This window comes from Magallana gigas, chromosome 2 (genome assembly GCF_963853765.1).
Source record: "Magallana gigas chromosome 2, xbMagGiga1.1, whole genome shotgun sequence".
Taxonomy (NCBI): Eukaryota; Metazoa; Mollusca; class Bivalvia; order Ostreida; family Ostreidae; genus Magallana; species Magallana gigas.
The window spans coordinates 3,723,383-4,002,324 of NC_088854.1; the positions used below are offsets into that span (position 1 = coordinate 3,723,383).

Genomic DNA, 278,942 nt, shown 5'->3' on the forward strand with positions numbered 1-278,942 from the left:
ATTCTTCCGCCCATGCATCCTTCTGTCCATCTAAAAATTTTCCAGAGCATATCTTTTTCCCTCTTTGCCCAATCTTACTCATACTTTACGCACAGTGTTTTTGGATAAAGGGTGTGCAGTGACCTTGAATCATGTTTCTAGGTCGAAGCTGAAGGTCATAGCAGAATTATATGAAAAAACCTTGTCTGGAGTATATCTTCTCTCCCCTTGGTCCAATCTGGCTCAAACTTCACTCACAGAGTGCCTGTGGTCAAAAGGTGTGCAGTGACCTTGAATGAAGTTTGAAATTTATGGTCATCCTGCCTCCCTAAATACCCAGCAATCTGAGGGTCAGGCTCTGACAGGCCCACTGCATGGTTAACAGAAAACAATAACAACAGATGACATCTTTGTAACAATTTACTTTGGAAGCACTTTTTATACAAAAGAACAATACAGACATTAACAATATATTCATGTATACAAACAGGCATAGGGCTCTACCACTAAAATAAGATCACAGTTGCTTAAGGAATAAATTGCTAGCATCAGTAAGTATAGACCCAGAAATCTCATAAGCATGTCCTCCTGGCCGGGTCCATGAACTTTTACATAAGTTAGAGAATACAATATATGCATAAATATAATCTCTGAAAAACCCAACAAGTTTTAACTTAAGCTGAAAGTTATGGTTGCATATTGATAAAAAGAAAGAAAAAAAAGGGCTGAATTTTTAAATTAAAAACAAAACAAAACAGTAAACTGGCCAATAATTCAAGCAATTGCAAATCAGAATTGTTGAAAACTTGATAAAATTTAACAAGCTTTGCTTATAAAATACCAAATGAAACATCCCAATGCTTTTTCCTAAGGTCAAAATTGTTGGAACAAATCTCTGTAAATCAAAATATAGGTTTTGTCCAAGAAAGTTATTGTACACACAGAACTAAATAAAAACACTGGTTATTTCTAACAAAGCCGAGGTGTTAAATGCTTCAATGGATTTGGCAGTGAATAAAATTCTTCTGGAAACAGGAAATAGAGTAATGGATATCATTCCTTGAAAAACAAAAGAAACTAAATGAGTACAAGGATTAAACTGGGGGAGTTAAGAGAAATATCTGAATGGTTAAAGTCGCTAAAAAGTTGGATAAGTCATTGAATAAAATTTCTGTAAAAAGCTGAGCGGGTGCGCGATATGTTACGGGGACCTCACACATACACAGCGATATAGAGACAGCACCAGGAGTCCACCCAGCCCGGCTGGGGGAGGAGGAAGATTTGTACATCTTTGGTACACAAACATACATGAAAGACATTTCTCTCAGAATATTGCAGTTCATACAGTAGGCCAATGATCACAGTGTGGATTGCTGTTCACAGAAAGCTTGTGGTTTTGTAATGAGCGGATGGTTAATGATAGGTGTACTTATTCTTACAAGGTAATGCCAACATAGTTCTTCATTCCATGTTAAATATCAGAATGACTAGTTTGAGGGATATGGATCAACATTAAAGGTACTCTTCAATAATTTTGTTCACATAAGAAAATGCACAGTGTGCTCTCTGAGTTTACAACATCTGTTCAAAGGTGTATTAATCTGAATGACTTCAACAAATGGGAGTGGCATATGAAATCAATTACTTTCTTGTACTAGTAACTGCTCTCACATAATTAGTCTAAACAAACATGGATTTCTTGTTTCAATTGGACTTCATACTGTAGCTTGGGTTCGGTTCAATGTATGGATTTGTTCACTATCACCATGGCAACTGTTTGGGGGAACCACCATCGTAGCTATGGATTGGTTTACTGCTAGGTTTACAGAGCTGTCATTTTTGTACCCTAATGGCCGCCTTTAGAACAGTCCCACTTGTTGTTTGATTTTGTCTTGTTTCCACTGCGGAAGTTTGTAAAACTCTTCACGAGAGATCTCCATTATTTCCTCAAATTCCTCATCATCCAGATAGGATTCGAGGCGTTTTGCATCCACTCCTTCAGGGAGGTCATCTTCCATCAGTTCTTCGTACGTGTAGCGGGTCTTTGTCATTTTCCCCAGTATATCCTCCAGTGAAGTCATCTCTCCATCTTGTTTACCATCCTGCACACCACAAAGTAAGGTATTGTCATTTGTCAGGTCTAAAACTTCATAAAAATTTAACTTTCTATGAAAGAATTAAATTATGATGAGCAGAAGATGCTTACCCTGAGGTTGAGAGATTTGGCAGATTCATCCACATCCCAGTATGGGAAAAGATTGGTAAAATCCAGAGGCTCCAGACCAGCATACACTGCTACAGCCTTTGGGGGTAACTCTGGATTCTTCTCTACAATGGCAAGTACAAATTTCATCAGCACTTAAATTTCATATTCCAAATGGCTCCTATCCCAGTTGTGAAACAGATACATCTATATTCTCATCTGTGGTACACTTGCACAAAAAATGAACAATACTCTGAAAGTTTATTAAACTTGGACTATAATGTCTACCTTTACAATAATGAAGGGCGGTTTCTATTGCACATTTGCGGTCGGCACTGAATCGGGATTTGGCGGAGCCTGTGTGGACATTCTCTACCTCAGCGTCGGCTTCCTTCCACCAGCCATGCCAGAGGTATACAATGTTGTCATCATCAACCAAGAATAAACCTGAAAAGGCAAAGGAAATCATCTCTAACTGTGCCATTACCCCCACACTACATGTAGCTTGGCAAAATTGTGACTGAGGGTGTTTGGAGAATTGAAAAGAAAAGTTTTGTTTTATGAATGTTTTTATTCAGGAAGTGTGGTGTAGAGTGTATGACTGCTGGTGAATCCTTCGAATTAACAAGGCCTTCACTCACCCGGTTGAGACACATTATACAGGTCTGCCTGGAGGACAGGAAACGGAGTGCTGAGATCGGGGGACCGGGAGGGATTCAGAATCTCGTGGACGTCAAAGTTACCCGAAACACTGGTCATGTGGAACACACGTAAGGTGTAATCGTAAGGTGTGGGATCTGAATGGAAAAGAATCAACAATATAACTTCAATTCATTACCTTATTACTTAATATTTGAACAACATATTCACAAGTCTTACATGGGTACCTAATGACTTACCTGTCATGTGAGAGCAGTAGAGTGACCTTGTATTTGCCTTGACCCCCAGGGCTGACCATAACTCGGGTTTTTCAGATCCCTCCTCCATCTCAGTGATCAGAATGTAGATGCCTTCCTTGACTCCAACCTCCAGTGGACACCTTCAAGGAGAAATTGTTTATCGTAAACACAAACTACACACTATCTATCAACACTAAAGCATGGAATTCCTTCACTATAGATGTGCATTGCATAAAATTAATTATCACACGAAAAAGAATATACAACAAGGAAGCATTGCTGATGTCTTGGGAATCACTTACTTGTCCTTGAGTCTCTCTGCTGCCTTGGAGGCCATCTCTCTACAGTGGGGTGGAGACTTACAGCCGTGCCACACAAACATCAGGCCCGACTTGACGTTCAGCATGATGAAGGAGGCTCGACTCCGCAGTCTGTCTGCGCCGATAGGGATCTCGATCAGACAGGTCTCGTTCTCATACTCGCCGCGCACGCAGTAACAGCGCCACGCCCCCTGAGTGTTGGTGGCCTCATCTTCACGCTTCCCAATGTGAGTTATCATTCTCCCCTTAAACAGATTCAGGAAACACGGCATCTCTTTCCCTTCTGCCACTCGGACCTACAACACAGATTTCGTTTCATCAAAAGTATAGCACAGACAACATTGCCAATTAGTCATAACCAACATGTCAACTACATCGTCCTAAATCTTTATTATACACTTACTGTATACAGTGAAATATCCGCCCTTGTTTTCTTTTTGCCCTTTTCACCCTTAATGTCAACGGGCGAATTTAAAACTGGGCGAATCCCAATCTCTCAAATTATCTCTCTGCAGAATTCAAGAGGGAGCAAAACTGTTTGCAAGTGTAAAAGGGCAAAAATTACACAAGGTGAAAATAACCCTGTATACAGTATTTCTAGGCCCCGGATTCGTGTGAAACACGGTGAGCTGTATGATTACCTGGGGTCCTCGCTCCTCATCCAATTCCACTGTCATCAGAGCAGACGCTCCCTTTTCATTGATGGTTGAGTTCTTTCCTTGCCAGAAGAAATAGGCGCACCTCTCTCGACCCACTAAAGACTTTCTAGACTGTGTACCCTTCAAGTTCATTCCTGCAAGAACATACAATAATGCCATACTTAAACCCAAATTTGTGACTAATGTTTGTTATAAACAAATTGAAGGTACTTAATTTTATGTTTTACAAATAGAACAGTGAGAGTGCGGGTAAGCTCACCTTTACTTGTAATCATGTACTGCCACCTGACGACGTACGTGTCTCCATCGTGGAACTGACCAAAGCTGGGGTCCGGCATCTTGTAATGCTCGTACTCCAACACATGCCACACGGTCACTCCAAGAGTCACGATGTCCTGCTCTCTGATAAACCCTTCCATATCCTCATGCCTAAAAAAAGATTTTCATATTGATTACAAGATAGAACGGCAATTCACAGGACAAGTAAGCACAGACAGAGACTGGTGGCAGTGTTTCCATATAATCGGATGTCACATAAACCAGAGAAAAGTGCAGTACATACCAGACATTTCCTCGTCCTACATTGGATCCCTCGAGGACAAGTGACACAGCCCCTTTGTTGACGGGAATCATCAGCTTGGCATCATATGGTTTCAATTCTGTCAGATCCGTCTAAAACAGTCACAGCTCAGTCTTAGTTTTGCACAGAAATTCAATAAGAAGAGCACTGATAAGATACGGAATGCAACAGCAATTGTCAGTTCTTCTCATATCTACCTTGCTTCCAGCGTCCAGACTTTTGACCTTGATGAGCCGAGAGGTGTCCGGCCAATCAGAGAACTTCTCTCTAAACAGGATGGTTTCCATATTCTGGTTGACCTTACCAAACAGACACCAGGCCGGCCTCTCTTTGGCTGCAGCAGGCATTCCCCCCATCTCCTCAGCTGTCAAACAGAACACACACAGTGAGTATGCAGAGGGTCTACTGATTCTATGGTACATTTGTATTTCTGATGCAAAATTTTGAAAAAAGGACAACATGAAAAGCTCTTTGTTCATAATTCCTTGGGTAAACATGAAAAGCAGCAATAAAAACAGGGCTTCATAACAGGAACCAAAATAAAATGGCTGAACATTTACATCTCAAGAACTTTCTGGAGCAAAAGGATCAACAATCTGGGCGTGTCTTGTTAGTAAAGTTTGGTTCAGAGACACACGTTTAAAATCAGCTTGTCTGCTGTTTGACAACAAATATATACGGTATATATCTAGTAAATTGGGTGATTGTTAATGAACATCTTGAACAATGAATACCACAGAATAAACAATCAATCAAAGGCTTGAAAGTACTTGTAAACAAAAACCATGGAGGACAACTCACTGGATAGCGGGGACATTGGGTTTATGTCGCATGCACTGTAGTCATAACCTTTCTCATACAACTGTCGCGCTAGTTTAACCCCCATTTTACGTCTCTCAGGTTTGACAGCCTTTCCTTGCCAGACGTAGAGTTCAGTCCCAAAGTCAAAGACAAGCACCTGTTTAAGACAATAGAGACATCAGAAATCTCTCCAAATAATGTATTGAAAATTGCTATACAATTCAGTTTTGTTTAGCGAGACGAATCGATAGATTATTCTTATTTCCTCTATACTGATCTAGTAGAACTGACCTGGTCCTTTTTGAGCATTTCTTGTTTGGGCTGACCACCCCAGTATTCCTGATAGGGCACCAGAGAGTTGTTCTCCAGCTTGTACACCATATTGGACGCCATGATGTGGTTCTCATACAGCTCGTCTTCCTCGGTGGGACCCGCAGCTACAAACAACAACACATACATTGTGGTGTTTATCATTCACCTCTCAATAATATCTACTTATATCTGTAACGAGGCATTCTCCAGTAGATATATTGACAAAAGTTTATTTTAGCCACACCTTAATGATGTGGGTTTATTTTCCCATTACAAACCCTAACCATGGTACACAGTTTCACACTTACATGATATAGTTTTGAGTCCCCCAATGGCTGACCAGAATTTCTTCCCAGTCCCTAGATGGTGTCGCTTTTCCTCCACGGTTTCCACCAGTGTGGCCTTGGTGCCCAGGTCTTTCTTCTGGACAATGAAGGTGGCAATGTCTGCAGCCTACAGAAACCAAACACATCTCATCAACATATTCATATCATTAAAAAACAATCATTTTAATTTTACCATAGATGATGTTTTCAGTTATTGACGATGACAAAGGTGATTCAACATGTCACTCCTACCTTGGCCTTCTCAATGACATTGGCAAACTCTCCCACCCAGGTAATGACTTTGTCTGGAGTGACCAGGATGTAGCAGTCTCCGCTGTTTATGGATTTAGCTGACGGCTCCACTAAGCGGATTTGAACCTTGCGCCTTCCTTTGACATGGATCAGCATTAGGTCCTTGTACGGATCAAGGCGGGAGGGCAGACCCATGCCGGGCTCCCCAGTCTTACGTAATGACACACGGGCAAAGTTCTCTTTGCTGGCTAAGCCTGCCAGTGCTGCCTCAGCGAAACCAGCTTTATCTGCAACTATAAGTAAACAAGAGAAAGAATTAACAAGAGAATTTTTCAGTAACCAGAGAATAAAGATTCTACATAAACAAAAACAAAAATTAAAATTCTACATTAACCAGAAAGTTAGATTTATACATTGACCAGCGAATAAGAATTCCATTCTCTTGGAAATTATTTGAGGTCAGTTATCAATATGACATTGAAGGTAAAAAGGATAAAATAATCTGTGTCTATAAAATCTTCCTTATCATGTCATTATTACTATAAGTTTAATTCATAATCCCTTACTTTTCTCTTTTTGTTTGCGTCTGATCTCCAGTTCTGCGTATCCCATTTTGACCTCTTCGTACTCTGTTCTGATCTCTACTGAAGTTGTCTTCAGTGGATTTCTGACCGAGGTCGCGTGTTTACGCTTTGGACGAATCTTTCTCATAGTAGGTAACCTATATATACAAAGGTTAAAACAAACTTAATTTTAGAAACTGTTTATCAAAAACAATTACATAAGAAACCAGATTTGATAAACCGGTATTGTTTTAATGACATCAATGTGTATCAAAGTGTTCACAGTCTATTCACATTAAAAGTAAGTTAGTTTGTGCCTTACTGTTTTATTTAGAAATTTATTACCACAGCTTCACTTACATGTCATTAGCAATGATGAAGAGCTCGTTAAAGTCTTCCACAGTGACATCAATCTTCTCATGAACCTCTGAAGTTTCTGAGGAATGTCTGAAGAAGGACTTGAGGACTTCATCATCCATAGAGGGGACCTCCACCTTCACTGGCGCCTTCACCTCCTCTGCTGCCATGGTGATGCCCACTTTCACTTCCTTTGGTTTGGCCTCGGTTTCAGCCTCTACCGGAGGACCTAGCAGAAAAAACACGAAATTAGCCACACTGAAGATCATTCCTCATCTGACCAACAGCCTCAGCCTTGCAACAGACGGTCTAGTATCTACTAATATCTAGTTCTCTAATGATGATCTCTTAATTCAAGCAGAAACTGAAGTATCTCTACTTTATAACATGTGATTATCATACACATTGACGTGAATAAAATAAAACTGTATAATGACGATAGCGTGTTATTTGTAGTACACTAAATATAGATGTAAACTTCGAAGAGCAAAATCTATTCACCACCAAAGCAATTAGTGCATTTTTAGTGCCAGTATAGTTGGATGTAAATGAATACAATTTCAATCAATTTATATATAGTCCAGCCCAATCATGTATGATCATATTCCTTTATGATGAATTACAAAATGAATAAATTATTTAAACAAATTACATCAAATTAGTGAATACAGATGTATTATGAGTACTGAATTCCCTTTATGATGGTTATACCTACTCTGGTCCTTGCTGACCTCTAGGTGACCTTTAGGTGACCTCTGGTTTTCTGTGACGTGATCTCTTACCTGATATGATTGTCTTTGGAAGGGGGATTTTTGGCAAGTCTCGTGTAGGGGTCGAAGGTGACAAGATATCGGGGGAGCCGGACTCAGATTCGGACTCTGTAAAATGAATGCACAGTGCTCCGTGTGTTAGGTGATGTCCACAAAAAGCCTGGCCAATCATCATTAATGAGGTGATACCATCTCCTCAGCATTCTAAGCATTTCATCTCCGATATATCATGTGTCAACACCAGTTAAAGAGTTTTATTCCGCTCTTGATTGGAAGTTTGACTGAATTTTCATTGCATTATTTTTGTTCCGTTATTATGAATTTGAAATCTAAAATCCAAATAATATGATAGTGTTTGTCTTCCATTCAAAATTCAATTCTTCAATTTATTGTAGTTTTCTTTCAATGTTTTTAGCAATCTGATTTTTGAAATGCTTTGAATTGCTGAGAGTGATACAACAGTGACTAGCTGATTATATAATTAAAGCAAGCAAATCATTCATTAAACACCCTTTATACAATCAATCGTAGACCCCTATTACCTGGCATTCCAAACAAGTCACTACTAATGATACATAATGTTTACAAATTACTAAACTCCACCCATGCTTAACGGCATCAGACATATTCTTACTTTAATATAATCTCTCTCAGACAACATTAACTCCCTGACATGTACTTTTTCAAGTAATGAGAGGAATTTATTTACATCCTCAATTTTTAGTTATATGCCCCTAATTTGATTTTAAAATTTTAGAGAAGCTGTGAAAGTGACCACAGCACACAGTAGAGAATGAGTTAACACAGCACGCTGTATACATCTGCTGTATATAATTGTCTGAGTAGCAACAACACTGTATACATATTAAGGGTGTTCACCACAGCACAAAGGGAGAGTACCTCGCTTGGATCGCTCCCTCAGCTTCTTCATCAATGGACTCTCCTCCACTTGACCTGTAAAACGAGAAAGTTCAAAATGAGGCTCAACATAATACAAAGACTATATTAAAAATATGCGTTGATGCCCAAACAAAATATACGGTAAAGAGCATAAATGAAGAAAACAAGTTGCTGTCCTTTAAAAAAGGACTACAATACGTGGACCATTTGCATGTGTTTCCAACGAAAACGTGAAAGCCTTAAGATTATCAGAGATTCCACCAACTCTAGCCCTCTCCTTTTAACCACTAAATTTGTACGTTGTATTACGTATACATGTATGTATAGCTCTGACTTTTTAGCTCAGAATTTAAAGGATTCATATTTCTGAAATAATTATGATCTATCTATGAATGAAGTTTGCATAAATAGTATCAGGCATTTGGTGAATTCTATTATTTGTGCACACATTACGATTCGCACTACTTTGTTAACTATGTAGTGACAGCTTTGTGTAAATTAAAAATTTCATATTTTGATGCATTTTTCTTGAGATTTAAACTTTTATAGTGACATAATTATTCAATCATACTTAAATGCTTAAAAAAAATTAATCGGGAAGTTCTTTGGCCTTGCCTACTATAAATGTAAAGTTAAGTTACATGTGTATTTGGTAAACAACAAAACATTGCAAATTATGCTATTTGATGCATGTTGTAGTTTCGGCATAACATTAACTTATTTCATAATACTGATAGTTCATATCACATGCCAATCATTTCTTTAAAAGAAATACTTTGTTTCTGTACTGTTTACCGACAACTTTACAATTACAGCTCCTTTGAACTTATATGTGCATATGGCACGGAATCCCGATCCCGATTCAGATAAACGTGTGCTAGCCTGGTTCCCTGAGCTACCCATTAAGCACAGGAACCAGGCTAGCTCATTCGAGGCTGAATTTTTCCCCATAGCATCCGGTTTAACCTTGCTTATATATTTTCTGCGTGGACCTCAGGGTCCACGCAATAAAGTTGCTCCAACATGACACAAATAGTGTGAACATAATACCCAATGATGTTCCAAAATAATACAAGAAGTGTAAAAATTCACTAATCAAAATATGCCTTGAGTCACAAATTTGATATGAAGAGCTTACACAAAGTACATAATGCAAGTTCAATCAAAGTTCACAGTGAAGTTCTGATTGTGTAATCAAAGTACATAAAATACAAGAGTGGAACCAAAGTGCCTTGGTCCCACCCAAGGAAGGAACACCAAGTACTTGTAGACTAACAGATGTGTAATTATAATCAAAGGCATCCATCAAATGAAAATATATCAAACATTGTTTTACTGTAATTTTCAATGATCAAGAATATTCATACCGTTTGATGTTCTTTCTGTACAGATGATGATGTTAGTAATTTAAAAGGTTCAGTCCCATTATAAATAATTTATAGCGTGCAAGTTTTTTCAACTTCTAGAGCAAAGCTGAGAACAAACGCTGCATTTCTTTAATATCATTTTAATTGAATTCAACGATTAGTCAGCCCACACTCCCGTGGATAGATCACCCATCAACCCAAACTCCCTTGGAGAGCCCCACCCACTCACCAGCCAGTTTATGGGCCACCGTGAACCGCTTGGCATCGTTCTCCTCCACGCGGCCCTTCCAGCCGATCTGCGAGGTCTCCAGCAGGTTGAGTCGGTCAGCGATGCTGTGAGGGCGGGGGGCATCCAGAGCCCTCTTCTCCCTTAGCTTGACCTCCACCTCCTCCGCCTGAAGTTCGGCTGGCTTGGACACCCGCTTCTTCCATTCCTCCTCCCCACTCTTTTTCAACAGACTTAACCTTAACAAAACATTTATATGATAAATAAGTTTTGAATAATTAATTTTTGTGACACTGATGATATTAGGGGGTAAAATTACATCCAACACATGTTGTTTTGCTTGTCTTTTCAGATAACATTATTTGCCCTCTGTTATCCCTTACTTTTCTCACTTCCTGAACATGAAGTGTAGGGCCTAACCACTTCCTGAATATCGAGTGTTGCCCACAGTAGATAATAAATTCAGCACAATCTCTCATTATATGACTATTGATATAAATTATATTGATATCGATGACTGATATTGATATACTCTGTACGTACCTGTCTTTGACTACTGATATTGATAACTGATATTTATCTCCTCTGTACCTGTCTTTGAATACTGATATTACGGGTACTATAACATTGATACAACTGACATTGACTTTGTACCTGTCTCTGACGGAGACTTTGACTTCCGAGGACTGGCCCCCCTCAGCCTCTCTCTTCTCCTCGGGTGTGATAGGCTGAGTCTTGTGGCGTGTCGCCCCGTAGCGGAGTTTGGGAGACCCTTCAGGAGATTTTTCTGGGGAGGTCTTGTCATTTGGCTGGGTGAGGAATCTAAATTGTACAAAAACTACTAATACAAGGAAAATGATGATTTCTAGATTAGTATTTAAACCATGCAGTATAATAGTATTATACTATAACAATTATAATAAGATTATAATAATACACAAAAGTAGCAGTAAAATGTATGCATCAAAAATCAAAATGGAAAACGGGGTCAATCTCAACTCTCTGATGCACCTTATATATCAATGACAATATAAAGCCACAGATATAGACACTCATGCTGAGTTCATATGTCCAATCACCCAGTGATGAAGTTCACATAAATCTATATGTCAAACAAATCAATGCTGCATATGTCTTGATCCACTAAATCTCACAAAAGAATGAAAAGATTTTCACAACAGACAAACCTTGCAGGGGAAGACTTTGTTTTAGATTCCAATTTCTGTTTTGATTTGTTGGATTTCGATTCAAATTTCAGGATAAGGTTAGCAATCATATCCTGTCCAAACTTGGGCATTTTCGCAGTATGTAAGGACCAATCCTACATCCACGACGTCTACACAGGGAATCGAATGCACAATGAAAACAAAATGTCACCACGCTGATGAGTCTATATCACATTATTTTTTCTCACTGATACTAATCCCCAACTGAGCTCTCTTTTACTAACTACAAGCACCACCGCTAACATCCGTGCGGTTTCCTGTTTGCTGCTACGACCGTCTAGTTAGCCGGCCTTACATCCGAATCATCGCACTGACTTTAACTTGATCAGTCTTGCTTAAAATGTAAAATCAACTCATCCAGGGATAAGCTTTTGCCTGTCTCTTTTTAGTGCAGGAAACAAGCTTCACAAACCAATTGCTGGACCTTTTCCTCCCAGAGTTACATTTATGTGCAATTATAAAACACCCTCTAATTGTAATTACGTGTAAACCGTCATTTCTGATAATCCCTTATCCTCCACATAACATTGCCAAATTTTTAATTCCTGATGAAACACTTAATATTGTACGCTGTATATAAAAACCCATCATTTGACACTTCCTGTAAAATCTGCACACACAGATAAATTTAGTACATTTTATGAAAACACTGTAAAATAACAATTAAGTAATGAAAGGCCCGGGTATCTATGTGTGTCCTCTATTTCCTGTTATCCATAAATAGGCGTAAAATCTCCATTTCCTGAGGGACAAATTGCTCTCTAATAGTCGGGCCGGCCTTTGTGTGTAGAGAGTTTATAACTTTCACGCAGTCCTAAGTAAACTAATAAACTTGATTGCAGTTCAATATGACTATCAGTCTGGGCTGAGTGTACATTGTGTCCTGGGGCCCCCCACGGGGAGTTGTTGACATAAGATGGTGTAGATTGTCTGGCCAAAGGTAACACAGAAGAAAATAAAATGATCTGAACTTATAAGCCTATTATAAATTAGTTTACCAAAATAGCGTTGCCCTATTGGTGAAAGTAAACATTCTATTCGGACATTTTGTGGCCCCTTCTTCATGGCCTGATTTTCCAGTGAGTGCACTTTGATTTCTGTAACCTCATCCATCAAAGCTGATCATACATTACCCAACAGTCTCATAACACACACATAACATACCATAATCTAGTCCTTCCAACAGTCTCGTAACATAACATAACCTAGTCACAGCCCCACAATCATAAACAGAAAATGCAGTGTTACTTTTTGCATGGATAACTTTCATAATTATATAGAGAATGCAGACCAACAGTATAAAAAATCAGCACAATACATAAACATGTTCACAAATAAAAAGACACAGCCTTTATCCTATTTCTTTGGACACCAAACAAACATTTCTTTAATAGGTCTTTGGTAAAAAAAAAAAATATTCTTAGACCAATTCTATTGACTGTTTAAATTGAGAAACATGGAAAGGCTCGAAACATAAGATGTATGTTGTAGTTAGTTAAGTAGCCTTTGTGAATTCCCTACCTTTCTTGCAACCTGGGGTCCTTTCTCCTGCGGATTGAGGCAGCACATCCACTCGCTGACTTTCGTTCTGGTGATGGTGACTTCTCCTCTGTCCTCCTCACCTCCTCCAAACCGGATTTCTTCACTTCCTCTTCATGGTCTTTCTTTAAGATTCCATGAACATCAGCATCATCCTTGTGATGGGAAGATTTCAACACTCCTTTTTCAGGTTCAGACTTGGGAACCTCAAAACTGCTCTCCTTGAGAACACTCCTCTCTGGTTCCTCTTTATGAACCTCGAATGTACTTTCCTTCAACACACTCTTCTCAGGCTCTGACTTTTTCACTTCAAAGCTACTCTCCTTTTTCAGAATACCCTTTGGTTCTGAGTCACTTCCGAGGTCCTCTACCCCTGCAGTCCTCAATGCCCCCTTCACAATCTCCTCCTGCACACCTCCTTTCTCCTCTTCTTCCCCCTCCCCTTCCTCGCCCTTCCCTCTCGGTGTTTTCAGAATCCCTTTCTGTTCTGAGCCCTGGTTAGGACTGCTGGATTTCAGTATACTCCTGCTGTGTTCTTCCCTCTCTAACATGATCCTCTTGAGCTCCTCGTGCGTCTCCACATGGTGGTGCTTCAGGATACTCCTCGGCTCCTCTCCGCCCTTGCCACCGTCAGACCTGAGAATGCTCTTCACATCACTCTCCGACTTGGAGATACTCTTGTTCAGTTGCTGTTCCACAGGCTTGCTGCTCAAGGACTCCTCTACAAAGTAAATAAACCCCATTAACTCATTACAAATTTTTTAAGGAAGTTTAAAGATGACTATCATAAATATGCCTCAATAATAAAGGTCCCACTTTGAAGACTTCTACAAACATTCATATCTTCCTGTGGGCCTATTCATGAGGTGTATACTGCTTTAGTCGTGCTATCAGCTACTGGATTATCTAAACACAGTAATTCTTTAAAAAAGGTATATTATGATTATACCTTCCTTCATGTGACAGAATACAAATCCCTCGATAAAATTATTGTTTCCCTGTTTCCAAATTATTGTCAACATCTAGACAAGCTTATGACACTTGCTTAGCTACGAAAATCATTTCACTGCAGATTTATTGAAGATAATTTAAAATTTGATGACAGATCTAATCTTTTAATCAATAGCTATGATCATTATAAGTTTTTTATAAGTTTTTATCTAGCAAAATACAATTCTACAAGTTTTCACATGCTTTAGAATTTGAGTTTTTAACAAAACAGTATTCATTAGATAAGACACAGTACAGTTTTGTTTAGTATCCAGACATGATGATGCCCAGGAACCTTTCTTGGCTTGAACCCTGTATGATTTAGCTTGGTGTCCTGACATTTTACTTGCATAGCTAGGACCCCGTATGATTTAGCTTGGTGTCCTAACATTTTGCTTGCTTAGCTAGGACCCTGTATGATTTAGCTTGATGTCCTAACATTTTACTTGCATAGCTAGGACCCCGTATGATTTAGCTTGGTGTCCTAACATTTTGCTTGCATAGCTAGGACCCTGTATGATTTAGCTTGGTGTCCTGACATTTTACTTGCATAGCTAGGACCCCGTATGATTTAGCTTGGTGTCCTAACATTTTGCTTGCTTAGCTAGGACCCTGTATGATTTAGCTTGATGTCCTAACATTTTACTTGCATAGCTAGGACCCTGTATGATTTAGCTTGATGTCCTAACATTTTGCTTGCATAGCTAGGACCCTGTATGATTTAGCTTGGTGTCCTAACATTTTACTTGCATAGCTAGGACCCTGTATGATTTAGCTTGATGTCCTAACATTTTGCTTGCATGGCTAAGACCCTGTATGATTTAGCTTGATGTCCTTACATTTTACTTGCATAGCTAGGACCCTGTATGATTTAGCTTGATGTCCTTACATTTTACTTGCATAGCTAGGACCCTGTATGATTTAGCTTGATGTCCTTACATTTTACTTGCATAGCTAGGACCCTGTATGATTTAGCTTGATGTCCTTACATTTTACTTGCATAGCTAGGACCCTGTATGATTTAGCTTGGTGTCCTAACATTTTACTTGCATAGCTAGGACCCTGTATGATTTAGCTTGATGTCCTTACATTTTGCTTGCATAGCTAAGACCCCGTATGATTTAGCTTGATGTCCTAACATTTTGCTTGCATAGCTAGGACCCTGTATGATTTAGCTTGGTGTCTAACATTTTACTTGCATAGCTAGGACCCTGTATGATTTAGCTTGATGTCCTAACATTTTACTTGCATAGCTAAGACCCCGTATGATTTAGCTTGATGTCCTAACATTTTACTTGCATAGCTAGGACCCCGTATGATTTAGCTTGGTGTCCTAACATTTTGCTTGCATAGCTAAGACCCTGTATGATTTAGCTTGATGTCCTTACATTTTACTTGCATAGCTAGGACCCTGTATGATTTAGCTTGATGTCCTTACATTTTACTTGCATAGCTAGGACCCTGTATGATTTAGCTTGATGTCCTTACATTTTACTTGCATAGCTAGGACCCTGTATGATTTAGCTTGATGTCCTTACATTTTACTTGCATAGCTAGGACCCTGTATGATTTAGCTTGGTGTCCTAACATTTTACTTGCATAGCTAGGACCCTGTATGATTTAGCTTGATGTCCTTACATTTTACTTGCATAGCTAGGACCCTGTATGATTTAGCTTGATGTCCTAACATTTTGCTTGCATAGCTAAGACCCTGTATGATTTAGCTTGGTGTCTAACATTTTACTTGCATAGCTAGGACCCCGTATGATTTAGCTTGATGTCTTAACACATCCCCTACCCCATTGACTCACCTTTCTCAGAGCTTTGTTTGCTGAGATCGGATGAGGACTGTGACTTATCGGACAGATCAACACTGGAGCCCTGTCTCGAGTTGGGCTGAGACATGACTTTTTCAGCATGCTGAGCCATGAGCTCTCGTTGAGCAGCCAGGGACAGTCCTTGCATCAGTTCGGGGTCTGGCGGTTTGACCATACTCATGGCCAGGGGTGAGATTCTGTACTGGGCGGCCTTCTCTACCTCCTCAATGGTCACCGGCTGGGAAATAAAAGCAGACAATTAAAACCATGACAGGTTGGAATTTACCTGCCAGTCAAAACATTCCTTAACCAATAAATGGAATGTAATAAACAGTAAAATATGAAGTATTGGTAAGTCAATAAAAATAGAGCAAAGGTAAATTATGGATATCTGCCATACAGAGTTTTATACAGAAAAAGTGACACTGGAGCTTCCCCTGTTATAGAATGAGAATAAAGAGTTGACACAGATACAATGACATATGTAAATATTACAACATACCAACTCTAGATGTTATTATGATACATGTATATAAAAGGGATAAATACTTTAGAGATCATACACAGAGATGGGACAAGGAACATACCCTCAAACCTCCTGATTCAATCCCAAACAATATGTAAGGAAACTGACATCGTTTACATGTATATAATTAGCCAAAATGTGATTACCTTTACATATCCTACTTCCTGTCATCCGAGAGAGACACATATATTACTAGAGCATATCTAGGTCATCGAAAGGTCACAGCGATAGGTGACCCTTACAAGATGTATTTATCAATGGATTATTATTCTTGTCAAAGAAGATATTTCATTCTAATGTAAACAAGGACTTCAATACAGAGAAAGATTAAAATAATACCACATATTGTGAGTTTTCTTAAGATTTCATTGCTAGGTTGATAACATCTAAAACTATACTGGTCATATTTAATTGCATTATAAAGGTTAAAATCTAGATATTGTACCATTGTGGAAGAGAGAGAGAGAGAGAGAGAGAGAGAGAGAGAACATAGGTCCGAGTTCTGCAGCAATCAGTTTTGGCACTCTGGGACCAGTCCCACCTGGTGGTGACCTACCTGAGTGTTGAACCGTGAGGTGAGCTGTTTGCGGTTCCTGCGGCGGATCACTGGGGGGTCGGCCCTGGGCGGAGTTTTCTCTTGTTGCTCCTTCAGGCTGGAGAACAGCTTCACTTTTTCTGCCAGGCTTCTCCTACAGACACCAAAATCATGCCCTAAGTGTTTGTATGACAATTTGGGTTATAATTAAATACGTCACTTGAAATGTGTTTATACACTTAGAAAGTAAGCAAAAGGTTCTCAGCAATGACTTGGTCAGATTACCACCCTTGCTGTTTCTGTACAAACTAGGGGTTCATTTACACTAACAAGTATCATTTGTTCAGACAACTCATATTGCACATATTGAGATTAATTGGGACTCCAAGTGGAAGAGAATTTATCCGCCCCAGTGAACTATGTCAGCTACAGTTTCCAATGTCCCATGTTAGTAACATTGATAGAAATCTTGGACAAATATTATTGAGGTCATTTAGTTATAAAGCTTGAGTGTCGTTTCGTGATCACTAATGTGATACCCTCTTCACTTATCAATCAACTGTTACTGATTTTATCACTTTATAAATGGGTATAAAATTCAGATTTAATCTCAATTAGGTTACAGATCAGTTCTTTCTTTTTTTTCAAAAGCAAAATCAGCAAGCTGTTAAACAATCACAAAATTAATCAAATCATTCAAAAAAATTCTTAATTTGCTTGCAAATAGCTCTGCAGTGAAAATTATCTTTATTTTTAGCTGAATAAAATGCAATGCAAATTCTCCTTCAATATTTGATGTTCAGCTTGAATACTTCAATTATATTTTTATTCTAGAGTATAACTGTAGATGATGATGCTAATTAAGCAAGCAAAACAAAATGAGGCTTAATACATAAACACAGTGAATGCGAAGGCCAAAATCTTGTGCAATGTGTCAGCACAATACAAGCAAAGCATTCTTTTGAAATAAATAAGGCTTAAATAAAAAGGATAAAACTTCTTATTTGGAGATGACACAAGCTTGCTCAGCAAGCTTTCTCAAAGAGCCCAACCAACCTAGCAGCCGGGTCAGTGTTTTCCTCTTCCTGGGGTTCTGATTTGTCGGGGTCAGACTTGGTGTTGTCTGCGATCTCGGCCGCTGATTTCACTTCCTCCTCGGTGACAGGCTGAGTCTGACACCGCTCACGTTTCTTCCTGTCGATATACCTCTTGGCCCCACTCGCACATGGCTTTGGTTTGTCTGGCTTAGACTTTTCCACAATGTTTGTAAACAAGGATGCTTTGGCCGACACGCTGAGCCTGGCTGGGTCCTCCTCGTGAGCGTCCAGCTCCAGACTCAAGCTGCGCAGACTCTCCTCCGACGCTTGAGATTCAAAACTATCACAGTAATTTTCTACGTCCGATGACCCTGACAAGATACCAGAGTCTGCCTTAGAGTCTCTTGCTCCTGACCAGTCAGATTTCTTTCTGAGACCGGCCATTCCAATTGACTCCCCTTCAGGGATAGCGTTTAGTTCTGCAGCGGTAATGGGTAAAGTCTTATAGCGCTCACTCCGTGTTCGTCTTAGTTTCTCTCTTGGAATATGTTGAGGAAATTCACTTTTCTTCCCAGAAGTCTGCTTGGTTTCTTTTTGGAGATCATTAAACACATTTTTGGATGCCTTTCTTAACACTTCACTTCTAAAATCAGCAACCGATTGTAAACTGTAAAATAGCAAACAACAAAAGCTACCCCCAAAACAAAAATAACTACCCTCTTCCTAGCCCTTATATAATATGTACATGTAAAACAAACAACAGTAATAAATCATAAAGCTTACAAACTTAAATTTTATATACAGATAAGATCAGATGGTGATCCTAGTTCCGAGTACATGTACTAATCTGTGTAGTATATTCTATACTTATTATTTTCCTCAGCATGATAGCATTATATTTTTTGAAAATAAGAATTAATGAAGCATTAAATAATACACAGAAAAACCAGTACTGTCAGAAAACCACAGTGGCATTATAGTTCACAACATGTCATCTAGACAAAATTAAGTAACAAACCAATTATCTATTGTTGATAGCAAAAGCACACTACAGTTACAAGTGAAAGAACAGCCACAGTAGAATTACCCATCAGCCGCCTGGATTTCCTCTAATGTCACTGGCTGAGTCCTTGTCCTCCAATCGTCCCGCTTCCGTTGCTGGAATTTCTGGCGCTTTTCTACCAAGCTGCCCACTTTGTGGCCACGCTCGGCAAGGTTGCTGAGTTTCTGAATGAGTTGCTCTCCGCACACGGATGCTGAGCTTGGCTCATCTGTGCTCTGAGCGTGGGGCGTTAGACTGCCTGTCCTGTGGAAAACATAAAATGGCAGAATGTTAATGCACACACAACTCAATCTCTACCTCTATCTCTGTAGAAAATGTCACAGATGCCTAGCACAGACGTTACCACTCTCACCGACTATCTCTGACTACAGAAGCTGGCACTGGTACAAGTGAGAGGAATACTGAGACATAAAACAGAAGAAGGAAATACTGGCTGATGCTGCCTGGTGATGTAATGTGTCACTCACCCCGCGGCTAATATCTTACAGATCTGTTTGTATGCCCCTGCCCCCACAAGTAACGAGGACAATAATCCCAGGCAGGTATTTATGAAGGGAAGGTTCACTTCATAGATGTGTAAACAAAGCATTGTATCTCTAACACATGAATCCCTTTAAATTTTCTCTTGATGTCATCTTTATTACTGTCAATAAATCAATCTAATTCTAATAAGATAAATGCTTACCTCCCCTTAAATGTTAACTTGGGAGTTGTGGTTCCTGACTTGGCTCGCGGAGTTATGGGACATGACTTGGCCTCCTCCAGCTTATTCTGCATCTGGTAGATCCTCTCCTGCATGGAGAGCCTGGGGGTGGAGACATCCTCCCCCTCCCCCTCGCCTCCATTGCGATGTGCCTGCTCTCGCCTGTAAAAGTTGATAAACAGAAACAGTGAGTTCAGGTAGGTGACCTGTAATGTCATTATAAATCTATCACTCTCCCTCTCACTGGCTTACTCTTTAGTGCTATGTAGCGAATCCTGGTGAGATGACTCTGTACGAGTTCTGGAGAGCAGGCAAAGTATAATATACACCACTAGTAGAATAAGACAAACAGCTATAGCAGCTGTCAAACCATCAACACTCATCGTTCTCAGCAAGGACCGAGTTCTCCCTTATCTACTTGTCCAACCCCTGATACTTGGGTACCGAGACCTATGTCTTCCCTCCCCCAGTCAATTTCTGTCGCCAATGGTCACTCAGTTCTCACATCAGAAACCTCTCAGTTTGTGGGGTATGAATCTTGTATAAGTCTAGTACTGTCACTGTCACACATTAGCCAGCCTCTATATCTCCTACATCCACACAGTATAGTCTCTCTCTCTCCTGTCATTGTCACATTGTACATGATTCAGGTTATTTTAATCTGGTGGCTTACTCAGGGAAGGAAGAGATTTCCGGACATTAACCACTCTCCACATTTTCTATACAGATGTATCTACTACTTCATGCACAAACATCCGTCCAGGCTTATATGTACATGTTTGTACATTATAAATATCATATAAAACATTTGTCAAAAGATAAAACTGTCCAAAGATTGACATATTTTTGGAAAAAATAGCCATAATATATATGCATTTTGGGTGTACATATAATGATTTTAATTTCAGAAGTATGTGCACTATATTGTTTAAAAATATCTAACATGGGAATACAGAAAGACAGACATGTTGTTTTTTTAACATCTTCCTGACTTTGTGTGGGATGGTGGAAAGGGGGGGGGGAGGCACCATGAAACATGTAGTAAAGAGGGACAACTCTTGTTGGACAATGAATGTTAGATTATACAAGTGTTGTTGCCAAGTTGTTGGACAATAAATGTTAGATTATCTAACAGGTAGTGAGTACTGTACCTGTGTACAATGGTATAATGCCAGTAGAGTCAGATCAAACCAAACTACTTTAGGCTTACTTGATTTAAATAAAAGACCACACTAAGAAGATTAGTTGACTTGAGAGTGTGTGCACTTCATACTCTTAAATCCGAGTAATAATTCACACTAAATGATGAATATAAATAAGTACTGTAACGTAAATTCTAGCTCACCTGAGAGTTTCCTGTATGTCCGAGGCGACATCAGGCACTTTCTCTCCTCCATTCTCATCACTATCATCACTGTCCTGTTCTTTTTTCCGTTGACGTAAAATACTGGCTAATTCTTCATCAACAATCACGCTGGATTTCATGGACTTGGTCCGTTTTAGAATCCCTTTGGGACGCTCTGTGTCCTTGGCCCCGTATGACTCTGCGCGGCGGACCACGGATGATTTGGATGATGTGTTGGATTCAGATGAACTATTGTCTTTACATGGCGACACAGATGACCTCAGAGAACGCTGTGGTGATTTCTCTTTATCCGACCCTTTCTCACTGATTTCAGTGGATTGAATGTTGGATACGACATGAGGCATTGGTGATGTTTGTGATATGATGGATTCCTTTGGCGTGGCTTTCTTGATGGACTCCTCTGGGGTGGCTTTATCAATGGATTCCTTTGGCGTGGCTTTATCGATGGATTCCTTTGGCGTGGCTTTCTCGATGGATTCCTTTGGCGAGACTTTCTCGGTTAGTTTCTGAGTGTCTGTAGGTTTGTTCTCTGGTGACTGTTGTCTGGTACTGGTCACTAATTGGCTGACACTACTCCCCACCTCTGACACAGTCACCCCGTCATCTCTGACCTTGGTTCTCTGTACTGGTGCCAGAGATGGGGGTTCTGATTTATTTACATTATCATCACACACAAGCCTCGCTGTAACACTCTGGGAGCTTTGATCACACACATTGTTTACTATCTTGTTATCATCAGGTAATTTGGAATCTGTTTCCTTTTTCCTGGCTTTCAATATACTGGCTACTTCAGTGTCTGTGATGATGTCTTCGGTTTTATGTGAGGTCTTAAAACGATTATCAGTATATTTATCCTCCTTTAATTTCATTGATTCTGTTTCATTAAGCCTAGATTTCAACACTGATGCCACTTGCGTATCACAAATTACTTCTTCCACTTCTGCCCGTCGGTGAATTTGATCCTCCTTTTCGATTTTCTTGCAGTAAATTTGTTCTCGTTCAAACTCCTGTCCTTTAATTTGTTGGTCAGCCACCACTTTGTGGCGTCTATTTAGTATTGCTGCAAGTTCTGGATTCGGCGTTGCCATATTTTCTGGATCTTCTTCTAATGGAGTATTTAACACAGTTTCTGGACTATAGCGCTTGCGCATAAAATCCGACTTGAAACTCTCCGATCTCTGTACACCCTTTGTCTCGTCTGGAGATGGTGTCTTTTTTAACCGCAAACTTTGAGTACGCTCCGGGGTTCTACGACTGTCCGAATCGTCACTGCTTCCAACAGCACAAGCTTCTTGTCGATGGAGATTCACTCGCCTCCTCGGTGAGGAATCTCCCGATTCTCCACTCGAACGATCAGAGCCTGAAAATTTCTGTAACAAAGAGGAAAAATCATTTTTTCTCCTAACAATAGGAATGTGCCTTGGCGCTTTTTCCTCTGGTTTTTTGACTGTTGTTAGATCTACATTCTTGTCTCCGAACTCCCCAGAAAATCGGTTGATGACAGACGAGACCTGAAATGCCAAAGCCATTGGTTGAGTCACATGCAGAACATGCAATTAAAAAATTCACTGTGCAAGCATTTCACTGTCATTTAATGAGCATTCAAAATTCAAAATAAAATTTAAATCAAAGGTGATTATTGTGTGGGAAAATTAAAAGATGCAAAATACTGGTACATGTAATTCATTCCAAAATATTAGAAACCATTCTCCTTAATTTCTACTTGCAGTGAACTGAATGCAAAACTAATGCTGTAACTATAACCTATAAAATAATCTGACGGATGTTTCGATGGTCCTGTGGAGCATGTTTGTGTCTGACTATTGTGTGTTACTGTCTAATGCTCAACATTCTTTGGTGCTGTGTTACAATGACTCAAGCCTTTCAAATATGCTAATTACAAATCAACGTATCCATGCAGATTGGATTCACTGTCCTCCAGAATCTGATGACATGCCGTAGCATTAAACAAGACAACTCATCAATATAGGAAGTAGAGCTACCAAGTGTAAACTGAGCCACAGAAATAAGACGGGGATTGCCGGGCATTGTGTGGGAATCTGGGAGGATCTCAATGAATGACTCCCCAAATGTTGTAACAAGTTTGTTTAAATAACCTAGGTGTCAACAAGGTGCCTGTCCTAATCAAACAAACTACAAACAATCGACTTCATTCATGTCCAATTCTGATAAAATCAGGTGCATTGCTTCACTACATTTAAAACTCTACAAATGTACGACTATGTGAGTCATTCCAATGCAAAAATTAATTCACAGCACTACATAACAAAAACTTACTTTATGTAAATCTGGCCCAAGACAAATGAGGAAATGCATATACCAATATGGCATATTCAAATGAATAAATAACTTAGGTTCAAGTTCTACAAAACAGAAGAAATAAAGCTTTGTTTATCTTCCTGACCCCCATCCCTTCTCCCCCGACCCTACTTTCCTAGAACATTACTGTGGGTACCTTGATACTGTTCAGAGATCCTAGGAGTTCTGTTGAGATGTTAACTTACCTTGGATGGGATTGAGAATTTGGAAGGTAAGATGGTTTCTAGCACTGAGGATCTGCCGGATTGTGTTTGATGGTGCTCACTAGATGTCCCATTGTCATGGTGACGTGATTTCACAAAATGGTTAGTAACACTGTGCTTTGGTATGTGATTAGTCGTGCAGTCCTAGGGAAAGTCAACGAAAAAAACAAAAATCAGCATTCAAAAATTCACACGACAAGGTGCATTGACCTAGTGAATGATACACACATAGACATTTATCACGCGCCATATGCTTTCATTTTATCATAATGAAGAAAATACATTCTCTAGTTTTTATCAACAAACATGATTTTTGATCTTGCGACTATGAAATATATTTGTAAGCTCCAGAAACTCTAAAATATTTCTTTTTTATCATTCTACAAATTTTTTTACCATAAATTTACCTTTGAAAGCATTCTCATGGGTACTATAATATTTTATACCGACATAATTTGCATGCAGCTAAGGATGGCAATTGTACAGAAAGAAATGAAAACCACACGCTCTACATTTCATTACGATCATTTCTCATTTGACGTCCACATTCAACATGCGTCAGAAACATGCATTTAACAAAAAACAATTTCAACTTCGTGTGGGAGTGTCGCTGATTTAAAACATGACAAGAAATGAGTCAAAAGTCTGAGGTGGGCCCCCTCACTCAGGTGAGAGAGTCCCTTGATCCAAACAAACAGACACATAAATTTCTTTTCCGTAAATAAAACTTTATGATCATAGCTAACATAGCGTTAATGTTAAAACAGAAACAAACTCACAGGTGAAGCTGATGCCTCGCGCGTCTTTACATCCAAGTCATCCTGTGGATTGTCTAGAGTCTTCCCTCTGACACCTGTAATAGAGAAAATAACGATACAGTACAGGTGAAGCAGCCAGATGATCTCGACCTTCAACTAAATCCTCCTCATACAAACCTGTTCAGTTTGGTACATAACAAAAACCATTGTGTGTGTATATACTACAGGTTCTGATTTAGGTCCTTACACAGGTAAGAATTACAACTCTGACATCTTCCAACATAAGGCCTTCAAAATAACCTAGGCAGGTGGAAGCTTTATCTTGAACACAGATGAATTAAGACATCAAAACTTTTGTAATCCTTCACCACCTCGCGTCATTCAGGTGAAAATTTGTAATCAATGAAGGTAGAAATCCTGAACACCAACGTAACAGCCTATTAATAGTTGATCAGTATTGGCGCAGTCTGCCGATTTCAGAGCTTTTTAAAAACCCCAATCAATACAACAACAGAAGGTCGAGGTGAGGCATACAATTGTCAACACAATCAACGAGACTTCAATGCTGGATCTCCTGCAGGTCTCTTTCTTTGTCAGACGTGATACAACCTTCATAGAGCCCATTACTTACAGAAGTGTGTCCCCATCAACACTCAAAACTCATACATTGAAAGGGGATTCAAAAGATTCTAATTTTTTAGTTCACGACTTTTCACAGCTTTAAGTTCAAAAGTATTCAAATTCCAATGAAATCTTTTATGGAATTAATATATCCCCTTACACAGGTGAATTTGATGCCAGCCTTAGAAAGGGATTCACAAAAGATCAGGGAAGAATCATTATGTTTTGCAAGTTCAAAAGAAAATCTGTTCAAGGGGAATAACCCTGACTGTACCGATATGGGAATTTTACTTTATACGAAGTTTAAGAACATGGAGACCTGATTTGACACCTAACTCTATATGTATGCTATATGATATATCTGACACACAGTCCATAAATATTTTTCTTAAAAAATCTTTTAAACTTTCATAAAAGAGAATAAAACTAATGACATCAGCAGCTTACTTTTTTTTAAATTTGCGACATAAAAATTGGGAAAAGATCATTAGGGATAAACAGTGCCAAAAAAAACATGAGGCATATCATGCACTGAATAAAAATTGGCTGCGGATGATCCATATGGATTTAGATATCTGTCCTTGACATCGCATCTAATCAAATCTCAGACCACAAGTGCTCCACCACAGGAGACTGCCATTACAGTACTTTTAATTAATTACTGATTAATTACCAACAAACCATGAAACCAGTGGCACACACTTCCAATTGTACATGCCACTGCCTGAATACAAACAATATACCGCAATGTTCATGTGGGGCACTCATTTCTTACTCAATCTTACTGTAACTATTGTCCAAATACTGGTACCTAATAATCAAATAACATTTAGAATAAGCAGTCTTTTTATAGGTTTTTTTAAATGCATCAGAAAAACATTTCCCTTGTACCTCTTTTATCATTATAATAATTTCCATTGAAAAGAAAAGTTTTTTTTGCAGGTAATTTTGCAAACAATAAAATGATGCACTGCCATGAATATACCAGTTGAACAACTATATATTACAATACTTAGCTTAACTCACCAAAAGATGCAACATATGCATCTAGATATTTGATGTATAAAACTATTTAATATTCTTTTACTTTGTTCTAACTCACCAAAGTAACCGAATAGAGTAAATATCCATCCTAGCCAGTCATACAAACTCCGCAAAACAGACCAGACATCCATGACAAATAGAAATGTTCTCCCTCAAAATCAAAATCAAAATTCACTCATAAAAATCTACTTTACAATATTCACATCCCATCCCAGTCCAAGGTCACTTAGATATGCATCGGGGTGTCCATTTTCACAATGACTTCCAGCCAAGTTAGAAGCAACACCCTTGACTTAAAATGTTTCTTTTTCAGCAATAAATCCCAGAAATAGATATACACAGGTACATTACCACAGAAGAGAATTGTTTTCTGGAGCCTTACACATGGTGCAAGTATAAATAAAGTGTCTTATTTTGTGGCTGTAATGACTTTGCGGATCAGTTCCGATGCCTTGCAGCAGGTCAATCAAGCAAGCACCTTGGTCATTTCATGTAGCCCTAATATCAACAAGGACGGTCTAAAGAGAAGCACCTGATTCTTAACTTAAACAATGCCAGGTCTGCTCCTTCAGGAACTATTATCAACCTGTTATGTTATCTTCTCACTTGTGTTTTCTCCATATCTACACCTTTCACGATCACATAAAGCACCAGGTCTGATTGTATGGATGGTCATGCAATAGACAAATCTAACAAAGGGATTATCCCTTGATCTCTTTATCTGATTGGATGTATAATTCACCACAAGTATAGGTCTGGTTTTTTTTTGTTCCTTTAATATCACTGTTTTTCCACTAATTAGTACACATGTCAGAAAAGTACATCACTGCAATACATCTCTGATGGTACAAATGTCCTACACGGAAAGGATGAGTATGGCATCACCCTCAGGACAACACTGACCCCACAGACCGTTTGTCACGCCGGTCGCAGGTCTGGGGGTTCCTTTTTACAACAGACAGTCCCTGTAATTCACAGGTATCACACAACTACAGGTGTTTGGCAGGAAATAGACAACCAAATAACTCGGCAATAAATTTAGATTCCCACATCACTCATGGAAAACCATTTCCTGATACTTGTGTATATCCTGCATCTGTTTCTGATGAGATCCAACACAACAGTCTTTGAGGAAGCAACAGTTCTATGGGTTTGGATCTCTTAACAATAATAAACATGCACTTGTTAAGACAGCAGCTCCCAATATTCATGCAGAAATTACAAAACCACAGAGAATGTAAGAGTCTGATGCAGAAATACGCCTTGCACACTGGAACAGTGTCCGAGATGGGTGAGCTTTGTCTGGTTCGGTCAGGAACCTCTGCCCAACACTCCCCAAAAGACACTGTAATATAGTCTGGGATCTAGATCACGGTCTAAGTCAGGATGACATTTGTGGACTTTTAATTGACATTGTAATCAGCTAATGATTAATGAGATAGCCAATACCAAGTGTACCTCCTCATGCAAAGGTCGTAAAACCTAGCAAAAATCACAAGACTTCCAAACTTCCAGGAATTTTGTGAACAGGTGAAAAAAAAAGGGTTTCAGAAACCAAGAACACCAAACATATAAGTCCTAAATCCCTTTATCCTTCCACTTGGTGGAATTACAGTGCTGTAATAAGATAATAGGAGCTGACTGTCCGTGGCTTTCCCTATAGTTCTGTTTATGTTCCCCGTCCCTTTGGAGAGCGGCACCTGGATTAACTCGGTAAAAGCCTTGATCCTATCTCCACAATGATCCAAATTTAAAAACCATTTATATGTATACTTATAAAATTTCTTCTTATTTAGTCTGCCTTGTAAGTCTGCCTTGACTTTAGCACACAACAGGGCCCTCAGTATTTGTCTACGCAGCAAAAACTGAACTTTTAATTGTTTACAAATTCCTCTGGTAATTATAGGTAATCAATGATTATTTTCATTCCTTCCAGGTGAAAAACAAAACCATCACAAGTAGTCCATTCATGTAAATACCTCCACTGACCCAATTTTTTGCTTAAATGGTCACTGACAGAATTAAAGAAAATTCCAGTTTCTCCACAGTTAAAGAAACTCTAATCTGAACAGCCCCGTGTATAAGAATTCGACTGAATTGTCACTAGGGTGGACACAAATTTTTGTGTCAAAAAAGGTTTCCCTGTCATAATGAATAACTTAGATAGTGGAATATGTGTAAATATTCATGAGTTTTCAGCTGTGTTCTTATATCATTAAAGAAAGGACATAAATTGCACACCTGTGATATTAACAGAACCTGTTACCCCGAACATGAATAAAACCTTCAAAGTTTATTAAGATATTACCAGCATTGATAAAAACTCGAAGATGTGTCTTTCATTTTTTCATTACATTGTAACAGATTTGAGATTTGGTTCCTTTTTTAGGAATGTCAATTACCAGACATGAAACTATGTCAAAACAAACATTGTATATTTATTGTGAAACTCTCAACAAATGACTAGCCAAGCAGCAAATATCCTAAAACAGGAATGAAATCCATATGAAGCAACCTGAATAGCAGCCAGCAACATTCAGCAGACGTTGCTTCAGGTGTATACACAAACACAACAAGCAGATTATGTATTGATGGTGGTCACATTTTAACACGGACAAGCTAATTGTCCAGAGATATTTCCTTCAAGTAAACGAAACAGCTTTTAACACCCCAGTAATATTGCTTTTTTAATTCTATGTATCCTGTTTAAGGTCACTAGGTGTGCGTGTGTATTGTAAACATACATGTTAAACAAAATGGTTTGTGCTTTATATGTTTAAACATTTATATGCACTACAAAACCTTATGCAATACAAAGCAACAGTCGAGTGTGGCTCGTGTCAATGCATCTAATCAGGAGAGTAAATCAGTATATAGTAGATATGTACAAGCACTAGTACCTACCTAAGTCAGAGTGGAATTTGGGACAGCTAAGTTGCAGAGTAAATGTAGATCGGAAAATCTCAGTATGCATTCTGATTTTTCAGTGTTTAAAATAAAATCCAGATTCCTTAGTGAATTTCAATCTGACCCTTCAATGAGCGAAGAGTCTTTACAATTTTCTTTGCACCACATGAAAAACAAAATCCATTTTCTCTACCCTGAATGCAAGGATGTTCACAACATTATCTGGCCTATTCCAATCACACAAAGTTACACAGACAAAAATCCACAAAGAGAGCAGACAGGTTTTCACCTGAGACAGGTGAGCTGTTCTAGGAGGAGGGGCTCCCACATTGAGAGGAGTTGGGTAATCTTGTCAGTGGGACAATGTTTTATAATCAATAAAACAATAAGTAAACACTGCTTATCTGCCAGTATCTTAATCCTAGCAGTGAACATCACCCCACAGGCATATCACCCCCAGGGCCACTATCTTTTTAGGCAATGGTTTTTTGTTTGACAATTCATTAGATTTATGAGCATGCGACTGGACCATAAGGTTATCAAAGAGACCCAGCCCAGTATATGACAGCATTATCTTGCATGGATTTCACATCAAACAATCGCTATTTCAGGCTAAAGAACAACCAAATTATTTTGATGATATTTTTCACACCTGGAAAGAGGAAGTAAAAAGATAGCCCTGATATTATTACTGAGTCTGTGTTGTGATGACAGAGGGACAGTAAGGGCATTACGCCACTGTGACTTCATCAGTGATTATTTACAGGATACGTATACAAAAACAACTCATCCACAAAGCTCACAACTCCAAAGCAACACGTACTACACTGCACAGAGCTATGGAATTATGCTTATGTATGCACACTGACAGGTGATCAGGTCAATTGACCAGTCTATTTATAGCAGATACCAGTATGGTTACACCTGTCTCTGTAAGTTTATTCCCTGATTAAAATCTCACTAATTAACACAAGAAAGAGAGCTTACCACTGACTGACCCCTATAGTTGACGGAGACAATGGGAGGCACTCAGTTCCTCACTGGAGCACTGGAAGATATGAGTGACTCATGGAATTCCCTCACATCAATATAGCACACATACAAAAAGGCCATCCAAAAATCCAATACAACTGCTGGAGCATTCACTTATAATGAATTATAAATGCTACAATAAAGATGTGATAGTCTTGTAAATAACAAATATTTGCAAAGCCTCGGCCACTGTAGTCTGTAGATCATGGGAAATATTCCGTAAAACTTTAGAAAAATCAACAGTCCCCAGATTGCGACGTGATTCTTGGAACTGAATCAATTCAACACATGCATCTAGTTAGTCATCACAAGATTTTTTTTTAAGTTTCTTGCAAAAGATAACTGAAATCAGTGAAAGCTAGAAAAACCAAACTCCACACACCAAATCTCTGATAAGGCTTCTGTGGTTTCCTACTTTAATTAAGGATAGACCCATTGTAACAACAACTAGATTTAAAAAAAAAAAACCTAAACCAAAACTACTTCCTAAAACAGAAATTGAGTCGGTGGAGAACTATCAGATTTTGTGAGAAAGGTCTAGGATCGTAATGAAGACCCTGTTGACAGGACCAGTTAGGCCTATCCATTTCACACCAATCCCCAATACATGACAAACCTTTCTCATTCATTTTCCATCTAATTTCATAACAATTCAAAAAGTTCACAAAGGTCTAATATACACCTGTATAAATTTTCATGTGGCACAAAGAAAAATGATCAAGTTCCTAAACATCCCAAGGAATATCTAGTTCATCAAAATCACAGCTGGATTATCTCCTGGCAATTTCACCTAATTCCTCCACATAAAAATATTCAATATTCTGGGTCCTAAACCACAGTTAAATTGAATCCTGTATATAATAACAAGCCTTGTTGTGTATAGATCCCTGTAAATCAATCATATCACCCCTGATAAAACAGCTGTGCTATATCTGTGTCTGTGATTTGATACCTGTACAATATGAGCGCGGTGTCTCCGTATGATCAGGTGGTGGTGATCCGTCAGTCCGACACACCTGACTCCCAGCAATAGGACCAATGATGAAGGTGACAGGACACTGTCATAAAACAACCATCAAAGACCAAATAAGGCCCCGCCAATTCAATAAACAATTCCATAAAAGACCCTCGGACTGGTGTTTATGTCGAGTCTCAAGTAGAGAGGCATGATCAAAAAGTGGACTCTGTCACAACTCATCCTCATTTATTTTCTCCTTAATTTATTTTAGTCTTACAAAAAACAAAGCCAAAAAAAATATCAAATATAAAATATATAATTGGGTCATAATTTTACCTATGAGTGGGTGGACATGTGACCTTGACCCTAAAATCAATACCTTGAGCCCCCTGTTTGACAGGCTACACATATCCTTATGTCTTAGTATTCGGCCCCCCACTCCGAACTCCTGTGTCTAACAATCCCTTGTTTACTTGCTTTATCATTATTCAAACAATACAAATTGATTTCTGATGGCAATTAAAGAATTTACCTCCTTCAAAAATTATCTATCAGGGTGATAAAACAAGCAATGAAGTTGTCAAGTTTAGCAGACCTTTGGTTCTGATCAAACAGTTTGCCGTCAAATTACTGTATCTGTGTCAATATCTCCGTTATATAGTCCCTGGTCACACCTCTCAGGAAAACTCTCCATCAAGTCCAGGTCAAAACATTTCAGGTCACATCTGCAAACCTGGCTCATTAATAGATCTTACAGCTTACAACTCTCAAACTAACCTTTTATATGACTGTTGATTACAAAAGTTCAATATTTGAAAACCGAAAAAGCTTTTGGGTACCTTAATAACTCGGTGTTAGTAAACTTCAGATAAAAGCTCATGCATGACAAATGATAAATGCAAATTTTAAATCATGGAATTCCAAATACCGGTAAATCTTTGAAAATCAAACTTCATTATTGAAACCTTTTAAAGCTTTTTCTTCAGATGCATAATGCATTATATAGACATAGACTGTACACCAACCTTTTCTGTATAAGTGAGGGATCCCCTCCATGCCAGCGATAAAGTCCAGTGTGACACCTCTGATAAATCAGGTATAAATACCCGAGTTTTCAATCACTACTTATCAAAGACAATAAGAGCACAAGCTGACGTGAGAAACGTCCTCTGAACCTGACCCCACCTAGCAATTCCACAGAATTTTACCCAGGCCGTGTTTGCTGAAGTCCTTCAAACCTTTACTTTATATGGATCATAAGTGCAAGCCCTGTAATGATGGCAGTATGTAGATCTACTTTCATTCACTTCTTAGCCCCAAAAAAAAACTTTTAACAACTTTTCAGAAATATTATGTAAATGTGTTAAATGTTGGGAGACTTTGTGAATGGGATTTGCTTGTTATTAATTTCTTGCACTTGGACGATCTGTAGCAGGTTCAGTCTCCCACTGAGAGGGTCGGTTCTTGTGATGGTACCTCTTCTAGGCTTCCTACCTAGGTAAATCAACCCACAGAAGCATGAAGCTGGCCATAATCCCACATCTCACCAGGTGTGTCGTCTTACCTGCAGGCTCCACGACCTACATCATACACACACTACAAGACACACAGACGGAACCAACACCTGTACATAGAATCACTGACCGGCTCCGCAGGATTGCTTTATTCTATTAATCATAACATGTATAGTATAAAACAGGACAAACAAACACACAATCTGATGCTACTAGCCAAAAACAATAACAGATGGACCATTCTATGATAACAAGGAACTCGTCATTCAGCTGTCAATAGATTCTACAATCCTCTCCGATTGACAGGCACTCAGGCAGATAGAATCTAGTTACCTTATCTGTCCATCACTCCGATATGCACACAATATTTTTTAGCGATGAATTTGGATAATGTATTTAAGAGACATGACCACACACCAACTGTTTTAAATGTGAACTACATCTAATCTAAATCTAACGACTACGAAAAAATATTTAACCACTCAAAGTGACCAGAAAGTGCTCAAATATTAGGCAGCACATAACATTAATATAACATCCCTTATCTAGTTAAAAATTTTCAAAAAAAATTACAAAAAATATTTCCATAACCATCCATTAGGTTTTCATTCAGGTTTCCTTTTATACCCTGGACTTTACAGCAACAATAGTCACTCAAATTGAAACTTGTGGACTTTGTTTACTTTGGGGGTTAACCTCTCAATTTTACGCTTCAGTCTTCTTTCCTTTGAATGTTCTCAGTGACATTGTTACTCAATGGAGAACTTTTTTTCATTTTCAAAAATCAAGCTTATTTTTCCAAATACAAGTCCCTTGAAATAAAAACTTTGAACAACATTTAAAAATAGGAATTTTTCAAAACTTTTAGTTTATGCTTTTTTATCTAAAATCTTTTATGTATTTTTAAAAAACTACACTTTGAATCAAGAATTCTTAAGAATCATCAAGAAGTAAAAAAAAATACTAGCAAAGAAATCATAGACTATGACTTCCCAAACACTCCTACCTAACCCCCCCCCCCCAAAAAAAAAAAATTAATTTCATGAAAATTACCAGTACAGGTAAATTAAGAAATTCAATAATCGGTTATAGATAGCTGTAAATTTTACCTGGTTTATAGATCCTATACAAAGATGTAGTCATTATTTACTCTGATTTATCTCAGGGTCCTCAGAAATCAATGATCCTCACGATCAAGTACATCCCATCCAAGTCAATCCGTAAAATGAGGCTTTAACCATAATTTCACTGCTATTTAGCAGTCACCTCTCGACCCATGACCTACGGCCCCTCTGTTATTTAAAAGGGATGAACACCTAGTCTTACAGAGCTGGCTAAAGATTTAAAGAATGAAAGATTTCCCGGTATGTGCCATTGTTAAAATAAGAGTCCAGACATCTCTTTATACCAATAATGCTCAATGTCTTCAAGGAGTACACTCAAATAATTTCAACAATAGCCAAAGCATTTTAGGAAAATTTTAAAGATTTTAAGTATGTTCTATAAATCTTGGTTCCAGGTAAACATTAAGCAAAATGTGCTGGTACTTTGGTCATATGGTATCACATCACAAAATGCTGATACAAACTAAGCAATCAAAGAGTAACCATGAAAAAAAGGACTTACTTTATTTCAACTCATGCAACAAGAAAAACTACATTCCCATTTCCTAAATGATGACATTAAACAATTTTCTTTACCTGAATTTTACACAGATTTGCACATACATTTATTTCCCCTGAGCGAATCGTGAACATTCTGTGGCAGGCTTATCGACAGACTGAAGAAAGTTGACAAAATATCTTAAATTTAACCTGCACTTAATTCGTTTCATGGTCAGGTTCAATTAAAGCAACATATCATTAACAAAGCAGTAATTAGACAGCCAGGTAAAATTCACCTGTACGCAATGCTCATTCACCATTGAATCCACTTGATTTAAGGGCCATTAGATGGATATCTAAATGTTAAGTGCTTAGTAGTTTGTTCCATTTCTCCAAACTAAATTCAACTATTTCATCCACCTTGATTTGAATATTGACCAGATCAGATATACACTGTAGCAGGGAGCAGAAAGAGAACGCTGTGACACTCTCCTCCAAATACAGAAAAGTTATGCCCAACAAGAGGGAAGTTCTATGTACAATGTATAATATATACAATGTACAATGTATAATATATACAATGTACAATGTATAATATATACAATGTACAATGTATAATATATACAATGTACAATGTATAATATATACAATGTACAATGTATAATATATACAATGTACAATGTATAATATATACAATGTACAATGTATAATATATACAATGTACAATGTATAATATATACAATGTACAATGTATAATATATACAATGTACAATGTATATAACACCAAGTCTCATGCTCTAACAAGAAGTTCTCTGTGTTGCATTAAGTCTCATCTATGTGACAACATTACATTTAAAAAAGTTTTCAACAAGTCACTTTTTCAGCATTTGAAATTTCCCGATTTCAACTTGCACAAGTTCTTTATACATGTATAACAATATCTACTTGTATTATAACAAAGTTCAAATGAGACTACCAACAGTCAAAATTCATACTCAATATTCAAAACCACTGCTTGTTCTAAAAGGTCTGAAACTGTCTTGGCCCCACCCTCATCAAAATTTTCAAGTCACTCAACTCAGTCCTCAACTCAAATCCTCAAAAGAAAAATGCTTGAATTTGAGGTCAAAACTCAGACTTAAGACTGGGTATTGGCTTGAAGAAAGTTGGTGAAGGCGGGGCCAGACCCGACAAATCAGGATCTTACCTTCTGAGTCCTCCTGTCCTGCGTTAATCTGAGATTTCCTCATGGCTGATTTATCCTTCCTCCTCTTCTTCTGCTCAATCTCTCTGCCCTGCTGTTCCATGGAAGTTTCACTGTTAGAAGCTGGTGGAGTTACTTCCCCTGCTGACTGAGCTACCTCCCTTAAAGTCTGACTGGTTTCCTCCAAAGATGTATGTAGGTGATCAGATGAGTTTCTTTGATCTAAGTCGATGGTGGATGGTTGAGATGAATAAGATGAAGGTTGAGATGAGGTTGAGCTTGTAGCCTGTGTTTTGGCTGTTGAGATGCTGGGTTGAGCTAAAGTTGAGCTGGCACTAACTGATTTACTGGTAGAGATGTCTTTCCGATGTTTCTCCGCTGCCGCCTGGTTTGGTGGGATAACCTTCTGGTGACTGGCTTTATCGGATTTTAATTTTCTAAATAATATGATACATGAATTAAAATCAATGTACTCAATTTCTCAATTCATAAATAATTGAGAATCCACTGAAATTCCAGTGCACTGAACAATAAAGAACACTATTTAGTAACACATACTGGTACCATTAGCGCAACTGAAGGGACAGCCCCCTAAAATAAGGCTGCAAACCTTGGTCAAAATAATGCTGGGAAGGAAAATATCAAAGTTTTAAGGGTATGGGTGCAAGAATAAAATAAGTACACAAAGGAAAAAAGAAAGTTTTATAGGATATAGAATAATGCATGAAAAAGAGTACTTTGCATGATGCTCTTAACCTTAGTACTTACATATATTGGAAAAAAAGCTGTGAATAAAAAGCAGATAACTCTGTAAGGTTTTCTTGTGAGCAGCTGAATCTCTTTCTACAGAATTTGGCAGATAGGCAATTTCTAATTCTGGTTTGTGTATATTTTCTCTCTCCATACATGACATTGACCAAGGATTTGCAGCATTTAACAAGTGATGGGAGCCTCATTGTGAGAGATTGCTGTATACAGTTCAGTATCGAGTCAGTAACCTTGCCATGCTAAGAGTTTCATCTGTCAGATAACTTGTGTTCTAATAGAGTTATTCCCCTTTACCAGTGAAAACCAATATTTTCAGTTGGATATCCAACTGTTTTGTCATAGTTGAGTGGTGACAAGTTAAAAAGTTATTAAAGTTAACACCAATTCATTTCAATTTTACACAATCATCTACACCAAATGCCTTCAAATAAATTTAATCCCCGGGATCTGATGCTGTTTACTGGCTGTTTGAAACAGAGCCAAGCTCTCCCTTTCATCTATCTGCTTTGCATGGAGAATACATTTTGTGATCAATGTATGCTAATCAGGAATTTAATCGGCCTAGCTTACTCTGATTTTCCTCAGGAGTCAATCATTATTAGTTCTAAGAGTAATATTCATCATTTCAATATGTGAGAGATCCCGGAACTGGCACATAGGGGAAAAAACTGTCAAAACACTTTTTTTGAAATTCCTGCATTTTGATTGATTAATAAACCTAATTATATCTGACTCAAAGTACAGAACATTTTTTTTATGTTTACAAAGAAAACTTCTGGTATCCATAGAATATTAAAAACTTCTGTTAAAAAAATCTTTTATCAAGCTGAAAAACTTTATACGGATGGAGTTTTCATTAAAAAGAAAGAGTTGAAATGAAATACCTCTTTTTATCTACTAATTTTACAATTTATTGATATTCACCTGTCTAAGCTTTCAAGGCTGCTTGACTCCTCTTTGTTGAGGCTGGACTGTGCCTGTTTAGCTCGCATGTGTAGCCCCTCCCTCAGGTGCCCGGGCTCAGACTTCTTGCCCGCCTTGTGGACACCCCATGGGTCGTTTGTTTCAATGTCCGACAGATAGTCCACATTCTCCATCAGAAGGTCATCTAAGTTAGTCTCCTGGGACCTCATAAGAATTTGACTTATATCATCTTTGGACGGTTTGACATCCCCGGTCTTTCTGGGACTGGCTACTTGGAGCTCCCTCTCACTGATTGTTTTACTTCTGTGAACGGACGACTTTCCCGGTCTATCAGACATTGATCTACTGTGTCGGATTTTGAATGACCTTTTCTTTGCTGGTTTTCCAGATTCTTCTGTCGATTTCTTGACCTGTCCCCCCTCAGTCGTCGACCCTTCACTGACCTGTCCCCCCTCAGTCGTCGACCCTTCACTGACCTGCTCCGCTTCATATGTTTCCTGTTTCTGCTTGACCTCTGTTCTAGCCAGTGACTCTCGTTTGGAGACTTTTTCTGGGTTCAGCACCATCTCAGCCCTGGGTTGATCATACTTGAGTGCAGTTTCTGGTTCTGGGGTTGAGTGGGACCGGGGCACATTTTCCACCCCTGTGTGTTCACTCTCTGATGTCTCATACTTCAATTCCTCCGTCACTGGCACTTGTTTGAATGTTTGCCTTGTCACTGCAGCTTTCGACACCAATTCAGATTTTGACACTGCTTCCCCATTCAGAACCATTTCCTCTCTGGAGATGTCAAACTTCAAGGCAGATTCAGAGTCAGGTATTGTTCCAAAGTTTGGAACATTCTCTGGCCGAGGGGAAGAATCTGCATTTGCTACCCTCTCATCACATGACTTTGTAAGGGTTTTGGTAGGGACCATAAATTGGGACTCTAGAGTTTCATGCAGTTCTGGAGCAAGGGTCACTTCTGCTTTAGGTCGAGTTTTATCTGTTTTAGTGGGTTTCACTTCCTGTATATTCTGTTCAGCCTTGGACTGTGACTTGCCTTGTCGGAGCAGTTTTCTCGGTTGATCCTGAAGTTTGTGACTGAGCTGCTGTGTTGCTGCTTTACTTGCCTCTGTTGTGCTCTGTTTTGTATCTACTGTTTTGGCTGGGACATTCTGTGTTGAATCAGGCTTCTTATAGGTGTGAAGTTTTTCCACTTTTGACTTACTTGTTTCTGAAGTTGTTGAAACTTTTGAATCATCCTGGACCTGATCAGTTTTTGCTGGTATTGATTTCTTTACAGGAGTAACAGAGGATCGGGATCTAACGGGACTACGTCTCCTTAGCTTAGTTGACCGGGAGCCTGCCTTATTTGTGGTGTCTGTATCCTGAGATTCTGTGTCTTTGGCACTCACCTGCTCTTTGATGATTCTCTCTGTTTTACTAGGGACTTGTTGAGCATGTTTCGTTCTCTCTTGTGACATAGTATCAGTGGTAGATAAAGTTACATTGTGTGAGACAGGTTTCTCATCAGGTTTATGTGTTACAGATTTTGAGACAGTTTTTGGAGTTGCTGTTTTTCTCACTAATGGACTAGAGATTACATCAGACTTTGACAAGTTTTTCTCATTAGAAACTAAATTATCTGTAGAATGAATACCTGACACAGTAGTTTTACCCTCTAATCTCTTAGATACAGGGCTTGACACATTATCTGTAGCTTTTGAAGACAACAAAGAAGTACGGGATTTTCCATCAAACACTTTGGCACAAGCTATTTGAGGTTCTGGAGCTAAGACAGTCTGAACAGTCTCATTCTTTTGCCGAGACAGGTCACTCTCACTCTCATTTTTACTCGACACACTATCGGTCGGGGATCCTGTCCCCAAGGCTGAGGGTATTGTGGGGAGCTGCCTTCTCCTCTTCTGTGATCTGGCAGCATCAGAATCCTCTTCAACAAATCCTGTTCTCTCTGCTTCTAACAATTTAGAATTCCCAGTACTGACAAGATTAGAATCTGGTTTTGTTTCTTTAGAAGAAGAAAATGCTGTTCCGAACATAAAACTCTGCACAGGTTCAGGCTTAGAAAAGGCTTGTCTGGCCTTCTTCATGTCGAACAAGATTTCCTCCGATTTACTGGGATCCTCTGATGAAATAGAGGAAGACATGGCTGTTGTTGAGGTCACCTCATCTGATGAGGTAGATGTGTCCAGCTGAGGAGGGGAAGGGGCTACCTCCTGTGTTAATGATTGTCTCTTGGTCTTAGCCTCCGAGAAATCTGTTCCAAACAAATACCTATGTTTGAGTTTCTCTATTGACGATTCATCTCCAAGGCTTCTCCTGTCTGAACTTGATGAGCTTCTTCTGCTGTTACCTTCAAGTGGTGAATCAGTTAAAGATCTGCGGTGCCATGTCTTAGTGTCTTCATCCTCACTTAGTTTCTTTTCAAATAATTTTTTATTTTGTGCTATCTTCATTGTTAGAGGAATAGCCTTTCCAGATTCATCAAATGATTCCATTTCTGTTGATGGTGGGGCCTCTTTCTCAGTTTCTGGGACACTTTCTGTTGCTTCTTTTTTCAGAGACAAATCTTCCCTCAGACTTTTGGACCTAGCCACAGGAGATGAGAACTTTTGAGGTGATCCTTCCCTCATGCTCTTTGAGCGGCCTAGTGATCCCTCACCACCCTCGCGAGATGATGTAAACAGTGACGGCACAAGTTCTTTTCCTCCGCCTTTGTCACTTGGCTCTGTAAACATGGTGGCCAGATGAGCTAGCTGCTTTTTCCTCTCCTCTTTATACCTGGCTATTCTCTCAGCTCGTGACATTTGATTAACATCCACAGAAAAAGCAGAGGGGAAAGTCAAGTCCCCGCCACATTCTGGTTGCTTTCCTTCAGAGTCTCTGGGTTTTTCTTCTATTTTGGCTAAAGGTGTCTTTGATCTCTCTTGTGTCCTTGTTCTCTCCTCTGTCATTGGTGTGCTAGATTTGGATCCCACTGAATCTGTGGTCTTACTCAAATTGTGACTTGTTTTGTTGTCTGTCTTCTGCTCAGCTGCCTTCTTCACCAAAAGACTACTGACATCAGTGGTTTTAGCTCTACCATAAACACGCTGAAACCTTGGCTTATCGACTGCGTCCGTCTCTTTAGGAGAGGTGTCTAATGCTGACTTTAGGGTTTTGTCTTCTTGACTTTTTAGTTTATCATCAATGCTTTTAACAACTGTGTCTGCACTTCGGATGGATCTGGAACTTGTTGATGAATCAGGAGTAGGTTTTTCTGTGTCTGAGAAAGCCTTTGTCGTTCTGAGAATGGATGAGGATTTCTCTGCTGGAGGCTTGTTTGAAGTTGTGTCCTTTTCCTCACTAGCGTGTTTTCTCTCTGATCGAATGCTTTTAGGATCCTCAAATAAGAGGTCACTCATGTGTTTCACAAGTGAAGGCCCCTCTTGTCCATGATGTCGCGCCCTGCCCAACCGAATGGCACGCTTGGAAGGTGCTTTTTCACCCTCTTCTTTCTTTTCACTCTCTGACTTGCTATCTTTGTACAACTGGACGTTTGTCTGTATCTTCTCTTGACTTCCACTGCTGTAATACTTCGATAATTTATCATCACTAGTGGCAGTGTCTGGATTTTTTATTTCACTTTTATTAGTTTCATCTTTTGAGTCAGATGATGATAGCTTTTTCCTGGAATAGAGACTTTCAGGTTTTATGCTTTGGGTTTCATCTGATGTTTTAGAGACAGTGGTTTTTGGCACACTTGAACTATTTTGTTCAACATCGGTCTGTTTTACAGAATCACGTACACTATCAACATTAGAGCGTGAAGACACAAGAATTCTTTTCTTGGGGTCCAAACGATTTTGTTCCATATTGTCCTGTTTTAAGCGTTCACTGCGATTTGGCTGAGATTTAGGGACTTCATCACATTGTTGCACAGAGTTTTTTAAATCTTCAATCCTTGCGAGACTTTTCCTGACATTCTCTGAAGCTGTTTCTCCCGTCTCTTTCACTTTCACATCCTCTTTATGCCTCAGAGATTCATGAAGAGCTTTGGCCGAACTCCATTCCTTGGCCTGACTAGATTCTCGACTTTTACTCTCTGAATCTTGAGAAATGTCTGAAGCACCATCCATGGAATCTTTTAAATGATCTCGCTTTCTCACGGCCTCCCTATATCTCGATCTTAATAGAGGACTCTCACTGGTTAATAAGAGATGTTTTATAGCATCAGCATCCACAGATTTGGGTCGTTCCAATTTTTCCAAAATATTTCTTCTCTTGACTTCCTGTTCATTAGTTTGATCAGTCGTCTGCTCTTTTGTTTGAGTGGGAACACGTTGGCTGGGCAACATTTTTGTTGCTTGTTCACTTTTTTTCTCACTTTCCTCCTTTGCTCTTTCAAGTTCCCTTTTCTCCTTTTGCTCTCTTTCCAATTTTCTTTGTTTCCAAGGTGCCAACTGAGAAAATTCAGTGGAATCTTTATTTTCGAAACTATCCTTCTCATAGGATCCGAAACTGGGTTTCTCCAGACTGTCTCGAGTTTGTTCGAGTCCGCGCTGTGAATCCCCAGAACTCCCTCTTTTCCACTTCTCATTAAAAGAAGCACTGTTTAATGATTCCACTGAATCATCTACAGAGGAAAAAACTGGTTTTTCCAGGTCCGAGCTTCCACCGATGTCGCTGGGTTTTCTTGACCGATACATCTGGAAGCTTCCTTTGATCTGTGTGGCATCTGGTGGCGTCTCTTTCTTGTCATCTCTGTTGCCGCGGTACCTCAGACTCCGCGACCGGATTTCTTGGACATCCACATCCTGACTTTGTGGAGGATTGTCGTCTGCTGGCAGGGGTTTGTAGCGCTCATATGGAGGTCTTACTTTTCTGGTTGTTTGGGTTTCAGGCAGATTGGAGTCCTCTTTGTCTCCATATCTACAAAAATTGCACATAAAATCCAGGTCAGTTCATTGCTTTCCAGGTATTGAAATCAAAATCACATTATTAATAAGAAAGAAATTTCTATACAAGCAAATTAATAACTTTGATATTTACCAGTGTCTTATTTACAATGTTGAAGTCATTATCTATTCACATAGAGAAAAGATTGATAGTATGTGTATCCCTCTGAATAAAAGGTTCAGATGTTCATATCTGTTTATTCTTTGTTTACAAATATTTTCTTTGCTAATCAAGCCTTCTTCATAACAGTTATCAAACAAACCAATCTTATCAAGGTTGGTGTTGAAAAGTTTATCATAAACCAATTCACCTGGCACCTTCCGAAGAGGCCAAACTTGGGGTACAATCTCATACTCCTCTCAATTATATAATGCTGCATATTTTCTACTGATCTTAGAGGGTTCAATAAAATATTTGGATCTTCACAGATAACACAAGAATGAGTCAAATGTTTGTCATTGATAGGATGATGAAATCCTTTGAAATCCTCTATACTGGGAGTCTATTTTACCCATGAAGGACGGTTCCTGCAATGTCTGCAGACTTGGATACAAGCACCCCTTCAGGCCACTTGGACTTTTAAATGGTGTAATAATTTCTCTTCAGCCTATCAGTTTCTCCGCCCTTTGACTTAAAGCCTACATTTCACCCAATAAACTTGTGTACTGAACAAAACAAACACGTCTCCTTTTTTTCCACGTAAGGAAGAAAGAGGGTTAAACTAAATTAACTTCAAACCAAGATAAATGGATGATTAAATCAATGTAGCATAAAAATAGTTCCTCAAAATGAGAAATAACTAAATAAGAATGAGAGCAAGCAATAAAAATGTCTCGTTACTGCAGGTAAAACAAACAGGTCCGTCTACAGTGTCTGTGTGCACTGAAGGCAGTTCAATTATCACACCTGAAATTCACCTGGCAACCTCAAGGTACACTTAAGTTTCCTTAAAAAACACTTTAGTATCTATATTACCGTACTATTTTAGATTTAGAACCACATCTGATAATTTTGAAAAGGTTCTATTGTTTTCTCAACGTGCTTTACTTAAATGCAAAAAAAGAATAATTCTAAGTTGTTCTGAATTGATTTTTCTTGTTGAAAATGAAGAGAAAAATAATTGGAAGCCGCATAAGTCTGAAAGACATAGTTAAACAAATCTTCAGGTCTCAATTATTACGAATACTGTCACATACAATTCTCTGACACTGTCAAAGTCCCTGGAAGCAATGCCAGCAGGAAAAAAAACAATTCTGTTATTAAACAACGTAAGGATTCAAATTCATTTTTTTCAAAAGTTATTTGTAAAGAAGGATATTATCACCTATTATCCTTTCTAAACAACCAAGATCAACTGCTTGATAAATTGTGAAAACTAATATGCTGTGTTTTGTGTGTAGCCTGCCTTTGGGGTTATTTCAGTTTACAGACCTTTATATTTATCAGACTAAGCATTTTTACAAACAAAGCTTTTGTATTTCTCCAGGATGGTAGAAGATATGTAATTCAGCTTATGAGAAAAAAAAATCCCTCCAACCAATTACCTGGCTACAGTGCGAGAGATATTTGATTGCACCCAGAAATCCTGTCTTTTGGAATATCTGGGACAATCAGCGATCAAATTCTGAGTTGGCGTGCCTTTTCTCATCAGCGAGCCAGAGTATCTACATCCATTCAAAGTTGTGCAGTTAAGTGCCATTTCCTATCTGAATGTCGAGAACTTCTTTGACACAAATGGAATCATTTTTATAGATTAAATATACACTGTATTTCTTTTTTCTATGTACTTTAACAACCAGTTCCTCTCTCTTTTGTCACCAACATATTTGAGCCACTCAAGAATCTAAACCATTTTCTTGATTGAACCCTAACTAAAGTAAATAAAGACTAAATGCATTATCAGGGCAAATAACACATTATCAACTTCTTATTCAACAAGAAACAGAACAGCCTTCTGTAATGCAATGACTTCATATTTCTTATTTCCTTTTTTAATTTTTTTTTTTTTGGGGGGGGGGGGGATAATGGCCTCTCTACCATATAGAACTCACTTAATAGTCTACAGTACCTCTGTCCTCTTTACAGTGTGAACAAAAGTAGAGGTGAGATGAGTATTTACCTGTTAGAGTATTTTGGCTTGAGTTCGCTCCCCTGATGACCCCGTGAACTGTTGTCTATACTGGTAGCACCACCATACTTCTCACTGGAGGCACCACCGTAACTTGTTCCAAATTCACCACCTCCACCGTACTTTGTTCTTGAATCACTGGAACCACCATACCTAGTTCCTAAATCACTGGATGTGTATTTGGATCCAAGGTCACTAGAGGTGTATTTTGTACCTAAGTCACTGGAGCCACTATACCGAGATCCTAAATCACTAGAGCCGACATATTTAGTTCCATAATCAGTGGAACCACCTCCATATCTGGATCTAGGATCTGAGGATCCACCATATCTAGAACCAATGTCTGAAGTACTGTATCTATTTCCAGTGTCCGAGGAACCGCTGTATTTACTTCCAATGTCTGAGGAACCACTGTATCTTGTTCCAATATCGTATGAGCTGCCGTAAGAAGCATGTCTTTGACTTGACTGGTGTCCACCTGATGTGTGTCCGTATGATGAACCTAAAGCTTGAGAGCCTGAACTTGAACCAGTGCTGTATGAACGAGTAGCTGAGGATTGTGGGTAGTCATATCCTCCCGTATATTTGGACATAATTTCATAAGTGTGAGGGTCTAAGCTACTAGAATAGCCATTGTAAGAGGGACCTGCAAAAGTAAAACATAAAATCATATAATCAAAGACAAAAAAACAGGACCTATACAGATAATCAACCCTTCATTTTACATGACATCCTTATTACTTAGCGAACTGTTGACAGATAGAGGAGGATTGGGACACCTCCTTTTTGAGATGTACTTTCTTTTATAATAATAAACAAAATTTATCAACCCTTACTTTTTTTTTCACAATTGGTTAAAGCAAGAGCTATTTTAAGCTATTTCAAAGCCAAAGATAATTGACATTGGAATATACAAAAAGGTGATAAAATTTGAAATTTGATGTATCAGTTCATTTACTATCATCATTATTATAACCCAAAGTATCACATTTCATCTTTCACTCAAAGAAAACAAAAGTTGCAAAAATCTCAATTCAACTTCTGCCTTGGTCACAAGTCTGTCATAAATCAGTCTGTAAGACCAGATGGACCAACAGACAGGCTGGTTGCTGATCAGATGTTTCTTATCTGTGTGTAGCAGGTACATGTGAAGAGAAGCAGTGTAAGACATGTTCCTTATGATCAAGATAGAGGAGTGAGTCTTATTCTGTGTCATCAGCTACGCTTAACCTAAACCTAGGTACATACACACAGACATACAGACAACAGACGTACAGACAAATCGACAAACAGACATACAGACAAACAGACAAATAGACATACAGACGTAGACATACAGACGTACAGACAAACAGACATACAGACAAATCGACAAACAGACATACAGACAAACAGACGTACAGACAAAAAGACATACAGACAAACAGACGTACAGACAAACAGACGTACATACAGACAGACACACAGACGTACAGACATACAGACATACATTGTAAGTACTTACCGGAGTAGTCATGGTTGGAGAGGGCGTAGGAGGAGTAGGGGAGATCAGCACTGCCAGGCCGGCTGATGTAGCGGCGTCGACCTGTAAGTAAATCAAACGCTGGAATCAACACTCGGCAGACAAATCAGAGATAGGCATACACCCAGGAACAAAACAACTCCTAATGGAGTCTGACAACCTTGTTAGATATTAACAGAAACATAATTAAACCTTCTCCTTCAGTTGCTAACAAGAATATTTTTGTCTACCTACAATTCATGTCAAAGATTGAAGTTTTTAAAAATCAGGACGACAGATGTGTCGTGACAACTTGGCTGTCGTAAGCTGGGCCGCTGAACTCTGTTATGACAGTCAACAAAAATATACAAACAAATAACGTAAATAAAGTCCTACAAATCAAAATAAATGGGAGCGTTTGAACAAGGGAGTGCTTATTATTCTAAGCAGTGTTGACACTACTATTTCTTTGCAGTAAAAAGATAATTCTAAAAACTACACATTTAAATGTTCGGGTCATGGAACCTGATCAAAATCAGCAAAGACGATATCTGTTGGGGGGAACTGGATAGCTTTGACCATGGTTCACTGAGGTATTACATACATATCTATGTGGGCAGATATAATCGAGCAGGGATATCCAGGTTATCGGGTAATTCCTATATACAGGGCAACACTAGATCTGACATCTGTGACATTTGACAGATGGGTAACACAAAGATCTTCAGAAACCAGAAAATGTGGGGTCAGTTCAGTACAGCTACTAAGAACACACAGTCAATTCATGGCTACTGTACAGCTAGTCAGAATACACAGTCAATTCATGGCTACTGCATCAGTACAACTACTCAGAATACAAGGTCAATTCATGGCTACTGCATGAAAAATTGCAAACTCATACACGTATACACTGTAACCTGTTACTTATGTAGGTAAACACTATATAGAGTAACCTGTTACTTATACAGGTAAACACTATACACTGTACCCTGTTACATATACAGGTATACAATACACAATGTAACATGTTACATATACAGGTAAACATTGTAACTTGTAAACTCATACAGGTATACACTGTAACATGTCATTTATACAGGTATACACAATACAGTGTAACCTGCTACTCATATAGGTAAACACCATACATGTAACCTGTTACATATACAGGCAAACACTGTAACATGTTAAATCATAAAGGTTTACACCAGTACAGGTGTCAAGTCCTCCAGGTATACATCATTAGTAGTTAAGTAATGCAGGTATATAATGTAATTTGCTAAGTCATACAGGTATACAATCATATCTTGTAAGGTCAAAGACCATCGTCAAAAGCCGCAGGTTTTGTGTCCATTCTATGAATAAAATGGACACAAAACCCAAGGTTTGTGACGATGGTCAAAGGCCTACGAGTAGAGTCTATAACCACATCTTTAAGATGCATACATTCAATTCACATCCCGTAATCTACTTGCAATAAAAGGTTTTTTGAACTAACTCTGTCATCTTACTGATTTATGTATGTATAGATTCTGCATCTCAAACTTGTAAGACTTGCCTCAGGGTTTTATAAACATTAAAGATGCATGGAAATTTTGTGCAAATAAAACGCTTAGTTATTCCTTCATAATGTTTCAGAAAACAACAAACCTATACCTTATAAATTCAGCAAACATCAATTGCTACCATATAAATATCATGATAACTAATAGCTGCCTTTCTTGTTAATAGTAATAATTTGACTTTAATGCATTGAAATAGTAAATAAACAAAAAGGCTGGAAATATTACCCATGTAAGAATTAATTATCTTAATGTCAGGAAGTTATAAAAATCCCAGAAAACAATGTTATATGCTAATATACCACGATTAGTGGTATCTACACTGCTAGTAAACCCTTTGTCAAACTTGATAAAAGTTCAATTAACACAATTTTTTTTCTAAATTGCATGTAGGATTAAAAGGTTCTAGGCTTTTTTCTTTCTCAAGCGATGCAAGCTGGCTGATTATTTATAGAATAGAAACCAGACACTGCATTAATCCATGCAAATTTGATGTAATCCCTGGTAATTTCATCAGCTCGTTTATTTGCACGCCTGTCACATTGGGTTCTATAGACTCGGTGCACCTCTGACCCAGCAGCATATTAATAATTGACACAGAATACAGGTGTCTAGCCGTGATTCACCCCTCTACCCACACACCCACCCCAACAACCAATGCCAGCTCCTGATAAAAAAAATTTTAAAAAAAGGCAAAAACTCAGAATGGGCTCATTTTTAAAGGGAATACGACAAGACTAGTTGTAAGTGGCAATCCCCAAGGGCTTGATAATTAAAAATATTCCCTCCAATTCTCATCAATTATCTAAACCATACTGCAATGAAATTAAACAGTGTGAAGGATAGACCCCAACAGCACATCAAATCAGTTTTGTTTTTTCACAATATGGGATCAATATCTCTCACAAAACCTTTTTATCAAGCTGATACATCAGTGATATGCTATTCCTGGCTGACTCACAGACACAGCTCTCAAGAGAGAAGATGAATCTGACATCTTATCACGTTAGGAAGCATTCTACAGAACACAGAGAATATGTATGGAGAAGATCTTCCAGCATTCGGCAGAGCCTATTGACAAAGGCTAATTTGAACTTAAGATTTCATCATTCAGCATTTGTCAATACAAACCTTTCAATACCATAGGATACACATCACCTGCCTTACTTTTTTACATTCTCTTTATATCCTGTGGGACATTGCAGTATATACCATCAAATCTTACGTGCTTCTGGCCACATTCCCCAGTCAATATTCCCTTTCCTATTGCTTTTACCAATGATATTAACTCTCCACTAGCTTTTACCTATGATATTAACTCTTCACTAGCTTTTACCAATGATATTAACTCTCCACAAGCTTTTACCAATGATATTAACTCTCCACTAGCTTTTACCTATGATATTAACTCTTCACTAGCTTTTACCCATGATATTAACTCTCCACTAGCTTTTACCCATGATATTAACTCTCCACTAGCTTTTACCCATGATATTTACTCTCCACTAGCTTGTATCAATGATATTAACTCTCCACTAGCTTTTACCCATGATATTAACTCTCCACTAGCTTTTACCCATGATATTAACTCTCCACTAGCTTTTACCCATGATATTTACTCTCCACTAGCTTGTATCAATGATATTAACTCTCCACTAGCTTTTACCAATGATATTAACTCTCCACTAGCTTTTACCAATGATATTAACTCTCCACTAGCTTTTACCAATGATATTAACTCTCCACTAGCTTTTACCAATGATATTAACTCTCCACTAGCTTTTATCAATGATAGTATCACCAGCTTTCCACTTGCTTTTACCAATGATATTAACTCTCCACTAGCTTTTACCAATGATAGTATTACCAGCTTTCCACTTGCTTTTACCTATGATATTAACTCTCCACTAGCTTTTACCCATGATATTAACTCTCCACTAGCTTTTATCAATGATAGTATTACCAGCTTTCCACTTGCTTTTACCAATGATATTAACTCTCCACTAGCTTTTACCAATGATATTAACTCTCCACTAGCTTTTACCCATGATATTAACTCTCCACTAGCTTATACCTATGATATCAACTCTCCACTAGCTTTTACCAATGATATTAACTCTCCACTAGCTTGTATCAATGATAGTATTACCAGCTTTCCACTAGCTTTTACCAATGATATTCTCTTTTACTGATACTATCTCTCCACTTGCCTTTCCTAATGAGACTATCAGAAATCTAATTCTTTGGAGTTTAAGATAACTACTACTTACTTATCCCACACAGTGTCTGGAGCAGTCATTAAGAATAATCGACTTGACACAGAGAATATGGTGTAATATAAGAAACAGTCAAATAAAACTCGCACACACACACATACAAGAACACTCACTTCTCACGGGCTCACACCTACATTAAGTACCATAACTAAAAAAATAAATAAGGAGGCATTCAATATCACATAAAATAAGATTACACCTAGGCAGTGAGCTATTCCATTCTAAGTTTATCCACAAATTGGACAAGTTCCTGCTATACCTGTTTTCCTTGGGCTGAATGCTTCACAGAGATAAGTTATTCATGTTGCCTGCACTGCAGAAATCTAAGGTGTAATCCAAACATGTCGCAGAATGCTTGTGATGTAAACATTCCAATTCCTTGCTATTTGAATTGACAAAACTAAAAGCCAGTGTTGATTCAACGATCTAGGAGACATGAATGAAATCCCGGACACCGATCCCCGGTGATTGTCCGACCTGCCCACTTCACAGACTGCAGGCCCAGCTATTCTCCTTGGATTAAATCACAAACTCTCCTAATGCACCAATCCAGCTATTTACATATGTATGCACTATGTCAGAAGAGAAAAAAAACTTAAAGGAAAATTGCACTCCTTTTCTATATCATTTAAAAGGACAGGCGGGTTGACTTGATGAATGAACTGCCGACAGAGTTACTGATCCTGACTGCCGAAGTGTCTGCAACGGAACCTGTGGCAGTGAGATGATGAACCTGGGTAAAACTCCTCACCAACCCAACCCCTGGCCCACTGAATTACACAGATCTACCTGTAACATCTACACTTCCCAGAGAACAATTTTCACCTGGTCAGACACAGTAACAGGTTCTGCTACAAAGGCTCAACAAGGTCGTAAACACTTAATAGCGTAATTGACAATCTGTTACAAACTTGTTTCTTTGATGGTCTAGAAGCTATTACTGTATCAAATTTGATCTCACCTGTTCTTAAAAGGCTTACGTATCTACCTGACTTAGATTTCAAGGTACCTGATCTTGTCTTGATCATGTAATACTGTCAAACTTCAAGCACTGTGTTCGTATTCAATTTAATTCCTATGCACAATTAAAAAAATGAAACCTGCATTCATTTAAAGACAGCTGTATATGCTTAAATAGATAAAAGAGATTTAATTCTCAATACTAAGATAATAGCAGGGAATAAAATGATTTTATCACAAAATCAACACAAACAAAATAATTGAGAGGAAATCAGGAAATACAAGACTGGCCCTATCTCCCAACTGATTGATATATCTGACTTGAAGGTTCTGCGACTGCCTACAAGTTTGTGATATCTTCAATGACCTTACAAAAACACTGCCCTAGAGGAGGCAGAACAACACACAGCACCAGCATCAGTATATACTCTTAGTAGAATGCAATCAATGGAGAGAGTGTTTGAAGGGCTTTCCATGGGATGCAAGATGCAAACTTGTTATAATGTGTCATAAAACAACTCTATTAACAAATTGGAACAGCCAAACACTAAAAAATCATGTTCCAGTTGCAAAACTGTTCAACTGATGTGTTTATTTTGAAAACAACCTCTAGTGGAGAGCTTCAAGACCTTAAATACCATAGTTTACATTACTCGGCAAATAAAAGACTACATTTGTTTGGTCCAATGTCAGCTGATGCCAGGAGTAATTGCCACATCAAGCGGAGCAGGTCTAAGCTAAAGTCAAGTGGAAGGGCCACATGGTTAACCACTGTTTATACCCCACCAAAACTCTACTTACAATTTAAGACATCATCTTTATAAAATCATCCTTCTTAAATTTTCCTCTCTTGTAATGTATAAACATCGAAGAGGAATGCATTGAATGTGATTTTGGTGGTTTGCCAGGCTTCGGGCTCTGGGTTTAGTTCTTCGATTGTATCATCAACAGAAGACACTTTCATCTCTTGATTCTAGGCTTGTTTTTGTTTTCGCTGCCTTATGTATCTGCACCCAACATACTAGGGGGAAGAGGATGATAAACTGTCAGATATATAAGAGCAACTTTCTGGGTTTTGCCTCAAAGGCTCATCGTAATTAGGGTTATGTTAAACTTGCTGAGAACACACAGAAAGGGCCCCCCTCTACACTCTACATTACATCATATGTTTACCTGTTCACAGACTCAAGTTTCTCACCTGTCACAGCAAACATCATCTTGATAAATTCCTCAAATTATCTGTTCCACTACAGTGTCTTTCTAATTTCCCTTTCATTCACATGCTTTCTTCTCTCCATTTTCAGCTCGTCAACACGGTACACAAATATTTCATCAAAGACACACAAAACACATGATCTATAATTCATATTCCTATTTGTGGAATTAGTGAGTAATGGCATCGTTACATGTAGCTCTCATCAAGGATTATCATTGATTTCCAAGAAATAACAGTCCCTGACATATATATACCCCATGAGTAAGTACAGGAATTAGTCCATCGCCGTTTATATGGTATGTGTAAATGCTAGCACTCTATTAATGTACAACACCTGTCGGAACACCTTATCAAACGAGATCACCCTAACTGACCTACAAGGAATTACACCACCACGGTAAACACTGCACTGCCATATTATTACATCCCTGTGATGATAGCCAATAAATAAACACTACAATGGTCTAGCGGTCCTGCACTTCATAAAATTCATCATATTCTTAATAATCTCGGCCATTCTTCGCCGGTATACTGCAGTCAGACTTAAATACGACACAAAGATCCGTATACTTTTAAGATCCTTTGAATCAATTATGTACAAGATCACAAAAACAAATTTTTTCAGCTTTATGACATCTGAATGTTTCTGTGCGTGCTATACAGTCCATTATTGGGCATTATCTATAAGCTTTTCAAACAAGTCCATTGTGTTTTCTTCCATGAGGGTGCTGTAGGCTATAGTGCGGACACTAATCTATCAGTCGGTCACTGAACTAGTCCACTTAATGTCCAGTAATTAATTCAAATAAGTTTCAAATCAACTTGACCGTAAAGTCTCCACACATGAATAAATTAACACACAAGTAAGTAATGTACATACTCTAATCAAGGTCACATGATGGCAAGACATCTATAATAGTCCCGGGATAAGTGCTCCCCCGTGTATGTCCCTAATTAAACAGTCTGGTATGAGGTACTGGACCGGCCTGTGTATGGTCCAGAATAAGAAACATCTCACGGATAATTCACCTGTGACACTAGATAAATCCTTGCTTGTAAACCAATTTGCATGCGTTATCAATTAACGTGGTCCAAACGGGGCCAGCTTAATTTGCACGTCCTTTCTGACTCGGACTGAAACCTGTATCATATTTCTTGTTTATAATCCCGATACAAGCAGAGAGTCCCAACATATCGAGTTGGTAATTATAACAAGAAAGAGGCCCTGCTAATTTATGAATTCAGACCAATTGTGAAAAGAGACAACTGTCATTTAAAGACACCGTACACAAATCAGGCTTATTCAAATCAGAAAGCAATAAGGAAATTCTTTAAAATATAGTTCTGATTATACATCAATGTCTCAGACCTTTGGTCTTTTACTATACTCTAATTCTGAATGACATACCAAGACCATAATCAGGGATAATCTTGAACCAACACAACCACTACATTTTTTTAACAGATAATCTACTAATTATTTAAACCACAATGCCTAACATCGAAAAGAATGTCAATATTATGAGCCGATGCCAAATTCGAGTTCCATACCTCTTTCACAACTTGACCAAGAGATTCCCCCTTCCCTGCATTAAGTGCTTAGCTCTTCATGGGAATGTACTTCTTAGAAGACGCAACAGAAAAACAGTGGTTACTGGTTCAAACCCACCAAAACAAAAGTCATATTTAGTCAGAATTCTATCTGAAATAAATATTCATCACAGAGTCTGATGACTTATAATGCAGCTATACTGTTATGTACATGTTTGTGACGTCAGTTGCTGTGAGCGTCTGAGGTTTGTTCTTTGTGATGGAGACTGCAGATCTCTCAAGAAACCAAAATGATGAGACATTTACTGCACTCTAGTTACGTAATACATATAAATGCAAAAAAAATAGCATGCACTATAAGACCAAGAGAAAATTCTAGGGGTATTTGGTTTCCTCACTATTTCTTAGAATGAAAATACTACATGTATAAATATCACTAAACTACTTCTTATGATGACACATGCTTCACCCCCAGGAGTGACCATGCAGTGCATTCAAACACTGCACAAAATAATTTCCTCATATTTTTCCTGTGAATTTGGCTGTACAGTGCAATTATCTCAGCTGAATTATTCGTTGTCTGGAAAATTAGATCCACGCTGCATCACCTGAAGCATGACTGATGGAATATAAGTGAAGTTATCATCCGTTTAAAAGAGCTAACCTGTTTAGCTCAATACAATACTATTAAAACCATTAAAATTCTACACCTTAATAACATACCTCCGTTTTTTTATATTTAGTCAGATATATGATAATTACGATATAAAGCAGTTTACTCTGTGATCAGCTTAAGCATACACATTCATTACTTTTATTGCTTCTGAGGACTCTCAAAAAACCTTCAAATAAAGTAACTGAACATTCATCAAAATACATAAAAAATATTTAATGCAAATCCAGCATTTAATTTTACCTTGAGAGTGCAGGTAATAATGAGTCTTCATTAATAATTAAAACAGTGCTTGTGTATCAAATTATCAATTGCAGCCATTCATAGTATATGCAATACATCACACTTTGCATCACCTCACATACAGTTAGACTTAGTCAAATGCATGTAGTGGTTTATTGTTAAAAAAAAGGTCCTAGCCAGCCAAGTGTGTAAATCAAATGTACGACAAGCCTGATGAATATTCTTCTCTAGACCTCTCATTCTACATTCAGTGCTCTTGACTTCCCCCAATTGCCATATTTATCCAATTTACAAGCAATAAATAGCTGCATGACCTTTTCCAAAAACTTTTCAATGTCTCCTACAAAGAAATTCGAGTGAATCTCTGCAACACAAATTTGACTGAAGGTAAAAAGGTTGAAACATAAGGTGAGATATATCTACAGAATGCATGCCCCTCACCTTACAGAGTGACTCGGCGACCCTTTGATTCCAGACAATTAAATGCAGCAACACTCTCACCACCTAGTCCCAGATCTCTTTCCTCCGCAACATGTGCAGATCAGATATGAGTCAGTATTGAAATCTTACAAGATCTGTATGATATTCAAGAATTTCAAGCGCCCCTTCTCATTGGAGGCTAAATGATTCATAATCAAACAGCATTTGGTGGGGATTGTTCCCCTCTATCAGTGAGGATTATAAAGTCAGTAGATGACTGTCTGCATGAGTTCAAGAAAGCTATCGTAAGTGGCAATTATGTGACAAGAGAGATCTCTAAAAGTCACCAGATTAAAAAGTTCACGAAGACAGCAGAGACAGACCTGTTGACAGTACGTACAGGACTACTGCTACTGCACACTCTATCAAAATCATCTATTTCATTCCCCACATTAGATTGGTGTTTTTATTTGAAGTTAAATTCAAATCAGAACCAGTACAAGAGCCAGAAATTTCCATTATTTTTAAATTGTCTTGTGACTCATAGCAATAATAAAGATGTAACACCAGCTCTAACACTGAATGAAACCAACAAATTGGATTTTAATAACACCATGGAATTTGACACCAATGAAAAGCGTACCTTAGCTAATTTGATGTAAGTACCTCTAACCTTATTATGAATGAATGCTAGGTATCAAAAAGCACGCAATGGTTCCCAATCATTTAAATGACACACAAAATGTACAATCTAATGACAACAAATCTAAAGGTAACCCCAAAAAACAAAATTGTTCATCAATTCTGTAACTTACTTGAATCCGGTGCTGTTTTATCTCCAAACTCTTTTCTATATTGTGCAAAAAAATATGACTCCTTTAAACTCTCCATTATATTGTGGTGTATCCTGCAAAATCGTCTTATCCTTGTTTATAAGTCTGCCTTTCAATGCGGTCAAAAGAATAATCCCTCGCCGCGTTTAAGCCTGTGTTCAATTCTCTTTTTTTCCACATCATCACTCGCGTAATTAGGTTCTAGATTCAATAAAACATTTGATGATTTCAAGTTAATATTCCGTAAAGTGAGTTACAAAAATGGACTGTCATTTGAGACTTCCTCATAAATTTCTGATGAATATTAGAATTGCACAGTCCTGATTAACGGAGTAAGTCCTCGGATTTCTCTCTTCACAGTGAATGAACAGATTTACCCAACAATTCCATGTGGTTTCTTTATACATTATGAGGGGTTTATTTAGAAAACCATTCAACACCTAAAACAATATTTACACTGACCTCCAGAACCCAGCCAAAAACAAATTTAAACATCTCATCAGCAAGTCTTTCCTTCTGTCCAACGGACTGTCAAAAATCTCCCAAATTTTCTTTTCCACTTGTCATCACAGGCGTAAATCTCCGCGTTAGAGTCAAAATTTCTCCTTAAAAGGTTCATTCAGATACCATTAGGTGTAACAGTGCGATCTTCCACACCCAAACAGACACCAATATATTCCATACAACGTCTTCCAATATACTTTTAAATGGCCAAAGTAATCTATGTACCTTAATGTAAAATTTTCATCTACATTACAAGTGAGGTGATGTGATCTGCATATTCAATCATGGGCCAATATTAAAGCCTGTAGGCTGAGAAAACCAAACAGCCTTTGAGTGCAAAGACATGTAGAAGGGGGGATGCCAAGTGTGTGACCAGTTGACATCAAAAGTTTTGACAGGTAAAACATCCACTAGGAATCGATAGTTCTTGACTTGATTTCTGGTGAGGCCAGCTCTATATATACACAGGCAGATTACACTTATATCAGATCAATAACCTATAAAAACGGGAGACATATTTTTTTATAAGTAACATAAAAATGTCTTCAAAACACCCACATAACAGGGCAGAATATTATTTTTAAAAATATTATATGTAGGGCATATGTCTCCTCCAGTTCACCACTCCATACCCTCAATGTGATCAATTAATAATAAAATATAATGGATGAAGGAATGAAATTCCATCATAATATTGCATGACTGATCTTTTTCTATAACAACTCCACCTGTGTGTCTACTGGCATGGATTGCTATATTTGTCTGTCTGTCTGTGATTATTTACACAGTGCATGCCACCACCTGAGGGGATTGGACACAGATTCCCCATGTGGTCAGTACGGACAGAGATGATAACAAGGTATGTCACAGGACAAGACGTGCTGCAGATACAGCCTCAGACAAATCAAGTGAAGCATATGAGAAGAATTACCCAGCTGTCACCTAGCGTCAGCACCCACATCAAAGTCTTTCCTTGTTTATAACAATCATCAGTAGATGCTTCCTGATCTGTGTAATGCTAACTTCTTGGCAGCATTCCCCATCTTCCCCAGTCGTACATTCGCCCCATGATGCAGGGATCATCTACTTCAAATTTATCACCCCTCCCCCACCCAGCAAATTGAAATTGAGTTGGCACACCTTGTTATTTGATGAAATTACTTAAAATATTATGTCTAGAAATTGATCATTCATAACATTACATTCAAATTCATGAAAGGCACAGACAAATTGACAGGAATTGTTTTCCTCTGCAAAAATCCATGCTGAGACAGCTGGTGGATAAGATGGGGGGGTTTGAACAAGGTATTAATCAAGGTCAATAAATCTCACTCCGAGACTGACCAAAAGTGTAAATATTGACCCGATTCACATCCAGTTACAATATCGACAGGCTGTGTTGACATTTTACCTTAGTCAAATTATCGAATCAGAAGTCCAAGAGGTTCATTATAGAAACCTATTAAAAAGTAATTGCCTGTATCAACACCATATATCGTGGCCTCCTATCATCATTCAACACAGGGCTATTTATAGCAATCAGTAGGTTCAACAGAAATAATAACAATTTTTTGAAGGCTGCCACATTGCCAATGCATACTGCAAATATCTGTCTGAATCAGTTAGATAACATACAGCATCACTTTTGGTGTTATAATATATTATCATATACATGTAGTTTTTTGTTTTTGTTTTTAATTTGATCACTTCATATTGATATCAACCCACTGCAGTACATGTACAAATGTAAAGGAACTTTGCATGGAGTACTCCATGTAAAACATTTGCTTTAAATTGTTGATCAAGATCTGACAACAATGAATGACTCTGCTCCAATGTTCTCCCAATGCATGTCTGTTTGGGTCAAACACTAAGTTATGCAGGATATAGTGGCAATATACTGGTTTAACTGTCCAAACTGTAGTATTGGAACAGATATTGTAGGCTGGAATAGTGGTATCATAATGGTCAATGAAAGCTCCTTTTGATGGGGTACAGAAGTTATAGGTAAAGCCTTTAGAGTAATATATTTATTTACAGGGGAGGATAAAGTGGTGATACCGGTATATGGGGCTGGAGATTCTTCAACTATATTAAGGATCGTACTTTTCAGACCAACTTGGTGGCTTTACAGCTTCTGAATAAATGGCGTTGATATCTAGCAATGCTCAACTGCAAGATCATTTATTGCAAAACTCTTATATTTTGCAGACAAATTAAGTAGAAAAACTGAACTTTAAAAAAAAAAAATCAAATATCATTCACATAAAATCCGATTCTCCAAAGACAACCTTTATCACTGGTGCAAAAAGCAACAGGTTGTCATGGAAATCCAAGACAGGCAGAATCTTTGACAGCTAAACACTTCAGAGCAGAGCTAATCTGAATTCATCTCCTGCATTCCACAGCTAGCACACAACAACAATTTTTACAGCAAAAATTCATGTTCTGAAATTCTCCCAAGCAACAAACCAATAACAGAACAAAATGTGCAGCATTTTCTATATGAAAGAAAATTAGATTTTTATCATGTTAAAGTCAAAGTAAATTGAGAGCATAAAATATTGCAAAAGTTTTCCCATAACATATATTTTATGGTGCTCCATCATCACTTAGTGTACTGGGCAATAAGTTGACACCTGAATCTACTCGCTGGTCACTGCTCCCAGGGTCACTCAGGACAGAGGAAAGGCCGAGTAAGATATGCATCTATCAAATGACCGTAAGGATGATATCTGCTATCCATCAAGCCACAGCCATTATAAAATCCATAAAACCGACAAAATCCAGCAAAGAACAATCAGCAGGTATGATAATTAGCAAAGCATGTCAGACACGGGGCTGTTAGAAGGAACCAGGGTGCCCCTCACCGACCATAGCCGAGATCATCAGAACTAACTCCTTTATTACCACAGGTGTGAATTTTATTTTTTTATTATGAGGTGATTTTTTCTGTGTCCTTATGATTAGCTGGGTTCCAGTGTATAAGTTCATCAGGTGTGACAAACCCTGAACTTGAAGAGAATTGACCTCTTAATGATAGAAGTATAGAGTCCCTTAGCAAAAATACAAAAATTCATACCAGCATTTGAAATTGTTTCTAAAGACACAATATCAGTTCCAAGAAAATGTCCTATATAACTTAAATGTATTTAAGAACAGGCACTATTAAAAAAAAACAACAGAATTTCAAGATTTCAGTATAATTAGCTATGTATATGTGCATACTAAAAACCACATAGCGCATGAGCATTTACCAATCAAATTAAACATTGCACAAGCTTAAATGATCTACACTGTACACAGAAGTTTATGGAAAATAATTGAACAAATATCTTTTTAAGAGTATCAAATAGCATTTATAAATTTTTGTGATATAAATTCATTGAAATAAAATACTTAGTATGCATTTGTTGGTTCGTTTGCTTACCTTCAACTTGCCATATATAATGCTACCATCACTCAACGAAATGGAAATCCTGATTCACTTAAAACAGGAAACAAATTGAATTTTAATTTCCTTCAAACTATTAACTTGATAGACAGTGTCAATATGACATTCACATTTCTATTTTTCTTAATGATTAAATGATGTAATAAAAGACTGGTTTACGAGCTGAGGATAGTGGAAGTAGTCGTATATGTCTTACCCTTCTCCTCCCCTGAATTTCCTCACCAGTAGTGAAAAGAAAAACTCCCTACATACACTAAGTGTAATTGATAAACAGAAGCTAGTGGTGTTATCAGCCATCAACTGTCTAACGTTTCTGAATTATAACATCTCCCTGCCTAGAGCCGACTACACACCAATCACCTTTATTCTCACCTCAGCAAGGTCGAAAGATTAAACCAAAAAAAAAATTCTAATTTGCTAAAACTTCTATTTTTAATCAGGAATTCTGTTTAGTTGTTGTCTGGTCCTTTGTTGTTTTGTCTGAGGGGTAGGTCGTAGAGGCTAGAAGTAGAGAAGTCCCTGGAGACAAGTTCTTTCATTGCTAGGAATTAGATTTTCAACGAAGGTGATTAGTCAAGATAGACGCTAGGTCCTCTGGACTGTCATCAACTAGGGGAGGTATCAAAGTGAAGTAAAACTTCAAGCAACACCTTAATGACTTCATTCACATATTGACATATCTATTTTCACATTAAGTTATGAGTTTAATATTTAACAGGACCTTTCATTCCAAACAGTTCAAGTTTTTAATCAGCTTGTGTAACGATCAACGATGACAGATTTACCTCCCTTCAAAGTGATAACACTAGGAAAAATAGTACAATTATACATGTATATTGAATAAAACATGTTGAAATAGGCATATTAACATTTATTTTTGACATATCTGTATGTTGCAATAAAAAAAATCAATATTAATCTCCAGCATATATAGGCATGTTATGACTTCTCATCTTACGATAGAAAATCTAACACCAAATACATGTACAGCCTACTCCGGATATATTGAAATTCAGGGGACCATTCAAATTATTTCAATATATCCGTATTTCAATATAAGCGAAATTGATTGATGTGAAGCCGCCATTTTTGAAAGTTCAATCCAGATGCAAACATAGAAAACCAAACCCGAACAAATTATTTGTTCATCATGTATCTATTATACAGTGAACAAATTACATGGAATATTAGTCCTTGAAAGCTTGATTAGAATTATATCTGAAAGTTTTGTAAGTTTCATTTTGTTACTATCTTAACCTCATCATAATCTCCGATCGCATTCTTTTACGTTTTAGAGAAAAATCACCAGACCCAAACGCTTCAAATATTGCTGAACGCTGCTTGTATATCATCGTTACTGTACATGCGATAATCTCAAAATCCTTTGCTATTTCGAATTTAGGCTTTTTCCTTTCATAAATGGCCATAACTAGTTTTTTTTAGCGTCCGGAGATAAGGTATTTCTTTTCTGTGGGTTTTTCCATATTACGTCTAGCCTCAATTCATCCATATTCGTAAAAACAAAAATTTCAACAGTGAATAAATTTTACTTTTTAATAGAAGTATAAAAACACACATGATGAGAACTTAATTCACACCTTTGTATATCAAACGGTCAGTCTGGCATAATTACTGTCACCAACCGTGACGACAGCCGCCAGGGAGTACTTCAATATAACAGTTTTAAAAACAACTAATTATCACCTTTGGGGACTGATCAGTGGCTTCAATATAACCGATTTCATTATATCCGTTAAATCAATGCAAAGAATATGAGAGGCAAAAACGGGGGATTTATTTCTATTTCAAAATAAGCGATTTCAATATAAGTGGAGTAAGCTGTACTAACAATTACAATCTTTCATTATCACATGCAAACTTTTTTCCCTTTTTCCTTCGGATGGAGGTGGTGGTGGTGGGGGGGGGGGGGGGGGGGGGAGGGAGATATTTATGTCAAAATATCTTCAATACCCATATTTGTAATCTATGCATTGAGGGGTCAATGTATATTATTGGTTTCTATAGTGTTTTTTTTCCAAAGGATTAATATTTCAAAGATAAAGTATATACATGTAGCTTCTGGAGCGATTTGAACTGATAAGCTTGAAAACAAGATTTTCCTTATAATTCTTTGTCATAATACCGAGATAATTTTTCAATCTTCCATCTCTGATATGCGATTCAGAGACATACATAACATGCGATTATAGGCCTTGTTCAGTTTGCATTTTGCATTGAATTGAAAGAATTGTAGAGGAGCAGGCCCTAACGTCATATTAACGGTTATAGCTCAAAATTTAATTAATGTCATATTTTGCAAAATTCATTTCTTTGACAAATAAGGGAGAATTTGAAATCCTTTTGTCGTGTAAGTCATCTGTTTATGCACTGTTACCTTGAGCATCCACTGTGCATCATAACGCTGCAGACGGACTCCACGCATTCTACCGTTTTGGTTTGGAAAAAAATTTCACAGACACCACATTTACCTCCTTATAAAAAGAGTTCTGTCATAATGATGTACAAAGCTCATAACCAAATACATGCACGTGTGGTGGTACTGACATGCGCGAATCCATAATTTTTTAAAGGGGGGTTGTTCCGAGGAATATTCAAATTTACGGTGAGGCATATTTTGGGGAAATTTTACCGAGTCAATATTAAAGAAATAAATTTAATTTTCAAAGGGGGGTCCAGACCCACCCAACTTCCCCCACTAGATCCGCACATTCACGAGTGCTACATAATGTTTATAAATTACATGCATTATGCATGCATGCACTTCTTCAGACTATATAATTTCTCTACGTCAGTTTTCAACAAACCTTCAAATTGCAAGCCCACGGTAGAGAAACCAAAGGCTGGGCACTGACGTCCATTCGAACACGAGCATAGACGTTTTCCATTTTAATCCGTGAATAAAAAAATTCCACCCCTATTCTATATAAACAATAATTTTATTGCAAAGGTATGCATACAATTTTACACAGGTTTAGATGGAAAGCGCCTTTGCCGGAATACGAGCTACTCTACTCGTACAATATACAGTGCGACACAATACAACAGCGAGCCTACCTTTCTTATCGGCCTGAATGATGGGTCCCGTCGGCTTTTTGTAATGGTACTTGTCTTGTGACATTTTACTATGTAGCGTTCTCTATTTATAATCTTAACGTTCCCGTTTGTTCGCATGTAGTATAGTGACGATAATTAGTTCTTAATCACTGTTAAAATGAATGACAATTTCAATTCTTTATCAAAAGGTCAATAAAGGGTGCATGATATAAGGGTTTGACTGTATTTGCAATGATGGTGAAATGACATTGGGCATACAGCACGCACCTGTTTCCAAAACTGTCACAGCTGCCCTAGCTCCCAAAACACGTCACAATTAGCAAAAACTGAAAAATCCAAGGAATGAAGCAAAACTTGAGGGAAAAACAATCCAATGTAGAAAAATCAGTGGAGTCTTCACATGAGCTCGAGAGGCTCCGATGTGTTCTTCACGCCATTGTGACAGAATGGAGATCTCGCACACAAATCGTTGTCTTTTTAGGAAGGGGAAGAATGCATGAGAGCACGTGTGGATATTCTTCGCCGAGTCTAAAACCTATCTTGTGACTGGTATGATAATCAGCACTGACGCAAAATGTTTGCACACTTACTACTTTACCATTCCACATTGAATTTCCTTTCAATCGCCTTATTTTCCTATTCTGTTCAGTTTTTGACCAATTTCTAAGTTAAGCGTCATTTATTGAATACTCCATGATCCGAACCGGGAATAGATTGAAGATATATCGAAAGATGTAAAATTTCCATTTTTTTGTTCGAAACAATAAATCCCTAGCCCCCAAAGCTTGTCAGACACCCGTCCTCCCCTCTCTCGCAGGTGATGGCAGAAGTGAACAGAAAAGGTGTCTATCAAAACTTTGGCATCAAACGAGAGGAGGTCGTTTAGTTTCAGACGTTATTTGTCTGCACCGAACCCACTGCAGCCGTGCGTTAATTTTTGCGTCTTAATGTTCTAACTAATTTTTGGCGTACCTGAGGAGGATAAGATGGAAAGGAATTTCAAATTATCGAGTATTGAAAACATGTTTTCTAAATCTATCCCAGCCATGTGAAAGTAATATTGAGCGTTCGTCTGAGTGGGGATAATGGGCGGGAATTAGATTTATTTAGAGCAGGTACTGGTTTCAGTTTTGATGGTGTATGTACAATCAACAAATCAAAATTGGGACAAAAACAAACGGCCCGGATAGACACGTGTTCGAAAAGATGTGCGTGAGCGCAATTGATTAATTCAATCAAGTGGTTCATGCATGGTTTCTGCAATCTAGCAGGTGCCCTACTGCAGAGACCCGGTGATGGTTTACAAACAAATTACCATATATACATTTTTTATTATAGTAAGAGTATTTCGTGTTTAAATGAAATAACCCTTGAATGAAAAATCCAATTCATATAGACCACAAAACAAAAGGGGACTGTATACAGCTTTCGTCATACAAGACTTCTTAATTTCTCACGGATTATCGATAATCGGAAAATCCGATGAAAATGTTAATAGTAATTTAAGGAATTGGCACTTCAAAATGCCAATCGCTACACAGATTATAAAGCTGTCCGTGTATTTTAACCCCTACACTTGTGTTAGGATTATCCTGAATAGTAAGGATTGTTTTGTTCTCCTTATTTTTAATGGATCAAATATTCAGAGCGAAATATGTCAGCCCTTTGCACTGGTGTTTGTTCTGGAAGCTAACAATAGACATAGTTCTTCATTGAACACAAAAACATTGATCAATCCTGTAACGGTTAGCTATGCATTGTAAAACACACAGAAGTTTGAATGAAAGATATTAAAGGAATTTAATTAAGATGAGCAAAAATGCATTCAGCTATTCAAAGACACAGCTGTGACAAACGTGCCGCCAACACAGGGGAGTTACGATGATTTGTTTACACTGACTTGTTTAAATGAATTCGAAAAAATAACTTTTTTTTCTTTGCTTATTTTTTATATGTTGACCGATCGATTTAACATACATGTATGTATTTACAAAAAAAAATTCTCAAATATGAACCTATGTCCAAATTTGTTCAGTCGAGCCCACTGTTTGTCAGTGTTTGAAGAACCCTGTCTCTGAAGACTGTTTATAAACACCAAAAGAAGTTTAGGCATATACATGTATATTGGGTTTAAACACAAGCCCCTTCTCTCTCTCTCTCTCTCTCTCTCTCTCTCTCTCTCTCTCTCTCTCTCTCTCTCTCTCTCTCTCTTACCGTCATACGGGTCGCAGTAGCTTGAGTATGGGTTGTAGGGGGGAGTGGACAGGTGCCCCAGGCTGTCAATATACAGGGGCTTGTATTGTACGTCCGTCAGCCTCCCGTTAACAAACGTATAGTGACAGCGAGAACGTCGGCTGTTCAAAACCGTCAGACTCTCCATCCCAGCGATGCTTACGACCAGCTTACGATCACCAATATTCCTTTACGATTATCTAATGACAACCGATCGACGTACGAGTGTATCACATTGCCACACGATCCAACACTGATAAAATTGTATATTTCCCCGTCAGATCGGATGTCACTACATTGTAAATAAACTATACAGTCACAGTGTAATCGGTTACAGATGACGCTGAATGAAGTATTGAAACAAATCACAGAACTGACTGAACCGAGACAGAATGGTAAATGTGGACCACTGTCAACATTGAGCACGGGGACTTATCCTGTTCATACAAAAATCAAATAATTTGATACTGCCAGATCCTGGTCAAATATAGATAAAGGCAGTTGTCACTTAATTAAATGTCCCGGTCCTGCATCGTCTTATGTCACTGGGCCCTGTAATACCCCAGAACAGTACCTCTCATAATTCTGCTGGGTCTTTTCATGGTCTCCAAATCTGAACGGATCCAGCACTTTATAGAATTTCTTGATGGTTTTTTTCTCAAGTTATACACACCCCATTGCAAGGCATGTTAAAAACTGTTAATGATTCAAGAATTCTTCTCAACATAATGATTATACAAAATTGTTCCCCAAAATGTCTCGCTACACCGTGAGTTCGCCCGTTGTAAGTACAATAAGATTCTCTAGTAATCAGCTTTTGACCAACAAAGCCTTTCTACCTTACACACACCGATAAAGCGAATAGCTCACAATGGAAAAATCATATTCTTTCCCAACACAAAGCTTCGACATACTCCGTGAAATTAGTCAAACGCTCCCGCTAATTAGGACTATCTGTAGCCCTGTCCAACAATTAAAGAGTTTGTAAACATGGCCTGTGCTTATTTCCGTGTCGCTATTGTGGTGCAGTACGGTAACAATTCGTTGTTATTTGACACCCGGTCCTAACCAAAATATGTACATTTGGGCTCACAACATTACAACAATTATTGAACGTTTTACAATGGATTACTACGTATGTCCGTAATACTCGAGTACTGGCCTGATCGCTCCCATTGAATCATTTCAAAACACTTAACGACTTTATTAATCATCTAATCGGACAAAATATCTATAAAATGTAAGAAGGATTCCGTGTTAGATAAGAGGATATCGAAAACGTTTGTAAAACTCTAGTTGTGAGGTCACCGCTTTGATCTTCTACAAGAGTCAACATACAGCTAAATAGGAAACTTCAAAGACCTATGTTCTGTACCTGCATGAACTGTCGTTATTAAAGGTTATGTCAGTATATATAGAGTATAGAAATTAAAGAGGCTTGATAGTCATATAGCCATTTTATAGTATTTCAACCTCACACAAAGAAGAGCGGACTGAAATCAAAATTATAACAATGATGCTGTGGAATTGCACATGTATTTAAAATAAAGAGGAAGCAACTGTATTGGTAAGAGAACACACCTATTAGTTGTGATAAGCAGGTCGCATAGATGACTATTCACACCAAATAGAACTATTTCTACACACAAAAAGTGTATCATCAGTGCCCATACAGTGTTCGATAAGTATATGAATACTAAGAAATATAGAGGTAGTAGTCTATCAAAACACAGATATTATTAAATACATACTGTATATCTAAAATGATATACAGAAATGCAGTTTAATTAATTATATCCGCACACTGTGCAATATTAACATATAATGATAAGAATAATTGCATATCAAGCTGAATGTGCCTACCATTTGGATTGTCCTTACTAACGTATACAGATTGCAATTGAATGCTTGTAAAAAAAAAGTAATATTGTACCCTATATTTTCCTTTAAAACTTTATATATTCAGATACAGAAAAAGTATCATGTAAAATAAAATATTATTACGAAACTAGGTAGTAAAATTCTTCGCAGTTCGGAGAGAGAAAATAAAGAGAAATCTTCTAGCATGACGGTATATCACACACGAAAATGTATAGTACGTCAGAATATAAACACTCAAAGTGTAGCATGTCGGTATAACACACACAGGTGTATAACATGTCAGTTTAACACACACGGAAGTGTAGCATGTCAGTATAACACACACAGGAGTGTAACATGTCAGTTTAACACACACGGAAGTGTAGCATGTCAGTATAACACACACAAAAGTGTAGCATGTCAGTATAACACACATAGAAGTGTAGCATGTCAGTATAACACACACAGACGTGTAGCAAGTCAGTATAACACACAGAGAAGTGTAGTATGTCAATTTAACACACACAGAAGTGTAGCATGTCAGTATTACACACACTGAAGTGTACATGTCAGTATAACACTCTCAGAATTGTAGCATGTCAGTATAACACACACAGAAATGTAGCATGTCAGTATAACACACACAGAAGTGTAACATGTCAGTATAACACAAACAGAAGTGTAGCATGTCAGTATAACAAACACATGAGTGTACATGTCTGTATAACACAAACAGAAGTGTACCATGTCGGTATAACACACACAGCAGTGTAGCATATCAGTATAACACACACAGAAGTGTACCATGTCAGTATAACACACACAGAAGTTTAGCATGTCAGTATAACACACACAGCAGTGAAGCATGTCGGTAAAACACACACAGGAGTGTAACATGTCAGTGTAACACACACAGAAGTGTAGCATGTCAGTATAACACACATAAAAGTGTAACATGTCAGTATAACACACACAGAAGTGTACCATGTCAGTATAACACACACAGAAGTGTAACATGTCAGTATAACACACACAGAAATGTAGCATGTCAGTATAACACACACAGAAGTGTAGCATGTCAGTATAACACACACAGAAGGGTAGCATGTCAGTATAACACACACATGAGTGTACATGTCTGTATAACACAAACAGAAGTGTACCATGTCGGTATAACACACACAGCAGTGTAGCATGTCAGTATAACACACACAGAAGTGTAGCATGTCAGTATAACACACACAGAAGGGTAGCATGTCAGTATAACACACACATGAGTGTACATGTCTGTATAACACAAACAGAAGTGTACCATGTCGGTATAACACACACAGCAGTGTAACATGTCAGTATAACACACACAGAAGTGTACCATGTCAGTATAACACACACAGAAGTTTAGCATGTCAGTATAACATACACAGCAGTGTAGCATGTCGGTATAACACACACAGCAGTGTAACATGTCAGTATAACACACAGAGAAGTGTAGCATTCAGTATAACACACACAAAAGTGTAACATGTCAGTATAACACACACAGCAGTGTAGCATGTCAGTATAACACACACAGGAGTGTAACATGTCAGTATAACACACACAGGAGTGTAGCATGTCAGAATAACACACACAGAAGTGTAGAATGTAAGTTTAACACACACAGCAGTGTAGTATGTCACTATAACACACGAAAGGATAGTATGTCAGTTTAACACACACTGAAGAGTACCATGTCGTTATAACACACACTGAAGTGTAGCATGTCAGTATAACACACACAGAAGTGTACCATGTCAGTATAACACACACAGAAGTGTAGAATGTAAGTTTAACACACACACAGCAGTGTAGCATGTCAGTATAACACACACAAAAGTGTAGTATGTCAGTTTAACACACACTGAATTGAAGAATGTCGTTATAACACACACTGAAGTGTAGCATGTCAGTATTACACACAAAGAAGTGTACATGTCAGTATAACACACACAGAAGTGTAGCATGTCAGTATAACACACACAGAAGTGTACTATGTCAGTATAACGCACACAGAAGTGCAGTATGTCAGTATAATACACACAGAAGTGTACATGACAGTATAACACACACAGCAGTGTAGTATGTCAATTTAACACACACAGCAGTGTAGTATTTCAGTATAACACACACAAAAGTGTAGTATGTCAGTATAACACACACAGAAGTGTAACATGTCCGTTTAACACACACAGAAGTGTAGCATGTCAGTATAACACACACAAAAGTGTAGCATGTCAGTATAACACACAAAAGTGTAGCGTGTCAGTATAACACACACAGAAGTGTAACATGTCAGTATAACACACACAGGAGTGTAGCATGTCAGTATAACACACACAGGGGTGTAACATGTCAGTTTAACACACACATGAGTGTAGCATGTCAGTATAACACATACAGAAGTGTAACATGTCAGTGTAACACACACAGAAGTGTAGCATGTCAGTATAACACATAGAAATGTAACATGTCAGTATAACACACACAGAAGTGTAGCATGTCAGTATAACACACACAGAAGTGTAACATGTCAGTATAACACACACAGGAGTGTAGCATGTCAGTATAACACACACAGAAGTGTAACATGTTAGTATAACACACACAGAAGTGTAACATGTCAGTATAACACATACAGAAGTGTAGCATGTCAGTATAACACACACAGGAGTGTACCATGTCAGTATAACACACAGTGAAGTGTACATGTCAGTATAACACACACAGAAGTGTACATGTCAGAATAACACACACAGGGGTGTAACATGTCAGTATAACACACACAGAAGTGTAGCATGTCAGTATAACACACACAGAAGTGTACATGTCAGTATAACACACACAGGAGTGTAGCATGTCAGTATAACACACAGAAGTGTACATGTCAGTATAACACACACAGATGTGAAGCATGTCAGTTTTAGTATGGGTCATTATCAAAATATACAGACTTTTGAAAAATGTAAAAAATGAGAAAATTATTGCCAAAAAGTTACTTTGATAGTCAAAAACAGATTTAACAAAAAATAAAGTTTAACATCCTAAAATTTGCAAACGTTGGAATCTACCATTTGGTTGATAAGTAGACTAAAATTAGATGAACTGTGAACATTTTGTTAGTGGTGTTACAAACATACAGTATTGGAAAAAATCTGAAATAAAAAAATGTAATTCTTTTGAAATGATGGACATAAAGTTTATATCAACTAACTTCATTTAAAGTTATCAGAATTAGAGAACAGAAAATATTTGACACATTTACATAGTGACCAACATAACATTTGAGACAATTAAAGTCTTGGTGTTGCGTAACAAATTTTTTATTTGAGCATTAAAAAGAAAACAACTGGATTTTTTTAGCGAAACATAAAAAAAGACATGACTACAAGTGCACTGGTGTTTTCGAATATTCATATATTATTGTCAGTTAATTTTATTTGGAACAAAATGTAAGTGTTACACCACTGATTATTATGTTTTACCGCTGATATAAAGGCTACATTACTGACCCAGCGATAATAATAAATAAGTGTGTTAAATTTCGTAATATAAAGTAATTTCTATTTTGGATTGCATTTAATTAAAACATGATAAATTTGCCCTTAAATAAAAGATTTCGAGCTTCATTTTTTCATAACCTGAAGATTGACACACTGTTACACCACTTATAATCAATGTTACACCACTGACAGAAAAATGACATGTAGATGTTTTTCACATGAATTTACTCATTCTTTGATGTTATATTTCTGTTTCTATCGGCACCCACACACTATCGTCCACCTTGTACCGAGTTCCAACTTTCTTTGGCTCATCAACCTAACAACATCGTCAAAACTATACCAGCTCATACCAATCATACATTTTGGACAATAAAATTGAGATTTCTACAATTTTCTCCCAAATCATTGCATACAAAACACAAACACTTCCTCTTTGTCTATATGTTTGTTGATTTTAGTTTAACATAGAAAGGAATGTAAAATGAATGCTAAATATCTTAATAGACAATATAAGTAATTAAAAAAATAGACTTTTTAATAAAAATAAAATGTAGATAATCAAATTTCTTTATTTAAAAAAAAAATGGTTTTTTACTTTGATCTTTTAATCAAGTATAAATTTATGCATGCCGTCCCAATAGGACTGCCCGTGATTGGCGAAATAATGAATATATAAAAAACATCTCATTATTTTGTGTGTTTATTTCGTTGATGTGTTTGCCCTTATCATCCATTAAAATCAAGAACAGAATATTTTTTTCACATTGTGAAATGCATTAAGAGAGATAACTCTAGGTAAACAGACAGTTCTCTTACTCAACTGTGACTAAACATATAAACTAATCAAGCAAAAAAAGGGTAATATTAATTTTTCAGTTTAACTTGTGTGTTTGGGAGGGTCCGAGGAATATTTTTTTTTTTTTATATAATTTACTGTCATGGTGTGAATGAACAAATTTTTAATTTTCCCCCGCGCATGGGGATGGCCATGAATATTTTGTAGAATTAAAGTAAACATAATTTTTAGACTTAAAGTAAACATAATTTTAAGAATTAAATAAATATACGCAAACAGAAGGGCCCCATTCCAGAGAGAGAGAGAGAGAGAGAGAGAGAGAGAGAGAGAGAGAGAGAGAGAGAGACTGGCGCGAAAATTGATAAGTCGAGAACTTCCGGTACATTTTGTTACGATGATAGACTCATGGAGGGACTTTCGGATTTCTCTTCAGATTATAAAGTATGTTTTTTTTTTTATCCCTATTCATATTCATAGAAAAGTTGAATGGAATTTATAACATTGCTTGTTAATTGTATGAACAGAGTGCATCAAGAAAATAATACAGTGTTTAAACAGTTAATATCGTGGGATTTAAAAAATGTGTGATGTGCAGCAGATTTCTTTGTTCAACTGCCGAACCGACCATTTCGTTGCGTTTCTTTGGGAAAACTCGGAGCCAAAAGCAGGTGGAGTTCCACTTTTTTATAAATATCATATTAGGATATACATATTGTTCAGTTATTGTAAAATTTAGTTCTAGTTTTTAGTTATTTTCTGTTTTTATCGGTATTAAACATGTGAATGCGCATATTATACTCGGTACATAGGCATATAGATATCTAGTGAGAGGGGCGTTGCGGCATGGCTATTCTCTTGAATTACCCATGGGTAAATGCTTTTGTTAAATATTTTGATTATGATAAACTGTTTCTTCTTGCTTGTTCAGTTTGTTTGTCATTGGAGAATTTTACTAAAAAGCTTGAAAAAAACCCCCCAAAAAGCAACGTTACATCATGTTTAAAATTCCCTTGACTGAAATAAATGCTATTTTAATAATGTGACATCAAGTAATATACTGAGAGTGGAAATGTTTAGAAAAGGTCTGTAATAGCTTTAAGTATTGCAGCTGCTTATTTTTTTTTAAAGGATGAAATTGCTTTCTGCGTAGAAAACAGAATTATGCTTATTTATTTCTAATGTCTGGGTCAAACAAAGACAAATTTTATATAAATAATTGCCATTTAAAGACATGAAATGAAATAGGCATGCCAATACATTGGATGAAGCATGTAATTTAAATGACATTTTTAATTGATAATTGATTTACCAATGAATGAAATAACATTTTCTCAAACTATAAAAAGATATATCCATATAAAAACATAACTGGTTAAAAGCAGCTAAATCCAGAGAAGAAAGTCTTGTAATACCAACAGTTAAATGCTACAGGTTTAAAAGTATTTTTTATCTGCTTACTGGGCAAATGGCCAGCGATCTTTGGAGAAATAATTCCCTCTTTTGGCACTTTTGAATTAGTAACTTAAGCTTATAGAAATCATTTTCTTTACTCTATACAAGTAGTTAGATAGACATTAAACTTCAAAAACATATGTGATGTATTTGATAATTTTGTTTTAAACTGATAGCTTGATGACTATCCAATTGTTAAGGATTATTGTGGTAGGTTATATGCCATCTGACCCATGTCATGTGATGATTGCGTCATTGTGTTTTGTAGACAAAGAGTAAATCAACATGAAGCAGTGTTACATTAAATCTGAATTGGACAGTTAACCACCAGGACTAGCAAAATGTAAGTACACAGTCAAACCTCGTCATAAAAATCTCCCCACTTCATTCACTGGTCAGTGATCAGATCATCCATGTGTAAAGATTATGAAACAGTTCTTTATTAATAATATGAAGTACCAGTAGTAATTACTTTAATTAGATACAATAATGAATTAAACATTTTTTGTCAATCTTTTTTTTTTTAATTATATATTATATACATAAATACATCTCAGTTTCCTAAAGAAAATAATTTGTTGAAATCCAGCTTTCATCAGAATTAAGATAAGTCAATCAGAAGAATAATAACTAGAAATCCTTTGTGTCAGTTATTTAACATTCTCATGCTGTCATGAAATAGAGCTGTAAGCTTTTAACTTGTACTGATTTTTTATAGCAATAAGTTATCAAATCATTTACAATATATATGAATTGTACCTCAATAATGATATTTCTGAAACTTGTTGATTTGTTCAATGGTAGGTCAACTCATAGAGGGTAATAATTGCTGATCTTTCTGTCGTCAATACAGAGAATCAGATAATGCTTTTCTTTATTATTTTTTTTTTTTGTGGCTGTGGATTTAAACATGCTTATAATTGTGTGTGTTATAAAACTGCTACTAAGGCCTACTTGGTTGCGGGTGACTTGTTAAATTAACTGATAATTTTTATGAATAGTGGTTTCCAAAAATATCTCTAAATTACCAATTTCAAAGGCATGAAAGTAAATTTTATGTATGACGTGTACACAAATGCACCCCAAAAAAAAAAAAAAGACAAAAAAGCTTCACATTTTCAACTACTGTCATCTATACTTTACTTTAAAAACAATTAAAACTTCAGAGTATGTCTGAAGTGTTAGATTACAGATTTGTTCAATATTTTAAATGTTTGCAAAATGAATGATTTTTAATGATAGAGGCTTTTGTTTAGTTCATTTATGTACAAAGAATTGGGTATAAATTATGAAATCAGCAAGGGACTTTGTACTAAACAAATTAGCCATGTAAGTGGTGTGTGCCTAAAGACTTTTGTATAGGGCTCTGGATAACCAAGGAAAGATTTTGTTGTGTGATTTTTATTAACTCTTCTGATTAAGGGATAAACTTTAATCTGTTTTACAGAACAATAAATTTATATAGGATATTGTGGTTAAAGCATTAATTTTACAGATTGCAATGAAAGTAAAGAAGAAACAAATAAAAGACAAAAATAAATATTTTTTCCTCAAAACACTAAAACATCAATTAAGGAACATGAAATTTTAATTACCAACATTTCATGATTTATAAATGATGTTGTAACTTGTGCAGTGTATTGAAGCATGTTCTCCTGTTTTGTAGGTTAACAACTGTGCTGGGAAGCTTAGCCAGCTTCTCCAAGATCTCGGGGAGCAGCGACGATGACTGGATAGACCGCCTCAACCACCTGTGGACTGTGGTGCTCATGACCTTGTTTGCGGTGGTGACCTCCTCCGGACAGTATGCAGGGAACCCCATTGAATGCTGGGTACCTGCCGAGTTTACCAGCGCATACACAAGTTATGCCAAATCTTACTGTTGGATTTCCAATACGTATTATGTACCTCAGGAGGAACCAATTCCACACAGGATATCAGACAGGTACAATCAAGAATTAACTTACTACCAGTGGGTACCCATCATTCTGATGTTTCAGGCACTTATGTTTAAAGTTCCCAATATTGTTTGGCGAATGATGAATGGACAGTCTGGTGTGAACATGGAAAGGATAATTGCCCTCTCCGAAAATGGAATGATGGGAGATCCAGATGACAGAATGAAAAATATCTCGCACCTTGCCAAGTACTTGAACCGCTGGATTGAGACTCATCGAGAATACAGATACAACTTCATCGTAAAGATGCGGGAGAAATATTCAAACGTGCTTTGTTTTTGCTGTGGAAAAAGAGATGGCACTTTTCTGACGGGGTTCTATATTTTTATCAAGTTTTTGTACTGTGCCAATGTTGTAGGACAGTTTTTCATTCTGAATGCCTTTATGGCTACCGATTTCAATATGTTTGGTTTTGAAGTGATTGAAAATTTCATTTACGACAGAAATTGGAGGGAATCTCCTAGATTTCCCAGGGTAACTTTATGTGACTTCAAAATCCGCCAACTCGCAAATGTTCAGACTTTCACCGTGCAATGTGTATTGCCAATCAACCTATTTAATGAAAAAATATTCATATTTTTATGGTTTTGGTTTTTTATTGTTGCCGCTTTGTCTTTTGGAAACCTTTTCCATTGGATATACCAAATCGTATTCGGAGAAAATAAAGTCACCTATGTCCGAAAATATCTCAAAGTAGCCGGTGAAATTCACACTAACTTTGACAAAAAATTGTCCAGAAAGTTTGCAGAACATTATTTGCGGTCAGATGGCATCTTTGTTTTAAGGATGGTGGGTAAGAATACATCTGCCATGTTTATGACGGATCTGGTTCAGTTACTGTGGAAGACTTTCAAGGAGGAGCACTGTTCGATGAAGAACGGAGTGACCGAGGTGGAGGAGACGCCGCTAATGAACGGAAACTGCCAGATGGGGGATATGGAGCCGCCATCTCTCAAAAGTAAACTGTAATATACTGTGGTCTCGGTGTCTATTCCACAATTCCAGTCGATTGTCTCACCATTTTTAATTGATTACCCATCCTGTATTTTCATTGAGTGAAAATCTCTTTAAGACTTACCGTACATTATGTGTAGTTCATGGTATTCGATTTTTTTATAGTAATTAGTTAATATTTTGTATGTAGATTTCACATCCTGTGTTCTCATTTTTCAGTGAGGCTGCCTCTAAAACATTACCCTACCCCAACACATGGTTAAAACATTGGGTTCATTGCTAGGAAAATAAACTTTTTTTTACACAATAACTAAATAGTTCATGAATAAAGATCTGCATATAACTTATTAATGGCTTTAAAAAAATGTTATGCTGTGATTTTGTACAAAATTAGAACCGTTTTAACAAGAGCTTGGACTTTCTGTGGGATGTTACTATCTAGTTTGCTCACCAAAACAAGCTGTCAAATATTGACCTGCTTTCTTCTAATTCGCTAAGAGAGGTTCATAGACTGTCAAAACCGGAAAGTTTTTTGCCAATATCTGCTCTGCTGAGTGAAATTGGCGGTGTTTCAGCGAAATATACATCTCCGGGTGAAGTCGGGCAAGTGTCATTGCATTCAATATATTCATATCTATTAGCCAATGACTGGACAGTTAATCATAAGTAGACCCCGCCTTCATCAAATCGGAGTTTGTCACGTACTGCCCAAAGTCCAAGCTCTTGATAAAACGGTTCTGTCTGGAGTTGGGTACTGATATATCAGTCATTTAGGAGAGGGCAAACATTGTTTAGAGGTGGTCTGATACTGAGGTTTCGTTGTTGTTGCCTTCAGTGCCTTATGTTATTTTTGTTCTAGTCAATAGCAGGTGCTCCTTATTAGAGAATAACTTTATTAAGTGGCTCTGTCAAATGTTGTGAGAATGCTTGTTTAGTTGAATATGCATAATATTTTTGTAGAATTTTATTTTTTCTATAAAACAGTCTGAATTTACAAACTATGGATCTGTTGAAATAATTTATTTTTGTTTTTGATTTGACACACATTTGTATTATTATATCTAATTGGGCATTGTTCTTGTGCTGTGAAGTTTAGTATATAGGTTGTTATATTATAAAGTTCACATTAGTCACAAGTACTTTTACACAGCCCTTCCCCTGCACTTAGTCGGACAATCACTGCCATAGCTAGTCATTACTCGGGCATTTCTTCTTTATTTGGGCATTGCCGTATACAAGCCCTTTTTTCAATGGCATAATAAATAAAGCATTCCGTTTTACAAAATTCTAAAGATAGCATTCCAGCGCTTTTTGAAACAACCATTTAATTTACTTGGCTTCATAAATTTGTTTTATTATTAGATTTTCCTATATAGACTCAGTAATGAAATAGAATTAAAATCTTACTAAATTGGCCTACCTAAATTCTGAATGATTAAAGAAAAGGGATTTATATTAACTGCTATTATATTTAATACAAGATCAATAGAAAGCTAACAAATCTTATTCTTTTGTTCCCTACATAAACTCTTTACTGTTGGAGAATAAAAGTACGTTGGCTCTGTTTACAGTCGTGACACAGTAGGATTTAATTAAAGTACATGATGTTAATTGTCGGTCTTGTATAGAGGAAAAAACAAATCAAAATGAGAAAAACCCATGTCTTGTCAATTTCTAAGGATGCATATGTTTCATTTTATGTATGTTTAATTTTTGCAACAGAACCAAGAGGAAATTGGTTAAGTTCTGAGTGATATGTTACAAGTATTTGTTCTGTAAACAACGAGACTGCGGTAACTGCTGTGTTGCATCAGTAACATGATTGTCTCAAGTGTCACTCTTCCTGCTCTTAATCAGAAGTACGTACTAATGGGGTGACCAGTAGATGACGGGGAGGAATTATACTGACTACGTCCTCACAGCAGCACTGAGCAGACATTGTACCAACCAGTACATTGTATTTTACTTGGGTTCCAACTCAAGATAGATCTATCAGATTAAACTCAGAATGGTCATATGATCCTTTTGTGTGATAATCTCGACACAAATCATTATTCAATCATTAAAGCTGAAAGGCTTTAATCTGCTCATCAGCTAGTATTATATTTGACTACTTTAATTATCAGTATCTGTTTGTAATGGGGAATTTCTGCTTGTATCCACCTAAGTGATCCGTTAGGTAAATCAAAGCTCCTTTGGTTTTTAAAGACATAGTTCAATTTGGTAAGAGATTAAGTTTACATGGTTATTGGCAGTCAATTCTTTATTACCAGTCAATTCTTTATTACCAGTACATGGGTTTTAATATGTTATTTCAAAAGATTTAGTACACTAGAGGTTTCTTTTCTTTTTGAATGTAATGTTAATAAAAATGTGCAAATACATGTATGACTGTAGCTACATATTGCGTGCAAATATGAAACATGAAGCAGTAAATGGATGCAAGTGTTACGGTGTTAAGAGGTGCAATATTGTTGTTACTGAAGAAAACCCTGAATTTGTGGAGTGTTTCAAACCAGAATGATCTCAGCTTGTAGCGACTTGTAAAACAAAATCTGTAACACATGGGTTTGATTTGAACTCCACTGAAGGGACTTCTCAAAATTACAAATACTCAACATGTGCAAGATCTCCACATCCTATGATGGGGCGTTTTTCTTGGCTCTATTTATGATTTGCATGCAACAGTACTCAGCTTGCAGGTTGATGTTACTGTGACATGTTCAGTGGATATGGAACAAGTTGATTACAGTGACCTTTTAGATTGATGTTGAAGTTGTGTATGTAAATGTCAGATTGTGAATGGTCACAGCAAGTGATGATTTGTTGTGCAGAATAGCTCCAAATTGATGTCAGTTTGTTGTTCTTGTTGTATGAATGACCTAGTTTTAGTACAGACATGTACAGTACAGATATTATGGAAAATGAGTTTGGACCAATACCTATGACATTCACCAAAATGTTGCTCAATAAATCTTGCATAAAATTGAACAAGTGTTATGTGTTCTTATACACCATAAAATTGTTGTACCAATGTACCTGCTGTTTCCTCTTATATGTCTACTTATCTGTTCCTCAGTCTAATCTTTGGAAAGAAGGAATATGATACATCATTTTTCTGCCAAGTATAGGATGTATACTACATGTATTAGAGAGTTTTAAATATGGCAATCAATATTTGATTACATTATATAAATCAAAAGTTAATAAAAATGTAGGCATCTAGAAGACTAGAATCACTCCTGGTCCATGCACGAGTCGGGAACAATGTGAACACATGGAGGAGGGCGACATGATGGTATAAATGACCCACTAGTTATTGACCTGGATGATAAATCTATAATTTTGAGGTCTTTCTCTACTGACCTCTCTGTATTACTCATTAGTTTAGGTTCAGTCATTGTTGAGGTCAAATAACTCTTAGTATAAGCACTGATTCATGGCTTAATACTGTAGTAGGAAAGGAGGAATGAGTATATAAATACAACGAAAACATATGGCTGGACCGGGAATCGAACCCGGGACCCCTGCAACTCTAGTCAGGAGCTCTACCACTGAGCTACCTAGGCCGATATCCACGCTCCATATAACCCCAACTACTACAATACTTTGGGTTGTTGATTGACCTAATAAAGAAAATTAGGGTGCGTACAAATTTATTTCTTGCTGTAGACATAGTTTAAGGCCTTAGGAGTACATGTATTTGATATATTTTTTAATTAGGTGGGAGGACAATAGACTGTGAAACACTCGAGAAGTCAGTATTAAAGTAAAGTAGCTAATTTTCCCCAAATAACTTGGCATACTCAACAATGCATTTAGTGACTTCAGCATTGTTACATGTACGAAGCATTGCAGTAAAACTAATACAAGGCAGAGGAGGGGAAGGGGAGGTGGGTCATTTAATTCCACCCACACACACACCTCTTGGTATCTGGCTACTTTTTCCTGTGGGTGGGGATTTCCTATTCTGTGTGTATGGTACTCAGGATTTCATAATGTAAAACATGTTTGGTTGCATTACAATTTGTTGAATACAAATTTTTGTGGATTTTTTGTGTGTTGAGCTAACCCCAAAAATGCAATGTTCATTAAAATGCAATGTCCAATGACATAATGTATGTACATAGATACATGTAGTATCAATGGCCATGTATTAACTTATTCTAGAATCGCTTAATCCACGAAAATAGATACCACAAAAATTAATGAAAACAAAGATAGCTAGTATATAAAAGAAAACTACAAAATATTTACTATTGGCATGTTGTAATCAGGAAATGCTTGTATTCTCAGTGCGTGCTTCTTTGACATTTCTGGACAATGGAATTCAGACAAAAGTTGTTTCCTTGTGCAATAAAACCTCAACTTCACAACACAGAGGTCAGAGAAGGCCGCGACTTCTTAAATAAAATGGTGGACCTTTTCTGTGATCTAGCACGACCTGTAATTAATATCTTACACCTGAACATGGGAAATGAACACTCAATGTATATATAAAATCAGCAAACCAAAGGATGGGGGGACTCCACTGTCATCACCCAACAAGGTAAGGAGATGGTCCTTCTGTTTCCAAAGATGTCATCATCTTTGTTGATGATTTTTTATGGTTTATTAATAAGGAATATCTATGTATGACTATCATTATTGTGATCTTTTTAGGTACATGTATAACAGAAAATTTCGATTAAGTTTTGTTAGCAAATTATAAGCAATAACACACTTGAGTTTTAGTTAATTAAACCAAATTATTTACAAATGATAATCAGTATTTTTCTAGATTTCATCTCTGATAAATGACAGTAATTTGCTAGTACATCAATTGATAATATATTGAAATGTTAGTAGGACAGACAGATGAAGGGATATTAATGAAACTACATGCATGGATACCCCGTTCTAATCATTGAAACTTGCAATATGTAAGAAAAAATTGGCAAAAAATAATTTTCTAACCATACAGAGTGATTCTGTTTCAACTAGTACTGTTGGTCAATTTTTTGGGAGAGTTTAATTTGTAAAACTGGTACTGGAAACAGTATCAAAAAATGGTCATTCCATGAAAGATGCAATTTAACATTGAAAGCCTTTCAGGCACCATGTCACTAGATACCCTCTGGAGCCTTTCTTTGGTGGCCTGCAGTTTGATCCTCACTGTGCAGGGGGGATATGAAGGCAGTTCTAAGGGAAGATATGATGACAGACCTAGGGTGGGATACGATGACAGAGTTAGGGTGGGGTATGAAGGCAGACCCAGGGTCATGCTGGGGGAGACCCCTCTGGCAGGGATCATCCGACCGGTGCCATTAGGAAGCCTGGTCCCGACCTTTCACTCCCAGTGCTGTCCTTGCCCTGCAGTCAACAGGATCTACCCCGATAGATATCATGTGATCAATGGGAACCAGGCACCCCCACCCCTCATTGATCTACCCTCATTTAATGGTATGGAATATACAGCAACCTGGAAGTATTCTATACATTTATCTATAACTTAACTTAAAATCAACTGCATGATTGAATATTTTTACATTTAAATTAACTTATTGATTTGGACCTTGTTTTCCAGCAGGTGCCCCCTTTTTGCTGTCACCTCCTTCAAAACCTGTACCAGTGCCATCAGAGGTGGAGCCCACTCCTGAATCAAACGAAGGACCAAACGGTGGTGGTGATCGCTGAGTCCCTATTTATCATACAGTAACGACTACAGCATCAAGGGAGAGCTGTCCATTGCAGCAAATTGACCCAATATAGGATCTTGCTCTGTTTCGACTCAAAGATGGATGGGATTTTTAATTTTTATACCAGTATTGTTCTTGTAAATGAATAATATGCAAACTAATAGCAATATTGATAATAATTTATTAAATAATACTCTAACTTACAAAAAATGAAAGGTTTTGTTTTCTTCCGATCACTTCACTACAGCTACTCATCTGTATTATTATAACAATTACATCCACTTATCAATAAACTATCTTTTTTCTTTATTCCAGGAAAAATCTCAGTTAAAAAATTCTATAAATTAAATAAAAGATTATTACAATTAGCAAAGGGCAATCACTTGGTGTTTTCATGCACCTAGCAGTGAGTTAATAGTGTTGCTAATGTAAATGTCTATATTACAAACAATATCACTCTAGTAAACAAGCTATATTTCAAATGCAAATCACAAATACCATAAGATTTTTTACAGCCAAAGACATGAAATTATAAAAAAAATTGCCCTTCTTTTGCTCTAATCAATAAAGGAATTTGAACAAATGTACAATAATAAAAATTGAGGAATAAAATTCTTTGAACCTAGAGAAATGTTGTTTTGCATAAGTTTGAGGAAATGTTTACAGAGTTTCACTCTACATTAAGTCGATGCTAACTAAAACCAGATGATGTCAAATATCTCCCTGAATCTGAAATCTGATCACTCAAAGAGCCTGGGAAATTGTTTGTCGAGTCAGAGTCAAGGAGATACTGCAGATACTGCAGGGACTATAAATAGTGTGATCATAATGTAGGCATAAGAACACCCCTAACTACAAGCCAACAAATGCTGAACTCCTGGAACTGAAAGGTGACTATAGCACATGACAAGCCAGCTAAAACAATCTTTATTTAACAAAATTAATGATGAAGAAAATAATTAATATAATCTAGAGCATTTTATATTCATGTACACACTGAACCACACAAATTGAACTGATCTTGTACAAAATTGAGAAGAGGTAGATAGAATGAAAAGTTCTTTCCAGTAGATCAAGGCATTATTGGTTCACCCTCAACATCCTATTGAAAAGGGACCCACGGGACAGTGCTTATCATAGATACACTACAAAATGTAATGGGACCGTACACTCAAATCTAAGCTGTTATGATAAAATGATTCCTGTTTACCTACATATTGCATAATCTGAGTATTCTTGAGTTTACTGAATAACCAGTTTGAGCTTAATTACATTCTACGAACAGTTTTAATTTTGTAGATGGTATTTATGTGCTTCACATTTGTGAAATAAGTTATGAATATGCACAAAGTGTTACCAGTATTTAGTTAAGTGACTGAATGTAAAATGAAGCAAAAATAAATGACCTCAAGTAAATAGATATAAATCCAGGTAAATTATAATAGGTATGTATGCATCTGAATGTATTACCGATATAGAACATGAATCCCATACAGGACAGGTATAGCTTTCAAAGTAGCTGTAAAGATCCTTATAATTTTTATCCTACTGAAATCGGGAATAGTTCCAGTTATGTATTGTACAGCTGTAATGTTGACAGGTTAAACAGCAAACACCAGTCAGGGACCAAGACAATCATTCATCTTGAGAGATAGTTTTATAAGGGTGCCTTTCTGAGAGTCCTAGAACTAGAGTTATGTTTAAACAAATAGACATAGAGTTGGTCTAGGATCATATTGACATTGAAAGACCTAGCCTGGGTCAAAGATCATTAAGTATATACTGACTGAAAGACCTAGCCTGGGTCAAAGATCATTTAGTATACTGACTGAAAGACCTAACCTGGGTCAAGGGCCATTTAGTTTATACTGACAGAAAGACCTCATCTGAGTCAAGGGTCATTTAGTACATGTATATACTGACTGAAAGACTTAGCCTGGGTCAAAGGTTATTTACTATATACTGACTGAAATACCTAGCCTGGGTCAAAAATGATTTAGCATACTGACTGAAAGACCTAGTCTGGGTCAAGGATCATTTAGTTTATACTGACTGAAAGACTTAACCTGGGTCAAAGGTCAATAAGTATATACTGACTGACAGACCTAGTCTGGGTCAAAGGTCATTTAGTATATACTGACTGAAAGACCTAGCCTGGGTCAAGAATCATTTATTAACTGTGAGACCTAGCCTGAGACTTGGATGATGTATAGTATATGTAGTAACTGAAAGACCTAGATTTAGCACACAGACAAGCACCATCATCAGAGATAAATAGGAGGACTTCTGCTATTAGTACACAGAGAGATAAATGTAGACACCAGATGAAATTATTTATATTCCAGGCATCAATCTGCTTTTTACAATTAAATTTGACTTGAAAAATTACTTCCCACTTTTGAAATATAAAACAAAAATGTACAGAGCTATACATATGTATGGAACAAACATATACTTTTATCTAAACCCAACAAATATACCAGTAACCTTATATATCTCAGTTCAAAAATATATAATTCTTTACATTCATAATAGAGACATTCAATGAGAACCAGTTAACAATAAGTGTGGTTTGTAACAATGTCTATAGATTTGTGCTATAATTGTCGGAGTTGACAGATGACCCTGAGGGATTTCGCTGATGGTCCTGGAGTTTCACTTTCATTTCCTTGCTGATGCTCCCGGTGGAGCGCGGCTTGGGAATCAGAGGAGACGACACAGCTTTGTCATCATTGTTATCGTGGTCAACATTTTTTCGGTTATAAGGTTGCATTTCAATGTTGTCAACAACGACTCTGGAGTTGTTTTTGACAACACCAACGTGCACAGAATCGGGAGCGTCTCCATTGGTCAGACTAGTTTTATGATCTATCGAGTCTCTTTTCGTATCCTTGGGTTTGGATTTGTCTCCCTTTAGAATTGCTTTGGCCAGGTTGAACTTGGAGGATTTGGCTGCTGCCTTTGATGTGGTTGTTTCTATTGAATCTTCATCAATGGTTGCCAGTTTTGATGCATCTTCATCTTGTACAATGCTAATGTCATCTGCAAAGTAATCACTGGTCATTATATACTTAATCATGGAATACTATGGTTCAATTTCCTTGAATTTTATTGGTATATTATACCCATGAAATTTGATCTTCATTTAATCGTAAAACTAAATAACTAATTACTCATTAAAATTAATTCTCAAAATTATGCGCCCAAACATAGAGTTCTCTAAGCTTTGACTGCTGTTTTACCTGGCAGTTTTTTTGCCCTAAAAGAGGCATTAGTGATGGCTGACTTGGAGATTGAGTGGGCGGAAGTCGAGGGTGTGACCGCCATCATCCCCCGCAGACTGTCCCTGGAGCTGGACACCACTGTCTGTAGGCTGTTAGTCATAGCACTGGTAACCTGTTAACAGCCAATCAAAATTCAATGTCAGGTATGTGTGGCCAATCAAAACTCAATGTCAGGTATGTTTAACCAATCAAAACTCAATGTCAGGTATCTGTAGCCAATCAAAACTCAATGTCAGGTACGTGTAACCAATCAAAACTCAATGTCAGGTATCTGTAACCAATCAAAACTCAATGTCAGGTATCTGTAGCCAAACAAAACTCAATGTCAGGTACGTGTAACCAATCAAAACTCAATGTCAGGTATCTGTAGCCAATCAAAACTCAATATAAGGTATGTGTAGCTAATCAAAACTCAATGTCAGGTATGTGTAGCCAATCAAAACTCAATGTCAGGTATGTGTAGGCAATCAAAACTCAATGTCAGGTATGTGTGACCAATCAAAACTAAATGTCAGATAAGTGTAGCCAATCAAAACTCAATGCCAGGTATAAACCAATCAAAGTTCAATATCGGTTTATATGTGTAGACAATTAAATTTCAACATCAAGTGTGTATAGCCAATCAAAATTGTATGTTGTGTATGTATAGTCAATTAAAATTCAATGTCAGATTTGTGCAATACTTGTTCTATACAAAAATGTCCTTCACCTAGTTTTCTTTAAGAATTTGTATTGCAATCTTGACTACTCTGCCTCATAATTTCTAAACACGATAAAATCTGAGAAGTAAGACTTGATTCAATACAATTTTAGTAAATTGTATTGATAACACTGATGGTGTATACTGACCAATAAAACATCTGCATACAGTTCATAGCTGGCCCTGTAGTGAAGATCGTAGATAGCTTTCAACCCTAAGTGAGGCTGGCTGTTAAACCTGTACAAAGATCACAGAGTTATCTCCTCTTTCAAAAGTCAACACAATTGAAATGGTTGAATTGGATACATAAAATAACCTCTGAATACTCCATCGACACACAAAATTATCCCTAATGCTTTCAGAAACACAAAAATGATTAGATTTTTTCATACATACAAATAATGATCTCTTACACTCACAAGAGCACACACTATCACCTCCGATACTTACGTGACATAGTAGAGGCCAGACAACATCTCTATGATGAGGGAGGGGCTGACGGCCAGTCTGGGAGGGAGGTCTCCATACTGACTGTGTCGCCGTCGGGGCTCGGGGGAGTCAGACAGAGAGAAGGCAGTCTCCTCCTGACTCTGTATGTCCCCCAGGCTCAGAAAGCCGGTGGTTGCTATCCTACAACAGATAGATAGAAGGCTTTACATATAGTTAATAACTCAGGAAAGGTGGCGCTGTCCTACATAAAAAAAAGAACGGGCCTCACAGATAGTACATATCTCAGGAAAGGTGGTCGCTATCTTACAATGTAATAGAGAGAAGGCATCATAAAGGGTAAATAACTCGGGAAGGATGGTCACTAACTTATGACAGAGAAGGCCTGAGTGTAAACAAATAAAAAAAGATGGGAGTTCCAGGGACTTGAAACATTATGGATCTCAATCTTGATATCAATCAATTAATTATTCATTCTAAAAAATTCCAAATCTCTGCAATACCAGTTAATGTACCTGTAAATGTATATGAATTAGACATGACATTCATTCAGGATGATTGATCTATAGAGCGGCTTTTTTTTTTTAATCTTGTATTTAAATTGAGGCTGAAGACCATGCCAGGTAGGGAGAATGAAGATATACGACATACATTCACTTTATCAATGCCACACATATTACGTACTATAACAGAAATATTTATGTTTTAAAACTGTGATGGTGTCCATGATTTAAACTGATGCCATGAAATAGCCTTAGCAATAAATTAAGCTCTGTCTCCAAACAAAATAAATATCATGTACGATGAGATTAATTGGGGGAATTTAAGACTCGTATTTGATCGTAAGTAATTCCGATTTTCCATTACACGATTAACTGAGATACGCAGTTTCTAGTAATTCACTGTTGATCCCCTGATCACTTCTTACAGACGAAGTTCGTCAGGAATCGGGGATTTTAGAAGGAAGACGTGAATCAGAGACTGAAGAGCTCTGCTTGCGCTTAGCAGCTGTTAATTATAATTAATAATCCCGGCTTCATTATTGATTGTGTACCTGGAGCAAGATTTACAAAACCAATGATGGGACTGGGTTGTCAGCTCAGCAATCTCCGTCGTAAAAGTCTGAAGAACGGTGGACAGAATGGCTTGTCTGAAAAAGATATTAAAAATATTGTCCCTCAACAGAGCCTGCAAAAAGTAATCAACGAAATATCACATGTCACTTAAATTCTGCAACGAATGAACGCTCAACCAAGTCCGAGACCTAAAGCCATATATATTCTACAGATCTGACGAAATGTTAACACGTAATGATACTCATGGTTTTAATGAATTTTAATTTCATTGATCTGCATATTTAGTTCTTCTATTCCATAAAGTTTATTATCGCCTCTATTTTCTGACATTAATGTCATGGTTTCTCTGCATATTAAAAAAGATCAGAGTTTACCTTCCTAATTAACTTGTCTATGAATTAAAAATGATCATCATTTCTCACAAAAATTGTTTTGTGATCCCCTAAAGCCTAAACACAATAGAGAGATCAATGAGAACAAATTAACTTGCTCAAGTATGAAATTTCTAGTCTGGCTGTTTTTTCTTCATTATAGAAGAAAGAATTTTGTCTGCCCCCCAGAAGAAAATCTCTTCTATATTGATTAAAGGAGAAGACACATGTAGAGTTACCCTGCTAATCTGGAGTTGACACTGAAGAATTACAATGATTTAGAACTGTGAAGCAAAATCATAGTCAGATCAGTGGTAGATGGTTTGCTAATATGGCGTCAAAAGCTGATCTTACATCTCTTAAAAATACATCATTTTATTATCTTACAGGTTACTGTGATTTCCATTTGTTTTTGTTCTATAATTTGGTTTCAAAATGTTGTTATCAATTACTGAATCTCAACACTATTTATATTATGAATTGTAGAATTGTTTATAGCTTATGTTAACTCTTTCATAACAAAACTGCTTAACCCTGCAGAAACCTCAATCCATTTGATATCTTAATTCTGCTAAAACCTCAGTCCTACTAACTTGATCCTTCTCAAACTTCAATCCTGTAAATATCTTGATCCTGTTTAAAAACCTCAGTCCTACTATCTTGATCCTGCTCAAACCTCAATCCTGAAAATATCTTGATCCTGTTAAAACCTCAGTCTTACTTAGTCTACCTTAATCCTGCTCATACCCAAGTCCTGCTGCTATCTTAACCCCTAAAACCTCAGTCCTACATATATCTTGATTCTTAATCCTTGCAAACCTGACATGCCACTCATATTATGCCCTTGCTAATACATGTAATACCATGCTTTTTTAAACCTAAGCCCCTACTAATTCATGTACCTTCACCAGGTTAAAATTTGGACCTGCTTGAACCTCATCCTTTGTGAAAACCTTCCCCTTGATTTTACCTCAGCACTGAACCTCAACTGATACATCACCAGCAAACATAGACAGCACACTTTCAACAGATTAATGTGCACAGCCACCATGTCTGATCAGCTCTGATCACTATAGACCTCAGCCAGGTGATTGATAGCTTACTGATTTGGAAAACCAACCACCTGATTTCTCATTCACCTAAATCTAAGGAGACTTCAACTCATGTGTATTGTGCATTGAATATTTTCCATGAATCTTCCAATCGATGATTTTTTTGTCTATATTCTGTCCAAAGATATTAATGCTGCACATTTTCTTAAATTATTTGATATTTATAATACCACAGGGTTCTGATGATGTTCATTCAGTAGTATAAAAATCCCAAGATTTCTTTACCTCCTCTAGCTTGTCAGGTTTCAATACATGACTAAAAATAAAAAGTCTACTGGGATTTTGCAGTGCGACAGACAAGAAAAGTACCCAAATGATAACATTGAACATTTTTGGAGGTGCTCTGAGTGACTACTGGATGGAGAACAGATGTCAACATTTCCCATTATAATTCTCCATAAGAAATCAGTTTTCGTTCCCGTAAATTTTTATGAGTAAAAAATGATAAGGTATTAATAAAGATATTTTGGATTTTTTCAATATCATTGATTTCAATTGCACTTTTTTTTTTACAAGTATGTGTATTTCTATTAAAAACAAATGTGCTTCATATCTTGACTATATAACATTCTGTCAAAACAATTAAGTTTTTGTTAAGTGAATGGATTAGACTGTCTTGAACTCTTATTCTGCTAATATTTATAAACTCCCCTAATGACGTCATTTGCCGGGTCATATTCTGAGCCATGTCGTGCACAGGCCAGCAGTTTTCGATCTGAAATCTTATGACTGTATTTGTTTTCCCTTTGATCATGTGAAAGCCTTAGTTGAACTTTGTTTTACTTCGATCAAGTGACATTTCTACCTACATCATGTGACAAACCTTACAACTGTAACAAATAGCAGTTGGACCATTTCTATAAAACAGTCCAATTAACTACCTTTGGCCAAGTGACAAAGATATGATCTCAACATTAGAGTTTTATTGAGGGACTCATTTTACCATTAGAAAAACTCTGACCAGTGTGTCCAAGGGATGAGATAAATTTTAGCCTTAGGATACTGGCTAAGTGACTCAAAATTCTCCAAGTTTTTAACTTTGGGATAGTGAACTTAATATATAGATTATTACATGGCAATTTTTCTATCGCATCCTATATTAGCCGAAGGTTGCTGTATATCAGCTCGATAGCCGTTAGAATAATATTACAGTGTGTATTAGTATATCAGGTCAGATATGATTCTTACATCCTATTTAGCTCATCTGTTATATCTACATCATAGCTCAATACCTCAGGTATATTTTTTCCCAGAAATCTTATTAAAGCTTACCATTTTTATTTTTTTACATTACATGTACCTCTAATTAGCTCACCTGTTCTGTCCATTGATGGCTCCATATTGAGGTAAGGACCCACTACAGAAAACCAATTAGCTCACCTGTTCTGTTCAGTGATTGCCTCTTAATGAGGTAGGGGACCACTACATCACAATTATAATTAGCTCACCTGTTCTGTTCAGTGATTGTCATGTACTGAGGTAGGGGACTACTACATCACAACTCTAATTAGCTCACCTGTTTTGTCCAGTGATTGCCTCGTACTGAGGTAGGGGACCACTGCACCACTCCTCTGCCTCCCGACGGTCCAGTCTGGATAGAGCACTCTCAGTGAGGGAGATACTGCTGATGCTTGATGGCTACAAAATGTTTGAGGCGATACATTAAACAATTTTTCTTAGCACAATATGACATCATCTGCTGGGCACAATATGCCATCTAGTGCTAAGCAACATACTATAAACTAACCTTTATTCATGATGACCTTATTTATTTTGTGATTTACTAGAGATCGGCTGGTTTGTGGTGACAAATATTTGCAATCAATGTGTAGTTTACCTGGTAAATAAAATACCACAGACATATGAGGATTGGACTGTGCCAAGAAATAAGAGGCTTCCGAAATCCTTATGAAAATTTCTCCAACACGAATAAAAGGTGGTTTACAGTATGCCAGCAATCACTTAGCACATTATGCCTGTGAGTGCTTATAGCCCAATACACTTGCCCTGAAACCATTCTGATTGGCAAATTCATAAAAGTCTCCAATATATCAAACAATTCTCATTAATGATAATTCAATAAAATCCTACACTGAAAGAAAATGAAAATAGAAAAAAGTCAGAATGAAGATGATAATTACAGACTTAATAATCATCATTAGCGTCTGATACATATACTGAGGAACTAAACAACTTTTTTCTGATCGTTACGGCACTGGATCTCTACCTTGAGACAAAATATCACTATTACTGCTGTCATATTTCATCAACTGATCCCTGAGTCGCTGTAATGAATTTCTGACTTGTCATCTGTATCCGTCTTCGGTTTTAATGTAGACCACCTTATAATGAGAGAACTTGGCTTCATAAAAAGTATAGGATTTCTCTGGATGAAGAATAATATCTGGTTAGTCATTGTAACTGCTTCCCAGGAATCTATCCAGACAGGATGCTGCTGGCTGCTGATCCTTTCACTATCAAGTCTCGTTCACCCGACCAGTGAACGACCATTGGTCCAATTTCTTGTGTCCCCTGTTACCAGTACAATTATATCACAGCCAAGGATATTTGTTTACCTAGCCATAAAGGGACATGCTTTTTCTTCAAAAAGAATTTGATGAGTTAAGAAGTTGTCCCTGCATCATTATTATGACTGTAGGAAATTCTGACAAGTTTAAAAGTGATTCCAGAGCAACCTTGATTCAGAAACTACTGAACAGTTAAAAGTAGTTCCTCAGGTCTGTTTTCTGATTAAATACTATCAAGTTTTTAATTGGTTCCAATATTACATTAATTTAGGGAATGCTGACAAGTTTGGAGGTGGTGTCCATGTGTGCTTCTAGAGATGAATGGACTTTTCCAGACTCATTCCATTAACCTGGGACTCCAGTAGGACTGAAGACTTAACATTTATTGTCAGGCAACACTGGCTAGCTTCATTATAGAATTACTCCAATTACTGTAATGAAGTTTTCAGTGAGGAGTTGCAATTGCCCCTGTATCAGCAAGATAATCTGTTTTGGCATCACAAGCCAGATGGTGTTTCAATTGGCCATACAAAAAACATGCAAGGCTTACCAGTGCATGTTGTACCATTGTTGATGAAGTGTCTTTGATGTCTATGGTGAACCCAAAGCTTTTCTGACCAAATTTCTCAGAATTTCATCCACCCAATCTCAGTCAAATTGTCAAAACTTTTCACTCAACCAAAAAGGAAATCGACCAATATTTATTCTTTGGAATCATCTCAGTTTATAGGGACCAGTTTTCTTAGACTGTCTACTCTTCAATGGTTGTTTTTCATTGATTTGCTTGTATACTTTCATAATTGTATAAAGACAGTGTTTCATTAATTCTTTGGACATGAAGATTCATGGGTGACGGGTACACACAAAAAAATAAGTAGCCATGAATTTTTATGGTTCATGATAGCTGCTTGCTGACTTGATACATGCATTATGAACCTGTCATTCTACAATAAAGACAAGAAATCATTGACCTACCTCATGATAGATGGAGGGCTGAGAGAATGTGGGGATACGGAATGTCTTGACATTGGGTTTTCCATCAGGCAACGTTGTTTCCTGCAAAATCAAAATACCAATTAATTGCACACCGCAGTTGCACTGACCTCCAATCTAAGGTAAAGAAAACCTGAATAGAAATATCATGGATGCCAAGAAATGCCAAATATTAAGCTGGATTAATCATAATATAGCAGTTTTTGGTGATGTTTGTTTGAGATACCAAGATAAGATTAGTGATGCTGAATTGAGACCGTAAGACATGAATGGCCCTCTCATGGAGTTTCAATTCTGCTGTCATAATGGCTCACTCCTAATACGTGCATCCTTGAAAATGAGGACAGAGATGCCTTAGAGAAAAATTAGCTGTCCTGCTCATAAATCTGACAAACAAATTCACTGGTCGTGGTCAATCAATGCAGTCAATGGGCTCTTTGTTTCATCAATGCTCATAAAACAGGATTGTAATTTGTTTAATGTACAATTATTTTAGCTTTAATCTCATTTGGGAGTAAGTAAGAACGTCTGCATGTAAAGCATAGTGATTAAACAAATTAAAATCAATAAGAAAGAACCATGTGTTTTCTTTTTGCAATTACCTCTCCAGCAAGGCTTTCAATAATTACACAGAGCATTCAACATAAAACTATGCCATCATCAGAAGGCTTTTTTCTCCTTTCAGACTGGATTTAAGTTTCAGTCCTCTGACAATTAAATTCTAAGGGTCTGTCCTGCAGATCTTTGATGAATTTTAATCATATCTCTGCAATGACTTGTGGAGAATATCACTATGCCTCATTATTTTTTGTAATAAAAGTTTCCTGGGTTTGATCATTATTTTTCCCTTATTACCTGCATCAGAGCCATTTAAAGGTAAAACTCAAAGATGGCAGTTTAAGTTTCCATGGACAGATTTTCTTGTTTTAATTTCTGCTTTTTAATATCAGACTATCCCTGTAATCACTGGGACAAAAAATTGTTTTACCTTTTAAAAAAAAATCAAGAAGAAACTGATAACAAAGCCAGACTTGAAAAACAATGTATTTACACACCTCAAAAAAATCATTATAGAGGAAAACAAAATCTTCTAGTTTGTTCCAATAGTTTACTTTGAGACTAAACTGGTGTTTAAACAGTATTTTTAACAATGCTATACTTTTTAATCAACTTGTCCATCAGCTTATGACATTGTCAAAATTAGCCTTGGAGGAAACCACTTTGTGCAAATCAGCCCTGAAAATTACAAAGATGTCAAATTTCATTGGAAACTCTAATCATATGTCCACCAAAAATGACTGACTGCCAGGGTGATGACAGTCATCAGACACTGACCACTTCCTGTGTGGAGGCTGCTGACAGGATATTTAGGGTAATTAGCCCTCACTCACTTTTTTCTGCAGCATTCTTTTGAATTTCTCCTTCCTCCTAACAATATCTCTAGGAACTGATATAAAAGCTCAGGTAATATTTCACATGAATTGTCTAACAGGTGTTCTTCAATCACAAAGAGACTCATTACCTGGCTAAGGTGAGCAGCATCCTCTGAGATCTTAATGAGAAGGTTCCTTAAACATTGCCGCACATTTCAGACAATAGACTTATTAGGAACAAAACAGTGGCCATTATCATTCAGAGTCCCCTGTCCTCTCATGTGTCTCCTTTAAGGAGCCACCTACCACAATGTGTGGGCGTATCTTAGAACTAGAACAATGCTTAATCAGAATTTTACAGCTACAGAAAGCTTTCACCAGAAGATAAGACAAACTTCTTTCCTACATCAAACAAAAGTCATTAATCCACAGGGAAACGTCCCTTGCATCAAATAGAATTGATCTACATAGGACATACTTTACTTTGATTTTTTTCATTAATATTTGTTTCTTTGCTGGTATACTATAGCTGTCAACTTCTGTTATAAGCATACAATGAGACTAATACATACAAAATCTTCCTGCAGAAATCAAGAAAAATTCTTAATTTTTATATCCATAAATTAGCTTTCTGCAGCTCAATGAAGAAAATGATACTGTTGTGATTTCAGCAGTAATGCTAAAAATTCAAGTTCTCGTGCTGTAATATCAAAATTGCATCACATGAAATATTGAGGCGAACATGATAATCAACATATATAAGACTTGTTGTCGCTACGGCTCTTTAAGGCACATATCACGCATTACACCATAGAATCACATGACATACAAAGCTGACAGAAAATTACATATTAGTGCTAATGCACTAGTTAAAAGGAACAAAGGCATAGCGCTCTAATATATTATCAAGAACATGCATTCTTTGTAGCAATTTCTAGCATCACAAATATGTTTCTGCATTTAAACATAGCAGTTGACTGGTTTAATGCACCACAAGACGACACAGCCACAGATGACAGAAGCAGACAACAAGACAGTGCTGTTAGTTTGGCTGTTTTCTCTGCAAATCAGTGGTACAACTGCTGATAAGTTGATTTATATCTAGCAATCCACCACTGACGAACAGAAATCACAAGGTTAGTAAGGCCAAGCTCCATGGCAATGACCCTCACAGACCATCATGACCCCTATATCACCACCAACAATTTCAATGTCTCCAAGAAAAAATGATGATCCTTAACAAAGAACATTTCATGGTAATTATCAAACTTGACACAGGGATTTTTTTTCTGATGGAGACTATATAATCTTGCTGTAGCTTACTTATAATTAGAATCCTAATACACTAATGTACTCTAATGATCATGACATTAATTTAGTACATGATGTAGCTATCTGTACTTCTCTTAAAAGACTGGTGTCCCCAAGATGCTGTAATTCATTAAACCCCAAAACCTCTATCATAAATCGCCTTTATTACCTGTGAGCTGAAGGTCACCATTGAATTTCTTTATTCACACCAAAATCATTTCTCGTTGTTCGTATCCGACATCAACTAACACCACAAGTAGTTGAACCTGGCCAAAAAATCATGACTAAACTGTGAGGAGGCTCATTCCACAATCCAAACCACTGCAGATGGCTGGAGCAAGATTCACACCTCCACCCAACACTTCTTGGTCAGACAAACCAATTTCACAGTTTCCCTCAGGTTTTTATGAAAAACATGCCATCACCTTTCTCTGTGTGGCCAGCCAGGTATATTCCCTTGTTGATTACAGGCTGTAGCCATAGGTAGTCAAGACTACAGGTAACGGCCACCTATCTCACTGACATAACAATGGCCACCAACAAAGTCCAGGTACTCTCTAGAACAGATCCCTGAACTGATGCAGCAATCACGGCAAAAAGCATGGGCTTAATGAAAACCAATCAAAACACCACACTGAAGCCTCAAAATACAGCAAACAGTCATACTTAGCTTAAAAAATAATTTCAATTTACAGTATATCGGATTTAATGTACACCTTGATAATAAATCTGAAGTCTACAACCTTTGTTATTTTTTCTAAAGAAATTGAAGTCTCAGAAATGAGTTCTTATCAATATTTGAAATTACTGGTAAATGAAAACAAGGACAACTTAGAAGTTCAATCTGAGATGTAAGGTCAATCTTTAAACACAAGCCATTAGCAAAGAAAAATAGGAAATCATGTATGCAGGTTCAAAAGTCTGAATGAAAATTTTCATTGCCATAGATAAGTGCATATAATTTAATCATTCAATTTGTACTTGATTAATTTTTGTGAAAAGGAATTAATATGGAAAAATACTATTCTCCAGTCTATGAAACAAACCATTCCTTACAGTTGAAGAATGCAATCAAAGGCGAAAAACGCTAACACTGATCAAGTTCGGAAATTTAAAATATTTATAACGTTAATCTTTCCCCAAGCATTTGATCCAAGGCTACAATGGCTGGCCATTTTCTTTGATCGGTAGAGAGGCTTTGAGTGTCATCAATAATTCAAATTTAATCATGTATCTAGTTTAATGATCAAGCAAGCCTATTCAAAAAAACCCACCCAAAACACTTTCTTGTAAGTTAAACAATTTCTGTTGTAATCAAATAATAACATTAAGACTACCAGGGGTATAAAAAACAAACCTTTTACAATAAGCATCAGAATTTGTTTAATTTTAACTGAATGGGTCTGATGGAAATCTTAACACAAAGACGAGAGGACTCTGGACACACTGAAATCCTGCGCGTTACATTCCTGAATTGATCTATCATAAAACAAAATGATTTCCCGATGAAAGAGGCCTGACAGATATTGTATTGTTGAGCATCAACCTGATTATGAGTACCTGCTAAGTCTACCTGAGTGAAAAATACCTTGAGGAAAAACGACAGTCTTACCTGGAGTCATCCATCTGAGCCGGCGTAATTACAAGACCATCGGAGAGCATTCACACAGACAACACAGTGATGTGTGCATGAGAGGAGTAACTCCCATTGGGTTGATGGAAGCTACAAGGCTTGCAGCTATAATATACCACATTTAATTATCACCCTCAAACAGGTGGGATGAGGCTACACAGAATCCTACCAATCACAGTCCAGATGTAGAACTGTTTCCATGGAAACAGATATAAGGAAAAGTAGCCTAGGTAATATTTATATTACATGATAAGCAGCTATTTTAATCACTGAGAGGGAAAAGGGTTCAAAAAGCCAACTATTGCAGCCACTTGTAATTATTAGCTAATTAGCTAAGTTCCCTTTCTGTAGTAGCAGTGTGTGATTTGGAGGAGATGAGTATGATTTGTCAAATTTTCACATACTTCACACAGGGAAAGCAGAAGAGGTGCTAATGAGCTTTACACCTGTGCAGCGTCACAGAGAACAGGTGTGCTACAGAAGTCACAGTGTCCGTCCCTATTGCTGACCGACAGAACTAATTACTGAGCCCACCCTGGGCTGATTTTGACACCCTGGGGCTGGGGGAGACTTTAGTCAGCTGTCCGAGCTGAACTCAGTACAGTCAACAGTCGATAATTCTATTTCCAAGTTATTGTCATATAGGTTAAACCCAGATTCAAGAAGACTTAGTGATTATAAAATAAAAAAAAATACAGAAAATTAAAAATTGATGAAAATTTGAATTTACCAAATTAAAAAAACATGAGTACTCAGTAATGATCCAATGTACACAAAGATTTAAAATGTTGGACTCATAACACCTGACAGCAAATGATGTTTTTTTATAAATATTTTACAACTCTTTTTAGATAGGTAAGAGGACTTTGAAATAGGTCTAATAGACCTGATTATTAGTACAATTAAAAGTTGAGATGGAGTTAAATAAAGATAAATCATATGGACACACAAAACTCATTCTGTAGAGAGATAAATATCTGCAAACGACAAAGAACAAGGCAATGATCCTAAATCCAAATTATGATTTAACCTGTTGCACAAATAGATCTACTGCAGTATGATTTGGTAAAGAAGAATGTAGCAGAGGTATCTTGATCCACCAGTAGCTAGTATCAAATCAAACCTCATTGTGACAGTGGTATAGCATGCAGTGGAATTAGTACAGGCAGACACAATGTAGCTAGCATTGAATCATTGCAGTGGATAATATAGCATGGTGTGGAATTAGTACAGGCAGACACAATGTAGCTAGCATTGAATCATTGCAGTGGATAATATAGCATGGTGTGGAATTAGTACAGGCAGACACAATGTAGCTAGCATTGAATCATTGCAGTGGATAATATAGCACGGTGTGGAATAGGAGAAACAATATGAGGCAGCATAAAATTATACTTCAGTGCAATATTGACTTTAATCACATGTTTATCTCAATATACGGTAGATATCACTTATGGGATAAATATTTCATATTAAAAGTGTGTTCTTACGCCACATTCATACATCACAATTAAACATTACATGTTTTCTATCCCATCGCCAAGGCTCAGGGATAGAAAACACTCAACTTGTTGGATAAAAATCATATACCATCGCAAATCATTAGAGATTCTTTGCAAGGCATGGAATAAGGCAGACAATGTGGTAGCATTAAATCATACTTCATAGCGACAGATATACAGCATAGCATAGCATGAGGCAAGGCAGACAATATGATGTAGTTTTATAATATACTATCAAATAGCAAAACATGAATTGATTGTATTATATTCCCTTCAAAACAGGCCAGTAGAACTAACATTCTCATGTGAATGATTTTTATACATGACTGTTCAAAGTACTAGACAGTGTGATACAGTCCTAAGATAAGACTGAATAGTAGGACTGTTAGTCCTACCCAATGTAAAACATATACAGTTCTATCATTAGACTGAATAGTAGAACTGAAATTATACATATACAATCCTATTATTACACATATACTGAATAGTAGGAATATTAGTCCTTCACAATGTAATACAAATACAATCCTATTATTACACTGTATAGTAGGATGATTAGTCCTTTGCAATGTAATATAAATACAATCCTATTATTAAACTGAATGGTAGGACTGAAATCCTTAACAATGTAATACATACACAATGCTATTACAAGTCTAAATAGAAGGATTGAAATCCTTAACAATGTAATACAAATACAATCCTTTAACTAGACTGAATGGCATGGCTGAATTCCTTCAGGATGTATTACATATACAAACTTATTATTAGACTGAATGGTAGGACTGAAATCCTTAACAATTTAATATGTATACAATGCTATTACAAGTCTGAATGGAAGGATTAAAATCCTTCACAATGTAATACAAATACAATCCTATTATTGGTCTGAATGGTAGGGCTGAATTCCTTCAGGATGTATTAAATATAACTAAAATCCTTAGGAGAAGACTATCTAAGTTTTAGAACTTGTGTCTTATCCTTTTGATTTATTCAATAAAATATGTTCAATTCACTGAAATCCTTAACAATTTAATACATATACACTGTACAATGCTATTACAAGTCTGAATGGAAGGATTAAAATCCTTCACAATGTAATACAAATACAATCCTATTATTAGTCTGAATGGTAGGGCTGAATTCCTTCAGGATGTAATACATATACAACCCTTTTATTAGACTGAATGTTAGGACTGAATTCCTTCATGATGTAATACATATCAATCCTAGAACTTGAATTAGACTGAATGGCAGGACTAAGTTCTTAACAATGTAATATATATAATACAATCCTACTATTGGACTGAATGGTAGGACTTTACAATATATTACAATACTTTCATCAAACTGAACTGTAGGACTATACAATGTTATACAGTCCTATCATTAAACTAAACACTACCTGAAAAATTCTGCACAGTGATTTAGGATTGTTTTTGTAAGCATAAGGGGTCTTTTATATTGCATAATGACTGTTTCTGAGGAAGGACTGCTCCAACAGTATGTGATAGGGGTATAGTCTTGTACAATCAGCAGGAATACTGCTGTGAGATGGTAGTAGTCTTTTAGATAATAATGTTACTTAGTACTGCTGTCCTTTAGTTTCTGTTGTAGCTTTTCCTGTACAATATGGTAGAACTTTCTTTACAATATAAACTGACTATTCAATGAGGTAAGACTATTCCTGTGGTAAGGATGCAGTCCTTTGTAATGTAATAGGATATTTAATAGGATGTTTAACAAGTAATTCACAAAAGGTATATGTTGTCTTTATTCTTGTACGATCAATAGCACTAATTAACGTTGAAAATTCATAAAAGTATAGTTGTTACAGAACAAAGAAAGCAGACTCAAAATGAATGTTACAAAACCCCATAATTTGATTTATATTTTCTAAAATAAGCCATAAAATACCCAAAGAATGTTTTGAAAGAAATATTAAATATTTCAAAATTAGAAGTCTTTGAACAAGTCTTTGGTTTGATATTCTGAGATTTGGCAGTATGATGTTACATGAAACTACATATATTCTTTACTTTTATTCAATATATCAGGGATCTGTGAAAGGTTTTATGTGATAGAACTCAGATAAACAAACAAAATATTTTGCAGAATTTCTACGAATTCCCTTATTTAAGTTCTCTTCCTAATAATTATTTGCTAAAAATTATGATCGATGATAATATTTAAACACCAATGAACACTAGGTTTGGCACATACAGCAACTGTTTCCTATTGACAGCCCACATTACAAAAGACCCAAGGGGGTGACCGGCTGGTCTGATTCCCTGTGCTGTAACCTTTTCTGATCTACTTCATTTAAAAAATAAATTGCATAAAGCACAATCTAAGATATCTTAAAACTTTTATGTAACATGGGAATACTTATCAAGTCTTAATAATTCAGAAGATAGTATACTGTAGTGAGGAATTAAGCTTACATTGTGCACACAACATTAAGAGGCAGGTTGGGAGCACCTGTTGGATCTAACAAGGAGCTAAGATGGTCATTACCAGCCAGTGCATTAGGGGTGGATCGTCAACACAACCATTAGTTGTCAACTGCAAACGAGATGCTAACTGCTGCAAAAAGCCACCGGTAATTACAGGCAGCAATCTGTGGCTTAGTGTGCATTTACCAGGTATTAACAGCAAGATGGTCCTCTCTCATACAATTTGACTAAATGCTTCATATTTTAGTAGATGATATTGCACAGAAATGAAATCGATTCCTGACAGGCTACTGCTTCCAGAGGCACAGAAAAGACATGTCATCCAAGTACTGACCAAAATATTGGAGAATTAATTGAAAAACCTACAAATCTATACTTACTGTCTCCAATAGCCTCAGTAAACAATCAATGCTCCACTGAATTACTGATGCTCTGCACGTTTAGGATTTTTGTAGCCATCACTCTTATATTTCATTGACAAACCACACAAAATAACCATGGTTAACCTTATCATTTTCTTCATAATTCTCCTGCCAACCACAGAATTTTTTCTTCAATGTGAAATCTTAAATTCAATATTTGATTCTCTAAAAATTACCTAAATCAAAATTTGGGGCTTGACTGAACATTTAAAGAAGGGGAATGAATAACTGCTGATCATGCCAACATGCACTTTATTGATATAAATCAAACAGTACTCACCAGATTGTACACTCCCAGCAGGAATGCCTCAAGTCCTCTCACTGACTGTAATTAAACAAAAAGAGAAGTTAAATCTTTCACAATTTATGTAATCGGGTTGTCAACAGTAATACCACTCTTAGCCAGTTAATGGACAGGCACCATCAGTTCTCCAGCATTTGTCACTCACGGGTTCCGCATGACTGCAGTAGCTGGCTGCAATTTGCTTTTTAAGTAACACGTAAGTCATTAAAAATTTATCATCTGGACACTACAAATATCTTAGAATAATCATCTGGTTTTGTTTTAATCATTGTCCTTTTTTTCTTATAAATGGCAAATTTGCTTAACTCTTATCTGGTATCAGATTTGACCTTTATTTTTTTAACATTCATCAATTTCCTAAAAAGACTAGCTATGATATAAGTAGATGCCAGAAGAAAGGAAAAAAAGAGAAAATGAGCCTCTGATCTTTAATTCAAGCTACCAAAAGCATTGTTGGTTGTGCATCATTTTCAAAGATATATTTCTGGAATGTTAAAGTCAATACAGAATCAAGCATTAGACATAATTTGATTATTGAATAGCTTATAACGATAAAATTCACAATTTTACAAATTTTTCTGAGCTAACCGAACTTTATTTGCGAGTGAAATGGCAGAAGACATCTTGATGAGCCATTTGGGACCTACTCAAAAATAGAAAGAGAACAATTGCATTGTCTGTGGCTGGGAATAGTCCAAATGCTGTTGGATTCTGAGGATGAATGAACTTTAACAGTACCAAGAACTGGTGATGGACAATGTTGTGCAGAAGCTTAGTATCGTATATCTTAGTACTGACACCAAATTTTTTTCACGTGCGAGAATTTTTCACGAGGTTAGCGAGAGCCTTTTCATCCCGAATATTTCTCACCGCGAACCAATCCTTTGTCTATAGTTTTTTTAACAATACAGGTCTGGATAAGGCTTGGTCGTGAACATTAGTCGTCGCAAACCAGTTTATTGGCATTTATTCGTGAAATAAAGTCGTTTGGAATAAAAATTGGTTTACAGTATGTAAAACACCAGAATTTTACTCAGTTGAGAAAAATACCTTATACACGGTTAATGTTTGTACAGTATAACTTGTTTAGTACAACCATGGTTAAAGCGAAACCTTGGCTGTAGAGATGCAGAGTCTCATCAAAATTCTTCACAAAGCCTTGTAAAAGTTTACCGTTAAAACAAACTTAGATATACATGTAATTATTTCACCTCTAATACTTGATGTAGTAGTAGCAAACTGAATTTGAGTCCTAAATAGAGGTAAAATATGATAATAATTATATCTTTTACAATGACTTGTTAAATTGTTTCATAAGTAAGCAATACAAAATTACATAATTGTATGAATGAATTAATTTCACCATAGATCAAACAAATTACAATCCAATAATTAAAAGAAATCCCTGTAAATATTATGGTTAAAATAAACTATGAAGATAATACAAATTTACAGATATATCAGTGTATAACATTAGTGTTGGGAAAATTGTTTCCACATAAATTCCTCAAATTGCAATCCAAAAATATTAGGTTTACAAAGAAGCTTTTTGATTTAATGCCTCAAATAGCATAACTGTAAGTAATGTGGAAGAATAAATGTACAGTTGAACCTTGGTATCTACAACACTGTTATCTCGAATACAATGGATACATTGAAGTGATTTGTCAGTTTTCTATGCTTATATTTTCTATTTTGTGATAAATATATTATATACCTATTTACTGGCTATAAGGATAATGGTAAGTTTATTGTCCACCAAGCAGCAAATATTTAGCAGGGCAAAGTCGAGGGAAATAGTTACTGTCGAGGGGGACAATTTGAATAGTCAGTAAATAGTTATTTTATCATACCCACGAAAACTTATTTGTCGACAATGCAGATTTTGTTGAACCAATTTAAGTTGGACTTTGAATTTAACGTAGCGACTTGCATTACGCCAGAGGTGTTCAGAGATTAAAAATGAGAGAAATTGAATGCCATTGGTAAATAGTTTCAATGACTTTTCCCCGTGGGCAGATAGCACAGAAGCTATTTCACTGTTAAATAGAACAGTATGTTCATTTGTTGTCATTTTACATAGAAATTATACACAGTGGTATAATAAAAATAATTATGTGATACATGAATAGCAATGTAAATCTACTGATTTGTAAGGCTTCGCTATAACCAGGTTTTACTGTCTTTGTTTCTCTGATAAAGAATTTGACCCTATCAATGCATATTAAGAAAAGTTTGTATAGGTACTTCAACTATAATGATACACACCTTTTTGCCGGATGTACTAAGAGCAGACAGGTAGGTCCAGATAACGACAGGTATCAGCTCCCTGCTGAAAGTCTTCAGCTCCGATTCTTTGGACCGGTAGAACTCAAACAGCTGGTGACAGACTGGATCTAAAACCTGAAACATTCCACAGGCTCAGATTAAAGCTTCAGGGTTAGAGTTGAGGGATGGAAAGAGTACCTTAAAGGATGTGTTCATGAATTTGAAGAAATCATACAATTTTACTACAGCTGTACATGTTTTCTTACATTCAATATTGTCACTTTTGGTTTGTAGGTGCTTTTGCTTTTTTAAATTTATTACAACAAAGTCACAAGAATCCAATTTGTAAAAATCTAACTTTATTGGGCATGGTCTTTGAACAAAAGTAATCTATATGCTTATATTATAAATGGTGAATTTTTATGCGACTGTGTTATCATATTCATCTGCAATTTTTTCGCAATTCAACTTATCAGTGATTTAAAGCAAACCTATGCTTGATATGCAATGAATTGTCAATAGCCAGAAAAACAAAGTTGGTTTCTTTTTTGTGCACAATTCAGTTGAATAAATAATATATAAATAGTGCCTGTTTGGGAGGGTAACAGTTGAAATTGACACCCCGAGAAAACCATTGTCAACCGACGCGAAGCGGAGGTTGACAATGGTTTTCGAGGGGTGTCAATTTCAACTGTTATCCTCCCAAACAGGCACTATTTATTTTGTTATACTGAATTTATTTTTTAAAAATTTTAAGAAAATTTTACTGCTTTTATATAGGAATAACGTGAATTCTACAGCGAACCGTACGCGCATAATTTTCGCGCATGTAACATTTTTTAATGTTACCCGTTGCCAAGTGCGTTGCTAACGCTGAGGGTAATAGTAAATATTATTAACTGCGTCTTAACCAATCAGATTTCAGTATGTAACATGAAAGTATAACAATTCTTATTATAAATTTACTGGTACTGCTTATAATTGAAACTTATCTTTCATGTTGATGACAGTGCAGAATAAAAATCTGCATGACTGCTTAAAGACTCTCAAGCATAATTCAATGCCAGACATGATCTATCTTCCATTATTTCGAAAAAACAATTTCTCATCTCTCCAATGTGAAGATTTCCACTACATCATTCAATAATTATTTTTCATGTCATATGATATTTACCTATTTGGATATAAAGTTTCAATGGCATAATATTATATTGAATTTCTATAACTTTATTTATAAGCGTCCAATTGCATTTTGCATGCTTTTAAAAGGAAATTCAAAAAAATATTTTCAGTCCAAAAATAGCCTGGTACTGATCCCCAGGATTTTTGGCCATCAACAATGTTTAATGCAAATAAATAAAATAAATAAAGAAAAATCTTTCATGGAAAATTATTTGAAATTGAGGAACATGATCTTGTGTGCCTTAAAAAATATTTATGTATCCTATGTAAATGTCATGTAGACTAAAGACCCATCCTGTACTAGATATGTAGACTAGAGATATTCATCCTGTAATAGCTATGTAGATTAAAGAAACATGCAGACTAAAGACTGATCCTATCTTAGCCACGTAGACTAAAGATTGATCCTATCTTAGCCATGTAGACTAAAGACTGATCCTATATTAGCCATGTAGACTAAAAACGGATCTTATCTTAGCCATGTAGACTAAAGACTGATACTATCTTAGCCATGTAGACTAAAGACTGATCCTTTTTTATTCATGTAAACTAAAGACTTATCTTATCTTAGCCATGTAGACTAAAGACTGATCCTATCTTAGCCATGTAGCCTAATGACTGATCCTATCTTTGCCATTTAGACTAAAGACTGATCCTATATTAGCCATGTAGACTAAAAACTGATTCTATCTTTGCCATTTAGACTAAAGACTGATCCTATCTTAGCCATGTAGGCCAAAGACTGATCCTATATTATCCATGAAGACAAAGAGCAGTAGACAGAATAAAGAATCTCTCTCTTCAGAAACAGTGATCATCCAAGCAGACAACAGACTCCATTTTTTAGCTCTGTACCCAGACCGTCAAGGCTAGATGAAATAAGAGGAATGTGATAATCTGGTTAAGCCAATGCTTCATTGATTGTGTATACTATTCTATGTTCCAAATGGGGAAAAAAACCAAAGATCATACAATTTAATTTACACAACAAGTTACCTAATCTTACAAACATGTGGTGCATTAAAATGCCTATTTACTGCTTGAAGTTGTTAAATTTTAGTTTGAATCATTTATATGGACAGAGATTAGATTCATTTTTGCTTTGAGAGACTAGAATTGTGTTTTCTTTACTTTTAATAGAGTTATTGTAGCAAACAAAATCTACGGTATCTAAATATCATCCATAATATGAACAGCAAAATCAGGTGATAGTCAATAATTGTACTGTGCTGAAATTTAACAAAACCTTCCAACAAGTTTCCATGGAAACCGTAACATTTGATCTCATTACTGGTTTTCAGTATTTATAAGCAGCTTTTAAAGGGTGTAACTTAGATATGTAATTAATACAAGAATCAATAGGTATTAGGGATCACACATCACACATAAAATACAGGTGACCACATCAGAACTACCAAAAAGGTAATGAAAAAGATGACTTTCCATGGTGTACATGATATAGGAAAAACAAACAACATTAATAAAATTTTAATAATCACTGGAATCCTGGTCTACTTTCTGGCTCTGTCCTAGAAATTCTACACTGCAGAGATCTCAAGTGGTCAAATACCTGACATTATATTCTCCATGGAAACAGGAGTCAGTGAGAGTACTAAGCTGTTCCTGTGGGAAATTCTATCACAATGCTTGTACATGAACAATAAAATGGTCGCTGAATTTTTTTAATTTGTTTATCTTAAGTAAGGTTAAAATGCTAACTCATCAATACCCTTCTTCTAAATAAGGAAATAAATAATGCTGCACAATTTATAGAAGGTAATAAACAACCCACAGTGATATACCATGTCTTCCCAGAGTCTAAGATTCTTAGAGAGTTCTAGTTTAATGTTATATAAAACAGAGACACTGCATGTGACCCTATCATCAATGCTTTAAAAAGGATGAACACATATTCCAACTTATTAAAATTATAATGAAAGGAGGCACTGGAGGTCATGGGGAGGGGCTGGTGGGGGTGGAGTGGGGGAAGTGTGTGTTCTATTGCAGACTTTCAGATTGAGAACTTGGCCATAAAACACAAAATCAGTGATGTCATCCTGTAATGGGGTAAGATGTTGGGCCCTTACTTTGCCCTGTGGAAACATAAGCCCAACCTCTGGGACACCCTGTGGAACCAATACCTCCACCTATGGGATCATTACCTCAGCCTGTGGAACCAATAACTCCACCTATGGGATCATTGCCTCAGCCTGTGGAACCATTACCTCGGCCTGTGGAAACAAATACCTCAGACTATGGGATCATTACCTCAGCCTGTGGAACCCAATTACCTCGGTCTGTGGGACCATTACCTCAGCATGTGGGAGGTTCCCCTTTCCTTTGCATATGGGACATAACCTGGCCTGAAGGACCATTACCTCAGCATCTGAGACCCCTGTGGAACCAATATCTCAGCCTGTGGAACCCCTAAGGAATCCTTACCTTGGCCTGTAGGGCCCTTACCTCAGCATTACCTTGGCCTGTGGGACCAATACCTCCACCTATGAAACCATTACCTCAGTCTGTGGGACAATTACTTTTGCCTGTGGGACTCTTACCTCAGCTTGTGGGAGACTCTCAAACAGACAGTACAGGTTGGTGGTCAGTTCCTCATTCTGCCTGACCGTGCTGGCATAACTGTGAACCTCATTGTCAGGGAGGGACTGCAAAAGCACGACCACAACTCCTCAATCATCAGTTTAAATTATTCAGATAAAATCTTAATCTTTCCTAACAGTTATATCTACTTGTTCTTAAAGAAAACTGTCCAATGGTTAAAAAATCAATGTTTGCATCAGAAATAACATGATTTCTCATACATAATGTTAAATTTGAAGGTATTTCATATCGTCTGTTCAATTAACATTCAATTCACAGTCAAATTGCATGTATATGATTGTCCAAAATTTTATATCATAAGCTGGAACTTCACATGAAGATCCATTCCTCAATTAAGCCATCAATTATTTAAAAAAAATATTTTTTATAGACCCCCCCCCCCTTTCTCTTTTTTTTCTTTTTTACACCTTTTTTAAAAATTTAAATATGAACTTATATCAAATGATGTTTATAAATATATACAGTACATGTACTTCAAAAAAGTAACGTGAAAATGATTATGTAATACACAATTCTATATTCAATAACAATACAACAGCTTGGGTCTGAATCAGAGCTCATTATTCAGGCTTATGAAACACTTACAATAGTATAATTGATTTACATGTTTATCTAACATGTCTATCTATCTTTGTCTGTGTAAATCTAATGGTTGCATGAATATTGTTTTGGATAATTTTAAACATGTGTACATAAATAAAAAAAGTTGGGTTGGGGAGAAAAACATTTACAAAGACAAGGCATGACAAAAATAAAGATGATATCCCAGGGTTCAATCAGAGAACATCAAATCAAGAACAGTAAGGATAATACCTAGGTGTTAAATTCACCATGACAACCCATCTTTCCTCCGACTAATTACTCAACGAGACTTCTGTGAATTTTGTCATATATAAAATATATTTCATAACACATTAAATATTAAAGCTGCTTAATTGATTTGGTATTTTTTATGGTAGTTGAAGAAATAGTATGTACAAACTAAAATGGAGTAAAAATATCATCACACAAACATGACAAATGGGTTTATATTTTATTGAATTTTTGATTGAAAAGCTTCATTTGCTGAGAGATTTACTCTATACATGTGTTAACTTTTTTGCCTGTGTCTCAATGACTTTCTCCTAAACCGGGAACAGATGCTTACTGAAATCGGAGACACATTGTTATTGTACTGTGTGTCCATTTTTACAAATCAAGAAGTTTAACTGCCTCACAATGTACATCTAACTCAGTAATGACTGGCGTAGTGGACTACATAAGCTGTATGTCTAACTCAGTAATGACTGGCGTAGTGGACTACATAAGCTGTATGTCTAACACAGTAATGACTGGCATAGTGGACTACATAAGCAGTATGTCTAACTCAGTAATGACTGGCATAGTGGACTACATAAGCTGTATGTCTCAGTAATGACTGGCGTAGTGGACTACATAAGCTGTATGTCTAACTCAGTAATGACTGGCGTAGTGGACTACATAAGCTGTATGTCTAACACAGTAATGACTGGCATAGTGGACTACATAAGCAGTATGTCTAACTCAGTAATGACTGGCATAGTGGACTACATAAGCTGTATGTCTCAGTAATGACTGGCGTAGTGGACTACATAAGCTGTATGTCTATCACAGTAGTGACTGGCATAGTGAACTACATAAGCTGTATGTCTAACACAGTAATGACTGGCATAGTGGACTACATAAGCAGTATGTCTAACTCAGTAATGACTGGCATAGTGGACTACATAAGCTGTAATTCTCAGTAATGACTGGCGTAGTGGACTACATAAGCTGTATGTCTATCACAGTAGTGACTGGCATAGTGGACTACATAAGCTGTATGTCTAACACAGTAATGACTGGCATAGTGGACTACATAAGCTGTATGTCTAACTCAGTAATGACTGGCATAGTGGACTACATAAGCTGTATGTCTCAGTAATGACTGGTGTAGTGGACTACATAAGCTGTATGTCTATCACAGTAGTGACTGGCATAGTGGACTACATAAGCTGTATGTCTAACACAGTAATGACTGGCATAGTGGACTACATAAGCAGTATGTCTAACTCAGTAATGACTGGCATAGTGGACTACATAAGCTGTATGTCTCAGTAATGACTGGCGTAGTGGACTACATAAGCTGTATGTCTATCACAGTAGTGACTGGCATAGTGGACTACATAAGCTGTATGTCTAACACAGTAATGACTGGCATAGTGGACTACATAAGCAGTATGTCTAACTCAGTAATGACTGGCATAGTGGACTACATAAGCTGTATGTCTCAGTAATGACTGGCGTAGTGGACTACATAAGCTGTATTTCTATCACAGTAGTGACTGGCATAGTGGACTACATAAGCTGTATGTCTAACACAGTAATGACTGGCATAGTGGACTACATAAGCAGTATGTCTAACTCAGTAATGACTGGCATAGTGGACTACATAAGCTGTATGTCTCAGTAATGACTGGCGTAGTGGACTACATAAGCTGTATTTCTATCACAGTAGTGACTGGCATAGTGGACTACATAAGCTGTATGTCTAACACAGTAATGACTGGCATAGTGGACTACATAAGCAGCATGTCTAACTCAGTAATGACTGGCATAGTGGACTACATAAGCTGTATGTCTAACTCAGTAATGACTGGCATAGTGGACTACATAAGCTGTATGTCCCAGTAATGACTGGCGTAGTGGACTACATAAGCTGTATTTCTATCACAGTAGTGACTGGCATAGTGGACTACATAAGCTGTATGTCTAAATCAGTAATGACTGGCATAGTGGACTACATAAGCTGTATGTCTAACACAGTAATGACTGGCATAGTGGACTACATAAGCAGTATGTCTAACTCAGTAATGACTGGCATAGTGGACTACATAAGCTGTATGTCTCAGTAATGGCTGGCGTAGTGGACTACATAAGCTGTATGTCTAACTCAGTAATGACTGGCATAGTGGACTACATAAACTGTTTATCTAATTTAGTAATGACTGGCGTAGTGGACTACATAAGCTGTATGTCTCAGTAATGACTGGCATATTGGACTACATAAGCTGTATGTCTAACTCAGTAATGACTGGCATAGTGGACTACATAAGCTGTATGTCTAACACAGTAATGAATGGCATAGTGGACTACATAAGCTATATGTCTAACTCAGTAATGACTGGCATAGTGGACTACATAAGCTGTATGTCTAACTCAGTAATGACTGGCATAGTGGACTACATAAGCAGTATGTCTAACTCAGTAATGACTGGCATAGTGGACTACATAAGCTGTATGTCTAACTCAGTAATGACTGGCATAGTGGACTACATAAGCTGTATGTCTAAATCAGTAATGACTGGCATAGTGGACTACATAAGCTGTATGTCTAACACAGTACTGACTGGCATAGTGGACTACATAAGCTGTATGTCTAACTCAGTAATGACTGGCATAGTGGACTACATAAGCTGTATGTCTAACTCAGTAATGACTGGCATAGTGGACTACATAAGCTGTATGTCTAACACAGTAATGAATGGCATAGTGGACTACATAAGCTATATGTCTAACTCAGTAATGACTGGCATAGTGGACTACATAAGCTGTATGTCTAACTCAGTAATGACTGGCATAGTGGACTACATAAGCTGTATGTCTAACACAGTAATGACTGGCATAGTGGACTACATAAGCTGTATGTCTAAATCAGTAATGACTGGCATAGTGGACTACATAAGCTGTATGTCTAACACAGTAATGACTGGCATAGTGGACTACATAAGCTGTATGTCTAACTCAGTAATGACTGGCATAGTGGACTACATAAGCTGTAAATCTAACACAGTAATGACTGACGTAGTGGACTACATAAGCTGTATGTCTAACTCAGTAATGACTGGCATAGTGGACTACATAAGCTGTATGTCTAACTCAGTAATGACTGGCATAGTGGACTTCATAAGCTGTATGTCTAACACAGTAATGACTGGCATGGTGGACTACATAAGCTGTATGTCTAACTCAGTAATGAATGGCATAGTGGACTACATAAGCTGTATGTCTAACACAGTAATGACTGGCATAGTGGACTACATAAGCTGTATGTCTAAATCAGTAATGACTGGCATAGTGGACTACATAAGCTGTATGTCTAACACAGTAATGACTGGCATAGTGGACTACATAAGCTGTATGTCTAACTCAGTAATGACAGACATAGTGGACTACATAAGCTGTAAATCTAACACAGTAATGACTGGCATAGTGGACTACATAAGCTGTATGTCTAACACAGTAATGACTGGCATAGTGGACTACATAAGCAGTATGTCTTACTCAGTAATGACTGGCATAGTGGACTACATAAGCTGTATGTCTAACTCAGTAATGACTGGCATAGTGGACTACATAAGCTGTATGTCTCAGTAATGACTGGCGTAGTGGACTACATTAGCTGTATGTCTATCACAGTAGTGACTGGCATAGTGGACTACATAATCTGTATGTCTAACACAGTAATGACTGGCATAGTGGACTACATAAGCAGTATGTCTAACTCAGTAATGACTGGCATAGTGGACTACATAAGCTGTATGTCTCAGTAATGACTGGCGTAGTGGACTACATAAGCTGTATTTCTATCACAGTAGTGACTGGCATAGTGGACTACATAAGCTGTATGTCTAACACAGTAATGACTGGCATAGTGGACTACATAAGCAGTATGTCTAACTCAGTAATGACTGGCATAGTGGACTACATAAGCTGTATGTCTCAGTAATGACTGGCGTAGTGGACTACATAAGCTGTATTTCTATCACAGTAGTGACTGGCATAGTGGACTACATAAGCTGTATGTCTAACACAGTAATGACTGGCATAGTGGACTACATAAGCAGCATGTCTAACTCAGTAATGACTGGCATAGTGGACTACATAAGCTGTATGTCTAACTCAGTAATGACTGGCATAGTGGACTACATAAGCTGTATGTCTCAGTAATGACTGGCGTAGTGGACTACATAAGCTGTATTTCTATCACAGTAGTGACTGGCATAGTGGACTACATAAGCTGTATGTCTAAATCAGTAATGACTGGCATAGTGGACTACATAAGCTGTATGTCTAACACAGTAATGACTGGCATAGTGGACTACATAAGCAGTATGTCTAACTCAGTAATGACTGGCATAGTGGACTACATAAGCTGTATGTCTCAGTAATGGCTGGCGTAGTGGACTACATAAGCTGTATGTCTAACTCAGTAATGACTGGCATAGTGGACTACATAAACTGTTTATCTAATTTAGTAATGACTGGCGTAGTGGACTACATAAGCTGTATGTCTAACTCAGTAATGACTGGCATATTGGACTACATAAGCTGTATGTCTAACTCAGTAATGACTGGCATAGTGGACTACATAAGCTGTATGTCTAACACAGTAATGAATGGCATAGTGGACTACATAAGCTATATGTCTAACTCAGTAATGACTGGCATAGTGGACTACATAAGCTGTATGTCTAACTCAGTAATGACTGGCATAGTGGACTACATAAGCAGTATGTCTAACTCAGTAATGACTGGCATAGTGGACTACATAAGCTGTATGTCTAACTCAGTAATGACTGGCATAGTGGACTACATAAGCTGTATGTCTAAATCAGTAATGACTGGCATAGTGGACTACATAAGCTGTATGTCTAACACAGTACTGACTGGCATAGTGGACTACATAAGCTGTATGTCTAACTCAGTAATGACTGGCATAGTGGACTACATAAGCTGTATGTCTAACTCAGTAATGACTGGCATAGTGGACTACATAAGCTGTATGTCTAACACAGTAATGAATGGCATAGTGGACTACATAAGCTATATGTCTAACTCAGTAATGACTGGCATAGTGGACTACATAAGCTGTATGTCTAACTCAGTAATGACTGGCATAGTGGACTACATAAGCTGTATGTCTAACACAGTAATGACTGGCATAGTGGACTACATAAGCTGTATGTCTAAATCAGTAATGACTGGCATAGTGGACTACATAAGCTGTATGTCTAACACAGTAATGACTGGCATAGTGGACTACATAAGCTGTATGTCTAACTCAGTAATGACTGGCATAGTGGACTACATAAGCTGTAAATCTAACACAGTAATGACTGGCATAGTGGACTACATAAGCTGTATGTCTAACACAGTAATGAATGGCATAGTGGACTACATAAGCTATATGTCTAACTCAGTAAAGACTGGCATAGTGAACTACATAAGCTGTATGTCTAACTCAGTAATGACTGGCATAGTGGACTACATAAGCTGTATGTCTAAGTCAGTACTTACTGGTATAGTGAACTACATGTACACAAGCTGTACATCATGTCAGTATTTATTGGAATAGTGGATTAACCTACCTTGAACTCTGCCAGCCACTCTCGCACTGTTTTGGGTAGAGTCATTCTGAGTGTCTACATGATCACCTGAAATTACAGGAGAAAAACAGCATACATTAGAGATACCTATATAAAACCCTTCTCTGCCTTTCTCAATGATCAGATTTCTTGGTTTACAAAACCCAAAAGCAAATGACAGAGTTTCAATTTCATACAGGCTAATAGACCTGAAACTGATGTATCATTATTTGAGAGATCTGAAAAAACCTGACTACTTCAGATAAAAAGCCAATTTAAGGTCAGAACAGGAGTCTGAGAGTTACCAGCATGTTCGTAGAAAAAACCGTGAAAACTTCACAAATAATTAAAAAGTCAAGAAACAAGCTGAATTTTTTGAGGTTACATAACATTACTTATAACATCATACAGGTACTTCTTTTGGTACTTGAGATTATCAGGCTGTTTGCTGTAATGAAAGAGAGAGTAAATAGCCTTGAAATGAATAATCCAAGAAAAGGGAATTTATTTCATATTTCAGGGACTATCAGTGCCACTTTGCACAATGAATGAAACATGGTTGTGTATGTTTACATTATCTGCAGGGTTAGGTTTGACTTTGAGTCCCTGTTGGGTCTCCTTGCTTTTGTTACTAGGCAACTGGCGGATCACAGATCTGCACTTAAGCCCCACCCACCGTGGCGACGGTAGCTAAGAAGTGAAATGCCCGACAAAAAAACTTTTTTTTATTCCTTCCAAAGTTTTGCTGAATGAATATTAAATGTTACAATGAATATTAAAGATAACCAAATGTTGTCAGATGACTGACTAACTAATAATAAACTTTTGATTTAGCACTAACTATTCCTTATTCATAAATTGATATTAAGTGATACAGCTTACTCTAGCTAATTTAATATAATGGGCAGCATGAAATCTTTTTTTTATTTATTTCAGTCACATTCAATAGAGAGATTAAAAAAACCTTTAAGCTGTAAGGTATTATATTACATGTATTTAAATTATATCCTAGCACTGAAATATATGCCATCTCCCAAAAAACCACTGTTGATGGTTATATATCATTCAAAGTGATAAATTATTCTATGTCAAATGTTTCTTAATCAGTCAAATTCATCTGCTTTGAAAGTATACCCATAAAATAAACAAATACTTTATTTGCCTCTTTTGATTAACATTTTTATAGTACCTGTAATAAACACAAGAAACCTGGAGACTGCAATGAAACAAAATAGCAAATAAGCGAAATAGCAAATATTCAAATTTTTGAACTAAAATATTAGAAATTCTTCTTTACTTAATGACAGATTACATCTGAATTATTTATATCTGAAAAATTAAGGAAAATCTGAAGGTTCATTTGTTGGCCACCCATCCTCCTTTAGTAGTACATGTATATGGTACATGTATATCACATGTATATGGTATACCCCGGTAGGTAATTATTACATGTATATGGTATACCCCGGTAGGTAATTATTACATGTATATGGTATACCCCGGTAGGTAATTATTACATGTATATGGTATACCGGTAGGTAATTACTGATGTAAAGGTGCTAATGAAATGTTTGATAATGTTGTTAGTTGACCCAAAATCATTTCAATGCCACCCACCAATTAACACTCCTCCTGTTTCAATAAGATAAATGTACTATACAGAGGCTTAATCATTTTAAAATACCATGCGAGTCTAAACAAATACCTATGTGGGCAGTTATGTCTACAGATGTACTGTGTATTCTGTGGAATCATTAGATTTTGTGATGGTTCAGTTTTTGGGGAATTTGTGGGTACCTTCATCCATGAACAAACATCCTCCATGAGTTAATAAAATTAGGGTTTAAAGATATCTTCTTTTATAGGTATAAGAGCATACACAAAATTACATTCCCACAAATCTGTAAATTTTAAGCAACCCATGAAAATTGCCCCTGGACACCAAAGATTGTATAACTATATCACCCAGTCTGATGGGTGCAGGACAACACACCCATTAACTGACAACATGCCCCAGGAGCCTGCTAATTCAACCCCAACCAACTGCCATCTCACTACCAGTCCAGTTAAATACTAAAAAGACTAAATACAGAAACTTGTGCCGTAACTTGCAAGTAAGAAACTGAAGAATTGTTTACAAACTGGAAACAAGAATGTCAGCGATGCTATTGAAATAATATATCTATTGCCATGACAACACATTCAGTTTTAATCAAATCACATAAACAATCCTTAATAGTTAAAAGTGTGGCAGATAGTCACACACAGTCCAGACCCTGGTTAGGTGACACAGATGTTACAGTGATGCCCCAGTAACAGCAGGTAAACGGGTAAACATATCATTAATAGTTAACTGCCCTTTATATTTGTGTACACTGACTAGATATGAAAAGTTTGAAAAGTGCTCCTTCTATTGCTTGTTTTGTTTATAATTTGAGACATATCTGGGTGTGATAAGAGTCATCATTTAGGAATTACTGCCTTACCAACAAGATCAACAGCATCCTGAAGTTATTTGAAACACAGGCCGAGACTTTGACATTTCTCTTGTATTTAAATCTAATGGGGTTTCAGTATCAAATAACACTATGTACATGACAATATTTCAACCGATGTTATTCATTAACTTTCCTCAGGTGTACTCACTCAGTTAAATAGGTGATAAAATCAATAGTTGGGCGTATGTTTGACTGAGGAAATTCGAAAGCACAGAAAAATCATTTGATTACAGAGTTTGGCACTCAGAAACGACCAGAATTTGAGGATGATATTGTATATTGACTGGATAGAACTATCATGTAATTCATAGAGAACCGGCTACTTACAAGTAACAATTTTTGTTTTCGTTGACAAAAATAGATTAATCCGGAATACTCCACTTTTATTAGATAACTCGTACGATGTTGTTTCGACAATAAAGTATCCCAGCGTAAATTTCATCGTCGGATTTTTGCAAATAATTTTACTGCTTAAAATCTGACAATAGTGTCTATTTCTCTTGCAAGAAATCTGCGGGACTGAACCCTCCTAAACTTTAAACTTTAATCCATTTTGAACGACAAATTGCTAAATTCCGTTTTGTAATTCATCTTAAAAAATCAAGGCCTTATGACATATAATGCGCTGTTTTGAAAAGCTGTTCAGTAACCATGAGCAATGAATAAACCCTGATATTCTGCATGCATTGCCAAGTTTACAATGTTGATGATTCTTAAATATTCCACTATATCTTAGATAATTAGATCCTTAATTCTTATACAGGATCTATATTTAGTAATAAAAAGAAACAACGAAAGAATTAAAAACAAAACAACCTTTAATCACAGACTTTCTAGTTATTTCCATTGTATAAAATCTTATCCCATCCAATCATCATTCACACTACAATCCTCGCCTCACAAAAACACACCTGTCAACATTACAATTAACAGTGCACACGTTGTTGTAGTAAACCAAGGAAGTGCATAAATACGATTACCCAGGGTTGGTGAGAGGTATCAAATAACAGATAAACATCATGATTATTAACAACATACACACAAAAATGCAAATGACAGCCCACTCAGCTGAAATGATTGAAATCATGAAAAGTAAACGGAGATGTCGGCTGTGGTCACCACTTCTATACCGATGAGACAAAATCATAAACATACATATATTCTACAGTACTATATAGGGCATAGCTGTCCGTTTAAAATTGTAAAATAAATACTCTAATATATATAAGTATATACTCATCATAATACAAAATTGTTAACTCTATTTCATATGTACAGTCAAATATTTATAAATAGAGTCCAAGGGAATGATGTTGTACATAGGAAGTTGCAACAAAAACCTTGAAGAATTGAGCAAAACTTGAATACATCAATATCATGCATTATACAAACACACCATGCAGGCCTTAAGTTTAAAGAGTACCCATTTTTATTTATCAAACAAGTATTTCCAATCAAGATAAAATGATAAAATATAAACTATCCTGCTTTCATTCATACCATACATTAAAAACTTCTGAAGAGAGGCTCTCAATCTAACGATATAAAATATTTGTAAAATCTGGCCCAGGAAGATTACGGATGGGACTTAAAAAATGTACAGAGATTTGATGGCTGATGCATCTCGTTCGTTTGTTCAAATTTGGTAATGTTATTTGTTTTCTGCTGACTTTTGAACACATAAGTGATGAAGGCTGGCATGTCATATACAAATAAATGCAACAAATTTCAGATTTCTCAGTTAACAGAATCAATCAGCACACAGTCTTCAGTGCACTCTTCATGAGTCATGCCTTGTCTCTCCTAATCAGGCAGAGAGATAACAGAAGCTCAATCACTGCGGTGTGTGTCAGTGAGTGGCCTGTCCAGTCAACTGCTACACCTCAAAGTAACGCCATTTATGTAGTTGTGACTAGATACTACAATTCAACACAAAACCAGAGTTCTACATGAAAAGACTAGAGAATGTGCATTGAGCTTAAATATATTGGACCTTTTAGTGAAACAAGTTAGATAACCTGCTGATTAAACCAGTGTAACTACACAGAGACAGAATGTTTCGGTGCAGAGTAACACTAAAAGCTAAAATAAAATTGTGCTTCTGAAGGAATAATAAAAACTAAGAAAATTATTAAAACATGTCTCGGCAAAACTTGAAAGGCATGTCATGGAAACAATTCTGTAATACTTGTGTCGGTATTGCTACTCTTACCCACATAGCACCCATTTAGTTTCTAACATGTGCTGAATGACTTTAAAATACAAGTATGATTCAGCTTTCCATCCCGGCACATTAAAACCATATTGTTTGGTGCAACATTTTAATTTAACTCCAGGCCCACTAACTCACTGCATTCGTAAACTTTGCTTCTGTACAATTATCGAAAAAAAGTTTGCACATTTTATTAGCAATGTTTCGGCATAAAGAAGGTGGACGTATAACCTTAATTATTTAAATTGCAACTGTGTAAGGTTTTATCTGTCATTCTAGTGAAAATTTTGTAAAGTGAGTTGAATCTGTGTGAATAAATTTGTTCTCGCATTTGTATTATCCTCATTCTCAAATGTTATTCCAGTGCACAAGAGTTATTTCCCCTAGCAAATAAAAAAAGTCACTGTTTCCTCTCTATCACTTATAATCCAATGTCTTAGTCAAGGTCTACAAAACAATTTATCTCTTTTCTATATGAGGTTACCAAGGAAATAGGTAATAAATCATGAGGGATTTTCACTTGGCACATCAATTTCTGGGAGAGACAAACTCACAATGCTGCTGCAAAATAATTCTAAAAAAATAATCATGTACATTAGATCACATGGTCTTTAATATACATCTAAAAAAATAAAATGCTGAATAAAAAATGGATTTCAGCCAGACATAGCATCAAAATTCAGTTCGCTGATTGAAACACAGATATGGCAACTCCTACATGTGTACTATTGCCCCAAAAGTGCAAAGCAAATAGCATTCATCTGACACAACACTCCAGATTATATTGTACAAAATTAATATCACAATAATTTGCACCAAACTGGACAGACAGTGGTTTGAAATGGTCTAGGCTAGTGCATCGACTAACAGTGCTTGACACAAGGAACCATTCACTGAAGAGGGCACATGGACCAGCAGTGCCGGCACCCTCAGAACTATCAGTAGTCACTTCATATGGGCATTGGCCAGTGATGATAAAACTCTCAGAACTAGTTACTTCATATGGGTGTGGGCCAGTGATGATTGAACCCTAAGAAGTAGTCCCTTTATATGGGCATGGGCCAGTGATGATTGAACTCTTAAAAGTAGTCCCTTTATATGGGCATGGGCCAGTGATGATTGAACTCTTAAAAGTAGTCCCTTTATATGGGCATGTGGGCCAGCTGGTAGAAGTCACGATCATCTTCATCTTCAAAGTCGCTGTCCTCATCCTCTTTGTCGAGCTGTAAACAATAAAATGGGCACATCAAATAGGGTTTTCCTGGTTAAGGAAAAAATAGATTACTGTCCATAAACTTTGTCAGGATGTGTAAGAAACTGTAAACATATCACCAAAATTTTGAAACAAAACATTAATGAAAATATGGTACTCAATTTGAAGACTCCAAAATTTATTTAAGATTTGAGAGTGCAAATTTTTTTAAGCTGCTGCATTCACTTTTGCAACCAAGTAAACAAATATTCAGACAATGTCACACTGGAAAGCTAATTTCAACAATATCAAGTCAATGTTGCTCCCCATACACCCAGTGATCAGAAAACCTCGTCATACATCCATTGATTGTAAAATCTCACAGTACATGTATTACATACAGCACTCACCTCTTCAAGTTCATGTTCAGAAAAGAAATAGTTCATGATTCTGAGTCGGACTGGAATTAAAAGTATCACAAACAGAGGGAAAGCTATGGCCGCTGAGGAAAGCTTCAGGCCGAACATCAAAGCCAGCAAAAGGACTTGTATAACAGTGAACAGATGCATCTTGATGGTTCGGACCTACAAAGTCAATGGTCGTATTGTACATAAAACATATCAGTTAATCTACCCGACCAAGATTTTTATAGAAGGAGAACTGGTTAAATCCAATTGAATGTGTAATTATAATCGCTAGAAATGAATGAGATAGGTTGATGATGCTTCTTTGGACTTACCCGTCGGACATATCCCGTGGAGGGATGATGTTTAACTGGAATAAATAACAACTTCATTCTGCGGTAAAGCTGTAAACTGCTCAGGGCCGACACACCCACGTATAAAAATATCCCAAACAGGACGGCCATGGGAATCAGCCTCAGCAATGGCCCCCATAGCAGAGATAAACCTACACAACATGAAACAATTCAACTTCATGCTTAATAGCACCCTAGTAGACTGAATCTGTACACGAAAAAAAAATTCATAGATAAAATTCAGATTCCCTTTAATTTGCTGATATTCACAAACTCGCTTACCTAATAATAAATTGACAGCAATATTTGTGACCCGTTGCTCCCGCACTTTCACGAGTTTTGGTTTTTCACCAGGTGCATGGTAACGACTATATACACTGAGAGATGAAACATGGCACAATGTTCGGACTGTGGCTGCACACATCCACGGCAATCCAAATACCCCCCCGATGAAGGTAATGATCCCCAATAACACCTGGTCCAGGTGATACCCAGAGCCTTTCTTCATTTTAAACTCCTTCTTATTCAGTGTCATTCTGAAAAATAAAGCAATAAATAAAAAAAATGCTTAACAAATGTGAAGAAATCAGGTAATTTTGGATTAATGCCCAAATGCAAGATTTATGTGCAGTATGTGGTACATGTATAAGTATGAAGATATCCTCCTTACACTGGACACCAAAGATTTATTATTCCATTGTTCTTTGTGAAAACCTCTATGCCAATTTGTATATGAATCACTTACTCTGTAATTTGAGTTTCCAAGAACAGCAGAATAAAGAGAAGAAATGCTGGCAGACTTGCTCCGATGATCATGTCGGCATTCATCCTTTTTTTACTCCCCATGGGTGGGACAATCCAACCTCTCTTAGAGCTGTCTGTTGGTTCAAAGTTGTCAGAGATAATGAGTTTCTGAAAGGTACCAAAAACAGGTTTAATAATCCACTTAATAACTATGCACAAAGCCCACTTTTAAATTCAGAGTAAGACCAATTGTTTCTCTTTAAACCACTCTAATGTTACTGAAGTATTGCAGGGCTATATGTTATAGGATAGTGATAGGTTACTTAAGAGACCAGTCACCCCAAACACTGGTGATCTCTCGGGCACCTCGTCGAGTTCCGTTGAGCTCACTCACCTGAGTATAAACTGTGGGGGTAATGGCATCTAGAAGCACCATCAAAAACAAGGCGATTACTACCCCAAAGTCTCCTAGGGCTCTCCTTGCCTGAAACAAACACAAAATCTTCTAAACGAATGGGGAATAACATACAGTAATAGTACATGCACGTACACATTTCATTCATTAGCGTTATGTGTACAGAATAATAAGTATGTAATAAGTATATATCAGTAGCTCCAGATACAAAGTGTTTCAATGTAAATATTGAAAGTGTCGTAAGTGTAAAGTTTTCAATTATCTTACACTTCTGCCTAGGAATTTACTGTTCCTAAAGATTCGTAAAAAATAAGCGATGAAGAAAGTTCCAAGCATGAGGACGAGGGAGAGCAGGGCTGTGTTGGGTTGCGGGACTTCGTCGTGGAAGGCGTGATCCTGCTGGACGTGATACAGGTTCTCCGGGGTGGAGAGAGTGGAGTAGGCCGTGGAGTTGTCCAGTGACTTTGTATCGTTGAATGAGACGTTGTAAGCCGGCCCCACACCACCACAGTTAGTGTAGGAGACTTGTAAAGGATGATCATAGAATGTCTGAAAAAGGAGAAATTCAACAATTAAATCAACATAAAAGTATATATAGTAGTGTCAAATACTATGACCAACATGTAAATGGAGGACCAAACCCTAAAAGTAAAATTTGTAGCATTACTTCCATCAATAAATCTTCTTTTTCAAAGTTATCAAAATTTTAGTTAAATAAACACTGCTTAGTGATTAAGTTACAGGTTTTTTTTTTGATTTTCATGAACATATTTCAGACCCATACAAAATGATTCATGACCATTTTTTTTCTTGGCAATGCTGTGAATTTTTTCAGATCAATTTCATTTTAACTTTGTAAATGACATTTTCAACAGTCTTTGCCATCTTTACAGCTCCTAAAATATCATAGGACCCATATCAATGGACCATGATCCTTTGTCTTGAACTAATTAACTCACTGCTTTCATTTTTTTGACGACTTCGTAGATGAAGATGAGCGAGATGACGATGGTAAATATTTCTTCGGTGAAGCGAGTGATGTTTTTGACGAGGAAGCTGCCTTCTAATCCAATCACAACAAAGGTTATAATCATCACCCAGAATCCAATCCAAAACCGCATTGGTAGAAACTCAATGTCGTAACTGGTACAGAACTACAATGAGGACACAGAATCAGTGAGCAGTGCTTTATTACTACATCTTTGTGAATTAATGTAAAAAAAATGTAAAAAAATACTTAAATCATGGACATATTCATCTTCGCTAGCCATGTGTCCGAGTCATTTTTCTCATCAGATAAGAAAAATGAATCGGACACTTGGCTAGTGACGATGGGACATATTGTAATGTTTCTCTATAATTACAAACAAATGTTGATTGGAGACATATGAATACCTATTGCCTACCTACAAAATATGCTTCTGCAGCTTACTGTTCCTTAGCTCATCTTATTCACTAAATGTCCCTTTGACAGGGAGTCAAATATTAATTACCAAAAAAAGTACATAAAAAGTTATGACATCAGTCTGCTTGAGCATGTATGATATATATAACAAGTAAAAAAATTCAAAATGGTGTTTTTTGATTCAACTAAAAAAATTCACATTTCTCAAAATTAAAAATTTCAGGATCATAGAAGAGCAACATTTTAAACAAATACCTTTTTTTTCTTGAAGCATTTCTTTTAAAAAATATCCTTTATTATTAGTCAAGTTGGGGATTTGTTAACAAAGGCTGTCAGTAAAAAGAACCATAACTCTTGCCGACCAAAGATCATACCTGGTACAATGACTCCTCAAAGACCAGCACAGGGCCGGTGGCCCCAAGGATCATCATTGGCTGGGCGGAGAACAAACCAAACAGGACGCCACTGAATGAGGTGCTCAGAATGGTCTCTGTCACTCCCATGTACTCTTTGGTCTTCTCACCTACAAAACAGACACATAGCTCATACACAACCTACACATTACATTAACACAGTTCATGCACAGGTTTATATCTACATGATAAGTCACTTCAATACAATCACTGGGAAGATAACAAACAAGAAATACTTGGTTTACAGTTAATTATCATATAAAAATTCAAGGTTTGGTCCGAGTGCAAAAACTATGAAAAAAATTACACCACATGCTAAAACAGTCTTTTTTTTCAACATTCTTACACTTATTTATGAACCAAGAGAGAAAGTATTTTGATGTTTGATCCTACTGTAATTTATCATTATCTCTCATATGACTGTGCTGTTAAGAATTGAGAGAGGTTGCTTCTAAAGCTTGTACTAACCTAACAAACCTCCAAAGGCAATGGTCGGTGACAAACAAGCGAAGAAAATAAAAATAAAGGAGGTAACACATTGGAAATGTAGAGCGTCTTTAAAATCACTCAGGTACTGGGGGTAGCGCCTCTTGACATCATTAACCAGTCCTCCGAATAAGCGACCAGTCCTCTTGATGGGGTCCAGCGGAATCTTGTCTTTTTCCTCTTTCTTCAACAGAGCTGTTCAAATTCCAAATATCAAAAATGTACAACAGCAAGAGATAAATAATATCAATTCTTGTTACAACATATTTTGCAATAAAATAGAAGAGTTTCAAGACAAAATTTGTAACAAATTTAACAAACTGAATTTCCAATCAAGAACAGACAACAAAATGTCATTGGCCCGTCCTCTTTATCAACATTCCCTCTGTATCTACAGTAATTGACTAGTACATTCCTGGCCAATAACACTGCTGAATCAAAACCAAATACCTAAAGCTTCTGACCACCCCCTTTACTAACAACACTTCTAAAAATACTGACCTCTTTCTGACTCATCCGGTTACCATGGCTATATCTATATTTATAACTATGGCTACTGATCCATCTGCTTATCATGGCTATTCTATAGTCATAACTATGGCTACTGATCCATACGGTTATCATGGCTATATCTATAGTTATAACTATGGCTACTGATCCATTCTGTTACCATGGCTATATCTATAGTTATAACTATGGCTACTGATCCATTCTGTTACCATGGCTATATCTATAGTTATAACTATGGTTACTGATCCATCTGCTTATCATGGCTATTCTATAGTTATAACTATGGCTACTGATCCATCCGGTTATCATGGCTATATCTATAGTTATAACTATGGCTACTGATCCATCCGGTTATCATGGCTATATCTATAGTTATAACTATGGCTACTGATCCATCCGGTTATCATGGCTATATCTATAGTTATAACTATGGTTACTGACCCATCCTGTTACCATGGCTATATCTATATTTATAACTATGGTTACTGATCCATCCGGTTATCATGGCTATATCTAAAGTAATAACTATGGCTACTGACCCATCCTGTTACCATGGCTATATCTATAACTATGGCTACTGAACTATCCCTTTGATAAACAATGGTAGTACCCCTTTACTGACAATACAGATTAATCTACAGATGGCTTCACTGACAATGCAGCTCTCTCTACAGATGGCTTCACTGACAATGCAGGTCTGTCTACAGATGGCTTCACTGACAATGCGGCTCTGTTAACAGATGGCTTCACTGACAATGCAGCTCTGTCTACAGATGGCTTCACTGACAATGCGGCTCTGTCTACAGATGGCTTCACTGACAATGCAGTTCTGTTTACAGATGGCTTCACTGACAATGCAGGTCTGTTTACAGATGGCTTCACTGACAATGTGGCTGTGTTTACAGATGGCTTCACTGACAAAGCTGCTCTGTTTACAGATGGCTTCACTGACAATGCAGATTTATCTACAGATGGCTTCATTGACAATGCAGCTCTGTTTACAGATGGCTTCACTGACAATGCGGCTGTGTTTACAGATGGCTTCACTGACAATGCAGTTCTGTCTACAGATGGCTTCACTGACAATGCAGCTCTGTCTACAGATGGCTCCACTTACCTATTTTCTCCTCCTCCTTGTGTTTCTTCCTGCGCATGGCCCGGGCTTTCTTCCTGGCCATGTCCATGATGGGGAGCAGAGTCTTCTGGTCCCAGTCACCAGGAGGCAGCACTATTGACTCATCCAAGAACTCATTGATCGCGTGAAGCAGCTCGTCTCTGCTGATCGCCTTGTATGCAATGTCGTGGAAATGCTGCAAACACAAGATTTACAACTATAGCACAATCTGGTATACTTAAGTAAGGTATATCTAATTTACTCAACTGTCTACAACTATGATATAAGATCTCAGGCTTTTTATTTTTGATTTATGGTACATCATAATACAATGGTTCTTCATACACACTTCCATGAAGAAAAAATGTCATTGATGTTCTCTTCCAAACAGACCATACTTTACCTGATTAGCCATCAGAGTGGAGATAGATCGCCCAACTTCGTGATAGTCCATGGCATTCTCTGGACCGAGGAGAATGAACAGAAAACGAACAGGAAGTGGTACTTCCGTCAGATTGTCCAAAACTTGGCCCTCGGCCAGGCGGACGAATGCCATGGCGGGTTTTTCCAGGTAGTCCACACAGCCGACCAGTACGGTAAGGGCCTCCGCATCCTTGGGGATCCGCTTCATGATGTCCTGAATGTTCTTCTGCCTGCTCTCATTGGTTGTGATCCCAATGTGGACCCCGTCGGCATGCTAAAAAAATTAATTCATCATCAAAATCATTAGAATCATCATTTAATCATCATCATCAAAATCATCGTTGTACATAGAATAGATAAAATGCTTATTACATCTTTAAAAAGTACATTTTAGCAAAGTTTGAAGTATTTACCAAGTTATTATCGACATCAACTTTGACAAATTCTAGATTTTTAACTTCATTGTCCTTGGCTTTCTGGGCAGCTTCTTTCTCCTTCTTTGCTAAGTTCTCTGACGTAGGACTGTCCAGCATTTTCTCCAGTGAGGTAGAGGAACGGAAACTGGCGGACGATGTGAGGGAACGCCTCAAAGACTTCTCCTTCTGATGTCTGCAAACGAGGCACACTGAGTTGTAGACCATGAAAGTACCATCCCAAGAATAATTTTAATGTGTTAATAAATTGTGTTAAGAGCTTGATGTAAGTGATCTATTAATTGTAAGCATACGTTACATGTTCTTTGTTTATACATTATAAAAAATATACAGTAAATAAATATTTATTTTTGCTTTGTATCTATTGTTATTGCTTTAAAAAGTTAATGATACAATTGTCTCTAAAGCTGAAATACATGTAGGATCTATATACACATATATTTACTAGTTTGTATCTATCTATGAACATAAAAATGCAAGCAAACTAAAGAAATAACTTTACAAGGAAGAATAATATTGTTGAAATATACACTGCAATTAAATGCATGCAGCATAACAATGAACGGAAAAAAGCAAAGTGTCCATAAATACACCATACTGGTAAAAGATGGCATCATGCTGTGCTGGAAATTGTTCAGAAAACATAAATATAACATGCAGCAGGTTTCCCACAGACACAAGGACATGGCCCCCCAAGCCCTACCGCCAATTAGTCCTGCTAAATGACAAGACTCAAGTTGTAGGATGCAGATGATGCTGATGATGAAATGTTGGAGTAGTGACTGGGGTCTAATCGTTGACTTAACACAGCTCTTGTGATGGCTTACACTCGTCCCCTATTTATACTGTAAAGGCATCTGCTCATGGCCTCATGATTTCACTGGACTCTTGCTATGACAACTGGGACATCTCTGTCTTGTAATGCAGGGATGGGAGGGAATATGATACCAATAATATACCAAAGCATCAAGCAATTATTAACTTATAACTGGATATGACAATGAAAATTCCTGGAGATTTCTCCCTGTATTCACTGGATGCAAGGGAGTAGAATCTGCCCTTGGGATGTAATTAGATGTTAGTCACAGCTAAGTTTTGCTACCACAACCAAAACCTTGTGTTTTCTATATTATTAAACAGAATGTTGACTATACAGGTAAGGATTAAAATTAAAGGGAGAAATTATTCAACTAAATATCATATCACGTGACATTGTGACAAAGAACAATCAATTTGTGTGCAGTGTTAACAACCAATCCTTGAGTCATCTCAGGCCCATTGGATAGAAGACATTAAAGACTGATTAAGCTAAAGTATGGATGATATAAATAAATGAAGCCACATTTACAGAGCACTGATCTGCATCTTCATTATTGTCCAGTCTCTCCATTTACTTTTGTAAAGTTTTTGATGAATCAGTGATTGCCTTTCAAACGTGCTGAATTTTTCTGGAGGAGACTGACATTAGAAGACCAGAATGCACGTGACCAACACATCACCAGTAAAAACAAACTAGAAATATGTAGTGATTAGTACGTAACCATGGCAACATGTTGGCCCTCTGACAAGGGCAGCCATATTGGATTTATTCTTATATATATGTACAACCTGGTCTTACTGCTGCTGTCAAGTCCACTCAGATTCATGTAGGAAATGTTGCGAGGAATTAAAGTTTTCATTTTGTCTCCAACATGTCTGAAAACAATGTAACAAGACCACAGATGAGGAACAATGCTGACAATTCACCTAAAAATCTGCCTTCTTTTCTCCTAGGCCCTATCTAATCATGGTAGGTCCTATCTAATCATGGTAGGTCCTATCTAATCACAGAAGGTCCTATCTAATCACAGTAGGTCCTATCTATTCATGGACTGCTCTGTTATAGGTAAGTGCGGAAAAAATGAACACTTACATGTGTTAGGTAAAAGGCCAGAAATATCTAGTCTTGTCATTTTTCATTTCTTATTGCCACATGCACAGCTTAAAAATTAGGAAATACTGTAGTCTTTAAAAATCAAAATACTTTATCAATTATATATTATTATTCATATATCAACAAAAAATGGTGAAAAATTTGTTAGAGGCTCTCACTATTTTTTGTTCTGTAGTGGCATGATTAATACAATAACATAGAAAATGATGCGTGCCCCAATACGATCCTCAATATCAAATAGTCCAGTCAAAATTAGAACATCCGTTGCCCAGTTAAACATGAACAAGTAAGACATGCTGAAAAGCTGCATAATACATGATAAAAGGATTGGCAGAAATGTTAAGTACAAACAACAAATCCAATGATAATATCTATATTACAGTACAACAAAATAAGATAAACCCGTAGATTCTCTCTCCATTTAACCTTGTTGTGTGGTATTCTTGCATGATATTAAAAACATGGTATGCTTAAAGGCTGAGATTTAAAGTATTTCCCATAATCCCACTTCTAAAAACTTTAAATAAAAAAAACCCTCATGGTCCACAGGTTAAAAAAACTATTTTCGAAGATCCTAACATACGTAGATTTTTAAAATATACTTCCTGCAACATTTAAACATTTCACTCACATTACGAGATTATATAGGCTAAAATTAAGCACAAATAATTAAAGTATTAATAAGGTTTGGATTTTGCAGTTTAAAAATAGCTTCTCTACTGCATCATTTATGGGCTTTGAATTGTACTAAAAAAACTAGAAAAGCTATACAGTCAAACTTAGTTATCATGAACTAGATGGGACTGGTTAAAAACTGAGAGATATCCAAGTATTTTAGATATCAAGGGTAAAATACCTTAAAAATAAGTGGTTGGGACTTACAAATCACTTTGACATATCCATTGTATTCGAGATATCAGTGTTCGAGATATTGAAGTTCAACTGTATCTAATCTTTTTTTTTTTCCGGGGGGGGGGGGGGGGGGGGGTCAAATTAACTCTCACAGCAATATATCATTAAACGTTTAATATTCCGACACAGGTTAATTAGAAGATTATCAGGAATGGCTCTGACAGTAGATTGGAACCCCTGGAAGCACCACACATCTTAAAGTTGAGCCCCATTGAAAACCTCAGCCTTTAAACACCATGCAAAGATGACTACATTATCATATTTAACATGTTACAGAATATGCAATGGTCAAAGTTCAAAATGACAAATTCATTGTGATACACAACGGTTAAATAAATCAAACTGCATCACTCATTCATTAGACTGAGGTCAAACAAAGCTGATTAACCAACAAAAATTTTATTTTACCCAGAGTTCATCTGTATTTACCTGTGTCTGATAAATCATAGACAATCAGACAGTGCTCGCAAGGAAATCTTTAGACATATTTATCTTATTTACACATAAATGATCACACTGTTCTTTACAACATCCAAACAACAAATCATTCTCTCAAAGTTTCATCACTGCCATGCTTTATTTTAAGTATAAAAAAAAGTTCAGCATACTTTTATACCGTTCATGCCTGAATTTGTATGTTTGAAGACAAATAGTGCAGAAAATTATCATTTAAATTTACAACAACACTTCTTGTACACTTAAAAAGTTGTCCGCAAAAAGTCTATAATATGGGATAAATCTACTCTAAAGTAACTCTGTCATGCTTTTAGTTAAGAATTCCCAACTCCTTAACAAGAAAGAAATATTATCATCATGCAGTGCATAGACTCTCCCATTTAAAGAGAATAAAACTTTCCCAAGACTACATATCATATTTCTACAATGTGTTTTGTCAAGTTATGCATCTACAAAACTGTCAACTCTCTGGATTATATCAATAACAAAAGTGATTCTGCTGGTGACAGCATAGATCATACTGATGCTTCACAAGCAGCATACGTACTTGTGCTTCATCAGCAGCGTCTTTAACACCTTCCCCTTGTGTTCGCTCTTGATGTGGTCATGGATGACCAAGTCGTCTACCACGTAGGTAACTATGGACGGCAGGTCCTCCGCGACCAAGTCCAGGACCATCGTACCTGTTTAAAGTACAATATGTCATTGAGAACCAAACGATTCACCCTGGAAATGAACCATATTCAACATCTACTAAGATGACCACAACTTGAAATTTTCAATATATTTTCCATAAGATACTCTAAGAAAATAAAATGCCACTTTTCATTAATGAGCATGACTGAAAAATATCTATGGATAAAAACAAAGAAGTCCCAATAGCAGCTGAGTAAAAACAGAGACCCGGAGGGCCGCACAGTAAAGACACCACCGTACCATTTTCGAGGCCCCGCCTCAGTTCCAACAGACTGTGGAAGGACAGAGATGCCACGTGGGGCTTGCCCCACCTCTCGGCCCCTTCCTCCACATCCTCCTCAAACTTGATCCACCTGGCCTTCTCCCTCCACTCGTAGTTTTCACCCTCGCCTTCGTACAGCTCATCCAGCTCCACAAACACCTACAACACACAATGGCCCAGGATTGACTAATAGATATCTTATTGATAACACGATAATTCTGTGACTGGTTACTAGATTATTTATAGATTGGTAATTACATAACTCTGTGAATAGTTACTAGATAATTCTGTGAAACTGACAAATAAATAAATAAGCTAATCATTTACTAGATAATTCTGTGACTTGAAACTAGATCATTCCAAGATTGGAAATTACATATTTCTGTGAATAGTTTAATACTAGATAATTCTGTGTAATTGAATAATAGATAAATTCTCTAATTGTTAACTACATAATTCTGTAACTTGTAACTAGATTATATATACTAAAATTGGTTATTTTATACTTCTGTGAATGGTTACTAAATAATTCTGTGGTTGGTAGCTACATCATTCTAATTTTGGTAATGACATAATTATGAATTGTTACTAGATAATTCTATGCTTAGAAACTAAATAATTCTGTGGGTGGTAATTATAATACTCTTTCATTGTTAATTACATATTTCTATGATTGGTTACTATAGAAACATGAAACTGTTACTATGGCTACAAGATGGCTGTGTGATTGACTCATTACAGTACCTCATGAGGGCGGTGGTCAACCTTCTTCTTGGGCTGGAAGATCTTGTGTTTGGCTTTCTTGTGCTTGCCTACATGTACAATAGAGGACATGGCACTGTGGTTCTTTCTGAGGCGATGTCGCCTCACTCCGTGGACGTTGTCCAGACGATGACCTGTAACAATCAACAGTGAAGGTCAATCAACGAATGGCTACATATTCTCGCATTGAAAAAAAGATCAAATTCAAATGTATATTAGGTCTCCATGATTTGAAAATCTAATTAAAAACAAGCTACTTAAATAAACTTTGTGTAAATTGCCACAAATCTAAGATTTTTTCAAGTATTTGAATTAATATCCATCAAATATACTTCTTTCAGAGGAAAGGGCATGGATAAATATTTTGAGAGAACGGAAGGCAGGACTTACTGGCCATTTCATCCAGATCCACCTTGTGCAACATTTTGGCTTCATCCACTTCTGTTGGTTCGCTTTGCATCATGATATCCAGACGAACCTCACTTCCTTTCTGTCGCCGTAGCAACAGATCCTCCGTCTTGTAGTGGTCATAATGGTGGTGCCGCTTTGAGCGGTGTGATTTACTGGACCTAAATGGACAACACATCAATGTTCATAAACGATGAAAACTCGGCTTATCTTAATTGTTATATCATCACACGTCTTGTTTATACACCACAAACATGTTCCTAAAACAGCCTGAAAGATAAACTCATTTCTAAACAAAAAAATAGCACATAAGTAAACAAGTAAAAATAAAGTAAAAGTGGTCTTTTATGCTTACATAAATGCTTTTATTAAGTTCACATTTTCAATAGTCAAACAAATATGCCTGAGTATCAAATACATGTACATGGATGCATGATTTACCGCACTAACGTTTTGATTTTTTACCATATGTGTGGGGTTTTTTTTTTTCAAGGTTTTAAGTTTACTGTGTTACTAGTGTAATTTTCCCCCTTGCATGAATAACCAATAATACTGTATCAATTTTTTTTTTGAATCCCCTCGCTAAATTCTGCCCAGGTTTTTTCTGTGTCTCTCTTTTTCTGTTTACCATACTTTCTGTGCCTACATCACACTTACTTTCCACTACTCAGGGATCCAAATGATGCCTTGTTTTGCTTGTTCCCCGAGGAGAGGGATGGATCCGAGCCTTCTCTATTGATGCTCAACAAGTTAGCCGAACTTTCATCACCACCTACAATATAGTCATAATAATCTACAAATAAATATACATGCAGTAAAACCTAAAAGCCTGAGACAAGCAATTAAAATTCTTTCAAAAGTAATTCAATTTATCCAATCATTTTATTTTAACAATTTTAAGATCAAGAAACCTGTGAATGAATTCATTATATACAACCGTTTTATAGTATATTAACAACTCAATACAGAATTAAGGTGTTTCTACAGCATGTGATGATATAGAGCACAAATGAAAAACGAATTCTCTTAGCGATGAATAGACAACGTACCAACAGAGAAGTGGACGCGACTCCTGCCATCCTCGTTCAGTGAGCGGGCACTTCCTGCGGGCTTGTGCTGGGCCTGCACCGAAAGCAGGGGTTCCTGTTCCGTGGTGCCGATGTCCAACAGACTAAACTGGTCCTCCATGTTGAAATCGCTCTGTTGTGATGTCTCATCGGAAATGTACTTGTACTGCTTGGAATCCATGGAGCCCTTCGAAGAATCTCGTGGTGGTGATGACTCATTTTCTCCGATGAAAAAATCAGCCACCTATATATGGTATTACAAATCATAAAAATACAAAAGCAGCAATGTTTCACTTGTGAAATATTATCAATAGAACAACCATCAAATCTTTTTCTGTAGTCTAGTGTACCTTTCTACCAGAGGATTTCTTTTTGGGCGTTCCGTTGACAGGCACCACTAGCTGAGGGCTGCTGGGTGAGGGGGAGGAGGGCTCTAAGGGGACGTCCCCGAGAGCTTTGTCAAGGTCAACTGATGAGCTCCTGTCAATGTCACCAATCTCGGTGATGACCAGGGGTCCATCAGCGAAGTCCTGACTGGCAGTGCTGTTGCGTCGGCTGAGGGAGGAATCGCTGTCAGAGTCCGAAGTGTACTGAAACAAAACAGACAGCATGAATCATCATGAGCATGAAATATCAGCAGCATGATAAATCAGTAGCTTGAAATAATAGCAGCATAATATACCGTATTTTTCGGGGCATATGTCTAAGTGGGGCATAGGCCGAATTGCTAATTTTTAGACAAAATTCAAGAAAAATCCTTAGACTAGCCTAATTGGGGGATAAGCCGATTTTCAATCGATGATTACTATAGTGAAAGTATGACCGATGATTAAGAAAGTCACCGTATTAAGTATATACTTTCAGAATATCGATGTAGAAAGTCAAAAGAGTAATCAAAGTTATTAAAGTTGCTTAACATATATATTTCAAGCAATTTTTAAAAATTAATCTGTGTTTTGTGGCTGTTTGGTCTCTTCCGTATTCGTCGGTGTATCGTTGTGTATCGTAATTTTACAAAGTATAAATTTAATTGCAACACCAACCTCCGTGGTTCTGTCTGGTAGAACTAAGTATAATATTTTACCAAAACTTTTATATTTTATCAATACCTTATTGCTAAATCTCATTTAATCAAGTTATACTTTGAAAGCTACTTGTAAATACGGGGTATGGCGTCCATTAGCTCAACACGTGGTTTCATATTCAAATAGAGTTATCCCCCGTAATCGCTATGAATGAGAAAACGAAATACCAAACATTTGTGTTCTTTCCATTAATTAATTAAATAGTGACTTGTCGTTATGCAGAGAAGTTGTAATGTTAAAAACACAGTTAATGCAATGAAGTGTAAGTGTTCACTAGGCTACGTGCCCCCAGGCTGTGTTTTAGTCACGGGTTTCACACCTTTGTATATACACACGACACCAGAGTACCGTTATTTCATCCAACAGAAAATTAATTGTAAAAACACATAGCATTTGATTTATTCTACACCCAAGACCAGTGATTCCTACGAACGCAGACATGAAGAATTCACCAAAATTCCGTCATATTACATTCTACTCGGTTTCGTTTTCTTTTTTACTACGCAATAATAGTTTCCAGGGTTCATACACGAACGTGGGAAAAAAATTCTTTTGATTGGGATTGTAAAGAAATACCTTGTACAGTACTGTACATTTTATTACTCACGATGTCATTACAAAAATTATCAACGGAACAACTATCGAACAATAGTTCAAACGGATGAAAAAAACCAACCCTCATAATAAATTGCTACAACAGTACAACGGATAAAAACAGTGGATTTTATATTTTACTGTTAAATTTTTTTAACTTTGAGTCTAAGAATAGCCGATCCCGGGGGATAGGCCGGGGCTCGCTCATCGGAGGAAAAAAATACCGGCCTATGCCCCGAAAAATACGGTATCAGCAGCACGAAATATTAGTATCTTGATATAACAGCAGTATGATAAATCAACGGTATTCTGATCAATTTCTGGTCAAATATTATCATTGCTTGTCATGAAATTTCAACACACTGATGTATTTATCGTTATAACTTATAATAACTGACAAAATCTACATAATAAATGAAAATATAATGATGCAATTCAGTTCATATTTCCATTCATTTCTAAAACACGGCCTTCTGAGATGAAATGTACGACATATCAATCTAACAACACTTTATTTCTCACTACCTCTTCCTCGTTGTCCTCTGGAATTGGGGGAGACTGCACGGCCATCTTGGAGGGGAAGCTTTTGTTGACATGCATCCTTCGCTTCTTTTTCTTCTTCTTTTTTTTGTGGTGATGGTCAGCATGACGGACATTTTTCTGTGACTTGCTTCGAAGAGGTCGTAGAGGATGGTGAATATGAGGGAATGAACTGCTGCGATGGCCTAAAAAAGTCAAAATAAGATCAATTAATGCTACTATTAATGCAGTATTAATGATAAAAAAAAACCTATGTAATATGTATTTCAGAAAAACTTTTCTCTATCATAACAAAGTAAGACATTAAAAGCTTGTGCTTAATTCTTCTAGGCTGGATGGTCCACATATAACACATCAGGCAGATCTACCTTAAAATTTTAAAATATGTTTTTGGCCATAAGCTATCATCTAGTAAAGAAAAATTCCATATATTTAAGCTTTAAAATTTGAATATCTCCCTATATCTTCATACAGGGCTCTTTGTATCAGTGAGATAAAAATAGTCTAAAAAATGGCCACTACCACCCCGTCCTCTTAATATCCAGTTCGGTTGGAGTAACTTTTTATTACATATAGGACAGACTAGGAAGCTAGGGCCCAGTTATTAAAACGCTTGGCCTATCTGAAATACTCACTACTGAAATCTTCGTCTGTAAACAACGTGGTATCTTTTGCAGGAATAACCCGATCTCCATCTCGAGAAGTCACATGTTCTGACGGTAACAACTCGGAACCAGCCGACAGATCGTTGACGTCGAATCGTGGGTACCGCTCAAAAATCTTCTGGACGTCGTCGAACAAGTCGACGATGTGATCCAAAGTGTGACCCTGACGGGGCATCTCTGGGGAGGTCGGGGACCGGGTCAGCCCTGGGGCAGAGTGAGAGTGGTCGGCTGCAGAGTCCGAGTTCAGATCCAGCAGGAACGAGGTCGAGTTCGCCTGTCTGGGGGCTACCGACTGATTCCCATCATAATTCTGAAAGAAGAGGGACACAACAGTCATTGTGGGGCTGATATTGCGGGGAGACTGATCACTCATTGCTGTTTAAGCAGCTGTGGTTAGTTCTATTATGAACACAATTTGATTATTTGAAAGCTTCAAAATTCAATTTTGATTGAAAGGTTTTAATAACAAAATATTTGTGATGTTAAATAGTCAACACCATAGACATAAATGTCAATGCAGAGTCTGTTTATAGATCATAATTTGCAATATTAGTACATATTCATAGTTTGTGGTTACTTAGAGATAAATTCAGTTTCTTGACAGATGAGTAACAAAAAGTAGTTGCTTGGTAAACAAGCCCACAAAAAAATGACACTCAACAGAGAATAAAGGAATTGCACAGTAGCTTTGATTCCATGCACAAACATATCCTTATGAAGAGTCAAAACTCGTACAAACTTCTCGAGAATTGACTGACCTTCAGATAAAAAGGACTTGAAAAGCTCATAAGACTTCGTTTCTGATAAACTGGTAATACACAGAAGCCGTGATCAAAATTTGACAGGCCATCCGTCTGCTTATTTGAGTAGAATTTTACTGAGGTCTTACATCATATTTTATGGCTTAGATGTAGGGTGTAGGTACCATCCATTACATGGGATTTATCACTCTCTCCCTCTTTGATGTATATACAAACTCTCTTAATATATACATTTGATATACTGGGTCATGTAAATGAGGGAGATATATAAGCCATAGAGTCAGTTATTAACTTTCCCAGATTATTTTAATACTTGACATGATCTTATTTAACAATGTACATATTAAACAATCTCGAAGTAATTATTTCCTCTTTTAAAAAGTAAAAATACATTGGGTAATATATAAGACATTACAAAACATCAAATTTACTTTTAAAATTTCTAAAAATTCTAATAATTTTCTCATGTAAACAAATTAAACATGTAGAAATTCTTATATCTTCTTGGCACTAGTACATTGGTCTTACCTCTACAGAAATTGTTCCCCGTACTATGAAAGTTCTACCTTGGGATTAAGTCCAACATATAAAACTATTGACTTACAGACACCCCCCCCCCCCCCACTCCCCAAATATACATTTTAAATTGCATTGAATTTTAAATCATACACAGCAGTATAAATACATCAAACTTATTCTGTAATAACTTTCTCAATTAGGCAAGTAAAACCTCTCAAAATCTGCTAAACACTGTACAATGGTCTTACCTATAGAGAAAAATAGGTCCTTATGATATCTTTATACCTGTTACAACTGTGGATCACAGAGAAATGATTAACCAACCACCACTCTGTCTATCACTACGACTTGTTACACCGGATCTTGGCCGGTACCTGTTGTCTTTTAAAATACAGAAGAGTCCAACATCTTGAATAAACTGTTGTAAATCTATGTCAATTTGACAACAAAAAGGTTTTTGTTTCACCTGGTTCTACGTCACACCTACTGCATGTGGCCAACCTCCGACTCACAAACACATTCCAAAGTTGCCTAATTAATCACCTAATTAATTCTTACAACTCCCCAACAGGTGAGCACTGTATGATGGCTTGTTTATTAATTGCTTCTGTGGATTTAGTAGTGCACTGTTTATTTCCTTACAACCTGATTACTTTTATCAAGAGGTGATGAAATCACACATCTATTGACCAAAACAACACAGGTACACAGCCAACCAAAGTGCAATAAACTATTTGAACGGGAGCTGAGGAGTGGGATTGGACCATGCAGGCAAAAAAATGAAGCCATCAGGGCAGGCATTCACTGACCGATTCGACTGGCCTGGTTTTTCCAGTAGGCAACATCCTGATGACAGTCATAGAAAGCCCTAGTTAATTCATATTATCTCATGCTAGAGGCTGCCGACCTAACACTGAAAGAAACTCATTCAGAGTTGGTTTATTGATGTCACATAGATTTTAAATCAATCTGAAAAGGCTCTAGTTAATCTGCTAAAAGAATTGATAAGATAGTTGACCTTTTCATTAAAAGAGTCTTAAAGATGTACCCAATTTAGGAATACAAAACAGATGGGAGTTAATTTTGCTGCAGTTCCAACAAAGTCGGACCTCTGTGACTTTGACCGAGATAATCACGGAGCTGTAATACTTCGTGTTAGAAAGGATTATAGGGGTCTATGTCCTCAATCAATGCTTATGTGTCTTCAGGGGCGGTATCAAAGGAAAACAAAACATGTCAAAGTAAGATACTGCTAAAGCCTTTATCTGTAAGAAATACACAGGATGAGGGGGGGGGGGGGGGGCATCAAAGATTAGGAATTTCTTAAAACATGGACTGATCTCTCTCACATTACTTGTCTACTTGGATCACTACAAAAACAAAAAATAATAGAAGGCAAGCCTCTACCAAGGACATCCTTGTAGATGCACAACAACAAAAATTACACTGAATATTCAAATCTTATAGAATCTTTTTTTGTTATTGTTTTAAAATCATTCTTTTAGTCCGCAAAGTGTAAAATGCGTAGAAGACTGCCTTTGAATTGCAATCTACATTTTGTTGGAACCTTAAGCTCTCCTACCCGGATCTAATCATTATTCTACCAGGATCTTGCTCATATTTTTTTATTAAGTCTATTGCCACTGGATCATAAAGATCTAATGTATATGTTATGGAAATCAAGTCCCTGAATATCTGATGACTCTTGAACTGAAACCCTACTGCTCTATGTAACAATGAACGAGTCTTTGGACAGGTGCTAATTACCAAAATGTTGAGTGATACTGAACAAGTTATCCTTTGACATTACTCTTAAGTCAATTAAGTACATGTATACTATTTTAAGAGCATATTAAAGGATTCTGCTGAAGTCTATCAAAAATAGATCTTCCAAATGAATTGTCTTCAATTATTTTTCAGATTAAGCTGACTGTATTAGCTGGCGGTACTACCCACCAGCAGTGGTCTGAGGTAGAGAGAATACAGTACTCACCAGATCCTCATGGTTATCTCTTCCATGCAGAGCCATAATGCTACGTCATAAACTGTCCCTCTGTCAACAGAGAAAATTCAGAACTCAGAATATAAATAGAGCAAAGAATGGCAGGTTAATTCAAATATATAATATACATATATATATATATAAAAATCCAAACCCTTAATACTGGCAAAATTACATAAAATGTACGCAATCATTAACCAGTGGTACACATGCAAGTAGTCAGTTGTGTACATTATAATTAGACCCACAGACAAATGCACTATATACTTATATAGACTCCCAACTTCAGATTGATACACCATGCATCACTCATCTATTGCCATGTCTTGTTGCATTTAATTTACTGTATTCTTTGTCATGCAGGTTGACATACATTCATCTGAGGTTAATTCCTACATCTTGTTTTAGAGCCGTTTCCTCCTTTCTTTTTCTAAAGGGGATGGGGGATGTATGCGACTTTTAAATACTGATCTATGTATAACTGTGTTTTTCGTTTGACCCAATTACTTCCTGTTCCCAGTTTCACTGGACTCAGAATAATTGTTACACAAACATAGAGTAATTTATGTATCCTGATAAAGTTCATTTGAAGCTGCGAAAATCATTAAATGTTAGGACCTACCCCGCCCCATTTTTTAAATTTATAAAAAACAACCCAAATGTTTTAGCTATTAGGTGCATGATGAAATTGGAATGACAGATTAAACGGACTCCTAATTAAGATTGACACACCAAGCTCCACCCCCTCCACTCTGGACCCTCCAAAGTGGCGGGTCCATCGTCAGCATTTTACCCCAAGCCATTACTTATGGTAGAGGTTTTCGTGGGGTTTACTTCACTGTAGAAATATAGGACAGTTTACACCTTTGTATCGATCACAACATTATTTCTGTGACTGCATTCATTAATTAGCAAAGCAAGAATTGATATTGATTTTTGATATGAAACATAATCCAATTAAAAATAGCATGTGATCTACCCCAGATACAAATGCGACAACAAGTTAATTGCTAACGTGAGAACCCAATTTTCTACAGTTGTAAAGCAAAAATCAAGGGTACAAAATACTAATTATATTTCTGATACAGAACAACAGTATTTTGGATAGAGACAGTATCAGGCCTACCTTAGATTCATCAGAATGATTATCAAAAGTCACTAATCAAGGACAAGCCCACTGTTGATTTCAGTGATTGGGTCCTAGCAAGGTGCCCTCATTCCTGCCTCTCCAAGGAGTATTCCCTGAGAGAAATCCTTGTGTCATTGGTACCGACCCTCTAAATCCTACTGGTTAATTCAAACTACCTTCACAAGTAGATGAAGTTTGGGTAGGGAGACTAGTTCTTTATGACGATAATTCTCCCTGTTTTACACATACTATGGGGGCAATGAGAGTGAGATTTTACACTAAAGAAATTATCTCTGTAATCTTACAGTGTTTACATAGCACCGTCACTTGAAAAAACATTGGTTTTTATGGTTCTATTTTTCCCTATTTCTTGCAGTAGTGTGAAAATTAGGATATCTTTCCTCTTCAATCTTGACAACAAAGTGAAATCTCCACTTAAAAAAGTAAAAAAAAGATTAGAGTATACGTAGTACATAAAAGTCCTTGTTCATAATGTTATTTCTTAAACTAAGATATTCATACAATGAAATTGTTAAAATCCAAAACTTTCTACATCTAACTTTTCAAACCCAATAGGTAACCTTGAAGAGTTATTATCTCTATTAATAAAATCACTGATATCTAAATATACCATCAGTTTTATTTGAATCTGAAACCTATATTATACACAAGTATATATATATAGCATGTCACATGCTGAATGTGACAAATGCTTGAAATTGTGTTGCAACTTCTACCAGCCACTGTTTGAGGTTTACTTACAGTGAGAAAAAGTCAGATACACAGAAACAGAGCAATGTTGATGTAAACTTCTGATAAATGGTGGTGGGGTGGGTGGGGGTAGTTTGGGTGGGGTCCTATACAGATTACAGAGTTACGACCTTAGTCACCTTGAAAAACGTGACCTTGACACTAGCCATTTTGTCCGACTTTCAATGACCTACCTCTACATCTGATGGTGCTATAGCACCAACTGCTTATCATTATAACTATTCTCATGTCCAGGCTTCTTATTCATCTAAACTACCATGGGGAGCAGCTACAAGACTGCAAGCCATTAACAACTCCTTCACTCAACTCAACCAAGCACACAGTCTGAAGAGCTGGGATACACAAATATCACATGGACTGTGCAAAACTCAGGGGACTGACAGCAAGCAATAATGACAACACATTATCTATCATTATCAACTCCATGATCTACTGAGAAAATACAGTTACATGCTAATTTAAATACCCAGTGTATCAAACTAGACCTTATTACCCTGCTTGTTGGTGTACACAATAAGCCAGTTAAGGAGTTGGTAAACAGATAATCACATTATACAATGGTATACAGGTCCCAGACCACCTAGTGTGTCAACAGTAGCATTACATAACAACAACAAGCCTAACTAGCTTACCTTTATATACAATCTGGACTTTGAGATCGGACGGCGTCTTGAACTTGTGGTGGTCTCACCTGTGAGACACAGGGAGAACTCGGGGGTGGGGTTGTGTGGTGGTGTCAATTTCCAGAACTTTCTCTTCCTCCCTCTAGTGAGGGTCTGCGTTCTGCAAACACAAAGAACAAGATTATCATCAAACCTCCACAATCTACATGCATTATTAGATTTTTTTGGATTTTAAATTTTTGGATTTAAAAATAGTCGCTGAAGTCCACGCATGTATTTCCCAAATAAAGAAATGACATAACAGAAATTTCAAAAGGTGGCCTAATCATGAATTACCGTACATATATACATACAATATTGTTTTTGATCAATATAAAAGAAACTGGACAAAACAGAAAACTTATGCTTTACTTTGATGAAATTAATTATATATTTCAGTAGCATGTTGCTAATGTATTAACTTACACTAAAAAATCAATCAAAAATATCAAATAAGCAAACAGAAAGTTTCATACTATGAAAGAATTAAATCTTTAGAGTATATCACAAGATGATCATAATGCTGGAATACATTATGTAGTGCACACATGCCGCCATTATTCTGTGGCTGTGTTGGGCTGCGTTAATGGGGTCCACACTATACACTGTACATCGACCATTATCCCTGTACTTTTTATTATCTTAATTACCTATACAACAGTACAGACACAATAGCTTTCTTACAGACACAATAGCTTTCTTGTGCTCGACTTATCAGGAAAAAAATCATCAATCATATTCATATAGAAATCCTCACTAAATCCTTGAAGAATAGTGATATAAATCAAACCAAATCGGAGACCAGCGTGTCTACTTCACAAAGAGGAGGGACATACATGCAATGTCATCTCCAGATTTGTCACTCAGAGACCAAACCCTGCTCTCTTCCCTATCATCACTGTTTACAGTCCAACATAAGTACAATGTAAACTAAAAGAAGAAGAGCTAGAAGAAAATATTGTAGATCAAAGAAGAACAGGAAGTTAATCATCAAGAAATGGAAACGACAAGAAAAGAATACTGTATAAGCAATTTTTTTTAAATTCTGGTGTTATTTACAAGAATAATAAAATATCAAATTAAAACTTAATATTGCTTGTTAACTATGCCACAAGAGTTAACTGTGATATAATATATTAATGACAGACAGTTTTAATTACTTTTTCCATAAATATATATCATATACCACAGTAACATTTCTCTTAGTAAATTAACCTTTAAAGTTGCATCATAAAAAATTCCCCTTGTACAGCATGTATAATTTTGAATGTTAGAAAATATGTAAATCAACCATTGTGGAATACGAAATTACGGTAGAAAATATATGAATTCAAATTTAAAATCAACAAAAAACCCTTCAAGCATTTTTTGATCAATTCTATGAATTCACCAAGTTAAATCTACTTTTTAGTGGTCAAGTTAAATTTGAAATTTATGACATCTCAATTTTCATTTCATCATAGCATATGATCCAGAGGAAACGATAGGATAGGACTTTGAACTGTACTTTTTTTTTTTAGAAAAGGACTGTTGCATGGGATTGAAGACAAATGATATAAAGCTGATATTTGAGAATCTTTTAAAGAGGACCGTGGGAATGGATTAAAGACAATGTTGTAGTGCTGGGATTAGAGAATCCTTCAGTGGGATTGTGGGATGGTATTCAAGACAATGTTGTAGAGCTGGGATTAGATAATCTTTCAGTGGGACTCTGGGATGGGATTAAGGACAATGTTGTAGAGCTGGGATTAGAGAATCTATAAGTGGGACTCTGGGATGAGATTAGGGACAATGTTGTAGAGCTGGGATTAGAGAATCTATAAGTGGGACTCTGGGATGAGATTAGGGACAACGTTGTAGAGCAGCAGGGATTGGAGAATCTATAAGTGGGACTCTGGGATGAGATTAGGGACAACGTTGTAGAGCAGCAGGGATTGGAGAATCTATAAGTGGGACTCTGGGATGAGATTAGGGACAACGTTGTAGAGCAGCAGGGATTGGAGAATCTTTCTGTGGGATTTTGGGATTGGATTATATAGGGACAAGGATGTAGAGCTGCAGGGACTGGAGAATCTTTCAGTGGGATTGGATTAGGGACTATGTTGCATCTATGTAGACAGCTGATGCTAATTCCTGAAGCATGGACGGGATCATAGAGACCAGATGGACGGGATCATACAGAGACCAGATGGACAGGATCATACAGAGACCAGAGAGTATTACTGTGTATGGACGGGATCATACAGAGACCAGAGAGTATTACTGTGGACGGGATCATACAGAGACCAGAGAGTATTACTGTGGACGGGATCATACAGAGACCAGAGAGTATTACTGTGGACGGGATCATACAGAGACCAGGGATTATTACTGTGTACTTTTTCCTGTATTTCATAGTCACTCTCATTATACACACTTCTAACTGCTGCCTTCTTTCTTCTCAGAACAAAATGAGGCATAAAACTCTTCTTTCTGGCAGCAAAAATATCAATATGTAACCATCCGCTTATACATGCAGAATATCTGTTACGCTTAATTAAAATGAGAGAGAACTTACAAGACATCAAATAGTAAGACTGCAACTCCTAGAGAGCATAAACTAATACAATCCAAAAATTCACACCTTATTCTGAATCAGAACTTTTCTGATCCGGTTTCTCTTTCCTAAGCATGTTCCATTTCCAAAATGACCATTTTCCACAATGTTCTTAATTTTCTACAATGTTCCTAATATCTATTTTCATATACATCACAAGTACCTATAGAATATTGGAAAATTCAGACCCGGTTCCTTTGGCATACACCCACAGAATGGAAGACATTGCTTCAATATCAATCATCCTGCAGCCACTTCATTAGCATACTCTAGCCTACAGATTTGTAATTTATTGTTATGTTGTTAATTATTTTAACACAGTCTTCAGCTAACTGTCAATTATCGTACACTCAGCTACTTCAAACAACTTGACACACTTACTCCAATACACATGTAGTGAGCAGTTTCTAGTGTGTGTTTTGTTCTGCTTCTATTACGGTATAACAAAACATCCGTCAAAAGTCTAAATGAGCATGTGTCGCCGGTCATCTTACCTGCTGTCAAACCGTCTGATTTCATAAATCCCCAGCAGATAATCCTAATCTAGGTTAAAGATGGTCCTTATCTACTAGTATACAGGGCCTGAACCTTCAAACTCCAAAGTCTTGCGTAATAGGACAGTAAAGTTACCAGTCTCTTAACACACCGATCTGTAAAACTGTTCATTACATATCTGCAATCTATAAGAAACTGAGCATGAAAAACCAGTGGGTGGAATAGAATTGCTTGCATATTTCTCACATACAGCTTTCATCTTTTATTCCCTTGTGAATTATCAATAAACAAGACAAATACACACATACTAGTGGTATGATCAAATAAGGACACACAAGTGCAATACATATATGCACAAGATGGTGCCCAAGCCATCCCTAGTGTACAACAAATTGACATAAGATGGTGTCATCTACCGATACACCCCAGGTCTGCCCTAGTGGGGAACAGTTATACCCTTCACCCAGAAGCAGGGGGACTTATCTCTCCTCCAATTTAGCACAGTAGGCCAGTTTTGGAATTGGACTTTGATCGAGGAATTCTAGCACTGGAGTGAAATTTAAATGAACACTTCTGTAAACATTGACTGTCCAAATACAATTCAAATTTGGCTGATTTGTTTATTAAATGTGTAATCAAAACTAAAAGTTGACATTGACATCACAGTTAAAAATAAACCAAAAAACCCTCCTTAATTACTCCTCTATAGATCATGTAGATTTACTGCTGAATAATCAAATCTAGATATATATGGATTTATTTTATCCTTATCATCGGTCTTCAAACACATGGTAACAAGAAAAGATGAATAAGTCAATCTGCTTACATAAAACAATTTAGAGCACACTGGTGACCATACCTAGAGTTATGTACAGGTGAGTAGGACACACCTTGAACAGGTGAATAGGGCAGTCACTCTGGGCCCTGAATGCTAAGGTCACCCGTTCTTACAGTCTCCACCCTAGCCTAGCCATTACATCACATGCATGTTGACAAACATCCAGGGGGCAGGCGGCAGACAGAAACGTCTTAGAGGGGAAATTCCTGTGGAGGTATCTGACCTAGCTCCCTATCAACCAAGTCATCTCTATCAGGAGTGACATAAACACCAGAGTAACATGACATGGGCAGCTCATTTATGTAAGGCTGTGTTAACAGTCTATGTTGTGTGTATACTGTGTTATGTAAATCAAACACTCCTCTCCCCAATTACAAACACCGTACTATACAAAGTCTTCTGTCCTCCTGTAGTCAATGTCCATTATTATTAGATTTGTAACTATGTCACAACAACATTCATTGTCTGTGAACATTGTACATCATAGATTCCAACACTTCCTTAGATCTGCCGTGTACCTGATCAGTGGTATATTACAAAATAAAACACCCCATCCCCATCCTTACCCCCCAAATATCAAAATAATATTAAGTTCATGTATTTACCAACAAAAATAAACATCATTTTAATCCTGTAGCTTGGGTTATTATACTTAATATGTATGTGCTGTTTTACTGTAAACATCTTTATGATGATTCAATAACAAATGATTGTTCAGCCCAGGTTCACTGACCACCCCGACAGCTTCTGGTCCGGGCCGTGAACAGAGTGCCCACCCTACACTTTCCAGCCAGAATCATTCCCATCCTCACTGGTTCAGTGTTTACCTTATAAAATCCAGTCTGGATAATTCCCACCCGCACTGGTTCCGACTGCTCTGATCCCAATGAACATCATTCCTTGGCACAATTCACAGGGATATAATGCCAATGTTGTTTTATCAAGTGATTTTACTGCTACCAATGACATAGAGTCCTTAATAAGGTAATAAGAACTGATATATGTATCATCACATGTGTCATTATAGGATCGTTTTCACAGGAAAACAATGTATGTACTTGTAACATGCTCCATTGAAACTTGCATCTACTATGCATTGGGTATTCTTATTAATACCTTCCCTGTCTTGGAAAAAAAAGATCATTAATGACTGAATAGTTAATCGAGCCATATCACATACCAATGATAAGGGTTGTTTAACAAACACAGAATTTAAAGTTCGCATTGTGTTACATACAATTCCTCCGCCAAGGCCAACAATACACTAAAAATAGGCATCCTGGACAAATATGACACAATGAACCTCTGCACATACAGCTCTCAAACAGATTTGATAAAATGAATAACTTCTATGTGCCACTGGCTTCATTTCTGACAGGGATATTGCATTTAGTAGTACATAGAATACCAGGTTTTTTTTACATAATGAAATAAAAAATTACAAAAAAGTTTAAACATAACTACAAAAACTCATTTCAGTTATGCATATATACCAAACAGCATGTATGTAAACATAAAGCAAATATCTCCCTTGCAATTACGTGTACTAGAATCAAGAAAGTTTAAAAAGAAAAAAAGAGAATAAAAGGCAGAATACACTGCAAACTCAGTGAAGTCTCGGTGAATGACTTGCTAATTACAGGTACCTGAGTTTTCAGGTAACAATACGTAAATGTAGAAAATAGATCCCACAAGGAAGCTTGATTATGCAAAAGCCTTCCTTTATCATTTGTCATCAAAAGCAGATTTTCCATTCATAACCATTAACTAGGTACCACTTAATGTGATACATAATGCAGACACCTGCCAATGCATTTACATGTAGCAATCAATCACTGCATATGCAGGATATCATAACCAAAGCTCAAAAGAGACATTGGAGCAACAGCTGTAAGAATTCTATCAAATTCAGATTTGTCAAGATACAAAACAAAGGAACATCTGGTTCAAAATAAATGTACAGGGTTTTCCCAGCACAAATTATAGTATGTAGTCATATATTCAAATGATATTTGGGAATAAGAAATATTTCAAAGAAACAGTTTAATATTTCTATCTACACAGTAAATATACAACTCATTCTATCAAAGGTACTGCATGTCAGTAAGTTACTCTGATCTTCAAAATCATCATAATTCAGGTGCAACTGTATTTATCTGGACATCTCAGCATTTCATTGGGTGTAGATTTTAACTTCAAATTAAACTCACTAATTAAAAGATCATGTTGAAAAATCATGATTTGGTTTTGTTTTAAAAACCCTTTAAACAAAAAAGGAATTTATATGATAATTATCATAATCATTTCTTTTTGTTTATGTCTAAAATAGAAATAAAAAAAACCCCTTAACATTCAAAACAGAATAAAGATTTGTTTGATCCTCAATGAGACATTGTATTACAGACAAAAACAGTGCTTCAGGTGTAAAGAAAGTGTCTCAATCCAACCTAAATTGTCTTAAGAAAAATCCTTTATGAAAAACCTGAATATTTCGATAAATGCTGGACAAGCAAGCTAAAACTTTGTAAAACGCCTGGATCCTATGATTAAATTTCATTTCAAATAATGTATATTGTATTAAAAACAGATAACACCTTATAACAGTATAAATGACAACAATACTTTAAGCCAAGGATCAAAGAGCTTCAAGATTGTTTTCTCTGAAACAGATTTTCTTGGAAATTGCAATGAGTTTATGTATGCCAATCAAAACAATTGTTTATAAGAAAAAGAAGGTTGTACAGGGTGTTAAATTTGTGCTTGTTTCTGTTGATATTACATTTGAAATTGTATATACCGGTAATACACATGTCACTATAAATAAATAAATAACTTCCCTACTTATAGTGTTATACCACATACGAAATGGTCATTTCACTAAAAATTTTCAATTTAATGACAAAAACCATATGTGGCATAAGTCATGTCATACAGTATACACATATAGTTTGTATATAGATATTTTTACTTTATTAATGCAAATATTTCTTGTTTATATAATTTTTTTCAGCACGAAACTGAATTCTACAGCCAAGTAACTGAGATATCACATAAAAACTGCTAACAAACAATTATAAAACAAGATTCTAAGCTTTTCATACCACACCGAAATCTATGAAAAAATCACAGTACAAAAATTCTACATGCTTGCCAAGATGAAAGAATTAGCAAAGCAAAGTCATTGACTTATTTTTCAGACTTACAAATTTGGTTTTAGATCACTGCAAATTCTCTAAAACTGTATATATGCAATTACTACTGCACATATCAAAACTGTTCCGAGCAGTAATACATAGTCAATTATTGTGAACGAAAACAAAAACCCATTCTGCAATCTTAGGCTGTTACGAATTTGGCAGATGTCCAGAGCAATCAATTGGCACCATGTTTGAAACATAATTAATGCTAATAAAACAAAATTTTACTTATTTTACCTCTAGTTGACTGTTACGACGATACTGCTTGTAAATATTAAATGTTGATACAAGTTGACGTTCCCTGTCGCATGACGAATATTGTGAAACGGAAATGCCGTATTTCAGCAGATCGTTCGTAAAATAGGGTTCCGGGTCAAATCGTTACCACGTTGACGACAAGAAACATTCCCCAGGCCACGACTTGTCCATCATAGACTTTATAGTAAACATGACTTTTATTACCCCTATATCCATCATTAACACATTCTTTGTAAAACAAAACAAAAAGAATATTAAATGTATCTACAGACTTTACAAATGAATAAAAATCGATAAATTATACACTGGTAGGCCTAACGTTAAATAAAAAATGAATAATTTAAAGTAAAAAAAAACCAAAAACACAACACCACAATTTAAAAAAAAAAAGTTTCCTTTTACTCAACTTGACTGATAATTTCAAGAAAGTCAAATCTGATTTTATTATACGTTATTTTAAACGAAAGACCATTTGACCGTTAATAAAACCTATAGATGCTTTGCTCCTTTTTTATTGTCATGTTTAAAATGAATTTGTTGTAACCTTAGGGATCAAATATTCTAAACATGCGATAAGTGAGATTTTCGCATGGATGACGAGTTGGCCCGAGGGATGAGGGTATTGTGCTACGTTGGTCAATTAATATCTTCTCAACTCCAGGTTGTTCGAATGAGTAAAACAACAAAAGACTTTTAATTTCAGAGCTGTTAATTCAACCTATTTCACTCTCGATGGTGTGACCATCGAAATTAACACTTTTACAACTAGATTTTGAACTAAAAAAAACAATCTAGTCAATAAAAAAAAATGAATCAAAGTCCTAAACGCTATCATCATTTAACAGAGTTCATAATCTTCATTGGGTGTATATATCTTCATTAAACAAATACACATTTATGTATTTTAAAGAGACATATACTTTTAAAATAAATAATGCACTTTAAAATTTCTGGTATAAAACCATGTAAATGTGTTCTCGAGTACTCCAAAAAGTACAAAAGCTGCCAACTTTGGACGTGTGGTGTTGTTGCATGTACTGATAATTTGTACGTCAGTGCAATCCAATTCACACTTTCATTCGCGAGTTATCATCTAATAAACAAACTACTGTGACATGCAAAAGACTAAAGTGAATTTACAAATGCTAATTTGAAAAGTAAAATTCGTCAAAATATCGAAATATAATCATTGAAACCAATTGCCATTTCAAAATTTAGCCTCTGTTAATTATCAAACATTACAACAAATGTTGCTAGAAGAGCTTTGAAAAGTATTTACTTTACTAGGGGTATTTTTTAAGGCCCCAGTGACAGAAAATGTTTTGAACAAAGAACAACCGGGGTGATATATCAGGTAAACTATAATTAATTCCTCATCTCGATGTTATTTTTACAAGCATATTATTGACCAGTTTTCATTACAATATTATTTAACAAAATCAATACCTTCTAAATATAAGAAACAAATTACAAGAATTAGATTGTCATCTCATAGACTTGCAATTGAAAGTGGACGACACACTAATGTACCAAAAGAAAGACGCTTATGTAAATTTTGTTCAGATATTGAAGATGAATTCCATTTTGTTTTGAAATGTCAGCAGTATAGAGAAATCCGAGTAAAATATATTAAGAAATATTATTGGAAAAAACCTTCTGTATACAAATTTATACAATTATTAAGTGTTCAAAATTTTAAAGAACTGTGTAATTTGGGGAAGTATCTCCATCTAGCTTTCAATATTCATGATAATTAAGAAAAATTTCTCTGGTTTCTTCGCCTGTTAGTAAAATTTTATTTTATATACATTATCAATGAACTTCACATGTTCATGTACCATACCATTATTCCAATATTGCTATATTTATATGTAATAACCTATGCCATAAGATGTATGTCTTGTGCAAATAAAGAATATATAATAAAACAAAATCAGAATTGAACGATTTTAGTCTCGTCTCTAATTGGAGACCAAAATAAACCAATTGAAATGTTGAATATTGATAGTATAACTCAAACTATAGAAAGATACAAATGAAGATAATAAGAAAGAGAGAAAAAAATTAAAGATATGATTCCGGTTTAAAAAGAATATATAAGACTAGATATTATTTTCATAGACATTTACAAAATGCGTTTTGTTGCTGCAATAACAGTATCTACTGCTTTAACTATTTGAACAGTGATATAAAGTTTATGATTAGGACTACCATATAACATTAATTCAAGGAAAAGTTGATGATCATTTCTACTTATGATATGTTTTATGGCTTAAAAATGTGTAATTCTACATGATTCATATGTAAGACATTTGAAAAAATAATCAGAATTGAATTATCTATTGATTGTCAAAATAACTCTTTTGATTCAAAGATTACTCCGCTTTGCTATACCAACCTGCTAGGTATTTATTAGATCGAGTCCTCCGGTATTTTCTCGGGCTGTGTCAGTTCATAACTCCGCTGCTCACAGTCCAAGGGGATAGCTACAGTCTAAAAATACGTTACGCTAGATCTCCCAATACCCACCAATCAAAATTGTAATGTTTGATGTGATGTTTTCCCCTAAGGATTGAAACAGATCGCTACAAAAAGGAATCGGCGGAGGATTATGTGACTTGAATGAAATTGAAACTGAAAAGCATAATAAATACATTGTCCATTCTTTAAAACGCCGAAGTCATTTATTTTATAATATTGGATATAATTTAACTATAAGTCAAAATATTACCAATTATTAGCACTCTCTTCGTTGATTTAATTTGCAAATACCCCCACCAAATTGCTTATTTTATTTATGAATTATTAAAATAAACCATTAAAGAAACACTTGACAAAACAATATTACCCCTAAAACATGCAAATTTCATTCGTTTAGTAACAATTTTAAAGTGTCTTATAGGTCCGATGACCGGGTGTATTGACATTTTATCTGTAAAATAAATTTTGTAATTATTATGTGATAATCAAGTCACTGTAATAAACTATTTACTTACTTACTTATTGTGGATAAATGATGAATTCAGAATGATAAAACTTGGTCTACATACTTCCATATTTTTTTTATGAATGCTTTAATTCAGCTTCTTTAATAAATTTTAAATCTTCTATGATGTCGGGGAGGTACTGATACCATGTGAATTCATGTTTAGCAATTAACACCAAGAAGCTTCGTCGACTGTACAAACAAGCTAGAATTTAAAAAAAAAATCCATTCTAGACATTGCTGGCGCAAACTTTGAAAAGTCCATTGTGAACATCATATAAATTCATACTTTATTTGGGTACTACGATCAGTTGAAAGAAGGTGTTGCAAAAAAAATGATAATAAATAAATAATTAATTAAAAATGCGGGATATTATTACTTAACGTGGAAAGGACCATTAAATATCCGCTTGAAGAGTCATATCTAAATATAGACACATTTCGAAGTATACAATATTTACATAGCGGGTATGTTCCGTATGCAAGGAAAAAACTCACACATTTTACGCGCATTTATATAGATGACGGTAACCTTTGACTACTTTCATTAATACAGTTAGGAAGATGCCCATAGCGGTATATCGGGTATTCTGTATTTTTAAAGCTTAACACATATCAATTTTATTCCTACTGTCCAACTTCTTTAAAATAGCACATGAATATTTCTGATTCTGGCTTTTTAAACCCGTCAGAGTTGTAATTATAATCACCGCATATTTCTATAGTAAAAGGGTGGACATTTATTCGTACATAGAGCTTTGTCACAGATTCATACTTTTTGTAATGATTTTTTTACTTTTAACAACCTGTACATGTATCTTTGAAAAAGGTATACCCGATTCTTTGATTACAAGGGGGGAAACAAACTTGCCACATTGTTGCGTACATCGTTTTGAAATATCTCTCTTGTTCAGAAGGAAATGTTTATAATTCAAGTTTAAAACGGGGACTACACACAGTAAGTAATGTTGAAAATAAATTAAGCATGCAAGCAAACTATCACAATGACAAAGCGTTTTATTCTGACATTCTTGAATTATCTATATATATTACCTAATTTTTTTTCTCCAAAAGTTAGATGTTTAAAAAAAAAATCTGCGTCTTTGAAACTAAAATAGGAAATGGCAGTTTTTAAGGAATTGTCGGACTCAAAACGTGAAGATTAAATAAGTATTGTTTCAGGAGGGCAGTTTTTTTTTCAAACATCAATAAGGAGGTTTCCCTTTCATAAAACGTGAACTCTGCCACATTTATCTCAAATTTATTCAATGGTCATATAAAATTAAAGTTAGAGTAATCTAATAATGTCATACAATTCTACACTGATGTATGTACAACGTTGCCCACAAAAAAAAAAGAAAAAAGATTTACATCGAATTCTGTAACTTTGATTTTTCCATTTTATCTGCAACTCCTTCAGGACAAAATAGCATTACACCCCTGTCCGTCTTACCGTGCTGTCATCAAGCCCTTTTATTAGCGGTCGGTAATGAGCTAAATGAGCCGCCATTCTCTGTATTCAAGTTAACAACATTAAATTTTGAATTTACCTTTGCAAATTTTGTTTTTATACTGCTACCTCACCCCTGAGAATGTTATCGTCATTTAAATTTTAGACCACGTGGTTTTATTTGACCCTCTTAGTTTCGCAGTAACAATCGTGCTTCGTGTTTATAGTCTATTTTATAGAATCTAGGTACTTGTTGTCAAATATGAATTCTAGACGTTTATTGATTTTAAACTTTATTTTCATTAATTGGTGGATAAAATATGTTCTAGAAATAAATGTGACAATACAAAAATAGGTTTTTTTTTCTGCTGTTGCAACAATTAACATGCGTAGTAGAGATCCCCCCTAGGAATTTATTTTCGATCCGCGCCTGACCTAGTAATAACATCAATAGTGAAAGAGACTACACTATTTTATGCAGAATGTTCCTTGAAAATGGCTCGATATACTAAATTTTTATGCAAAACATTCACCCATTATTTTTTTTAAAAACATAGTATTGCACACCACAAGCATCAAACATGGCTATGATTTTATTTAGCAACCCAATGTTTATATTTTCAACCACTCTACACGTGGTTGAACACGAACGATAACTCTGTTCACTCTGTTCTGAATATCATCGTTAAATTTAAATAACCGCTAGATGGTGAAATAAGACATACATCTTAAAAGATTTTGATGTTTTAACATAAATCAAAGTAGGATTTGATATGAAAAACGACCAGTTCTTGCGTATTTTGAGTATATTATCCGAACACTTATACTTCCGCTCGAAATTTCACAGGAACTGAACAAATCTCGGCGAAGTCTCGTAAACTTTCATTCGAGCACTTCTGGATTTATTACATACTTGGCAACGATAAAGAAAACATTCCGAACACATTTGCAGGGGTGACCAGGTAAATTAAAATTTACAACACGACAGAATACTCGTAAATAAAAGTTGCGAGGAAACACGATCAGACACTATGTTTCTGCTATGAAGCTTACCCAAAGCATAGCATGTAATTAAGTAATCTTTAAAAGTAAATGTGTCAGAAAGTGATTAAAATTGTAAACGTGTCACACACTGTTACACTAACATCTGTATATAGACTTTTAAATCATTCTAATTAAATCTGCATAAATCTTAAGCAACAAAATCGTTTTCATGTTGTAATATCATACAGATATTCTTAGGGCCGAAAGTTTTTTTCTCTTCTGGTATCGATCCTCTTTGTTGTTCGAATCGGGTTATCTTTCTTTGCACATCTAGATGTAATGTAGCTAGACAGAAGCAAAAACAGTCGGTAATTCTTGCGGCAGATGACCGAAAGACAGGATGAGTTACATGTACTTTGGCTTGGCAGTACTAACGTCTAACGAGGGAGTTTTTCAATACTAAGTAAAGATCTAGCGTAGACAGTTAATTAAGGTGGTATGGAACACTTCCATGTTGTGACGTACTGTTTATCAAAAAACAAAAAAACAACCCAATAAAGCCAAGTGTAATTATTGTCCGCTCCGCTCTACATAAACCCTTATGTAGAGGGCAGCGGATCATACACCATTGACTTGGGAAGATGCTATGAGCGTAGCGCAGTGGGTTAGAGGATTTACTACGAATCTGTAAGTCATGGGTTTGAATCCCGCTTGGGGTTTTACAACTTTTACCACTCCAAATATTAAATTAAAATATCAAAAGTTATTCTTTTGTTAAAATTTGTAAAATTTGAAAATTTTAAACATGTGAAAATATTTCAATTATAATGTTACAGTATTTTAATCCAGTCGACACAAATAATGCAAAAGATCAAACATCATGGCATATTTAAGCTGGCACTGTAGTGCCATGTGTTAACTGGTACCCAGTAACGATATTTTTTGAGCAAATGCTACATTTATTGAAACATTTCTGGGCTCGATAAGTTACATATAAATGTTGCATTCACCACTCTTGGGTGTAGATTCTCAGTACAAGATATATGTAACTTTTCAAAGAAATTCGTGAAATCTCCATACAAATTAATATAATTTATTAACAAAGGTACCAAAAAAAAAAAACAACAAAAAGTTACATATTAAACAACAGTGTTAGAGGGGAGATAACTCAAAAGCCTGTCCAGTCGGGTCACTGCTTCCGTCACAAGCTTTTTCATGTCGTCTGGACTTCCGGTGGATGATTCCAACATGTACAGTAATCTATGAAAAATTGCAAGATAAAAATAGTGTTCATTAACTGCCAAAACTATTATAAAAAATAACTTTGTAACAGAATAAATTTCTAACTTGCATATACATGTAATTGATAAAAGGTCAAAGATTTGGAGATCAATTCTGAACAATGACCGATCTTCTCAGTGATGACGTCATATACCCACCTTTTCAGGTAGCTCTGGCTTTCCTGAACTTTAATCCTTATGGTGTTCCAATCTACAAGTAAAACAGACTGTTAGAGCACCAAACAATTGATGGATGTAGATAAGCTTTAAAAGAGCGCAGAATTAACATACATCGTACCTGTTGTAGGTGAGCCGCTGGGGTAAGGTGAGGGAGGGAAGGGTGTGGGGTGAGGGGAAGTCAGGAAATTTATAATGTGTCGGAACTCTTGCTGTTGTCCTGGTGCTGAGGAAAGAAAAAAAATAATAACTGCAAAATATTCACGTGCAAACAACCTTAAACTTTGAAAAATATGATTATTTTCCTGATTTACCATCTTTTTTTGTAACAAAATACGTTTACGTTTTGTTTGTAGTACAAATTTTGTCGGCTACGCTGATGTCATTACGCTTAAACTACCGCCATACCTAGGTACTTGGCAAAGATTGCCTCGACGCTGTTGAGGGGGCTGTTGAAGAGTTTGCGCTCGTAGTCCGCCATGACGTTCATCACCTGCTTAGTGTAGCCGATCAAGGAGTTCATGATGGCGTCATACGGGAAAGTAGTCTCATAGTTGGGCCACTCTTTGCCGTAGAACTCCGAGGCCAACCGAGTCAGCATCCGGAGGCCTACTCTGTGAATGTACCCAGTCTGCTCCATGTCTAGAAAACTGAAATAAAATATTCAAATAGAATGAAGCATTATGCTACTGGTACAGTAAAAGTAAGTTATTCAAAATATTTATATCTACACCCCTGAACTATTGATTCCCCCCATTATTGAACAGTCATATGTACGAGTCAAGAATACCCATTTTTGGTTTCATTAACCACCCAGGCATGGTTCCACTTCATCTTCTCTAGGCTGGTACACTGAATCCCAGGCTGGTTGACCAGGAAGTGACGCATTTCCTCCAGGAAGTTGGGTGCCCACGTGTCTCGTGACCCACCGTGCATGATCATCTCTCTGAAGCGGCGCTCCACGTAGTAATAAAACCTCTCCACCAAGGCGTCAAGCTCTGAAAAGAGTTTGATGTGTTTGAATGAGAGAGAGAGAGAGAGAGAGAGAGAGAGAGAGAGAGAGAGAGAGAGAGAGAGAGAGAGAGATATTTTGTGAAAGGCATGCATAGGGTAGATAAACATAAGTTTTTTTTTGTCTGTAAGTTGAGAAATCCCTGAACCCAGCCCCATGAGCTGTTCAGTTTGTGTAAAGCTGAAAAAAATAATGTAATCTTTAAAAATCGTTCTCTATAATCCTAGTCAGAAGACAAGGGATGCCTGTAAAGTGCGAAACGAAATCGAAGCAAACGAAACGAAACCAATGAAAACAAAACCAAATCAAAAATCGAAACGAAACGAATCCAACGGAACGAAACGAATCAAACACAACTAAAAATTAATTATAACTACATAACAGTGAAAATACATTCATTGAAATGAAATTTTAAAAAATAAACAAAACAGCCTGTTGTTTTTCAGAATGCCGTTGTAAATTCTTAAGCCGCAAAAATGATTTAATAATGTAAATAAATGTTGTACATTCTAATATCTTATGTTTCTAACTGGTTTCATTAAAGGAATAGTCAGACGTCTTGGGAGAGAGAGAGAGAGAGAGAGAGAGAGAGAGAGAGAGAGAGAGAGAGAGAGAGAGAGAGAGAGAGAGAGAGAGAGAGAGAGAGGGATACCCCCAAACTCCATTTTGATTGCAAAATCCATTAGGTCGTTGAAAATCGCGCCCTTGACAGAGTACATTATCATCTGCGATAAATTCTGGGACCTCGGAAACCCCTGTAGACTGGCCATAATGTTTCCAGCCACCGAGTTATTCAGTAACAGCATCTTCATTTCCTGGATGATGGCGTCTGCAACAATAAAAAAATATCATGGACTTCCTTGGTTTTGAAAATTTTCGCTATAATTCATTTAATTCTATATGGCATTCATACAAAAGCGTCATAAAACAAGACTACATGTGCCACGTATTTGACTACTTACAAATGAGGACCTGCTGGTATTTAGCCGTGCCACATCTTAGCCGTGATTCCATGACATCCCGTGTAAATCTTCTGAGCAGGAAAAGAGCTGCGACATCCGGGTCTTTAGCAAAGGACAGGAGTTTGATGGCGGTTCTCAACAAGGGACGAAACTTCTCCGGGTAAACGGTAATAGAATCTAAACAACAAAGAATCACAAGTTTACTCTAAGTTGGAAAAATTCTTGTAGGTAAGGTTGATTAAAGTTAAGTATAATTAGAGAAATAAATGCCCTACCCATCATATCATCTGTTCGTGGGAACTTGACGACGCGCCTCATGAGAAGTTCCGTCAGAATGGGACAATGGAGGTTTGTATCCAAGCTAAAGTTTCCACGGAACGGTCCAACACTGGGTCCAGAGGGAGGTGTCGCTGGGAAGCTACCATTCATGATGTAAGGGTATTGTGTTGACGGGGCGAGTGGAGTGCCGGGGGGTGCGCGAGTAGTATCCGGTCGTGACGACGTACTCCCGGCGGCATTGGTTCCCGGGGAAGGCGTGGGTCCTGGGGAGGGTTTGGGACCCGGGGAGGGTGTAGCGTCAGGAGTTCTGGTGCTGGGCGCCGCTATGTCATTCTGACGCAGAGCCAGGTAACGCTGAATTCTGTCTATCAGCTCATCGTATGGAACGTCTCGGTTCACGTGCGATTTATGGGAAGAGGCACAATCTGAGAGTAAAATTGGTCAAACACAAAGCAAATGCAAAAAGAAATCTGCTATGGAAAGTGCGAAGACATTTTATATTAGTCTCTCATGTTCAAAAATTGTTCACAGTTAATAAAAGTTCTTGCATAAACTTACCCTTAAATATACCGAACACAAGAATTGTGAATACAGCGAACGAGAACATTGCGATGCTCGTGATTCCTGGGATGACCAAGTACTTTGCCCAGCACGGTGTTATATAGGGAATAGAAAGTGTTTGATTGGACATCATGTTCTATTGTTAGATAACAATGGCAATATGTCACGTGACTTTGCGATCCAATCGAACCAATGTCCAGTTTTGGTATTGATAATAAGTACACCAAAACGTGCTCACTGTATAGACGATGTGCATTACATTGCTTAGATTTACTGATATTAAGTTAATGAACCGTATGCTAAAGTCGTATGTATGGGACCCTTGTCATGTGTAATCTCTTTTATTAAAAGAAAACGTGTTTAATTCAGGTAAGGGAACATTGTTTACATCCACTTCCCATTTATCTTTAACCCCGCCCCCTATTTTCAAAAGGCCGTAAAATACTCTCCGGGAGTGACATGTCATGTTTATCGAAGATTTCTTGCAGTAGAAGAAAATGTACCTCATTGCGCTCACGTCCACAAAAATATTGCAATAATCCGAATCACCTTGCCCATAGGAAAATAATTTGTGTTTACCTGGCGTGAGATCACATGACCTTTGATATGTCATGTGATGTGAATTCAAATAAACGTGTTTGATGCGTAAATGCCATATTTCTATAACAGTTTTGTTTTGATTACTGTTTTTGTATGGTTGTATATTGGCAAAATAGTTTATTTACTAATTGCGAGATACATTGCAACTATACGTATATAATTTATTGAAGAGAAATTAGATCAAGTGCGGATCATGAGGAAATAGGAAGAGAGGTCAGGAGATTAGGACCCCGCCCCTTTTTCAGCTTTAGTGTTTTTCCTACTTTCTAAGCTCGACATCCGTGTTTTATAGCTTGTCCGATATAAAAAAAAAATACCTGGTGTTTGACATCTTAATAGCTTATTTTACATTTTACAATAAAACATGTGTCTTTTATTTTTGGAAACTGTCTTTTAACATTCAGTCCTTCAGGCTCCATTTGATTTGATCACGTTTTTACCTGTATTGATATCCACAGAAAAGTCAAAGAATGGAATATTGTTACCAGCATACAGGTGCTACAAATGTATCTCTTTCTTTTGGAGTAAAAACAAAGCAGACTCTTTAAATGAAAAAATAAGGACAATTGTATGATAATTCAAAGGATTTTCCTGGAACGAAGATACAGGAATAAATTACACTAAATTAAATAGGTCTCCATATCCACCGACTGTGTCCAAAAATTGACAACAAAATCTCCTAATGAAAAAAACCCCGTTCTGATGGAATAGATGCTACAGGCGCGTTCCCAAGGTCGAAATCCAATTCAATGATCGAACCTGTAGCTACATCCCTGGAAGAGAGGAATTTGTATGGAGACAAATATATTTGCACATTTGTGATTTTCATCACTGAAAATATATGTATGTCATATCTACGTACCTCAAATGTATTGATTATGTTTTGTTCTTGTTTTTGTTTTTGTTTTTTTACTTCTACAAAGAATTTCAAGAATCTTTTTTCAACCGCAATTCTTTTCATGAGTGTGAAGACAGGAAATATGTTAATAAATGTAGCATTCAAGAAAACAAAAAATGTAGGTGTTAATTAAACATAAAATTCGCTGAAACGTCGGATTAGTCTTTGAAATCGAAAGAAAATTTTCTGAAGTGTAAGTTAATGGAAGATTGATAGCCTCACAAGATATCAACAGGAAACCCGGTCATTGATGTTAAGTGTTACGTGAGTATTGCATAACTCCCACACTGTGTTAATGGTTTCTGGGAGGTATAAATACTAATCACCAAATATTTTGGGGAAAGAGGAGAACTGCTTTAACCAACACAGAATGAAACTTCTGTGTTTTAAACGTGATTTTTAAAGCTAAAGAGTTTTGAAAAATATTAACCAAAATATTGCATTATATTTTTACGATTTCCAAAAAAATAATTCACGTTTCATTTTATTGGATGATATATCAAAATGATCAGCCTACCAATTATAAGATATCATATTATGAACATGGTTTACGTGGTTTTTGGGGAATGCCGACGTTCTATTTACACCCCCCCCCCCCATTCACGAGCCACATTTTTGTGACTAAAGTATGTCGATTTGGGATTTTTTGGCGGAAAAATTACAATAGCAAACCACTTTATTTTTTAACTATAGGTAATTTACACCAACTCTGGTTTATTTGCGATGTTTCAAGAAAATAGACCATCTCGTTCTTTTTAGGGGCCATATCAAAATACAATTTAGGAAATTGTCATTTCCCGCAATTTGAAGCAGATTAAAATACAATAATAGCTTTTTTTAAAAATTGTAACATGTGATTAGTAATATAATTTTCTACCTTTTATATATATATATATATATATATATATATATATATATATATATATATATATATATATATATATATATATATATATGTTATTTTTTATTATTTATTTAATACTTGTGTGGATTAACTTTACTCATTTTGGATTTTATATATATATATATATATATATTTATATATATATATCGAAATTCTACCATCAGTTTTTAGTGGGGCCCATCTCATAAAGTATTTAAAATGCACCAAATTTTGCTATATATTTGAAGCATTAAAAATGTAGATGGGTGTAATGGATTCATTTGAAAATCAAGAAAAATACTTCCGAGGTTAGCATAATTCTGTGTATAGCTTATCAAGGGCTTACGATTTTTACCTTTTTTATGTTATTTCGTTTTTTTTTGTAAGTTGAGAAATCCCTGAACCCAGCCCCATGAGCTGTTCAGTTTGTGTAAAGCTGAAAAAAATAATGTAATCTTTGAAAACCGCTCTCTGTAATCCTGGTCATCTCGCAGATGTAATGTGCGAAACGTAATCGAAGGAAACGAAACGAAACCTATAAAAACAAAACCAAATAAAAAATCGAAACAAAACGAATTCAACGGAACGACACGAATTAAACAAAACTAAAAATCAATTATAACTACATAACAGTAATCACTGAAGTACTGACGGGAGTTGATTTTATCGATTATTATTTATTTTAGAATCAACGATAATGTTATTTTGCATGGCAAGTGGTTTCTTATATGTATTTGATTTACGCACATTTTTTATAATATGAATACTCGGACTCTTCCGAAAAGAATTTCGAGAAAACCCCATATGAATCATGTCGTGTAATATTTCAGATATTATTAATTCCATCAACGTACGTATCAGTAATCGAAATATTTCTGAAAAATTGTATGGATCCAGGCAATATTGAAATCTAGCTTCGTTCAACCAGACGCTCGGCTCTCTCCGTTAATCTCCGACAAGCAAGAGAAATTCTCTGCTTGTCGAAGATTAATGGAAACCACCGATCGTCTGGTTGACGAGAGAGAGAGAGAGAGAGAGAGAGAGAGAGAGAGAGAGAGTTTGTTTTGGTTTTCATTTCGAATTCGTTTCGCACTTAACAGATACCCGAAAACAAGTAAGAGTACACTGATATCTTAAAGTCGGTAGAACAGGCTGCTATACTGTATGCAGCGTCCCCTGCCGTGATAAAGGTCAATGTTCTCATAGATAAGGAGAGAGGTGGACCCTTGTACAAGGAATAACGACCTTGACCTCTATAAACATTTTCAATTTACTTAAATAAATACTATCGATAGAGAACTTAATTCTCCCAATTTTTCCATTTTCTTATTGACACCATTCCATTTTTGGATACTTGCAACAAGAAGTCAATGAGATTAATGATCTTAAAATACTGTGTCTACAGATTTATTAGTTTTCTTTCATCTCTAGGAAACCATCGCAGGCCCCGATGAGAATGTATATCGATTTTGATCCAAATTACTCGTAATTTGGTCTTGTGTTTTGAAGTTTATTTGGTGATAACAAACATTTAAATTAGCAAACATGTGGAAGCAATTTATGGCTTCGTTTGAAAATTAAAAGAAACCCCTTAATTGTTACTCAAAATCCTTGTAGCTGAGATACAGTTGTAAGACAAGAAATCCAAAACCATCGAGTGAATTAATTATTCATATCTTGAAGTGATAAGACAAACCTCCCATGTTTCTACATTGAATTGATATGCCAATGTCATACATGCATATTCGTGTATATATGTGACCAATCGGATAAATCCGCAAAGAAATTTTCATCTTTGCTGAAAAATATTCATTCCATTTCTTGTAATAATAACACCCAGATCGTTTAACATTACTTATTATAAGATCTCGACTATGAAACCAATTACAAATTCTATGTTTAATTACGACAAAAATAATCATAGAATTTTAACAAATATCTTTCCTGTATCAAATTGTATTTGATCTGGTGACATTTCCTCAACTCAACTTATATATTATATGTATAATATAGTAAAAAGGATTTCCCTCCCAAGAAAAAAAAAAAATCTGATTACGCCACATGAATATAGATTCCTGTTACATATACTACCTTATCTATTTCAAGGTATATATGAATTGCTATTAAAACTAGCAATTTAAGACTAAACTTTTTGTACAATTTATGAAATCACATTCAAGAAAATTACAAGGAGTTGTTCTAACTTCAGGGCCAGCTGATCTATACTCCATTCTACATATGGTTATTTCATGTATTCAGTCGAAATATTAAAAATATAGGGCTACTTAAAGATTGGAAAAGATGAAAATTTAATGTCTAACAAAATTCATGTATGATTATTTAATATTTAGTCATGCTCTCAAGAAGCAAGATTTATTTAACCCGTATTTTAAGCGCGATCAAGCAACGGATAAAAAGTTAATGTCGTTTCAGACGAAAAATGCAATATATTTTAATGAACAGTTAATCGATTGGATTGTATCAGAGACATATATACGTTCCTTCTTATATCATCATAGAAGTTTGTGAGTATTAATATATATAAAATAAACAATAAAAAAACGTTTTTGTGTGTGTGTGTGTGTGTGTGTGTGTGTGTGTGTGTGTGTGTGTATATATATATATATATATATATATATATATGTGTCTGTGTGTATTAACCCCGACATGGAAAAGGGTGGGGTTGTTCATACCGAAATGCCTATAGAAGCAGCATTTCTGGTAAAAATGCAAAAGTCTTAGAAGTAAATAGGTTCTTTTTTCTATTGATAAAATGATAAACACATCCATTAATGCATCATATTTCCTGTAAAGTACACAGTAAAATATAAAACATCCAATCAAAAAAGCAAACCCTATTATTATATTACAAATCTGAAAAAGGACGGTTTTGACAGTCTGGAACTCACATTGAAGGAGTTTTCTGTAACAGGGTGTTTGTGTGTATGGATGCTCGAACATTTTATTAACGGAGATAATATAATCCTCTTTTCCTCACGAATCTTACAGATCCTGAGGATGTTATCTGATTCTAAACAATTAAACTTCCCAAGGAACATTGAAACCAATTATTTTGACAACTTATTGAATTCTTAAATAACCTTGCAAAGTCTCTAGAAATGCGATAGCTGGTTGTTTCGACTATAGGCTGTATCGACCAACTGGGGAATTTACCCTTTAATCGAACTGTTCAAAGCAGGGTTTTTTTTCTACATAAAATCAAAGAAGGCAGATCTTAGAAGCTTGATGTATAAATGGGTGCTTTGCTATAGTTAATTAATGCAATAGCATATGTAACATTTAAAATAAAAACAGCACGCCTGTTGCTTACCTTTGAAGAACATGAAATCCTAGTACAAATGAACACTTTCTGCTCGGAAACATTCAGGCTTTACAATTTTTCTTGACTGCACGTTTGATTCAGACCAGGCGGATCTATGGTAGTTATAGTGTGTCTCAAGATATTTCTTTACATCATATTTGGACGATTTGCAATGAAATACCTGTGAAAGAAGTAAAATTGAAACCGATGAAAGGGAAGATATCATTTGGAACTTTTGTGAATCGTGGATATCATGGGACAGAGTAGTATCTTCGCTTTATTTTGCCTAAACAGTATATCCCGAGGAGGACTTTTATAATTGAGTAAACTTCTTTTAATCAATATTTATCTTAAATCTCTAAATGGAGAACCAGCAAATCTAATGGTTCCGTTAAATTGTTACATCAGCAACATGCGTCGAACATTTCTAATGTGAACTTCATAAAAAGGTTGGATGCAAAGTGCACTTTGTACGGAGGCTCAGCACGAGAGCAAACCCAGCGTAAAGTTTGTCATTGCAGCGTAGAGGAGGGCAACTTGCACTGGTGGTTTTTAACTTGTGATATATCTTTTAACAATGAATGACACATCCGAAGAAAGCGTTGATGTGTTGGTCTCTTATGACGATTTCAACTATACCTACAGTTACCAAGACAGCCTGGACTGGCTACCTCTGAATGAACTGGTACCCTGTGTAACATTCTACGTCATCATTGGACTGTTGGGAATTACCGGGAATTCTCTGGTCATTATAGTCATTTTGGCGCTCCCCAGGACGAGGAATATAACTAACCTGTTCCTGTTGAGCCTGGCCTCGGCAGACCTATTGCTCGTACTTGTTTGTGTTCCAATCAAGGTAGATCATTCAACAATTTTTAAATATAATAGTGCCACGTATGATAGTCGAGTAAGTATGAAGAAAGATCGCATAAATACGCATAGTATTACTCCTTTAAAAAAAGTTGCATTTTGATACTTTTATTTAGTTTGAAGATTATTTTCTAAAATTCTATTAATAGTAACTGTTCTAGAAATGTTAATTTTTTTTAAAACAGTGATATCATAAACAAATACCGTTATTTCATTTGAGGCTTTACCAAATGACGGTAAGCTTAGGCGCTCATGGCTATTTCACAGTGAATCTGGGGACTAGTCTTTTTCGCAGTTTGTTCAGTCATTCTGTTTTTCATCGTTTTACAGACTTTTATTCATTATGATTTGACTAATTGATTTCAAACCTTATGTGTAGTTTCCTAATGTTGCCCTTTTTGGATAAAATATGATGTAGTGATGGGAGAAAGCCGCTGGGAAAACGGTAGTTCCTGTTTTTGTTCTGTTTAACCTCTTGTGGATATTATGATATTGGACCATGGCTCAACTCGTTTTACCATGGCGGGCTGTTATACATGTATATATTTAATCCGACGGACGGTAATGGTAAAACCCCTTGTAAAGAATCCTATAGGTACAACGTAAATTAGTTCGAAATGACGTCATTGAATCATTATTCTACTAACGTCTGCGTTAATACGTCACATTCGGGGTGTTCATGGATATTTCTACTCAAAACATTAATATTTTGATGGTTTCTACGCAAAAACCCAGTTTTTAAGATTTGATGCAAAAGCTTTGAATTATCCTTTTTGTATGCATAGGTATATAAGTACTTTAATATATATATAAATATAAAATACTTATAATCAAAGCTTTACCTAACTATTGTCTTTACACGACAGACTACTTTTTAAAGAAAATAATATCAACATTAGGAACAAACGTTTGAAGTTTATGTGATTATTGAAATCTTTTAAATTTGTTAGCAATTTTGCATTGCTTGAGATATTTTTGTTTGTTCAACATTATAAAAAGAAAAGTTTTATTCGGTTTTCTTTATTGTTATTTTTGATATCATTCATGACATAATTTGCAATCGCAATGGAGATCATTTTAATGATGTAATATTACCTAAATCCCGTTGCAATGATGATTGTTTGCCGACATAACGTCTACACACTGGTCTAACATATATTATATTTAAACAAAAATAGTAATATATAGACCAAGGACTCAACCTTGAGATAATCCAGCATTTATATACGTGTATCTACAGAAGATAAAATTGTTTTAACTGTTCACTGTTGCTTAAGTAGCTTATTATCCATTTAGGAATTCGAAGAGATTGTTATTTATTTTGTTAGTCGTAAATCAGAAGCTAAAAAATACAAAGCTTTTTATATAGGTACCAAGCTAATATGTTAAATATTGTTGGAGGATACGAAATTATACATGTATTTTAAAATGATCAGGCCAGTATGTAACTGATACAGCTCATCTGAATCAAAGCTTCTGATAAAATTTTTTTATCAGTAATCTGTCGTTAACTTACTCACATTTCCGACTTCTAGTTTCTCTAGACCTCCATGTACTGAGTTAATTTGTCGACTTCTAGTTTCTCTAGACCTCCATGTACTGAGTTAATTTGTCAGAAACATTATTAGCCATGGTAATGTGGTTTAGAATTTCAAATGAAAGATCCTGTCTATATCTCTTTAAAAGTGAATTAATAAAAATAAAAATAGTTTTTGATAACGTATCTTTACAGTATTTATCTCTTTATTAATACCATGGTTTCCATGCAGAACCTTTAGTCTTATTCACAGAAATTATGTCAAATTAACACTTACCCTTCATGAAAAAAACATAAGTACATTTTAACTTCCCGTATTAGATGCATAAACGCTATCTATCTATTATGATATATTAAAAAGATTAACCACGAAAATGCTTGGTTTTTGTCAATGGCAAACTTTAAAAACTCAATAAAACATTTTATTGATGAATTCGATAGGATTTGGCTCAGTCTGTCGCAAATACAGTCAAGTCATGGAACTCTTGTACACTAAAGATAGTTAGGTTAAGTCAGTCCTAAATACAGTAAAGTCATGGAACTCTTGTACACCAATGGAAGTTAAGTTCCTTCTGTCCGCAATATAGTCAAGCCATGGAACTCTTGTACACCAGTGGTAGATATGATAAGTCAGTCCTAAATACAGTAAAGCCATGGAACTCTTGTACACCAGTGGTAGTTATGTTTAGTCGGTCCTTAATATAGTCAAGCCATGGAACTCCTGTACACCAATGATAGTTAGGATAAGTCTGTCCCAAATACAGTCAAGCCATGGAACTCTTGTACACCAGTGGTAGTTATGTTTAGTCGGTCCTTAATATAGTCAAGCCATGGAACTCCTGTACACCAATGATAGTTAGGATAAGTCTGTCCCAAATACAGTCAAGCCATGGAACTCTTGTACACCAATGGTAGTTATGATAAGTCTGTCCCAAATACAGTCAAGTCATGGAACTATTGTACACCAGTGGTAGTTATGTTTAGTCGGTCCTCAATAAAGTCAAGCCACGGAACTCTTGTACACCAGTGGTAGTTATGATAAGTCTGTCCCAAATACAGTCAAGCCATGGAACTCTTGTACACCAGTGGTAGTTATGATAAGTCTGTCCTAAATCAAGCCATGGAACTCTTGTACACCAGTGGTAGTTATGATAAGTCTGTCCCAAATACAGTCAAGCCATGAAACTCTTGTACACCAGTGGTAGTTATGTTTAGTCGGTCCTCAATACAGTCAAGTCATGGAACTATTGTACACCAGTGGTAGATATGATAAGACTGTCCTAAATACAGTCAAGTCATGGAACTATTGTACACCAGTGGTAGTTATGTTTAGTCGGTCCTCAATACAGTCAAGTCATGGAACTATTGTACACCAGTGGTAGATATGATAAGTCTGTCCTAAATACAGTCAAGTCATGGAACTATTGTACACCAGTGGTAGATATGATAAGTCTGTCCTAAATACAGTCAAGTCATGGAACTATTGTACACCAGTGGTAGTTATGTTTAGTCTGTCCCAAATACAGTCAAGCCATGGAACTAATAGGAGCTATCAGCATTTACAGAATGACAATGAGTAATATCTATCATTATTTTATTATTTTGCATATCTGCATAACAAAAATTAGATAGCGCCTCGTCTCCCCTTAACAATGAAGTGCTATTTCGCTAATTCATGCTGATATGAGGTAGCAAGCATTGCAGAAAAATATGTAATTTTTTTCTACAATTATGATCGCTACCTTCATAGCCTGCATTTATCATCAAAGGGAGCATTTTTATTGTATATATTTATATCTTTCTTTTAAGAAATTAATGAATTGATCAAAAAGAGTAAGACAAAGTAACTAAATTGTTGTTTAGTATATCAGCACTCTAAATGGAAAAAATAGCCAATTATTCTTGAGTATGACGTCATTTCTTACAGTCCGCGGTTTTTTTTAAGTTGCTGAAAGTTTTGATATAAAAAATATACAATGTACAATAAACTGAATAGAACTGGATCGTTTATTAATTACTTAATGGGGAAAAAACTAGATATGTATTTTTTTTTTCATTTATTTAATTTTCTTTCCTTCTTTCGTTTTTATATTTTAATTTTTATATCAACCCTTTAAGGTTTTAATGGTCTAAACCAGGAGAGATTTTTGTACAATATATAAACCAATTTGATAGATCTTCCATTGAAGCTTTGGCTAAGTTCTACGAAAACTCTCTTTCTGTGCTGGAGAGGTTAATGAGTTGGATACTCATTCGCAGCAAACCTAGTACCTATACGACAAGTATGATTTATTTCGGTTGAACTGGGTTAGGGTTAGGGTGAATGGGAATAAATTTATTTTTTTTTGTGGAAGCACCAATAGTTGTTAGGGGCGTGGGTTGAAGGTTTTGATGGGTAATTAGGTCAAATTCTATTGTTCATGCTTTGCACATGAAAGTTTACTTTAACAGGTTATAAATAAATGTCGATTCAGTACCTTATAAATGCTTAATGCGTGGTAAATTATTGACATTGAGCCATTACGACAAATTGATTGTAAGATTGATAACTTTTAGAAGTGTTGTGTGTTTGGTGTTGAAGATTATATTGGAGTGATTTTCTGCAATTCAGTAAACGAAATTGCAATTATTGTTTAGTTGTCTATTGTTATTATGAAGTGCATCTACAACCCACCCCTCAGTTTTATTTAGCTTAAAATGGTTTTAAGAATTGTGAATAGTTATTGTTCGATTCCCCTCGCGTTTTATTTCTGGTTTTAATACACCGGCAATTCGCTGCGTCTCGAGAAATACCGGACGTTGCTATCAATGCAGTGGTTCTGTCCCCACAGCAAGTAAATTATTCTATGGTACATTGATTAACCCTGTTTACATACGTACATGTACAACCTAGGCGTCCTCTGTTTCAGTGCGCCACCTTTTTCTCCTACACGTGGCGGATGGGCGCCTTCCTGTGCATCTTCACCCACTTCACTCAGACCGTCTCCATGGTGTGTTCTGTCATGACCTTGACCGTGATGAGCATAGAGAGGTAAAGGGTACACTCAAGTATAGCGATTTTCACACCTCGCGGCACGGTACCAATGTATGAACAGTACGACAAAATATATATTTAATACTAACAGATAAGTACGACCTATACATAAATAGAAAAGAACCATAAGACTTAAGTGTGAGACAAGGAAACATTGTATTTATGCCTTTTTGATAGGATTTTTATGTCAGTATATCTACTGTACAACCGTTGTGTCGTATACGTTGAAAACACGCAATGTTTGTAGAAATTGAACATAACAAAATAAAAGTACAGAAATATGGTTTAATTGATAAATGGCTAGGAGCAGAAAATAATACATGTAATTTGATTGTGGAAAATAAATGCTTCGATTTTTAACTTTTAATGCGCGCGTGGCCATAAAACATTTAATCTAGCTTTGATCTAGGCTGCCTAATTAAGTTCTGACGAAAATAAATGATAAATTGAATGGAATCTAATTATTAAAAAGACATTTCTACATGTTTAAGAAAAATAATTAAATATTGATTTTAAAATCGTTCCTTTTAAATATCATTTCGTGACGATAGCATAAATGATGTCTTTGAGAAATGTGTAAATTAAATTTCCTTTCAATTTAGTTCAAGCAAACCGACATGTTTATTTTTAATCGCAGGTTCTAGGGTTGTAATACGACACCATTATTTTTTGTGACGTCATGCCTCTCGAGACAGTTACTTCGCATATTAATGAAAATAAAGACTATCTATACCTTAGCCGTATCATGCTTTACCATCTTTCATAAATCAATAACTGCGTGATAAATATGACTTACTGTACTCATGATGACCTACTTTTGCTGCAGGTTTGTGGCCATCGTGTACCCTCTACGTGCACGGTCTGTCTGCACGGTTCGTCACGCTAGAGTTGTCATTGGTGTCATCTGGACACTCTCCTGTGTCCTCAGTGCTCCTGTACTTTACATTCAGGCAAGTTCACTGTTCATTGTTCCTCTTTGTCCGAAACCAGTGAGAGACCAGTTCAATATACACAAGTCCACTTTAGTGGCGTCCATTGCTTTACATATTCCTGCTGCTCGTTTAATGTAAATTTGTTACTTTTAGATTAAAAACTTGCCTTTTTCATTTAATTATTTTGTGTGATGTCGAAATAATTTGTTACATACACCATTTCTATGACATTATGAAAACAAAAATACAACGACAATTTAGAACTGCTTTTACGGACCTGGTATACCTGGTATACATGCATTTGATGAAATAAAGGTTAGCGATCAATGTAACGGGGTCTACCTACTGAGACATCGACTCCTTATCTTTGCCCATTACAAAGTATTGGCAATATTATCAAAGCCCTTATATCTAATTTAAAAAGTCATGTTTATTAAAAAATCTTTTTCAGGACCTAAAAGAAGTGGGGCATCAAATCAAGGCCTACTGGTGTATAAAGACGGCCCAGTCCCCCGTCCACAGCCTGCTGTTTGAGGTCTACATGTTTGTCATCCTGTTCATCGTACCTATTACAATCATGGTGATCTCGTACAGTCGGATATCTCACGAGATTTGGAACGTATCCTCCAGGCGAGCATCGCTGTCAGCGAGAAGGTTGGATTGCACAGCTCGCGTTGAACATGTTTAAAATTAAATTATTTAATTATGCCTCTGTGAATAAAGTAATAATCTTTTTATTTGCCATGTTTTATAAACAATTAACAAGCCGATTCTTTCCTTCGAAATTATTGTAGACCAGAAGAAGTTAGAATAAGGTCAAAACGTTATTCGAAAGAAAATGGCGCCTCGCAAGAACTGATAACGAAAAAGCGAATAAATGACGCTCAGATCATATCTAACGATGCTAAAACAAGAAAACAGGTACGGTCTTATTATCAAAACCGATTTGGTTTGACTTTTCCTATAGCGTCACGATCATTTCTGTCAGCTACGTCATGCATAAATTATACACGCCGCCGGTGTGAAAACTATATGATTGGTTAACTCCTATTTTTAGGCCGAGTTATCAGTATACGCTTATGCAATGCCAGAGCTAAAGGATTTCTCGGAACAGTTTATTTCCCCCCAATATTATTCATTCAAAATCGACTATCCTGTATGTTTAAGGTCTGTGCTAAACTCTCTCTCTCTCTCTCTCTCTCTCTCTCTCTCTGTGTGTAAACGGGCGTTAAACCATAGCCTCAAGCTACGGTCCAGAGTACGGCGTTATAAAAAATATAATATTTAAAAGTTGCATGTGCTAAGCGTTCATTTCATGTAAATACCGTAAATGTATAATGCACAAGTATTACCTACTAACTTGCCAGTCAAAGTGATAGGTATGAATTCCTCGATTTCTACACCTTTCGATCGGCAATCGACAGTCAATAAAAGTATTGAACGATGGTGTGAAAGAACGAGACGGAAGTGGAGAGTGCAAGGAGGTTTGTACATGTGCGTCTTCATTAGGCAAGTGTCCGATTCGTTTCTCTTCTGTTGCCCTATCACTTTCGGTGTAAATATTATACTAAAATATCCACAAACCATTTACTGCAGATTTCTTTATTTTACCTGTCTCTGAACCCCCGATCACCCGCTCCATACATGAACACTGGTTTGTTTACATACATAAAAAATACAGTTCTTGATCCGCTTTCCGAGTACGGTTAAAGGTTGTTTAATAGGGGAAAATTTGGGGTGGGTAAAGCTACAATTATTAACAGTAGTAAACTAAATGAAGAATTATTTAAATGGATTATTTGCACAAAATGTGGTATGGTATGATGTAAATATTTTTAAAAAATAGTGTTATTTTTATACGCGGCAAATTGCCGTAAAGTTTTTTTGTACATGTAAGTATTGTATGCACTGTAGCTTTATATTTTCTAACCCAAAATTTATACACAGAGCTACAGCTATATATGTTATGTACCGTATGTATTGTTTATGGTGGCATAGATCTGCCACCACTTGTCAGATAATTATGTTAACTTCTCATATGATTATGTCGACTTGTCAGATCTTTATGTTGACTTGTCAGATCTTTATGTTGACTTGTCAGAAAATAACCATAGTGACTATAGAGACTCAACATTTTGTTGTCAAAGCGTGTTAGTGCCACTAACTGCCATTTACTTGTCATCATAATACCATATAAGTCGACATAAATATCTGACAAGTTTACATAATCATCTGACAAGTCGACATAAAGATCTGACAAGTTAACATAATTATTTAACAGAAAAAATAATATGGCCACTAGTTTAAAGAAAATTATCATTCATATTGTACGTCGACTTGTCAGATAATGATGTTGTCTTGTCAGATGTTATGTCGTCTTGTCAAATAATTATGTCGACTTGTCAGATATTTATGTCGACTTGTCAAATAATTAAATCGACTTAAAAGATGATTATGTCGACTTGTCAGATCCTTATGTCGATTTGTCAGAAAATATTATTTCAAATGGATGGCACAAATTGGGCGTGGAAAGGTTAAAGTGTTGAATTCTTAACCACGTGAATAAGTGACAAGTCGACTTAAAGAACTGACAAGTGAACATAATTATCTGACAAGTCGACATCAAGATCTGACAAGTCGACATAATTATCTGACAAGTGGTGGCAGATCTATGCCACCATAATTGTTTTATCACAAGTTGTACACTTTCGAAAAATAGCCCAATTTCGACAGTCACGAGTTTTCATTCTCTGATATGTTGTTGTTCTGTCCGTGCATAATTTAGTCTTAGTTAACCAGCAGCCAATCAGCGGTAAGCTGAATCCACCAATAAAAAAATTGTGGTTAGGAAGCGGGTATTGTTTATGTATGACGTAGCTGAAAAAGTTGAACGCGACGCGATCGGAAAAGTCAAACCAAATCGGTTTTAGTAATATATGTGGTACCCATACCGCAATGGACTGCATGCTATGTTACAACGCACTTTGAAAAATAATGCACTTACACAATCTTACAAGTTTGAGACAAAATCAAGGTGCTTTATAAAACGGGGAAATGTTTTCAAAGTGCGTTACCACCATGCTACGGTTGTCATCATGAAATTTTAAGCCAAATATTAAATTTAATATTAAAAAAATAACCAAATGAAGACCTTTTATAACTCACTGAACTCAACTGAGCTTTTCTGATCAAAATTCATCGTTGTTGTCAATTCACATTTTTATCTTCTTTTCCATAACCACTGGGTCAAATTTAATCAAACTGGGCTCGAAATATTCTTTGGGGAAAGGCTTTCAAGTTTGTTTGAACGAGAACCATGTCCACGTTAAATGGGAGATAATTTAGAATTATTGAAAACTTTCGAAGTTTGTCAAATCATGATCCCCAGGGCTAGGGTTGGGCTATTGCAATGGGTGTTCAAAGTTTTTATGGTAATATGCAGAAACAAATCTTTAAAATCGATTTGCCAATAAAGCTGTTACCTGTGTGGAAGCATACTCAAGTAGTGCAGATTCAAGTTTGTTCAAATCATACTCCTTAGGCATAGGGTTGGACCACAATGAAAGTCAAATTTATTTTATATAGGAATACATGTATATAGAGAAAAATCATTTAAAAACATTCTTCTCAAAAGCCATTTGATTAGAAACTCTGTAACTTGTATGGCAGCATCCTCAGGTATGGTGGATTAAATGTTTTTTTTTCAAATCAGGACCCTAGGAGTAGGATGGGGTCACAATGGGGGGGGGGGGGTCGAATTTTTACAGAGAAATATTTAGAGAAAAATCTTTAAAAATCTTCTCGATTAGTCAGAAAACCTGTAACTTGTGTGGAAGCACTCTCAGACGATTTAAATTCAAGTGTGTTAAAATTATGATCGCTGGGATGGGGTGGGGCACGATGGGGGTTGTGTTGGAATTTTTATTGGGAGTTGATTTTAATCAACTCTCCTATGCACTTACTCGGGCAAAACGAAAGTGAATCAGTGTTTGGACCTATGCACAAATCAATTATACCGCTGACAACACTTAATTCTTGAAAATAATCGATAAATCCGATGCTATGTATTCTGAAGCATTGTTTTTCAAGAAAACTTATTTATTAATACCATGAAAATAGTAAGATTTTAAATTGTACAAACAGTTTAGATATTTTTTAAAGTCGTATGTATTCCTACGCTTGAGTTCAATGTAGTCTCGTTCAACCAGACGCTTGGCTTTGCTGGCTCCGTTAATATCCGACAAAACAGAGTCTCTCTTGCTTGTCGGAGACAAACGGAGACAGTCGAGCGTTTGGTTGAACAAGACAAGAGTTCAATCTTGAGGGATCCATACAATTTCTCAGAAATATTTCGATTACTGATACTACTTGCCATGCAAAATCACATATCGTTGATTTTGAATGAATGATAATCGATAAAATCAACTCCCGTCAGTACTTCAGTACTTTGATATTGAAATAAGTAGAAAAAAAACTATTGAATATTTTATTCTCAAAAACAGAAACATTTAAAGGAGCTCAATGATTAACTTAAGAATATGCATAAAAATGTGAAAATCTTTATAAACAAGACATTACATGATACTATGGTAACTTGTCTAGATATTTTGTATTTTAATTCTATAAAGATGATCAGCTAATCTTTTCTGATCTGTTACTGCTATTGTGGCTCAGGTGAGCGATGTGGCTCTTGGGCCTTTTGTTACAATTTTCATTGAACTTAAAAAACAATTTGATGATTGTTATGAATGCGATATTGAACCGTAGGGAACAACCTTTTAAGAATGGGAAACATGCCGATACATTAGTGGTGAAGCGATGAAGTCAGACAGTGTATAAAATGATTTATCATCCGCTCTGTTACTGAGCCAAATGTTGCACCAAGTCTTGTATTTGTTACTCTTACATTTATTTCATGATCATCGTTATATCTCTAGAACTTGTAAAAAGGTTATCGTTACGTAATATTTCTACAAGAATATAATTTGGTCATCAAAACAAATCGTTTTTGATTGTGTTATATTCTATCACAAAGACAAATTGAATCTTTGCGTTTAGGAAAACGATATTTAAACCAAAGATATACGTTAGAGAAATCGTAAGCATTACTGAATACAATTATTCTTCATTTTAAGACCACATAAGGTTCGGGAAATCTTATTTGATCAGGGAATTTGGTTTCAATTATATTCATGGATCACAAAACTGATTTCTTTTTTTGAAACAATTCACAAAATGAAATTAATTTCGAACATCACATCTTGTTCATAGGGTCATTGTTTATGCGTATCCACGAATCAGTGAGCTTTATCAAATTTACCAAAACCGAAAATATGAAGAAACCACAGTATTACATAAGCATGAATAAGAAATCATCGACATATTTCTGTAGTATTTCTTTTCTATTGTGTCCAGGTCATCCTTATGCTGATAGTCATAGTACTATTCTTCTTCTTATGCTGGGGGCCCATACTTCTGAACAACTTATTGGTGGCCTTAAATGTCCTGGATAAACTGAACATAGGCTTCCTGAAGCCGATGAGGATGGCCTTTCACCTCTTGTCCTACTCTAACAGTTGCGTTAACCCCATTGTCTATGGCATCATGTCCCACAACTTTAGAGACCGTTTGCGGAGGACCCTGTCTAGAAGAGCGACCAGGAACCGCAGTCTGACGGCCACAAGTACATTTCAAAGCAGATCGTCTACAATGAGGCGTCGGCAAAATTCAAACTACAGTAAAACACGGTTATAACAAAGCCTCTGGGACGAGCGACTTTGATTCGCTGTAAACGTTATTCGGTATATCCGATAAGTAATAGTACAGTCTTCGCTGTAATCGTGTTTTCGATGTAGCCATGTTACATATATATCATTATGTGACTGTAATGTGACTGGCAACATCCGGGTTTCATCATCTCATGGATTCATACCTCATTCAAAGGAGGTCCACTCTGATTGACTTTTGTGACAAGTTTTAGTAAAGCCCTGACACATTCTGCGGGAGTCATCATTAAACTGTTGTACGCATTCAAATGTCAACGTCTGCGAGCGACCTGATACACGATACGTTGTGTTTGTTCAGAAAATTGACATGCATGCGTATTTTTTTGTAAATGATTTTATTCAATGTGACTTGAGTTAATCAGGTGACATGTTGTTTTGCTATTGGTCATTTTTCGTGAGTCATGCGTTGGTTATAAACGTATAGGCACATAGCTTTTTTCTTAATCTACCTAGCCAATTTCGATCGGCAGGTTATTTAATTTAAATAAATTCTAAATTGTTTGTCGCTTGTTTGTTTATAATTGAGAACTGACCGAATGGTAGAACTCAAAAATAAGTTTTGGTCTTCTTATAAGTCAATCAAAAACAAAGAACACCAGCCTATCGGGTCGTCTCCGAATGTTTAATGGTGTCACCGTATACATCAGATGGAGATTGATATCCAGTCCAGATAGTTGGAGACCCTGACGCAGACACTGGGGTAGTCGCCGCTACAGGTCTGTATCCCCCAGGACATGACCCCCACCAGCTTGTACTGACCATCCTTCATACAGACATACGGGCCGCCGATGTCACCCTACAAAAGCGGGACCATTAATAGCTACCCGATAACTTAAAAGGTGCACTGATTAGACAAACTGTACTTACACTACAAGACGACTTTTCTATTTCATTAGAGAGATATGTCTGTCTAGTGTAGTGGTTTCTAGTGTACTTACACTACAAGACGACTTTCCTATTTCATTAGAGAGATGTGTCTGTCTAGTGTAGTGGTTTCTAGTGTACTTACACTACAAGACGACTTTCCTTTTTCATTAGAGAGATATGTCTGTCTAGTGTAGTGGTTTCTAGTGTACTTACACTACAAGACGACTTTCCTTTTTCATAGGTACAGACATGGTTGTCCAGTATGGCGGCGCTTGGAACGTTGTTCCATTGATTGACACATTGTGTGTTTCTTATATTGGTCACTTGGGCTTCCATCAAAACGTCAGAATATCCGGAACTACCTGATTGGCAGAACACAAACATGCTTGTAAAATAAAAACAACTACTCCAGACATTAATTAATTATGTTTACTCAGTATTAGTAATGGTTATTAATACATGTAGTACTTTTTAAATGTAATATTTATCTAGGAAGCTTCACCTCCACTTTCACACTATTCATCTATACCAACTCACTTATTTACTTTTTCGTATCAACTCTTGCTATCAAAGATAAAGTCAACACTTAATACAGATTACTACCGGAAGTCCTTCCCCATCCCGTCATCCAACAGTCGGGAAGATTGGAGAAATCCTCAGTCTTACTGGACGGTAGACTGGCGATCTGGATGGACCCACCGGCCAGGAATGGCGTCTGGAGTTCAACAAGAGCGATGTCGTTCGGGAATCCTGGAGAGCTACTGTCGAACTGGGGATGCTACAACAACCAGCCCTTAACAAATTTAACAACTCTAATAATGTATTTAACCCTGCAATTTATTGGAAAGGTAAATAAGCGGCTAACCTTGAGCTACTCTGCAATTAAGATACCGGAGTTTCCGGATTTTAGCCTATTCCATTCCAACACCCCCCCCCCCAATTACAGTTAGTTCAAAAGACAGTTTACATTCTCTCACCACAGTCACTTTAGATATTCCTGTTGTCATCCCGCCTTCTGATATCCTGTTCATTCCTGCCGCAACTCTCAAAGACGAAATGCTACAGAAGAAGCGCATACTAAGTCAGGAAAGTGAAGTGTTTACACATATATGTACTTAAAATAACAAATTGGTAACTATGCACACTTTATACGCTTTAATATGTCGCCTTGACATCAGGATCCGTTTCTTATCGAGATGGAAGTTTTACCTAACCCTGGATGCAAGTTAACTCTATGTTCGACAAAACACACTTTATTGATTTTCCTTTCCCATATTTGAGACAACACTGGTTTCACCTTAGTAAAGCACTCTGATTCTAACAAGTCAAGAAATAAACAGATATCGGGACAATCTGATTTTACCCGAGACCGGACACACAAAGTTTACCGAGTTAAGGCATGCACTGAAAACACTGCTCTAAGTGAGACCGGACAAACCGATTTTACCTGAATCTGGGCACGCTAATTTTATTTATGTTCAAACATGCAATTATTTAGCCTTAACTTACTGATTTTACCTGAGTAATTACACACTATTGTACCATAATACTGGAATACCACTGATTTTACCTCGACTTACCAATTTTTACCCGAGACCGGACACATTGATTTTACTCGAGTCCCGGCACACTGATTTTGTTTAAATCGGCCACAGTGGTTTTATCTGAGTCCGTACACACTGATTTTACTTATATGTTCGGACATGCAATCATTTAATCTAAAACCAAGCATACCTATTCCTGACGTATATTTCTTGAGTCCGCACATGCACTTATTTTATAATTTTCTGGACACGCTGTTTTTCCTTGAGTGCGGAAATATTATACGAGTACAAACAAACCTAACACATTGATTCTACCCGAGTCCAGGAACGCTAATTTTATCTGAGTTCTGACTCACTGAGTTAACCTGAGCCCAGAATCACGGAGCTAACCTGACTGAGTTTTACGTGAATCCGGACAAACAGGTTCTACCTGAGTCCGGACACTTTGAGTTTACCTACGTTCGGACACCTGAGTTAATTTGCCTAAGTTTAGACACACTGAGTTTACCTACAATTCAAGTCCTGACATGCACTGAGTTTACCTGAGCCCCGACACACACTGAGCCGCCGTCAGGACCACGTTCTGCTGGATGAGCGTCCCCCCACAGATGTGTCGCCAGGTGTTACTGTAGTCATACTGTATGGAGACCTGCCAAACCCACTCCCCGGGGTCCGCCACCTGTCCCCCCACAATCCGGCTCTCTGAAAGCTTCACAACAAGTTCGGTGGAATATTATAAAGGCAGTACGTTTTTTGTTATACATGTATGCATCACATTTTAGAATATAAAACGCAGTTTGTATGAAGGAACTCCGACCTTCAGACTGATTGATTTCAAAGTTTTTTTGTCATCCAAATAATAATAGTAATGGCTTTTCATTCATAATTCATAAATTAGAATTGTCGACAATTGCTTTAAACAGTTATTTTTCCCAAATGAATTGTTATGGAACATATATAAAAATGGAAATATGATGAAAAACGTTTCATTGGAACAGCTAGGGATTGTTGATCATTTATAGTAATTCAAATAAACACTAAATGAACATTTAAAGATTATTATAACCTCCTATTCAAAATTAAAGCATAATATTACTAAAACCGATTTGGTTTGACTTTTCCGATCGCGTCGCGTTCAACTTTTTCAGCTACGTCATACATAAACAATACCCGCACCTTAACCACAGTTTTTTTATTGGTGGATTCAGCTTACCGCTGATTGGCTGCTGGTTAACTAAGACTAAATTATGCACGGACAGAACAACAACACATCAGAGAATGAAAAATTCACATGGGTACTCGTGACTGTCGAAATTGGGCTATTTTTCGAAAGTGTACACTTGTGATAAAACAATACATACGGTACATAACATATATAGCTGTAGCTATGTGTATAAATTTTGGGTTTGAAAATATAAAGCTACAGTGCATACAATACTTACATGTACAAAAAAACTTTACGGCAATTTGCCGCGTATAAAAATAACACTATTTTTTAAAAATATTTACATCATACCATACCACATTTTGTGCAAATAATCCATTTAAATAATTCTTCATTTAGTTTACTACTGTTAATAATTGTAGCTTTACCCGCCCCAAACTTTCTCCTATTAAACAACCTTTAACCGTACTCGGAAAGCGGATCAAGAACTGTATTTTTTATGTATGTAAACAAACCAGTGTTCATATATGGAGCGGGTGATCGGGGGTTCAGAGACAGGTAAAATAAAGAAATCTGCAGTAAATGGTTTGTGGATATTTTAGTATATATATTTACACCGAAAGTGATAGGGCAACAGAAGAGAAACGAATCGGACACTTGCCTAATGAAGACGCACATGTACAAACCTCCTTCCGTCTCGTTCTTTCACACCATCGTTCAATACTTTTATTGACTGTCGATTGCCGATCGAAAGGTGTAGAAATCGAGGAATTCATACCTATCACTTTGACTGGCAAGTTAGTAGGTAATACATGTGCATTATACATTTACGGTATTTACATGAAATGAACGCTTAGCACATGCAACTTTTAAATATTATATTTTTTATAACGCCGTACTCTGGACCGTAGCTTGAGGCTATGGTTTAACGCCCGTTTACACAGAGAGAGAGAGAGAGAGAGAGAGAGAGGTTTAGCACAGAATTTAAACATACGGGATAGTCGATTTGGAATGAATAATATGGGGGGGGGGGGGAATAAACTGTTCTGAGAAATCCTTCAGCTCTGGCATTGCATAAGCATATACTGATAACTCGGCCTAAAAATAGGAGTTAACTATGGAATCCGGATAGGGCCATGCAGTTCACTATCGCACCATCGCACCATCGAGGTTGGGGTCGATAGCGCGATGACGCGATAATGCGATGACGATGGCGCGATGATGCGATGACGATGAAGCGATGGTGCGATAGCGCGATGACGATGATGCGATGGCGCGATGATGCGATGACGATGAAGCGATGGCAAGATGAAGCGATAGCGCGATGAAGCGATGGTACGATAGCGATGATGCGATAACACGATGACGATGGCACGATGGTGCGATGACGATGAAGCGATGCTCTATCGTGTCATCGCCATTGTTCTATCGCATCATCGTCATCTCGTCATCGCACCATCGTGCTATCGACTTTTTTGCGCATGCGCCATTCAGAAGACATGGCGTCTGGAAGTGAAGGTATAAATGGATTTATATATTTTGTGAAATCGGCCTTATTTGGTTACTTGATTCTCTATTTATAATTAGGTATTCGAGGCATGTCGTTCTTGTCTATAAATATATAGAAGAGTTAAACGTACCATACTTTAATTAATATCATTACAATACAATTTAGAAGAAACCCGCATGGTTCTTAAAAACGGGTGGATGTTATTCACATTCACGAAAATTAAAATTTTAACACAAAACAAAACAAATTAAAGTCTATCTCAACCCATCTTCTATTGGTAATACCGTGCCTGTAACTTATACATATATATATATGAAGATCTACTACAAAAATTAAATAAGTTCATTGAACGAAGAAACCTATGCTCGAGTTATCTAATTTATGCGATGCTCTTCTGCGTAAAAAGGTATATTTCTTTAAAAGCTTTAAGTTTTTACTGTGATATGATGTGTGTTGTAACCAGTGTGCGGAATGTCTAAGTAACACGTATATCGGAATGCACGTATACAGTATGTTTGTCAGTTACTTAAATTCATTTTGACTTGAGGTATCATGACATCATGTATACCGCAGGACAGTTGCATCGTATGACGTATTTATCAACAATGTTTATCACATACATTATATGCTCTAATACTGTAATACTAAGATTATATGTTCCAGAAATTAAAAGAAAAAACATATTCTGCCTGGTTGAAGGCTTGTCCAGAGACACAGGTCATAAATTTAACTAGTACACATTGCTTTATAAAGTCAGTGCTGAACAATTCACATTCTTTTAATATGTTCATTTAGCCTAAATGTTTTTTTTCTTCAGATGATACAGATATATTCAACATATTAGAAGAAATAGGAATGAAGGAATACAAGAATGTGTTCAAGGAAAACATGGTAAGGAAAAATTAAGGAATGCTTGTTACACATAACACATTCAATTTAGTATGATTACTATAATGATAATTAATTTAAGAAATGTGTCAATTAAACAAGCATTGTGCATTTCTGTAATCATAATGCTCAATAAAATATTGTGTGTGCATGTTGTTATAGAACTCATTTCTTTTGTGGATTGGCTATATGCAAAAGTGACATTGATACAGGATATTTTTTTTTTCGGGAGGTGGGAGGTAGTAGGGTAACTAGGGTTGGATACCATTAGGATGAAACTGTACGATACTGTACCGGTATTTTAAACGATACGGTATAAGACCTTGATAAATGATAATTCCTTTTATAATAAATGTGTTTTTGATCTTTCAGTGTTATTATATATAGTATTATATATTTTTACATAAAAAATACGAGTTTAAAAACTGTTTATGTTTCAATCCTTTAATAAAAGACCAACAAACAAGTAAATTAAATCTCAAACTGATTTGACTAGAAACATAAATAATCACATTGGAAATGGTTGCAAACACCACCATCTGATTCCCATCTGAAAAGAGACCAGACAGCCGAGTGCTTTACCCAGTTGCCAGCCATTGTTTGGTCGCACTAATTGACGAAACATCAGAAATTAAATGGAAATGAAGAACTTATTTTGCGCTATTTTGTCTTTTTAATTTACATTTATTGTCAGAATAAAATTTAAACTGTACACTATTTAAATATTGTAAGTTTATTTTATTATTTGTTATATATGTACAGAGTTATTACTTTAAATATTGGCAGTCGAATCAAGTATTGTACTAAAAATGATAAAGCATATACTAGTATTTCGTTAATTAGCATATCCTTTCAAAACGCGGAGAATTTTAGCGAGTCTAAAGTCGTTTTTTTAAATCATTTTTAATGTATAAAAAGGTTTCAAAGATACAGAAATACCGTTATCAGTACTGGTATAAATGAAACGGTATTTTACCAGTATTTTTAAGGCAACTATTCGGTACGGAATTGGTACCATGTACCGGTATCCAACCTAAGGGGGAAGTAGGGAGAAGTGTGTCCACGTCAACTTGTCGGACTAAGATTTTTTTGACAAGTTAAACAACCCACGGCACATCTTTCTTCAGATTCTTCAGATACTAATGATCCCCCCTCCCCACATAGATATGCAAAATGAAAATATAAAAAATAAATGCAATTTTGCATTGACAATAAACTTGATAAAAGCAAATGCTTTTTGTGCAATCCAACACATAATCTGCTAGCCAAAAGTCTTTTGTCCCATGATGATCTTTTGTGTTACAAAGTTTAAAAGACAAACACTTGTCAATTGATAAGTTTTTACAAATTTTTAAATATCCATGATTTATGTGCATAGTGTAACAAATCCTCAAAGTTTTTTAAAATGGACCCAAGATAAGCTGTGTACTGTACATTATTTTCAGATCAGAATTCAGGATGTAGTTGAACTTACAGAAAAAGATTTTGAAAAGCTTGGGGTTACAGCAATTGGACTTCAACTAAGATTAAAGCAAGCTTGTCGAAATCACCTTCAAGGTAATTAACTGAAAGAAAATGTTTTACTATAATAATATATGAAAATCTTATGGCTCAGTGGTCATGGGCGTAAGGCCAGTAACCGACAGGTTCAAACCCTGCTGTGGTCACTTGATGTGTGTTGTGCACTTTATGAAAAAGTTTATAAACCCTAGCTCTCTGCACTGCTTAGGGGCATGCTGGAACCACAATAAACCCTTTAACAAAAAAAGCAGTTTCATAAGCCTAAACAGTTGATAGGCAGTTTCTGATAGTTCATAAGCAGTTATTTTTGAAAGATTTTTTCATTTCTTAACTGCTTATGACTTAAAATATCCAGGGCATGCCCCAAAACATTCCTTAGCTATGTACATATGTATAGTATACTATAATTCGTTTTAATTCCACGGTGTTAAAATTTCAGGATTTCTGAAAGAGTACCAATTCCGATGGTTTTAATTTCATCCTCAATGAAAACCAGTGATTTACACATTTAAAAAAAACTTATGTTAATATTTACTATGGGTTTTATTTAGCAAAAAACCAATAAATGGCAAAGTTTAACATAGTGAAAGTAAATAAACCATTGTTATTATTTGCCTTGTCTACGGTATTTAACATACTGTATTTGAATGTAAAGCAACAGAGGAAGCTATATGATTTAATGAAAATACATGTATATAAATCAAACAATTTTATTTTCAGCCAAAAGTGAAGATACTTCACCAGTGCTTAAAAAATTCTTCGATTTGAAAAGAGAAAGAGTACGTATACAGAAAACAAAGAAAATTAAGAGGCATTTCAAACCAACTAGAAGAATTTATTGTGGGTGGAAACATGCAGTGAGGTCTGATGTGTTCAAAGTTGTTACCTTGAGCAAAGGCGGTGGACAACAAATTATTGATGTGTCAAAAGATACAACCTATGAAGTCCTTGAAAAACAAATCCTTGATCTGTACTTTCCAAAGGCAAGATCAATGGCCCAGAATCTCAAGCTGTCCGACCTGAATCATTATTTGGCATCCTTTTCTGGGGATCCACTACCTCGAAGCTTTCAAAACAATCATGAATTTACGGTTGGAAATTATTTTGACCATATCAAGACATATCCAGTTAGAGTGTACTTACATACTACAAAAAAAGATGAAGATGATGACAATTATCTACCTGATATATCGGTACTAATTCCTTTTCATTTCATGTAAATTATATCTTTAGTTAAATCATTTATTTTAAAAACACTTTTCAAAGAAATCTATTGAGAGAGAGAGAGAGAGAGAGATAGAGAGAGGAGAGAGAATTTTTCAATATATAAATATACACATGTACATGTATATCCGGCATAAGGTGCATTTTGCATGGAATTTATTTTGAGAACTGCGTGGCTGTTTTGTCCAAATATATTTGAGAAATGGTTTTGTTTTGTAAATAAAAGACAGGAGTTTTCTGACAAACCCAAACCGTGGTAATGCAGTGCAGAACGTGTCTGTATGGTTTTTTGTAAATAAGTTGCAAGAATTTTGTTTGTTATATCATGTGCAATATGAATACACATTTTTTATTTTATTTCTATAAACCTTTTATTTTGGAATGCTATGATTATTTGTTCATGATTACTTTCAGAAGAGTTCTCCAGGTCCCTCTAAAGACATGGAAAGTCAGTCATTAAGCCTGTCTAGTGAGCTGGAAGACCCGCAGTTGCTGCCAGGCACATCACGCATGTTTGATGCAGTTTGTACTGATGAAGGATCAGATGCAGAATTTGAAAATGCTGGTACTCCTGTGATATTTTTCAAAAAGTCAACCCAGACTCGTTTGACTTCAGTGAGTAATCTGTAATATTACCCTTAGTAACAATGTTTGATACAATTATTTACATATATAATATATTAAATTATCAGTCCCTTGTGGCTGAAACTAGAGGATATTGTAGATTTCATCCTTTTTTGTCTGTCTGTTTTGATTATAACAAAAATACTCTTTAGCTGTTAAATTTTGTGATCATACAATTATAACTGTAACATCATGTATGTTAGTGTGTCAAATCGGTTGAGAATCATAATCGATTAATTGGCAGTTGTCTCTTACCAACTAATAATCGGCCAATAATCCATGTTTTGAATTTTTTTTCTAATTCACACTTCTTATGTGGTAAACTGTAAACCAACTTTTCCTAAAATGAAGTTGGGAGAGCTAAAATGTTTTTGACAGGTCCGTCAGTCAGTCCATTAGTCCTAGCTGTTTTTTGTAAGTGCAACATCTCTTAAACTGCTGCATGGAATGTAGTGAACTTTGTAGATGCAATTTAAAGATGTGCATTTTACCAGGAAATTCTGATTTCATTATTTTCCTGTGAATTTTGGCCCTTTTGAACTCAGAATTTTGGCCCTATGTTAAATATTGTATTTTTATGTACAGATTGTAAGCACAACCCCCTCTTAAACCACTGCATAGAATTAAGTAAAACTGTGTAAACATTTAGGACACAAAGTATGGATGTGCATGTAACCAGAAAATTCTGATTCCTTTATTTTGTGGAAGTTTGGGCCCTTTTGAACTTAAAATATTTGCTGGAATATTTTGTGAGTATGTCCTTCATCAAATTATTTTGTGTATTTTAATGCATACTTTGCCATTCATTGTCAAGTAATAGCGGAGCATGAAGCATGTAAGCTTGCTTACTTTTCCTTTCATTTGCGATGACTTTATTTCAAGATTAACTGGAGAAAAACTGGTTCGTTGGGACTAATTTAAGCGATCAAGCTTTGTCAATTTTTGTGTCGTTCTTATAGCCATAATTATAACTAGCAAGAACTAGATTGCAGCAAGAAATATTTGCGATGACGAATCTCTCACAAATTTTGCAAAAATTTGTTGCACACGAATAAAAGTTGGTTTACATATTTTGTGTCATCTTTGCTAGTTAGGGGTTTTCGGTCCACTTCCCCCCTCATTTATGAGAAGCGAAGTTGACCGGAAACCCTTGGCTAGCAAGGATGATTTTTTGTTCTATGCATTAATTTATGAATTGGATTACAGTAAAACACGGTTATAGCGAACACGCTTATAATGAATTGACGCTTACAGCGAAGTGAATTTCATTCTCCAAGTCTCTATTTCATGTTGTAAACTTGACGGATATAACGATACGCTTATAACGAAGTTAAATTGGCCGTCCCTGGGACTTCGTTATAACCGTGTTTTACTGTATTATGAAATACAGTTATCACTTTCATATCACAGCATTGATATACTGGTAGCATCAATTCATCATGAAAAAGAGGGAATAAATTGTTGTCCTTTTTTCCCCATAGACTCCTAAACCTGAGAAGAATGGTAACAAACCCTTTTTGTCTGAAGATTTAGATGGAGACATGCAAATGCAGGAAGCTATATGTGCTAGTTTAGAAATGATGCAGCAGTAAGAATAAATGCTTACATTTGTAGAATTTATTTTCTCTCAAATATTGACACTTAGTCTCGTATTTTAATTAATATTTATAAATACACAGTTAATTTGTTTAAATCAGTGTTATTTGAAAACTTTAAAAAGTTAAAAACATGTGACTGTTTTATGATTTTTAAAGTATTTAAACTTTATAATAATTTTATGAGTTCTAATTTTATGTGAAACAACAGACCACAGCATTTCATTGACCTTGATTTAAGAAAGTGGACAATGAACACACTCAAAAGTGAGGAGGAGGAAAATGTAAAGCAGTTAATTGTGGTACACAGGAGACATGTACTGAATTCAGCTCTGAGGGCTTTGGACAGGGCATCATTTAAGTTGGAGGAACCATTCAAAGTAGAATTTCCTGGTGAATTGGGAGCAGATTACGGAGGGCCAAAGAGGGAATTTTTAAGGTATGATAAGGTTTAATAGGGCCCTGCTCTGAATGTGCCATATACAGTAAAACTTGTTTAGTACTAACACGTATATAGCAACTTCTCGGATTTAGCGAAGTTTTTTAGAGTCCCCGATTAAAGTTTTAACAAACCTTTGCAAAATTTGGCGGCAATAACCAATTCAGATAAAACGAATTTACGGATATAGCGAACTGATTTTAAGTCCCATAGAAGTTAATAATTACGAAATTTAACACTTTTATAACGAATTTCTTTCAGTTTGATAAAGTTTGCATTACTATTTAACATAGTAGTTTGAATAAATTTATTTTCATATAAATTTTTCAACTCACAATCCGATCATTATGGGTTCAAAGTAATTTTTATTCTAAGCCTCAATAAGTAATCAAAGTACTGTAGTTCTGACAAGAGTTGATTTTATCAATTATCATTTATTTTAAAATCAACTTATCTTGCATGGCAATTAGTTTCTAGTCTGTATTTGAATTACGCACTTTTTTATTATATGAACTTTTAGACTTTTCCGACAAGAATTTCGAGAAACCCCATATGAATCATGTTGTGTAATATTTAAAGATAGATTTCAAACTAAGTATTAGTAATCGAAACAATTCTAAAAATCGTATGGATCCAAGCACTATTGATATCGAACTCTAGTCTCATTCAACCAGACACTTGACTGTCTCCGTTGATCTCCGACAAGCAAGAGAGCCTCTCTGCTTGTCGGAGATTTACGGAGACAGTCGAACGTCTGGTTGAATGAGACTTCATTAAACTCGGGCGTAGGAACACATGAGACTACAAAAATATCTAAATTGTAAGTATTATATAAAATCTTATTACATGTACTGTGGTTTCATCAATATTCGTTGAATACCAATTTTCGTGGATTTCGTTGTTAAGTTGATCCACGAAATTAAATGTTCATTGAAGTTCAATTTCAACTAACACTTTGTATTGATTGGATCATTGACCACGAAATTACGTATCCTTGAAACTGTGGTTTTCTAAAATCCACGAAAATTGATACTCACGAAAATTAATGAAACCACAGTATTTTAAAAGTGTTTATAGATAAATTTGTTTTAAAAGCAATGCTTCAGCATACATTACATCGAATTTTTTTATTATTTTTCAAAAACTAAGTCTTGTCAGCGGTGATGATTTGTGCTTAGGTCCAAACACTGTTTCACTTTTGGTTTGCTAGAGTAACTGCATAGGAGAGTTGATTAAAATCAACTCCCAAAAATTATAGTCTTGTGAAAGGAAACAGGTGTATATAGTGAATTCACTATAGTTATTATTACGAATTTGTTATACGAAGTAAATCTTTTGGTCCCTAGGACTTCACTATAACCGAGTTTTACTGTACTGTAAACCAACTTGTATTCATGTGCAAGAAAATTTTGCATGGTTCACAAGAGCGTCATTGTGGTGAAATTTTATCGCTGCAAACCAGCCTTTTTGGTATAGTCGTTATAACAACACAAAATTTACTCGGGAAAATTAGTTGGCGTGAACTAGTTAATCATAAGTAAATCATGAAATAATGTTGTTTGGTTAAAAGTTTGTTTACTGTAATCCGTATGTCCATCTTTTTGTTCATTATCACTTGCCATGAAAACTATTTTCTCTCATCTGGCCTAATCATGCAAGCTCATACTTCACATATTGTAATTTCCTTATTTAAAGGGATTACTTATATTGATTCCATGATTCTCCTGTTTTGTATCAAATTTTTAGAATATAAAACCTTTTTTGTTATAATTCCATTTACTTCAGAGTTTCAAAATCTGCAAGGATTGCTTCTTGCAATTTTAGATGATTATTGATTCTTTGCATTTAAAAAGGAGGCGCTGATTAAAATCTTTGTCTGAAGCACATTTTTTCTCCCTTTATGAAATCTTGCTCCAACTTTTCAGCACAGACACGTCCTACTTGATAGGTTGATGCATTTCAGATAGTATAGATAGATGACCCCTATTGATTTTAAGTTCAAAAGGTTAAGTTTATTTCTATGTTCCGGATAAACTGCCCATAGTGTATACTGCCGATAATAAAAGGCTTGTGCAACCTATCATGTATGTCAAAGGGAGGCCGGGGCATAAGTGTTTTACAAACATCTCTTGTGTCTGTATTTTGGCCCCAACTGACTCCTTCTTCATCCAAAGAGTGTCCATAGGTTAAAGTGTAAGTTGAAAGTTAAGGTCATTTACATAAGCTAGTACAGTCCTTTACATGTCCCTTCATCATAATGTCCTTAAACTATGAAAGTCCCTTTGAGCTGGTGGCCATCTCAATGATATGAAGTCATTTAGGAAAGTTTGTTAAAATGTCATTAAATACATAAATTGCTACTTATTTAGAAATTAACAAATTAAAATGTTGTATTTTAGTTGTCTTATGAAGGAGCTTGCAAATGCAGTTCTGGAGGGAGAACCTTATAATAAGACTTTCATCCACTCTGTCCCACTGTTAGACAAGGAAATGTTTTTCAAAGCAGGAAGGATGATTGTATGGAGTATTCTCCATGGGGGGCCAGGCTTCCCTTTTCTGAATTCAACTCTGTACCAGCTTTTAATTGAACCCAAAGATGTTGTCTATTCCACTGATGATGTCATAGACCTTGATGTGAAAAATAAAATACAAAAGGTATGGTTTTTATTTATTCATCTTAAACAAAATAATAAATCAGTTGCAGGAGTTTTAAATTAACTGAACTTGCATGGCTGTATTGAGATACTAGATCAGTACCACACTGCTACCTTGTATAACATCCTAGCAAAGATAATGTAAGAGAATTCTCTATATTTCCAGCTGCAAACTGCAGATGAGGAAGAACTGAATCTTTTGTCAGATTGGATGGTGGAACAAGGAGTCTATGGTGTTGTTCCACCATACACAGAACAGAAGAGGGATTGTATGGCAAGACAATTGTTGAAGAGTCATGTTTACCTAAGGTGATTTTCCAATTTATTTTTAAAATACATGGTACCTTCACATATTTTGAATTCACCTTAGTCACTCAGGTGACCTATTGCAGTTGTTCTTCGTCCATTGTCATGTGGCAATTTCACATTTTTAACTTTATACTTGAAATATACAAGCCTTTAGGTCAATTTTTGATTTGAAGCATCTCTAGGATAAGAGAGCGACTTTACTTCCCTTTGGACCTCATGGGCAGGGTCAAATATAAAAAAAAAAACAAATATGAAAAAAATCCTCTTCTCTACTCCCACCCAAAAAAATAAATGCATAGATGTTCATGAAGCCCTCTACCAAATTGAATTGTGAAGTTGAATACCCCAGGGTCAGGGGTTCAGGGCTGGGTTTTACAAAAAAAATTATATAATAACATTAATTTACCCTTATTATAATTTCTATAATTATTTTTTACAGCCATTAAATTCAAATAATGATTAATTTGTGATTATTAAGCACTCATTAATTTGGTTATAAGTCATAAGTTCTTTTGTAAAAAGGTTCTTAGATAAGGTCAATATGGCCTAATAGTGAAATGTATAACATTGTACATAATATTTTGTTCTGTATGTTCACTGTCACAGGAGATAACTAAGTGCACTGTTATTATGTCCATAATGTCCTCTTCATAAATAGAAATTCAATGCCCATGGGGCAGGGCTCAGGCTTTTTATTTGCGGATGGGGATAACAAATATGGCCATTAAGTGAACATGTATTTTTTTTCTCTTTATTTTATAGTATAAAATGTGACAGGTTGATCTAAGGACTATGGTACTCAGGTGACTATAAAGGCATTTGGGCCTCCTCTTTGATTATTTGATATACGCATTATCCTGGACAGTAATATCTGGCTAAAACAGCACTGAAAGAAATTTAAGTTTTTTTCTCTATTTATTGTTTGGCAATATACCGTAATTACATCTTATTTAATTTTCTTTTCAGAATCCATGCAGAAATTGCACAGTTCAGGAAAGGATTGAACACTTTAGAATTTTACACAATTATGAAGAGCAATTCTGAGGAAGTAAGGGGGCTTTTTCTTCACATGTTGTCCAACAGTATGGTAACCATGCAGAAAATAAAAGAAATCATACACATTAACTACAGTGAAGATGGTTCAAATGACAAGAGGAAGGAAGAAGATACTATGTATGCTTTTGAACTTTTCCTGCAAGATTGTTCAGGTATAAAGAATGGTGTACATGTTTATTTGTGAAATATATGTACAATTCATGGATGCCATAAAACCAACCTTTATACCGAATTTTCATTCCAAGCCTCGTCCAACACCCACCCACATCCCCTCCAAGAAAAGAGAATTCATCTAGATATTTCTTCCCCTGTCTATCACATAGTTAACTTTAAAATTCATCAAACCGTTATGAACTGAAAAAATGTTTCATTCCAATTTAGATGTTTAAGTCACATAGGTAAACAAGACATTTTTATTTTGTCCTCTTCAAATAAGAGTTTTGCAATTTGTCTTAAGTGTGTCACACAAATAACCTAGCAAAGACAAAATGTTATCTAAAGTTGGTAATTGAATAGTGTTGCAATACTCTAAAAGTGTTTGCATAAAAGAGTGTTTGTTGTCCTTTTGCCAAGTGTTTAGGGTAGTGGTAAAGGTTATAGCAAATATGTGTAACTTTTCAAAACCATTCGAGTCCCATCTGGCTCAAATGAATGCCCTGTATTAAGGGTCTTTCATCTGATTTATAGTAATGTCCTTTGCTAAAACAGGGGCCCTTTGACATGGTCACTTATGCAATGTCCAACTTTTACTAGACATTCTGACTTTTTGATTTTAAAATAATTGACTATTCAAACTCTTGGGAACCATTGCTAAGGTGAGCTATGTGGTCTTTTTTATGGTGTATTTTTTATTGTTTTCCTTGTAGCAGAAGGTTATAATATGCAATATTTTGACATTACTTTCATAGTTCTAAGAGGCATTTATGCTCACACATCAATTTATTCTACTTCTTTTTCTTTCAGAAGATACATCTGAAATCAATCTGAATATGCTATTGGCCTTTTGGACTGGAGCTGAAACAATCCCTCCATTAGGGTTTCACAAAAAGCTTGAAATTAAATTTGTCGAAGACCCTGCTCTGTTGCCAGTTGCACATACTTGCGATCTTTTACTGGAAATATCCAGAGGAGAAACCCCTGAAGAATTTCACAGGAAAATGGAGTTGGCCATCACTTGTGGCGGGGAATTCCATCTTGCTTAAGAAGAAGAACTTTATTTAATGATATACATGTATATGTGTTTTGAAAGTTTTTATTCATTTTCTTTTTAAACTAAAAAATGGCAGTGATAGTCATATGAATAAAGGTATTTCTTCAAACAAAGATAATACACATGTACCAAGGGGCATTGATAATTGTTTATAAATATTGATTTCTGGTGTATCTATGGTAGTAGCATACACTTGAACATTTTTAGAATGCTTGATTGTTGCATCTGTATGGTTTTCAAGTTTTTCTTGGGGTAGTTTGCTATTTTTTAATCCTTATTTTGCAATTTTCATTAAAACTTGTTCCATGAGTGAATATGGTTATCTAATAAATTCAGTAATTATCAACAAAAAGTTTTCTGTCTGTAAATTTTAATTCAAACACTTTCTTTTAGCTGTACTGATGATAGGTATACAACATTAAATTAAAAAGTGCAACATAAGGTGATGGTGTATTCTCTGGGCTTGATTTGGATTTTAGAGCTTTTCAACCAAGTAATTCAAAGCCTCGATGGCCTTTTCAATGGTCTGTGGAAAAGTTCTCCCACCATCTAAAAGCAAATGATCGAAGTATGCTGCGTAGTCCTCACAACATCCTCTCGGGCTTGGACTTGGAAATAGTCTTTGAAACTCTAGCACATCACAAATATCCACTGGAAATTTATAATCTACAGCACCTGTTAATGAAAAGAATTTTAGTTACAATGTTTTAATACCGATTTAATTTTAGCACTTTGATAAACAACCAGGGTATTAAAGGAGGAGGGCAAATGTAAAAAAATAGAATTTAAATTCTTTAAACTAATCTTTGCTAGAAAATACCAAAAATTTCCGGGTGGAAAAACATCATATCTGGTTTTCCTGGAAGACTTCCATCATCATCATAGCGTCTTTGTGCTCTAATATAATGGTTATTCCATTCCATTTTTATTTGATCAAGTTCTTGCTGTATTATTCTCATAAAGCAGAAACGAAGGCATTCTCTGAATTGGTAAATAGAAAAAGTAATTTAAAAAAAAGTACTGTAAAATTTATGTTAAAAATATCTCTTAATAATTCTGTTGAAAAACCATCCTTATTATAAGTTGTTGGTTTACAAAATTGATCAGGTAACCTGCAGAAGTATTAGGTTATAAAAATTTTATTTCATAATGTTCAAAAATAAATATTTTGCATCTTACATGTGCTCGTTATTTGCCAATGAAAACATCCCTTGGTCTTCCATATCTTTGAACAAGTGTATCCAGAAGGAAATGCCCATCTCTCTCAGTGTTCTCCACCAGCGTTCTATTCTCTTATAACAAGATCAGTTTGTTAAATACTGATGGCAATTTTTTAAAGAGTATGTCACACTTCAAGGTCATTGGATAAAAGAGTTTGGTACTCAAAGGTCCAATAAATTAAGGTATAATTAATATGTACACAGGTACAACCTGTGTGAAAGTTTTACAAATTTAAGTAGATTAAACTCTTATTAGGTTAATAATGTTGATATATACTGATAGATGATTTTTTACAAGGTTTATACATATTAAAATCTCTCTTTCTAATCATTCAAAGGTTATGGCCAAGGTTAAACATTTTTCAAAAGTAGGTCAAACTCTAAGGTCAAGGTCATTAAGTAAAAACAAGTGGGGAATTAAATATATGTAATGTCAAAAGTAATACACCATAAAATTTGAAAGCCTTCACATCAATTGTTCAAAAGTTATTACCAAGGTTTGAGTTTTTGCACAAACACGTATAATATCTGTAATTCCTCCCTCAGAAGAATGTTCAAAGAAGTACTAAAGCCCAAAGTGAATAAAGAGTGAATGTATGGTCAACTACACGGTTTGCAGTCTATTCAACTTATATTAACATCCACAAGTTAAATTTCAACGTACTTTACGCCATTGGATGCTTTATTTGCATGTGTATTCCTAACTACACAAAGGTTGAATTGTCCGCAAACCGTGCATTTGACCATGCATACATTATGCATTCATTCATTCTTAAATCACTTTAGGCTTTCAAAGCTATCAGTACTTCTTTGAACATTCTCCTGAGGGAGGAATTACACTGAAATTCTCTCTCTCTCTCTCTCTCTCTCTCTCTCTTCACACACACACACACACACACACACACACACACACACACACACACACACACATATATATATATATATATATATATATATATATATATATATATATATATATATATATATATATATATATATAATCCTATATAACTCTAAACCAAAGTGCAAACTATGCTTTTGCATGAGAGTAGATTTTCTCAGTGTACATGTAAGAAAAGGTTAAACTTATTGGATTTGGTAATTTTCTTTACATCATATGTTACTGAATCTTATAGTACCTGGTTAGACATTGATCTTCCTATGATAACACTCTTTTCTCCACACATGTCATCATCATGGTACCAACGAAAAGATTTTTGAATGTCCTCAATGTATATATTTTCAGTTCCAGCATCAAGTCTCACGCACCTTGGAGCACCTGAATTAGAAAACTAATACAGCTATAAACTAAGACAGTGATTTTTTTTTTTACTTTAAAGTAAATGATTTCATAAAATTATGTTTTTTTACTTGTTATAAATACAAAAGAATGCACATAATCATTTAAAACTGTGGAGCTAATTAAAAACTATATTTATAGTATCAAGGATAATCCAAATTAATGTAAACTTATACTTAACTGTTTATTTCCTCCAGGTATTTCAAGAAATATGAAGCTACAACACAAGGGTCATTGTTCGTTCTTGCAACTTGAAGCCACAATATTCGCCTTGAAAATCTTTTAAAAAATCAGAACAGCTGATCATTTATAATATTTTATAAATTGTTTTCTAATATGCAGCTATATTTATACATTAATACAACAACCATATAATATCAAACTTGATTTTGAGTGTACAGTGGCGTCGGAAGCAAATTAAAAGAGGGGGGGGGGGGGGGCTAGACTTATCAAAAATCTTGACACAAAAACCGGGGGGGGGGGGTGCCCCCTCTTCCCGGTTTCGACGCCAATGCTGTATAAAAAGAGATATAAAAGAAGCATTTTTATCATCTTACATGACCAACCAAACTCTAAAAGAACTGATACATAGTGATACAACTTACCCACACATCGCACCATGAATAGCGAAACCAAATGGCTTTAATTTGTCGTATCCATCAACATGTATAAGATAATTTGGTCCATTGTTTAGATACATTCTTCTTGTCAAGCAGTGACTCGCTCTCAGATCAACTCCATCAGGATCGATTATTCTCAATAAACACAAAACGTCATCCCTGAAACAGTTTTATATCACTTATTTAATTTTAAAAGGAACTAGAAATCAGTTTTATTACACGTGTTGTAATTAAATATATTATGACGCAAGAAACACATTTTAATTTATCATAGTATACTATATTTGTATATACCTTCCTATAAAGATTCCATGTTTCTGAAGAAGTCTCCGTTTCATCGAGCGACATCCAAGAGTCTGACCACTGAACATCATTTCCTCCTTTCAGTAGAATAATTTCATGTAAATCAGTCGAGGAGGAACAGTCAAATGAATTAAATAATAATAATAATAATAATAATAATAATAATAATAATAATAATAATAATAATAATAATAATAATAATAATAACGACCTTTAAATTATTTATGTTTTAGAGGATTTTCTTGTACTTTACCTATCTATAAAAAATGCTATTAGGACTTGAACAAAACGATAGCAATACTATCGCTATCATACCTGAATGGCTCTAATTGCCATATCCAGGCTGTATCTCCGTCTTCTCAGATTTAGTCTGGCCAAACGCCTTTTCAAATGCCTGCAGCTTAAATATTTTTAATACATAAAATATTACTTGAAATAAAAGTTCTGACCTTCATTTTATACAGTACTGATGTATTGTTACTTTGAAATATTAGCCTACTTACTACATGTATTATGATATAATTTTAATATGAAATATTTTTATTGTTTACACCTACCTTATTTTCACATTATGATTACTCCAAAGAAGGAATATTATTTCGTTATTATCATATCCGTTAAAAAAATACTCTTGAATCCTTTCGTCAACAAACGCCATTTTGCGCAATGGCTGCTGGGAATGCTTCCTATAGAAGGTCGATAGGACGATGGTGCGATGACGAGATGACGATGATACGATAGTACAATGACGATGACACGATAGAGCATCGCATCATCGTCATCGCATCATCGTGCCATCGTCATCGTGTTATCGCATCATCGCTATCGTACCATCGCTTCATCGCGCTATCGCTTCATCTTGCCATCGCTTCATCGTCATCGCATCATCGCGCCATCGCATCATCGTCATCGCGCTATCGCACCATCGCTTCATCGTCATCGCATCATCGCGCCATCGTCATCGCATTATCGCGTCATCGCGCTATCGACCCCAACCTCGATGGTGCGATGGTGCGATAGTGAACTGCATGGCCCTATCCGGATTCCATAGTTAACCAATCATATAGTTTTCACACCGGCGGCGTGTATAATTTATGCATGACGTAGCTGACAGAAATGATCGTGACGCTATAGGAAAAGTCAAACCAAATCGGTTTTGATAATATTTAAGAGTTATCGAACATTGTTGAGGATAGAACACCGTTAATTTATGAGGCTAGGTGGCCAACAAATTATTATCAAATCTTTGTTGAAATGTTACGTATGATGATTTTAACGATAGAAATATAAATATCTCGTTATAGAGCTCTTCTTATTAACGAGATGAATGTAGTCTATAAATGGCCACAACCACTGAACCCTCTTAAAGAAATCTGCTATGACTGTAAATTGTTTACCTCATTTTCGCTTGGTCTGCATTTGACACAGAGCAGAAATAAAGCTGAAATAATACAAAATCTTGAACACACTTGTATAAAGCGCAATAACTGGTTCAGGACTTTAAAAGGAAATATTTTCCCCGAACGAGATCATAGGGAATAAAAATATACATGTATACACACATACATGTATACAGCTGCCTACATACATGTATATATATCTACAACAGCCTATATGCATGTATACATACACACATATACAGCCCTTATATACATGTATACATATACAACTACATACACACCTAAATAGCTGCCAACATACCTACAGACAAAGCGGAGAACGCCGCCCGCATCATGTCGCTCATTCAATGGTCAGAGAAAACCAGTCTAAAACTATTTTTCAGCATGTGTTGAGTGGTAGGGGTAGTAAAACGGTCTAGATGTTAGCAGATGTTTGTTCACAAGCTCCTTCACGAACACAAAAACACGAATCTATCTTTGGATATTTTTTTGGTACTAGCTATGCTTCCAAATCTTTGTATTTTGTCATTTTTAACCCCCCCCCCCCCCCCCCCCCCAAGTTCAAAGGTAGTCTTTAAAGATATTGAAATCTACCTGAGAATTACGCAATTTATTTTTAATACATTCAATCAGATAGATTTTATGACATTTTGTGACTTTTTCCATTACATTGTGGGTTTTTTTTTTTAAAATTGTCTTACCGACAAATCATTTCTATCACCACCTACAATACAGAATTTTGATATCTGATGTATTTCTCCTTTATCACATTTATGTACCTCTTCAATGAATGAAATAAATTCAAACACATTTAATGTTATACACAAATATGCGTTTTATTTGCATTCCAGAAATAAAATCACCAATATGAATGAACATAAAAACACAGTATCTATGAAACATTGCAAACAATTAATGAAAAACTATAGCATATGCATGGAACAAATTAAAACAAAAAAGAATTTGAAAATGAATTACATGCATAGTAATAGCCCAAAGTCATGACAATTAAAAAAAATTTAAAACTTTAAAAACCAAAAATAGAATATCAATGTCTTCATAAGTGTTTTCGCACAACGAAAGTAGCCATGCAGATTTTTAATTTATGACAGTCACTTTGTCAAAATGGTGAGAAAAGCGCGCACATGTTGCATGTGGCCGTGGGTATATAAACAAGTGTCCGTTTCTCCAACATCATCTCACAGAGCCCAGTGTGTGACCATGAAGACAACCGCCGTATTCCTCTGCCTGCTCGGTTTGGCCGGTAAATCGTCTACTTATATCACCTTTAAAATTAGTTTAGATTTTTTAAACCATGTCTTTTTATAGAAAGTCATTGAGGTTAGTTGGTCATCGAATAACCCCTCAGATCCTACTTCATTTTTAGAAATAATTTGTTTAGTTATAAACTATCATTTGATAAAATTCCATGTATTTTAATTTTGAAAATTCTATCTGTTTACACAGCTCTTCTTAAGAGTGTTAGATAGTTGTGGCCATTTTTTGACTGTAAACTTCTTTACAAGGAGAGCGCTACTAATATATAACAATATAAGAAATAGGGACTTTTCCTTTAATAGTTTATAGCTATAGACATCATATCTTGACATTTAAGGAGGATCTGATGGCTAATTTGTTGAGCACACAGCCTCCTTAAGGAGATTTATACAGTTAAAAAATGGCCTTGTCCAGCCAGCTCCCTGATAATTTTCATATCGAGAGTACTATTGTGATGTAACTTATTTCCTATTTGCACTTCTGTAGTTGCTGTGCCCACGTTGTTTCAACCTGCCAAGGAGATCCTGAGGTCGTCTGTCAGCAGAATCGCGCATCCGATGGATGAGGTAAACCCGGTCAAAATAATTCAATACTAGCAGGTTTGGTTTGTTATTCAAAGTAAGATGATCAAAATTATAGAGGATACATAAATCTTAGATAAAGAAAATCCTTTTGAGAAAAATTAAACTATAATAAGATTTTAACCATGATCATATAAATTTGTTTTTGCTTTGCTTAAAATAGTGAAGAATAATATAAATTGCTATTTTAATGCTCATATAATTATTACTACTGAGGCGTTTGGACGAAGTTTGACAATGACTAATGTGAAGGATTTAATAGCCATATGTGATGAATTACTGAAACAAATTTCACTTGCGACGACCTTTTATTGCAAAATGAAAACTTTTCACTATATCAAGTCACATATGCTTTGAAACCTTAACATGACATTAAGTAATCAAGATAAACTGGGGCAGCGGGGGTTGTAGTGTACAGCATTGAATCGCCAATAATTCTGATTGTCCCTATTTAGGTGGAGTCCCGTGTGGTGGGGGGTCAGACCGCTAGCACCGGGGAGTGGCCGTGGCAGGTGTCCCTCCAGATCGGTACCTCCCACATCTGTGGGGGCTCACTGATCTCAACCACCCGGGTCCTGACAGCGGCCCACTGTGTGGAGGCTTACGTGTAGGAAATTAACCACATCTCTGTCTGTCTCTGTCTGTCCGTCCCTCTGTCTGTCTGTCTGTCTGTCCCTCTGTCTGTCTGTCTGTCTCTCTCTCTCTGTCGGGGCCTCTTTTACTCTATGTGCATATAGTAGATATTATAGATATATTTCTGTCACAAAAATGACTTATACATGCAAGTGATGCAAAAAGAACTGTTGACATTTGTTTACAGAAACCAGCCCACCAGATACAGCGTCGAGGCTGGTATCACAAGGGTCAGCGCCAATGGAGAAACAAGAACCGTCACCAAGGTCAACTTGGTGAGTAGACTCTTTTGCAAGCTTTATTGTTTTGCTATGAACACATTCCAAGGGTAAAACTGATCTGGGTGTCTACACATCTCTAATTCTTCCGCAGCACCCCCAGTACAGCGGGTCTAGTGCCGGATTCCCCAATGACATCGCTGTCCTGGAGCTGAGCTCCCCCATTCCCCTGGGCTCTACCATTGCCCTGGCGACCCTCGCCTCAAACAACGAAGATTTCCTCTCTGGAACACAGAACTGCTGGATTACTGGATGGGGTCGCACCAATGTCGGAAGTAAGATGCCTAGGTTTCTACAATAGCGTTCAATTATACATTTGATGTAATTTGATATATGGTAATTTTTTTTTTGCTTTTGTTTATGAAGCATCCGGATCTACCTCAAACTCTCTGATGGAAGCAAAGATGAACAACATTGCTAACACTGAATGCTCCAACAGATGGAGCGGTGTTTCAGGTGCAAGCATTTTCAGCAGCCATATTTGTTTGTACGAGGAAGGAAAATCAGCTTGCAGTGTAAGTCAAACATGGGTATCAAGTGAAAAAGTCTGTAAATCTAGTGTAAATAGTATAGGTGTTGTGTGTGACAGCTATTTTTGATATTCCACAGGGTGACAGCGGCGGACCCTATGTTTGCGAGAAAAACGGTGTATGGATCCAGGCTGGAGTGACGTCATGGGGCATCAGCACGTGCTCCGGAACTTACCCCAGTGTCTACACCCGGGTGTCCAGCTACAGCAGCTGGATTCAAAACTTCTTGTAATTCAACCGATGGTGATTAACTAATAAACACATAAATTTAGTTTTTATTGTTTTTCTCTTTGTAAGGTTTTGACTCACATGAGCTTAAATTTTGAGTGAACTTTTCTGCAATCGCAATCGGAAAAACACAAAATGGAGTCGCTTTCCAATAAAATTAGTATCTGCTAGACAGCCTCGTGTGTCGCCTTTGTGGTATATTTTAGAGTATGTTATTGACTTTAATGAAGTCTAGCTTTCATCTCAACAGATCGTAAAATGTGTTGTATTTATATCAAGTTTTATAAAAATGGGGGGGGGGGGGGGGGGGGGGGGGGGTTGTCATGGACGCCTAGGTAATACATTCGAGGTGTTTTTCCGAGCCTGCTGGAAAGACCCGAGAAGTTGCGATTGAACTTTTCTGATCACGTTTTGTCTGTCTTCTGTCTCTCTGTATGTCTGTTCGTTAGTAAACTTTTCACAATTTCGACTTCTTCCCCAGAACCACTAAGCCAATTTCAACCAAACTTAGCACAAACCCAAGCATGCATATTCCTGACACATATGTTTCTTGAGTCCGCACAAGCACTGATTTTATGATTGTCGGGACAGGCTGATATTCCTTGAGTGCGGAATGCACTGATGTTATGGAATATATATTCATATATACTTTTTTAATATGGCAAACTGGTTTACCCGAGTCCAAGAAAACTAATTTTACAAGAGCTCTGACTCACTGAATTTAACTTAGCCCAGAATCACGGAGCTAACCTGATTCTGAGTCACGGCGCGTGTTTTAACGTGAATCTGGACAAACGGGTTCTATCAGAGCACCAACACTTTGAGTTTACCTATGCTCGGACAACTGAGTTAACTTACCTGAGTTTGGACACACTGAGTTTACCTACATTCAAAGGAGGTTTGGGATACCTCCATGTTGTGACGAATTGTTTATCGAAATAAACAATAAAATGTAGTGTAATCGTGTAACTAGTTTCTTTTCATATATTGTCACCTATATTGTCACAGCGTAACGCAGTGGGTTTGAGGGTTTACTACGAATCTGTAATTCATGAGTTCGAATCCCACTGAAGGTTTTACATTGTTCACCTCTCCCAATATTTTGAAAAGCTAATTTTTGGTTAATTATTGTAATATCTGAAAATCCTAAATCAGTGAAAGTATTCTGATTATGATGTGTTTTAATCCACATTAATATCAAGAGATGTCAGATCCATCTTAGGTCAGGACATGCACCGAGTTTACCTGAGCCCCGACACACAGAAAAAAAAATATAAGATACTTTTATCTTTACATTTAAAAGTTTTCCTTTTTTTGTTTTATAGAGCTCTTCTTCTCAACGAGATGAATATAGTCTAAAAATGGCGACACCCACTGAACCCTCTTAAAGAGATCTGCTATGTCTGTAAATTTTTAGCTCATTTTCGCTTGGTCTGCATTTGACACAGAGCAAAATCAAAGCTGAAAAAGATAAACTCTTTAACACACTTGTATAAAGCGCAATAACTGGTTCAGGGCTTACAAAAAACACTTTCTTTGAAAGAGAATATATGTATAGAGAATAGACATGTATACATACATATACAGGTACATACATTGAAACTTTGAATCTTACATAACCAATTTAATATGTACCTTTGAAAAACAACTGATTTAAATATCCACTCCTTAATAAAAAAAGATTTTTCTCTACAAAGTTTCTAGCACTATATTTTGAGTCGCGGAAGCGAACTAAATAACATGTTAATTTCATGTACATGTATGTTTCATATCCCTGACTCAAAGCGTATATAATGGCTTTACAGCGACAATACACATGTATTTCAAACAAACAGACATCAGTATGAATATAAATATAAGCACTGGATGCTTATTTTTGGATGTTGTCGGTCCTGTAACACACCAGGCGGTGAGGACAAGTTAGTGCGGTATTCAATTAGTATGCACCGTATATACAGGTGCCTATATATACATGTATGTACATACACAGCTATACAGCTTGCAATATACATGTATACACCGACATATACAGCTGGATATATACATGTATGCATACAGACCTACATGTAAACAACTGCCTATATACATGTATACAGACAGACATATACAGCTGGCTATTTACATGTATACAAACAGACATATACAGGTGCCTATGTACATGTATACAAACAGACATATACAGCTGGCTCTTTACATGTATACAAACAGACCTGTACAGCTGGCTATATACATGTATACAAACAGACATATACAGCTGGCTATTTACATGTATACATACACACCTATACAGCTTGCTATATACATGTATACATACACACCTATACAGCTTGCTATATACATGTATACATACACACCTATACAGCTGGCTATTTACATGTATACATACACACCTATACAGCTTGCCATATACATGTATACAAACACACCTATACAGCTTGCTATATACATGTATACATACACACCTATACAGCTTGCTATATACATGTATACAAACACACCTATACAGCTGGCTATTTACATGTATACATACACACCTATACAGCTTGCCATATACATGTATACAAACACACCTATACAGCTTGCCATATACATGTATACAAACACACCTATACAGCTTGCTATATACATGTATACAAACACACCTATACAGCTGGCTATATACATGTATACAAACACACCTATACAGCTGGCTATATACATGTATACAAACACACCTATACAGCTTGCTATATACATGTATACATACACACCTATACAGCTGGCTATTTACATGTATACATGCACAGCTATACAGCTTGCTATATACATGTATACAAACAGACATATACAGGTGCCTATGTACATGTATACATGCACAGCTATACAGCTGTATATATTCAAGCAATGAAATAAAAGAAATCATTTTATTGTTTATATTTACATCTTTCTTTTAAAACATTAGTAGACTGATTATAAAAAGTAAGTAAAATTATACTCTGTCCCGAGTTTTTGCTTCCACCACTTTTCGCTTGATATTTTGATAATGATAAATACCTTAATGCTCAAACTAAGTTCATCCACTAATATGAAAAATGTCCAGATTATCTGTCTTGAAACGCCCCCTTTACCGCTTCAGGTTTCAATAAACATCCCAAAATAGATTAGCCCGGATGATAACGTTGAAAAATTGCGCAAGGTGTCCCGAGTACTTCCGAATGGAGAAAAGATGTAAACATTTCCCATTATAAATCTCCGTAAGAAATTTGTTTTCGTTCCCGTAAACTTTAATGAGTGAATTGGGATCATTTGTCAATGAAGTTATCTTGGATATTTTCCATTTCATCGATTTCAACTGTACTTCTTTCACAAGTATGTGTATTTTTATTAAAAATCATCAAAAGGTAGTGGAAGCAATAACTTGGGACATACTATAACTAAATTACTGTTGATGTACATCAGTACGCAAGATAACAGAAACAGCCAAATCGTCCCCTATGGGAATTTAATCTGACATCAGAATGATTATATCATGCAGTCCGTGATTTTTCTTTACGTCACTGAATGTTTCTACAAATCGATAAACGGGTAATGTAGATTTCAGTCTGGCTGTACGAAATAATCATGATGATGTCCGACTCAAATTATAGGAGACGATTTAGCTGTTTCTATTAGCGGGGGAAATGCATTTCCAGGGGGAAAAACCACTTTTGAAAAACATTTTTTTTTGGTTATTTTCTATCGTAAATATTTCTAAATATTTCGAATTAGCATTTTGAACCTATCATTTTGCTTGTGCAATTTAATTATTAATCTTCAAAGTTGGCTTAAACCACATTTTCTCAGTAAAATGCATGGTTTTTGGCCTAGATATCCTTCAGGTAAAGGAACACTTTTGTGTAACAAAAGATTTACCTATGGGGCCGGTTTGATTTTTTAGGTAGTAACAAAGAGGGAGAATCCTATGAAGGATTCTGAACCGTAAACATTGTAGTGAGAAATCAAAAGTAGTTTTAAAACAAACTTTAGACACGTCTTGTATACATATACCTTTAAGTCCATGTGGAGACAGCTCTTCACTCCATTTGTATACTGACTTGGGAACAATATTTTTTTGTTAATACATTTATAAATCACTTTAGTACATTTCTCATTTAATGAATATTTTCAAAATAAAAAGGTAGATGTGGACTACATCTACTTGCCAAAAGTTTCTGTTCAATTACATACTTTTCAAAAAAACTGAAAATAGCAGTAATAATACTATTGTACTGCATTACACACTCATACAAACTTTTGCAGAAATATCATTTTTAATAAAAAGAAGCCATCATTTGACAAAAAATCACCAAGAGTTTTAACACCAATTTGATACCATTGTTTTTTTAAAAAAAATTGTTATTAAACCTTTTATTAGAATTAAACCATACTGGAACGATATAGAATTTTTTTTTAGCATACATTTCATTTTCAGTATTCTTCGTAATATATAGCTACATGTATATGGTAAAAACATCATACCAAAAATCATTATTTCTATGCATCAAAATTACTAAATTACTTACTAAATGCACCATCAAAATCAATTATATTATTTACAATGTCGCTACCATTAATTATTAAGAATATATCTAGTCATGGGTTGTTGCTAATTACTTAATCCATGAGTATTTTAATGACTTGATAAAAAATTCTACATTAACCATTTTTAAGCCCCCAGATACACTATAAGTAGTCCTAGAGAGGTACATCAACTAGTTTTACTTTATCATATTTCAATTTTTATATCAATTCAAATAAATCATTACATAGTAAAGTTATTTTTTCACATTTTGGTGAGGGAAGAAAAATACCGGTAAATAAATGATTAAGTTTTGGCAAATTGAGAGTTTTAACAATTGTAATCCGGCCTACTGGTTTGAGTATTCGTATACTCCATTCCATTCTTCCTTATCTAACTTTCCTAGGCAAACTGCAAAATTTGTATATTCAGCTTTTATGTGCAGACAATCTATCCTATATAAAAACAACAATGCGTAGACTTAATTGCCATTTGTATATTCATGTTTATAAAGTTGGGTATAGGTCCGATGAGCGGGTGTTTATTCATTAAGTTGTTATGTAACGGGATGAGCGGAGGCTACTCCAAACAACAACAAGACATCTTAAATTTAACAAAATTTAATAACAAAAAAAATAAGAGAAAGAAAGAAAAGATAGAAATATAAACACTAAACCACACAAACACTCACACAACTTTCACTCAACAAGAAAAAATATGATGTTTATACAAATGACCAAAAATAAATTAGAAGAGTGTCCGAATCTCCGGGGCTGTAGTCCTGGACCAACTACGGACAACCACAACTAGAGTAGTTTCGTCACCACAATCATCATCATCACCATCGCCATCATAATCATCGACACTATCGTCAACATCATCGCCTACAACACCATAATCATAATAGACATCATCGTCATCACCATAATCATCTACTTCATAATCATCACCGACGTCACCATGAACGACATCATCTACATCATCTTCATCGACATGACCATCATCATCGTCGTCGTCATCATCACCATAACATCATCGTCGTCATCAACATGAACATCGCATCGTCATCGACTTCACCATGAACGACATCATCTACACCATCATCATCGACATGACCATCATCATCATCATCGACATCAACAATATGACACTACAATAAGTGTACAAGTGACACCATAACACCATAATAAAAACAATATTGTATAATACATCATATAAGTATCTCACTGATAGTATCAAACTATGATAATGTATAAATAGTATTATATTAAAGGCAACATCTCAAAATATTGTAAGTATATGGTAACTAAGTTATTTGTTTACAGTAAACAATATGGCGTCTGAGACTTCCGGTGACGCACTTCCGCCCAAGTAGTTAAGTGGAAAAAGTGACCATAAATTGTAAAATAAAATAACGCATAGAAAATAGCCCTTTAAATCACCGTTTCTTTATACAGCAATAGCAAAAACTGTACTATAGAAAAAGACGAATTCCATTTAAACACTCTCGCTAAAGTCACACATCAGTGAACACACAGGTAACTCTACAGTGAACAATGGTCAAGGTGACTTTATAGGACGACTGCGTAATACTAATAAAAAGGCAAAAATTTACAAATAAACTACACCAAACTAAATAAATACTTACCACGGTCAGCTATCCGTGTCCGCGTCAAATGCTGAACTTGTGAAACTAAAACATGCCACACAGGCTTCTAACACGATACCCCCTTCATACACTAAGCACGTCTTTATCGCTGGACAGCTCGGCCGGGTATAACTTAGCGCCTATTGTTAGCGTCGGCCAAGCACGTTGCAAAGAATTATGGGAAAAATAAAATCGGGTGTGTTCGATATGAACAGTGATTGTCACAATCATATACATGTCTCTATATTTGTTTTTAAAACGCTATAATAAATCATTTACTGACTTACTTACTCTACCTAGGAATCATTCTTTGATCCTTTGTACACGCATTGAATCAACATGATTTTACGGACCTTCTCTGACTTTTTCCATTATGTTTTTTTATTAAATTGTAATAACGATATATCATTTCTACTATCACAACCGACAATACGTAATTTTGATATCTGATGTATTTCTTCTTTATCATATTAATCAATTATGATTTATATTTAATAATATCTGTCTAATTCAACGAGTAATGCGCAATTACCGGAAGAGCCATTGGAACACCCGAATTATGTTAGAAATATTTACATTAATGAAATATTAATCAGCGTAAGTATAATATCAGGTCGTGAAGGAAGATTGATGTATTTATACGCACCAGATTTGACTTCTGTGTTTTGAGTAAATATCACTAAAATCAATCAATGCAATTGAATGTAAATATTTATGTCTTCAATGAATGAAAAAAATTTGAACGCGTTTATTTTTTGTTATACACAAAATATGCCTTTTATTTGCATTCTTGAAAAAAAAATCAATTAATGAATATAAAAACAATCTATCTATGAAATATTGCAAGATATTAATAAAAATTATAGCATATGCATGAAACAAAATTAAATATGAAAACGAATTACATGCACAGTAATAGCCCAAATTCATGACAATTAAAAAATTTAAAACTTTAAAAACCAAAAATAGAATATCAATACGTCATCATAAGGAAAGTAGCCATGCAGATTTTTAATTTATGACAGTCACTTAGTCAAAATGGTGAGAAAAGCGCGCACATGTTTCATGTGGCCGTGGGTATATAAACAAGTGCCCGTGTCTCCAACATCACCTCACAGAGCCCAGTGTGACCATGAAGACAACCGCCGTATTCCTCTGCCTGCTCGGCTTGACCGGTAAATCGTCTACTTATATCACCTTTTAGATTAGTTTAGCTTTTTGTAAACCATGTCTTTTTATAGAAAGTTATTGGGGCTAGTTGGTCATAAAATGATTCATCAGATTTAACTTCATTTTTAGAAATAATTTGTTTTGCTATAAACTATCATTTGATAAAATTCCATGTATTTTAACTTTGAAACCTCTATCTGTTTACACAGCTCTTCTTAAGAGTGTTCGATAGTTGTGGCCAGTTCGTTTAAGAAGGGGCACCAGAAAGTAGTTACAGCATATCATCCTTTAAGCAAGACATTTCTATTGATCAACCAAAATTTCAGCGTCAATCGTAGAATTATAAGCAAGACTAGACTTTGACCCATGCGTGCACGGGTTGACATTGCATATGATATCGGACAGTGAGATACATCCACTCACCGTATTGTTGACATTTACAAAACCAAACTTGAAGCCTACAATACTGCTATTAATTTCACTTCACTTTGCTTAGTTAGAATAATCTAACTGGGTCTCGGGACAGGCCTTCACCACATTTAAAATGCCTCCCATATACCCGTAATGTAGCAAAAAATTGCAGAATCGCTCCGAAACGATTTTGGAGAAAATTAATGAAGCTGCATTGAAAATAACAGTCAAATTATTAATAACAAATCATTTTGAGGCTGTAAATACCTTTCATCTAAATTTTATTCATATTAATGAAGAATTCAACACTTTTTGGGAGTTGATTTTAATCAACTCTCCTATGCAGTCACTCTGGCGAAAGTGACTGTTTGGACCTAAGCACAAATCATCACCGCTGACAAGTCTTAGTTCTTGAATATAATAGAAAAATTCGACGTAATGTATGCTGAAGCATTGTTTTTCAAGGAAACTTATAAACACTTTGAAAATAGTAAGTTTTTATATAATACGAACAATTTAGATATTTATGTAGTTTCATGTATTCCTACAACAGAGTTTAATATAGTCTCGTTCAACCAAAAGCTCGGCTGTCTCCGTAAATCTCCGACAAACAGAGAGGCTCTCTTGCTTGTCGGAGATAAACGGAGACAGCTGAGCCACCCCTGCGAATGTTATTGTCATTCAAATTTTAGACCACGAGGTTTTATTTAACCCTTTCAGTTTCGCAGTAAAAATCGTACCTCGTGTATAAAGTCTATTTCACAGTATCTAGGTTCTAGTAGTCAAATATAAAATCTAGAGGTTTATTGATTTTAAACTTTATCTTCATTAATTGGTGAATAAAATGTGTTCTAGAAATAAATGTGACTATACAAAAATTAGTTTTTGTCTGCTGTTGCAACAACTAACATGGTTAAAAGAGATCCCTCCTGAGGATTAATTTTCGATCCGCGCCTGACCTAGTAATAACATCAATAGTGAAACAGACTATACCATTTTATGCAGAATGTTCCTTGAAAATGGCTCAATATACTAAGTTTTAATGCAAAACAGACACCTGTTATTATTTTTAAAACATGGTATTGCACACCACAAGCATCAAACATGGCTATGGTTTTATTAAGCAACCCAATGTTTATATTTTCAACCACTCTACACGTGTTTGAACACGAACGATAACTCTGTTCTGAATATTATCGTTTAATATAAATAACTGCTAAATGGTAAAATAATACATACATCTTAAAAGCTTTTCCCGTTTTAACATAAATCAAAGTAGGATATGATATGAAAAACGACCAGTACTTACGTATTTTGAGAATATTATCCGAACACTTATACTTCCGCTCGAAATTTCACAGGAACTGAACAAATATCGGTGAAGTCTCGTGAACTTTCATTCGAGCACCTCTGGATTTATTACTTACTTAGAAACGATAAAGAAAACATTCCGAACACATTCGCAGGGGTGTGAGCGTCTGGTTGAACGAGACTGGAGTTCAATATCAATAGTGCTTGGATCCATACATTTTTTACAATTGTTTCGATTACTAATACATAGTTTGAAATCTATCTTTAAATATAACATAACACGATTCATATGGGGTTTCTCTAAATTCATGTCTGAAAAGTCTAATTAAAATTCATATTATAAAAAAGTGCGTAATTTAAATACAGACTTGAAACTAATTGCCATGCAAGAAAAGTTGATTTTAAAATAAATGATAATCGATAAAATCAACTCTCGTCAGTACTTCAGTACTTTGATTCACCAACGTTTTTACTCGTTTCGAATTTACACACCATGTTGACATTCTGAACTCTCGGGATTTTCATATCAAATGAACTGACTTAGAGTTATCTCCGGTATTTCCTTTGATGATCAGAATATATGACAAATTTTCAATGAAAATTTACACGTACACGTTGTAATATTGTTTCTGAGTTTATCCATGCAAATGTGATATTGTGGAAACATAAACTAAAGAGCCTCCTGTGATTTAGCGAGAATGTAATGCGCAATATTGTAAAATCCAAAAAATCCAGATGATTTCCGGATTTTTAATAGGAATTTTCGTTGATTATTAATAAGCGAAGCTTGATTGAGAAAAAATAAAAACAAATTGGTAATCTTCAAGTACCAATGATGTTTAAAATATATAAAACAAAAGACAGTACTCTTCCGATTTCTCGGTATTAAAGCCCAAAAATTCGAGTCTATTATTTTAATATAGTAGTATTTACGGACTTGTATTATTTTTCTAAAACGTTGGGCTACAAAATGGCATTTTTAAAGTATAGTGGGTCATCTCTCCACATTTTTTTTGATTTAGAACCATTATAAAAGGAGCTTGGACTTTGGGTAGTTGTTTCAAACGGCAATGTGACGTATGCCTGTCTATTTCATTGCTGCCCACTCAGTGAAAGCTCATTGAAATCAACACGATTTGTCTGGCTTTTGAGCTAAGACTACGCAATCGGTGCATATTTCACTTGAATCCAGCGTCATTTTTAACATGTTTTGACGCAAGAAATGATAGCTACGTCCTACGGAAAAAATGGTTCTAAATCGGTTTAAATTCCATTTAACCGCATTCAGACTATGACAAAAATATGGAGCTCAGACCCACTCTATAAAAGAAAAGGCATTGAAGTTTTAAAAATGACACTATTTGGAGATTTTGACACGCAGACCTATTGCAAGTAATTAAAATATTTAAGGGTTACAAACCGATTTTACGTTAAATATACATTGTTTTCAATTATTTTATTTTAAAAAAGTATCAGATGTAATGATATTTTAATTTTGCAGTATCTTATTATTACTCTTATGGGCATTTTACACGCCTTATTCATCCATCTTCTTTGTTAACAATCAAAACAAGAGAAAAATGCACTAAAACAAAGAAAAAACACAATTTTTTTTTCATCATATATATATAAACATATATTTCTAGCAGCGAGAATAATCTCCGTTTAGATTAAAATTGCTGAGTATCTTAACTAAACATGTTGCATTAATCAACCATTATGTAGGGATCGTACCGAATTACATGTACCAACATAATGAATAGTATTTTATAATATGTTGTTAGTGCATCAGATTTTGCGCAGGTACATGTAAACAATCAGCTGTCTGATTAAACGGTCTACACGTAAAGATTTTTAAATTCTAAAATAAAGACGATGGTTCCTCTCAAGTTAAAACAAAAAGAAACTAAACATGCTAAACGAAAATCAAATCAAGCTAAAACCACCTTCACAAATGAAAATGTCAACGCATTGAAATATTTAACCTCAATTCACTTGGCGCAAATATATTTTGGATGTTTTAAATATTCCCTTCGCACGTAAAATGTTGCACAACAAGCAAATTCATCTCCGTTCAAGATGGCTGCTTCTAACATAGACTGGTCCTCTAAACTGGTTTTCGATATATGAAATATCGAGCCCGAAGTTAAACTGATTCACCCCCATTCTCTCTGTCTTATTATTTTCGTAAATTACTCAAATTTTAAACAGAATAACCCTTACATTTTGCAATTTATATTTTCCTTCCCATAAGGATGATTTATGCTAAATTACGTTGAATTTGACTCAGTAGTTCTTGAAAAGAAGATTTTTAAAAAATGCACCCCCTTTTTCTACAGTTTTGAGGTTTTCTCCGCTTTGAATAAAGCTCGGTCTTTCATTTCTGCAATTTGTAGGATGCTTTGTGCCAAATTTGGTTGAAATTGGCCAAGCGGTTTTAGAGAAGAAGTTCAAAATGTAAAAAGTTAACAGACGGACAGACGGACGACGGACAAAATGTAATCAGAATAGCTCACCTAAGCTTTTAGCTCAGGTAAGCTAACAATATAAGAAAATGCCCAGGTCAAAAAGGAGAAATATAAGGACTTTTTCCTTAAAAGTTTATAGCTAGAGACATCATATCTTTAAATATAAGGAGGATCTGATGGCTCAGTTGTTGAGCCCCAAGCCTCCTTAGGGGGATTTATACAGTTCAAAAATGGCCTTTACCAGACAGCTTACTTTCATTTCTGATAATTTTCATATCGAGAGCACTATTTCTGATTGTGCATGTGATATAACGTTATTTCCTATTTGTACTTTTGCAGTTGCTGTGCCCACATTGTTTCAACCTGCCAAGGAGATCCTGAGGTCGCCTGTCAGCAGAATCTCGCACCCGATGGATGAGGTAAACCCGGTCAAAATAATTCAATACTAGCAGTTATTTAAATTCTTTGTTTTTGCTATGCCTAATATAGTAAAGAGTAATTTATATTTTAATGATTATATAATTATTACCACTCAGGCGTTTGAACAAAGCTTGACAACGCAATCGCAATGTTAAGGATTGAATTAGACATAAGTGTTGAATTACCGTGACAGATTTCACTTGCGACTTTTTATTGCGAATGACAACTTTTTACTATTAATTTCAAGTCTAATATGTTTTCAAGTTAAGTCTTAAAATAAGACATAAATAAACAAGAGAAAATTATTCACGCCAACTGAGGGAGGTGGGGTTGCAAAATTTTCTCGTATGCGAAAAATAAAAATAGTGCACAGTATTGTAAAAGAATCGAATCGCTAATAATTCTGAATGCCATTTTCTAGGCGGAGTCCCGTGTGGTGGGGGGTCAGACCGCTGGCACCGGGGAGTGGCCGTGGCAGGTGTCCCTCCAGATCGGTACCTCCCATATCTGTGGGGGCTCACTGATCTCAACCACCCGGGTCCTGACAGCGGCCCACTGTGTGGAGGCTTACGTGTAGGAAATTAACCACATCTCTGTCTGTCTCTGTCTGTCCGTCCGTCTGTCTGTCTGTCTCTGTCTGTTTGTCTGTCTGTCTGTCTGTCTCTGTCTGTTTGTCTGTCTGTCTGTCTGTTTGTCTGTCTGTCTGTTTGACGGTCTCTGTCTCCCTCTATTTCTTCTGTGTGCATATAGTAGGTATTATAGATATATTTCTGTCACGATAATAATTACACAATTTATACATGCAAGTGATGCAAAAAGAACTGTTGATGTTTGTTTACAGAAACCAGCCCACCAGATACAGCGTCGAGGCTGGTATCACAAGGGTCAGCGCCAATGGAGAAACAAGAACCGTCACCAAGGTCAACTTGGTGAGTACCTTTTTCAACTTAGTCTTACAGATCATTACTTGGTACTGACTCTTTTGCAAGCTTTTTCTTGTTAGCTATGAACAAACCCCAGGGTAAAACTGATCTGGGTGTCTACACATCTCTTATTCTTCCGCAGCACCCCCAGTACAGCGGGTCTAGTGCCGGATTCCCCAATGACATCGCTGTCCTGGAGCTGAGCTCCCCCATTCCCCTGGGCTCTACCATTGCCCTGGCGACCCTCGCCTCAAACAACGAAGATTTCCTCTCTGGAACACAGAACTGCTGGATTACTGGATGGGGTCGCACCAATGTCGGAAGTAAGATGCCTAGGTTTCTACAATAGCGTTCAATTATACATTGGATGCCATTTGATAAATGGTGATATGTTTTTTGTTTTTGTTTATGAAGCATCCGGATCTACCTCAAACTCTCTGATGGAAGCAAAGATGAACAACATTGCTAACACTGAATGCTCTAACAGATGGAGCGGTGTTTCAGGTGCAAGCATTTTCAGCAGCCATATTTGTTTGTACGAGGAAGGAAAATCAGCTTGCAGTGTAAGTCAAACAATGGTATCAAGTGAAAAAGTCTGTAAATCGAGTGTAAATAGTATAGGCGTTGTGTGTGACAGCTATTTTTGATATTTCACAGGGTGACAGCGGCGGACCCTATGTTTGCGAGAAAAACGGTGTATGGATCCAGGCTGGAGTGACGTCATGGGGCATCAGCACGTGCTCCGGAACTTACCCCAGTGTCTACACCCGGGTGTCCAGCTACAGCAGCTGGATTCAAAACTTCTTGTAATTCAACCGATGGTGATTAACTAATAAACACTTAGTTTTTATTGTTGTTTTTGTTTTTTCTCCGTAAGTATTTAGCTAACCTGAGCTGAAAGGTCAAATGAGCTTTTCTGAACCCTTGACAGGAAAAACAACGTAAAACCTCTTGACGCTGTCGCTGTGGAAACGATCCACAAGTCAGCCATGATTGAAACGGATGCCGATGTGTGTCTTTGGCCAAGATGGGAGTATTTCGAATTCTTACCTTGGAAAACATAGCGAACATTTTTTGAAAAAACCCTTCTCAAATCAAATTGCCCAGACAATTTGTAACTTGTGTGGAGGAATCCTCTGGTAGTGTAAATTCCTTAGGAGTCGATGTAGGGGGATGTCATAATAAGAGGGAGTTCGAAGTGTAAAGAGAAAAATCTTTAAAAGTCTTATTTAAAAAAATCATATATCATCCTTTGATGATATGAATTCACGTTTGTAAAAAAAAACCATGATCTTTGGGGGTAGCGTTGGGCCACAATAGTGTGTCAAACTTCATATCAGAAATATTTTAGAAATGATTTTCAAAAACCTAAATGTTATTATACAATTATTTAATGCTTGAGCAGTCAATAGACTAGAATATTTTTCCCGAGGTGCAGGGAACAGCTCAGTATGATCTATTGCCCGAGGCCAACGGCCGAGGGCAATAGATCATACTCAGCTGTTGCCTGCACCAAGGGAAAAAATCTGGTCTATTGACTGTTCAAACATTAAACAATTGTTTTATTACCAAATTCCTTTTTTAGTTTTCGGGGTTTACAATTTGCATATTGCAGATGGTTTTCGTGCCATTATGCAATATACTCAGTTTTTTTTCTTCATTTTTTACATGCACAAAACCCGTTGCATGCACTACAATATCTCCATTTAATATTAGTTTACACAAAGAAGGGGGAGTCTTCAACCCATTAGATTTTAAATAGTCTTTTACCTTATATAAAGCTTTAAAACTGTTGATTATTTGATACTCCATTTTGATAACATTGAATTTGGTTTAACCAAGTACTAAAAACAGCGTCTATGTGAAGGAATATACATTCCCCGAGAACTATCGAAAGGATGAAACATTAACATACCCGTGTTCTGAAATACGTTGCCGGTCCAATAGATCGCAGTCTATTGACCGGCGGTCCAATAGATCGCAGTCTATTGACCGGCGGTCCAATAGATCGAAGTCTATTGACCGGCAGTGTAATAGATCGCAGTCTATTGACCGGCAGTTCAAAATAGACGCAAATATTTAATTTGTAATAAAACAACAAAATCCCTTTGATTAGGTAATAAAAATAAATATAATATATTGTATTACTTATATGCAACCATCTTGACATTCAGGAGTCCATCGTTGAAAATGTATAATGTCTGAGCTAATTCTCCTATAATAACTCCTCCCCCAAATAAAATAGAAAAAATGAATAAAAAAATAATTAAAGAGAAAAACCATCAAAACGGCTATTTGTTTGTACTTCTTACGAAAGTAAATGGTATCTCGAGGGAGAGTAATCGCTCTTGGTGAAGAAAATAATTGCTAAGGTGATTAGTTATTATATATAGAAAAAAATATTTCTCCGTAGAAAACATACTCGTATTTAACTAAATATGGTGCCAACTAATGATTTTAAAAAATACATATTTATTCAATCATATATATGTAACAAAACAGAAGGTAATGCCTGAGCAGAGGCTTAAGGTCAGACGCGACTTATCTTCCATATTTACGATTTTTTCCTATCTCCACAATTTGAAGATTTCCACTAAGTAATTCCATAATTATGTTTTCATTAAAAAAAACACCATAACAAACCGTAAACCATGTAAAAAATCCATAAAACGAAATACAAATTCAAAGCAGAGCAACACAGACCTCCAAAAAGATAGAAGTAGGATCAGGTGCCTAGGAGGAGTGAGCATCCTCTGCTTACCGGTCACACCCGCCGTGTGGTCTTCGTTGTAATCGAAAAAAAATCGTTATATGATACTTCATGTTTTTATATGTTATGTTATATAATACTTTTTAGATTAAGATATAAAGTGTTCAATTAAATATATAATATGACTTTATTTATAAGCATTAAAATGTATTCTGCATGCTATTTTATGGAAAATTCTAAATATTCTAGCTCCGAAAATAGCCTGGTAATGTACCCTGAATTTTTGGTAGGTAACAGGTTTAGATATAAATAAATAAGGAATAATATATCAAGGAAAATTATAGAAAATCGAGGAACGCCTCGCGTGTCCTTAAAGGGTCATAGTCACTATTTTGGTCGAGTTCTATTTTTCTGTTTTTATTATTTACAATACTTAAGAAATGCATTTCTAATAATCATATAAAATTTGAGAGTCAATCGTAGAGTTATAAGAAAGATACAGGGCTCACAAATCTTTGTCATATAAACAAGGCTTGAGTCGTGCCCTGTTTTTGTTAACATAGGTTCAATATACCAGTAAAAATCTTTTTCAAGCTTATTTGTCTATCTTTTTATTCATTTTAAGCATAGACAAACAGTTCCTAACGTTTAACACATTCGTTTTAGGTTAATAATAAAATGTTTACTTCAACGTTTAGAATGTTAACAAACGCTTTGTTTACATAGCGAAGAATTCCAAGCTCTGTAACTCGCTTATACTCATCAAATGACACTCAAATTTGGGTTGCCTATTAAAATTTCTTTCTGAAGCATTGTAAATATTAAAATCGGAAAAATAATTTTTGACCAAAATCGTGACCATGCCCTTTTAAGTGCAACATACAAATCGGATTTTTGTTTACACAATTTAGCACGACGAAAAAGGTATACATTTACAAGTAAATTTCCGCTTATGAAATGTTACTAGCTAATTATGTTAATTGATTTAATAAAGATAATAAAAACCCACGTTGTTACATCAAAAATATATATATATCTTACATATATTTAGTGACTTCAAGTTTTACTTAAACTCCCTGCCCCAGACATAAAGGTGAAAAGGCCGGTGCTTATCCTCAGTTTCCGCTAAACGGAAATTATTTTTTATAGGATAGGCAATAGATTAAAGGCAAAAATCAAAATATTGCCCCGTTTTTAATAACGATACCATTAATGATAATTAAATTTAAAAGTTTAATGTAAACGAAACATTCAGGATATTGTCCGGATCTATTTAATGCATGCACAGTATTGTCTGGATCTATTCAATCTAGGGACAGTATTGTCTGGATTCATTCAATAAATGGACAGTATTGTCTAGATATATTCAATGCATGTTCAACATTGTCAGGATCTATTCAACGCATGTAATGTATTGATTGGATCTATTTAATACACGTTCAGTATTGTCAGGTACTATTCAATACATGTGCAGTATTGTCCGGATCTATTCAATTTACGTACAGTAATGTCTAGATCTATTCAATACATGAACAGTATTGTCTGAATCTATTCAATGCATGTACAGTATTCATTTTTTCGTTGGTTTAACGTTAAAATACTCAATTATGTATATTTATTCATACTCAACAAACCATATGACCATACAAAACCTATACATTTCGTCGATATCGTTAAAGATAATGAAGACTGTTTTACCTAGCTACTAGTATTTGTATAATTTGCATTTCACCATAGGTTTGACTTGAAAATTGATATTTGTAAATACATGCACGCTGCAGTAAAGGCCATGTTATAAGTTGAAATGCTTCGCTGCAAAGACCGAGGCTCCATCAGCATACTTGCTACCATTACCTGATGGTTAGTTCCTTTCAATTCAATTTATCCTCATTGAGTTATAACTTGTTGGAACACAAATATCATAATATACAAAAACATTCCATGAAAAGCATAGGTGAGTGGACATACATGTACCATGAGATTGAAGCTTGTTCCAGGAATGAAACATATATATGACAAGCATAAACATTTTGTATGGTCCATACAAGCATAAACATTTTGTATCGTCCATACAAACATTAACATTTTGTATCGTCCATACAAACATTAACATTTTGTCTCGTCCATACAAACATAAACATTTTGTATCGCCCATGCAAGCATTTAACATTTTGTATAGTCCATACAAGCATAAACATTTTGTATCGTCCATACAAACATGAACAGTTTTTATCGTCCATACAAGCATAAACATGTGTATCGTCCATACAAGCATAAACATTTTGTATCGTCCATACAAGCATTAACATTTTGTATCGTCAATACAAACATTAACATTTTGTACCGTCCATACAAACATTAATTGTATCGTCCATACAAGCATAAACATTTGTATCGTCCATACAAATAAAATTGTATCGTCAATACAAACATTAACATTTTGTACCGTCCATACAAACATTAATTGTATCGTCCATACAAGCATAAACATTTGTATCGTCCATACAAACATAAATTGTATCGTCCATACAAGCATTTACTTTTTGTATCGTCCATACAAACATTAATTGTATCGTTCATACAAGCATAAACATTTTGTATCGTCCATACAAACATTAACATTTTGTACCGTCCATACAAACATTAATTGTTTCGTCCATACAAGTATAAACATTTGTATTGTCCATACAAGCATAAACATTTTGTATCGTCCATACAAACATGAACAGTTTTTATCGTCCATACAAGCATAAACATGTGTATCGTCCATACAAACATAAACATTTTGTATCGTCCATACAAGCATGAACATTTGGATCGTCCATACAAGCATGAACATTTTGTATCGTCCATAAATACATTAACATTTGGTATCGTCCATATAAACATTTTGTATCGTCCATACCAGCATAAACGTTTTGTATCGTCCATACAAGCATAAACCTTTTTTATCGTCCATAAAAGCATGAACATTTTCTATCGTCCATACAAGCATAAACATTTTGTATCGTCCATACAAACATAAACATTTTGCATCGTCCATAAAAACATTAACATTTTGTATCGTCCATACAAACATAAACATTTTGTATCGTCCGTACAAGCATAAACTTTTTGTATCGTCCATACAAGCATAAACATCTTGTATCGTCCATACAAACATTAACATTTTGTATTGTCCATACAAGCATGAACATTTTGTATCGTCCATACAAACATTAACATTTGTATCGTCCATAAAAACATTAACTTTTTGTATCGTCCATACAAGCATGAACATTTTGTATCGTCAATACAAACATAAACATTTTGTATCGTCCATACAAACATTAACAGTTTGTATCGTCCATACAAGCATGAACATTTTGTATTGTCCATTCAAACATGAACATTTTTTACCGTCCATACAAACATAAACATTTTGTATCGTCCACACAAGCATAAACATTTTGTATCGTCCATACAAACATTAACATTTGTATCGTCCATACAAACATGAACATTTTGTATCGTCCATAAAAACATTAACATTTTGTATCGTCCACACAAGCATTAACATTTTGTATCGTCCATAAAAACATGAACATTTAGTATCGTCCATACAAACATAGACATTTTGTATCGTCCATACAAACATTAACATTCTGTTTCTTCCATGCAAGCATAAACTCTTTGTATCGTCCATACAAGCATAAACTTTTTATATCATCCACACAAGCATAAATATTTTGTTTTTCATAATGATAAATCTTAATATATTTCCTTCTTAATTCTCCACAAAGAATTGTTCAAAATAAATGTATGTTTGGATATCTACAACAAAAACTATAAAGTCAGGTAAACTACAACCCCTCCCCCTCATTTTCCCGTAGATATTCTATCAAATACAAGGAGATACATATAAACTGAGTCAATCCCTCTCTATAGGTACACTGTACCAGTACAGAACCAACTTACAGGATAAATAACTTGCATTTGGTGTTTTTTTAACCCGAGATGTACTGCTTATATAAAAGTATAGCCAGACTATTATTTTTCTTTTTCCTCATTGATAAATACATGTACTGTTCTATAATTGTTCATTGTAGTCACGTGATTTGGACTGCGGATCTTATGTAATCAATTTTTAAGACATAATATTATACAGAACTTGCGCTGTGTAATGTTTCATCGCATAGAGATATCGGAGAATGCAAATATGAAGAAAAAATCAAGAAAGTGAATTGAGTGGACAATCTATACTACTATATTAAAATAATAGACTCGAATATTTGGGCTTTAATACCGATAAATCGGAAGAGTACTGTCTTCTGTTTTATATATTCTAAACCTCGTTGTTACTTGAAGATTACCAATTTGTTTTTATTTTTTTCTCAATCAAGCTTCGCTAATTTTAAAATAATCAACGAAACTTCCTAAACAAATTCCGGAAATCATCTGGATTTTTTGGATTTTACAATCTTGCGCATGCGCATTACATTCACGCTAAATCACAGTATGCTCTTTAGTTTATGTTTCCAAAATATCACATTTGCATGGATAAACTCAGAAACGATAATACAAATACGTGTAAATTTCCATTGGAAATAAGCTAAAAATTATGTTCATCAAGGAAAATACGGGAGATAACTCTAACACAGTGCATTTACTATGAAAAATCCCTGGAGTTTCGAATGTCAAAATGGAGTGTCGATTTGAAGCGAGTAAAAAAGGTTGAAAAAAAGGTGTTGAATTCTTTAATAATAGAATTAAATTTTTAATTGAAAGGTATTTACAGCCTCAAAATGGTTTGTTATGAATAATTTGACGGTTATTTCAAAGCAACTTCATTATTTTTCTCCAAAATCTTTTCAGAGCGATTCGATCTGCAATTTTCTGCTAGGCCTACATTACGGTAGAGACATAAATATGTGTTATATATGTCTCTTATTTATACAGGTATATGGGAGGCATTTCAACCGTGGTGAAAGCCTGTCCCGAAACACAGTTAGATATAATATGCAATGTCAACCCGTGAACGGGTCAAGGCCTAGTTTATTATAAGAGCGCTTGAGATGATTTGATAAACACAATACTTAAGAGAAAATTAGGATGCATCATTTCACGCACGTCGGAGTAAACATGTTTCATTTTAAAAACTATACCACCGTTATTTTGTTCTAAGAATTGTGAGCTTTTTGAATGAATCACCAGCCAGCTGATAAATATCAGGGATGGGTGAAAAGTTTCACACAGGAAAAAATCCAAATACCTTTCTATCAGGGCTATGCATATCAACAAAATATGCACAAAAGATATATGAGACATTAAATCTGGATATTTCCAGACATTTAATGGAAGAAACACCCAAAACTCATCACAAAATCTCATTTATTGATAATTGTATTTCGGCGTGGACAGGAACAGTTCTGATAAGATGGATGCCAGTTATTGAGTCGGTGAAATCACAGGCACTTCGGCATAGGCATGTATACCCCCCCCCCCCCCCGCCCATATTTTCTATTCAAACAAGAGGCCCACAGGCCTTGACAGTCGCCTGAGTATCATAGCCCTTAGATTGACAAGTAAGAAAGTCTCATGTTTGCAATTTAAGCTTTATTTTGAAATCGAAGCCCTAGTCTGAGACTCCTCTGATTGTTACCTTGCTTGTATTATTTGAAGTTTAAAATAATCATTCACAATTTATGTAGAGGACTTCGTGGAGATCAGAATCATGCATTAAGGTTTTCTCAAATATAAATGTGAGTGAAGAAGATTTGCTATGCTTAATACATTTTCACTATATGGTTCAATTTACCCCCCCCCTTCCCAGGGCTTGAACCCCTGGGTATGAATTTCATAATTTTGGTAGAAGGCTTCATGGACATCATAACAATGCATCAGTTTTTCTCAACTATATAAGATACTATAGAAGAACAATTTTTAAAAGTGCGGTCAGACGATACGATTTTCCATCAGATTTTCCATAATATTTTCTCATCCGATTCGCTTTCGACTAAAATCGTACCGTGTGACCACCTAAGTCAAAAGTCGAAAGCAAAGTCTGAAGTCAATAGACCCCTTCACGGTAACTGCGGTACAGCTCTTTTGCAGGGCAAAATGACATAGTTTGGTGAAATATGACGTACCCTCAATTGTTTCATTTACGTCATTTAATCATCTACCTACTAAATATATCAATTTGCCCTGCAAGAGAGCAGTACCGCAGTTATCGTGAAAATGTCTATTGAAAATCTGAAGTGCGTCCGATTTTCAATCGACTCTCTGGTGAGAGTCTTGACGTCACAATGACTTTTTCTGTACAACAAAAATATTGACAAGGTTTTATTAAAAAACACGTGTGACTCAGGTGACCTAAAATCTGAAGCCGACATGCCCCGTTTTGAATTTATATCATAAATCGCACTAGCATTTTCCTTTAAATATGCTTTTTGAATATACAAAAAAATTCTTCATGATAAAGCAACTAATTCCCTTAATATGAGTATTTTCAAGAAAAAATTCTTATTATACGACTGACAAAAGAGAGAAGGTATGCAACTCCTTCTCGAAGATTGTTAACTTCATGTCATTCAGGCGCGGATCCAAGTTTTTTTTTGGGGGGGGGGGGGGGTGATGGTGATAAGAAGAGGATGTTTCTAACATTTATTTTCTGGATTTCAATAAATAACATCATATCTCTAATAAATAAAAGCAAAAGACTAGCCATGTATTATACATAACAAATAACTTTCATTCACAACCGGTCTCTGTAGACTGAGATCTCGAGCATTCACGTTCAACACTCAACAAAACAATACTGCATAGGTGGCGGTAAAATCACAGGGGACTCCGAAAGTAACGCTCTTGGGTCATGTGACGGAAGTGACGTATCTTTTGGGACCTCGATTTTAAATTTCTGCAAGAGACACGTGGTGTACAGGAACATTCTGATTCTAGCCATTTGCTGACCCACACACCGCCGCCTCCCGACGCCAAATCCAATAAAACTAAAATGTAAAATACACAGATTTGAAAATATTTATATATGAAAACTCTGCATAATCATATCTCAAAATAATATCAATGTAATAAAAAAAAATGAAATAATAAGGTCACACGTACTTTCTGACCGCTGGGTGGTCGGCTCCGACTAACTTTCCTTCCTCCAGGAACCGGTCAGGTTTGAACTCCCAGGGGTCAGGGTACACGGTCTCATCGTGGTGGCAGGCAAACAAGTTCCCGAAAATCTGCGTAGAAGAAAGACAAACATTATTAAAAATGTTATCATTATTTGCCAGAATCCTGAGAGGTGAAGAGAGTGCGAGGCGCCCCTCTCACGGCGGGCTGGCTGTTTTACCAATCAACAGAAGTGAAGCATAGATCTGGCTACCATTGTCTACACCGCAGGAAAGCATAGAAAGATTTTTGGGGGAAATTTTCAGTTGATGGACGATCTTAAACCCGGGATTTAAGCAAGGGAAATTGGGGAAAAAACTTGTTTTCTTTTAAAATAAATCAATTATGTAAAAAGCTTTATTGTGTATGTAGTAAGCAGTAAATTTTTCAGTTTGGGTTGCTGTCATTTTACATTATCGACACTCCTTCCGATGAACCTCCTTTAGGTACTCACCACTGTTCCTTTGGGGATCGTGTAGCCCTCCAGTTCTACTTCCTGGCTTAGGTTTGCGTGGGGCGCGGTGAGGGGAAGATGGGACTGATAGCGTAAGATCTCCATCATACAGGCCTCCGTGTACGGCATTGACGCCATGTCCTCTGTCGTGGGAGATCGAGAGCCGACAATGTTAGTGATCTCCTCGCGAATCTTTTCCTGTATCTCCGGAAAGTGAGAGAGGAGAAAGAGGGCACCTGCCATCACAGCTTTGGTTGTCAACACGGCTAAAATAGAGCACGTGGTTTATTACAACAATTATCCATGTCTACATGATCGAGACAATTTCCAATTCAAGTCAATCCAGATTCGGTTTTAATTTTTAAACGAATACAGAGTCAAGAATACAGTGCTAAAGACAATCCATTAAGTCCAGTAAAAATTTTAAATTTTCAAAATGAAAGAAGTAAAGGTACATACACGTGTTGATAAGATCCATAATCATTCCTAGAACGTGTTCATCTGTGAGCCAGCCTTTATCCGGGTCCTCAGCAAAGTCCTGATGCTCCCCCAGAAGTTCGTGGATGAAGTTTTGAACCTCGGTTTTGTCATATTTACTCTTCAAAAATAAAAGAAACCAATTAGTTTCAGGTATAGTTTAACATACTAGCAATTGTCATAAAATATGGCGGCAATATTAATACTTGTTTCGAATTTGAGTCAAAATATATATCTGTTTGATATATCCCGACGCAGATTTACTTTTTTTGTAGTTTCATTGAATAAAGTCCACAAAAGTACGTGCGACCTAAAGCTATTATTGTTGCGGGGAAATATTTGTGTCAGACCTAATTTTCTCCATTTTCGTTGCTTTCTGAAAAAAATCTGACTTTTCGCACATGGCTGATAACAAGCTCACCTTCATATCTTGGACCAGATTGTGTAGTTCTGTTCTCCCCCGAATAACATTGCGATACAGACCGCCGTAATAGCCGGGAAAATGACGAATCCAGGGGAATAGTTTGTACACTGCGTGAACCTGGGGCTGAATCATGGTGTCCCCGTCTCGGTCGAAGTCCACCAAGACCTTAAGGAGCCTGTCCTCGTCCTGGCATCGGCGCCCTGTGAACTAGAAACACGTGTCACGTGATTAAAATGGACTGGGAATGCCAGAGAGAGGCCATACACCAATAAACATTGCACAACAACGAAATAGATGACAATGGACAATGAATAATGCATAACGACCAGAGAGTGTTCCACAACAGAAACCTTCTCCTACTCACCAGCATTCCGATGATGTTACAGAAGGACGGCACCAAAATGTCCATAGGCTCCGTTGGCTTTCCTTCTGTCTTCTGGAATTTAGACAGTATGTGTGAAAGCTCCTCTGACATCAGCTGTTGAAACTTGTCCGAGTTATAATCGTGGAGCTTCATTGATCGTATCATCAGTTTCTTCATCTTCATAAACTCGTCGTCATATCGCCTTAAAAGAACGTCTTTGTAACCAAAAAATATATTTTCTCCAATGAAATTTAATGGTCGATCACTCATTAAGGCGCCGATTTCGTCGCTCTCGAATGCCTTCCTGATAATGTCTATATTATTCAGTACAAGAAAATTCTTCCCGTTCATTTTGAAAGACACGATGTCTCCATATCGTTCCTTCCATTTCAGAAAATCCAGGTGAATATTTTTAAGGTCGATGTCGAAAAAAGAACCAAAGAAGGGTAAACCACATGGTCCCGGCGGGGACTTTTTCTTTCTCTTTGATGTCATGACTTCAAAAGCTGTAAGGAGAAACCAAAGAAATGACAAAATCAGGGATAATTCTACAAGCATAGTTGCAGTCTCCAAGGAAGTTAACAAATACATGACTGAAGAGTTTGAGATAGCATATATATATACACTTGAAACTATACCTTTCAAGAAATAAACTTCCCCTATCCCCAAATCCCTACACATAACGCTTGTCATTTTGTGGGCTTATACCAACTATATAAGATAAACTGGTATTGTGTTTGAGATCCAGCGGCTTTATACTAATACCACTCACTGCTTAAAGAGACCATTTCCGCTTCTTAGGACATTTTGTCAATTAACCATCAGTTAGGAGTGTGAGAAAACACAAAGAAGTATGAACAGCGTACGTAAATGTAAATCGGATCTGGTTTTTACTACACACAGAAGTACATATAAGGCGGTCAATCAAACATACTTAAAATGTCACCAGTGCTGACGTTTTTTTTTTCAATAAGGAACTAGTTCTTTTGGATAAGTGGGGGGGACTACTGACTATGCTATGAATTCAAGTCATTGTGCAGATGAATTGAACATTTCATTCGTGAAGAAAATTGTGCACACGTTTCTAGTAAAAAAGACCTAGACAGTTTTTAAGAGATCTAAGAAATGTTCAAATTCTAAAGCTAAAATATTTGGATCTTTTGTACTAAAAATATGGTCTTGGTCCAAAATGTTCTACAGATATAAGACGGACCTGACAGTCACCTTGTTGACATCCGGGCTCCTTGACGTTCGCGGGACTGAATAGCGGATGTTCATCATATGGATCTTGTACAGTGCCTTGTTTAATCAAACATACATGTTTTTATATAGCATTAGTATTCACGACTGCTGGCCACTGTCCTATATATTCTTACTTTAATATCTTTCGCAATGTTTTTCCGAGCCTGCCGGAAAGACCCGAGAAGTTGCGATTGTTGCTATTAATGGAATGCTTTTACTACAATAAAATATTTTGTGTACCGACCGGGACTCTAGTTGTCGGCTTAGTATTTTAGGTACATGCATGTGCGGAATTTATCAGACTACTTGAGGTTTGCATTTTATGAGCACAAGTGGAATTTACTCGGGCACCTTCCTGGTTTCTGTCAATTTGTCCTACATGTAGGCTCCATGCTTTTTATGCTATTATACCATTCCTTGTTAACCACATTGATTTCTACTTAAAAAAAACCCATTACTTTTGTTAAAAAGGTTGCAATAAAATGAAAGGACTGAATCTCAGTAAAGACTCGACTCAGCTTAATATTTGAATGACGCATCCATCGAATCTTTGATTGAGAGGGAGATATGAAAATTTATTCCCAATAGATAATCATATTTCCCGTGGGAATTTAGATGAAAAATTTTGAATGAGGAATAATAATAATAGTGGTGACGACAAGAGGTTCCGGCAGGGAACGACTTCCGTCCACAGACAGACAACAGGGAACGACTTCCGTCCACAGACAGACAACAGGGAACGACTCCCGTCCACAGACAGACAACAGGGAACGACTTCCGTCCACAAACAGACAACAACCTCCCTTTGTAACTAGGACCTAACGTTGATCGGTCATGTGTAACTGCTAATAGAGTTTGTACCCACTGCTTAAGTTTTCAATTCTTACTGCTTAACAAAATAATGTAAAATATGGAAATACAACAACAAGTGAGATATACTATCATTTCGTCTTATTTTTTCAATTGTTACTGCTTTACGAACAAAAAGTAAATTGTGGAGAAATAACAAGTCCAATACACTATTATTCCATTTTTTTTCCGTGTGAATAATTTGAAAATTTCCAGCCGAAATTGTTACGAATAACGGAAATTAAATTTCCGCCTTACCACTACAGTCAAGGATGACGGCTAAAGAGCAGCAACAAATAAACTTCCCTCTAACCAATAAATAAGAGAGACAGAAACTCATTTGACTTAATTTGATGTTTTTGTTGTATAGCTACTAGAAATTTATTAATGGCGGCTTAATATTTAAATAATACTACAAGTTCAAAAATCTATTAAGTATTTTTTTTGAAACACAATTTTACTGTTGGAAAACCTTAAGCTGTTTATGATTTAATTAGTGATTTTCATGGTTAAAAATGTTTTTGAAAGTTAGTACTTACTGTTAGTAAATACATTTAGAATTAACTAATTATTTATATGCCATGCCATTTAAGTAAATGTGCTCTGTTGCTTATTCTGGGCAAGTTTCTTATTTATTTCAAGTTATTTTGATCTCAAACATGTGATATAAAAATTCCCATACATTTTCCCTCAGATTTCCGTAAATGATATATCAAATCAATCTTTGAATTTATGAGAATTATATAGAGATGCTTTATTTTGTCAAAGATTCCCCCGAGCACAGATTAACGCAATCTCATTGGTCAACAAATACCCAGAGTCAGGAAGAGGCCGAGGAAGCTGGGATTTCTAAGTGTTCTAAATATGTATATCTCCAGACTTACATTTGTACATCTCCAGACTTAAATTTGTACTTCCGGTAGATGTTTTTGCTTCCGCATATATTTAAGAAGAAGATGGAAAAGGAGGTGGATAAGACGTATTCTGGTTTTGGATGTTACATACCAAAAGTGGGGAAAACCATTTAACATGCTGTGTGCAAAACAACAGATTGTGAATTTGAAGTGTATGAATTATGCGGAGAAAGTCCTGACCTTATACGTCACAGACCCCTTACATAACACCGGAAGTTATCTCTTAGTCCAGTTTACAAATGATTTTTTCCCCTCACGTGGTCGTTTGAAAGAAAAAGTATACCGCATAATACTTTACCCAACGTGAGAAGACAATCCCAAGTGTAAAAAAAAAGACTTGCATTCAGGTTCCTATGGACTTGAACTTTATGTTCTCTCTATTAAACTGAATTAAATGTTGAATAGGTAAACTACTTAAAAGTTAGACAAGAGCTTATAAAATTTAATTTTTAATAAGAAAGAAAATAAGATATGACAGAATTCAGTAGAACGTGTAGATACGAGCAAGTCTATTGGGAAAAAATCTTTTGTTAATCGAAGAAGTATGGATTTGAATAAGACAATATAATCCATTTCTAACCATATTTTTATCTCCAAATTCTTAACCTGATGTTATTAAAATAGATCGTTCACAATTTATAGAATTTTCACTAGTAAGTAGATTATTATAGCTACGTGAAGCATGATCTTAACGTGGCCTGCACAGAGAGAGATTACATTGGTAATGCTTATTTAACACATCACACTTTATTTGATTTTGAATCTCATTCGCTCTCCCATGGTCACGGGTCGTGTCCAGCAGTCGGCAAGTCCCAGTGACCCGGATAATGGTAGTAAGATGAGATGAAATGATAACATTGTTACTGAAATCATAGTTAGATCTCTCAGGTAAGTGATACGGCTAATTTCACGACTTTAATGGCACTGTTTACTCTAGTGAAGTGTTTAGTGATTTGGAAAAATGAATCAAAACAAAGCTATCACAGTTAATGCAAAGAGGAAAAGAAGGTCTTTATGAAAGACTGAGGAGATGGTCCGACCAGTATAGACAAGATGATAGGACCAGGACAGGTGAAAGGTGAAAGAAAACAGGTGGTAGTTTACTTACACCTGGTACACATTCTGTACTAGTACTCTTACAGGGTACTAGTATATTAGTGGACAGTCAGTAATTGTAGAAAGTTACTCTATACAGAGTGTACTATTGTACAGTCTAACAGTAGAAAGTAAAGCAAACCAAGTGTCAACTAAAAAAATACATTACCTATAATTTAAATGTATAATTAAGATTTGCAACACATGTTCTACATTAAAATAAAGTATGTGCAAAACTTTTTGATGCAAATGTTTCATTTTTTTATTATACGTTTGTAATTGTTTCGTCTTGATTGATTATACATGTTTGTAATACATGTTAATTTTTAATCAGAACGTCATTCTATTTTTCTTTTACTTAAGGTGTCTATGGAGACACGTGTATCACACAATAGTTCTAAATAGTTTGAGCATCGAAAGAATAATTTTTTATTCTATCAGCATAAAAATCAAAAGCACCATTCCTTTGCAATGATGTCAGCTTTCTATTAGAACGTTACAGTTATTAACGATTTAAAAAAAGGATATGAACAAATTAAATATATGTATGATATTTATATAATGGTTTTTTCAACTGAAAGGAAATTTGTAGTTAATTCTCTGACGAATTATTCTTGTTGTTTTAACATTTGATATATGTATATATGTATACAACAGAATATGTTATTCGGTCTATTTCAGAAACAGTTCATTAAATCTAGGCCATCTTCATACACGTGCACTGTAAACACCAAACACACAGGTTTTTGTTGAACCTTTTCTCATTCCGTATTATCGGATTTTTTTATATACAATTTGTTTCTGTCTATCATCACCGGCCTAATGCATCCTCTGATCTCGGCGTTATCTTGCCTCCTCTTATCTCGGCGTTATCTTGCCTTCTCTTTCAAGTGTTGCTGTTATGTCTTTGTTTTGGCTCGTCTTTAGGTGACCATAACGGCAGCCTCGGTCTGGTAAATTATAAACTTTATACAGCCAGATCTTATCTTAAAAACATTCCTGGGAAAATAGGCTCAGACTTCTTAAATTTTTTGAAATAGAAATGGTAACATGAAACAGCATGTGTTTCGTCTCACGTGCCAATGAAACAAATTATACGGGTTTCTGTCGTGTTGAATAGACGAAAGTTCCGTTGGGCAGTGAGTCTAGAGCAATTATGGTATCACTGTGCTGAAGCAAACATTTTATAGTAGCTAATGATTGTGCTGGACTCATACATTATAGTAGCTAATGATTGTGCTGGACTCATACATTATAGTAGCTAATGATTGTGCTGGACTCATACATTATAGTAGCTAATGATTGTGCTGGACTCATACATTATAGTAGCTAATCATTGTGCTGGACTCATACATTTTAGTAACTTAATCATTAAGCTGGAATCGTACATTTTAGTAACTTAATCATTAAGCTGGAATCGTACATTATACCGGTAGTAGCTTAATCATTAAGCTGGAATCGTACATTATACCGGTAGTAACTTAATCATTAAGCTGGAATCGTACATTATACCGGTAGTAACTTAATCATTAAGCTGGAATCGTACATTATAGTAGCTAATCATTAAGCTGGAATCGTACATTATACCGGTAGTAGCTTAATCATTAAGCTGGAATCGTACATTATACCGGTAGTAACTTAATCATTAAGCTGGAATCGTACATTATACCGGTAGTAACTTAATCATTAAGCTGGAATCGTACATTATACCGGTAGTAACTTAACCATTAAGCTGGAATCGTACATTATAGTAGCTAATCATTAAGCTGGAATCGTACATTATACCGGTAGTAGCTTAATCATTAAGCTGGAATCGTACATTATACCGGTAGTAGCTTAATCATTAAGCTGGAATCGTACATTATAGTAGCTAATCATTGTGCTGGAATCGTACATTATAGTAACTTAATCATTAAGCTGGAATCGTACATTATAGTAGCTAATCATTGTGCTGGAATCGTACATTTTAGTAGCTTAATCATTAAGCTGGAATCGTACATTATAGTAACTTAATCATTAAGCTGGAATCGTACATTATAGTAACTTAATCATTAAGCTGGAATCGTACATTATAGTAGCTAATCATTAAGCTGGAATCGTACATTATACCGGTAGTAGCTTATTCATTAAGCTGGAATCGTACATTATAGTAACTTAATCATTAAGCTGGAATCGTACATTATACCGGTAGTAGCTTATTCATTAAGCTGGAATCGTACATTATAGTAACTTAATCATTAAGCTGGAATCGTACATTATACCGGTAGTAGCTTAATCATTAAGCTGGAATCGTACATTATACCGGTAGTAACTTAATCATTAAGCTGGAATCGTACATTATACCGGTAGTAGCTTAATCATTAAGCTGGAATCGTACATTATACCGGTAGTAACTTAATCATTAAGCTGGAATCGTACATTATACCGGTAGTAACTTAATCATTAAGCTGGAATCGTACATTATACCGGTAGTAACTTAATCATTAAGCTGGAATCGTACATTATACCGGTAGTAGCTTAATCATTAAGCTGGAATCGTACATTATAGTAGCTAATCATTGTGCTGGACTCATACATTTTAGTAACTTAATCATTAAGCTGGAATCGTACATTATAGTAACTTAATCATTAAGCTGGAATCGTACATTATACCGGTAGTAGCTTAATCACGGCACAGGGCTCATACAATTAATAGAAATAGTGGCTAGTCATCGTGCTGGACTCGTACATTATAGAAGCTAATCATTGTGCTAATCATTGTGCTAGACTCATACAGTAGATAAGGTGGCTAAATCAATGTACTGGACTCATACAATATATCATAATAGAAGTTAAATCACTTTGCTGGACTCATACAATATATAGTAGCTAAATCATTGTGCGGGACTCGTACATCACTAGCTAGAGCTAGTAGGAGCATGGCAGTATTGAGCCTTTATAAACACACTATTACACAAGCCTTTGTTTAGTATTTATTTACGAAATAGAACTTAGTGTCGACGGAAATACATCCCCACGAACCAGGAAAATTCTGGCTACCCACGAACAATGACCCCTACGAATAATCATGATTCCACAGTATATGGTTGCTAAAGGTTCCGTGTATATATTTTGACAGCGAAAACAGTTAATCCAGACACACCCTTTGGTATACAGTACTTGGTATGCAATTCAAAACAAATTCTGACCTCCCACTCCGCGATAATTCTCAAATATGCCTATAGGCCTAGATCTTTTCTGCACTGTTCATTTAACAAAAGAATAATGTCGTCACTATCAAATGTGAAACAACCTGGTCCATAGGCATTCTGAGATGTGTATAACAGTATTGCCAATACTTACACAAAAGGCAGTTTAAATCATAGGTCTATTCTTCAGTATCCCGTCGTGGCTTAAAATCTCAATATTGAAATAAAAGAACAGAGAAGCGTTGTTTCGTTGATTTTGATTGAACACACGTGATTATTGTTTTCTCACATTTCTTATATAACACACTTAGTATAGAGTTTATTTTAACAATACTTAGGAGGAAGAACTGTATGCATTTCTCCGTTTTTCTATTCATTTGTGTACATATCTATCGACTAATTAGAAATTATATAAATCTATATTACAAGTGTTGGAAAACGAAATCTTAAAAAATGCAATTCGTTCAAATTACATAACCTACTTATTGAAACGAATAAGGAAAAAATATACACATCTGAATCGCGCAACATTCTAAATCTATTATATTTTATACTTTTTCATACGAATTATGTTCACAAGTTCAAAAACTGCCAAAAGTCTTTACACAATGTTTTTGACAACGATAAGTTATGACTTTCTTAATTAAGATCACTACACACGATGAGCCCCAAGAAGTCATAAGGGAAGATGAACGGAACATAATTTATTTTGAAAATTATTTTACGGCCATTTTCAAGCTGATCATTTCAAGCACCGAACACTAACTACATCACTTTGGCTCTTACCTTTTCTGCTTAGGGGGGATGGTTTCCAGAAAAATTTCCAACACAAGCTATGATGTTAGCTAAAAATGCTAGCTGCTATATTACTTAAATAATCGGAGGGTGACGTGTTTATCCGCTTTTAAAGCTATTGCTTTCTCCACTTTCTTTTCGCTAGACGGACGAGCAAAAGTAAACAAGCATCTCATCCTCCGTGGAGGGAACCTTTCTACACGACTTCGTTCAGCGCACGTAGGCACTGGAGCGTTGATGCCCTGCGATATCTGTATATAACGGAATGTAATCACCCCCAGCAGCTTCTCCCACCTGGTCAGCTGACCTACTTACGTTATCAGATCAATCATGCAACAAAACAGGGGCTAATTGTTCTCTGGGTCTAAAGGTGCTGTGATGCTGTGACTGAACTAATTGTTTGGATAACTGTTTTACAAAGTTTGTTTTGTGAATTGAAAGGCAATGAAACGTAAACTTGCTTGCAGGTGTGCAGCTATGAGTTGCATGCCAAGGTCTTGGTCCCCCCTCACGTGCCCAGAGAATATATATATGTCGCTATGTTGTATCCAAATGCATCTGTAAAATATCCTTAAATACATACCGTTTTGGACAGAGTTGGACAGAGTTGGCTTGACCCTTTGACCCTTCTCCACGGCACTGAAAGTCTTTAAAAAAAAAGGAACTGTTTAAAATTTGAGTTTCCTATCAGGTGATCCTTCCGGGAAACATGCAGAACTAAAACAACCCAGGTACAAACTGGTAAGATAGCATATCGGCAGGAAAAGACTCCAGAGGAGAATATCTATAATAAATGCAGCAAAAAATTGCAAGAATTTGTATTATATAACATTATGCATTATAATATCTTCGTTATCATATAATGTTACATGTATCACATGATTCATAACTTTTGGTCAGTGCGCTAACCACAACACCTTTATACATAAGTTGCCATTTTTAAGCTGTCACAAGATTCTACAAACAAAATTCTTATTCAGATATTTCTTATTTTTTTTCCATTGGTTAATTGAGTAACAAAATGAATTTTTAATCTCCAAAGGAAATCATTTGATATCATCAATGAAAATATAGTTTATTAAAAATGAGCACGTTTGGCCCAAAGCCGTTTTCAACTTCTCCAATTTCCTTACAAAATGATGAAATTATCAACTTAACTGAAAATAAAGCTTGAGAAAGTTTCCAATAATAATTACTCAGTCATGCAGTGGTTATAGTGACTGAAAGTAAAAAATGTTCATTCATAACGATACATATCAATTTGAAGCAATCCTTTGGAGCATAGGATCAGCTGACGACAGGGTATATATCATTACAATCACAATAAAAGGCCACTGTTACTAACCAGCATCAAACCAATCGAATGAATATCTATAACATACGTCATTTAAACATTTATTTTTATCTAATAAACGAAAAACAAAGTAACTTCGATCTCGCCTTTTTTATATAGGGATAATTCTTACGTTTGAAGTACTGTATTTGTGGTACTTTTGAATTTGTCTGATTTATATGTTACAGACAAAACCTCAAAATAAAAATTAAAAACGCCCCTCCCTTCCCCGAAAAAAAAACCTAGAACAAAACAAACAAACAAACAAACCAAAACCCCCATAAAAATATCGTTAGTTGAACCGACCCACAAGGAAGAAACAGAAGTGAGACAACTCTCACGTGTTCATGTAACTTTCAATGATAAACCATACTTGTGATTGTATACGAGAATATTGAGGTAATAAGATGAGTTTTAAGCAAAATATAATTGAACCACATTCCCGTAATACTGATATAATATGACTTGATATAAAATAAAACTAATTCGACGTTTCATTCTAATTTTTAGATAATCTTCGAAAAAGGAACTTTGGTCCTTAATCCTTAAGAAAGGGTGACAATGGGTACATCACAGACAAACTATAATAAAAGAATAAAAAGTTTTGAAATTGTTAAGTTGTACAATATTTGACTATAAAATGCATTTTAAACTTCTTTTAAAGTTAAAACTCCGATCGGTTTCGAACACACGACTCATACTTCCCATAGTCCTCTGTGTCTCCGCACAAAGAGACACTTTGGTTTGGTACATAGGAACTTTGGCAAACGTACAAACGAACTCTGGCGGAAGTTTCACACAACTTAAAGATTAGCGACAGAAATAGAAAAATAGCAAAATTTAAAACAAAAGTTTAAAGTTGGTTAAGCAAAGCATTATTTAGCTTTTAATGACTATAAGTGATCATGAAAGGAACAACTTTAAGCAAAAACAAATAACGAAAATTCAGTACATCACTATGCATGATCTTACACTGTTCAAAGTACAGTCCCCACAGACGGCTCTGATCCCTGGACGGGCTTACGTAGCATTAGCATTTTTTGGTTTTCTCAAAGGCCCAAAAGAGACCCTTTGGGAGTCAGCTTTTAATCCGAATAAACAGACAGATGACTCTCTCGTCACTGATTGACGAGTGAATGTCTTCTGTCCACCTGATCAATTTAAACAGATGAAAAGTCCTCCTCCTCCTCAACATTTATTCTATGTGGAAAAAAACATTTCACCATAACTGTGGTAACTGCGTGGCAAAATGACACGGTTTAGTAATTTACGTCGTTATATTAGATTTACGTCATTTAAAATTCTGCCAAAAAATTGCAGGAATACATCATCTTGACTTGCAGTATTGCAATTAATATCATTAAAGGGTTATATGCAGACGAATTAGTAGCTTAGCTTATGAAGTTTCAGACACTACAACTGGGTTTGTGTCTTCAACATTAGTATAAGGGAGGTAATTGTATAATATGCACATCGCTACTACCGTCCACTGGAAGAACGAACACCGGCGTATGTTGATTCAGCTTGTGAGCTGGTATGGTGTTGTACATATGGTGTTGTACATTGACCCATGCAAGAACAAAACTCTGCAGTGTTTGTAGAACTAATTAGTTCTTTTTGTCAATTTCATATGATATGAGTCATCTTTGTGGTGAATATACTGGTGGTTGTTGTGGAGGGGGACAATAAACTTGCTATCGCCCGAATAGTCAGTAAATAGTTATTTTATCATACAAAAAAAAACCATACAAAAAACCCCCAAAAAACAAACAAACAAACAAACAAAAACAAACTATATTTGCCGCGATATTGAGATATTGTTGAAACAAAATAGATTTATCGGACTTTGAAAAGAATGAAGCGACTTATATTACATCAGAGGTGTTCCGAGTCGGTGAATATTCACCATGGGCGCGTTTATTTGTTGTAATTTTACTTAGAACATATTCACAGAGGTATTATATAAGTTGGTAAAGGACACATGAAAGAATGTACACCATTTTAATATAATAATACTAACAGTTTTATTTCCAGTCTTGGCCCAAAGGGCATAAAAGATTACAATTATTAGAAAGAAATTTCCAAGAGAGAGATTCTACAGACAAAATAGTCCGTACACATACATAATCATGTAACAGCCGGGCGAATGTACTTTTTAAAATATTTTTTCTTTGGAATGAAATGTTTAAATACGTAAAATTTGAAAAAGAAATTCTGACCTCACAATTTTTGCCCCCATCGCCCCAAACAGACTATTGAATCTCCTTTTATTGGAGTGTAAAATGAAATAGTCATTGTTACAAATTCCTATGCCATTAAGTTATTTTTTAAGATATTACAAATATTTGGTGCCATTTATACAGGAGACCTTGTTTCTTATAGGTACTGAAATAAATTCTAACTGGTAACTTAAAATAATTTCTGATGCGATGTAATGTAAAACTAGCGCTTGTGAATTCTTTTAAGACGAAAATTTGCAGCATTTAACTGTATTCTAAAAAGATGTATTTTTCAAATTTGAATAAAATTCAACAGTATCATTGTCGTGACCATGTAATTAAAATATATTAAATAAAAAAATAAATTTTATGTATATTTCACGGAGGAAAAATTAATAAAAATTCTAGATGACGTCATCATACTTGACCTTTAAATTGACCTGTTGATATGACCTTGAAATTGGTTATACATAAGCATAAACACTGGTGGTGGTTGTGACCAAATTTCAAGTCTTTACTTTAATAAGAACACAAGTCACACAATTTTAAATGATATAAGGCTAAACTGCACAAAAATCATAGATTATGAACACCATTCAAATGTATGTTTCAAAATTATCAAAATACATTGTACCTCAATTTTGTTCGGCGTTGAGTAATTGATGGGTATGATTTATATTTTTTTTCCTTAAGATAATGGATTGAACTTAATTTTTACATAATATTAAGTCATTGTTTTGTGTATTTTAGAAAATATTTCAAATAAATAATTTCAGGGGTGTTTCTTAAATTAATAGTTTCTTTATACGCGTTGTCACGGTGGCGGACCACGTGATACGCGTATGATCAATTCCACGAAAAAATGGCGATTTTGAGTTGCACCTGAGGGAAAATTGGAACGGTAAGTAACACTTTCCTGTATGTTATTAATCGTTTTACCTTCACCAAAGTGTAATAATTTCAGCAATGGACACTTTGTTATTCTCAGAATATCGTAGTTTTGCGCGTACTGCTAGAACATTCGTGCACAATCTCCGGCTCGATCAACATTTCACGGGATAGTATCCACGATCATAACATGAATGACAATTTATTTCCAATTCAATCAAATTCAAGGTGTTTAATAACGTGTAAAGGACACATACTTTACCCTCTTTGGAGTGGAGATGCTCAATATACTTAGAATTTGAATGCATGCTATGAAAAACACGTACAAAGTTAGTTTGTTTAATATGACCAGTAACCACGATACGAAATAGTAAAGATTAGTTCCACGGTCGATTTAAAAAAAATGAACGTTTTTCTTTTTCAGACCCCGAAATGAGAAAGAAGTCAAACCTATCATTAAATATACCTAAAAAGGGCAGTGGCGGACATACGCATGTTAGTTGTGGGAAGCAATTATAATTTCCAGTATAAATGCAAAAACATGGATGTATTCTTTTTGTCATGGAGGTACTTTCAATGTTAGAGCATTTTTGCAGTATGGTTGGGGACATATTTTTCTCTGAGCTGACCATGAATGATATGAGAGGACAGGGAACAGTTTCTTGTCAAGAGTTTGGCCATCGGAAATACAATAGTACAAGTTCAGATACGATTAGATCCAGAAAGGTAAGCTTGAAATATCAATATCGATTATCCTAAGAGTAACATTTTATTTTTCGGTGACACAATACGCACTTGTGTTTTATATTTTTGAATAATTTATCTAGCATACCTTTCAGGAAATGTTCTTATCGTACTAAGCGGGCTACAGTCTACAATTTGGTTGACGATACTGACTCTGTAGATCAGATGGAAAGCATTCAAGACCCCAGTAGAAACAATTTGCATGAAATGCCAACAGATATTATATTCAGGTAGGTATCTCAGTTATCACAGATTCTACAAGTCATAGTTTTTTGCGATAATCAATTTGATATTGAGACCATTTTCTTCAAGATTACCCGTATTTTTTAAATGATAAAAACCGTTGTTATTTTATTTCATTTATAATAACAGTCTAATAGTGTCATATCTTAAATTAAACTTCAGGTTTCTTTTTTTTTCTTTTTTTTATAAATAGTTTCACTTTGATTTCAGAGATCATCATTTTGATACACAACTTTGGAAACGCGTTTGAGGAAAGAGTAAGGTGGGATCAGTTAATTATGAGAACGAAATTCGTTACAGAAGGGATCTCTGGGTGTTCGCTGTGAAAAAGCACGTTGTGATAAACCAAAAATCTTACCGACTGTCAAAATGGGATTATTGTAATTTCATGTTGCATGTATAAAATTGCACAAATTCATCTATTGTAAAATATGAGTCTATAATAAATTTCTACAAACTTTATTGTAGAATACCATTGAAAATTTCAAACAGAACAGGTAAAATCTGTATGTAAATACTGTAGTTTCCTTATTTTACGCGAGTACTTAATTCCGCAATTCTACGGTTTAGCATCAAATCGCGAGTATGTAAAATCGCGAATGCGGAATTTTTTCATATTCCAAGTAGTTTACATTTGTACACAAATTTAAAGAGAGATTTTAAAATCCGCAAGATGTGCTTATCGCGATTTTACGCGGATATTATTTTCTCGCGTTTAAAAATCTAAATGCAAGTTATAACGAAAGTTTACATCTCCATTCATTTTAATGAAGAGCTTATGATCCGATCAATAAAAGAACAAAATGTCAAATTCAGACTGATTTGCACATTCTTTTATGTCGATATAAGTTTGTTTGATGCCTAAACGATCTACCACAAGGGCATCTGTGAATTTTTTCGCCAGTATGGGTTGTCATATGATCCTTATGCTCCTGTTTTTTTTCTTGGCCACAGCCAACAGATTTCACATGTAAACTGGGGGTCTCCATGGCTTTTCATGTGTCGATTCAAATTTGCTTTTATTGCAAACTTTTTCCACAGTAATCACTTGCAAATGTTTTTTCTTCATCATGCACTGCACATCTGTGAAGTTTAAAAGAAAACACATATTATTATAGAATGAATGATAGACATAAACGTTTAATATTTATCCATAAATTATTATGAAATGTCCCAAACGACATTCAGTAGGATAGCAACGCCAGCGCTGTGCCCTAACCTAACCTCTCTCGCTTGAACTAAATTCTCTCTCTCTCTCTCTCTCTCTCTCTCTCTCTCTCTCTCTCATTAATAAGAGAACAAACTGACGACTCTGTAAAAAAAAAAAAACACACTTACTTCATAATAAAAATTAGATTTACATAGTTGAACACATTATTTCAATGTTTTAGGTCAAATATCGGCACAAAATATTCTAATCTAGGTCTTTTAAGATTAGCTTTGCTGTAAAACCTCTTGGAGCAACACATGTGTGGTGCCTTCCCTACGTGTCCCTTTTCATGATCATATTTTAAAAGCAGATCTACTCTTGAATTCTTTTCCAAAAAACTGGCAGAGTCTATTATCCATTGTAACCTTCAAAATATATAAACAAGCACAATTCTGACATATATTTTAAATCGATCGTGGAACTGATCTTTACCATTTCGTATCGTGGTTACCTATCATATTAAACAAACTAACTTTGTACGTGTTTTTCATATCATGCATTCAAATTCTAAGTATATTGAGCATCTCCACTCCAAAGAGGGTAAAGTATGTGTCCTTTTCACGTTATTAAACACCTTGAATTTGATTGAATTGGAAATAAATTGTCATTCATGTTATGATCGTGGATACTATCCCGTGAAATGTTGATCGAGCCGGAGATTGTGCACGAATGTTCTAGCAGTACGCGCAAAACTACGATACTCTGAAAATAACAAAGTATCCATTGCTGAAATTATTACACTTTGGTGAAGATAAAACGATTAAAAACGTACAGGAAAGTGTAACTTACCGTTCAAATTTTCCCTCAGGTGCAACTCAAAATCGCCATTTTTTCGTGGAATTGATCATACGCGTATCACGTGCTTCGCCACCGTGGTTGTGTAACGGGAGATTTTTCAAATAGTTCAAATCTATGCCAGTATACTTCGTAATAAGATGCTTTGACTTTATGCAAAATACAAAGGATATCGTCTCAGCTCAGAGATAATTGTAATATTTGTGATTTTTTTCAGCTCCTAAGAGATATTTACAAAATTTAATATTTAAGTTTTCCATTTCCCATGTTTTTCAGATATAAATGTTTGTCTTTTTCCTGTATGCGTTATATAAGGGGTCCACAAATTTCACAACCAAATAATGCAGTAGATTTTATCGTATGATCAGAGAGATGGAGAAATGTTTAGATAGGGGGTTGAGTGGAGTTTCGGTCTTTGAATAGTTTGAGAGAGGCCTTGAGAGCTTTGTTAAATAGATGAGATCTTGCTTCTTTGAATGAGTCACAAGAGGAAATGATTATACCTAAATATTTACATTTGTTAACACATTCTAAATATGAAAAAGCGATCTTCTCATAAATAAGGTGACCACTTTTGTTGAAAATAACAACTTCGGTCTTGCTTGATGAATTTCTAAGTATCAGTCTTTGCAGTATTTATTAGCTATATCTAGTTTGTATTCAATACATTATCACAATTTATACTATTTATTAAGTGTACAATATTCGATGAACGAAAGTTTTTAAAATTCTTGCAAACTTCAGGTAAAATATGTAAAAGCTTCAGCGGGGTTCGAACTCTTGACGATTTAAAATTTTGCACTTCACTGTTAGGTTCCAAGTTAATGAAAAAAATATGTAATTACTGTTGATTTCGTATGGAAATAATCGTAAGTAACGATATGAATGTCAAGTTTTGATCAAATCGGCTAAATGGTTTCAAAGAGGAAGTAAAAAATGTGGAATGTTTATCAACGGGCACGTTAAAAAATAGTATATGTACTGACCCATAATCAGGGAGTCAATTTATTCTTGTTCGCGACTTTTTCGACCCTTTGCCACCTTCTTGGTGCTTTATAGAAATCAACTTTATTACCAAAATAATCTAAAATAATGGTAAAATAACTGTGGTATTTACGTCGGGCTCGGTGCCACTTAACAATAGAAATCAATTAAACTGAACACTAATCAGCGCCTTTATTCCCTTGTCCTGGAGACGTTCACACGTATTTCTAGGATTGAGGACCTGGGCCATCTACTGCTGACCTTTTGGTAAGCTTTAGTATAGATATATATAGTCACAAATATAATATTGGCGACGAGGATAAAAATTAGGTCACTGAAATTTACAATATTTACTTTAGTTACGTATTTTCCCGTACTTTCCCATTTTGGCGCTAAATTCAAAAATACAACACAAAGATCGGTTTTTTTTTCTCGTTCTTTATTAGGATTTTTTCGTTTATTAAATATAGTTTGACGGTTGTTTACACAACAAGTTAAACTAATCATTTCATTTTTCTTTTTGGTCCCTCAATTTTTTTCCCTCTTTCATGTTTTCAAAGTTCTGTGTTCTTTAACAATGGGCACAATACATCTCCAAACTGCTTCAGAATTTGAATTATCGAAATTACCGATAACTCACCATGACGTTGACGACATTATTAAGGTTAGAAAAAATTGTGCAACAGTTGAACCTAATGTGTTAGGTAAATACACAAACATCCCAAAAAGGAAATGGTTAGAGTGGGAGAGAAATGGATTAGTTTCTTTTGGTTCAGGGGATTTATTAGATTCAGATGGTCAGGGTGACAGGTGTGAGAAAGCACTGAATGTGAAATTAGAGAGACAAGGGGCAGAACTTCAGCTAGAGAGAGAGAGAAGATTGAAAGCAGAGCACGAGTTAGAAGAACATTTGAAACAAAAGAAACTGTTAGATGCGATTCCATCAGATGGAATTTACACCCCAAGATTAGGCACATTCAAAGACAAAATTGCATCAACACAACAAATGGATCATGCAAATACAAGGGGAAGAAAAACATATAGACACACGAGACATTATAGTTCTTCAGATTCAGATCAATCATCCTCAAGGTCTTCATCTAGCAGTATTAGTTCAGACAGTGACATGCGTGAACCCAAACACAGAAGACACAAACACAAAAGTCGCAGCCCAACATCAAAAATGAGTACATTTAGTGGGGATGGAAAAATTAGTTGGGACACTTTTATCACACAATTTGAGAGATTGGCCGAGAGGCATGAATGGGGAAAGAGGAAAAAATCAGACAAATTATTGAGTTGTTTAGAGGGGTTGGCATTGGAATATGTGTGTAAACTAAAGTTAGATAAGTATAGAGACATCAAAAAAGAAATGAGCAGAAGATTCAACACCAAAGACAATCCGATTTCTGCCAGAAGGAAACTTCAGTACATCAGACAACATGAGGATGAAAGGTTACAAGAGTTTGCACAGAGGGTTCACTTTATCACAATCGATGGATATAGTGAATCGGGTAGAAAAGCAATAGACCAAATTTCTACAGAAAGTTTTTTGAGGGGTTGTAGAGATAAAGAAGCCGCTAGGTCGGTGATGGAAAAAAATCCAAAAAATATTCATGAAGCCTTAGATCTAATTAAAGCATCAATTGCAAATCAACAGGCAGTGTACGGTAGTAGCAAGGCATACTATCATAGACAAGTCTCTTTTGCCCCATCAGAACAACACACCGACACTGATCATGGTGAAAACAAATTTTCAATTCAACAGAAAAAAATTGAACAGTTAGAAGAAAAAATTACAAAATTAACAGATATGGTGTTTTGCATGAAAGAAACAATAGATGAAAGGTTGCCAGTGAATAGGTTTTCAAACAATACACAGCAATTTCAATCAAGGCCCAGATCACCTAGTCCTTACAGATTCTATGACAGGCAAAACGCACAGAACACTAAACCATATCAATCTTTCAGCAGGTCATTGTCTCCTCTCAGATCAAATCCACGATCTCCTGCTGGTAGTCCATTTAGATCAACTACTAACAAACCTCAGGGCCCTACAAACTCTCCAAAAATGGTACAAGATTTAAACTCCGTCCAACCAGCCTAGCTGACCGTAGACTGGTTACCGAAGACATAGGTCAGGATCCTAGAATTAACCTTAACGATAACTCTAAAGGTTTAACCTTGGAGATTCCCATTGTTGTTCAGGGTCATCAAACTACAGCAGTTGTTGACACAGCAGCTATGATGACCTTGGTCAACAAGAAGGTCTTTCCAGGTAACAACTCTTTTGATATTACACCACAAGAGATTTCTTTGAAGGGTTTAGGACAGCAAAATGTTACTGGGCAGCTATTCAAAAATGTTGAGTGTCAAATAGGATTGCATTCTTATACACTAGATATGTGTGTAGTGGACATGAAAGATTCTGTCATTCTAGGGTTAGATTTTCTTGAAGCTCACAAGTGTATTGTTGATCTTAGGAGAAATTTAGTAGAAATTGGAAATGACAAAATAACAGCGAGTCTCAAACACATGACTAAAGAATCTGTTACAATATCAAGGGTCACAGTTCAGAGCAAAAGTATTATTCCAGCAAATTCTGTAGGTTTTGTCAGTTGCTCTTTAAAAACCCCTATAGATACCAAGTACATAGTAGAACCTTTAAAATCATCCAACTTTTTATGCTCATCAGTTCTTGGTCAGGGTGATACTGTGAAACTCAAAATTGTAAATGACTCAAACAAAAGTGTTAAATTCAAGGTAGGACAACACGTTGGAAATGCAGAATCAGTAGAAATACAGTTAAATCAGTTAGATTCTGACATTGCCATTAACAAAGTATCTGTTGAAAACAATGCACCACCAAATCAAACACTTCCTAATCATTTACAAGAACTTTATGACAGGTCAAGTGAGGGGTTGGATCAAGATGAGTCTCAGATGCTATTTCAATTGTTATCAGATTTTTCAGATATTTTTTCTACTGGCGAAATGGATCTGGGTTGTTTGAAAGGTGTTAAACATCATATAAACACAGGGAATGCTACCCCAGTAAAACAAAAGTTCAGGAGAACACCATTGGGTTTTCAAGACCAAGAAAAAGAACACTTACAAAAACTGTTAGACACAGGGGTTATAACACCATCATCATCTGAATGGGCCTCTGCTCCAGTTTTAGTTAAGAAAAAAGATGGCAGTGTTAGATATTGTATAGACTTTAGAGATTTGAATTCCAGAACTGTCAAAGACTGCTATCCCCTACCCCTGATTGCTGACTGTATGGATGTTTTGTATGGCACAACATTTTTTAGCACATTAGATCTAGCTATGGGGTATTATCAAATAGAAATAGATGAGAACAGTAGAAATAAAACTGCATTTTTGACAAAGTATGGGTTGTTTGAGCACCAGAGAATGGCTTTTGGTTTGTGCAATGCCCCAGCAACATTTCAGAGGGCTATGGGTTTAGTTCTGAGAGGTATGGACTGGGAAGAACTATTAGTGTACTTGGATGACATTATTGTATTAGGCAAAACATTTTCAGAATCTTTGGAAAACCTTCGAAAAGCATTTCAGAGATTTAGAGAATACAATCTTAAATTAAAGCCAAAAAAGTGTTGTCTTTTTCGAAGAGAAGTAGAATTTCTCGGGAGAATTATCAATTCCGAAGGTGTACACATTTCCCCAGATAAGATCGAAACTATTAAGAACTGGCCCATTCCCCAAGACAAGAAACAGGTTCAAGCTTTTCTGGGTTTTGCAAATTATCACAGGGACCACATTAAAGGCTTTGCAAACATTGCAATACCCCTGTATGATTTACTTCAAAAGAAGACCAAATTTGTATGGGCCCAAGAACAACAATATGCTTTTGACTGTTTAAAACAAACCCTCATCAATCCAGAGTGTCTTAAATTTCCATCTCCAGACGGTACTTTCCTACTGGATACTGATGCTTCAAATCATTCTATTGGGGCTGTTTTATATCAGATCAATAATGGTAAAGAAGAAGTTATTAGCTATGCTAGTCACGCCCTTCTTAAAGAACAGAGAAAATATTGTACCACAAGAAAAGAGTTGTTAGCCGTGGTCAAATTTTGTAGACATTTTCGCCATTATCTATTAGGAAAACCTTTTTTGATTAGGACAGATCATCACAGTCTCACTTGGCTGATGAGATTTAGACATATAGAGGGTCAATTAGCAAGGTGGCTAGAAGAACTATCTTCCTATGATTTTCAGATTAAACACCGGTCTGGATCTTCTCATGTAAATGCAGATGCCCTCTCTAGAATTCCAGAAACTCTTTCAGAGTGTGCATGTTATGATGCTGGAAATTCTCTAGAAAATCTTCCTTGTCTGGGTTGCCACTATTGTACACGGGCTCACCACCAATGGTCTAGGTTTCAGCTTGATGTTGATGATGTAATCCCTCTTTCCATTAAGTCTGAACACAATAAAACACCTACAATATTAAGAACACAGTTAAATTCAAACAATCAACAACAACATGTAGGTTGTAATTGGTGTGACACTTTTCAAAATTTAGCTCAACTTCAGAAAGATGATGCAAATATTGAACCAGTTATTCATTGGCTTAAAAATCAAGTAGATCCATCTGATCTTGAAATCAGGTTAACAAGCCCCGAAACAAAAGCTTTGTGGTTGTGCAAAGATAGGCTTCTCATTCAAGACAATGTTTTACATTACGAATGGCTGAAACACCCAGATACAATTCTATGTCTTGTAGTTCCAACATCTCTAAGACAAGAAGTGCTGAATCTTTGTCATAATGTTAAATCTGCAGGTCATTTAGGCATTGAAAAAACATTAGCAAATTTAAAATCAGCTTCTTACTGGCCAAATATGACCGTAGAATGTTATGATTATGTAAAATCTTGCTCAGTATGTAACCTAAATAAAAAACCTACTAAAACTGCTAGGGCTCCTTTGAAATCTTTTCAGGCAGGGTATCCCATGGAAAGAGTACATCTTGACATCTTAGGTCCATTTCCTCCTAGCGAATCTGGAAACATATATGTTTTGGTAATAGTAGATCAGTTTTCCAAATGGATTGAGTTAGTTCCTATTCCAGAGCAAAATGCAGAACAAATTGCAAAAATGTTCTTAGAACACCTCATTGTTACTTTTGGTTGTCCACTAGAAATTTTTACTGATCAGGGTAGGCAATTTGAATCAAAATTGTTCAAATCATTGTGTGAGACATTAGAAATTGTAAAGAAGAGAACAACTCCATATCACCCTAGTTCTAATGGGCAAGTTGAAAGGTATAATAGGACTATTGTTCAAATGATTCGCTGTTTTATAGAGAATAAAGACAGACAGTGGGACAAATATCTTCCTCTTTTAGCCATGGCTCTTCGAGCAACTATACATAAACAAACAGGCTTTACCCCAAATCGGTTGATGTTAGGTAGAGAGGTGATACGTCCTTTGAACATTATGACTGGTGCTCACGATCAGATTTTGAAGACTGCTGAACCATCCTGTTGGGTACAAGAATTGGAAAAACATCTGTCTGAAGCTCATGAAATCTGTAGAACAAATCTCAAGTCTGCCCAACTTCGGCAAAAGAAAAATTATGATTTAAGAGTTTTAGAAAACAGTTATCAAATTGGTGATGTAGTTTTACTGTTTAATTCTGCCACCAAAGTTGGACAGTCAAGCAAATTGAAATCCCCATGGAAAGGACCTTATTTGGTAGTAGATTCAAAACCCCCTCTATATACGATTCAAAATAAAAAAGGAAAGCAAACTGTACACCATGATCGAATCAAAATTTCAAAAGGCCCCATTCCATTTGCTCTCAGACAGATGCGTAACCAATTATTTCTTCCCAATGAAGAACAGGATGAGGTTGCCATTGATTGCTCAAGCAATGACATTCCTGGCACTTCTATGGATAATGCATCCCTCATTTCGGTACCCTGCAAAACAAATGACACTTCACATAATGCACCAGGGGTATACCAAACAAGAAGGGGGAGAAATGTCAGAGTGCCAGGATACTTGAAAGATTATTGTAGTTAAATCTTTCATTAGTGTATTTTTTTTATGCTGATAAGTACTTTTAAGCAAGACTGGTTTGTTATGAAAATTATGTAGATATTTGATACGGTTGAAATCTTAAAATCTGTTGAAAGAAGTTTACACTTTATTCACAGATTTAAGCATTTCTGAATATGTAAATACATGTATATATTTTGAGAAATAATAATTTTGGACAGTGATCTGTTGACTACAGCATAAAGTATTCAACAGATATATTTTTTCCCATTATTATAAAGATTACTTTTCTTGCGTATACAGATGTCAACATCATAATGGCTTCCACTGAGGGTCTTCTTGATCTCGTGTTTGATGAGATGAATTTTAAGCCTGATTACAGTCCGGATTCTGATGATGAAGAAAAGGAAAATGTGCCAGTTGTAAACATTTCTAAAAAGAAAAAGAAACAATGTACTTTATGCAAATTTCAAGCTTCTGTTATGAAGAGACACATTATCTTAATGCATTTACCTTGGTTTCTTTACCCGCTCACTGCATGTTGGGATTGTCAAGTACAACTTTCCACACCTTGTAAGCTTTTTCAGGAGCATATTAATGTTCACACTGTCAATCAAAAACATTTTGATAATGAACAATTTTTGAAATGGTGTTTCCTTATACTAGGGTTTCTGCACACAATTTCACAATTCCTTGAGGTTCCATTTGGCAGTTTACTCTCTTTCGTACAGCAAAAGAAAGAACTGCATCCTTCACCAAGTAAAGAACCATCATTTACCTATGTTGAAACCTGTCTCTTCCAAGAATTTTGCAAAACAGTAGGTTATCAAGATATTCCAACTACTTTTACTGTTAACCCTCCGAACCACATTATTTCCTTATTACACTGGAAGTTGATTAGCAATATTCTAAAATTGTTCAGCAAAGATCAGCAATCAAAACTTTCATTAGTAAAATCAATGACAGATATATCTGGGAAAGAGTTCAAAGAAATTCCCTCAAGCGTATCTATTACAGATGTAGTAGTGGACTCCCATTTTCATCTTGATCAGTTGTGCAAGAGAAACCATGTATTGAATTTTCAAGTTTTGGCTGATTATTTTCACAAAAGCATTCATGTTTTAGATTTTGTTATAGCAAACTATGTTTTTCCCTTTTCTTGGAAGTTGTGGCAACAACAAGTTAACTTGAATCCTAAAATTTTTGTTACGTTTGGGATTCATCCTCATCTTGTTGACAGAAATTGGGGTCACTTCTGGAACGACTTGATTCATCTTGTATCCTCTAATTCTTGTGTAGCCATCGGAGAAGTAGGAATCGATCTTACTTCAAAATGTTCCATACATAGCAACTGTCATAATGAAACATGTAGTCAAAGAATTCGCCATCAGCAAATACAGTTTTTTCAGGAGTGTGTTCTACTTTCGAAAAATGTTCAAAAACCTTTAGTAATACACTGTCGTGATTCAGGGAATGGGGAGGCAGCCAATATTGCTTTGAATGTTCTTAAAGATTCTGATGCTCTGCAACTACAAATTCATCGCCACTGTTTTTCAGGAACCATTGAAGAACTGACCCTATGGATTGATAAATTGCCAAATGTAAAGTTTGGCATTACTTCTAAACATTTAACTGCTAATACTTTGAAGAAAATTCCCTTGAACAAACTTCTTTTGGAATCAGATAGTCCGTATTTATCTCCCCATGGACCTTGGTATATTTCATCTTTGGCTACACAAGTATCGAAGATTTTGAACATTCCGCCAACCGTTCTGATCAACATCTGCAACAAAAATGCTAGGGAAGTTTACAATGTATAAAGTACAGAATATTTATTTACCTGTACGTTTTTATATCTCTTGATTTTATGCCTCCAATATGCTATGATGTTTACACATCTTAGTATCATTTTTATGCCGTTCATATGAGTAGTATCGAGAGATAGACAGATTTAAATTAGTATGCATCTATAGCTTCATTTGTCTATAGACTTCATTAATTAATTAGTATCATTTTTATGCCGTTCATATGAGTAGTATCGAGAGATAGACAGATTTAAATTAGTATGCATCTATAGCTTCATTTGTCTATAGACTTCATTAATTGTCATATAAAAATAATGGCAGTGTCTTATCGAGATGTTTACACATCTTTTTGGCACTGTGCATTACAATGTACATAAATGTAAGTTATTTATATAGCTTTATTGAATATAATGTTTTTTCTTACTTACTTTTGGTATATCGTTGATAATCCACGCGTACCATGCGTACAGACGACAATTGATGTATTTTTCAACCTCCTTTTGTGAAGAGTTCATTTTGGATAACTCATACCATAATTTATTCGTATATATATAATAATTTTTCCTACATGATTGGGGGGAATGTGGTATTTACGTCGGGCTCGGTGCCACTTAACAATAGAAATCAATTAAACTGAACACTAATCAGCGCCTTTATTCCCTTGTCCTGGAGACGTTCACACGTATTTCTAGGATTGAGGACCTGGGCCATCTACTGCTGACCTTTTGGTAAGCTTTAGTATAGATATATATAGTCACAAATATAATATAACCAACAGAATGAATAGTATTTTATTATATGTTGTTAGTGCATCAGATTTTGCGCAGGTACATGTAAACAATCAACTGTCTGATTTACTGGTCTAACGTTACACGTTACACGTAAAAATTTTAAATCTAAAATACGGACGATGGTTCCTCTTAAGTTAAAATAAAAAGAAACTAAACATGCTCAACGAAAATCAAAACAAGCTAAAAACCACCGTCACAAATGAAAACGTCAACGCATTGAAATATTTAACCTCAATTTACTTCACATAAACGGCACACATATATTTTGGATGTTTCAAATATTCCCTTCGCACGTAAACTGTTGCACAACAACTTCAACAAGAAATCATATTGACGCAAGTGTCAAAAGGGCCGCAAAAAATATAATTGTTGTATGAATTATTGGTTGTTTACATAAACACACATCACAAAGAAGAAAATAAGAGTTGGTTGTACTAATTTTAATGATAAATTTTAATATACTTTCAGCAACTTGTTTTGAAGTTTAACATTTTACTATTATCATAAAGAATCGAGTTCGTTACTGTTTATATGATTTCAAGGGACCACGTGATAAAATAGAAATTTTCCAGTCAATTCAAATTTTCCTTTCTGTCATATTTTTGCGTAACTAATTGATATGGATGTCATTTCATGATATTTCTACCACATTTTACATGGAAATATAATATATATACACAACAAGTCATTTTACTTGACACGGCACATAGAAATTCAAATATATCATTTATATCAAATTTAATGACATTCAGGTCTTTAGTATTTCAGGTCGTTAGTATGTCCCGCATACCGATCATTGTTTTGAAAAGAATGAAGAACTCCGAAATTTTCCGAATAGATTATAGTCTCGATAAAAACGCGCCAAACACGACAATTCACAAAGTATGACCTATTTTTCATTTACGAGTAAAACACAAAATGTTTATGATTTTTTGTTTAAAAATGCATAACACATATTTCTACATGCAAATTTACTTTTAATTCATAAAAAATAAGCATAATATTAATTCTATTAAAAAAGAACTATCCCGCAGAAACGCAGTAACAATATCTAAATGTATATCAAATAACGGACCGCCTTCCGGCGGCCCGTAATAAGCAAATTCATCCCTGATCAAGATGGCTGCTTCTAACATAGACTGCAATCGCAACTTCTCGGGCCTTTCGGAAACACACCTCGAATGTATTAACATCACCGGATGTTAGAATTTTATACAAAATTGAGTCGCTTCCCATTAAAATAAGTATCGGCTAGACAGTCTTGTATGTCGCTACTGTGTTATATTTTAGTGTATATCGTTTACTTTAATGAAGTATAGCTGACATCTCAACAGATCATGAAATGTGTTGAATTCATATCAAGTTCTATAAAAAGGGGGGTTGTCATGGACGCCTAGGTAATACATTCGAGGTGTTTTTCCGAGCCTGCCGGAAAGGCCCGAGAAGTTGCGATTGACATAGACTGGTCTTCTAAACTGGTTTTCGATATATGAAATATCGAGCCTGAAGTTAAACTGATTGACCCCCATTCTCTCTGTCTTATTATTACTATCGTAAATTACTCAAATTTGAAACAGAATTAGCCTTTAATTTTTGCAATTTATATTTTCCTTCACATAAAGATTATTTATGCTGAATTACGTTGAATTTGACTCAGTAGTTCTTGAGAAGAAGATTTTTAAAAATGCACCCCCTTTTTCTACAGTTTCGAGGTTTTCTCCGCTTTGAATAAAGATCGGTCTTTAATTTCTGCAATTTATATTTGCCTCCCCATAAGGATGCTTTGTGCCAAATTTGGTTTAAATTGGCCTAGCAGTTTTAGAGAAGAAGTTCAAAATGTAAAAAGTTTACAGACAATTTAAACAGACGGACAAAGGACAAAATGAGATCAGAATAGCTCACTTGAGCTTTCAGCTCAGGTGAGCTAAAAACTAATAAATGTCACATTCATGAAAAAGAATATGAGATCAGCTCTACAAACGGCAATTCTAGAAAAATAGCATTTTTTCATTTATTTTCCTAATGAAAGGTGATTTGTTTTGTACTAGATTATCAATGATCAATTCAAAACTAATAACTATTTACTAGTTTATCAATTATTAATTTAAAACTAATAGCTTTTTGTTTGTTTTTTCCTCCTAATAAATATTGAATTCGTTCTTGTTCAGTGAATAACAGTCTATCAACGTAATTTTTAAGTTTTGCTTTCAGCCATTTAAATTAATTTAAAATTAATCCAGATATTAGAGTTTAAAATGACTCAGATTACGTTTGATACTTTCAAGCTAATCAAACCCCCTCCCCCATTTCTGCTCATGCAAATGCCAAAATTGTTCATTACTTTTGCATACATATTTTGTGTCTTTTCCGGTGAATCGACCAATATTGAATCATGGTTGTTTTTTGTTAATGTCCATATGTTGGATATCTATTAAGTTCACCATATATCATAAAATCTGGAGCTGGTTGTTTTAAATGTAGTAAATGTTCACAAAATTTGACATAAATCTATTCTTAGATCGCAGTACATGTATTTGAAAATCCCGAGAATTTCCAATAAAACTAAGAATAGTAATAGGTGTATAATGTTATGGATTTTTTTTTTTTAACACTTTTGGTATATTGGGTATAATATTTTCTTCCAACTAAATAGAGTGAAACGTACTAGATAAATAATCAAATTAAAGACTTTTCCAGAAATCAATGGAGACAAGTTTAAGCGGAGGTATACATTACAATGCTGGTGACAATTACCACTGACATATCTGTATACTCTAATCAACATAGGCCATGACTGTGAGTTAATGTGAAATTTTCAGCGCAGATTTCACCCTGTCGACTTGAGCACACGTTAATATGTACGCATTCGATGTAACCAACATATGGATTTCGGTAAAAAAAAAAAAGAAACAAAAATGAAGAAACATTTTAAAAACAAACAAAAAACCCATATTTATAGCTATCAAAGATAATCTTTTTTTTTTTTTTTTGATAATTTCGTTATAATTTTGGTCATTCTATCATTAAACACAGCAAATTATGTTTGCATGTTGTTGTGTATTCAAATACCAAGGTCATGTTGTTTTCTAGCAAAAAAAAAAGAGCTGAAACATTGGCAAATATGTTATCGTTTAAACCAAACCGTTATGTTTGCAGGATCATCGTTTAATCAGCATAAGCATCTTCTTTATGAAGTATGGAGGGAATGTCGTTAGCGTTTCAGGACCATCGATATCATTACAAGTGGGGGGGGGGGGGTCGAAATTCGTTATATACGCTCCTAGAGTCGTGTCCCAGGACCCTTTTGTTTTCCTATCTCGCGAGATTTAGTCCGAGATTGATGAAAAAATAATAAAATATAAGTATAAGTGAATTGAAGAAATAGAAGTCCTTTATATGTATGTTATAATTAACCAAGAGCCTAACGTGACACACATTCTAAGGCGTGTGTCATTTACTAGTATGACATTAAAATGTAAATGTAGAACATACTTTTTGAAGGATAAAAACATTTTCTTTGTGATAAAAAACACAACGATGATTAGACGAATTTTAATATACTGTAGAAGGTTCAACCTGTTTATGGAGGTAAATTCATGTGTCCCAAGATAGAGGTTTTTAATACTACAGGGTTTTGGCCAAAATGGTCACAGTGTTAATGTCTGTATTATTTAAAATTTGTTCTGGTGTCATGTATTCATGTAACAAACTAATCAAACCAAGCACCGCTACCATCTTATGTGTTAAAATGTCACTACCCAGAAAGGGGAAAGATGGGATCGAGAAATTTAATCAAATCTGATGCAAGAAATCCCCACCATTAGAAATATGTTTAAAAGTATGGCTTCTACTGGTGACGAATTTACAGAGCTAATGATGCCCAGTAATCTCTACAGCTGTGTATGCAATTAATGTCGTGGGAGTTCATATTCAGCTGGTATCGTTTATATGGGATATCGTATGTCTGTAAAACACTTAAAATTCATTTCAGATAAAATATCTGATGGTCTTGAGTTTGTTTAGCTGTAAATGTGTTTAGCATGTTTTGTAACAGAGGAAACGCGGGGTTAACTATACATATACAAATAGTTTGATATAGGAATGTCAAGAGGTTTTGTATTTCCCGTTTTGCAGCAATTAAACTATTCAGTGATACTAGTTCAATGTGGTGTATTGTTTGCTCGTGAAGTCGCTGGATGAAGTAGCACTCAACGGTATGTATACCCAAGTAATATGACCCTCTACAGTGGCCGCCTCTTGATTCAAAATTGTTAGTGAGAAAATATAGCTCTAGCTAGGTAATGTACAGTGTATTCTATTGACATATTATTTTGATGTACCGCGCGGTGTTTAAAAAAAAGATGCTTAGAAAGATTGAAGTCTAGGGATCCGATAGGGCTCCAATTATATCTGTATTTCAATCAAAGAAGGACAAAGGAGCTCGGGGTTGGGATCTATTCTTTATAACTTTATACATGTATAGGAGAAAATTGATGAGTTTATCTTCTTCTTTGAAGAAGGCAAAGCCCCAGAGTATAAAACAAAACGACTTTGTTAGACATCACTGTATACTTCCTGTTGCACTAACCTCTATGACATAAATTAACATTTTCTCAGGAAGCCCTATGTACGACCTCAACTACCTTATGTAGTAAACAACGTTTATACTAAGCTGATACGGTGTTACTTTGATACTTATTCTTTGTCATGTTGATATTTATTCATAATATGCTGATGTTTCTCCGTAATGTGTTGATACTTTATACTTTAATCAGCATATATAGATCTTTGGTACAGGAATACAGATTATTAATGTATGTTCTTAATCTAAAACATTTTCTGCTGTTTAAGTTTTGAATTTTGATTGTTTTTTTTAATAAGACGGATTCACCAAATCATTCATAGACGTTGCAAGCAAAACTTTGCTAGATATACATGTACTTCAAATAACCAGAAGATTATAGATTTTTTTTTAATCTCTGTATGTATCAGAAAGAAAGCTCCTTAAACTGAACGAAAGTGGAATTCAAAGTACTGATAATACTGGAAAGCCATTAGCAAGTTTGTTTGGAATACTAGCATTTGCAAATACTGCATATAAATTTTACATGGGGATATAAAGGGTAGATCTTTAAACGTCTTCTTCTCAAAAGCTAATCAGCTAGGAAAGCTGAAATTTGTATGGAAGCATCCTCAGGTAGTGTAGATTCAAAGTTGTGAAAATAATGACAGCCCCGGGAGTAGGGTTGGGTCACAATGGGGGGGGGGGGGCAAAGTTTTACATAGGAATATGTAGAGTAAATCTTAAAAACTCTTTTTCTCAAAAATTAATCAACCAGGAAAGCTGAAACTTGTGTGGGAGCATCCTCAGGTAGTGTAGATTAAAAGTTGTGAAATTCATGACCCCTGGGGGTAGGGTGGGGCCACAATGGAGGATCGATGCTTTACATAGGAATATATAGGGTAAATATTCAAAAATCTTCTTCTCAAAAACTAATCAGCCAGGAAAGCTGAAATTTGTATGGAAGCATCCTCAGGTAGTGTAGACTCAAAGTTGTGAAAATCATGACCCCCAGGGGTAGGGTGGGGCCACAATTGGGGGGGGGGGGTCGACGTTTTACATGGGAATATATATAATATATTATTATATATTATATATATAATATAATTTAATTCTGGTTGTAACGCGGCATTTGATTGGATAGAAAACTTTAGTTAAATTTGTATAACCTGGTTTGCACCTCAAAAGGCACGTCACAATGCACCAACGTCAAAAACGTACTTATCCGCTTGACGTTACGTTTGAATTTTGAACAGATTAATATCATTTTTAAAAGTAAAACTCAATTTGTACAGCAAATTACAGGAAATTAAATTATAAGGAATGAACTCAATATCTACCCAAGTTATACTCGTATAACCTGGGTTGGAGCAATTTACGCTTTTTTATAATCCGCTTCGCGGATTATAAAGCGTAAATTGCCCCAACCCAAGTTATACTCGTATAACCTGGGTTGGAGCAATTTACGCTTTTTTATAATCCGCTTCGCGGATTATAAAGCGTAAATTGCCCCAACCCAGGTTATACGAGTATAACTTGGGTAGACATTGAGTTCATTTCTTAAATATTATATAATATATAATATAATATATATATAAAAATCTTCTTCTCAAAAGCTAATCAGCCAGGAAAGCTGAAATTTGTATGGAAGCATCCTCAGGTAGTGTAGATTCAAAGTTGTGAAATAATGACATCCCCGGGAGTAGGGTTGGGCCACAATGGGGAGGGGGTCAAAGTTCTACATAGGAATATGTAGAGTGAATTTTTAAAAGTCTTCTTCTCAGAAATTAATCAGCCAGGAGAGCTGAAACTTGTGTGGAAGTATTCTCAGGTAGTGTAGATTAAAATCATGACCCCTGGGGGTAGGGTGGAGCCACAATGGAAGATCGATGTTTTACATAGGAATATATAGGGTAAATCTTTAAAAATCTTCTTCTCAAAAACTAATCAGCCAGGAAAGCTGAAAAGGATCAAAGTTTTACATAGGAATATATAGAGTTAATCTTTAATCAAAGTACTGAAGTACTGATTCAAAGTTGTAAAAATCATAACACCCTCAAATTTTAAAATATAGAACATTGTAAATGTAAATAGATTAAATTCTTTCTCAAATCAGCAGAATATATATAGCATAAACGACTATAAATAATAATATACAATCTAATGAAGAAGTATAAGCAATGCACGATTGTTATCAACCCAAAGCCTTGGACTGTGGGTGGTTGTGTCAAACAGCAATGTGATGAAGGACTGTTTTATCATTGTCGGCTTTCAGACATGGCTCGTTGAAATCAGCACGATTCTCCGATTCTTAAGATTTGCAGGCGTAATCTTTAATATCTGTGATATCAGTTCTATCAGTGATATATGTCATTAATATCTGTGATATCGGTTATCTATGATATCTGTGATATCAGCTATATCTGGGATATCAGTTTTATATGTGATATCTGTGATATCATTAATATATAAGATGTCAGCGATATCTGTGATATCATTTATATCTGTGATATCTTTGAGAACACGCAGCGTTATTTTCACCTTTTATTATTGTATGGGGTAGATAGTTACATCATGCCAAGGTCTTCGCTTTATTTATACCTATCTGAACTGAAAGATTAAACATAACCACTGACTGAGTGTGCATCATTGCTTGTAAGTATAAGTCAATAGATTTGGCTGGGGTTGGAATCAATGTATGTATAAGTCAATAGATTTGGCTGGGGTTGGAATCAATGTATGTATAAGTCAATAGATTTGGCTGGGGTTGGAATCAATGTATGTATAAGTCAATAGATTTGGCTGGGGTTGGAATCAATGTATGTATAAGTCAATAGATTTGGCTGGGGTTGGAATCAATGTATGTATAAGTCAATAGATTTGGCTGGGGTTGGAATCAATGTATGTATAAGTCAATAGATTTGTCTGGGGTTGGAATCAATGTATGTATAAGTCAATAGATTTGTCTGGGGTTGGAATCAATAATAAAAGTAGTTTCTAACAAGCAACAAAAACGTTTCAAGACTCTACTTGAAATTAGGAAGAGGAAAGGGGCATTTTCAGGTTTTTTTTTAATTTTTTGAGAAATATTTCAAGATCAATATGATGGTTCAGGTTTAAACAGGTACGTCACATTTTAGGAGGGATAAAAAGATAAGATAGACATTTTCTTCTTGAATTTAAAAACAGTGTAAATATACGTATTCCAAGTAAATTTCTACAGCTACCTAATTCATATATTTCGTTTGGGAGAATTTAGCGTATTAACTGGCGCAATTGCTCTTTAAAGGGCAGAGGGTTAATATGCACTTTATATTGTATTAAGTTCAACCGTTAAATGTTAAACTTGGGCATATTGAATCTGCTTGACCCATGATAATTCTCAAATCTCTTTCTCCCTATATACCCCCCTCTCTCATTCTCTCTCTCTCTCATTCTCTCTCTCTCTCTCTCTCTCTCTCTCTCTCTCTCTCTCTCTCTCTCTCTCTCTCTCTCCATCCAATCCTCTCTCGCTTCCTTCACAGTTTTTGCAAAATTCAATAAAATTATTATGTCCTTTTGTCAATTTGGCTTGATAATGATAAAAACAGTGAACGAAAATTGGACTTATTTATGTTCTAGTCAAAATGTAGTTTGGTAGTCATTTATAAATACGCTGTAAAATACGTAGCCTGCATTATTTCGCTGTCACATTTATCAACGAGGTTCATTTGGCCAGACATCTATTGTAGGGAAAACCGATTTTTTTAAGCAGAGAGGATGCAGATCCCTCGTATAGAGTAATAGCCTCCGTTTGATGATGATGATCACATTGTGTTTTTTGTTTTAATTTTGACAGCCAACGATCAGTCACTGGGTTCACCCACTTTCATATAAAACTTGAACAGCGAGGCCATTAATGTTGCCCGTGGTGTACTGGAGTAATCCCTTTTGATACCCGAGTCGTGGCAGAAATGATCGCTCCCGGGTGAGTTGTTTTTAATCATCTCATTCTCTGAGAAGCATGAGCACTAAATAGTCAGACAAACCAGATTAAAAATGTCAATATGCAAAAGTTTGGGGCTTTAGAGTCTTGCAGCAATGCATTTGATTACAGGAATTAGATAATACAACGCAATTTAATACCAGGAGCATATGAGAGATTAGGGATGACCAAACGCCACTAGAATTGATAAATTATTTCAACTCGTAAAAAAGAGAGTGGAAGAAGAGACCGAATTGTTTAAAAATGAAAAGTTCTAGTAGGCATAAGTGCGATTTTTTAATGCTTGAAACGCCTTTGTTGTAGCTATGTGGATATCCGATCAATGACACCCTGAACGAAGCAAATCATTTCTATTTCCCAGTAGTTTTATAGAAGTTTGTAATTGTGTTTGTGTGTACATTTTTGTCCGGGTCTTTTGTCTCAATACATTAATTTTTGATAGGCTATCTTGTTTCTACAGTGACAAAAAAAGATAGCCAATCAAAATATAATCCAAAAATTAAAAAAAAAACCATTGGTGAGGAACTATACTGACAATTAGAGGCAGATGAATTTTTTTTAGAAAATAATTATCGAAAACAATCATAAAAAGATTGCACATCGAAACCTGTCTTCTTATTTATTTTTTAAAAATTCGTTAAAAGAGTTTCAATTCATGATAAAAAATTCATAAATGAGAGAGAGAGAGAGAGAGAGAGAGAGAGAGAGAGAGAGAGAGAAGGAGAAGATTTTTTGTTTTGTTTAATTTCTGCTCTTAAAACTTTCATGTAAGAAGTAAAAATAGAGGATTTGAACAAAGATCTATGAAGATAATATTTATGTATGGATGTTTAATGCATCATGGATGCATCATTCCCTAATCGGAAACATTATTTTGTTGTTGAAAGAAGGAAATAAAGTGATGCCTAGCTGTATCATACAATTTTTTTTCTCGTATTTTTCATATGAATGTTAAAGACCTGTTCCTGTGTTTATACATGACATTAAGCGCATCACACTGCATGCTACACAGTTCATGTGAGTAAATTCTGGAGGCTTTTAATTTTTTTTCTAAATTTTGTTTTCGGACAAAATGTTTAGAATTCTAGAACTACATGTATTTGTCCTCATATTTTAAAATAGAGTATTCAAAAGTTGTTCTTAAGGTATCCCACTCCTCAATGTTGTTGTATCAAGATTTTCTTGAGAAGTATATCATTGAAATCTGTAGACAAAACATACTTAAAAAATACAAAGATAATGGGGGGTCAGTATCAATCCCTCTGAGTTATGGCCTATTTAATTTGACCTTTTCGCACCTAAAATGCAATTTCATCCTGATTAGGATTTGTTGTCAGTATTTTTGATTAAGCGAACTTATTTCTTCAAATATTGTTTTTAATTATGCACAATGGTCACACTGAATAGAGGGGTTACGAAAAAAATTTGTACGAAGCTGCATAAATTTTTGTGTGACCTTTTTGCACTTAAAATAGACAATTTCTATAATAGTTACAATTTGATTTGAAATAAAAACTTCTTGAATATCAAGAATTTTCTAAGATTAATCCAGTTTGCCTAGATATGTATTCAGTATCATTTTGACATAATAAAACATGGGGGTCAGTGATGTCAAATTTTAGATATAGGGCATCGTCGGAACCCACGGGTTTTCTATCCATTACACTGCCTTCAAAGCAGTGTAATGGATAGAAAACCCGTGGGTTCCGACGATGGATATAGGGCTTCAAAGGTAAAATTCTCGCAAAATTTGGCTTTAAAAAATTCAGACATGTTCTATATATTTGCATGATTTTATGCTAAACGGCTATCACATTTTCAAGATTTGATTTTGTACATGTCACACAGAACATATAAAATATGTTACAAACCTATCAAATGTTAAAAATGTGAATAATGAATAAAGTATAATAAAAATAAATGTATATTGAAAATTCATAAAATTGCTTGTTTCTGTCATTTTCGTTTAAAAAACCTTCCGCACGAAAAAATAATTCCCCCAAAAACTTGTTTGTTTCTTGAATTCAAATGGATTTTCTTTATGAATGTTGTGTAATTATGAAATAATAATCTATCTGTGTTGATTAAATAAATAAAATCATATTCATTTTAAATATAATGATCATCTGCGCAATGAAATAAAAACATGAGGAGTGAGATACCTTAAAAAGAAATCAGTTCCAATTGTAGTTTAATAAAATATACAAAGGCAGTAACAACCATTTGTATAGGAGTAAGAACATTATGCAGTGATGCATGAAGAATGTAATTTTCTCCATCTCGTAACTTACTGGTATGTTCAAGATCAATTAAACATCGAAACATCAACTGACTGAAAAAGTCTGCGAAAAGCCCTTTATTTGACTATTCAGTTACTCCATACACGTTTGAGCAGTGTTGCAAGGAATGCATTTTAATCCGAGATATTCAATATTTGCTGATATCAACAGATTTACACGCAAGTGAAATATCACCGGAGAACAGCCATTCCCAGGTAAACAGTTAATCCCGGGAGAGAGAACAACTCTCGGAAAATCATTTCGTGTCATTGGACACCGATAACAGTTGACACTAAGGACGATCAGCGATTGATTGGAGGAGCCCAGTACACCTGACTTTTCGAACCCTATTGAACGCCCATCTTCAGACCCTGGGTGACGTCTGAACAGCCCCTTGAGCACTAGGAGCGGGCACTTTGTCCGTCTGTCGCCTCAGTGACTGAGGCAAATATTCTGCGTACGGCCGCCATGGAATAAACTTTAATTCTGTAGGTGAGTAGATGTATTTATTGTACTTACTTATACTGACTTGAATAAAAACAATACCAATGTTCATAACCTTTATAGGGATATGTTTTTCTTGTTTAAATAATAATTTAACTCGGGTTGTAACGCGCTTTCTGATTGGCTAAAAAATTATTTTATATCGTATATAGAATGTTGCCTACGTCATAGTAAGACTAACGTCAAAAACGTATCAATACGCCTGACGTTACGTTTGAATTTTGTACAATTTTACGTCATTTTAAAGGTCAAATGACCGTTTTTATCTACAACGGAGAGTAAAAACATTAAATTATAAGCAATGAATTCAATATTTATTAGTTTTATACGATATAAAATGGTTTGAAACAGTTTACGCTTTTTTATAAACCGCTTCGCGGTTTATAAAGCGTAAACTGCCCCAAACCATTTCATATCGTATAAAACAAATACATATTGAATTCATTCCTTAAATAAGTACGATGACACGGTGATTATGTTGCAATAAGAGGCGCTGGTTTGTCGTGTGATTTGTCACAGAGCGTCAGTGATAGCCGTTGTGACCCCCAATCTAATGCCTTGCTATCTCTGAAGGTCAGGATGGCCCCAAATGTTGGTGACAAATTCCTATTCCTGTCTTATTTTCATAGTTACTAAAATCTGGTGAAATATTTTGAAATTATCTCATTTTATTGTTTGCCTTAATTTTGATTGAAACTGTCATTGTTATTTTCACGGATATCTAACAACAAACACTTGATTGATGTAATCGGCCATGCATTTTGTTAAAGGATGATTGCTGTACATTTGTAGGTTTTCAATCCTATTCGTTTTCTATTTTGGACGTTGTTATTGCCATTAAGCATTGCTGAAAATGATCTGCACTTTGCCTTTCTAATTCTCGTTTAAACAAACTCTTTAACAATTGCATTAAAATGTTTCGCATTAAATCTGGCATCCATATTTACATATGTCCCGTGACCAAATAAAGTAGCTATAATCACATGTATGCTAGTATAAGATAATAAATCTTTTATCAGTACTCAGTGTCCAAAAGATTCATTTGCGTATGATCCTTAAAAGAACGAACCAATCTTTATGAGGTTTGGTACACTTATTGATATCAATATTTACGAGAGTGCCCATTTTACATCTGACTTTACTCAAAGGTCACAAGTTGACAGCTTAACCAAATAAAATTTGCTTTTACAAAAATAACATTTTTAAGATAAAAAGTATATTTTAAAAGCCTGTCTGGAAAAAGTCAAAATCCACTCAGTGTATTCTTACAGAAATAAATAATAAATGAAGAAAACCAATTTATAAAAACCTTTCTTAAAGTTGATGTAAACGCAGATTGTTAAGTAAGTGAGCATCTGTGTGAAAATATGATTTGAAACTCATTTAGGTTCTGACATATTCACTTAACATTGCATTACATATTATGACCTACATGTGTGTGACATCGTCTTCTGTTTATAAAGTGTACTTATTCCCTCACGTAATTGTTTGAAAAGAATATTATTATGCCCCCCCCCCCCCCCTTCGAAGAAGGGAGGGCATATTGCTTTGCTGCTGTCTGTTGGTCTGTCGGTCAATCCACCTACAGTTTCCGTTCATTTTCTTCGCAGAGGATAAACATATTGAAATGAAATTTGGCATACCGGTTTATCATGATAATTTCTAGGTCAAGTTCGATATTGGGTACGATCGAGCCATTTTCGAAAGAGTAATGGCCCTTGGACGTAGAAAAATTCCAGTTATTTGCAGTTTCCGCTCATTTTCTTCGCAGAGGATAAACATATTGAAATGATATTTGGTATACAGGTTTATCATGATAATATCTAGGTCAAGTTTGATATTGGGTACGTTCAAGCCATTTAATACAGAGTTATGGCTCTTGGACGTAGAAAAATTCCAGTTATTTGCAGTTTCCACTCATTTTCTTCGCAGAGGGTGTATATATTGATGTGAAATTTAGTATACAGGTTTATCAAAATAATATCAAGGTCAATTTGATTTTGGGTATGATAGAGCAGTTTTTGACAGAGTTATACCCCTTGGACTTAGAAAAATTCCAAATATTTGCTGTTTACCTTCATTTTCTTTGTGAATGTTTCCAAGAGAGGGGGGCATAAGTGTTTCACAAACATCTCTTGTTATACCTTAACTTCTATCCAAAGCAGCACCCGGTTAACATTCTTGCATTTTCCCAAAAATGTTGGAAGAATTGGATTTTGCAGATCTTCTGGTCAGTCCTATATTATTCTATTTCCGAATCTGATGGATAGATACTTGCATGTAACTTGTGTTGGATGGAGAATTTCCTGTATTTCATAAAACTTTGCTTTGGACAAATTAAAGATGTGGGGAATTTGCTAAGATAAGAATGAAGTCCACCTTAATAAAATACAAAGTATGGATGGGGAGTTCCAAGGATAGTAAAAGGGAAGGTTGGTGAAAACCCCATCCAGTCCTAGATCACCTGGGTTTAATTTCCAATGAGTACACCGTCATACTTAAGTTCCTTAAAGGTTCTAATGTTGAGTTTTTAAATTTGAGATTTTGTTGTTATTTTTACAGAAAGCGAATTGTTGGAATTGCTCGCTCTTGCATGATTTCAAAATGTTATAAAGCAGTACAATTGATTAAGAGAATATCCTAAAAAAATATTTGAACTTCAGCCTATTCGCCTACATCATTCCGTCCATCACATAAATAGCATGACCTTGAAGCTAGCTAATCATGTATTAAAAATAGACACATTTTAAGTATGAACTACATTCGCATATGTCTATAAATTAAATAAAAAAAACTTAATTCCTTTAAAATAAAATATATAGCTTTTTTGTTTCTGGTTTTACCTATCAGATTTTTTGCATTTCTGCGAATTGCTGGGAATTTTCTTGATCAAACCGATTTTTGATCTTGTTATTAGCAATTTATTCGAAAGTCAAACTGCTGGCAGCTAATGTTTTCGACAGGCTTTATCTACGGACATAACCCGATACTTGACCCTCCTCACTCGGGAATACGATCTCAGTGCACTGTCCCTAGCCCATGGTGAACTGCACGGGCTTATAAAGTAACATTCGTCACAGAAATGACGGATCGATCCGGGGACTTCAGGCCCCTCAGGAGTGTGGACTTACAAGCACGGAGCCGCATTACATAAAATATTTATAATTGTGACCGTGAAAACACGTCTTCCATCTCAGTAGACAGCTACATGTATCTCTATGTCTGCCTGATACGGCATTTACCTCCCTCCGACGAGTATTGTCGATCACATTCCATAATTAGCTCAATCAAACTTCCTGTCTGTGAATTATTATGAAATCATGTGCTCTAAATTATTTTCACACCCTTTCTCTCTCTCTCTTTTATCTATCACAACCGGTGTTTACTATAATCTGTATTTTTGGACGATGAGATTGGCCGCCATAGATATGCTTAGCAGATCGATTCCAATTAGAATTCTTTGATGCTTTATTATATCTCGGTCCAGTAGGATTCTGTCTTGGAAAGACAATAAAAGCCAATTCTCTAATTGTCGGTATCTGTTTGACACATGATCCTAGGTCTGATTTCGGATTAGTAGTTGTTCAGCGCTCACAACTTTAACCCAACTTTTGTACAAAGTACTTTTTTTTAATAGTTAATCGTCAAGGTAAGAGCTTTCTACTTTTCCTTTTATAATTACATAGTAATGCCATTGTCCCCCAAAACATAAATAAAAAAACGTAGGCCATTAAGAATCCTTTTTTCTGATTGAATCAATTTTATTTTACCATGGATTTCATGCATTAAGAGGATTGTTGGCTTGTATAAGATTTTCAGAAATTCTAACTAGAGCTATGTAATGGGGAACGAAATACAAAAGTTTTATGTAGAGATATTTTACAAATTACGGTATAAATGAAAACAATACATATAATTGTTTTTTATATGTAAATAATACTTTAATTCAACTCTGCATCGAAGTATTTAGCTGAATGTTTCAACAGGAATGTAAAATCTACCTTCGCTGAGAATAGGATGTGTTATATCCCATACGTTATTATTATTTATCTTTTAAAAGGGATGTTTTTGAATAAACTCTGTGATTTTCATCTTCATATTATAAGGAAGCAATTGACTGTTGTATAATTTGAATTCACACACAGATGAGCACAATCAATTTCCCATAGAGCTCTGCATAACGTCCTCAGTACTTCACTATAATAATTTGAACGAAAAAAAGATATGGTATCAAATGCTAATTCATTCCAAGTCCTATCAGAAAAATATGGCGTTTGTGTGTCAGATTTGTAGTTGTTTTCAAGTTACAACTATCAAATGTAAATGGCACTCTCCATGTACATACCATAGTAAGAATTCTTCAACAATCTCTCGTGGTATAACTCTATTTTTATATTTCTTCTATCATTTTTTAAAAACTGTAATCTATACAGGACCATGGTTACGACTCTGTAATTTTACAGGACCAATTCAGCCGACATTTTTTTCCCATTTTTGATGTTGATATAGTTTCATGAAGGTATTTATAATCAACCAAAAGTTGAATGTCCGTGGTGGACTTATAAACTAGATACAGAGCTTACAACTAAAATATGTAAACAAAGCTCACGCCATGTTTTTGTTTGCATAATAAATGCTTAATATAAAATACACGGTTTCAAAGATTTGAATGTGAAAACACTAAATACTGTTTTTAGTGTTCATAGCTAACAAAGAGATAAAAGATCTGCTTATAAAAACCAAACTTTTATTAATATTGTTAATTAAACCTAGAAATGGTATTCAAATTTTGTCTATAACCATTGAAAATACCCCCAAAAGAAGCATTTTTAATAGAAAACTGATTTTCAGATCAAATTTGACTTAAGTTTTTTTCTCTTTAATTTAAAGAAATTACATGTCACAACCCAGACAACGTTAGCCTCTCATTGCAATGTTCTCTGTAACTTGCAACTCTGATATGTAAACATCCGGGGTGTTGCTACTACATGTATACCATCCTTCTATAAACAGACGGTACAGGTACCAAGCTTGCTTGGAGATTTTTCTACTACATTAGTCTAAAATGCTTGCCAGATGCCAGAAAATAGCTTTTGGGGTGAAATCATAACTACATTATTAAAATCTTGGTCATGCCATTCAATTTGTATGGAAACAACAATATGATATCTTCAGGTCAGATAAAGATGTGACCGAAACAGAGCGGGGACAACAGGGGATTGGTGAGCATACCACGGAGGCTGTAAAAAGTATATATATATATATATATATATATATATATATATATATATATATATATATATATATATATATATATATATATATATATATATATATATATATATATATATATATATATATATATATATCTCGTACGACAACCTCCCTCCCTCCCCAAAAAAACCCCAAATAAGCAAATGCAAAAATACACAATCATGGTTTTTAAATAAACTACTTTAATGTCTATATTCAAGGCCGGTAGAGCATATGACTCTACTTATAATATAAAGTATGTTCTGCTCTTACTAAGTTTAACCATACGACATATTTTAAGCTGCTACGTTTGACGTTCTGCTATTTTTCTCATAAAATTATAAACTTATATAACCCAGCCTATGTAAGGTATCAAAGATTTGAAGGCAGTTTGAACGATGTGAGCTGGGTTTTCCCGTGTATACTGGCCCGAAGACTTCTCGACTACTCTAGAAGTTGTGCAATAAATACTGACTGATATCAGCAACTCATAAATTGTTTTTGCCTGTCCGAGAAGTGAAGAGTCCTTAGGTTGGTGCGGAGTACGTATTGTTGAGTGGAACATTATAGTGAATCATACGTGCATGAGTGTTCTATAGTTAACGAAGACTTGTCATTGCCTAACAAATGCAAAATTTAAAGAAAAATACGTAAAAATCCTTTATATAGATCATGACATTCGGTTTAAAGAACAGGAAATGTCTGAGGTTTTTTCCGTACCTCGTTACTATTAGTGGGGCACAGAAAAAGCGAAAAATTGGGGGTGGTTAAACGATTGTCAACAAAGGGTCATGCTCGAGTAATCTACGTTAATTCCTGGTTTGTTAAGGTGCTTTTCGTTATTTTAGATCCAATGATTAAACGACTTGCTGGCAATAAAACATCAGTTGTTTTGGGAAGTCTGAGCTAGTTACTGGGGTCACGACACACAGTCAGTGTGTCAACATTCTTTGTTCGCTGACACTACGGGAATCGCATTAAAGGCACTTCAAATTTTAAAAGAGGATAAGTTGCTATTTTGCAGCATTGATGCGTGTCTTCCGTTTTCTCTCCCAAATATGTAACAATGAAAATTCGTTTACTCATAGCCATGTACTGTCGATATGTGTGGGAATACTGACGGGGTTCTCCTTCTTTCAGATGTGATTACAATGAACCAGTCCGTGGAATCTCTACAAGATGGTGTGTACAATACTTCAGGAAGTCCCGCGACAGCCATGTGTAGCAAGGTGGTGTTAAACGACGGACATGTAGCTCGCCTGAACTCCAACACCGTGGACCTTCTCTACATTCCTACAATAGTGTATGTGTCTGTTCTATTGTGTGTGGGGATTCCGGGGAATGCCCTGGTGGCCTACGTGTACACCTCCTGGCGGCGGTCTCCCTCCCGCCTCGTTATCATTGCGCTGGCCGTGTTTGACCTCGTCAACTGTCTGTTCACTATCCCCACGGAAATCTACTTCATCCTCAATATATATCTGGACCCGAATCCAATACTGTGCAAAGTGACCCGTTTTTTTACTTTCTCCATGAACAACGCCTCGTCCTTCGTTCTCTTGTTCATCGCCGTGGACCGGTTCAAGAGGATATACAAGCCCCTCAAACCTCCGTTCAGCAATCGGATCACCAAGACTATGATCGGGATAAGCTTTGCAGTAGCATTTATATTCTCCTGGCCGTCTCTGCTGATTTACGGTAGGCAGACATTTAACATCCCACTGTCTAACGACACATGTATAAGAGTGCGCACCTGTCTCATAGACGACGATGTTAAGACCAGCATCTACCCGTTGTTGTTCAATATAATACTCACGGCGGGCACTATCCTTATCGACATCATCATGATCTCTGTGTACGCCTATATCGGCAGTAGATCGATCAAAGCCATCAGGGAAACCAACCGCTTTTTCCCAAAGTTTGCGTTCAATACAAATGACACTATGGACTTTTCCGTAGAATATTCACAAGAGGCACATGACCCAATTATCGTGAACCGAAAACACTCTCAAAACTATAAAAAGAACTCGACGGCCACTTTGTCCAATGACATTCACTCAAAGTTCGACTCACTTGACCGGAAGGGGTCGACGGTGACGATAATTTCGACCAAACGAGGACATTCCGCGAAGTCTTCCATTCAAAAGGCGGACAGGAAGGGGCGGAGACAGATGTTAAAATCTACATTTATGCTATTTTTAGTAACAGTGTTGTTCATTGGATCATTTATACCCTATTGTGCCCTTGTGTTCATACGCTATTCACGGCCTACGTACTACCCCGAGCTGTCGAGCGCCGGAAAAGCCACATATAATGTATTCCTACGCTCTTACATGATGAGCAGTGCACTAAATCCTGTTATATATAGCTTTCTAAGTAGCAAGTTCAGAAAACAGTGCCACAGAATTGGCCGAAAAATATTTTGCTTTGGTCAATATCAATAACGATAGGATGGAAATTGACTTGAAAAAATATCAAAACTTATGGACCAATGTACGTTAGAAACTAATGTGTTTTGTGGTGTGTGGATCGGTCCTTGTATTCCTTTTTCTACATGTCAACATTCCGAATCATTGAGTCATTAGAAATAACCAAAGCAAAATCATAGCCGAAAAGGAAAAATGTGTTTGCGTATATATACTGGCCCTTCAGTCAACAAAATTATACATATCTGAATGTCGGTCATAAAGTTTTTTTAAACTATCAGTATTTTTTCTTTCTGTGATAAAACACTACTTAGGTAAGCATAATGATGTGGTGTACATGACCTTCTGTATGGTTGGGTCGGAGTGCAACAACAGAGAGGAGGACTGTTCCTTGTTCTTTGTGTTCATCTACTGGATGTTCGTGGGTGACACAAGGGACGTTATTACTACAATTGCCATTGAGCAAAAACAGTTACAGAAAAAAAGATGAAAAATCAGTTGAAAGCAGTTAAAGTCCTTATTGTGTACGATGAAAGTTTGATTTGCGTGATAAAAGTGTATGTTAAGACTTGGATAGGTAGGAATGATCTATCTAGACTATTTAGACAATTTGGGGTTATCATAATTAAAAAATAAATAAATATGCAAACATGCTATCGCAAAAACACTTTTGTTTTGTGATGTTTGGTGATTTTTTTCACTAAAAAGGACTGAGGTGTTCCGGGTGGTTTCGACCTTTGAACAATAGATTGCTTTTAGAATTCTTACTCTATATGATATGGAGTACAATCAATGATGCCGCGTATTGCTGAGCATTATTACTGTCCCCAAAAGTGAAAAGTAAACTTTAGACTATATAAGTGTGTGGGTCGGGGTGGGACTGGGGGTGTTCAGGCATTAAACACCGAGGAGAAGAGAGCTGTAATGCCAAATGATTTTGCAAGAAATCCGAAATATAATTCTTTGTTGGTTCTTGGTTGAATGTATGCATTGCAAAAAAGGTCTTTTTTTTTATCCTGAAACAAATATTTCTGGATTAAACATAAAAGAATAATGGTTACAGTTATATTAATGAACAACAATCAATAGAAGTGCTCTTTGAATATCAACTGTTGAGGCATTCATTCTTTGTTGTACGTGAATAGACTTAAGCCTCGAACTCCAATCTTTGATTTACAGTAGGTTACCCATATTTCACTTTTATTAGGACACCGATTCAATCAATGCCTCTTCCGAAATTTTGAAGTTCGTGGCCCCCTGGGTCAGGGGCTCTGGTGTCAGGGTGGAGCTCTAGTGATTATATAGAGAAAATGCATTAATTCTTTCAAACATCTTCTCCTCTGCCTCTTGATTTTAAGCAAATAAAATAAGAACCGAGTAATGATGAGGAAGAGTGCCTCTTCCAAAATTGTGAAGTGCATTGCCCCTGGGTCAGGGCTTCTGGTGTAAACTAAGTACATTGTTAAGATGAAAAAGAATGCTTCTTCTATTTGTAATATTTTTTATTAGAATTTAGAAAGTGTTTTGCACTAAACAATCCCTGGACATTAACAAGAGGCCCAGGGGCCACATCATTCACCTGAACAACTGTTCTTGTATCATCTTATATCAGTTTTTTAAAAACATTTTCCCTATATATTTCTAGGTATAAGTTTGAAACCTTCTTGGGGCCCCAGTGTTACTCTTGGTAGTTTGCCGGTCATGATTTATAATATACATTATTTGAGAATGTTTGCATAGTAATATCACAAATTGTAGCATTATAGCACTTAAGAAGATTTTTTTTTTAACATTTCCCCATTATATTTCTATGTTAAACTTTAAAACCTAATAATGATAATCTCACAAAATTGTGGCATTGTAGTTCTTGAAAAGAATATTTTCCCTTTATATTTCTATGTTAAATAATGAACCTCACTTGCTGCCCCAGTATTGGTCAGGGGGTCACGATTTTGACAATTTAGATTTTGTAAGACACGCATCCTAGTTTCACTGTTTCGCCTTTAAAAAGGGGTTTTGTCCTTTATTTATACTATTTAAATTTCCCTTTCAAAAGGGATGCTTTGTACCGAGTTTGGTTAAATTTGGTCCAGTGGTTGTAGATAAGAAGTCAAAAATGTGAAAAGTTTACAGACAAACAGGTGATCAAAAAGGCTCATTTGAACCTTCCTTGAGGTGAGCTATAAATGATTTCATTAGCCCTGTTATTTTAATGCGAATGAATATACATTGCAAAAGTCACACTGCAGTTACTCAGGTGACCGATAAGGCTCATGGACCTCTTGTCATAAATGTGAAATGTTTTCCTTTCGGTCGGATTTAAGATTAAGCGCCGTCTGATTTTCTTTGGTGGATAATAAAAGCTTACCGACACTGTCGTAGATAAATGTGATGTACAAAATTGTCACAAAGTCAGTGGTTTTACTAGAGACATTCCCGATTATAACTGGTAAGTAAAAGTTTAATCACAACTAGACTTTGACCCGTGCGTGCACGGGTTGACATTGCATATCGAACATTTAGAAATAGGTACATCGATACACCTTATTATTGACATTTACATAACAAAGCTATAAGCCTACAATAATGCTATTAATTTCACTACACTTTCCTTAGTTTGAATAACCTAACTGTGTCTCGGGAAAAGCCCCTCCCTTACTTATACCCGTAAAGTAGCAGAAAATTGCAGAATCGCTCTGGAATGATTTTGGAGAAAGTTAATGAATGATGTTGCCTTGAAAATAACAGTCAAATACATCACAACAAACCTTTTTGAGACTGCAAATACCTTTCAACTAAAAATTTTAATCCATAGAATGGAAGAACTCAACACCTTTTCACCAACGTACACGTAATCGTATATTCTTTGTAAAACTGGGTCTGTATGACATTATTCATTTTTACGATAAAACATATTCTATCATCTCTCTCCTAACAAATATAATGCAACATTTTTGCATGTAATCAAATATTTTTTGTCATCACGAAGATGAAAGTAAGTGCTTAGTTGAAATGTATATTTGTTATTTTATACTTTCTCTCACAATTAAGAAATCATTAATTTATATGAACAAAATATATAGCAAAAGTCCAATGAAAATTTACCCGTATTTGTATTATCATTTCTGAGTTTATTCAGGCAGATGTGATATTGTGGAAACAAATATAAACTAAAGATCCCGTTAGTGTGAATGTATTGCGCAAGTGCAAGATTGTAAAATCCAAAAAATCCAGGTGATTTCCGGGATTTTTTGAGGAATTTTCGTTGATTATTAATTAGCGAAGCTTAACTGAGAAAAAATAAAAACAAATTGGTAATCTTCAAGTACCAAAGATGTTTAAAATATATAAAACAAAAGACGGTATTCTTCCGATTTCTCGGTATTAAAGACTAAAAATTCGAGTCTATTATTTTAATATAGTAGTATAGATATTACTGAACTTACATACTAGTAGCGGATAAATAAGCTGCATCCGTTATTTTGGTAAATCTTATCTAAATATAAGAGATACTATGTATTCATACATGTAAATCATGATAACCAGCGGAAGATGTAGGTGAGTGTTAGGGGTATGTTTTGAGTTGTTTGACTGCAACATATTCGTTTTAAGCAAAACACTGTCGAATCTCTCTGATACTGGACGGACCGAAGCGACGAATACAGTCCAATATCTAACAGAATGGGCAGTCTGAGGCTTAAATCTTTTGAAAAAGAGACCACTTGTTAATTAGCATTTTTAGATAAACAAAACGTTTTTGCATTGGTCCTATTAGTCCATATTACGCCATGAAACAAGCATGCGCTTTGCAAAGGCGTGTATGGTTCAAAATCCGTCATTTTTGTTAGTAAAAGTAATTACTGTTGTTAAATGTACTTGAAATTAAGACGTTTGATTTGATTTAGGATTCTCATTTCCCAACCCAATTTTATAATAAAAGGACTACGTTAATTGAGCACCCAATTATTATCTTTTTATTTTGCAATATTTTTTTCCTTCGTATTGGGATCTGTAAATTTCTATTCTCATGGATATTATACGCATTTTGCACGCAAAAACCAGATAAATTCCCGTGAAATTGGAGAAACCAGTGCTTGTGTCTGTTTTTCTCTTTTATCGGTTTATCTGAGTTTGTGCGGCCTACCCCAGTCATCTGCAGCTGTACAGTATGTGACAAGTAGCCATGCAATAAGTACATAAGTAGAAAGTCACTTGACAGCTACAGGTAACTTACTTGACGGTATGCAGCAGATTTAGGGATTTACATGACTTATTTTAACAAAAGATGACGTAACTCTTGTAAAATAGAGCCCACAAGAGGGAGACTTTATAGGCACAACAAATTAAGCAATGAATATATACAGTTAATAATGAGTATTTAAACTTTGTTCTGCTCAGCATTCTTAAGTGCAGACTTAATTTAAAGGAAATGCATAATTTTAAAGTTTCCAAGGTTTACACAGCTGCCTGCCTTATGGTGTTTGTATTATCATGAATATTAATTTTTCTTATATTTCGTGTTATAATATTGCTTTTCAATAACATAATTTGTGTTTAAAAAAAAAGAAAAAAAGCAAAAACTATGCGTGAAATACTTACATTTACATTAGTACATGTGTAAGGGAGATTACTCGTAAACAAGTGCTAGGTTTAGAGTATATAAGAAAAGGTATTCTGAAAAAAATTAACAGAGTAAAGAGAATTGAGTTGCAAAGGAGGTTGCTCGTCAACTGCATTGTCAACTAAGGATAATATCGAAACCCCCAGAAAAGTAAATATTAATGTCTGCCCGAGTGTTTCCATAGCAGTTTTTTGAAGTAAAATCAATTTCCACATGTCGCTTAATAATGACTTTTTCATCTGAGTGCAATTAATGCAATCACTTGTGGACATGCATGACGTCTTGTGCAGCCTGCATTAATCTCCTATAAAATGACAATAAAGACATTGATTCATGTGTGTAAACTTTGTATTTAACCATCCTACAACTGGTCACGTGGACAAAGAGAGCGAGTTAATATGACGGTCCCAGCTATACTATACTGACTAATGAACATCCAATGTAAGTTTAGAGTGGATCATGATTTACTCAAATTTTGAATTCTTTTCCTGGAATAAATTGTAAAAATCTCTTTGGGTCCTCGTTTTTGTCCAAAGGTCACAGTTAAGAACCTACACTTTATCAGGATTTTTGCACAGTTTATAGTAACATATTTTAGTATTGAAGTTCTCTAGAGGACGTTTAATAATTCTCCATTAATATTTTTATATCGAAGTTGAAACGTAAATGGTGTCCCGGAATTGTCAAGGGACCACAGATTGAAAAATGAGGAATCAACACTTCAGCAAATTATTCTAACCTCGTATGAATTATACCACGATCATTCCAACCAGTAAAAACAAATTATTCTTTGACTCAGGCGTATACATTGGTATAAGTCAAGTTGTATACATTGGTATAAGTAAAGTTGTATACATTGGTATAAGTAAAGTTGTATACATTGGTATAAGTAAAGTTGTACACATTGGTATAAGTAAAGTTGTATACATTGGTATAAGTAAAGTTGTACACATTGGTATAAGTAAAGTTGTATACATTGGTATAAGTAAAGTTGTATACATTGGTATAAGTAAAGTTGTATACATTGGTATAAGTAAAGTTGTATACATTGGTATAAGTAAAGTTGTATACATTGGTATAAGTAAAGTTGTACACATTGGTATAAGTAAAGTTGTACACATTGGTATAAGTCAAGTTGTATACATTGGTATAAGTAAAGTTGTATACATTGGTATAAGTAAAGTTGTATACATTGGTATAAGTAAAGTTGTATACATTGGTATAAGTAAAGTTGTATACATTGGTATAAGTAAAGTTGTATACATTGGTATAAGTAAAGTTGTACACATTGGTATAAGTAAAGTTGTATACATTGGTATAAGTAAAGTTGTACACATTGGTATAAGTAAAGTTGTACACATTGGTATAAGTCAAGTTGTATACATTGGTATAAGTAAAGTTGTATACATTGGTATAAGTAAAGTTGTATACATTGGTATAAGTAAAGTTGTATACATTGGTATAAGTAAAGTTGTACACATTGGTATAAGTAAAGTTGTATACATTGGTATAAGTAAAGTTGTACACATTGGTATAAGTAAAGTTGTATACATTGGTATAAGTAAAGTTGTATACATTGGTATAAGTAAAGTTGTATACATTGGTATAAGTAAAGTTGTATACATTGGTATAAGTAAAGTTGTATACATTGGTATAAGTAAAGTTGTACACATTGGTATAAGTAAAGTTGTACACATTGGTATAAGTAAAGTTGTACACATTGGTATAAGTCAAGTTGTATACATTGGTATAAGTAAAGTTGTATACATTGGTATAAGTAAAGTTGTATACATTGGTATAAGTAAAGTTGTATACATTGGTATAAGTAAAGTTGTATACATTGGTATAAGTAAAGTTGTATACATTGGTATAAGTAAAGTTGTACACATTGGTATAAGTAAAGTTGTATACATTGGTATAAGTAAAGTTGTACACATTGGTATAAGTAAAGTTGTATACATTGGTATAAGTAAAGTTGTATACATTGGTATAAGTAAAGTTGTATACATTGGTATAAGTAAAGTTGTATACATTGGTATAAGTAAAGTTGTATACATTGGTATAAGTAAAGTTGTATACATTGGTATAAGTAAAGTTGTACACATTGGTATAAGTAAAGTTGTATACATTGGTATAAGTAAAGTTGTACACATTGGTATAAGTAAAGTTGTATACATTGGTATAAGTAAAGTTTTATAATATCTTATCTACTACTTGGTCAGTTAATGAATATAATGAATGGAAGATACATGCATTTAATACAAAAGGTGCATTTTGAATTAGCCTCTGGTAAAAGGGAGCTAGCTCTCCTACAGGTTAAAAAGTACAACTCTCGGTTTCACAGCATTGTTTTGATGACTGGTACAAAAATAGAATTGACACATACCAAGTTAAACTGAAAGTGGAAACAATTTCAGTGAAGATCGATAAATGGACATTAAAGCTGCACGATCCGATTTTTTGGCTAATACAGTATCAAATATTTTTCCATAGAAACCAATCATCTTAGAAAGCTATTACCTTTTGCTTATTTAAACCAGCAGAATCAGTCTCCTTTTAAAGTTAGAAATATTCAAAATAAATAAAAATAATTTAGTTCTGAGCATACAGAAAAATAATTCAAAATGCATCAACTACTGAAAGGTCTATTATTGTACACATACTTAGCATAGCCATCGTTTAAAAGCGTATACAAAATTTGATATAAAATCGGACAGCTTTAAAATAGATAGTAGAACAGTTTGTTTACATGTAAAATTGGCGACTATCTATTTGCACTAGTTCCTGAGATGTAAAATATCAAGATCGTCAAAAGAGCAAAAAAAAAAAAAAGGTCAGATATTTCGGACTAGATCTGTATGTGAATTTAACATACTTCATTTTCCGAGGTCAGTTAGCGTGAGTAAGATAAAGTCTGACATAAGTAAAGTGACGATAGCAGCAGTAATACAAAAGACGGGTAAACAAGGCGTGTAAAATGCCTGTATGAGGATAGATCAGGTACTGTAAAATAAAAATATCAACAAATCTGATACACCCCCCCCCCCATATTATTGAAAACAATGTATATTTATCAAAACATTGATTTATAACCTTTGAATATGTTAAATACTTGGAACAGGTTGATTCAAACTGGCGTATGCGTGTAAAACCTCCAAAAAGTGTCATTTTTAGAACTTCAATGACTTTTCTTTTATAGAGTGGGTCTGAGCTCCATATTTTTGTCGTAGTCTATATAAGGTTTAGAGAAAATCAAACCCATTTTAATCAACAACAAATATTTATCAATTTATTGAACGAAGTATAACGTTAGTACATGTCTATTAATAATCACATTATTAGCCATCTCGGAAGTTGGCTACTATCTCTGAATCTTAAGCATGTACATATGTATAATGATAATAGATTCTTAATCTAAATAATTAATCTTTGTCAGGAGTAGTAATTGATTTAATTATTCTTAAACCTATGTTTTGTCTATTTGTCCAGCGATACCCAAGATGAAAGATTGGTCATACCCATTTATTAATACACATCATTTCAGCGCACTACCGGTTTTACTGTTTCATAAACATTTTCATAAATGGGATATAAAAGTAACAGCTGATTATTCAGAAATACAAATTTAGGTCGTCCATCATAGTATGAGATTTCTGACTATGCTATCTTTATTAAAGTTTTCCAGCTTTTTGAACTTTTCAAATGTTACCGCCGTACAACTAGCTGAAATTCGTCGTAATGTAGTACTCCCGTTCTTGTAAAACATTCTATTCTCAGTCACATAACAACAATCAAAGTACTGAAGTACAGACGGTATCGATTATCATTTATTTTAAAATCAATTTATCTTGCATGGCAATTAGTTTCTAGTTTGTATTTGATTTATGCAATTTTTTATAATATAAATTTTTAGACTTTTTCGACAAGAATTTCGAGAAACCCCATATGAAACATGTTGTATACTATTTAATAAAAGATAGATTTCATCTTCTAGTATGTATTAGTTATCGAAACAATTCTAAAAATTGTATGGATCCAAGCACTATTGATATCGAACTCTAGTCCCGTTTAAGAATACTCTCGGCTGTGTCTATTAATATCCGACAAGCAAGAGAGCCCCCTCTCTGCTTGTCGCAGATTTACGGAGACAGGCGAGCGTCTGGTTGAACGAGACTATATTAACTCTGGCGTAGGAATACACGAGACTAAAAATATTCAAATTGTTCGTAGTATATAAAATTTGACTATTTTCAAAGTGTTTATAGATAAGTTTCCTTGAAAAACAATGCTTCAGCATACATTACATCGAATTTTTTTCTATTATTTTCAAGAACTTAGTCTTGTCAGCGGTGATGATTTGTGCTTAGGTCCAAACACTGTTTCACTTTCGGTTTGCCAGAGTAAGTGCATAGGAGAGTAGATTAAAATCAACTCCCCAAAAAATATGCCTAACAAGCTATCGACCAATGAGAAGCCTATACGGGAAGCTGAGTTCCCACACAAGTTCCCACACAGAACTACTTCTGCCACACAGGGCTACCGTGCAACGCCGAATGATAAATAAATAAAGTAATCATCTATAAATAAGTTGAAAAGCAGTGAGCATGTAATTAATAATATATGTTAGAAAATATCAGATTTCATAAAATCATAAATGTATCACAATGTACAATTTATAATTATGCGTAATATAAATATGCATGAATATCGTAGCTAAAGACGATAGCATAAATAAATATAGTTTCTACAGTAAAGCTGACTATAAACAAATTATCAACAGTTAACATTAACTTTCATTACTAAAATCTCATCCAGTGTTAAATGAATATGGATAGATAAATTAAACAGTCAGAACATTTAAGGAAAAGATCGATAACAAAAATTGACGAAGGTAACTAGAAAAGATGATGGGAGCTAGAAAGATGAAATGTAAATATAAACCAAGAAACCGTTCTACTCTGAATAAA

General features: G+C 35.7%; 13 protein-coding genes and 5 long non-coding RNA genes across 60 annotated transcripts; 8 read left to right on the plus strand and 10 right to left on the minus strand.

Moving 5' to 3' along the window:
- Nucleotides 1-381: 381 nt before the first annotated feature.
- LOC105321680 (serine-rich adhesin for platelets) lies at nt 382-65,674 on the minus strand. Of its 15 annotated transcripts, XM_066074568.1 has the most exons (35): nt 64,745-65,673; nt 45,767-45,847; nt 44,254-44,908; nt 37,637-42,107; nt 37,194-37,603; nt 35,505-35,938; nt 24,639-24,712; nt 23,842-24,003; nt 21,296-22,827; nt 19,933-20,112; nt 19,272-19,490; nt 18,204-18,851; nt 17,169-17,301; nt 16,081-16,324; nt 13,262-14,000; nt 11,169-11,336; nt 10,518-10,753; nt 8,922-8,975; nt 8,034-8,129; nt 7,255-7,480; nt 6,898-7,052; nt 6,332-6,624; nt 6,062-6,206; nt 5,733-5,878; nt 5,442-5,598; nt 4,838-5,004; nt 4,623-4,732; nt 4,320-4,489; nt 4,043-4,194; nt 3,384-3,697; nt 3,082-3,221; nt 2,824-2,979; nt 2,471-2,629; nt 2,186-2,307; nt 382-2,081 (listed from the first exon to the last, which is right to left on the minus strand). In XM_066074568.1, the coding sequence occupies exons 1-35, from the start codon at nt 64,908-64,910 to the stop codon at nt 1,839-1,841; spliced, it is 13,557 nt and encodes a 4,518-aa protein (XP_065930640.1). In that variant the 5' UTR covers nt 64,911-65,673; the 3' UTR covers nt 382-1,838. The 15 variants fall into 15 exon arrangements, with proteins under 15 accessions (XP_065930640.1, XP_065930641.1, XP_065930645.1 ...); XM_066074569.1 differs by having other exon boundaries at nt 5,490-5,598; nt 37,194-42,107; nt 64,745-65,674; XM_066074573.1 differs by having other exon boundaries at nt 21,296-22,686; nt 37,194-42,107.
- Nucleotides 20,009-44,481, plus strand: LOC109617825 (uncharacterized). Of its 2 annotated transcripts, none has more exons than XR_002198857.3 (3): nt 20,009-20,147; nt 43,621-43,821; nt 44,220-44,481. It is a non-coding gene; the product is annotated as an uncharacterized lncRNA (long non-coding RNA). The 2 variants fall into 2 exon arrangements; XR_010710627.1 differs by lacking the exon at nt 20,009-20,147 and adding an exon at nt 42,170-43,065.
- Nucleotides 65,675-71,325: 5,651 nt separating the features above from the next.
- Nucleotides 71,326-78,318, plus strand: LOC105321682 (innexin unc-9). 4 transcript variants are annotated; one of them, XM_011420072.4, is made up of 4 exons: nt 71,385-71,401; nt 72,681-72,755; nt 73,217-73,231; nt 74,079-78,318. In XM_011420072.4, coding segments are annotated over exons 2-4 (1,278 nt in total). In that variant the 5' UTR covers nt 71,385-71,401; nt 72,681-72,753; the 3' UTR covers nt 75,340-78,318. The 4 variants fall into 4 exon arrangements, with proteins under 4 accessions (XP_019920200.2, XP_011418374.2, XP_019920199.2 ...); XM_020064640.3 differs by lacking the exon at nt 71,385-71,401 and adding an exon at nt 71,411-71,628; XM_020064641.3 differs by lacking the exon at nt 73,217-73,231 and having other exon boundaries at nt 71,326-71,401.
- A 902-nt stretch (nt 78,319-79,220) lies between these two features.
- Nucleotides 79,221-82,100, plus strand: LOC105321685 (uncharacterized). Its single transcript, XM_011420078.4, has 3 exons — nt 79,221-79,873; nt 80,419-80,766; nt 80,891-82,100. The coding sequence occupies exons 2-3, from the start codon at nt 80,424-80,426 to the stop codon at nt 80,998-81,000; spliced, it is 453 nt and encodes a 150-aa protein (XP_011418380.2). The 5' UTR covers nt 79,221-79,873; nt 80,419-80,423; the 3' UTR covers nt 81,001-82,100.
- LOC105321684 (hyccin) lies at nt 81,168-115,929 on the minus strand. 2 transcript variants are annotated; one of them, XM_011420077.4, is made up of 12 exons: nt 115,834-115,929; nt 113,012-113,077; nt 106,523-106,627; nt 102,783-102,917; nt 100,491-100,535; nt 91,496-91,576; nt 89,509-89,630; nt 86,488-86,583; nt 85,437-85,616; nt 85,136-85,223; nt 84,245-84,398; nt 81,168-84,044 (listed from the first exon to the last, which is right to left on the minus strand). In XM_011420077.4, exons 2-12 carry the CDS (start codon nt 113,054-113,056, stop codon nt 83,587-83,589), a joined length of 1,509 nt encoding a protein of 502 aa, XP_011418379.2. In that variant the 5' UTR covers nt 113,057-113,077; nt 115,834-115,929; the 3' UTR covers nt 81,168-83,586. The 2 variants fall into 2 exon arrangements, with proteins under 2 accessions (XP_011418379.2, XP_065930654.1); XM_066074582.1 differs by lacking the exon at nt 115,834-115,929 and adding an exon at nt 115,495-115,513.
- Nucleotides 115,930-116,306: 377 nt separating this feature from the next.
- LOC105321687 (band 3 anion transport protein) lies at nt 116,307-148,344 on the minus strand. Of its 9 annotated transcripts, none has more exons than XM_011420089.4 (26): nt 148,199-148,344; nt 140,806-140,956; nt 138,265-138,324; nt 134,962-135,301; nt 134,312-134,511; nt 132,458-132,697; nt 132,090-132,351; nt 131,698-131,812; nt 131,023-131,201; nt 130,615-130,766; nt 129,849-130,029; nt 129,460-129,595; nt 127,220-127,306; nt 125,591-125,786; nt 125,158-125,451; nt 124,758-124,950; nt 123,113-123,325; nt 122,606-122,754; nt 121,786-121,980; nt 121,094-121,375; nt 120,806-120,895; nt 120,413-120,579; nt 119,950-120,203; nt 119,650-119,819; nt 119,321-119,494; nt 116,307-118,941 (listed from the first exon to the last, which is right to left on the minus strand). In XM_011420089.4, exons 3-26 carry the CDS (start codon nt 138,298-138,300, stop codon nt 118,861-118,863), a joined length of 4,386 nt encoding a protein of 1,461 aa, XP_011418391.3. In that variant the 5' UTR covers nt 138,301-138,324; nt 140,806-140,956; nt 148,199-148,344; the 3' UTR covers nt 116,307-118,860. The 9 variants fall into 9 exon arrangements, with proteins under 9 accessions (XP_011418391.3, XP_065930658.1, XP_065930656.1 ...); XM_066074586.1 differs by lacking the exon at nt 148,199-148,344 and adding an exon at nt 147,968-148,098; XM_066074584.1 differs by lacking the exon at nt 148,199-148,344 and adding an exon at nt 145,592-145,751.
- Nucleotides 148,345-154,716: 6,372 nt separating this feature from the next.
- Nucleotides 154,717-158,058, minus strand: LOC105321690 (uncharacterized). Its single transcript, XM_034447070.2, has 9 exons — nt 157,908-158,058; nt 157,346-157,774; nt 157,071-157,247; nt 156,761-156,937; nt 155,887-156,094; nt 155,505-155,746; nt 155,218-155,322; nt 155,079-155,130; nt 154,717-154,899 (listed from the first exon to the last, which is right to left on the minus strand). Exons 1-9 carry the CDS (start codon nt 158,041-158,043, stop codon nt 154,779-154,781), a joined length of 1,647 nt encoding a protein of 548 aa, XP_034302961.2. The 5' UTR covers nt 158,044-158,058; the 3' UTR covers nt 154,717-154,778.
- LOC105321688 (galanin receptor type 1) lies at nt 157,178-176,188 on the plus strand. Of its 2 annotated transcripts, none has more exons than XM_020064648.3 (6): nt 157,178-157,298; nt 168,930-169,051; nt 169,881-170,004; nt 170,438-170,640; nt 170,781-170,907; nt 175,402-176,188. In XM_020064648.3, exons 2-6 carry the CDS (start codon nt 168,960-168,962, stop codon nt 175,738-175,740), a joined length of 885 nt encoding a protein of 294 aa, XP_019920207.3. In that variant the 5' UTR covers nt 157,178-157,298; nt 168,930-168,959; the 3' UTR covers nt 175,741-176,188. The 2 variants fall into 2 exon arrangements, with proteins under 2 accessions (XP_019920207.3, XP_065930667.1); XM_066074595.1 differs by lacking the exon at nt 157,178-157,298 and adding an exon at nt 162,994-164,469 and having other exon boundaries at nt 175,402-176,187.
- Nucleotides 176,189-176,220: 32 nt separating this feature from the next.
- On the minus strand, nt 176,221-178,276 carry LOC117681655 (fibrinolytic enzyme, isozyme C). 2 transcript variants are annotated; one of them, XM_066074599.1, is made up of 5 exons: nt 178,220-178,276; nt 177,617-177,698; nt 177,243-177,417; nt 176,853-177,001; nt 176,221-176,568 (listed from the first exon to the last, which is right to left on the minus strand). In XM_066074599.1, exons 1-5 carry the CDS (start codon nt 178,243-178,245, stop codon nt 176,416-176,418), a joined length of 585 nt encoding a protein of 194 aa, XP_065930671.1. In that variant the 5' UTR covers nt 178,246-178,276; the 3' UTR covers nt 176,221-176,415. The 2 variants fall into 2 exon arrangements, with proteins under 2 accessions (XP_065930671.1, XP_065930672.1); XM_066074600.1 differs by lacking the exon at nt 178,220-178,276 and adding an exon at nt 177,785-177,883.
- A 465-nt stretch (nt 178,277-178,741) lies between these two features.
- Nucleotides 178,742-214,487, plus strand: LOC117681657 (chymotrypsin-like serine proteinase). Of its 5 annotated transcripts, none has more exons than XM_066074597.1 (7): nt 178,742-178,927; nt 212,634-212,713; nt 213,136-213,287; nt 213,556-213,643; nt 213,780-213,960; nt 214,052-214,200; nt 214,295-214,487. In XM_066074597.1, the coding sequence occupies exons 1-7, from the start codon at nt 178,825-178,827 to the stop codon at nt 214,445-214,447; spliced, it is 906 nt and encodes a 301-aa protein (XP_065930669.1). In that variant the 5' UTR covers nt 178,742-178,824; the 3' UTR covers nt 214,448-214,487. The 5 variants fall into 5 exon arrangements, with proteins under 5 accessions (XP_065930669.1, XP_034302963.2, XP_065930668.1 ...); XM_034447072.2 differs by lacking the exons at nt 178,742-178,927; nt 212,634-212,713; nt 213,136-213,287; ... (2 more) ...; nt 214,052-214,200; nt 214,295-214,487 and adding exons at nt 198,358-198,485; nt 198,986-199,065; nt 199,536-199,687; ... (2 more) ...; nt 200,358-200,506; nt 200,601-200,793; XM_066074596.1 differs by lacking the exon at nt 178,742-178,927 and adding an exon at nt 198,407-198,485.
- On the plus strand, nt 181,214-192,710 carry LOC105340728 (G2/M phase-specific E3 ubiquitin-protein ligase). 3 transcript variants are annotated; one of them, XM_066074592.1, is made up of 11 exons: nt 181,214-181,367; nt 181,676-181,749; nt 183,192-183,303; nt 183,988-184,460; nt 184,906-185,106; nt 186,597-186,703; nt 186,922-187,149; nt 189,549-189,804; nt 189,970-190,112; nt 191,079-191,320; nt 192,132-192,710. In XM_066074592.1, exons 1-11 carry the CDS (start codon nt 181,355-181,357, stop codon nt 192,368-192,370), a joined length of 2,088 nt encoding a protein of 695 aa, XP_065930664.1. In that variant the 5' UTR covers nt 181,214-181,354; the 3' UTR covers nt 192,371-192,710. The 3 variants fall into 3 exon arrangements, with proteins under 3 accessions (XP_065930664.1, XP_065930662.1, XP_065930663.1); XM_066074590.1 differs by lacking the exon at nt 181,214-181,367 and adding an exon at nt 181,449-181,575; XM_066074591.1 differs by lacking the exon at nt 181,214-181,367 and adding an exon at nt 181,449-181,575 and having other exon boundaries at nt 184,909-185,106.
- LOC117690651 (uncharacterized) lies at nt 192,742-196,872 on the minus strand. The gene is made up of 9 exons (XM_066074594.1): nt 196,379-196,872; nt 196,137-196,221; nt 195,813-195,898; nt 195,504-195,677; nt 195,080-195,177; nt 194,738-194,877; nt 193,558-193,670; nt 193,199-193,359; nt 192,742-193,053 (listed from the first exon to the last, which is right to left on the minus strand). Exons 1-9 carry the CDS (start codon nt 196,477-196,479, stop codon nt 192,854-192,856), a joined length of 1,158 nt encoding a protein of 385 aa, XP_065930666.1. The 5' UTR covers nt 196,480-196,872; the 3' UTR covers nt 192,742-192,853.
- LOC136272646 (uncharacterized) lies at nt 205,891-207,164 on the minus strand. Its single transcript, XR_010710628.1, has 2 exons — nt 206,935-207,164; nt 205,891-206,436 (listed from the first exon to the last, which is right to left on the minus strand). It is a non-coding gene; the product is annotated as an uncharacterized lncRNA (long non-coding RNA).
- Nucleotides 214,488-222,977: 8,490 nt separating the features above from the next.
- LOC105321692 (cytochrome P450 2C31-like) lies at nt 222,978-233,523 on the minus strand. Of its 4 annotated transcripts, none has more exons than XM_034443533.2 (7): nt 233,299-233,523; nt 225,225-225,730; nt 224,858-225,067; nt 224,419-224,557; nt 223,960-224,225; nt 223,452-223,576; nt 222,978-223,336 (listed from the first exon to the last, which is right to left on the minus strand). In XM_034443533.2, exons 2-7 carry the CDS (start codon nt 225,717-225,719, stop codon nt 223,126-223,128), a joined length of 1,446 nt encoding a protein of 481 aa, XP_034299424.2. In that variant the 5' UTR covers nt 225,720-225,730; nt 233,299-233,523; the 3' UTR covers nt 222,978-223,125.
- Nucleotides 233,524-237,673: 4,150 nt separating this feature from the next.
- LOC117692633 (uncharacterized) lies at nt 237,674-239,207 on the plus strand. The gene is made up of 3 exons (XR_010710016.1): nt 237,674-237,760; nt 238,172-238,473; nt 238,945-239,207. It is a non-coding gene; the product is annotated as an uncharacterized lncRNA (long non-coding RNA).
- Nucleotides 239,208-239,476: 269 nt separating this feature from the next.
- On the minus strand, nt 239,477-240,824 carry LOC117681404 (uncharacterized). Its single transcript, XR_004596068.2, has 2 exons — nt 240,734-240,824; nt 239,477-239,817 (listed from the first exon to the last, which is right to left on the minus strand). It is a non-coding gene; the product is annotated as an uncharacterized lncRNA (long non-coding RNA).
- Nucleotides 240,825-246,816: 5,992 nt separating this feature from the next.
- LOC136272647 (uncharacterized) lies at nt 246,817-250,334 on the minus strand. Its single transcript, XR_010710630.1, has 4 exons — nt 249,987-250,334; nt 248,267-249,536; nt 248,040-248,185; nt 246,817-247,674 (listed from the first exon to the last, which is right to left on the minus strand). It is a non-coding gene; the product is annotated as an uncharacterized lncRNA (long non-coding RNA).
- A 4,042-nt stretch (nt 250,335-254,376) lies between these two features.
- LOC105321693 (thyrotropin-releasing hormone receptor) lies at nt 254,377-269,807 on the plus strand. 5 transcript variants are annotated; one of them, XM_066074601.1, is made up of 5 exons: nt 254,379-254,563; nt 258,749-258,877; nt 259,853-259,912; nt 261,346-261,666; nt 268,072-269,807. In XM_066074601.1, exon 5 carries the CDS (start codon nt 268,083-268,085, stop codon nt 269,370-269,372), a length of 1,290 nt encoding a protein of 429 aa, XP_065930673.1. In that variant the 5' UTR covers nt 254,379-254,563; nt 258,749-258,877; nt 259,853-259,912; nt 261,346-261,666; nt 268,072-268,082; the 3' UTR covers nt 269,373-269,807. The 5 variants fall into 5 exon arrangements, with proteins under 5 accessions (XP_034302969.1, XP_065930673.1, XP_034302965.1 ...); XM_034447078.2 differs by lacking the exon at nt 259,853-259,912 and having other exon boundaries at nt 254,377-254,563; nt 261,346-261,662; XM_034447074.2 differs by lacking the exon at nt 259,853-259,912.
- The last annotated feature ends 9,135 nt before the right edge of the window (nt 269,808-278,942 follow it).

Excerpts from the sequence above, each read along its gene's own strand:
- LOC105321680 (XM_066074567.1), bottom strand. The coding sequence starts at position 64,910 with ATGGAGAGTCTGACGGTTTTGAACAGCCGACGTTCTCGCTGTCACTAT. Across the intron at positions 19,491-19,932 it reads AAGTTAACATTTAAGGGGAG|GACAGGCAGTCTAACGCCCC; the intron begins GTAAGCATTTAT and ends TGTTTTCCACAG. Across the intron at positions 2,630-2,823 it reads GTATAATGTGTCTCAACCGG|GTTTATTCTTGGTTGATGAT; the intron begins GTGAGTGAAGGC and ends TTGCCTTTTCAG.
- LOC105321685 (XM_011420078.4), top strand. The coding sequence starts at position 80,424 with ATGTCACTAGATACCCTCTGGAGCCTTTCTTTGGTGGCCTGCAGTTTG. Across the intron at positions 80,767-80,890 it reads TGATCTACCCTCATTTAATG|CAGGTGCCCCCTTTTTGCTG; the intron begins GTATGGAATATA and ends CTTGTTTTCCAG.
- LOC105321684 (XM_011420077.4), bottom strand. The coding sequence starts at position 113,056 with ATGACTCTACCCAAAACAGTGCGAGAGTGGCTGGCAGAGTTCAAG. Across the intron at positions 89,631-91,495 it reads AGCCCTCCATCTATCATGAG|CCATCAAGCATCAGCAGTAT; the intron begins GTAGGTCAATGA and ends AACATTTTGTAG. Across the intron at positions 84,045-84,244 it reads TAGGGCAAAAAAACTGCCAG|ATGACATTAGCATTGTACAA; the intron begins GTAAAACAGCAG and ends ATTACTTTGCAG.
- LOC105321687 (XM_011420089.4), bottom strand. The coding sequence starts at position 138,300 with ATGGCTCTGCATGGAAGAGATAACCATGAGGATCTG. Across the intron at positions 125,452-125,590 it reads TTGATGTCGATAATAACTTG|CATGCCGACGGGGTCCACAT; the intron begins GTAAATACTTCA and ends TAATTTTTTTAG. Across the intron at positions 120,580-120,805 it reads CCCCCACAGTTTATACTCAG|AAACTCATTATCTCTGACAA; the intron begins GTGAGTGAGCTC and ends GGTACCTTTCAG.
- LOC105321690 (XM_034447070.2), bottom strand. The coding sequence starts at position 158,043 with ATGATGTCCAATCAAACACTTTCTATTCCCTATATAACACCGTGCTGG. Across the intron at positions 156,095-156,760 it reads AATCAAAATGGAGTTTGGGG|AGCTTGACGCCTTGGTGGAG; the intron begins GTATCCCTCTCT and ends AACTCTTTTCAG. Across the intron at positions 154,900-155,078 it reads AGCCAGAGCTACCTGAAAAG|ATTACTGTACATGTTGGAAT; the intron begins GTGGGTATATGA and ends AATTTTTCATAG.
- LOC105321688 (XM_066074595.1), top strand. The coding sequence starts at position 164,191 with ATGAATGACACATCCGAAGAAAGCGTTGATGTGTTGGTCTCTTATGAC. Across the intron at positions 170,641-170,780 it reads GCATCGCTGTCAGCGAGAAG|ACCAGAAGAAGTTAGAATAA; the intron begins GTTGGATTGCAC and ends AAATTATTGTAG. Across the intron at positions 170,908-175,401 it reads ATGCTAAAACAAGAAAACAG|GTCATCCTTATGCTGATAGT; the intron begins GTACGGTCTTAT and ends TATTGTGTCCAG.
- LOC117681655 (XM_066074599.1), bottom strand. The coding sequence starts at position 178,245 with ATGTGTCCGGTCTCGGGTAAAAATTG. Across the intron at positions 177,699-178,219 it reads CCGGTCTCGGGTAAAAATTG|CATTTCGTCTTTGAGAGTTG; the intron begins GTAAGTCGAGGT and ends CTTCTTCTGTAG. Across the intron at positions 176,569-176,852 it reads AAGGAAAGTCGTCTTGTAGT|GGTGACATCGGCGGCCCGTA; the intron begins GTAAGTACACTA and ends CCGCTTTTGTAG.
- LOC105340728 (XM_066074590.1), top strand. The coding sequence starts at position 181,464 with ATGTTTATCACATACATTATATGCTCTAATACTGTAATACTAAGATTA. Across the intron at positions 185,107-186,596 it reads CCCAGACTCGTTTGACTTCA|ACTCCTAAACCTGAGAAGAA; the intron begins GTGAGTAATCTG and ends TTTTCCCCATAG. Across the intron at positions 187,150-189,548 it reads CCAAAGAGGGAATTTTTAAG|TTGTCTTATGAAGGAGCTTG; the intron begins GTATGATAAGGT and ends GTTGTATTTTAG.
- LOC117690651 (XM_066074594.1), bottom strand. The coding sequence starts at position 196,479 with ATGGCGTTTGTTGACGAAAGGATTCAAGAGTATTTTTTTAACGGATAT. Across the intron at positions 195,678-195,812 it reads CATGGAATCTTTATAGGAAG|GGATGACGTTTTGTGTTTAT; the intron begins GTATATACAAAT and ends AAACTGTTTCAG. Across the intron at positions 193,671-194,737 it reads GAAGATCAATGTCTAACCAG|AGAATAGAACGCTGGTGGAG; the intron begins GTACTATAAGAT and ends TCTTGTTATAAG.
- LOC117681657 (XM_034447072.2), top strand. The coding sequence starts at position 198,374 with ATGTGGCCGTGGGTATATAAACAAGTGTCCGTTTCTCCAACATCATCT. Across the intron at positions 199,688-199,900 it reads CACTGTGTGGAGGCTTACGT|AAACCAGCCCACCAGATACA; the intron begins GTAGGAAATTAA and ends ATTTGTTTACAG. Across the intron at positions 199,989-200,085 it reads CCGTCACCAAGGTCAACTTG|CACCCCCAGTACAGCGGGTC; the intron begins GTGAGTAGACTC and ends ATTCTTCCGCAG.
- LOC105321692 (XM_034443532.2), bottom strand. The coding sequence starts at position 225,917 with ATGACAAGCGTTATGTGTAGGGATTTGGGGATAGGGGAAGTTTATTTC. Across the intron at positions 224,226-224,418 it reads TATGGATCTTATCAACACGT|CCGTGTTGACAACCAAAGCT; the intron begins GTATGTACCTTT and ends GCTCTATTTTAG. Across the intron at positions 223,337-223,451 it reads GACCACCCAGCGGTCAGAAA|TTTTATTGGATTTGGCGTCG; the intron begins GTACGTGTGACC and ends TTTACATTTTAG.
- LOC105321693 (XM_034447078.2), top strand. The coding sequence starts at position 268,083 with ATGAACCAGTCCGTGGAATCTCTACAAGATGGTGTGTACAATACTTCA.